The sequence below is a fragment of the Haliotis asinina genome, chromosome 9, assembly GCF_037392515.1.
Source record: "Haliotis asinina isolate JCU_RB_2024 chromosome 9, JCU_Hal_asi_v2, whole genome shotgun sequence".
Lineage (NCBI taxonomy): Eukaryota > Metazoa > Mollusca > Gastropoda > Lepetellida > Haliotidae > Haliotis > Haliotis asinina.
Genome location: NC_090288.1, coordinates 32,910,545 through 33,198,902, shown reverse-complemented (window position 1 = coordinate 33,198,902; position 288,358 = coordinate 32,910,545). Strand labels below are relative to the sequence as shown.

At 39.6% G+C, this 288,358-nt stretch overlaps 16 protein-coding genes and 1 long non-coding RNA gene across 21 annotated transcripts; 13 read left to right on the top strand and 4 right to left on the bottom strand.

Annotated features, from left to right (window-relative positions):
• Positions 1-13,482: 13,482 nt before the first annotated feature.
• On the top strand, positions 13,483-14,863 carry LOC137296937 (uncharacterized). The gene is made up of 3 exons (XR_010957676.1): positions 13,483-13,602; positions 13,909-13,950; positions 14,291-14,863. It is a non-coding gene; the product is annotated as an uncharacterized lncRNA (long non-coding RNA).
• Positions 14,864-18,113: 3,250 nt separating this feature from the next.
• LOC137297215 (uncharacterized) lies at positions 18,114-18,905 on the bottom strand. Its single transcript, XM_067829227.1, has one exon. It carries the CDS (start codon positions 18,903-18,905, stop codon positions 18,114-18,116), a length of 792 nt encoding a protein of 263 aa, XP_067685328.1.
• A 4,467-nt stretch (positions 18,906-23,372) lies between these two features.
• Positions 23,373-25,993, top strand: LOC137297214 (complement component C1q receptor-like). Its single transcript, XM_067829226.1, has 4 exons — positions 23,373-23,468; positions 24,325-24,453; positions 24,810-24,944; positions 25,893-25,993. The coding sequence occupies exons 1-4, from the start codon at positions 23,408-23,410 to the stop codon at positions 25,991-25,993; spliced, it is 426 nt and encodes a 141-aa protein (XP_067685327.1). The 5' UTR covers positions 23,373-23,407.
• Positions 25,994-38,009: 12,016 nt separating this feature from the next.
• Positions 38,010-42,951, top strand: LOC137297102 (uncharacterized). The gene is made up of 3 exons (XM_067829085.1): positions 38,010-38,120; positions 39,873-41,033; positions 41,792-42,951. The coding sequence occupies exons 1-3, from the start codon at positions 38,114-38,116 to the stop codon at positions 42,862-42,864; spliced, it is 2,241 nt and encodes a 746-aa protein (XP_067685186.1). The 5' UTR covers positions 38,010-38,113; the 3' UTR covers positions 42,865-42,951.
• Positions 42,952-45,605: 2,654 nt separating this feature from the next.
• Positions 45,606-49,481, bottom strand: LOC137297106 (GTPase IMAP family member 9-like). Its single transcript, XM_067829090.1, has 2 exons — positions 49,194-49,481; positions 45,606-47,422 (listed from the first exon to the last, which is right to left on the bottom strand). Exon 2 carries the CDS (start codon positions 47,343-47,345, stop codon positions 46,113-46,115), a length of 1,233 nt encoding a protein of 410 aa, XP_067685191.1. The 5' UTR covers positions 47,346-47,422; positions 49,194-49,481; the 3' UTR covers positions 45,606-46,112.
• LOC137297103 (uncharacterized) lies at positions 49,277-60,894 on the top strand. Of its 3 annotated transcripts, none has more exons than XM_067829087.1 (6): positions 49,277-49,375; positions 50,141-50,238; positions 50,598-50,807; positions 56,990-57,064; positions 57,622-57,813; positions 58,549-60,894. In XM_067829087.1, exons 2-6 carry the CDS (start codon positions 50,172-50,174, stop codon positions 59,631-59,633), a joined length of 1,629 nt encoding a protein of 542 aa, XP_067685188.1. In that variant the 5' UTR covers positions 49,277-49,375; positions 50,141-50,171; the 3' UTR covers positions 59,634-60,894. The 3 variants fall into 3 exon arrangements, with proteins under 3 accessions (XP_067685188.1, XP_067685189.1, XP_067685187.1); XM_067829088.1 differs by lacking the exon at positions 49,277-49,375 and adding an exon at positions 49,465-49,533 and having other exon boundaries at positions 58,549-60,141; XM_067829086.1 differs by lacking the exon at positions 49,277-49,375 and having other exon boundaries at positions 50,037-50,238; positions 58,549-60,141.
• A 7,728-nt stretch (positions 60,895-68,622) lies between these two features.
• LOC137297212 (GTPase IMAP family member 8-like) lies at positions 68,623-93,882 on the top strand. The gene is made up of 9 exons (XM_067829225.1): positions 68,623-68,698; positions 70,140-70,177; positions 70,571-70,675; positions 70,960-72,085; positions 78,801-78,944; positions 79,218-79,319; positions 90,475-90,518; positions 91,134-91,286; positions 92,726-93,882. The coding sequence occupies exons 2-9, from the start codon at positions 70,174-70,176 to the stop codon at positions 93,880-93,882; spliced, it is 2,835 nt and encodes a 944-aa protein (XP_067685326.1). The 5' UTR covers positions 68,623-68,698; positions 70,140-70,173.
• On the top strand, positions 75,589-85,112 carry LOC137297105 (GTPase IMAP family member 7-like). The gene is made up of 4 exons (XM_067829089.1): positions 75,589-75,612; positions 81,249-81,284; positions 83,192-83,347; positions 83,656-85,112. Exons 2-4 carry the CDS (start codon positions 81,281-81,283, stop codon positions 84,804-84,806), a joined length of 1,311 nt encoding a protein of 436 aa, XP_067685190.1. The 5' UTR covers positions 75,589-75,612; positions 81,249-81,280; the 3' UTR covers positions 84,807-85,112.
• A 21,559-nt stretch (positions 93,883-115,441) lies between the features above and the next one.
• LOC137297107 (uncharacterized) lies at positions 115,442-123,035 on the top strand. The gene is made up of 4 exons (XM_067829091.1): positions 115,442-115,500; positions 118,624-118,898; positions 122,311-122,502; positions 122,809-123,035. Exons 1-4 carry the CDS (start codon positions 115,442-115,444, stop codon positions 123,033-123,035), a joined length of 753 nt encoding a protein of 250 aa, XP_067685192.1.
• Positions 123,036-137,926: 14,891 nt separating this feature from the next.
• Positions 137,927-153,613, top strand: LOC137297211 (pulmonary surfactant-associated protein A-like). The gene is made up of 4 exons (XM_067829224.1): positions 137,927-138,110; positions 144,939-145,121; positions 152,186-152,357; positions 153,604-153,613. The coding sequence occupies exons 1-4, from the start codon at positions 137,927-137,929 to the stop codon at positions 153,611-153,613; spliced, it is 549 nt and encodes a 182-aa protein (XP_067685325.1).
• An 818-nt stretch (positions 153,614-154,431) lies between these two features.
• LOC137297210 (uncharacterized) lies at positions 154,432-160,709 on the top strand. Its single transcript, XM_067829223.1, has 5 exons — positions 154,432-154,463; positions 157,872-157,946; positions 158,822-159,090; positions 159,390-159,563; positions 160,489-160,709. The coding sequence occupies exons 1-5, from the start codon at positions 154,432-154,434 to the stop codon at positions 160,707-160,709; spliced, it is 771 nt and encodes a 256-aa protein (XP_067685324.1).
• Positions 160,710-166,188: 5,479 nt separating this feature from the next.
• LOC137296136 (uncharacterized) lies at positions 166,189-177,559 on the top strand. Of its 2 annotated transcripts, XR_010957624.1 has the most exons (6): positions 166,189-166,419; positions 168,950-169,052; positions 169,660-169,796; positions 171,774-171,932; positions 173,686-176,590; positions 176,705-177,559. XR_010957624.1 is itself a non-coding variant. In XM_067827837.1 (5 exons), the coding sequence occupies exons 1-5, from the start codon at positions 166,350-166,352 to the stop codon at positions 174,075-174,077; spliced, it is 861 nt and encodes a 286-aa protein (XP_067683938.1). In that variant the 5' UTR covers positions 166,212-166,349; the 3' UTR covers positions 174,078-177,559. The 2 variants fall into 2 exon arrangements, 1 of the variants encoding a protein (XP_067683938.1); XM_067827837.1 differs by having other exon boundaries at positions 166,212-166,419; positions 173,686-177,559.
• Positions 177,560-183,775: 6,216 nt separating this feature from the next.
• On the bottom strand, positions 183,776-202,765 carry LOC137296926 (cubilin-like). The gene is made up of 14 exons (XM_067828827.1): positions 202,482-202,765; positions 199,776-199,857; positions 198,600-198,730; positions 197,424-197,579; positions 196,060-196,144; positions 195,199-195,317; positions 192,672-192,818; positions 191,333-191,414; positions 190,222-190,334; positions 189,471-189,632; positions 187,678-187,777; positions 187,098-187,219; positions 186,167-186,325; positions 183,776-185,515 (listed from the first exon to the last, which is right to left on the bottom strand). Exons 1-14 carry the CDS (start codon positions 202,594-202,596, stop codon positions 185,127-185,129), a joined length of 1,962 nt encoding a protein of 653 aa, XP_067684928.1. The 5' UTR covers positions 202,597-202,765; the 3' UTR covers positions 183,776-185,126.
• Positions 202,766-208,901: 6,136 nt separating this feature from the next.
• Positions 208,902-229,285, top strand: LOC137295987 (deleted in malignant brain tumors 1 protein-like). Its single transcript, XM_067827604.1, has 14 exons — positions 208,902-209,105; positions 212,220-212,304; positions 213,202-213,332; positions 214,920-215,078; positions 217,485-217,569; positions 218,618-218,736; positions 219,109-219,255; positions 219,997-220,072; positions 221,571-221,683; positions 223,213-223,380; positions 224,674-224,773; positions 225,820-225,941; positions 227,119-227,277; positions 227,593-229,285. Exons 1-14 carry the CDS (start codon positions 209,003-209,005, stop codon positions 227,970-227,972), a joined length of 1,947 nt encoding a protein of 648 aa, XP_067683705.1. The 5' UTR covers positions 208,902-209,002; the 3' UTR covers positions 227,973-229,285.
• Positions 229,286-234,495: 5,210 nt separating this feature from the next.
• On the top strand, positions 234,496-262,226 carry LOC137296837 (deleted in malignant brain tumors 1 protein-like). The gene is made up of 17 exons (XM_067828704.1): positions 234,496-234,710; positions 236,363-236,447; positions 238,918-239,048; positions 240,742-240,912; positions 241,310-241,391; positions 244,206-244,324; positions 244,766-244,912; positions 246,063-246,141; positions 246,636-246,745; positions 248,191-248,355; positions 250,306-250,384; positions 252,436-252,545; positions 253,476-253,646; positions 255,274-255,382; positions 257,157-257,278; positions 257,744-257,902; positions 258,918-262,226. Exons 1-17 carry the CDS (start codon positions 234,614-234,616, stop codon positions 259,325-259,327), a joined length of 2,346 nt encoding a protein of 781 aa, XP_067684805.1. The 5' UTR covers positions 234,496-234,613; the 3' UTR covers positions 259,328-262,226.
• A 3,822-nt stretch (positions 262,227-266,048) lies between these two features.
• LOC137296135 (cylicin-2-like) lies at positions 266,049-271,782 on the bottom strand. The gene is made up of 6 exons (XM_067827836.1): positions 271,545-271,782; positions 270,801-270,934; positions 270,395-270,611; positions 267,927-268,383; positions 266,951-267,055; positions 266,049-266,267 (listed from the first exon to the last, which is right to left on the bottom strand). Exons 1-6 carry the CDS (start codon positions 271,676-271,678, stop codon positions 266,187-266,189), a joined length of 1,128 nt encoding a protein of 375 aa, XP_067683937.1. The 5' UTR covers positions 271,679-271,782; the 3' UTR covers positions 266,049-266,186.
• On the top strand, positions 271,783-283,815 carry LOC137296137 (mitochondrial S-adenosylmethionine carrier protein-like). 2 transcript variants are annotated; one of them, XM_067827838.1, is made up of 10 exons: positions 271,783-271,844; positions 272,400-272,479; positions 273,139-273,295; positions 274,223-274,332; positions 275,704-275,808; positions 277,160-277,252; positions 278,561-278,630; positions 279,876-279,940; positions 280,292-280,365; positions 281,258-283,815. In XM_067827838.1, exons 2-10 carry the CDS (start codon positions 272,444-272,446, stop codon positions 281,370-281,372), a joined length of 825 nt encoding a protein of 274 aa, XP_067683939.1. In that variant the 5' UTR covers positions 271,783-271,844; positions 272,400-272,443; the 3' UTR covers positions 281,373-283,815. The 2 variants fall into 2 exon arrangements, with proteins under 2 accessions (XP_067683939.1, XP_067683940.1); XM_067827839.1 differs by having other exon boundaries at positions 271,787-271,844; positions 273,188-273,295; positions 281,258-283,307.
• The last annotated feature ends 4,543 nt before the right edge of the window (positions 283,816-288,358 follow it).

The following is a 288,358-nucleotide window of genomic DNA, read 5'->3' as shown; positions in this document are numbered from 1 at the left end:
ATGCTGATCAAAATGATCATTCAACATTCAAGACGTTGCATTCACCTTGGAAGTATAAATGACCAAATCACGTTTAAGTGTGTATATGACTTTGAAACTTTAGGGAGTTCTCATACTCTTTGTTTGTAGTATATATAATATATGAACAATACTAATTATTGTTACATGATTGCCATGTTCTTAAACTGAATTAGCATGTTAGATGATACTTTGTACATACTTTAATGACTAAGAAGGACAGTGGTCATGAAATTTGTACATGTTTAAGTGAAACGTAGTAGAAATGATACGATGAATGTACACGTTTAAACATATGTTAATATAAACATATGTATGACTAAGATTAACATGAACGTTTTGTGGTTGTCACCTTCCTCTGGAATTAGGGATTTTGTATAAACACCCAAGCCCATTGTTGCATATGTCCACCCTTGTCGCACGAAGTCGAAAACGAAAAACGGCCCATGTTTGTACACGCCTTCCTGCGAGTGAAGTGTTGTTAATGTCACTGTCGTACTTGATGACGGTGTTGTAAGTAACACCAAAACTGCAGATAATAGTGATGTAACTATCACTGATATAGATGTTGAAGATGTAATAATGTGATACTACCGTCACTGACAGAAATGTAAATGGTGTTGTAAGTGTTGTAATCAACACTACCACGGTTGATAACATTGATGTCATTGATGTAAATGTCGATGGTGTCGCTAACAGTGTTGCAGGAAATGAAAATGATGTTGATAATGTTAAAGACAATTATGATGACGAAGATGTTGTGAATGATGCTGTTGGTACAACTATTCTAAATTGTCTCTCTGTAAATGTATATGGTCTTAGAACATGATCAGAATATAACGAGTTCGTATCTCTGATTTCAGAAAATGACTATGTAGGCTTTCAGGACACTAGATTTCCTGGATGAGATTGACATTGAAACCTTCACATTTCACCTCAAGCATCGACAAAACGCATTGAGAAGATCTTGATGGATTAGAGATTTCAATCAGAAACAATCTTAATGATTATACATCTGTTGTAGAAGATGACAATAAGTATGTGCTATGGATCAGAGCATGCAAGTGACTTGTAAATACTGATCAAGACCTGTACCTTGGTTGTGTTCATATAACCCTAGAGGGTTCAAGATATGTGCATCCCTTCTTGATCTCGCCTCAATAAGTGATTATATTACTGTGTTTGGAGATTTTAACGCAAGAAATTTGAGTGATTTTTGTGCAGCTGATGAACACATTATAGATGAATGTGGACTAGACTTAAACCACAATTAGTTCTAGACGAACTAGATCTACCTAATGAGAGATCAACAAAGGATAAAGATCTGACAAATAATTTCGGAGTTAAACTTATTGACATGTGTAAACATCTTAATTTATTAATATAATGGTCGTTTAGGAAAAGATCATATGTCTATCACGTTTTACAGATTTTGATATTTCCTGACGTCCATTGCCCGGTACGGTTCTCTCTCAAGGCCATAATCCTCAGACAGATAGCCAAACAAATACAAAAGGTAATCCAGACAGAATTCCATTTGAAAGTAGAAAACCGAAAAAGGTTGACACCGATTTATCCTCCACATTCAATAACAATATCAATCGCGGCAAGATGTGTGACCTGATTGAGCGCGCACGTGCAGCACGTGAACTACAGGTAAATAAACAGGCGATTAACAGCATGACTCGTGATATCGAGAATATGCTTATTGACGCCCCCTGTGCAACATTAGGAGATAAGAAATTATATATAAACTGAAATACCACTCATTCAGGAAATACAGATAGGCCTGGTTTGACCAGGAATGCCGGAACAATAGAAACTTATTCCATTGACAGAGCACATTTTCGACAAAATGTCCAAGAACTATAAAAATGTCACATGGGATCGATCAAACGCAGTAATAAAACAATGATAACAGGGAAAGACAGGAACTAGTAAGAGTGCTACTGGAAGCATCATCTGATGTGTTTCAGCCTGACATCTGTTCCAAATCTGCCAACAAACCGGCAAACGTGGAACAAGTGGGAGGTTTGGACGCCGTCTACAGGTTGTAGACACACCTAAGGTGTATGATACAGGGATGTCTCAAGAAGATATCATGATGGAGCTAGCCATATGTGTTACAGTCTAGTTACAGTGTTACAGTGTGTGCTCTAGGTCCTCGGGCATTTCGAACCTGTGATATCTCTTGGACGGTTTACACAGGAGGAACATAACTCTGTTCAGCGCTACAGGGATATATTTGGTTCTGCTGTATCGGATTACCTGATCATTTTGTTTACGAAAAGGAATTACCAGAAGAAAAAGATAACATTTGCTTCCTGCTTGATTTACATCATCCCTTCAGCTGTTAGCAATTTAGACAAATCTAGCCACACAGTAAAAGAACACTTGTTCCACGATTTTAAACCTGGAAAACTTAAATTTTCTTCAAATGTTTTGGGACTTACGTACCTTCTCAGGAGGACAATTATTTTACAGTACTTCAACCCCCTTTGAGAGGGTACAGCCACTGACGATTTGAGTTACTAATCTAATCTTCCAATTTTAAATTATTCATCCATTTACAATTCAATTAAACGACGACTATTATTGCTAAAACGATCCTTCATATTTCGTGAATTAAAATACTGATCCCTTGTGATGGAATACGCAACACAGTCAAGCCTCATTATTAAGCAAATATTTATGTGTATATCTTGTGTGGCCAGCACGACATCGTGGTAAAATAACCTCTTCAAATCTGGACTGACACCCCGAGTAGGTGTAACCAATATACGGTTTTATTGCATGTAATTCATTTATACCTACCTGGGTGTCCCATCAGATCAGGGATGTAAGTTCTAATGCTAGCTTTATAATCAGAGTATGGAATAAGAAGTGGTGTCACAGATTTGTTGAGTGCTGCCTTGACAGCAAGATCGGCCACTGTGTTACCAGAAATGCCCACGTGGCTGGGTAACCAACAAAAGACGATGTCGTACTGGCCAGTAGCAAGAATATTATACAGTTCAATAATTTCTATTAAAAGTGGATGTTTACATGATAAATTTTTAATCGCCTGAAGACAAGAAAGAGAATCTGAATAGATTATGTATTGTTTATGTTTCGGGTATCCTTGAATATATTTAAGAGCCGTTAATATGTCGTTAGCTTCCGCTGTGAAAATAGAGCTGCTATCCGGTAGTCTAGATGATATTGTTCTGGATCCAATGATCGTGGCACAAGCTACTGCGCCACCGTCCTTGGACCCGTCTGTGTTTAAGGATTTGTAATTTGATATTTGATTTTTAATTGACGATATTCTTGTCTATATTGTAAGTCATTTGTTTCTGATTTTTTAAATGATGTTAATGTTAGGTCAACTTGTGGCCTACCCAACTGCCAAGGAGGAGAGGAAAGAAGACGGAAAGGCGATATAATTTCCAGCTCAATGCCGGCCGAAGAAATAAATGGTTTAATTCTGTGCCCTAGAGGCGGAACAAGAGAAGGCTTTTTTGTTATACAAATCCTTATAAAGCGGATTGAACATACAGTTTTATGCAGGGTTAGATTCATTAGAATATAATTTAGTAATGTATTGTAAAGAAAATTTACAACGTTGTGTTAGAGATGGTTCATAGGCCTCAACGTACAGACTGTCAACAGATGAAGTTCTAAAAGACCCAAGACAAAATCTTAAGCCTTGATGGTGGACAGAATCAAGTAGTTTAAGGTTGCTTTTGCAGGCTCCACCATATACGATGGAGCCATAGAGTTTTGAACAAACCACTGATCGATAAAGGTGTAAGAGTGTAGTTTGATCCCCTCCCCACTTCGAGTTGGAAACAACTTTCAACAAATCTAGTGCCTTCAGGCATTTAGCTTTACGAGATTTAATGTGCGGTAAAAAGGTTAAATGGGAATCGAAAATTAAACCCCCAAACTTGGCCTCCTTTACAACTTTGATGGGAGTGCCGTTTAAAGATAGTTCAGGGTCCCTATGCGGCTTATACTTTCTACAAAAGTGTAATACAATTAGTTTTAGTTTAAAATCCTGGATAAACTGTTGATCTTAATACAAAATAAAGTGACAGACAAACTACTGCCTTGTGGAACACCCTGATCCTGATTAATGGTCAGACAGGGTTAAACCCACTCGGACTTGAAACTGTTTGTCTTTTAAAAACTGTGATGTAAAATGAGGTAAAAAACCTCTCAAACCAAAATCATGTAAATCCTTTAAAATGCCATGCTTCCAGGTGATATCGTTCTCAAGATCAAAGAAGATCGATACTGCATGTTGCCCATTTACTGTAGCATTTTTAACAAAGGATTCTAAACTTTCCAAATGATCAATGGTACTTCTATTCTTCCGAAAACCACATTGAATATTTGTAATGAGGTTATTGGTTTCCAGATACCAAATTAATCTGATATTTACCATTCGCTGCATGGTTTAACAGACACAGCTGGTTAAAGATATCGGTCTGTAATTTTAAGGATCAGTATGATCCTTACCAGGTTTGGGTATAGGGATTACAATGGCATTACGCCAAAAAAGAGGAAAGTTTCCTGATGTCCACATTTTGTCTATTATATCTGAAAGTGTGATCGGACATGGTTCAGCCAAGTGTTTCAGCAGCTGATAATGAATATTGTCATCACCCGCTGCTGTGTCATGAGCCTGCTCAAGAGCAGTATATAGGTGATGTAATGAAAACACTTCATTATAGCCTTCACCGTTATCTGATACAAATTTAAAGGTCACACGCAACCAAAAACTCAAACATAAATAGAACACATTTATCACTGATTCATGACATATAATATACATTGCTGCTTTAAAAAAAACAAATAAACAAACTTATAAGCGTACAATCGCGATTCAAAAGTGCAATATTTTGTACCTGGGCCCGGGAGACCGAACCCAGTCATAGCCTGTATATATGCACTCAAGTGTAACGGCGGCTTCCGATTGGCTGTTTCATTTGCTGATATGTTTAGGGTTCATTGTGTGTACAGAAAGATGATCTGTTTGACGGGCATTCTAGAAGTATAGCCAGTCACAAGAAAGTAAGATTCTTTATGGATAATAACTTCTTTTTGTGTGCTTGATGCGTCGTTTCAGTATGGATTCATATACTGTTATCAAACAAAATCATATACACTAAAAGAAGTCGTTATCCATGAAGAATGTATATAGAGATGTTGGGTTTGGAAAATACATGTTCTCTGAATTTGCGCTCGATCCAATCAAAAATCATGTCAGCAGAGATGGTAAACTACTGCGTGGCTGGAATTTGTCATTCGTGCAAGTACAAAGCAGGACTTGAAACTGACAAGAGTTTGCACCAGTTTCCGTCAGATCCAGTCATCCGAAAAAAATGAATGTAGTTTGTTTGCAACCCACGGACATAAAAACATGTCATGTGTATCACACGTGCCTAATTACATAATAATTGATTAGAATGCCAGCCAAAGTTTGCAGTGTCAGTAGGTTAGAGGTCTGCTGTTTTCGATTGCATTTAATTAGTAGAGAGCCTGAACGCAAGCGTTTGATGTCCTTAACGTCTCCTGCAATGTCATATATCCCTTTAGAAATAATAAAAGGATTCAACTTGAGAGGAGTCTTGTCAACAGTGTCAAGAACAAGGAAACGTGGCCAATTTTCTGTTACAGTGGATTCATTCTCTTCATTGGCATTGTCAAGTTGTCGTTTGGTCTTTTTCGAGGGAGTTTGGTAAGCCATAGTGAGCTTATAATTGTCTCATCATCAGAGCTCCCCGGAGACCCACCACGGAGTATCACAAGGACAATGCTAAAAACAAACGGTTCTCCAGCATGCAGAACTAAGAATACCCGGATGATATACTCCAGCAGAAAAATTAAAAGTGTAATCATTCCACCAGATTGGCCAATGAGCCACCGCCTTCTGGGCATACAATTCTAGGCAAAAACATGAAAGTGTGTAGTTGAATTGAAGAAGGTCCAAAATTCGCCAAGACTTAAAAAGATACAATTTGCAAATTGTTAACATTACATAATGTAATGCTCAGGGCTTGGCGTGACCAGCCGATTGGTTGAACCGGGTCCATTCAACCATCCGTCTAGGTGAAGTCAGGGCCGAAGTGGTGTATTAGGCAACAGGAGCACGGTTGCAGGCCCCTATTGCCCTCAACCACCAGGATCCCCTCCTCCACCGACACAGGGCCGCAACCCACGGCAAACGGGTTGGTGGACCAAATATGCCCCCCCCCCCCCCCCCCCCCCCGGGTTCACTACGGGGGTGAACGGCTCTTGGCGTTACCCAGCACCCACCACGAGGAGGTGGCCGTTCACGGGTGCCACTAAAGTAGATGAGATGATAGACAGAAAAGAATTACAGAAAACATGTCACCTGTTTGAATCAGCTTCTGTACAGAATTCGCATCTATCTCTGAAATAAAGGTGGATGGAAAGGTTCTTCATTAACTGCGAGACTCTCAAGTCAGTTTCGGGGAAGCAGCTCGCAAAGAAGCTGAGAATAGGGGTAGTTTCATTCAAGTCTGAATGAAGATTGTGCCTTTCCTCCTTAATGATGTTTGTGAGTTGTCGAAAAACGTAGATGTGACAATCATGGTATGGTCATAGGTTGTGAAATACAATGTATATTGATAGGTCTACAAAATGGTGTACTGCTCGTGTGCTTCCATAGTGAATATGACCTAGTGGTATCGTGTTCTCAGGATAGTTTCTAAACACATATAGGATTACATTATGTCATAGATAAGTATGTACTATGAACATGAAACCCCCGCCATTCACACAATTTGCTTGTGAGTGAGTGTGTTAGTGACTGCAAACAGGCTTGCAGTTAAAGATTGTAGCTATATGGTCTACCAGGAATTGCATTTTACAGTAACTGACCAACTTTTAACATAAATGTTCTACATTGTTTCTAGCGCCTCAACCTTAAGCGACGTATCAGATCAAGCTGGGCGATTTTGTTGATTCCATTTCATTGTAATGTCGTGGAGATCGCTAACTAGCCACTCGCTGTATTGTTTGATTACGTTTTTCACGAGCCGTGGTCGGTGAGATCCCATGAAGTAGAATTGTGAAAACATAGGAGTGAGCTTGGTTGAATATCTTCAACACCTTGTAATCTAGAACAAAGGCTATTCTGTATTTTAATGTATTTTTCTGTAGTTTGAGAAGAAAAGCTGAGGTGGTAAAGAAATGAAATAAGTCTAACATGATATTTGACGTTTCATGATATAATTTATTCGGTTTTATCACAATTACAAGATAAAACATATCATATGAAATATGAACGTTTGAAATATTGCACACACATTACAGATATATATATATTCTACAATATGTACAATTCAATTTCAGCATCGTTAATTAATTACCTTATCAATATAGTCACAATTCAAATTACACATAGTTTACTTCTAGCTAGTTTCAAGTAGTGGACTCTGATATGGTCTTGATATTTCTTTTACTTTTGAGTCTCTGGCTGGCACTGCATTGTAGAATTTTCAAGTCATTTTTCTTTTGTTATTTATACAGATCAAGATTGAAATAAAAAAAGGGACAAGATCAGGTTTGTTGGCTGTGATTTGCCCCAGGCTGTATACTGGCTTATTCCAGAGAAGTTTAAAACTTTCATTTCCCAGAACGACAATATGGTAATGAAAGCAGCGAGCCATGCCATCATGTCTTTTAAGATATGCTGTTTGTGCCAAGGAAGGGCACCCACTGACAAGGTGTTGGACAGTCTCTGTGAATTCATTGCACACTCGACATTTCATGTTCATATTTTGGTTAAGAATCACATTCTGGCAATGGCGAGTGGGAAGTGACTGGTCCTGAGCAGCAAAAAGGTCCTGTTTCACATTTGAGACCAGCTGACTTCATCCAGGCGAAGGAATCGGTTGGATTGCTGTTGTGTTCCACACACTGTATGTGCACACATAGTATTGGTGGCTTTGACCTTGTTTCGAGCATTTAGCTCTGAGCTCCAGATTTTGTTTAAAAGGAGATTTTACTAGGCCCGACGTTTATCTTGAATCTGGGCATTCTGGAGCTTGTCTGGAACTTGCATTCCATGATAGATGTAGGTATAATCTTCCAAAAGATGTTCAATAGCTCTTTCCCCTTGCAACTTGACCGATCCATCAGTAGGTACCTTGCCACATTTCAAATGAAGAGTATTGCATTTGTCGAGTCCAAATGTCGTGCCAATATCTTAAGAAAAGGATTCGACAAGCTGTTCTTTCAAATTGGTATCTCCTTTGGCAAGGAGCTCGATGTCATACGTGTAGAGATGAGTAAGAGGTGTTGGAGATCTGTGCTGAGGAGGTCCGGGGTGGTAGCCCTCCTCCCTATGGAGCAGAAAACTCAAAGGATTTAAAAACAGACAAAAAAGCAAAGGACTGAAGGAGTCCCCCTGAAATATTCCCCTTCTGACTGGAAAAGATGTTCAATAGCTCTTTCCCCTTGCAACTTGACCGATCCATCAGTAGGTACCTTGCCACGTTTCAAATGAAGAGTATTGCATTTGTCGAGTCCAAATGTCATGCCAATATCTTAAGAAAAGGATTCGACAAGCTGTTCTTTCAAATTGGTATCTCCTTTGGCAAGGAGCTCGATGTCATACGTGTAGAAATGAGTAAGAGGTGTTGGAGATCTGTGCTGAGGAGGTCCGGGCTGGTAGCCCTCCTCCCTATGGAGCAGAAAACTCAAAGGATTTAAAAACAGACAAAAAAGCAAAGGACTGAAGGAGTCCCCCTGAAATATTCCCCTTCTGACTGGAATAGATTCCAAAGTCACTCAGGGAGGTGAATACACCGAAGAGACCTTAGAATCCATTCGTGAGGGACAGTCATGTGCTTTTCTTTTGTCGTCAATCCAGCACATGGTGAGGTTGCGGTGGTATGTTTTAGCCTTTTCCAAAATCATGTTCTGTACAAGACGTTGACCCCCAACACCCCTTTCTCGCTCCCTTCTGCTCTCAGTAAATTATGTCATTGGAAGAGCTGCAAGATGACACGAGGCTTGTCTAACACACTGTGAATAATTTATATTGTGTATTCAAATATGTGATAGGGATCACATATTTTTGGGATCAGTGAAGTCTCCTTTCTTTGGGAGAAGTATTGTGCGACCTTTGCAGAACCATGGAGGAACATCATCTGTGTCCACAAGAGAACTGATACAGTGAAGTAACGGTGTTTGGACATAGGGGAACAGTTTGCAATACCGGTTTCGAATGCCATCAGGCCCTAGAGCTGTATTAGATTTGGACTTATAACAACACTTTTCAGGCAATCTGGTGAGATGTAATAGACAAACGACCCTGTTACTTTTTCATGCATTGAATAGACATAATCACTGACCCATGGTGCCTCTAGGTTTCAGTCGCCGGGTACAGACCACAAATGTTTCAAGAAACTTTCATTGACATCCATGGGAGGCCGTTTATCATGCTCGCCATCACCACCTGTTTTAACTTGCCTGTAGAAGTTCTTTTCATTATTTCTAAAAATTTATTTTGTTTGATGAATTTGTTTTTCTTTTCACAATTATTCTTTCTTTCTGTCCAAACCTTCACTTTTGTCTTAAGGGAATCAACAATTTGGAGAAGTTGTTGTCTTGTATTGTAGCTTACATTTCTTCTTGTTTCAGTAAGCTTTACAAGGAACCGGCTTTTCTTAGGTCTTTTATTCTCATTATTAATGGTTGTCTTTAGAAACTGTTTCTCCAAATTTCGAGCATAGACACAACAATTTACCTCATGTAATGAACGGTCCGCAGAAACTTTTAGAGATATAGTAAATCAAGTTCATTTCTGAGAAAAGACACATTTATTTGTTCAATTGGCCTCAGTTTCTCTAAAGGCAAATCACAAATTTCCTAATAAATAGAGCTAAACATATTGTAAAAAGAACTTTCGGAAAGGTCTGCGACTGAAGAAGAGGAAGAGTGAGGGTTCAAACTTTTGGGGCCACTTGGCTCTCTGTCGGAAGAGTTTCCATCAGGAAGAGGAAAGAGGTTGCCGCGGACGTCCATAAGAAGTTTGGGGTCAGCTGCCACTTCAGCATTCTGCTCTGGCAAAGGTTCTTGACGGACACCAGTTGTGGGTTGAACTATGAGATTTTTAAGACGCCAGAGTTGGTCTCGGAGAGTTTGCTACGTCAGGTTAGCATACATGAGCATAGCATTGTCCCAATGCAGCTTTAGCGACTTGTCGTTAATTCGTGGATTTTCAGGCCGTCCTGTCGCACTCAAGTAGTGTGGATTTGAGATGTTTTGACCAAGATATTCTTGGCTGAGTTCCGTGCATTCCCCAGGGGAAGTCCCATCTCGAGTATGGTTTGTGCCACTACCGGAGGAGGCCTGACTGGGCTGCGGAAGTGGAAGATAGAATTCTTCTTTGCTGTCTGTAACCCACTGAGAAAACCAGCTTCGGGGACCCATCTCTAACTGGATGATGTACGTTTGGTTTAGGGAATAAAATTCCCCATATCTAGGCCCTCAACGAAGAGGCGTACATCATCAGGCCCTTTGTTTTATTATTATTTATTTATTTATTTATTTATTTATTTAAGGATCTCGTAAATATTACAGCTCATTAAGGCGCCAAGAATCACATGACTTGCTGTAGGGGGGTGAGGGGTGGTTTATTCAGAAGTTACATACCTGTAAGCGTAGGCCCTGGAATGACATAACATTCTTATTAAAATTTGTACAATATATAATGTTTGGCATAGGCAGCACAAGCAGTTTGTCTCAATAAATTCTGTAATTAAACAATCACACATTGTGAGTTCTACACGATTATAACTGAGCAAGGGAAATAATCACATGACACATTGGTCGTACTATCAGGGGAAATAATACATTGTCCAGTAACACAGTTTGCCCTCCAAAAAACTGTTAAACTTAGCAATATGCAATATGTACACATACACTGACAGGCAATAAAGTTGACAATTATAAAGACATACAACCAGATAAATAGTTGGTAACCCTCCATGGATACAAGAAAGGTGCACATACAAATAGACATATATGGACAAATGAGAATACATCTCACCCCTTTGTGGAACAGAGCCTAATATTTGATCCTGATGGGCTGTATCATGTGTTCACATGTGACCTGCCAAGTGCAAACATCATTTACCATTTTGAGAACACATTCACCATCACTGACGATCTCCATTCACACAATGCAAAGAAAACCATTGCACGCATAAACACAGGGAAAGCACAATGGTTGCAGATACCAATCGTTCAGCAACATGAAAATGCTTTCATCAATGTCTCTGCTCTCCACTCACAAAACAATAAACCCATTGCACATATGTACATCTAGACAACTGGGAACCATGGTTGTGAAACAATGGAACGGTACTTATAATACTATTTGATTTTACACACGATCTATAATACAACACGACATAAACTTTGGACTTTAACATAAGGTATCAACTTTGTCTAGTTTACAACATTACCATATGTAACAAATTACCAAATGACATTTATAATGCAATAACTTAATGAAGTTATAAAAACATACAATGCAATTGAACTTAACATCGTGTTAAAGTATGTAACTGGCCATATTTGATGTAAATTGCAGCTGTATGCCTGGGGACCTTGTTCCTTCTTGCTATATTGTGCTATACTAAAGTATTGTTATATGAGTACCCAGACTGGTGCATAGGAGTTATGGGAAATTTTTAAATTAGCTATTTGGGAGCTATGAATTAGGGTCAAGTGATACGCAATATTTCAAAGTGAGACAATACTCTTGATCCAGCAGTTTTCTGAACCACATATGCAATAAAAACGTTTCAGATTAATGAAATGCATCTGAAATACTTGCCATACCTTACTAAATGTCAATATAATTAACATATGCATAAAACTACGAACTTTAGAACACAACCTTCAATATTTTTAGTGATCTTTTTATGACTTGGCCTTTATATAAGATAGTTATAAAATAGTTCAGAACAAACAAACCAAACTGATTTATGAAAAACATGAAAATGTCACTGCTACATAAACGTTGGGCTTTTCCAACGATCTTTTTTTAACCTTCCTTGGTAACCCAACAAGCTGTTGTTTGTTCTGGACCCTTTAGTATCATGATGGTTCCATGGTTCCATTTTTAGTTATTGGATATGTAGTCTGCGACCTGCAGCCATCAGTTGTCTTTGGGCATGTCTGCTAGGATTTCGAGTGAGACATCTTCCAGATTTGTACCATCACCATATATAACTTCGCCAGCTCAGTGATGCTTCAGAGAGTTCTGGTGGTGAAACCCAGCATCATTTAAGTCACTGACACCATCATCGATCACCAGGAACTGTTCTCCTTAGGGTGACCTCTAATAAACATCTGGGATGGTGATATGCTACCTGCATCTAGGGATAGCGGGAAAGATGGATTGTCTGGCCTTGCATAAGAGTTCGTCACCATGTGGACAGTAGACATTGCATTGACCAGACATCTGTTGTCGTTTGTCATGCTCCATTTCTCAAGGTCGTCACTTCTTCATTGAAGAGAGACACTGGCGACCTTGAATAGTATAACTACACATTACTATATTACAATATTGTATTCATATTACACAATTCCACATTTATATACTATAAAGAGCATTAAATGTTTAACTGTTTTTATTCATACCTTTCTATCATTCTGAACTCTGATTCTGTGTGTGCTGTTGGGTAATTTGATACAACACCAGGAACTTGTAATCGAACTCTCTTAACTGTGCATGAGCCATAGTGAAAACTGGCTGTTGTATCTTGACGGTATTTATAACATGTAAGCGTACTGCATGGCACTGAATACACATTAATCAGTGTCATTATAATCTCACTGAGCTAAACTCTGTAAATTCAAATCATATTCCACAACACTGCTCAGAATTTCACAGCACCCAATGACTTAATCACTTATAAGAACACCGACACGACATCAAGAAGACTCACTGGAACACCTATTTCCCAAAATGGTGCTTCCCTAGGTACTTGGGCACAATTTCATTGTAACCCGACAATGCGTGTTGTTTGTCTTTGTTTCTGCTACTGGGTTTCCTGTTTGACTTTAATTGCTTTACGCCGTAATACATTTTAACAGCTCTGGGCAAAACATCCATTCATTGTAAAAAACATTTTGCTAAGAGAACATTATAATACGCTGAAATACCATTTTATTTGATGAGGCCCTTGTGAAACCTTGCCTTAACAGTCAAAAAGAGATCTAATATTCAAACAAGTGTATGATCAGAACTATACCGCTGCAAAATTTACACAAATAACATGCCTTGGTTGCCAAACACCGGTTACGCCCACTTTTGTGGCCTTGAACTTTGTGCGATATTCACTTTCTCGAGGAATTGAGTGTTTTGGATTTTGACTGTCATAATGCTCTCTTTGTGATCAATAGGCTGTTGCCGCTTATTCAGATTTCTTTGTTGCGATAAACCCTCTGCTTGAGCAGTGTTCCAGTTTTCTCTGCAGTGCAGTTAAACAACCTGATTCGTTTCCAGGTGTATACAAAGTGGGATAAGTAGGAGGGAGAATTAACTAACAGGTTTGTAATTAATCAAGCCTTCTTTTGAGAAAGGTCACACATACTGAATAATCTTGTGTCTAATGCTACAAAGGGATCATACTACAATTAAGTGTTGTAATTTCAAGACCAGGATCCTCCATATATGGAAACCTTGAGTTTGTTATTTACTCCCAAAAGGAAATTGTTTCGAAAAGATAATGGACAGTTTATTCTCATTTATCTTACAGTTACGAAACATCAAACGAGTCACGAAACATCAGTTATAAACAGATATTTGTAGTAATCAAAACGTAAAATGTTCTGAACGAATGTGTCATTTTGTAGGACTGGCTCAAACAAAGCACACGGAAAATAACAGGGAAATGGGTGAGTAGAGGACTATGGTCTGAATGTTAAATTATCCACAGGTCAAGGTAGAAACTGTTCCACTGTTCATTTAATTCAACATAAATTCTCACTTAAATTGTGAGATTACAAGCATATTGTTTCATGCTTTTATGCGTACTCGTGCTATTTGTTTATGTTTCACTGTCACTGATAAACCTATTAATATGTATGAAGAAACTTGTAAATGTGAAGAACTTGTAAAATCAATACATTAAGGAGTCATGTAACAATTACATGTGAATCTGACTTCCCTAACTGAAAATGGAACGTCAAAAGGCACTTTGATCACAAAACGTTTACGCATACAATTACCACCCAGATGCGCCTGTCGGATGGTCAAAGGACGTTTGTCCAGAGAGAAGAATTGTGGTCTTGGGACGGACAGGGTCTGGCAAGAGTGCTACTCTTCATTACAGAGAATCGGCTAGAAAGGAAGTCAGCAGTGAAGGAGAGATGTTGAAAAACCTCATCATTGGTGCTGTGAAGTTGGCCGGGCCCGAATTACTTGCAATTGCTTTGGGTAAGGTGGGCGAATAATTTAAGCAGCCAACTGTCCGAGCGACAAATAAATCTGATGAAGCTGAATCACCTGCTGACAAGCAACAGGCTACAGATAAAAGTACCAGGAAGGAGGACGACAAATAGTTGAGCAAGTGTTATTAGTTATGAATAGCATCCACTACCGCGTATTTCTTCAATCGCCCACCGATTACAAACCATTGATCGCTTGTTCACATTTTCAAATATGCGCTTATTATTGATTGTAATAATCAAGGTAGATTGTAAGGCATCTTTCGGTTGTATATTTGTCCGTTTTGTCTGTTCATAGCTCAGATGTTTTGGGTTTTTTCTGTGAAATCACACTTCTTTAATAAAACGGTTTTTTTATCCAGAAGTCTTCAGATTTGATGTTATAAAAAAAGTTGATATTCGGAAAACAATTTTCGCCTCAGTTGATTCGACCCGGGAAAGCATTCCACTTATCACATACATGTAAGTAATTAATTCCAATAGTAACACAGAGGCCCAAGACAAGGAGGAATCAGTCAATGTTAACGTTATGTAACCTGTGCATGGATCACGGACACATGCGTCATGCTGTAGTACTCTGCTTACCTTGTTACAAGTATTATAGTGAAGCGACGGTAGGATAAATATTGCAGTGTGGGTGACGAGACGAGAACAAATTGAACGTTCATAAACAATATGTCTATATACAACCTGTCGTTAAAGAACAGTAAAACAACGGTAAACATAAAACTGGTATTTGAAGTTAACACTGATATCATTGTTTGTAAAATGCATAACGTAAAAACAGGCTACTAATCGCCATCAACTAAGAGGTAGCTCACCATACTATGGACCATTGGGACATTGGATGGTACCTGCATGTACCCTAGATGGACTTACACCTTCCCTACAGCCACTGGTGATTGTAGACAATATTAGCCATTGATTGAAATACCACACATTCTACGATTAAAACACATCGTAGGAAAAAGGCAACAACAATGAATGAAATAGGACTTGCATACCTTTTCAGAGGGTATTGTATTCAGAGAGAGATAGTGAGTGAGTGAGGATTTACAGTTCTGATTTACTGAAAAGGACAAATAAAAACGACAATAAATATCCAGATTTTGACAGATGCAGAAGCAAAACTAGCATGGAACTTTAAAACCAAACCATAATTGCTTCCATATACATTACACTAACTGGCTGGACATAGCCAACACTCTGTGGTAAGTTACAATGCCGGCGAGATCTATGAGGACTGTCAATGCTTTAGCTGACTACATGGGTCCGAGCTGGATCTGCATCATTCCTTCAGGTGTCTGTTATGAAAACATCAATTATTGATTAAAATCACGGTGCATTATGGCGTCCGTCACAGCAATGACACAAACAGATAGACAAATAGGTTGTTATTGTGTATACATTAAAATATCATTAAAATATCATCTGTAAAGGACACATACATAATAAAAATACCATTAGAAATATACACAAACCACTCCTTTAGGTCTTATGATTCGACACATGCAGTCTGAGTTATTTTCATTGGCGTCATCTGTTTCATTTGGACACCTCTTCTATTTATTTCGAGATTTATTTCGAATATAATGAAATGGAAATGATTCAGCAGCCTTGTTCCCCACACACCAAGCGTTCAGCAGTATTCCATCTATATGACAGCGGTCAGTAAATAACCTGGACATGACAATCCAGTGATCAACATCATGAACATCGATGACCGATGACATTAGTCAACTAAATCAGCTAGCCTGACCACCCGATCCCGTGAGTCGCCTCTTACGACAAACAGGGATTGCTGAAGATTAATACTAAACCGAATCCTCACGGCTCTTCACGGAGATTCAGTCAAATATCACCTCATCATCTAATGCAAGGACAGTTTCCCTATGTAAAACAACATATAATACAGAAAGAATACCTGGAAAAGAAGCATTGAAGATTTGCATCTGTTTGAGATATAAGCTGTCAAAAAATATTTATTGCGTATTCAAGGACAGGGTGTATTTGCATAAGAAGACAAAGTGCCATGAAACATACGTAGAAAATTATGGGAGTAATTTATTGGTTGTGTTTACTGTGTGAAGAGTTAACCTGCATGCATTTAACATATTTCGTGAAGCAGCTTACACCATTTCTTTACAGAAAACATTGACTGTTTAAACTGTTTAAACATTTCAAAGCAGTTATAAAAGAAGAGATAATTTCAGAAAGCAAAAGCCATCAGATTTCATTATCTTACTACACCCTACAGGAAAGATTCAACATCTTTGTTTGGCGAAATGTCTTTGGTTGGCGAAACCCACAGTAAAGTCAACTTGCACTGTGAAACAGTGAAATGAAACATATTCAGATACGGACTATAGATACAATATAAGTCCCCCTTTAACAAGTCCTTCTGGGACGACCAAAATATAAACTCCCCCTTTAACAAGTCCTTCTGGGTCGACCAAAATATAAACAACAGCTCTCTTTCTGTCCCCGTGTACGCCCCATCTTTATGTTTTTGTTTTTAGATGTATCATAAATGTACGCTATATATATATATATATGTATGTATATATGCATACATATATGTATATATGCATACATATATGTATATATTACATTGCAGTCAGTTAACAGGCAGTGTTGTGTAAACCCTGGTATATTTGTGTATTCGTGTGGTTTTATGTGACAGATGACGTGTCGTACATGCTTACAAAAACTCTATGATGGTTTATGATCGTGTCTCTACCAAACCTGTCTACATTTTCACCGGTTTAAGGTTTGAGATTTAACATTTCACCATTTAAATACTGACACGGTTTGCAAGCCTACAATTATGGACTGACACAGTTGGATTGAACATGCTCCGCAGGCCCTGATTTATGCAGAACACATTGTCCCGACAATACACACAGCTTGTTCCCGATTCTGCTTCCCATGAGATATTAAATCATACATATGTACTCCACGACCCGTCACTCTACATGGTATTTTGATGGGTGATTTCCTTGTTTGGGCCTAATATGGCCATCTTGCAAAGCGAGTGAATGAGTTTAGTTTTACGCCGCACTCAGCAATATTCCAGCTATATGGTGCTGTCTGTAAATAATCGAGTCTGGACCAGACAATCCAGTGATCAACAACATGAGCATCGATCTGCGCAAATAGGTACCAATGACATGTGTCAACCACGTCAGCGAGCATGACCACTCGATCCCGTTAGTCGCCTCTTACGACAAGCTGAGTCGCCTTTTATGGCAGGCATGGGTTGCTGAAGGCCTAACAAATATCACGTCAGGGCTGTCCACAGCAACAGAAACTAGTTGGGTTAAAAAGCACAATACACGAAGCTGGGTGAATTATGTCAATGCACTACAGTATCTGTATCTGTGTATCAGGGTTTCCTTTTACAAAGCTAATCACTAAGGGGATCATAAGTCACGACGGTAACTTTAGTGCAATGTTAAAAAATGTGAGGTTACGTTAGTAAAGGTTGCTCCGTGAAAGGGGCCATAGGTGACGTTGTTTAATCTGACGGCCGAGATGATCCCAAGGATGCTCTATAGGCGATACGTCGGAGGATCTTGCTGGTCAAGGCAAAACGTTTACGTTGTTGGTGTTCAAGAAGTTCCGGGTAACAACAGCAGCATGGGGAGTGGCGTTGTCTTAATGAAACAACGTGTTTCAGGATTCTGTTGGAGGAAGGGTAGCACAACGGGTCGTAAAACATCATCTGTCAGGTTCCCCTCTATAACCACCAACTCAGTCTTTCTGTCACCACAAATTCCACCCCACATCATCACACTGTCTCCACCAAACGGCTCGACTTTCTGGACGCAACAACGTGCTGTACGTTCGTTCTGACGTCTGTATACACGAACACGACCATCAACTTGGTTCATCTGGAAACGGCTCTTGTCACTAAACAGGACTCTGTGCCAGTTCCGCTGCTGCCACTGCCAAACTGCCCTTGCCCAAGCCAGTCGACGACGTCGATGTTGCAGCGTTAACGTCATGCCCCGGAATGGTCTGTAGGTCCTGATATCGTATCGGCGGAAACGTCTGGATACAATCCTTCTACTGATTGCATGGCCAAGGCTGGCTGCTGCTGATGACTTCACGGTCGGGAATCTGTTGCTCATGTGAAGCACCCGTAAATGGCGGTCTTCCCGAGGGGTGGTGACGGGCGTTCTTGCTGTCCTCGGCCTGTCTGCAATCCGACCGGTTGTTCGGAAACGTGTCATCAGTCTAGTGGTCGTTTTCTGCAGCAACCTATGACTCTGGCTACATGACTGTGCGATGCACCTAGCTGCAGCATCCCAATAGCTCGTTCTCTCTGTTCTGCTGTAAGTCGAGGCATGTTCTTCGTGTCCAACGTAGGGAAGAGATGTATTCGAACAGTCGAGCATCATTTTTACACTGTAATTTCATACGGGGATTTTACCGCAGAAGCATTTAAAAAACATGAATAAAAGCGATTTTCACGCTTACAACATAGTCCAAGTGAGTTTCCTTTCGGCGTGACGTGGGCATGCGTTCGGGAGATGTGTTCCTATTGATTTTCCGTTATAACGGCAAAATATGCAAAAATATGTCAATTTTTACTTCGGGGACGTTTCTATGGCCGTCAGTTTAGCAATAGCGTTAACGTTATCCTACGCAGTATTACTTCTACAGTTCTGCTGGGTATGCAGCGATGTGATTTCTCTATTAGAGTATAGACATCGCTTTCAGCACAGATTGGCCATGCCTTAACTGATTGCAAACGACGCCCAAACGATCTGTTTTGCGTTGTTACAGCTGAACTGTCTAAGTCGATGGTTCTCTGCATCATATGATGAACTGGGATGTACTAAATGTTCATAAAAGGTAAAAACATTGCATGCTAAACCACCAGTAGATTTATGTTTACAATTTACACTCAATGCAGGTCTAACAGATTTAGCTGTTTTATTGGAAGTGCATTATCGTCATCATAAGATATGTACAAAGCGCCATATCCACGCACTAATTCATGCTTAAGACGCTGGTATTTTTTTCCCTCGATCACTGAATGTCAATCTCAACGGTACATCGTATTATCAATCTCAACTCCGTTGGGAGTATACAACTCTTACAGTCACTAGCTGCACGGAGTTATCGTGGCTTTCCCATCCTAACGCGGTACCCATTCACAGCTGGGTGGACTGGGACACATAGTCACAGTACATTGTCCAAGTTCACTGCGTATTCGTGGATTCTTTTAAGTGTACAGGGTTGCGTACTCTACTGAACACTTTGTTGTGACAACCACTGAAAGAGTCTGCACACAAAGTTGACTTCAAAGTTTTCACACCTGGACACAAATGGGCTCGATCCCGACAGCTCAGCCTCGCTGGATCACTAGCCCGGTGCCTTAACCAGTTCGCCCACCAAACCAAATATAGGTTAAGGATTACCACAGTACTCAAACAATGCAACAGCGGCTTGTAAACAAATCAGAGAGTCTAGTGATAGATATACAAAAAACACACACATCATTTTAAATTACGATAGCTGTGTAGGTATTCTTCTGCTGACATCTAAAGACAGGCGTTTTCTAAGTAGAATTTCTTTTGTTACAACGCCCAACACGTTTTCACAGAAAGACACACAACTCTCTGTGTAACGCTGTCTGTTATGTGATCTTGTGTCGAGCTGTCACCATAGAGAATATTCTCACGACCCGATGTAAGTCCGTAGACCGGCGTTATATACTCTTAGAAAAAAGTAGGGGATTCATTCTTTATTTACGATTAAAAATATCTAGAAGATTTATCGGAGTCAATCAATGTTGATAAGATAATTTTTGAGAGTGTACATCCATTTGCACTTCCTTACAACGATAGCTATTTGGAATTTAGTCGCTTTTGAAAGATGATTGGTGTATGGCATGTACTTTGCATGTGTACGATTTTCATTTTAAAACAAACGACTAGAAACAAACACTAACAAATATGTGGTGAAAGATGAGTGTCAAAATTAATATTCTAAATGATTTCTCGACATTCTTGAAAACCGTCAAATGAAGAATGTGACCACATGCACGTGTATGGTTCTACTGTGTTGTGCACGTGCATATCATGCATTGTGTTTAGGGGTGGTAATAGAGGGAAATGGTGGTGCGTTCATAAGATGTCTGTCCTTGAAAGGTTTGTCAACGCTTACACTTCCTATCAAAACTGAAAGTTCAGGTTCGCTTACTTTTTTGAAGAGTAGATATCAAGGAAAGACTCAATTGTTCCGTCGAGCATTACGCGATAGCAAGGTATAACATTCTCAGTGGAATGTCACAGCACTTAAGAAACTCTTAGTTACGAAAAGCACACATATTCGTCGATATGCGAAAAAGGACTAAAGATAACAATGCCATTTATGAGTAAATAATATATTTAATATTGCACACGATTAAAACTAGTAATTATGCATTAATGTAGCAACATGAAGACAGAAACGGATTCTGATGTAGCCTGTTTACCATGTATATGGCATCCAAAACGCCTCAACAATAAATTGTGAATTTTGTGGTGTAATCAGTCATATACATACCGTCTTAATACACTCTTACACAATCTCTTTCTTTCAGTTAAATATAGACATTGGTTCATACGTACTATTAAAATAGCTTAGCCAGAGCATATTGTAAAACAGTCAAAAACAATTGTTTGAATTCCTGGACGTATATTCAATAGATCAACATCCAGATTGAGAATGATGGACATGTCAAGGTCAGTGCCCGTTCATTTGAGGACCTAGGCTTTAGTCAGACCACGCTAACCTGACCGTGACATGGCCGTGACCTGGTGGCTTGACATAGCGTGACATACGTGACAAGTTATTTTGACATTCACAAGAAGAATATGTTGTTTATATGGCACTACGTTTCGCCAAAGATATTGAGAATTCTTTTTAAGTTTGTTCTTTTAATAACACAGAGAAAGTTTAATAATGAATTTTTAAACGATGCATTTTTCGTGGAAGATATATTTAAACGTTGTAAACGGCGTGAGTAAAGATAAACTGTGTAGGAAATATTACGTAGTACAGTTACATAGTGTATAGATAGTTAGCAAGTAAATATAGGTAACCAACAATTAAACAGTTGAACATACTGCTTCGATTGTTTGAATTGCTAGACGTATATCTTCAATGAATCAACATCCAAATGCAGGCTGATAGGGATCTCAAGGTCAGTGTCCGTTCATTTGAGGACACAGGCTTTAGTCTGTTTTACTAATCTCTATAATACTGATTATCATGATAATAATGATAACATGACAATGATAATGATACCAATGATATCTTTTTTTAAAAAAAAATAAATTCAGCAAATACCATGGAATGACCACTTTTCACCTTTTGAGATATTGGGTTTTTAATTCAAGTTTTTAATTTCCCCATTTTAATGTATAACATGGAGTATGGAATATGCTGAGTGAGGTTTCAAATGATGTGCACATACGACGCCATGCGTGATAATACGTTTCAGATGACACATAAAAGTGTTATACAAAACGATAAAACGTTATAATTATTCTTTTGACTTGCATTGGTGTACAGTAAATGGGACTGAGTTTAGTTTAATGCCGTACTCAGCAATGTTCCAGCTACATAGCGGCGGACTGTCTATTATCGAGTTTGGAACAGACAATCCAGTGATACACAGCATGAGCATCGATTTGCGGAACTGGGAACTGATGACATCTGGCGGCCACCCGACCTCGTTTGTCGCCTCTTACGACGAACATGGGTTACTAAAGGCCAGTGTTCTAACCTGGACCTTCACGGGTGATGTACAGAGAATAACACTAGTTGTGTAGAGTATTTGCCAGTGGAGAGTAAATAGATTTGAGTGACAGATAACACTAGATACATGCACCTTACAAGGTAATGTAAGCAGATGGCACATAAAACGTAATTACGATAGCTGTGTAGCCATATCATAGTACGTTATGATTATCCGTTTGACTTGCAATGATGTACAGAAAAAGCTGATAGTTGTGTAGAGTATTTACCAGTTCAACGACTGTAGAAACTGTTGATTACCGCTGATGGCAATGTGAAGATGTAACTAAAGGAAAGTATGGAGTGAAGTATCAAAATGGCATCATATTTTCCAAGTAGCAGCAAACATTTCGCTTGAAAAGGTTCTGTTAGGAATTGAAGGTGAAATAATTATTCAATAGATGGAATCCTCTTTATGTTTAAACACATTGTATTCAAGTATGCTATTGAAAAACATGTGCCTCACATAAAATTTCTTTACAAAATAATTTATGACACACTACGATGTTAGCAAATGTAAAATTCTACCGAACAAATATTGTTTTCTGAACTTCTGGTCAACGTTACATTTGTTGTTAGGTTAGATTTATATTTAACTATAGTAATGTTTACATGTTTAGGTAATGTATACCTGCACTGAAGCATTGAGTACTGTTTGCTGTCTGCTTGTATGTTTTGATAATGTATGTCTGTAAATGAAAATATTAAAAATGTTTTAAAGCTATCACATTAAACCTCATATAATGCAGATAGCACATGTACATATACGCAAAACGGATGGAGTGACATTCTCTTGGTGATACCTCCGGTCAGCTCGGGTCACCACGGTGCCGGATCTGACCCGTAGAACAGTGACCAAGCTACTCCCATTACCTTGCCTGAACTCACTTTTAATGTCCAATGTGACATTCAAAGTCTGTTTTATTTGATGTTTTATAAAAATGGTGATTTATCACATCCTGCTGCAGAGCCACTTTGGAATGTATCTGTGTTTTGGCGTCAAAGTGTTTTGTATAAAAGGATGGCAGTATCTAATGCCATCAGTATCGCTCTAAAGTCCTCTGCTGTTCAGATCATCTCATCCACTGCTCAGATCATCTAACCGAACAGAATGGTTGCTTTTGTGGCTGCTTGTCTTATCTTCGCCTTCACTGGAACTGCCTACGCTGCAAGTAAGTCCATATAACTCTAACTGTACAATAATGATGTTGTGATGAATCTGCGCTGCGCGTTATTGTTTGAAAACATCATTCAGTTTGAAACTCCACATGGCCAAATGAGTTAATAAATAAACGAATTCACGTTTACATCTATATAGGTAATATTGAAGCTTGAAATATACGTTTTGGGGTGCCCGATGGTAGCATTTGCTCGTCATTCTGAAGGCTAGGGTGCGACGGGTCTTCAATACGCATTGCGCAGAGCATCTGCAGCATCGGAATTATATCAAGCAATGTAAAGTTTCTTATCAGTATGATGCATCTGTAATACTAATCAGTAAATATAATCGGCGGACAATGTACAACTTCAGAAATGCTCATTATACACACAACTTCCGATTGTAAAGAATCTATGTAACAGCGTCGTCGGTGTAACAAAGATCTTCATACACGCTTCCACAGTATCAGGAATGACCAGTGAATACGTGTGCACAATGAGAAAGATATCTCCATGAACATGTTTTCAACATTAGAAAGGCCAGAATGCTCACTTATTTGAGAGCCATTAAGAAGTTGGAGAACTAAAGATGGATACGATATATGAACGAACAACTTCTTTTACAATTGAAGCGACATTTGGGCGTAGGTTCTCACTTCGTCCTCGCGGGCTAGTGGTGTGAAACCATTGTACGAAAGTGTTCATTCGTTATAACATATAAGAACACACACACATCTCTAGCTTCGGAATATGCCAGAACAAATGTCTTTAAAACTAGGACAAGTATGACACACTAATAATGGTGCCTTAGGGAAGGCCTATACAGTATTCTATTTGACACTGTCCCACTTCATCGTGTTATACCTCCAGCCCCCACCAACTGCACTCTCACTGGATGTGGTTTCGGAGGCAAGTGCATCAACAATGCCGCTGGTACCGCCTCGACATGCGTCTGCTATGAAGGATTTGAAATCAGTTTACAGACTTTTGAATGCATAGGTGAGTAAAGTGAAGAGTTACTTTGTAAATATTGTTTCTTTACTGAAAATATCAGCCCTTTCAAATTTCACCTCTTTCGGTATGTGATCAGATGGATTTGTCTCTAGATAACTATAGATCAATACCTATTACCCTTATGGAAATTATTTTGTGATGAAACAGGAAAATGAAATTAATTACCTCGAAATAATGAGAATAATGAACAAATTCAAATTAGTAAATAGTGTAATGTACATATACAATGCCCCATCTGTGTTGTTTTGTTCTAGATATTTGATAAGCTACTGTCCATATATTAATTTAAACCCAGGCCTGCACACAAAACAAATACTCACATTGTGTGTTTCCTCTTACAGATATCGACGAATGTAACCAAACCAGTGCTGCTTTGTGCCGCAACGGCTACTGCCACAACATGTACGGCGACTACAAATGTAACTGTTTCCCAGGATATCTCCCTCACTTCCCTGACGGAAAAACATGTGTCTTAAGTAAGTTTATATATTTTTAAGTAAGATATGTAAATCTCAATGAGAATTCTATACTGTCGGTTTGAGTCCATGATACTGCGGCTGGTTAGAAACATTGCCGTAAGTACTGGTCTTCAGAAACCCATGTTTGTCGTAAGAGGCAACTAACGGGTGGTCAGGCTTACTAACGCAGTTGACACATGTCATGTGTAGATCGATGTTCATGCTGTTGATCACAGGATTGTCTGGTCAAGACTCTATTATCAACTACCACCGTATTACTGGAAAATTTGCTGAGTGCGAAACAAGTATGACTTGTCCACAGGATGGTACGCAGGCTTGAGCCGACCGTGCTTGTTGCAAAAGGCCTATAAAACCAGGTTGATGATCATCAGTGTCCCAGTTGAGACGATTATTTACAGATCATAGTCATACAACTTGAATATTGCTGAGTAAGGTGTTAACAACGAACAAACACGTGTGTTGTGGGTAGTTCCATCAAGGAACATGAATATGTGACACGTTTTATGGATATCACTATGCTTTTCACCGATGAATGAGAAATGATCAGTTTTGAAAGATCGTATAAGAATAAAAGGAACGCGTTATCTGTGAAAAAAATCATGCATTTAATGTGCATCTGTCTCCAAACTGAAACGTGTCTATACAGTTAAGGATATTTGTGTCGGGTGAGTGAGTAAGTGAGTTTTTAGCTGCTTTTAGCAACCTCACGGCGGGGGACTTCATGAACAGGCTTTCTACACTGTGGGAACGCGAAACCAGTGCCTAGATTTTCGAAGCTCTCTTAAGTTAATGTTAATGTATGGCACTTACGACTATCTTAGCACTAAGTGAGCTTCGAAAATCTTGACGTTTAGCGTGCCGAGAGAAGGGTTTTGTTACTAGACTGACTCGCCCCCAGTTGCCTCGCCATTCACATATTCAGTATAAAACCCATTTATGTTTCAGGTCAGTCCAACACTAACACCACCACCAGCAACAATTTCATCATCGACTTTCTCAACAGCATCCCTACCTTCCTGTGGCCGTATATCTTGGGGGAACTGTAAGAGGATGTCCCCAACACTCTCAAAATTATGAACGCTGTGTACTGGTCCCGCTGACGTCTAACAATCATAACAAATGTAACCACTTTGAATAAAGATTTATAGTCATCACATGTCACACTGTCTTGATATCAGGCTATCATTTGTCACAATCTATGTGAGTGAGCACTAGTGAGTGAGCACTACGTCACTCTTGGCCATATCGTGAAGGTCATATCGTGAAGGCATTAACCAACAGGTTTCCCCAGCACCACAACCAACTGCAGAAGACCATATGCTACGTGTTATCAGCACGGAAGCTATGTTGAGGCACCGTGTATTCATTTAGCCTTAACCAAGACAATTAATTAGATCCGTATGCCAATAGGAGATGGTGGTATATAAGCGTCATAATACAGTTGGGTTCCTTCCAGAAATGAATTTGTTATTTACCGGTGTCCTCAGTGATTGGAAAGTAAGAATCTCCTCCCTCTGTCTCCATTCATCCCTGTCCATATTCTTTCGCCATGTTTTCTCCGTTTATTTCAACTTCTTTTATGAGGACAATTAGTGGGAACTCAGATTATCACTGAGGGAAGATCTGATCAGAAATAGGTAAATTCATGCAAAACGACAGTTACACATACTATAGTAGAAATTCGTGGAATTTATTTGACCTAACCTACTAGTAGTCTTAGATATTTCATCCACTACCACCTTAATATAGCTCCCTGACCAAACACGACGGGATTGTTTCCAATGTGGCCGATATGTAGTATTACATACACAAAGAACTCGGTTAAGCACCCCCTTGCATACGTCACGATTGAATGAACCCCGATCTTAACCCTTTGGTGCATATCTGAGACAAGACTGGTCGTCGCGTGAAATAAAGGAATTTTGCTGTACAAATCTATCCCAGTTAGAAACTGCTTTACACGAGAAATGGTAAATCGTGTAAGACACACAAAATGACATTTTTAATTCATCAACAAAATCAACATTAAACATTTCATGCATCGCCGTGCTTTGGTATGAAAATCAGTGTTCTCGTTCAAACCGAAAGAAAAAAGGGCCTGGATTCCAGTCATTTTGTCATTTTTCCAAGAATCATACGGATCAGAAAAAACTCCATCTCAGTCACCACGAAAAGCTTTGTATACATATTGAAAACCTATCATTGCAAAAATATAGAGGGTGTTCTTTGTGTATGTACATTAACGAAAGGTGTCTCCCTCTCATTCATAGACTGGATGTTGAAAGCTACGCTCAAACTGAACTTTTGAATGAAATTTATATTCTTGCACAATTTGGGAGGTTAACTTTAACACTTTCTGAAATTGTAAGCCAGGACTGTTTAGACTGTTTATGACCACTTGACTTAGCGCATTTGAAAGAAATCGAACTGTATGAAAAATGTAGAATCTTAAAATCGAAGATCGTTTTATTTTACTTTGAGTGTGGTATAGAACTGCTATCATATTGATTTTCAACATCAGTTTTATTTTGTCAGCTTATTGTGTAAAATATAAGACATTTTCACGCCGCAGATATGCCGGGTTGTGAAATTGCCGATGCGGTGTTACGAAAGCCTTACTCACTCTTGGTAACTTCAACGACATTGTCAGTCGTGTTTCCTTTCAGTTTATCGGGGAAATGACTGAATAGTAAAACATTCAAGGACACTTTCAAAAGCAGTAGTAAACTGCCATCTACGCGTTGATAAACTGGGACAACGGGAATCAAGTCGACAGTTCTACAGTGCAGCAGGAGTGCCACTCCTTGACGGATTAATAAAACCGAGACTCTCGAATCAGTTTGCCTTCACAACAGTGTCCGCCGCGGCCGAGAGAAGAGCTTATAGAGGCGTCCACTTTGTAACAGCTATTTGTGCAGAGGGGCGTTACTCTAATCAGACTGTACCTTAGCTGGGCATGTTTCCCAGTTTCATTAATTCGAATAATTAATTAAGTGTATTTCAATGTAGTGACATGTGGGCATCTACTGAATTTATGTGAATAAATACAATTCATATTTCTATCAATCATGGAATCAAATAGGAATTTTACACCATATCTTACGTATATAATTATATGCAGTTCCCTAGCATACCTGTTGTATCTGTTACCTCTTGGCGTCACAGATCCGTTTATTTTTCTTTAACAAAATGTCAGTACATTTAGTTTACAATACTTTACTTAATTTGCATGAGAGGAGAGGTTTCCGATTTGGATTCCTTTGGGAATGGCATCTGAGGCAAGGCACTGGAACCGTCCAATCTGAGATACATACATGAGGAGGACTTCTTGGAGTTATTTTACTCTACAAATTAGTTTGGTGGGGTTTTTTTATGTCGCCACTCTCAGCAGATCCGAGTTAGAAATGGTCTTTACCAACCAATACCTGTCGTAAGAGGCGACTAACGAGAATGGGTGGTCAGACTCGTTGGATTGGTTGACACATGTCATGGTATTCCAATTGAGGAGATTAATGTAAATGCTGTTCATCACTGGATTATCTGGTCGACATTGTGTTATGTACAGATCGCTGCCATAAACATGTTACAGAGAAACAACAAATGTGTTTTTCATGTCTAGTTTCCCTGTGAAGATCTGGGTAATAAACTGACTTTACCAACTCATGGATGTCATCAAAGAACAGACACTCTGACATGTCATATCAACCCGGTGCTCATGATGTCACCCACCGGGTTATCTGTACTGGACTAGGTTATTGTCGGAAAGTTGTTGATGTAACAGACAAACAGTGTACCTACAGCAATCAACAACCCTTGTCACCTAACATCTGTCACCGTGCAGTGTGGACAGTGGAATGTGTTTGAACATTGTCTGTTATTACCCATTTCCTATGATACCAACATGATCAACTGACAGGCATTGCCTCTGTGACCTGTTATCAATCACAACATGATGTCAGCCCATCAATAAATGATTGCTGATACGATACAAAGGTATAATTTCAGGTATTATTCAACACTGAGTGTTCATTTTAATGACACATGAGATGCAAAGCTGCCTTGTCCAGTTCGTGACCCAAATCTGTTAAAATAACCGAATGAAAAATTAAACTTATAAAACATCTCTAAATTATCAACCGTTTCGAAAACTGCAGATATTTGAAGGTCACGAAGAATTCACTTCTTGCTGATATGAACGTTACATTATGTATAGTACTATAGCATGAGGAAGCAAATTTGACAAAGAACTTGAATTCGAGATAAAATCTATTGTGTGTGGGTGTCACAATCCTGATATGTGTTACAGATCCATATTCCTGGAAAGCTACCTATCAACTACTCACTATCTTAATTTCGTAGGAATTCTTTCATAACAGGGCATGTGGGCTCCCGTTCACAAAGTTATCATAGCCTTACGACTGTCATACCTCCTATAGTGTAACATAGACTAAGGACAGGCGTAGCGCTTCGATAGCTTTGTGAAGCTGGGCCCACGCGTTTTGACAGTCTTAAAAACTGTTACAAAATGTGTATGGAGGTAGAGGCACAGTTAAACAAATTTCCAAAGGGCGGTATGAATATGTATTGATTAAAATGTTTCCATTTAATTTGTCCAAAGGGTATCTTTGCTAATACAGGGAGTTACATAAAAGAATCATTAATATTATATTATATTAATATTTTACGGTTCAGGGTTGCTTATATAAACAGAAAAATTAGGTTTGCATCAATATATCCAGTGAACTGAAAGACAGTTCTCATCAGAATCGTGTGCAATGCATGAAACACATCTTCAAGTGCCCTACAACAAATCGGCATGTTAACCTTGAATGTCAAAGAGTAATTAATATTTTTGGTTGTCTGTTTTTAATATCACGCATTAAATCAGAATAAAATCATTCTTCTATATATATACCATTAAAATGTGAATTTGGTGAATCAACTCGAACACCACAGGTACCACCAATGTAACTTACATTGTGATCTCTCCAATGGAGTGTGGAGGTTTCAATACTGATTTCATTTTTCTTTTTGTTTTGACAGGGGAGAATACCAACTCATACCTTTTCGATCCTTTTGGGGTTTTACTGCAATATAAGGCAAATGTTTTCAAACAGGTATTAAAAACATGCATGATCATCCATCGACAAATTTAAATTTACATACAATTACACCCAATGCAGGACTAACAGACTGAGCTACTTCATAAGCAATAAAATACAGGTTAATGTTTACAGCCCGGCGTCACACAGCAGAACTCAAGTCATGCACTGAGGTGATATCTCCGGTCAGCGACGGTCATCACAGGGTCGGAACTGACCTTTAGTACAGTGACCAAGGTACTCCCTTGGCCTGAACTTACCTGCATATTTATCAAAAAGACCTAGAAACTATTTATAACCTTTTGTGAAATTGTGACAATGTACAACATATGGCATGAAGTAACAAAATAACCTCATGCTGCTCAAATAAGCTGTTTGTTCTAAAAGATTGTTTGGATTTTTAACGGTGAAGATAATGATTCAATATACACAATAGTCCTTCGTTCACTCGATATACAATCAGGTGTGCTATTGTAAACTATGTGTCTCGTATCAATTTTGCCTATTACAGGGGCGGTGGTGTAGTCTAGTGGTTAAAGCGTTCGGTCGTCACATCGAAGATCCGGGTTCGATTCCCCGCATGGAAACAATGTGTGAAGCCCATTTCTGGTGTCCCTCGCCGTGTTATTGCTCTAATATTGCTAAAAGCGCCGTAAAAGTAAACTTACTGACTTCTACGTAGTACGATTTTACCAAATATCTCCAACTGATAGAAATGTTTGTAACAAGATGTGTTGTAAATAGACAAATGACATGTTATAAATGGTAGTACAAAAATCGTTATTGGCTTTATCCTCGAGGGGATTAAATATTATGGTGACAAATATACCAGAATTTTAAACGTGGTATTTTTGCCATTTCAACTGTCGACTTAATTTTCCTACAGTCGCCAGCGGTTGAAAGCGTGGGGTAAATCCAACTAGGCTCCATGTAGGTAGCAAAAGCGCTGTAGGTCTCCATGGTCCCTAGTATAGTGATCTATCCTCAGTTGATGGTGACCTGTAGCTTGTTTTTAATTTGCATTTGTCTTCGTAAATAAAGTAGTTATACATTTACGTGCTTGTTTTAGTCTCCATGGTCCCTAGTATAGTGATCTATCCTCAGTTGATGGTGACCTATAGCTTGTTTTTAATTTGCATTTGTCTTCGTAAATAAAGTAGTTATACATTTACATGTTTGTTTTAGTCTCCATGGTCCCTAGTATAGTGATCTATCCTCAGTTGATGGTGACCTGTAGCTTGTTTTTAATTTGCATTTGTCTTCGTAAATAAAGTAGTTATACATTTACATGTTTGTTTTAGTCTCCATGTTTGATACTCTAGTTATCTTACAATCCTTCGATGACTGACTAACAATTACTATTTTGTGTATGTGAAACTTCTATCGTCTCTGTTTGGTTGAAATGTTAAAGGGGCCATGTTAAATATCCACTTACCGAATACCTTCATTTATCAAATGGTACTGAATAAACGTTCTGGTGTTATTTTAAACAAAAACAACAAATATTCTGGTCAACGTTACATATATTGTTAAGCTAGATCTATATTAACCTAAAAGCTGTTTAGATGTGTACATAATGTGTTCCTCAAATGAATCATGATGTACTGTTTTTTGTTTGCTGGTATGATTTTACAATGCATTCCTGTAAATGAAAATAGTGAAAAAAACATCCAAAATGTTTTAAAGCAGTTTCATCATAATTCACGTATTGCATATAACCTGTGCGCAAATTTTGCTTTGGGAAAATATACTGAGGTGATACCTCGGTCAACTTGGGTCACCGAGGAGTCGGAACTGACCTCTAGTACAGTGACCACGCTATTGCCATCACCTGGCCTGAACTCAATTTTAGTGTCCATTGTGACATTCAAAGTCTAATTCATCTGAGTATTAACAAAAAAGTGATTTATCACATTATGCCGGGGAGCCATTGTGTATGGGTGTTTTGCGTCAAAGGTTCCTGTATAAAAGGATGGCAGTGTCTGGTGAAAATCAGTATCTCTCTGAGTCCTCTCCTGTTCAGATCATCTCAACTGCTCAGGTCTCCTCACCAAACAGAATGGTTGTTTTTGTGGCTGCTTGTTTTATCTTCGTCTTCGCTGGAAGTGCCTACGCTGCAAGTAAGTCCTTGTACCTGTAACTATATTATGTATTACTGAATAAACGTGGCACATTTTTTTCTAAAAGATCCTTCAGTTTGAAAATATATAATAATACTTGGCCAAATGAGTTAACAAATACATGGATCCACGCTTAGATCTATACAGGTAATATTTTAGCTTGGGGTACTGATGATCACGCCAATGCACGATGACACGGGATCGATTCCCCTCAGTGTGAGGTCATGTTATACTTCCAGCCCCCACCAACTGCACTCTCACTGGATGTGGTTTCGGAGGCAAGTGCATCAACAATGCCGCTGGTACCGCCTCCACCTGCGTCTGCTATGAAGGATTTGAAATCAGTTTACAGACTTTTGAATGTATAGGTCAGTAACCTGAAGAGTTAATTCGTAAATATTGCTCCTTCACTGAACAAACACCAGTCCTTTCAAATTTCACCTATTTCTTCATGTGATAGGTCCCTAGTATGGTGATCTGCCTTTAGTTGTTGGCGACCCATAGCTTAAATTTTATGTTATTTCGCCATGTATGGTTACAGTATTTTAGATACACTTTCTATGTTTATATTAATATCTGTGATTATCTAGTTAGTTTAATGTCCTTCGTTGACAGATATTTCTATTTTACTTTTCACTTTTGTCCATCTATAATTTGGTTTTGATTTAGTCACGATATGGTTGAAATATTGCCGATGTGACTATAAATGTTAACCCACTCACTAACTCTGTGTGTGATGAGACAGATTTGTCTCTAGATAGCAACAGTAACACGGAAATTACTATAATGGAAATTATTGCATTATATGATAGAGGAAATTGAAATTTATTACCAAGAAATAATGAGAATCATGAAAAAATTCCAAATGGTAAATAGTTTTATTTCAGATGCAATGCCCTCTTTGTGCTGTTATGTTCCTAAAAATTTGATAAGTTATTGTTTCGTATATCAGTTTATAAAGCCTTACTCGAAACAAAACACTCACATGGAGTGTCTCCTTTTACAGATATCGACGAATGTAACCAAACCAACGCTGCCCTGTGCCCCAACGGCTACTGCCACAACATGTACGGCGATTACAAATGTAACTGTTTCCCAGGATATGTCCCTTACTATCCTGACGGAAAGACATGTGTCTTAAGTAAGTTTATACGAATATATATGTAAATCTCAATGAAAATTCTAGACTGTTGGTACTCGTGAACCCATGCTTGCCATAAGAGGCGACTGACGGGATCGGGTGGTCAGGCTCGCTGACTTGGTTGACACATGTCATCGATTCCCAATTGCGCAGATCGATGCTCATGTTGTTGGTCACTAGATTGTCTGGTCTAGACTCGATTATTCACAGACCGCCGCCATATAGCTGGAATATTGCTGAGTGCGGCGTAAAACTAAACTCACTCACTCACTCTAGACTGTTGGTGTGAGTTTTGAGTCGGATTAGAACTGATCCTAAATGACCGTACTCTCGACTAACGTGATCGAGACATCAGGCTCGTCTGTTTGCTTGATCACGAAGTAAGTCTATACGAGTGAGTGAGTGAGTTAATATGTAACGTCACATCGGCAGTATCTCAGCCATATCGTGACGAGATGGTCTATACGAATGTATACGTAAATCTCAATGAGAATTCTAGACTGTCTCTATGATTCCTGAATATAGTGACATGGGAAGATCCGGGTTGGAACTGGTCATAAATAAGCTATCCTAGTCGTAAGAGGCGACTAATCGATTATTTACAGACGCCGCCATACAGCCGGAATGAGTGCGAAACAAAACAAACATGGCTTGACAACAGCGTATAATGATTGGTTCCCGCGAAGGCAGGATTTGAGTCGACCTTTCTTGTCTTAAACTCGAGCTTTCGGCGTGAAGACCCTTAAACCACAAGGGTACCCCTCTCTGCCCTCGACGATAAACATTAGAGATGATAAACATTAGTTATGACAAAAAAGGTCCGTCTTGACATATTAATTGCCTCTCCATTCACCTAATGACTCTAAAATCCATTTTATATTTCAGATCCATTCAACACCAACACTACTACCGGCAACAATTTCATCCTTGACTTGTTCAACAGCATCCCGACTTTCCTGTGGCCGTATATCTTGGGAGAGCTATAAGAAGAAGCTCGCAACACTGTCAACACAGTGAATGCGGTGAACCGGTCACGCTGATGACTGAAGCAGGTCTAACACTCATAAGAAATGTAGCCCAACTTGAATAAAGATTTATAATCATCACTTGTTGCACAGTCCTAGTATGTGGCCATCAGTTGCCACAATCTGATGAGTGAGTACTGGGTCACACTTGACCACATCGTGAAGGCTTTGACCAGCAGACTCCCCTACCACCAGAACTAACTGCTGAAGACCATGTGCGGTCGGTTATCAGCACGGAAACTACTTTTGGGCATCGTGTATTCATTTAGCCTTAACCATGAAGCAATCAAAGTTTCAGAGACTCTCGGGGAAACTAGAAATACGGTATTGTGTGTGTGTGTGTGTGTGTGAAGGGGGGGGGCATGGTGGACGAGCTGGCTAAGGCGCCAGGCTAGTGATCAAGCGAGGTTGAGGTTTCGGGATCGAGCCCACCTATGACTGAGTGTAAAAACCTTGGAACCCACGAATCCGGTGGTATATGACCAGATGGTGGCCACATGAACAGGTGCACCTAGTTGCGGGTAAAGCAACGTGCAGTAAACTTGGACAAAGTGCTGTGACTATGTGTCCCAGTCCACCCAGCTGTCAATTATGTACCTCGTTAGGATGAGACAGCCACAATAAACTCGGTGCGCCTAGTGGCAGCAAGAGTTGTTTACTCCCCAGGGTAAATCACCACGCATCACGCAGCAGTAAAACGAGAGTTCTACAAACCAGCAAGAGTGACGTTTCTTGATGGATCCATAAACCCTAGTCTCTCGAATCAGTCAACCTCACCTGCGCCAGCGGCTCATATGGGGGTCAGCTTGTAATAGTACACGTGTACAAAAGGATGGTACTCTAATCGGACTGTATTAGCTGCGTATGTGTCCCACTATAATTTAATGCTTAAAAAAGTGAATTCCTGTGTGGCGACATGTGTGTATTCATTGAATTTATGCGAATCAATACAATTCATATTTCCATTAATTTGTGAGTTGATTCCGACGTGACATTCTAGAATACAGAATGTTGCCATGGTTATTGATGCTTAAGGAAATGGGAAGTGGGTTAGCAAAGTGGTTATGGCTTTCGCCCGTCACGCCGAAAACCCGGATTTCATTCCGCACTTTTGTACAAAATGAGGTCCATTTCTGGTTCCCCATTTTTATATTGCTGAATCCAAACTGCTTAAAATCATGCTCGCTCGCTGACGTTAGTGTTACAGCTACAAATAGAATAAATGATAGGAGAACATCTCTGAAATCTGTACAAAGGGGTCAGTGAGTACCTAATGCCCATCTTCCAGACATTCACCTACAAACATAGATTACACAACAGACTCATTCCCTGGTGACTGGGGTCCGTCCTATTGTTCAACATAGTGCAATAACCAGTCCAGACCTTTCAGACTAATTCATTTAACTGGATACATAAGTATTAATCAGTATGATCTGGTACATACGAGCTTCCTCTTATCCTTGCAAACACGTCGTACAGTGTGTTCTGTCGCACAGCGAGCTCTGAAAATGGAAATCTAGTCTAGAAATTGTGGAAATCTCATAACGAGGCGCAGCCGCCGGAAACGTTTGGGGGTCTGGTACCGAATTAATATCCTATCAATCTCACTGTGCATCACAGAACCACACTGAAAAAGCGCAAAAAAAACATATAACCGGTTTGAGCCAGATGCATCGCCAATCATTTTACGACTCAGCAAACAAGGACAGTTTGTGACGCCTTAGTTAAGGTCGTGCCGCATACACCTCGACATAAAATAAAGAAATACGGTATTATTAATATTTACAATTACAATTCATTTTAAATACCATTTTCCTATGTAACAGGGAATTGATATTGAGTGTAACCAGATTTGTTTGTGATGTTTGTTTCCCCTTTCACACGAAAAAAAATTGGATCAGCGGAAAAGTCATTACTTCTTTGCTAGGCATTCTAGAAGTTGAGTTGATGAAGAATGAGGACTATGATTTATGGATTATTCTTCAGCTGTTGGTAGGTGCTGGTGTCAATCAGGATGTTGTTAGTGAGGGTCAGGAAGTCTGAAGTGTCACGTATGACAGTGGCATCAACAGAGATGAGGGCTACTAAATTCCACTAACGTATCATCACTTGTTAAAATAATTCTGTACTTCAACCCACTTTGTTATAACAACACCCTCCTATACCATACTCCTTATTAACTTCTGGCTTCCCATCAGTTTGTGTACTCCAACCCCATTATTTGTATAAACAACACATCTTCTTCTCATTCATTGTAACAACAATTCATGTATATATTCACTCCACAGAATTATTACCCTGTACCATTTGCTTTTCAACGACATTAGTATCTATGTCGAAACGTCGCACACGCTGAATAAAAGAAGTTGCATATCATAGTCCTCATTCCATTTCAATGCAAAGTCATTGCTTGTATAGGTCAATGAGACTCATGTTTCCGTATGTAAACAGAACCATTATATGTACGTACTGATCTGATGCGATGAATTCACAGGTGCACCGCTGAGAGGAATCGGAATTTTCAGTTATATCCAGTGACAGTGTATCACTGCAAAATGATACCAAATTTAGCAATTTCTTGACATTTGGATATTTGATATGCAACCTCCTTAAGGCCATATGTAATCATAATTAAGGAGTTGTATATGACCAACTCGCACATATACTCAACCCCTTAAGTAACTAGGCGGTAAGTGTTATGTGATATTTTGTGGCAATATTTCAGCTATATCGCAGCGGGAAACACCAGATATTGACTTCACACATTGTACTCATGTGGGCAATCAAACCCGAACGAACGTTTAAACCACTACGCCACCCCACCGCCCCAACTCTCGAGGGGGTATGTATGGCAATAACGTTTTTGGAGTTCCCTATGAATTAGACTAGGGCGCGGACGGGTAACCCGGATACGCGGGACGGGTGGGCATTGAGTTGGATCCGGGTACCCATCTCAATACCCTGACCCGTTATGATCATGTGACTAATTGATTAAACAATGTAATATGTTATTCTTTCATGATTAAAAGTTGTATTGTCTTTGAAGATTTAGACATAATTCACAGTAACCGAGTTTGAATGTAAAACATGCATAAGATATTGAAAAGCTCCGAAGTTTAGCATCCGAACTGCAAAATATAATGCCATTTCGTATGGATTTGATGTCAAGAATTACCATAACGGGTATCCGGGTAGGGTAGAGTAATATGAGTGAGGTACCCAGGTAGAAAATTTGGACCCGTCACATCCCTATATTAGACATGATGTGTATACGTGCTACATGTGATTTGATAAGAAAGGTTGATAATAATATGCATAAATGCAAGTACTTGTATTGCTCCTTGGCTATGTTAGTTTCATTCTTTCCGAATAAGAGACATAAGGCCCATGTTTTTCCAGTGTTCAGCGAGACCCTTGAAAGATTTATGATAGTGGAAGATGGGAGGTTAATTCATAATATTCACAGTAACCTATTTTCCAAAAACTTTTAACTCGATACAATATTAATATTCGTCCGTTTTTAACTGTTGGTAGTGCTTTGGAGTTTTGTTTTACGAAACAGTTACGAGTATCCCACGGTATGCCATAGACACAGCTGTGGAAAAGTTACTCATTGTACCCGTTTAGTCATGTGTGGCAGGTTTATATTTAAACTAGCTCCCTTGTGTATACCAACACACACGCTGTGGTGCACGCCCGTCACAGCATCACCTGTGTGCAACCCTCCCACTGATGTCGTCGTAGGTGTACTTGCGATGTGCTTGTCTTCCGACAAAGCATGGACAGTAAGTATAAATAATTCTTAAAGAAGTACTGAAATGAATATAATAATACTTCCCACCAAAAGTTTAGACTCACTGGTGTAAATATAGCCACTTACCTTAGTCAACTATTCTCAGCTAAATTTTGCAAAAATATTCCATACTTTTAAAGGTACTGTTTACACATGAAATGATGTGTTATATTTCCATTAGTGGCTGAAATCAGTGAAACTTGGCGAATTCTTAACAAAATTGTACACCAAAACACAACTGTTCCCATGCATGATATTTACACATGCTTTTCAGTAATTTTATACATGATCCTCCACAGTTAATCTGCATACGGTTTGCAGTTGGTTCCCCCAAGTTACCGGAGAAATCAGTCTTCGATGTCATCATATGTGCATTGCATACAGTAAATGTTCTAAGTAAGGCTGAACCTTGGGTGGGAAGTATATGCTCAGGGTGAGTAAAAAATACCCCGGATGAAGTTACTGTGAATATTATGAATTATATTTCTTACATAGTTTTTTATGTGTCTTCGTATCTCACCTGAAATTCAGCCACTTTTAATTAGTTTTATCGATTATACGTGGTGATGTATTTCTATAGTTTTCAGCTGTGTATTTTTCTAACTGTAATATAATGCTATTTCTGCGGTGACGCAGGGCTTATCAACGTTGTCAGCGTACAGGTTAAACAAAAATGAAAGAGCGATGTGAAAACACCATCATTGAGCAACACTCATTTTGTGCATTTACATATATCTTATTACAAACGAAGAATCTACGCAGTTACAAGTTATTGTGACGTGGACGTATTACGATACAATCCGGAAAACCGTCTCCTGCTATTTATAGATGAGGAATGCCCAGACTATATTTAGTACACACGTAACTGTTGTATCACCGCCTGTCAGTGTCACAATTGGGATCGCTGGCTACTATGCCTTTGTGTGAGACAAATCGTTTGCAGTGTTTATGGCGCTAGAGCAGGGTTGTAAACAGCGAGTGCATCAGCTGGGTTATATGACGCTTTTAGCAATACTCTAGCAATATCTAGTATGGCGCCGACTGGCTACTAATACAGACAACCCGTGAAGGTCCCGGGGTAGAATAGGCCTTCAGCAACCCATGCTTGCCATAAAAGGTGACTATGCTTGTCGTAAGAGGCGACTAACGGGATCGGGTGGTCAGACTAGCTGACTTGGTTGACACATGTCATCGGTTCCCAATTGCGCAGATCGATGTTCATGTTGCTGATCACTGGATTGTCTGGTCCAGACTCGGTTATTTACAGACCGTCGCCATATAGCTGGAATATTGCTAAGTGCGACGTAAAACTAAACTCACTCACTCACTCTCCAAGACAGACCACAGACATCGATTAGCCATAATTAAGTTCGATAGATTATCGATACGATAAGTTGAAATGAAAGTGGTACATTTCACGCCACTGGTGAATGGTGACATGTTTATTCAAGGTGTATCAAGGCGAGAGACAACGGGCTTCACATGCTGTACGCATGTGGGAATCAACCCTTGGTCTTTAGCGTGGCGTTAACAACTAAACTACGCTACCGCCACATTCGGCATGTTGAGCACGTTTCATCAAATTCAAATGGAAGTTTATTTCATAAACTGGAATAAAAGCTAGTGCTCTGTATATTTTGCCGAGTTATGATATTTGATAGTGATCCATTAACACATGCTCATGGACGATTTTACCTGGCAAGCGCTTTTCAAACTCGTCACACTTTGAATGTCTTTTTTCCAGAATGTAAATCCTGCCAACAAACAGAAGAAGAGTACAAACAGAAAAATCTTAATGAAAGCGTCCTGTTAGAACATGTGAGCAGGGCAACTGTAACGAGCAAGAAAACGCCACAGAAGGAGAGGACGTTACGTCAGCTGGCGAAGGCCGCAAACGCCTTGCTGAATTCAGACGGAGGGGTTCTGCTGATACACGTTTGTGGGCAACAGCAATGGGACAGGGACCTGGAATTACTTGATGAAGCTATCGGAAAACGGTTTTCTACTATGCTTCCGAGTGGTTGTCAATACAGTGACTATTTTTCCCGAAAATGGTTATCGAATGTCTCGTGTTTTGAACGTTTTCAGGACTTTCTGTTATTCAGAATTACCAAAATTCATGGTGTATCGACTTTAGACACCAAAACAAAAATGCGAAATGACTTTGAAAATGTAAATGCTCCCTGTTCTGTCATCGCTACGATATTGAGGCGTGGTGGAGATAATGAAGATCAAGTGGCTGCAAACATGGTCCGACACACCAGTCTTGTCGATATACCACTACATGAAGACAGAGAGTCAGAGTTGAAATCGCTTCCACAACAGGCACATGGTGAAAAAGCAGTTGAAGATGTAACTGACTGGATTTGGCATGATCTGAAACTGAAAGATAACATCACTTCAATGTCAAAGCTTCAGAAAGGTGGACGATTCTACATAGGCATCTCCGAGGAACCATTTAATAAACGTGATTACAAAACAAAGACGCGTTATATGAATGCATTTAATTTCTGCGTGGACATAAATGAACTGATACAAAGGCTATACAACAAACTGAAAACAGACATGATCGTTTTAACTGGGAAAGGGTCATTTCAGGAAGCACCTTCTGATTTGATAGATGTTTATGCTATTCTAGAACACTGTACAGACAAATATGTACTGTGTGTTAACATAAACCATTTCAATGGTATTGTGTTCCATGATAAGGACGGACCAGAAGTTTACACATTCCAGAATGGGACGGCGTGTTGCATGTCAAAAGAGGAATGGTTACACAGACTGCTGTCGTTTTGTCATCAACCAATGTGGCCGTACAGACCCCAAGCTGTTGACGCGTTTCGCAATATGGATTCGTACAGACCTTCAAGTTCAAAACTTATATGTGATCGCCCAACTTTCACCGGTACTGCAATCTTAACATCGTGTATCTTATTCCTGAAACTATCACATATATAACGCTTGGGGTCGACTCCTGGGATTTGGTTTTCTTTCTGTAGGTGTTGCCGTCTGAGCTAAAAGTTGTGTCATGTGCGACATACTGCAAGTTATTTCCAGAACACTATACCATTTGTTGTGTTCTGAAAACAAACCCGAAAAAACAGACCCTCCCAGTATTTTCAAAAACACGTCTACATGCAGCCTAAAAATTAAATGCAAACTGCAATGCATCCGACATTCAAGTGTGCATTACCTACTCTCCCTTAAGATCGGTTCATTCTCGCCGAAGTGGTTCATCGCATCCAAACTAGAGCAGATCCATGCTCATGATGTCAATCACTGGATTGTCTGATTCACGCATTCATAGTTACATATCGCCGTCGTACCGTGTTAAATAACAAACACAAAACATGCCCTATGGTAGAGCCTTAAGTTGAATGATATGTATTTCTAATGGCCATCTTGCTGCATTTCACATCTGCTTACACTATACAACAAAGCAAACGTGAAATCATCTCCTGAAATCGCCACAAACAATTGCTAAATTCCAATCATTGATATGATAGACGCAGTACAATTATTAGAAAATGCTGTCTGCATTTCCTAGAACCATTTATAACTCAAACAAAGTCATCTCCCGACTGCCATTAACCTTGTATTTCCAGAAAACAAATTGACACATGTCTCGCTGATCCGTGACTCATTTTGAAGCATATATTTCAGCTGATGGACAGGGAAGTTCCACTGAGGCTATCAAGATGGTGCTTCTAGGATCATCAGGATCTGGTAAAAGTCTCACTGGGAACAACATCCTCAACAGAGAAATTTTCCACACAGGTGTATCAAGTCGATCAAAAACAGGCCAATGCCAAAAGGGTGTAGCCGAAAGATATGGGCGCGAGATTCATATTATTGACACACCTGGAATGTTTGGTACCAGTATGACCACTGAAGAAATTGCCAGAGAAGTGGCCCGCTGTGTTTGGTTGACTGTTCCAGGTATTCATGCTTTTGTCCTGGTCATCAAGATCGACCGCTTTACAGAGGAAGTGCAAACTACGGTGGATCTCCTTTCACAAATATTTGGAGACGTCATGATGAAGTATCTAATAATCTTGTTTACAAGAAAGGATGATTTGATTCGGGACAGTCTCACTGTTGAGGAATTTATTGCAGAATCACCGGGTGAACTGAAAAGGCTTGTCATCGCGTGTCAAAATAGGTTTGTGGTATTTAACAACAGGTCAGAATCAGAACAAGATCGAAATCAAGATGTCCAATCATTACTCAGAGCAGTTGATAACATGATAGTTGACAACAAGGGAAGGTGCTACAACAACTGGATGCATCTTTCCGCTGGGAGGATTATGAAGGAGAGAGAGGAACAGCTGAGACTTCGGCACATGATGGAGGTCCAGGAAAGGAAAGATTCCATGAAGCGAGAGTGGAAGAAGAAGCATGAAAAGACTAAAGCCGAGATGTCTGAAAAACTTGCCCAACTTCAAAATTGGCTACAGGATCTGAAACAGGAACGGTTAAGCGATTCCACGGGGTCCTCTGAAATACATGCACTGCAGCAAGACATTCGGGATTACAAAATGATGATAGAAAGACATCAAATGCAGTACGAGGAGGAAGTCTCGAAACAAGAACGAGAGATAGAAGCTGCTATGAATCTCCATTTCAGAGTAGAAATCCAAAAGGAAGTGGAAATGTGTGCAAACGGTAATGTAAGCGTTCTGGAGGCTGGACTGAAAACATTTGTAACGATAGCGTTATCTTCCATGCAAGGGTAAACCTCCTTTCAGTCAGATTTCACATGGATAGTAATACGTTAACAACCACTGCCAATGACACACTTGTGTATTGATGATGTATCCGGAGACAGGGACCGAGTGTTTAGCATTCATGGCACTGGGAGTTTAGGTTATGGCGTTATATGTTTAATATCAACGAATACAACTTTAACAGTAGTCATGAACAACCACAAGCATGGTTAACGATAATGGTTAACGATAATGGTTAACGATAATGGCCATCAACTGTCGCAGCAATAGTAATAACGACCATTGTAATCAGCAAGAAGGTGAGGTGAAATGCGGTTTAACGGTCAACCTATTTCGCTCATATGACGACGTGTATGTATGGTTGCTTGTACCAGTTCAAGTTTATCTGTTTTAAGTCTCAAATGGTGAATAAGTGTATCAGTTCACTCCGCAAGTATGTTTTACAAAATGTTGTTAGTCGGTGTTCAGATGTGGAATTGACCGTCTGGTGTAAATATATGGTTACTTAATTATTGTACTAAACATATTTCATTGCTAACATTTTCAGCAAGGTTGCCTCAGCATGTTATCAGAATCTGTTAACTGTAAAAGTAACCGTACATATTGCACATACCACATGTCAGTGCTTGAATCTATCGTGTCACAGTTTTCTTCCACTGCTGTACGCTAATTTGTTTGTGAACTCTACTGAGCATCTAAAGAAACACAACTGTGTTTTATCAACTTTCTAAACAGAACACATAAACATGAACGCTTACTTTTATGAGATTTCATTTTTCCAGGCTGGCGTTTCGTTTACTGTTCAGTATATGTGTAAAATCATTCTATAGTTTTAGTACTCACTTTCCTTTTCTTGAAACGAACAGTTGCTGAGGTAACAGAATGCATAGTTATTGTAATAAATCTCTTACAGTTTCATATCCTTGACTCTTTGGGTATCGTCTTCAGCCATGTGCGCCATTCATTGTGATAGGAGTATAGGGTATGTGTATATAATGCACATACCGCAGGGTAATGTGAGAATAAATCATCATATCACATTGTTCGTCAACTGATGAACGGAACTTTCGTTAATATGTCTTTAATTATTTGTGACGTCATTCAGCACTTGTTTTAGCACATCGTTGTTTGTAAGGAATGGACAGTTACTAAGTAACGGAGTACTTTCAGTGTACATGTTACATGCTGTGTAAACGTCAAGCGAGTACAGATAACAGAATAAGGCTAGTTGTTGTGAACCGCTTGAAGTGGCACCTAGTGATTAAACCGTTCGCGCGTCACGCCGAAGGTCTGGGTTCCATTTCCGACATGGATACAATGTGTGAATCCCATTTGTGGTGCCCGCCGTCATGATATTGCTGTAATATTGCTAAAAGTCTCTTGTTATGTCTCTTTAAATTTAAATAAATTTTCACACTCATGATGCATTGGGATATTAGAAATGTATCAAGGAAAAGTTTGATAAGAGGACAGAATAATCTATTATTTATGTTCCACATACGTAACGTAGACCTTATCAATACAATATATGAAATATGCATATATAATGCACAATGACAAAAATATATGAGTTCAAATGTCCGAATAACTCTCTCCATTCATTAAATGTGTCTCCTCGGCTTCTACCTGGTCTCGCCCCTATGATTTTCCCTTCGTGTTTGTTTCTTTGTTGCTATCGAATATTCCAGCTTTATAACGCCGGTCTGTAAATTTTCCGATCTGGACCAGACGCTCCTGTGATTTACAGCGTGAGCATCAGTCTACTAATACTTTAGTTCAACCTATATTGACCTATGGCGCTGCCATATGGGGCACAAAACAGTTTAGTTGCAAAACAGTTCAAAACCATGCCTGTAGATTTTTCTTGTCAGAGGAGAGGTGGGGTGGAACAGTCCCTCCTGTAAGCATAAAATGGAAATACTATGGTTTGGGCATAAACTGAATTGTCAAGTGTCATTATGGAATGGTCTCGACAGTGTAACGGATCTTGGGTTAATTCTGTCTCTAGCTTACTTTCTACATTACAGCTTCCAGTTCATGACATTTACAACATGACAAGGTCATAATTATCCTGTGAGTGGACTCTGATGAACAAGGATGGTATAGAGAATTATGGCATGATGGTGGAAAGTAGAATGGAAATAACATGTATAGAGTTTTAAAAGATTCTTGGGTAGCTGAACTGTGTCTCATAGGCCAAATGGCCTCATGCCATGTAAACGTTTTAATTGTGTCATTATGTACAGCTTATTAGCATGTGACACAATAATAAAATATTTTCCCTCTGCTCCTCTTCCTGCATGAGTGTATGCTATGAGGATGTCATTGATCTCCAGAGGCGTGGCGAGTGCGCTACCCGTATGAATGAAACGGCACAAAGACGATGCTCATCAAAACCGCCTGCATGCAGGTATGTAGGTATGAAAGTGTGTTTGTTTGTATGCTTGCGTATGAATTTATGTGTGTCTGTCCGAGTGTCTGTCAGTATGTATGACTGTAAATCAACGTGCGTATGTCTGGACGTGTACTATATGTAGATATGCATGTGTGTGTGTATACACACACACACACACACACACACACACACACACACACACATTTACATACATACATACATGGGAGTTTATGTGGCCTTGATGTATGCATGTATGTATGTATGTATGTGTGAGTGCGTGCGTACGTATGTGCGTGTGTGAATAAAGTGTCCGATACATTGGTTGTGAACAATGGGAAAACAAAAAAACAGTGAGTGAATAAAGAAAACAGGTGTTTATTCACAACCAGTGATTTCCTACATGACGGGACACGATACGGATCAGTACGTCATCGACTTCAAAGATCATCACTCCAAGCTTTACAAACTTCACACAGTGTTAAAACTAGACCTGTTCTAGCACTGTCAGCTGTTCTCAGAGCTTCACACTCACCCATCCATTGTTCCAAATCAGTACTCCACAACCTTCATAAAACCTATGGATTCACAAAGTTCACGCACAAAGAAAACCATCTTCAAACATGTCCAAAACAAAGAGTTTGCATAATGACAAGGATATACACCCTAGATACTGTGACATGACAATAATCTAGAACACATCCCATCTTCCATACTGGGTCAGTAAATATTGAGTTGATGGAATAGTTTGCACTTATTAGTAAAGATTTAAATGTCCTTACTGGACACGAGATACGTTTAGTTCGTTCAGTGTTGTAAAACAGAGCGTCTTCTTTCAAATCACTTGGCGTGTATTCCATAACATCTATTTCTTTTTCTCCATACTACTCGACTTCTTTTCCGTTTTGGAATTTGCCTTTCCACCTGTTTTAACACCAGTTGTGTCGGGTTTTTTCTGGTTGCCTTCTTTTCCTTGGTTGATTTTGTCAGTTGCCTTTTGAAATTTAGCCCCTATTACATCTCCCAAACCCTTAGCGAGAGCATCGCCTACTGCTATGCAAACTGTTTGGAGTACAGTGTCTCCTAAGAACTTCAAAACAGCCATGGCCCTCTCTTGGTTACTGTTCACTTCCTGCTTTGCCTGTTCTCTGAAATCTGGCGTCACAGACTGGCATTCGAGCTTTCTGTCAGCAGCGTCTTTCTCTGCTTTAGCTTTCTGGTCCTCAGCATCTCGCTTCACATCAGCCAGTAATTGTCTCATCTCCTTTAATTCATCTTGCAGTTCCTTTACAGCACGCTGTGATTCGCTTTCCTTCTGCTTTTCCAGCTGGGCGATTTTTCCTTGTAGGGATTGTACCACTTCGTCTGCGTTCTTGTTCGTTTCTCGCATCTTCTCCCGACATTCATCTTCTATCTGTCTTCTTTCCCTGTCCACACGCTCCTGATGCTCCTTCCTAAGCTGCTCCTCTCTCCTCTTCATAGCCCTTTCAGCTTCCTCGTACATTTCATTGGTGTAGTATGTGTTTCCATTTTCTCTAACAGTCCTCTCCACCAGACTCAGGAAGTTCTGGACCTCCAGGTCTTTTTCCACCTCCGAAGCCCTGTTGTTGAAGGCAATATAACGATTATTGCAAGAACTTAGAAGTTGTCTCAGCGGTCCTGGTGATGAATGAATGAAATCTTCGATCGACTTACGATCAGCAATGAGGTCATCCTTTCTAGTGAAAAGGACCACGAGGTGTTTCAGCATTTCATCACCAAAGACGTTCTTAAAATGTTCCACAGTTTTTTGTTCTTCATCGGTGAAACGATCGATTCGCAGAACCATCACAAAAGCATGAGGTCCAGGAGCTGTCATGGCAATGCATTTGACGATTTCTGTAGTGACAAGTTCATTACTCATTCCTGTATCAAATAACCCGGGACTGTCAATTAACTCGATATTTACCCCATTTCTTGTGGCAGTTCCTCTTTGACATTGCCTTGTCACGGATGTCCCACAAGCGCTTGAAATAAATTCTTGTTTCTGCAAGATGTTATTTCCCGTTGTGCTCTTACCAGAACCAGTTCTACCGAGAAGTACTATTCGTCTGTCCATACTGTCAGGATCGGTGATGTCGTGGTAATTCAAAGGACGGAACTGCAAACCTGTCGGTAACCTAGGTTTGGTTAACCCTGAAAATAAAGAACAACATTTTTGTTTTTAAGAAAATATCAACACCAAGTCCATCTATCGATGTCTGTAAGCTGTAGTGTAGAAAGCTTTAAGCCAAAGGTTTGATTGGGTTAATATGATAAATGTTCTTTAATGTGACAGTAAGTCATAATTTGAATAACATTGCTATGGTGAGCCTTTTTATCATCATTCTAACCGCGTTTTGCCCTTTCACGTATTTGTCGTTGGATAATCGAGAAATGGTAACTTCCAGCGACAACAGCTTATACACACTGTAAAATATATACCGTCAGTGCAAACGAACACTCAGTTTTGACTACCCTAAGATAGTTCAGTTTGTGCAAACAGCAAAATAGCAAGGAATGTAAAAAGAATGCTGTGCGAAAGCCCAGTAATAACACCAGGCAATGCCCTGCCCTACCGATAGAATCCGCCAGTCATGCAGCGGCCGTGAAACGTGTTACTATCGTGTTTCTTCTGGTAAACGTCCAGGCTATTTTGCTCTTACTGGGTATAATTACCGTAATTGTTAGTGAGCTGCTTTATCACCGTCACGTATTGGAAAGAATACGGTATTTACTGAACACAAACGTAAATCAAGCGAGACAGCTAGGTAACGGAATTGATCGTGTGGAATGGCGGTCTATCTTCTTAGTGCTGATCGCCTGTCCCCACAGTACAGTCTACCGAACCAAAACCGTATATACGAGGGGATATCAAAATGTATTGTGCCTCACCCGGACATTGATAATGTTTCTACATAAATATCTGTCAACCTCAACCAAATTGGTTTGCTATGTTTCATCCTCACAATCCCCATTTTGTCTGACATTTTATCTTGGTAACCCCCAAGAACGCAAAATCTGCAGTAAATGCATCACAAACTTCAGTAAACAAAATATGCAAGAAACATTTTCTGTGTTTGAGATAGGTAGAAGTCCGCTAGAATCAAACTTAGAAACTTAAGTGCATAAAAAAGCAATTTGAAATTACAGTCGCTTGTCAAAGTGACCTCCTTTTCATATTTACTGAAAGAGCTTGTTTAGGACACACCACACACACCCTTCTAGATGACGTAATCCTAAGGACGTAACTGACTCTAATATTTTCACTATTCAAACATGATGCCAAGGGTTCAAACTAAATAATGAACCTTCAGACAATTGTCAGCCCCCAATACATTGTTCAAAGTGCCAGCTTGAATATCTGGACACAATGATTTTGAAAGATCAAAATGTGGATGTCCTTGAAAAACAGCCCCTGTCTAAATCTAAATCAAACAATCCAAATCATTGGCTGTTGATTATGACGGGAATGCATCCAATATCATTCTGAACATATTTTATATGGTATTATTTGAGGACATACCATTATGCAAGACATATCAAATGACACATCAGTTTCATTTCCTGCAATTATTTTACAAATATTACACACCAATGTGTTGTGATGACTCATATCTCGTGAACCACCTTACCCACATATGTGAAACTTTGGAAATGGCTTTTCTAATCATCCCTTCAAAATAAGATGGAAACCTTACAAACATTGGAGATCGAGAATTTAGACAGGCTCACTACTTTTTGCTATCCCTTCGCATCAATGCAAACTTATGCAACAACACATAACCGTCGTCCCAGGCTCACCCAGCCATACGCAAGTGATTTAATCCCTATTACCGTACTTTATCATTTAGAATTAAAATCGAATTGTAAAATATTACACCAACCCTGTACTATGATTAATAACGAACGACAGGTAGGAACTTACCTTCGATGAAGCAGCACCGCCCTTTGTGGAATGATATGAGAACGATGTTTCAACATACTATGACAACACACTATTTTTAGACTGGGAATACCCAGCACAGCTGTTGTGGGAGAGTGGTTATGAAAACCACCGTGGCGATGCAGGCAGAAACGACAAAGAGTGTGTTCGTCCCCAAGTTTCAGGTAATGGGCGCTTTTCTTTTCGTAGTCAGTGTTTCGTGTCGTTAGATAGAGAGTATTGAGTCATCGCAATACACCCTATTGTCACTGATTGCTTCTCTGAACGTATGTATTCCTGGGGAGAGATATGCATTCCTGGGAAATCGTTTTAGCGTGTATAGGTAGGTACTCAAGGTGATCTTGACACTGAGAGCACATTTTCGTGGCGTGCATTTCAATCATTAATATGTAATTGAAACATAATATATTGTACAGTTTAACTTCAGCATTTCTCATTATCACAGAAGTTTATCACCCGATTTACGCATGTTTTATCAGTTAACTCTTAACTTTTCCTTTCACTATCATGATAAATATATGCGTGTATAGTGTCTAGTGTGTGTGTGTGTGTACTTGATGTGTTTGTGTGAGAGAGTGTATGTATGTATGAGAGAGTAGGTGTGCTCAGTGTGTTTGTGTGCTCGAGTGTACGTGAGAGAGAGACTCTGTGTGTGTGTTTAACAGTTGAACACAATGTACAAATCGTTAATATAGACTGACAAAGCAACGAGTGCAGATCCCTGTGCCGTTGTTGAACTAAACGTATCACTCAGTTCTACTTGTATTTACTTCTTTGCTTATTTATACAAATCAAAAGCTTGATACTACATGAACGCAGAAGAAATATTTCACAGTATACATTAATTCATACTGCCGATCCTGTCGCGAACTAACTTCACCTGCTTGAATGTCCCCACCACGAAGCTCACAGGTATACTGTTTGTTCAGAGTGGACTTGTCAAAGTCATTGATATGCACCATGGACTCGAGACAGTTACGACAAGATACAGCAATGTCAGGAACATGTCTGGAAGACACTCAAACAGGTATTTTATCTTATCTTGTTGTTGTTGATTTTGAAGGTGTCGATTTTATACTTTCGTATGTTAAACGACGTGGTATTATCAATTTAGTGACGTATGTTTACCCTGTGGAGCGGCGTAAACAAACCCATGTGTACCGTATGCGTTTGTTAAGGAAAGCACACATTGACCTGCTTCAAATAACTTATTAATGAACATTCAGGCCGCGTCTCCTTTGATTAAATGGAACATATCTCATACCAAAGTTAATTCAGTGTAGTTATAAGTACCTTGATTAACGCTGCTGTGCGTGTTTGGTAGGTGCCGAGGAGTAAATGCCTCATATGTATGAATATATTGGCATATGATAAATGTATTTCCAGGATGGTCGTGTTGGATATGCACCTTTATAAACCCCGAGTCAGTCGAAGTCTGCCAGATGTGTGAATACGAGGGAATACTCAACGATTCGGTTCAAGCTGGTCAAAATGACAACACTCAACAAGAGTGTGACAGAACACAGTGTAAGATGCGAGATCGGCTGGCTGATGCAAATACGCATATCCCCTCAAAAAGGCACGTAGAAAATGGCGGTAAGTATATTTATTCACGTTCATTATGCTATGTGGTATGAATCGATGTGGTTACCACTTTGGTGAGTAAGTAACGTTAGTGTGGTGTAGAGAAAGCACGAGAGTAATCAGGACAATTCAGAGAGTCGAACTCATCATCAAAGGATTATGGTAAGCTGACACTTGCTCACAAGCTGGCTTACGGTCGTATTACTGGCATAGTGTTAAAAGTAGAGCTACCCCAAATACACTCGTTCACTCAGCGTTAGCGGTTGTGTGGGGCAAGACAGTAACACAGGAACACTGAACCCATAGGATAACACTGCACTGCATTACGTGTAGCTTTTGTTGTTGGTGGTGGTGGTGGTGGTGTTATCTTAATTAGGCAAATGTGACTTGTACAACAGTACACGAAGATATATACAGAAACTTATCCAGAATTAAATCAGTTTACGACGTTTATGACGACCATGTACATTTTTCTCTGTGTACGTGTTAGTACCAAGAGCAGCAGCAGGTCTGTGCAGCGGAACCAGAACAATTTCAAGACATTTTGACATGTCATAGCTGAAAATAAATATTTTCCTCAGGAACTAAGAACATTCTCGAAAAATGAAACGTTTGTGTATGACGGATTATAGACCTTATAATTACTATTAGATAGCTTGATGTCACAGGGGTGAGCAAACTGGGCGAAATACAATGGTCATACGTAACGCACGTCAGGTGTTTACGATATAAACACACTCGTCCGTCCGATAGACACACAAGCACGCACGCACGCACACTCATACATACATCCATACCCACATACATGCATGCATGCGCGCACGCATACATACATATATATAGATAAGTACACACGTAGAGACATACACACACGGCTTCACAGTCTGACACTGACACACATAAAATCGTACGCACGCCTACATACATACACACACACACACACACACACACATACATACATACATACATACATACATACATACATACATACATACATGTCCCGCTACTACAACAAAAACATACTACACGGCATTAGTTAATCATTAGAGGAAGTTAGAAGAAATTTGGTCTAATGTCGGTCTCAAGGCTGCTACACTTCAGCGACTGTAGTCGTGTGTGCCTGCGTATGTGTGTGGGTATGCGTGAGTGTGTGTGCACGTGATAGTACTTATCCCCACTAATGCCGGTTCTATCGCCCTAGCTCAGTATGATAGTGAGTGAGATTAGTTTTACGCCGCACTCAGCAATATTCCAGCTATATGGCGGCCATCATAGGATAACATGTCCCAGTTGTGACATGACTTTACTTGTAAGCGTAAGATTTACCTCCCTTTTATAGTGTTTGTGCTCATTTTCATGGGACGCTCTTACAGAACAGAGGTTTTACCACATGTGTGGCTGCACTTTCCACATCGCACTGACACCGTGTCTGTGTGTACGACGCCGTGCTTACTGCGAACACCTGGTGTTACTCATGTAACTATTCTGAATACTACTGCTATTCGGATAAACTATTATCAATAGTGCTCGGTGTACATTGGATGTGACAATTATAATTACTGATATGAGTAAATCTTTCGACACCCAGCAAAGCTTCGATGTAGAAGTTGCTCAACAGGGAGTTCAACACAACGAACTTATCAGATAACTGGATGACGCTCTATGTATGAAGATATCCTTAAGTAGCACCTGTGTAAAGAAAATTGTAAAAAGTTAATGAGAGGGAAAGTGTTCACGAATATATTAAATGATTTCTCATACTGTCACAATATGAACATTCTAAAGTTACTTTGCATATATATCACTTTCGTCCGTTGTTCAAAGCGATCGTTACTCTATGACAGCTAAAGTCTACTTTAAAGTATGAGGGCCCAAGGCCCGTATTTACGAAACCCTCTTAACGCTAAGATAGTCATAGGTTAATGTTAAGGTTTGACACTTGCGACTATCTTAGCGTTAAGAAGGCTTTGGAAATTTTGGCCCATTTCGCGTATCATCAGTGTTAGATCTGGAGGTTAGTCAGATTAGGTCCTAAATATTACGAGAAATCTGATAATTCGAAATTTCATATTTCCTGCATTCTCCAACAAAAAAAATACAAGGTATCTGACTACTGTTATCCACATGACAGATCTCCTCCACGTCGCCACAAATATGATTTCCTTCTCATATATGTTCTGTAGGTGTGTTGTCATGCCAAGTGGTGTTTATTATTTGGTCACAAGTGTTTTAAACCATGGTACATTTATGACCTTATGTCCACTGAAATGTTTCATGCCATGTTGTTTTGAGAATGCTGTGATATGAACGTGAAAAGATACGCTGACAAAATGCAAGCATGAGAAGGGTATTAATTAGTAGATATTTACATTAAAAGACAACACGATTTAAGGTTTTATACCGCTTGTAGCAATATTCCAGCAACATCACGGCGGGTGACATCAGAAATGGGTCTTTCACACTCGGTCCATTGTTGATAGGATAATTTGGTTATAATTAATTGAACACGACTCACAGGTCATTTAGACTCGGGTTATGTTAAAACAGTACAATGAATTGGTTGATGATTGGCCTATGGTCGAAACCCCAGTGACACCAGGTCACCGGAGATACACTTCAGGGCTGTATCGAGCACAGCCTGACCGCGAGGCTATATTACTGTCCCTGCCTGGGCCGTCCCAACTTGGTAAACTTTGATCACGGCAATCAAAAACACATCCACAATTATTTTCGCTTAACGCCTTTGCAGTTTCGTTACAAGTCTACTGTGATAGTGTGCGGATGTAACTACTTGTGCTGAGATCCACACCACTTGTGCAGTGAGTGTTACTAGTGGTTCTGTAACAGTATTAATGACTCAGTAGTGAGTGTTACTAGAGGTTCAGTGAAAATGTTACTTATGGTTTAGTGAGTGTTACTAGAGGTTCTGTAAGAGTATTACTGTCTAGTGAGTGTTACTACAGTTGCGGAAAAAGTGTTAAACTTTATACTTATGGTACATTGGCATCGATCTGCGCAATTGGGAACCGATGACATGTGTCCACCAAGTCAGCGAGGCTGACCACCCGATCCCGTTTGTCGCCTCTTACGACAAGCATAGTCGCCTTTTGTGGCAAGCATGGGCTGCTGAAGGCCTATTCTATCCCAGACCTTCACGGGTCATAAAACGGAAGAGAAACCATTACCATCATTAGGTGCTTATATGGATAATACGAGGAGACAGCAGAAAACACGCCACCGATCCCATATGGTCCATAGAAACATATAACACAGACCTCGTTGACATCAAAGACGGCGAACCAAACTTGTACCACTTGAAAGACGGACCACCGAGAGCATTCTTCAGAGAGGAGTTGATGATCGTATTTCACGACACGGTCCCTTGCGCATCACCCACCGTGTGTCGATCATTCTCTTAACCGTTCAGGCACTTGACACTGTCTCATGTGCGGCTAGCCCTGACACTGATTGTTTCTTTTTTTTCCAGCCGAAAAGTTTTACTTCAATTCTAACAACCTAAAAAAGTCTTCTCCCAGACCGACCCCATTCTTGCTTCGAAGTCCATGTCTGGAAAACTGTTTCTCCAATTTTTCTCAACTTTTGCACGCACCTCAGTAAATAGTGTACACAATGGGGTCACGGGACAGGTTGGATCCCATCCGGGATTCGAACCCGCACCCGCAGATTCAGGCACCGTATCGCCAACACACAAAGTCTGCTGCCTAACTTGCTCAGCAACCAGCTGACTTTGTGTGCTGGCGAGTAGGTGCCTGACTCTGAGGGCGAGGGGTCGAATTCCAGATGGGATTCAACTCAAAAAGTGTTGAATTTGTACTTTACTAAGGGAGTGTAATCCCAAATATAACATATGTTACATTTGTTCACTTTCTTAATGGCGTTGTAAAATCACAATATTCCAGTTATATGGCCGTGATCGGTAAATAATCGAGTCTGGACCAGACAATCCAGTGACTGAATTATAAGCAAGGATCTACGCAACTGTGATACGCTGACATGTGCGAGCGAGCCTGACCATCCGATCCCGTTAGTCGTGAAGCGTGGGTTGCTGAAGACCAGTTCAAACCCGCATCTTTACGCGTCCGCTTATGAGAGACATGTATTCACATGACAGTGAGGGACTTAATGCGAGCCAGGGATATGCAAACATGTATTGATGATTACTACACGGAAAACTGTTTGCCACTTTTAGACAGGCATGACACTATGTTGCCTATCTGTACATGCCCATACTGATATGGACAATATCACATTTGCCTGATATGGTCACAAATCAAATCTTCAGCACAACCTTTCCTCGTGGCGCTCCACCTTCGTTTGCCAGGTTTTGACCAGGCCTTGGTCAGAATAGTGTTTCATTCATTTTCAGTTCAAGGAAATCAATTCATAATCAATTATTTGGGGGCTCTTTATCAAGGCATGAACAATTACAGTTCTCATCAACATGTATCGAAAAGTAAAAACAATTGTCAAAAATGCTAAAAGACATGCTTGAAGTTAGAAAATGATTTTGCTTCGATGAAGTAAAAACATATTTCGATTTTAATATTGTGTACTGTTGTATTACTTCGGCTTATCCATTGCACATTCTGTTCATGCATGCACACACAAAGGGCAGGATATTTATATATATACAGCGCACAATACCATACAACTAGTGCATGCTCAATGGTACAGGTATATTTTCTGTTTACAATTATAACTGTTATTTTCTCGTCAGAGCAGAAAAAAATATTTCTTTTGATTTTGACAACGTCTATGTCTTATTCTAAATGCAATATTTACAAGCAGTTTTGTCTGAACAAACACTGAAAATGTGATATATTCATTTCAAGGAACATGTATAAAAAGTGTCGTGATTTTCAGGGATTTTGTTAAATTCCTAGAAATTCGAGGGATTTGGGGAAACCACCGAGTGTGTTTGAAATTTTATGAAATCCCTGAAGTTTACAATGATTTTACAATATCCCTGATTTCACATATTCACTGTAACATCTACACAGCAACAAACGCACATGCACACACCACACACGTATATTCAGGTATGTCGACCTATCACACAGAAACATTAGCAAAAATACACACTACATATATATACACACGGCACACACGGCACACACTGCTTTCACACATACATACAAAGACACAACACAGGCATAAACTGTGTACACACTCATACACAAATGCACACCACTTTCACTCTCTCACACACACATCCATATCACTCATGCACGCACACTCACATCACACACATGTTCACACATACATGCCAGAAACACTACATTTACTCACACACTGCATATACACACATGCATACCACACACACCACATATACACACATGTATACCACACACGTCACATATACACACATGTATACCAAACACACCATATATACATACATGTGTACCACACGCATCACATATACACACATGTATACCGCACATACACTCACACATATCACACTCACACACATCTCTCTCTCAACACCACATATACAGACGTGCACCACACACATCACATTCACATTCACTCACACATATAACACACACACCTCTCTCTCACACACCATATATACACATACGTATACAACGCACACCACATATACACACATATGCATCACACCACACATGCACACATATCCACCACACACACCACATTCACTCACACTCTCACATCTCACCCTCAAACACCTCTCTCTCACACATCCATATCCACCACACACACAACATTCACTCACACTCACACATATCACCCTCAAACACCTCTCTTACACACATCCATATCCACCACACACACAACATTCACTCACACTCGCACATATCACCCTCAAACACCTCTCTTACACACGTCCATATGTAATCTACATTCACTCACTCACACTCTTGACACATAATCACACACGCACCCTCTCACACACATAAATCATTCAATGTTTGATCTGCTGAAGAATAGAATTGTTTCAACCACAGTTATGATGTACTTGTACTTGCACTCTGTATTTCAATATATTCAATAATAATACATAATGCCATGTTTGTTACAAAACGAGTCGTTATTAAAACCAAAGCGGTAAAACAAAACAGAGAAAACAATCTCACAATTTCTGGCTGTGTTTTCAGAATTTAGCAATTTTGTTTCCGTTTTTGTATCAGTAAATCTCTTTTTTCCGTTTTCAGAGTGGCAGTGCACGAGTTGTACCTTTATCAACGTTCACAGTGTTGTGTGCGATGCATGCGGTCAAAACATGAACGGTAATGTCTCGTTTGGCGAAATTCGCTACATTCTGATGTCATGAGAAGATAATGAACAAGAAGTTTCCGCTCACAAGCTTCTCCACACTACTTTCAATACCCTGAAAGATGTAGCTGAGCGATTTTGGAGGAAAGTTCGTGGTGTGTCATTATTGACAGAGTGTGTGTGCGAAGAGAGAGACTGAGAGAGAAAGACGGGCGAGTTTTCTGATTTGTTTTTAAGAGCGAGAGGGAGAGACAGAGAGATAGACTAAACTTTTACTACGTCCGTTGGTACAAAGAGTATCTTTGTTGGTATATAATTCAGCAATTTAACCGTAGACAATGCCTGGTTTCCTTTAAATACAATTCCACGGTGAGGGTTATGGTAAATGTAATACCATAATATGAGGTAGTTTTCTCATTTTACATTTTCAAGATAGCTGGAAATTAATAGTGCAAAATATACAATCTTATAATCTCAATTAAGTACATATTTAAGTTCGGGCATTCTTGAATGGTCACAGTCAAAGTCCGTATTTTTTCCTTAATTATACATTTTCCTGTTTTCTCTGCAGATTGGACATGTTCCCAATGCACATACAAAAACAGGGAGGGATCTCTAAACTGTGGGATGTGTGATTTGACAAAGGAAGTGAACAGTCTGGTTGTATCAAGAGGCAACAGCTCCTTAGAAATTCGTGCTCAAAGGCCATTTTCCGATATGTACAACAAACGTGATATGTCCTTGAACATGGCAAATGACAAAGGTGAGTACGGCATTCGTATGTATCGGAAGAAGTCGGAATACCCTGAGAACAATGGCTTGCAATGTAGACCTTGACAACAGACAAAGGAATTGCCACTACGCAGAATTATTGCTATACACAATTTTTACAAGCGACAATGTTTCAATTTTGTCTGTCTCGAAACTGTGGCCGGCTTTTTCTAATTTAATTCTGGCGATGTCAAACAAATATCTGTACAGTAGTAACCATGTATTTAAATCTGTCTTAAGTAACTATTGTTTTAAACAGATTTACTGTTATGTCCAAAAGACAAAGGGGTGAGGCACAAGCGCTCAATTTATGCTTATGCAGTTAAAACATAACATTACATAGGAACTATGGCTGCAGTTAACTTTATATCAATAAATCTCTTAGCCAAATAAGTTTTAAGTTAACCGTATGATAATATATAACACTCAACAAAACTTATAAGACCTTTTTATACCAAGATGATGTACCTAGAAATTAATGAGAATTAGTTCTTTATATGTCAGTGCTAAGATTCATGAATATTGTTTAATGTCGCTTTGGTGTTCTGCATCGAATATATATACGGACCCTCATCCCTTGGTATAATATGAAATATAACTATTGTCATTCAGTATAGACACATTTCAGATCACGACTATATATCAGGGACGGATCTGTGATATCTGATAGTACTTACCATTACTGTGTATACGTGGCATTATCTATGTGCAGTTTTATATGTTATAGGCAACAGATGTACAGACGATCTCAGAATCGTTTTTCTGGGAAGGACAGGATCTGGTAAAAGTGCCACAGGCAACAACATCCTCAACGGCAATTTCTTCCACTCAACTGCTGGCGGTGAGTCGGTAACTCGTCGGTGCCAGAGAGGTCAGGCCTGCAGATTTGGACGTAAGCTTACAATAATAGACACACCCGGTTTGTTTGACACTGAAATGACCAATGAAAACATCACTAGAGAGGTTGTCAGGTGTGTAGGAATGACTGCTCCAGGTCCACATGCATTCGTTCTTGTCGTTCGGATTGACAGATTCACAGAGGAAGAGCAACAAACTGTTCGTCATTTTCTGGAAATATTTGGGGACAATATGATTCACTACCTGGTGGTCGTATTTACAAGGAAAGATGACTTGATTCATGACAAAATCACAATTGAGATGTTCCTACAAGGTGTACCTGACAACCTGAAGACCCTTATCGCAAATTGTGGAAACAGATACGTGGCTTTCAACAACAGACCATCTTCTGATGCTGAGCGGGAAGAAGATGTGATCACATTCCTTCGCACAGTCGACACAATGCTGTCTGCTAACGGAGGAAGGTGTTACACCAACGAGATGTACCAAGAGGCTGAGAAGATATTGAAGACACGAGAGGAACAGTTGAAACTGCAGCATGCAAAGGAAATGCAGTTACAGAAGGATGCGGTCAGAGAGGAGTGTGAGAGGAGGTACCAACAAGCTGAAGCAAAGACAAACAAGACCACCAACGAACTTCAGCAGAAGCTACAGGTTCTAGAACAGGGTACAAATACTGACAATGTAGATGCATCGGCGATTGCATTGCTGAAACAGGAGATTGAACATCTCAAGCAAACGAGAGACGCGAATAAACGAGAGATTGACCAAGAAATATTGGAGCGCGAACGAGCTTTTGATGAAGAAATGGATATGATTGACTTTAGGGACAGGGCTGTCGATGAGGTAGACAAGGAAGACTCTTTCACATATACTCTGCTGAAAAACGGTTTGAAGATAGTTGGAAAGGTTGTTTTAACTGTTGTTATTCGTCGCTTTTTGCCATTCTTGTGAGACGTTAACGTTTTTCTATATTTATACACTATTCTACCCACACTGAATGTAAGACTTGTAGGATCTACACATCAAAAGTATACCATTTGTCATATCCTGAATAACTTGATGGAATTTGTACTGTGACATATAGCGATTAATCATATTCAGAGACGGGCAACGTCTAGAGGTTTGCTCGCCACACTGAAAGGTTAAGTTCGACTGACTACTGTGTGTGGAACGCATTTCTGGTCCACTCTAGTACTTTTTGAATGTGGCTAAAACGGCACAAAACCCAACTCACCCAATGAAGCACTTGTGGGAATGTTTTAGAGTAGCTGTAGATGACATCATATGCCGCCCTACCAACTCACTACAGATTGTTTGGTAGTTAAAGTAAATGCTTGTGTATAATCATCATCCATGTACCAAAATATCTGCACTAAATTTGGATAATTGATCATTTTGCTTCCCTAGAATTTTAACTGATGTCTTGTAAATTTTGTTAATATACTTCTCTTGAACTGTTTCTTTCTTCATCCTTTATTGTTACACATTGAATCTGTACTTGTATTTAACATGACGTCTGGGTTCAATGCGTCTCAGCTTATTGTAAAGGTTTACCACTTTTAACGATGCCTGGTTAAAACTACACACGGGTATGGCCCTTGCAAACATTGAATCAAAGCCACGGTGTACAGGGATTCGAGCCGCAACATATACAATTCGTCCTCTTTGGTGATCCTATATAGTGGCATACTTGTACAGTGAAAGCCGTCTAAACTGGCATCTGCCTATTCCGGCAACTTGTTAACATCGGCATATTATCTCGACCCCGTCCGTGGCTTGTACAGTTATGACCAGCTCTACAATCCCACACATTGTCTACACTGGATTGTTTCTTCAGTCCCGATACGTGCCGGTTTACACAGCTTCCAGTGTACTTCATTATGACTTAAAATACACAAAATGAAACAACTTTAAACAAGAATTTGAGGATGCGTATACATTAATTTCCAGTTTAAGTTTCGTAACCTTTTGCATCAATCATTACCATAGGCTAAGAACCTTCCCACAATTTATCATAAGAGTAATTTATCTTGTCACGATAGATCCACTAACTGGTATTAAGATTGTTTGTATACCCTGTGCAGGCAACGCTATCGTGTTTCCTGTCGTTTTCAATGGGGAAGTTTATTGTCTATAAACAGACCCGTCATAAAACATGAGACAGTAGATGAGGTTTGTCCTAAACGGCTGCTGAATCCGTTTGAAGCGTGAGGTAAGAGCGTTGATACCAGTAATACACTGTAGTCTCATATTATCTGTTATGTTGTTTCATGTAAATGAGGAAACCCTATTTTTCAGTTTGAAAAACAAGTTTCTAGGAATGTTGTGTTTGTGTGTTTATTGTCTAACGCCATGCGTAGCAACATTCCAGCTACACAGTAGCGGTATGTACATAATCGAGTCTTGACCATGCATTCTAGTGATTAACATCATGAACATCGATATACGTAATTAGGATACGATGTCATGTGTCAAGCAAGTCAACGAGGGTAAACCAGATCCCGTTAGTCGCCCTTTACGACAAGTCATGGGTTGCGGTAGATCAATTCTAACCCTGATATTCAACGGGTTTAAAGGTTTGTTGCCACTTGTTAGATGTTACTTTTCTCATGATAAAACTAATATCATGTATTCATATTCACTACAATTTGATAGGTGACCATTTTGCCAAATTTACCGCTCATCTACTCACAGCGATTAAGTACCTCATCGTGGAATAATATTTAGACGAAACCAGGTATTGTGCATCGTTAAATTGTTGAATTAAATACCAACAAAGAAACGAATTGTATCAACGGGCGTAGTCTTAGTCTGGAGTCTACTGTGGCAATGACAATGACAATGACAATGGCAATTTATTTCAGTATGAAGGCCACATGGCCTAAAGTACATTAAATATTCAAAAGAAACAGTGCACATCGGTGTACAAAGAGTGGGGGCTTGTGTACTGCCAAAATACTCAAATTGGTAAGTTTCGTTCCAAATAGATACTTAAAGCTGGTATGTGTTCATAGTGAGTTGATGTCAGTAACTCATAATATATGCTGCAATTGGCACTTAGTGCATAATAACATTCTTTTCTCAACAGTTTTATCAAACCTGTACTGTTGAATATTGAACTTATGTGAAAGACAACGAAACTTACATAGGATTCTTCTCAAATCATGTCTGTCAGCAAGTGTGGATATGTATTTCTCAGGAGTTAATACTGATTTCAGTTCAGAATATGCCACCAAAAAGTGAGAATTACTAATCTTAGAATGGCAATCTTGAAACTGGATATCTTCACAGCGTTGTTTGAAACTGCTTAATAATATGTCAGCGTGACCACAATCCTGGCGACCCATACATATGAGAAACCAGTGTACCAAAGTGATAATCTGACACCTCATTTATTTTCCCAGTTTTGTCGTATGTCTTGAGCATCTCATAACAGGCTTTTGGATATCTTGTTTGTTCCATGTATAATAGTCAACATCAGTACTTGATACAGCCGGTATAATATTTAACACAAAGCGGGTGTCTGCCTGTCTCACCAAGAATGGCATCTGTGGAAACAGTTTTACTGATACCTATAAATCTCTTAAAGAAATTTCCTAGTCTCTCTCTCTCTCTCTCTCTCTCTCTCTCTCTCTCTCTCTCTCTCTCTCTCTCTCTCTCTCTCTCTCTCTCTCTCTCATCTCTCTCTCTCTCTCTCTCTCTCTCTCTCTCTCTCTCTCTCTCTCTCTCTCTCTCTCTCTTGGACGTAATGATTACAGTTTTATTCCATTTGGATAAATTTGTTTGATTCTCCCGAATCCTTTCATACTTCCGATTAAACAAACATATATCTTTGAACAATGAGCACAATGCAGACCAGAAGTCATGTCCGTGAAGCTTCCTTTCCTGACATCTGAGTAGGAACCAACAGACGCTAAACTTCCTCACTAGAGGAGGAAATATGCATATACGCTGCTTGTCGCGTTTCGACATTGGGGTTCTCATTACAGATTCATCGGGATCTTGTTTCTCTGACATCACAGTGCATACTTTCCTCATGCAATGTATTGATTTAGGTTATCTCGTGAAGGTTTAAAAGTTTATCTGTGGATTTATGGTCAGTTTTGCCGTCTTAGGAATTGTACATATGGATCTCGGACCTTTGGATAGCTTCACACATTGTACCCATGTGGGACAGAACCCGGGTCCTCGGCTTGACGAGCGACCATATTAACTACTAGACTACCCCCACCGCGCTGGTCTGCTGAAAGAATAATTGGGACTCAACAGTGTGTATGCTGGAAGATATGATAAGAGTGAAGAGTGTACACAGAGTAAATTAATTAGGTTCACATAATTTCCTTTTCTTTACTTCCAATACTTAGTTTTCGTTTTGTTTTTTGTTTGTTTGTTTTTGTTTTGTTTTGTTTTGTTTTTGTTTTGTTTTTTTTTTGGGGGGGGGGGGGGGGGTGTATTTAGGGTTTTTTGTTTTTGGACAGGGTTGTTGGTAGTGTTGGCGGGAAGGCATTCGTCAGAAATTTAACTTCAAATGTCCCCCACTTTACTTGAAAATATTTAAGGAAGGAAAATGAAAATATTCAATTCAGGCTGGGAATCGTCATGGTTGATTAACTGACATTGCCAGTGGCGTAGGTCGATGCTCACGGTGTCAGTCACTGTATTGTAAGGATCCAGATTCGACTTTTCACCGACTGCCATAAATCCAAAAACTGTTAACGAATTCTTTTATTGCTGTAGTCCATTACTCATACGTCCATTTCTCATACGGTCACTAGTCATACGGAACGGACCGTCCTAATTGAAATAAGAAAGGTCATGCTCCCTTATTACATAAACGTGAAACATAAAGTCATGCCCCACATTCTATAATTTACAAATTGTACCGCATTTTTATACAATGATTTGCTGTATTTTACATAAATTTATGTGTTTGCCTTCACTGTTATCTGACCGTGACTACAAAATGATTCTGGAACCAAACGTGCAGCAAAATATTAAAAATGCAAACATTTCCAAAGTCAATGGTAGAAAGTGGTATCCAAAAGGTAAATATATTGAAAAATTAGCACACGAACCTTCTCCAAATATAAATCCGTTTTTATTAGTAAGTGGGACACCGCTGGGGAGATGACATTACTTATCCTTGCTATTACATCGACAAGAGAGGCAGTGGGATCGCCCAGTGGTTAAAGCGTTCGCTTGTAATACGTTCGATTCTTCACATGGGTAAAATGTGTGAAACCCTTTGTGGTGTTCCCCACTGTGACATTTAAAGCGGCATAAAGCCCAATTCACTATAACGGCTCCCCTGTCTAATCAACATATTCAGACAAAGGGATAATCATACACTCTTCAAAAAAAGAAACGCAAAATGAAATTAGAAAATGATGCTTACACTTTTTTACACATTGTCAAAATTCAAACAGTTTTTAGGGTTTCACATTGTTTCTGGAATGTTTTAGAAGATCATGCTTGACCAAACGCAACCAAAAATGATTTTGAATGGTATTACCAATCAGGCTTGTCATGATGTGCGTGGATGTCATGCAGCGAGAACATCAGGCGCAATGATTGTTTCTCATGTGCAACGCCTGAGTACAACATGTGAATTATAAAAGACCCAAATGAATCTCACAATTGTATCCACTATCTTTGCAAGTACTTACACGAAAATGGGACGTCTCACTCAATCAGTGGCAACTGGACGATTTCAAGCTGGCGAATCAAAGAGTGAGGTGGCAAGGATCTTCAACGTTCATCCCAGCACAATAACTCGATTGCGGGATCGATTTCGTAAAACGAATTCGACAATTGACCGTCCAAGATCAGGAAGACCTAAAATCACCACTCCTGTCCAAGATCGGTACATTCAGGTAACCCACCTTGTGATCGCCATCGTACCGCAGCACAAGAACAGTTTGGAACCCGAAGAGTGTCCGATCAGACAATCAGGAACCGTCACCGAGAAGCAGAAATACGTGCCAAACGTCCAAAACTTGGCCATTCCTTGACACGACTACGTCGACGTCGACGAGTGAGATGGTTTAACACGGTGCTGCCATGAAACCTGGCAAACTGGAGGCGCATATGGTGGACAGGTGGACAGCTTCGATGCAGGGAGAGTTATGGTGTAGGGCGTGATCTCATACACTTGCAGATCGGAACATGCTGTCCAAGGCAATCTGACGGCCAATCGATAGGTCGACCAGATTCTCCGTCCGCATGTCCTTCACCTTGTTGACCGTTAACGGCAGCTCTTCCAACAGGACAACGCCAGGCCCCATACGGTTCCACCGTGGACTACCTGGCCAATAACATCAACACCCTCCACTGGCCCTCCAGATCCCCGGATCTAAGCTCAATCGAACACCTTTGGGATCAGATCGATAGACGGGTATGTCGACGTCTTAATCCACCACAGAATCTTCAACACTTGTTCCACATGCTGCAGGAGGAATGGAGAAGGATTCCCCAACCAAATACCCAACGACTGATTCAGTCTGTACCCAGGAGGTGTCGGGCAGTGGTAGCAGCTGGAGGTGGTCATACGAGGTACAGTCTTCAACACCACTTGGTGGACGGCAGTAATGACTGTGATGATTATTCTCATGAAATATGGACAAGATAGCAATGCATTGCTCCACAAAATTTCAGTCATGTATCTTTTTTCATGCTGATCTACACGTCCTTGAATAAAACCAAATTTTCTTTGATTTTCACTTTGTTTTTGGTTTTTTTTGGTTTTTTTGTTTGTTTGTTTTTTTTTGGGGGGGGGTTGTAATTGTTTTTTTGTTTTTGTTGGGGTTTTTTAGTTGTTGTTGGGGTTTTTTGTTTGTTTTGGGGGATTTTTTAAGAGCGTATGTTGTTCAGCGTATGAATGTATGGATGACGCACGTTTCTAAAGCTTTTTCAAATACCACGTCAATGTTTGAGGCAAAAACTTTGTTCGTAAAAGGCAATATGGCGAAATTCAGTGATAAGTCCAGTATTCTCGAAACGTTCAATGTGGCCACTGGAGATCCGGGTTAGAATTGAATTTCAGTAACCCAAGCTTGTATAAGGGGCGACTAACGGGATCTCACGTGTCCCCATTTGCTTACTGGATTGTCTGTTCTAGACTCGACTACTTACAGACCGCCGCCACATAGCTGGAATGTTGCTGGGTGCGGCGTAAGACTAAACTCACTCACTCACTCACTCACTCACTCACTCACTCACTCACTCACTCACTCACTCACTCACTCACTCACTCACTCACTCACTCACTCACTCACTCAATCACTCACTCAATCACTCACTCAATCACTCACTCAATCACTCACTCACATTCAAATGTAAACATAAAACAATCCCACTACTTTCACAGATATATATTTATGGCAGACGGTTTTGCAAAGATGCCATTAGTCATATTTCCACTAGGGAAATACATATCCTCCCTCAAAATGTACAAATCTACTGTCTACCACGTGGCGTCCCATTGTTCAGGGCATTTTACTTCCTGTTCAAATGATCCTGATCTTGTCACAGACCATGCACCGGAACAAGTGTTGTCTTCCTGTACACATAAGACAAGACAAAAGTGACTGACGCCGGTTTTGGCAAAGTTCCTGCCATACAATGGGGGTGGGTCGGCACACCAGAAATGGGCTTCACAAAATGTAGTCATGAGGGGAAGCGTGAGTAGAAAACACTTTAGCCCTTAGGCTCTCAAGTCGCTCAGTTATTTCGCCTTTCAGGGGCGTCACGTCAGTTCGTCACGGGGGCCGTGGGGTAGCTTAGTGGTTAGAGCGTTTGCTCGTCACGCCGAAGACCCGGGTTCGATTCCCCACATGGGTACAATGTGTGAAGAACATTTTCTGGTGTCCCCGGCCGTGATATTGCTGGAATATTGCTAAAAGTAAATATTGTAAAACTAAACTAAACCCACTCACTTACTCAGTTCGTCACGCCGAAGATCCGAGTTCCATTCCCCTAATGGGTACTATGTTTGGATATCGTCAAAAGGGTATAATATTTCTTCACCAAACGTGACACTTGGGAAGTGCTAGTGATGAACTTTGATGAACTTTGCCTTGTTGATTTTTTTAATAAAAGCAAAAAGATCGAACTTCTAATGGCTTCGGCTTGTGTACTTCAAAACGGCGATAGTGTTCGTTATTAATAAAACTGATGTGTCTACGGATGTTTAATGAGTGACTGACTCATCTCTCTATTCTCGGCGATAGTAGTGCATTCATTTTCTTGAGTGAGTGAGTTATGGTTTACACCGGACAATGCGATATACCAGCCATATAAAAGCGGTCTCTAAATTATTCAGTCTGGACCAGACAATCCAGTGATCAACAGCTTGAGCATCTATCTACACAGCTGGGATACGATGACATGTCTGACGACCTGATTCCGTCAGTCGCCATGTACGATAAAGAAGCACGTTGGTTACTGAATATCATTTCTAACCAGGATATCCAAGGGTTGATTCATTTTCGACTCACTTTGAAAAAGCTGACATTTGCTGCTTGTAGTAAAGCTAGGAACACTCTCATAATGCGTATAATTATCTTACCTCACACATAAATGCCGTTTTCTGATTGACTGAGCGCTCTTCTGTGATTTTCAACGTACACGCGAGTAACATTTCAATGTAATCTGATGGGAATGACGAACTCATTTTGTACTGTGTGGTAGTAATTCTTTATCGTGAATAACACCGAATCACGTATAATGTGAGGGAATTATTATTTTTCGAATGCAGATCGATGGGAGGGAGATAATCTCAATCTTTTCTTCTTGCCGTCTACAAAATCTAGCGGTGGCTCCCAAACATTTTGTGCCTGTGCTTCAAACAATCCAAAATTACCATTGAGGTGTTCGATAAGATAAAGACGCTGTTCACTGGTCCCCCGGGGGCCCATTGTTGATGTATCCTTGCTGTTTGTTTATGTTCCCTGAGCCCGAAAGGCGCGGAAAAACATAAACATAGAGGTACATCAAGCCATGTTAACCTCGTGACCAGTGAACAACTTATAATGTACCAAAACATATTCGTCCGACTGCGGTTAAAGTGTTCCCTCGGCACATCGAAGCCCCGGGTCTATTTCCTGACATGGGCACATTGTGTGAATCCATTTCAGATATCTACTCGTGAAGGTCCCGGGGTAGAGTAGGCCTTTAGCAACCCATTCTTGCCATAAAAGGCGACTATGCTTGTCGAAAGAGGCGAATAACTGGATCGGGTGGTCAGGCTCGCTGACTCAATCCCAACTGCGCAGATCGATGCTCATGTTGTTGGTCACTGGATTGTCTGGTCCAGGCTCGATTATTTACAGCCCGCCGCCATATGGCAGGAATATTGCCGAGTGCGGCGTAAAACTAAACTCTCCCTCACCTATTTCAGGTATCCCCAGTCGTGATGTTGCTGGAATATTGCTAAAAGATTCGTAAAACCATACTCACACACCATCTTGGTAGAGCATATAGAAATAGATTAAAAGATAATTTCAAGCCATTGGAGAGCAGTTTCACGCAAATTACACTATTTGTTGCAGTCTATTGTCTATTTCAGTCGGCTCACGTTTAAACAGGTTCAATGTGCTTGAGTAAAGACGTTGGTACTATTGTAAGAGTGAGTGAGGGAGTTTATTTTTACGCTGCACTCAACAATATTCTAGCTCTATGGCTGCGGTCTGTAAATAATAGAGTCTGGACCAGACAATGCAGTGATCAACAGCATCAGCATCGATCTGCGTAATTGGGAACCGATGACATTTGTCAACCAAGTCAGCGAGTCTGACCACCCGATCCCATTAGCCACCTCTTACGACAAGCATAGTCGCCTCGCTATTGTAAGATCCACGTAGTTTCCAGATGACCGTCATAGGCAAATATAGCACAGATAACATGTTTTGAAATCCCAGCCCCAAATCAATGCCTTCATTTCACTTTTGACTTCGCTTTTGTCTTCGCTTAAAGTCCAGCACAGGCACTGGTTCTTCACAACAACTGAATCTGATGAGGTAGCTATGATATTCATAACTGGTTAATCTTAAATCTGCGTGATCCGTGTAACAATACTAACTTTTCCTATAATACGTATTAGCTGCAACTATGTACATTTGGCCTTCATGAACCTTACTTTCCGAGTGAGTTACTCATGCCCCTGTCTGGTTTGAGTCAAAATGCGAGAGATGTGGTTCGAGTTCCTGGTTATCATGCTTGATTTGTTGTGCCTATATCCTTCTTTATTTAAAGTAAACACTTGTGTCACTTGAGTTTCATGTGTTGGTGACACCACTTTAAGTAACATTTTGTGAATTTAAATGTAACAGTCAAATGCACCGCTTTGTAAATATTCGAGTCTAGACCACATAAACATGTGACTTAATGGCACTATGTCCAATCGGTCAATATTTAACTAATTAGTGTATATGTTAAGTTCTATGTGTCATATACATGAATTTTATGAAATGAACTGTATGTACATGAGTGAGCCTGTACTTGGGTCAGTGAGTGCCTGCATCTGTAAATACGTGAGTAAGTCAGTACGTGGGTCAGTGAGAGTTTGCATCTGGAAATACGTGGGTACGTCAATACGTCGGTCAGCGTGTATTTGTATTTGTAAATAAGTGAGTACGTCAGTACAGGGGTCAGTGAGTATATATATATCTGTAAATACGTGAGTACGTCAGTACGTGGGTCAGTGTGTATTTGTATTTATAAATAAGTGAGTACATCCGTACATGAGTCAGTGAGTACCTGCACCTGTAAATACATGAGTACGTCAGTACGTGGGTTAGTGTGTATTTGTATTTGTAAATAAGTGAGTACGTCAGTACATGGGTCAGTGGGTATATGTATCCGTAAATACATGAGTACGTCAGTACGTGGGTCAGTGAGTGCATGCATCTGTAAATACGTGAGTACGTCAGTGCGTGGGTCAGTGAGTATTCGCATCTGTAAATACGTGAGTACGTCAGTACATGGGTCAGTGTGTATTTGTATTTGCAAATAACTGAGTACGTCAGCACATGGATCAGTGAGTGTTTGTATTTGTAAATACGTGAGTACGTCAGTATGTGGGTCAGTGAGTGCATGCATCTGTAAATACTAGTACATGAGTACACCAGTACGTGGGTCAGTAAGTATTTGTATCTGCAAATACATGAGTACGTCAGTACTCTGGTCAGTGAGTACTTGTATGTGTAAGTTCATGAGTACGCCAGTACGTGGGTCTGTGAGAACTTGCATCTGTAAATACGTGAGTACGCCAATACGTGGGTCAGTATTTGAAGGCCCATTCTAGTGTCCCTTGTCGTGATTTTGCTGGAATATTGGTTATAGCTAAACTTACTCCCGTAAACCGTCCCCTCAGTAATAGCAGAATGCAAGTCAGTGAGCTCCCGAATACACTGTAATATTTGTCTTTTGTATTCACTCAATTCACAGTTTCTGTTTCAGGTGAATAATCTGCTGAAAAGTATTAACAGTCAACATGGGTAGGTGTTTTTCCCTGACTTAAACTTTCCCTTTCAAACTGTTTTTGAAAATGCGTGAGTGAGTGAGTGAGTGAGTGGAGACCGTTCAGGCGCAGGGGCACACAGTACGCACCCGTCATTCTTTATCTTTTACTGTGTGCATTTACGACAGATTCGCTTGTCGGAAATCAAACAAGGGAATTTGGTCTAGAAGTTCTATAATCAAATATAAATATTATCATTCAAGGTCAAGCAGAAAAAAACACGTCACATTCTGCTGAGGAGCTGTCGTAACAGATGATTGCCAAACTTGTTGAGCATGTATTCAAAACATTCTATGAATAAGTAGTCTTAGGTTACGATTGTGGAGTTTCTAAAAGTCCCAATATATCATGGTGCTCTCTGTGATTTCAGGTGACGAATGGATATGCGACAAATGTACTCTTGAAAACGATGGCAGCTCGGAAAAATGCCAAGCCTGTTCTGCGCCGATGCCAGGACCCAATGGGTGCATGACAGGTAACAAACTTTATCTTGTTCGTTAAAAAATGTACCTAATGCACACTAAAACATGGCTTTTTTACATCAACTGTGTGCTAGATATTCAAGAATAATATGCTTGAATTTAACGCGAACTAAGTCTAATGTAATATAAGGGAAAACAATTGAATGTGTCGTGGGTTACTGTACAGGGAAACCCATGAGATAACAAAGGTAAATATTGTTGATACTTCACTAGAGAAAAGGATTAAACGAATATCACAGCATTTTGTGTCTGTAATCATACATCATTTGTGTTACAGATCCTGGGTTGTTAACCGACCTCGGTCCAAGCGAAAGAAGACTAGTCTTCCTTGGTAGAACAGGGTCAGGGAAGAGTGCTACTGGTAACAACATTCTTGGCAAAGAAGTGTTTGAATCAAGCGCATGTGGATCATCTATTACCAAAAGGTGCCAGAGAGGGACCAGCAATCGATTTGGACGGAATATCCAAATAATCGATAGTCCTGGATTGTTCGACACTGGTATGAAGAATGCTGAAATCACAAAAGAGTTGGTGAAATGTATCGGCATGACAGCTCCAGGCCCTCACGCCTTTGTCTTCGTTGTCAGGATTGACCGGTTTACTAAGGAAGAACAGGACACGCTGAACCATTTTAGGCAGGTGTTTGGAGAGGATATGCTGGACTATATCATCATTCTGTTCACTAGAAAGGATGACCTTTTGCATGAAAAGAAAAGCATCAAGGAGTATTTGAAGAAAGTCCCCCTGCCACTACTAGACTTTGTGAAGTCATGCCACGACAGATGTGTTGCCTTCAACAACAGAGGGAGTGATGAGGAGAAAGAACAAGATGTCCAGACCTTCCTCACACTGGTAGACGAGGTGGTTGATGACAACGGAGGGATGACGTATACGAGTGCAATGTACGAGGAGGCTGAGAGCAACATGATGATGAGGGAGGAGCAACTCAGACGGGAACATGAACGGAAGGTCCAGGAAGAGAGAAACGCAGTCTGGAGAGAATTTGAGTTGAAACTTCAGATGAAGCATGATGAAACATCGGAGGTACGAAACCAGCTGGAGGACAGAATACGACAACTTGAAGTTGAAAAGGAAAATCACGCTGAAACCGAAAAAGACATGGCTGCTCTCCAAAAAGAGGTTAGGGATCTGAAGATGACCTTGAGAGACATTAAGAAACAGAAGGAAGAATCAGAGAAACTGCTGGACATGGAACGAAAGACGAAAGACAAGGAGATCAGGAAAAGACTGGGAATAGGAAAACCAAACTTCAGAGAAACCGCTAGAAAGGAAGTCAATGACGAGAGACCGCGTATAATGGGCATACTTGGAAATTTACTGCCAAACCTCGTCGGAAATGTCCTGCCCAAAATTGGAAATTTTTTCAGAGGGTTGTTCTCTAAGTAAATGTCTAGTCAATCTGGCGTTCCCGCCCACACTCTTCTGCAAGAAGACATTGCTCTGGTCATAAGTCAATTTTCCTTTCCGCATTAAACAGACGCTACATTTTCATCTAGCTTTGGAACTGTAAATGGCTTTGAATCTGTAAATGGACTGTGCATCAATCCTAAACTGAACAATACTATGAAGATAGAACAGAATAATTTGTTATGAAGAATAATTCTCGCACTCACGGTGTTTAATATCGAGGTTTTATTATCAACCCAGTAACTGATTTAGTGTATTACTCACCCTCCTTTGCTTAGTCCCGCATGAGCAAAATATACTGAAAGACTCCAAACGCTTCGGAAACATGTAGAATTGTGTCATGAACAAAACCTTAGTCTTGTCTAGCCTCAAAGGATTATTGACGACTCATCACAAATACCACAACATGCCATCAAATTCTGCCACAAAACCACAGTTCTGCATTCAAGAATTCCAAGGATAGGAGCGAATAAGTAAGTTGATTTAGACCATGTTTAGCAATATCGCACGAATATCTCGGTGGAGGATACCAGAAGTGGCTTTCACACATTGAACGTATGTGGGGAATCGAACCCCGGGTGTTCATCGGGACGAGTTAACGCCTTGACCACTACGTTAACACACCGCCCCTCTTCACACATAACTAAACATGAGTTTGACATTTTATTTATGACATTGCCTATGTAAATAATATTACACACACACACACACACACACACACACACACACACACACACACACACACACACACACACACACACACACGAGGACGTATTTCCTCTAAAATGATGTTTCCATCAGCCGTAAAGCCATTTCACATTAGCTGGATTCTTAGCTGCATTATATTACTGGTTTCTGTTGCAGTCGTTGAATATTTGCTACTCTGACAAAGATGCATGCTACATTTGTACATCGATGGCTTATTCATATACGACTGATTTACATGTATATGTTAATTCAAGCTGCCAACAATTAAATGTCTTCTTTTTGTAACGCTTTGGTGATTCACCCACTACGAGGTTCAGTTACGATATGGCTAATCTTAAAGCGTTTTTAACTGATACATTGGAGATTTTTATATCGCATTAAAATGATATGTCTAATACTTTGTTTGAGTTCTACATAAACCGATGAACAGCCCATGTAGTTGGTGTGTTTATATAATTAAACTACAGCTAAAGCGTCGCATATTTGTCCAGAAGTAGATTATCAAAGCCTAACCGATAGTTAATTGACTCGTATTTTATTTTAAGCACATGCATGATAAATAATCTGGATACAGATCGCTAAGTCAGGCTATTGGAATAATCAGTTCTGTTCACTTGCAGCACAAATAAGGGTAAGTCTCAAACGAAAAAAGATTTATTCACTGTTGGATATCACAGCACTCAGAATTTTGAAATAACAAAGACTCTTTTTTGGTTTGGAATTTTGGGAAATAAACTGTTGCTGAATCACATGATCTTTTCTGCTAAAAGACATATATACACTTGCACTTTAAAGAAACTTATTCCAGAGGTTATCAATTTCTTAAAAGTATTGAAAGACACATCCAGAAGGAACAATACTTTTTCATAATTCTTCTGACAAATGGTTTCCTTTATCAACAGTTTTCAAGTTCTGATGTAATCTGCAATGTAACTTGAACATATCTATTGTTTGTTTTGATTATAATCGTCTTTTACGCTACCAGTTGATGAACTTTGATCACGAATGTCTACACTTATGACTTTACTCTATATGCTTGTACTCAATCTTTGGAAATATATAAAAAAGAAGCAAAAAATGAAAAAAGGCATTAAGTCTCAGACGAAAACGATAGCATTTATTCACTGATGAATATCGCAGCACTCAGGCGCGTAGCGAGCCACAACAGTACGTCACACATGGTACCACAACAGTACGTCACACATGGATACCGCAACAGTACGTCACACATGGATACCACAACAGTACGTCACACATGGATAACACAACAGTACGTCACACATGGATACCACAATAGTACGTCACACATGGTACCACAACAGTACGTCACACATGGATACCACAACAGTACGTCACACATGGATACCACAACAGTACGCCACACATGGATAACACAACAGTACGTCACACATGATAGCACAACAGTACGTCACACTAGGATAACACAACAGTACGTCACACATGGATACCACAACAGTACGTCACACATGGATACCACAACAGTATGTCATATATGGATACCACAACAGTACGTCACACATGGGTACCACAACAGTACGCCACACATGGATAACACAACAGTACATCACACATGATAACACAACAGTACGTCACACTAGGATAACACAACAGTACGTCACACATGGATACCACAACAGTACGTCACACATGGATACCACAACAGTATGTCATACATGGATACCACAACAGTACGTCACACATGGATACCACAAGAATACGTCACACATGGATACCACAAGAATACGTTACACATGGATACCATAAAAGTACGTCACATTTGGATACCACAACAGTACGTCACACATGGATACCACAACAGTACGTCAAACATGGATGCTACAACAGAATGTCATACATGGATACCACAACAGTACGTCATACATGGATACCACAACAGTACGTCACACATGGATACCACAACAGTACGTCATACATGGATACCACAACAGTACGTCACTTCTTGGGTAACCGTATTTTCTAGTAGCCATGGGCTCCTCCTTCAGAAAAACGCATGTCAACATGAAAAATACAGGTTCCCCGAGTACCTATTACGAGGACTTTGTTGCCCGACGAGCTTTTTATACACCGTTCTTAGTGGGGATGGAAAACAAATGTGGCAATATCTTTTTGCCCCGTAGATCCACCACAACAAACGACCACTCAAAATGTCGGTATTTAAATTTTCGTCCACATGGTTTACAATATATAGAAATCGGGTAGATAAGTAGGTCACCAGATGTCATATGATCATGTGAATTAAGATAAGCTCAGCTTAGGGATTGAGACTTTTGACATATACGTTAATTTCACATGTAGTAGAAGGGAAAACTGGCAATTTGATCACACATAAGCCCTTTTGTTTTGTTACAACAACCAGTTCTTTTCTTGGGGTGTTACCGTGATAAAGTTCCCCATTTAGCACAGAACACTGGCATAAAAGGGCATGATTTGGGGGCATCAGTTAAATTTTGCGACCTTTTGACCTCTTGTGACCTACTTATTTTCCCAAAGAGAATTTAAAGACCAACATTTTGAGTGTTCGTTTGGTGCGGTGGATTTACGGGATTTAATGTTAACATGCATTTTTTCAGGAGGAGGGGGACATGGTAAGTAGAAAATACCCAAGAACTAGACCCTTTGGGCCGCAGGGGAGCCCCCGTCAGCCAATGGACTATGTACTCACGATTTCTCTATACCAAGCACAGTAATGAACACTGCATCATGCTACAGGAAGTTTAGTGAAAACTTCATTTCCTCACACCACAGACCCCGGGTAAGTTGCCGTATATACTATTGCGCGAGGTTTTAAAAGTTGTCATTTCACTTATGTCATTTCTTCCAGTGGCTAATCAGAAACATGCAGGAGCAATTCATTCAAATGAACCTAAATTTTAGTTAGAATATCTTTAAGATGGAGAGATGTATTCTTGAGTTATATTTTAGTTGTGTTGTTTTCAGATTGGTTTTTTATTTTTATTGTTTTTTACATGTTTTGATGCATATTTTTTACGATTATTTTTCTGTGTCAGTTTATGCTGTTAGGGTAACCCAGTATAAACATTTCTTCGGGTTCGATTCCTTATATGTGAACAGTGCTTGAACTATCCCCGCCCTAGTATTGCTGGAACACTAATGACTAAACTGCAGTACACAGTAATATCAATTAGTAGAGACGATGTTCTTTATATCATAGTGTACAGATATTGTACATATCTAATGGAATGGTCTAATGAATATATTCGCCCGAAAGTTAACCAGACAATGTAGAGAAAACGTTATTGCCAGATGCTAATTATTTTAGCATTCCAAATGTATCTACCCAGAACAGTGTGCTTCTAGATTGTGTCCAGGTCCCCAAGAAAATAAACCCAGGCGTTTATCCACATGCATAAAAATTACAAATCTGGGCCTCCTTTCACAAAGAATTAAGGTGATTGTAAGTCATTAAGATACCCCTAGTGCAATATTAAAGAATGGGAGTTAAGGTTAACCTTAGTTAAGGTTGCTTCTAGAAAGGAGCAAGTGCTTAATATCGCAAGAATGTCACGATGACCTGAACACACGTTGTTTCTATTGTCCATCCATACTAAAGGTGGAAAACCAGATTATACAACTTCCGCGAGGGACAGTAATACACAGGGCAGTATTTGTGGCGTGTTTACAATGAGAAGGATATCGGTTAATTAAAAGCATATTAATTTCATTGTCAGTCGAGGAAGAGCACAGGACAAAAAGCCAAAGCGAAAGCGGAAGAATGCAGTAATAACCCTTAAAACAGGAAATGTAAAGTAAAACTTTCTGTTAGCTGAGTCGAAATAGAGACGACTATGCCCTTTTCATATTCATACAAAATCTATGCTAAAAGGAAAGTCGGTTTGTACAAGAGTGAGTGAAAAGGAAAGTCGGTTTGCACAAGTGTGAGTGTATAATGAGTACGAGGGGATATGAAAAAAATAATTATCGCTATGAATTTGTTGACAAATTATGTTGAAAATATTAAGGTAACACCTGTGATGCTTACCTAGATAATGGACCAGAAAACTATTTGCTTCAGTTTATTCAATCTTGTGCTAGCTGATATTAAACATGAGTAACCCCAAGTTTGCAGAAGACTGAGTCATGCAGTGTTATTAAGTTTTTGCACTTGAAGGTTTAAAGTGCCCGACAGAATCAGTAGGAAATGAAATCCGTTTATGGTGAAGATTGCCCGTCTCATGATACTGTTGTGAGATGGGAAAGGAATTCCATATGTCCCCGACAGGTACGCCAAGAAGTGGACTCTGTTTTGACGATACCAATCGGGTCATTAAAGACGTGGAGTGTTGGTGTTCCATAAAATTAGGGGGTCTATTCAAGGTCTGCACAAGGTCAGGAAATGATGGGGAAAATGTGTCGCTCTGGCTGGTGACTATTAGAGAAGTCTTAAAGACAAGAATTCCAAATAAAGTTTCTACGCTGAATGCCTCTTGGTAATAATAAGAACGTTTTGAATTTGTTTCAACAATATGGCAGCTGTACGATATTGTTTTGTAAACAATCTCGTTTGTAACCATTGTAAACATTGTAACCATTGTAACAATGCGATACGATGACAGTGCATGTGTTTATCACCATAAAACAAACAGGTAAGCGTATCCTGCACCCCGCGTCACCCGTCATAAACATAGACAAACTCTAGCGAATTCTTCATCTGAAAGAAATTCGGGAACGTATGATGTGCTTCAAAATCGGGCATCATTTTTTCTCTGATGTATCAAATTTGGATATTCCTCCTCATGAAACGTTTTCATAGTTTGACTGTGACCTTGAATGTTGTAACCTTGATCAAACAAGCTATGGTTAATCTTGTAAAGACAGCATGCTCGATTGCAACTCACAAGTTATGAAATGTAGACACCAACGATTGGAGCCAGTTGAGTACTGCTTGACATGAAAGGCAAGTTGACTATTGTTGAAAGTTAATGAAATATAGTTATATATAGTAGTTGAAATCATCCCTCTTCCCATATACTTGTGTAAAACAGTGGAAAGGATTTGACTGTTTCGTGGTTTTTGAACAATATTAGTTTCGTTGATGTACTGGAAGCATAAATGAAACTTCTAGGCAAAATTATCTTGTTTTGTTTTTGACAACCCGAGCAGAAATTCTCATTCATATGCATAAAGAAACAGATTAGCAAGAAGGGAAGCACAATTGGTGCCCGTTGGGTCTCCAAAATTGCCCATTGAAATGTTTTACCCCCAAACTTCAAAGATGTTATCAATGAGAAAGAGCAACATTTCACATATTGTTTTCTCTGTAAATTCCATTTAAGGTTGAAGCAGATTTTTGCCTCTTTTCTCACAACCACGATATAGATGCATCTGTATTTAGTGACAATTAACAAGCATCCAAGGTCAGAGTATTGCCTAGAGTTTGGAATGAGTGAGTGAGTGAGCTATATTCCAGCTAAATGGCGGCGGTCTGTAAATAATCGAGTCTGGTCCAGACAATCCAGTGATCAACAACATCAGCATCGATCTGCGCAGTTGGGAACCGATGACATGTGTCAGCCAAGTCAGCGAGCCTGACTACCCGATCCCTTTAGTCGCTTCTTACGACAAGCACAGTCGCCTTTTATGGCAAGCATGGGTTGCTGAAGGCCCATTCTACCCCGGGACCTTCACTGGTCGCCTAGCGTTTGGAAGAACTGTGACAACCACAACTCCGTTATATAGAAAGTTGTTCAGGGATCATTCTACAAGCATCGTATGAAATGTTCTCCACCAAGAGTTTACCAAACTAGAGAACATACTGAAACCAAATCCTATCTCTACATGTGGGACAAACAAAGACTTGACTAACGCAAATAATCAGATATGTTTTTGATCAGAAAAAATAGCAACATTTACACTGAACCCTTGTTTGATGTGAGATTCAGAACTTGTGTGAAATCGCTTTGGCTTTACTTGGTGTTTCAGCATTACATCAAGGGCCTGGTGGAAAAATAATAATGTGATTCGGGGTCTGCGAGACAGCCTTGGTGATGTTCGGTACCTTCCCCTCCAGTGTCCCAGTGACCACAGTGCCTCCATAACCATTGTGCCCCGTAACCACTGTGGCCCGTAACTCTGATCCCTCGTAACCCCTGTGTCCCCGTGACACCAGTGCCCCCGTAACCACAGTGCCCACCTGATCGCTGTGCACCGTAACCCCAGGACCCTCGTAACCACAGCGCCCTGGTAACCTCAGTGCACCGGTAACCCCAGAGCCCCCATGATCCCAGTGGCCCCGTAACAATGTGGTCCCCGTACCCTCAGTGCACGGGTAACCCCAGTGGCCCCGTGACCACCCATCACCTGTGTTCGTGATGATGATGGTTTCATCTGTGTTTTCAGGTCATTGAACCAGGAAAATGATACTGATTACAAACGTAATTTCCTCCTTGAACCATATTTCATTGCCGAGCAGTCTCGTTACAATCAGTTTGGCCCACAAAGGTATGTAAATATTAGACTTCATCCATTATGTTGGTCGGGTTTGTACATTAGCAAAGGGGTAGACATAGCATCTGTCATCGTAGTAGTAGTAGTAGTAGTAGTAGTAGCAGCAGCAGCAGCAGCAGCAGCAGTAGTAGTAGTTTTAATTTTTGTTTCATTTATTCATGAGAATCGACTCACGTCCCTATGGTCTGGTATGTTGTTTAAGGCCGTACTTAGCAATACTCCAGCTATATCTGGGGTACGTCTGGTGGTATTCTTAACCCGGCGGTGCTCATACGATCGATCACTGGGTTATTTGATCCAGATTTAGCATTAAATCTAGTTTTGTTTCTCTTAGATGTACATTTACAAATGTTTCCAACAGCAGTCTTCCGAATTCGTTGTAACGTGATCTTGACTTTGAAACGGGCAGATATGTTGCAGCCACGGGATTTTGCCAGCCTGAGCAGCAATGTTGTTTTCATAGTTCTTATCTGCAGTTCCAATAAATAAACAGAATAAAAAATACATGAAAGGATTTTTCTCACACAGCATGTGGTGGAAATAAATATCGTACATGGGATTGTATTTATTATAGATACAACGAAGCCTCGTTAATCCGGACGGTTGCGTTTCTCAGCAAATTCCTCCGGACTGCGAATCGTCTGTACAACTGAATCAAGACCTAGGTTCAAGCAAGAGTTGCTTCCCTTTACTATTACAGAAACAATACGACTTCGTATAAAAGAAATAAGCATTTACTGTAAAGCTTATGAAACGATGAATAGCACGCACAACAATACATTATAGTAACAAGTCTCATTAGTAGTGAGTGAGTGAATATAGCTTATACGCCACTCCCGGCAGTAATCGGCGATATGGCGCGGTCTGTAAATATTTGAGTCTGGACCAATCCAGTGATCAACAGCATGAACATCGATATACGCGATTGGGAACCGATAGTATTTGTCAACCATGTCAATGAGCCCGACCACCCGATCCTGTTGGTCGTCTCTTACGACAAGCTTAGTCACGCCTTAGTATTGTATATAAAGAATATTAGTTTAGATTTCAGTAAATTTCAGTTTAGATTTATAGCCTTCACACACATAACTGTACTATATATAACTATACTTCATCAACATACGTGCAAACATATCTTCAGTAAGCTGCTGACCAATGATGCTCTGATAACATACGTGCAAACATGTCTTCAATAAGCTGCTGACCAATGATGCTCTGATAGTATAAAACATTGATCTAACGATGGAGTAGTCTATCACCGATTTCCGACATCGTTTGATTGATAACTTTCGGCAAGGCCGGATGTCTGCTTTGACTGACAGTTCACGTTTTGCCCCTATGCCTTTTCAAAGATACCTCAGAACCTGACAAAATCATCCTGTCTTCAAACTGAAAATATTAGAATTACAATTGTTCGGTTTAGACTTGGTCCGACAAATCAAAAGGTCAATGAAGGTAGAAAACATGATTTCGAAAAGTTCTGGACTTGAAGATGAAATCCATTGAAGATGAATTCCATTTATATTTGTGTGCCCAACTTTTAAGTTTCTGCGAATAAAATATCTTGGTGAACATCATTGTCCTAATCATGTCAGTCACACCATTTTCGCTAATCTCTTGACGATATAAAAAATGAAACTCAGAAATTCTGTTGTATGATTATCCTTACTGAATGTTAATATCGATGCTTTGAATTTTTGTGGGAACGATTACATTAGAATTACAATCTTTACATAGTGTATCTGTGATTTGTATATAGGCCAATGGCCCTTCAAGCAATAAACGCTTCTGCGAGCCGAAGACACGGGTTTAATTCCCCATATTGGTATAATTTGTGAAGCCAATTTCTGGTGTCCCCAACGGTGACACTGGTGGAATACTGCTAAAAGCGACTTAAAACTAAAGTCACTCCTCTGTTTTCAGATTGGTGACAGATATCTTGTCATACTTCCATCATGGGTAGGTGACGCTTATTTTGATTATTTGGTAAACATGTCAGATGGCAGGACACAGTCCCGGCATCAAAAGGTCAGGAACGGCATGGTCTGTACGTGACTGAACGATTGCTGCAGAGCCACGTTTGCCTTAAAGATGCATTTGTGGACTATGTGTGTTACATATTTTACCAGTAATGTCCTTTGTTGCGATCTTTAAATTACTGTGACGCATGAGGGGCTGTGGGGTCTGATCGTCACGCTGAATGGATGAATGTTTATGTAGGGTAGATAACGATCTTAACTCTTTTCAAATGGATCAGTTACTTCATAGTTGATTTTTTTTTACAAATTAGGTTATTTAGGTTATATAAGAGTACTTTGTTATCTACACATGGGCATTAATCAAGTACCACCCCCGATTTTATATGACAGTTACAAAAACACCGTATGTAGCATATGGTTTGAAATTTTATGCACAAGGAAAATCGTAACTGTTTCTCTCTTCTCAAACCGAAAACAAATATGAAAATGAAATCTGGTAAATCTACATTCCCGTCAAGCAATCTGAGAGGAAGACACACAAAGGTATCAATCAGGAATACCGGAAACTATTATTACAATGACTACACCACCAATCTCATTGTCAGACTATTCTCAAGAAAAGATAATGTCGTGCTCAAGAAAGGATAATGCCGTGCTCAAGAACTGATAATGCTGCGAGTGTATGAACCACAGCCGCACATGGTGTATCAACCTCTGGCACAGTTCTCTCTACAAGTTATCAAACATTGAATTCTCAGCATCAGAATCCTCTGGCATTCCTCATGGAGTGTCTGTTTCAGGTCAGGAGTGGAAACAGGAGCATCTATAAGGATCGAAAATCTTTGGTACCGTCTTGGACGCCATGTTTGAATTCATCTTCGGCTTCCTAGTTGGTAATGGTAATGGTTCCATGTCGTAATTCTCCAAATGGGCGATGAACCGTGAACTGTGGGGTCTTGTGTTGTATCCACGAATATCGGACGACTGGCAAGAGGATGGTTATCAAAATGTGGCACAACGGTGGGATTATGTACTTCATGTCGATAACGTTGATCGAGGAATGTCCCAGGTACTGTGTTGAGATCCAGCATACAGTCATACGAAATCTAATCCTCCACCATCATTGATCCACCAGCAAAGGGTTCATCAGCATGGATCATCTGCTTCTGATTTGTCTCGTTACGACGTCTCCATATGCAACAGCGGTCGTCGGTATCGTGTGGTCAATAGCGATGTTCATCATACCAATGAACTCTACGCCCGGTCCTCATGCCGCAGTTTCTCGGATTCTGTACGTCCGTATCTGTGTCATATGAGATATTACTAGCAGCCAGCCGCCTCCGTCTGATGATACTGTTGAAAAATAGAGATTCACACTCTCCGTTGATGGCGCAAGGGTCAAGGGATTGCATCTTGCCAGACTAATGAGGACTCATTCGTCACAGTCAGTGATCTACCTCCTTCTTCCAGGTCTTGGTAGATCCTTTACTTCACCAGTGACCATGTGTTTCTTCACATGTCCACTAACTGTCTGGTTGATGGTGGTACCAAGACTTCGAACGGACATATCTGTTTTATACATGCAAACAACTTGTTATCGTCTGTTTTCTGTGCCTTGCCATGCCAAAAAAAAGTTCATTGTTCAGAAATTGTTCAGCACATTTATGACATTTATGACCCATTGTCCTTCGCCAATGCAAATCATGGCCATACCATCGATCGTTTCTGACATATTACGTGAAATAGGTGCATTAAATGTGCATTCCCGTATGAAGGCTATGATACTGGTTCGACAGAAAGGTTGCCTTTGGATTATGGTGGCGTTCAGTTAATGCCCATGTGTATTCACAATTCAATTGTTACTTTGAGAATTGTGTGTTTATACAGATGACGAATGGACGTGCGGAACATGCACAGTCGTCAACAGTGGCGTCCTGGACTACTGCAATGTATGTGACACGTCTAAGCCACGGCAGCAACCTGGACTACCTAATGTGGTCAATTTAGAACCACTAGGTCCTCGCCAAACAGACCAGCAAAAAGGTAACAATCATTTCGGGTCAAGGCTGCAACAAAACGTAATGTTATATATTAAAGCAAGGATCGTAACTGAACTCAGCGAATCAAGCTGTCAAATTCTTCGTGTTGTTGTACCTTGTTATACGGTTAAACACTGCCGGTGCGGACCACAATATACATATTTTTTTAACATTTGACAGTTGTATATAATGGTTTTAAACTGGTTTTACGAGACACATCGCCCCACGTTAACATACAGATTCGTATATAATTATTTTATACTTATTATTATAATAATACGTTATTACATGGCATTATGTTGTAAATTACAGGAGGTGGATGTGATTGGTCAGTTGGCTGTCCCATCATTGAAAGAAGGCTAGTTTTCATTGGAAGAACAGGGTCAGGGAAGAGTACAACCGGAAGCAGTATCTTGGGTAATGCAGTCTTTGAATCAAGTGCTTGTGGATCATCTATTACCAAAAGGTGCCAGAGAGGGAGAGCAAGCAGATTTAATCGGGATATTCAAATAATCGACAGTCCTGGGTTGTTCGACACAGGTATGACAAATGCTGAAATCACCAAGGAGGTGGTGAAATGTGTCGGCATGACAGCTCCTGGTCCTCATGCCTTCGTCCTCGTTGTCAGAATTGACCGTTTTACCCAAGAGGAACAGGCGACGGTTGATCATTTCAGACAGGTTTTCGGAGATGGTATGTTGAACTATCTCATTGTCCTCTTCACCAGGAAAGATGATCTACTACATGACAGAAAATCACTGCATGATTACTTAAAGAAAGTACCCGAGAAACTTCAAGCCCTAATCAAGTCATGTCACAACAGATGCATCGCCTTCAACAACAGAGGCAGTGATGCGGATAAGGAACAGGATGTCAAAGACTTTATCACCTTGGTTGACCAGGTATTCCTAGACAACGGAGGCAAATTTTACACTAGTGAAATGTTTGTTGAGGCAGAGGAGAACATGAAGATAAGAGAGGAACAGTTGCGACGGGAACATGAACAGAAGATCCAAGAAGAGAGAAAAGCAATCAGGCAAGAGTTCGAACTGAAACTTCAGAAGAAACACGATGAAGACAGTGATTTAAGGAAGCAACTGGAGGAGCGAATAAAGACACTGGAGAGAGAGAAAATCGAAGAAGCAGAGAGAAAAGCGGAGAGTGAGATGGCTGCTCTTTCAAAGGAAATGGAAGATCTGAAATTAGCAATAAAAGGAATGAAGATTGAAAAGGAGGCATCAGAGAGACAGATGGAGTTTGAGAGTAAGAAGAGAGAGGGAGAAATAATCCAGAAACTTAAGGCAGAGAGGCCAGATTTTCGAGAGGTGGTGAGAGAGGAAGTCAATGAGGAGAAACCGGGGATAATGGCCGTTCTTGGATCTGCACTGCCAGGATTCATTGGAGATCTTCTTCCAAGAATTATACCAGCTGCTGGGAAGGTTGTCAAGAAATTCTTCAAATGACCGAACAGTTTGGCGGAGTAAATGTGAAGGGGCTGCCCAAACAAGTTATGTCACTGAAACTTTGTGCTTGAAAATATTATTCCAGCATTAATTCAAATGCAGTCATATATGTAACTAGTAATTGCCATGCAATGTCCTATCCCTTTGAAATGTTTTCATATAAAGTCATGATTATATCAACTATTTAACTGCTTTTGTCAAACTGTTTCGCAGACACACCTCTTACTTTAGAAGTTTGTAATCTGAAGTAATCTACGATTTGTGAAAGAAATTTACTGTTAATAAAGTTTCATTCATTTACCGTCACTTATATATTACTCTTTCAAACCTCATTGTCAGTCCATTTTCAAATCTGGGAACGGATAGTAAACGGATCCTGGGGCGATTAAGAAGTGCAATTAAGGATTGAGGAAAGGATGCATTTCTTTCGGCAGTATCACAGCTGCACCGAAACACGCAAACACGAACGAGTAACAATTCGGCCATATCGTATAGTACTTATAAAAATATTTTGCAAAAGTCATGAGATGCCTTCAGTGTCCTTAGTGGATGCCCCTAGTTATCCATAGGGGATGACCGTACTGTGTTTCACGAACTGGGGACATATATAACTATATTTGCAGCTGTATAAACACTGGTATACGTCCCTATTTCGACAAACACAGTACAATTATCCCCGTTCTAATACAACTCGTTTTTTCGTGTAGGAAATTAATTATTTAAAACAGGTCAAAAGTTAACCATATCACTCCCTGAACTTACACTATAACCATAGAAAGTCGTTCCTTTTCCACATGTCCAAAAGTTTAAAATGTGCACACGAAATCGCCCTCAACTTATCAGAAATGAACGGCCAGCTGCAAACGATAAAGGCCTCCAGATTCCCAGCTACGGTCCATTATCAATTCTGTTGTCAAATGACGTTACAGCATGTATGTATGTATGTATGTATGTATGTGTGTATGTGTGTATGTGTGTGTGTGTGTGTGTGTGTGTGTGTGTGTGTATGTATGTATAAATGCAAGTATGCACGCGTGTATGTGTGTATGTGTGTATGTGTGCATGCGTGCATGCATGTATGTATGTATGTATGTATGTATGTATGTATGTATGTATGTATGTATGTATGTATGTATGTATGTATGTATGTATGTATGTGCGGGGAATGGATGGTTGTGTCTATCCTCTCGGACAGTGGGTGTAATTGTCTGCATACTCCTGTTCGCTCTGTCTGACGACTGGCTGGCTGGTGAACACCCCACGCTCATTACCTATAGGTATTATGGCCTACAGTCTGTTTAACTTGATTCAGTCACTTTCTAATCGTACTTGTTTCACGTGACCCGCCTCCAACAAAAGGGTGTATTGGCCGTCAGAATTTGCCGAGAATTGGGACAGTTCCTCAGGAATATGTGTAGTTCTCGTCGTGACAATGTCAAAACGTTACACAAATCAAACCTGGTGTGTCTCCAGGTGTGTTGCGTAACAACTCAGGTCTTCACTTCACAGCCGTCAGGTAACTGGCAGACTCAAAAAGGAACATGTTCGTGTAATATTCTAGTCGTTTTAAGCCAGGAAAGGTAAGTTACGTCAATGCATCATTTTACTTTCGTTTGCTTTCTTTCTAAAGATTATTCAAATTGTTGTGGCAGATTTGTTTACATTGTGTAATATCAACTCTCTAAATCGCCCTAGTGGAACAAGGGAACGGTATACACATATTACATTCTTACGTGCTTGGAGACTGGGAATCACAAAGTTTGATTTGTTTTGTGACGTGTGTCTTGCACAAGTCTACGTGCCTTCATATAGCATTCATCCGTCCATCCGCGACTACACGAGTGGAACCTTTGGCAGTAATGTCCCAGATATAGCTGCTTGTTAAATGTATTGGAATGTGTCGCACTGTGTCGCACTATGGAGATAGTGTCTGTATACCGTGAACCCCATCAAGACGAGGAGATGAACGAAGGTTAGCAGTTCGGGTTATGTACCGAACATACCATTTTGATTCTGATTTTAAGATCAAGTTAAGACCTTGGCTTATTTACATTCATATACGGTAACGATAAGCGGTTCAAATATGTCATAATATCTTATCACAACAACGCCCTTCAAAGCCCACATTTACACATTGACATATATGATAGTGAGTGGTTCATGACGTGGTTACACAATCAGTCTCTGAGTCATGGGGTTTACACGTCTCACGTACCTGACGAAACACAAATGCATAAATTGTCTACTGAGTGACTAAACTCGATTTGTGTGTGGAAAAATAAACATCTGTGCATTTGGACACAACAACAGGCCATTTCTGTCATTTAATCATATGAAAAGTATATAATGTTTGGTAGTATGTTTGAATCGCATGAACAACAACATTCCCGTCAAGCATCGGCGCCAAATGCCAGTAAACAGACAGGGTGGGTTTTTCCGGGCTATAAATAGAACAACGTCACACAGCCACTTTCCTAATGTGAGGCAAGGTCATTTTCGAGAACATAGCCATGATAGTTTCACTTATCCGGAGACTGGAAAACCCATGAATTCAATGCATAATGGTCAAGGCAGTATAAGTCGTACCTCACTCGTGGATATAGGCTCATTTCCGGATCGGCATCCTGTACCGTCCCATGCTGGTAGGTAACCTTTATGTCAGAACCATTATGATACGATTAGATATGATTTGTGATTGGTTGAGATTTTCTTCAGAATTTTGTGATGACCCCGCTTTCAATTTGTTCAGCCTTCGAGTACTTATGTGAAAAAAAATATTACCCTCTCGGAAAGAAAGAATATTCCCTATTTGTTGATACACCTATTCTAATGTGAGTCCTCTCTTAACTCTTGGGATACTTTGATTTGAAGTCAGTAACATTTATCCTCATAAACGTAGTAGTAGATTTTGTGATTGATGGGGAGGCTTGGTGAGGCTCATAGTGATAGCCTTTATGTATCATTGGTTGGTTGGTTTGTTATTTAACGCCGGAAACACGTTCTCCACCCTAAAACAGTACCCACTACCAACCACTAATATCACTTCAGCCACCCCAAGACAGTACCCAGTACCAACTACCAATACCACTTCATCTACCCCAAAGCAATATCGACTATATAGCTACCAATACCACTTCCTCTATCCCAAAACAGCACCCACCATCAACACCACTTCTACCCACTTCTACCAACAAAGCAATATCGACTACCAATATTAATTCTTCTATCCTAAACAGTACCCACTACCAGCTACCAACCAGCTACCAATACAACGTCCTCTACCCCAAAATTGTACCTACTGCCAGTAGCACTTCATCAACCGCAAAACAGTACCCGCTAACAACCACCAATAGCACTCGCTGAACCAAAAACGGTACCCACTACCCACCATCAACACCACTTCCTCTACCCACTTCTACCCCCGAAGCAATATCGACTACCAATATTAATTCTTCTATCCCCAAACAGTAGCCACTAACCACTATCAATACCGCTTCCTCTACCTCAAAACAGTAGCCACTAACCGCTATCAGTACCACTTCCTCTACCTCAAAACAAGACCCATTAACCTCTCTCAATACCACTTGCTCTACCTCAAAGCTGTACCCACTAATTACTATCTGTACCACTTCCTCTAACTCAAAACAAGGCCCACTAACCTCTCTCAAAACCACTTCCTCTACCTCAAAGCTGTACCCACTAATTACTATCTGTACCACTTCCTCTACCTCAAAACAAGACCCATTAACCTCTCTCAATACCACTTGCTCTACCTCAAAGCTGTACCCACTAATTACTATCTGTACCACTTCCTCTAACTCAAAACAAGGCCCACTAACCTCTCTCAAAACCACTTCCTCTACCTCAAAGCTGTACCCACTAATTACTATCAGTACCACTTCCTCTACCTCAAAACAAGACCCATTAACCTCTCTCAATACCACTTGCTCTACCTCAAAGCTGTACCCACTAATTACTATCTGTACCACTTCCTCTAACTCAAAACAAGGCCCACTAACCTCTCTCAAAACCACTTCCTCTACCTCAAAGCTGTACCCACTAATTACTATCAGTACCACTTGCTCTACCTCAAAACAGACCCGTGAAGGTCCCGGGGTAGAATAGGCCTTCAGCAAACCATGCTTGCCATAAAAGGTGACTATGCTTGTCGTAAGAGGCGACTAACGGGATCGGGTGGTCAGACTAGCTGACTTGGTTGACACATGTCATCGGTTCCCAATTGCACAGATCGATGCTCATGTTGTTGATCACTGGATTGTCTGGTCCAGACTCGATTATTTACAGACCGTCGCCATATAGCTGGAATATTGCTAAGTGCGACGTAAAACTAAACTCACTCACTCACTCACCTCAAAACAGTACCCACTAACCACTATCAATACCACATCCTCAACCTCAAAACAACTCCTACTAACTCTTATCAATACCAAATCCTCTACCTCAAAACAGTACCCACTACCACTTACTCCACCCGAAGAAAAACTATACTCACTACCAACTACCAATATCAGTTCTTCCACCCAAAAACCAGTACTCACTATCAGCTACCACAGTAACTTACAAACGTGCAAACAGTGTACATGACACAGAACATATATCACCGTGAACTCACAAGGTCAGTGCAGGTCACGTCAATCACTGTGTAAACACTGCCGTACATCGAGCAAGCTTCATGGCTATGCCGAGCATTGATGTGGATTTATAAATATCAAGTTAATATCGAAAGCAGGCAACTAAAAAACACCATGAGAAATCCCCATGTTGAGGACTGAGTCATAAACAGAAATAACAGATCAAGGTCGCGTGCATAATCCAAACTGCATGCTTTCAAGGGAAATAGAAAATACAAAATACCTGCAGGCGGTTAATGTTGCGTGTACATACAAATATGTATTACATGTTTTGCAGAGACAACAATAGTTAGCTGAAGTTAGGTTTGACGTCGCTGTCCTATTCACGTTTAGGTTGCATTAGTACTGGTTGTGGTCACAGCTGTTATTACGGGGTGCTCGTGATTGGATAATAACAGGGGTAATTTAAGTGAGTTTAGTTTTACGCCACCTTAAGTAAATATTCCTCCTGTATCACAGCGGGGGACACCAGAAATGGGCTTCTCACAATACGCCCATGTGGGTCATATATTGCCCGTACATTGTCATTCAGACTGGTAATTGATCCACGTAAGTGCGAGGTAGCTACATTACAAGCATATATACCTTGCGTGGTTACCTCCCTTGGACTGTCTACAGTCCCTGTAAGTGTGTAAACACAAGTTTGAGGTGGGTGATTAACAAACTTACATCTTATGATTTATCAAGTGTGAGTTAGTGAATGAGTGTAGTTTTACGTGTCTTTTTGCAACACTTTAGCAATATCAAAGCGGCGAAATGGGCTTCACACATTGTTCCCATGTAAAGAATAGAACCCGGTTTTCAGCTGACGAGCGAACGCTTTGACCATTAGGCATAGATCCCATTTATCAGACAACGATATTGTTATAAACTGAACGCATGTGCATCTTGAGGTGCACTTTATAGTCTCTGTATAACGATGATACTGTTTGAAAACACTGTTCAAAGAACAATAAGAAATTGTTCAGAATCATAACGATTTTTACGTATTCATTCTGTTTTACTTGACAGGTTTAAGAACTGGTTCATTTTGCCGTGGTGGAGTTCGTCATGGATATGGGTAAATGATTTTTTATCACGTTTACCTTTAAAAAAATAGAAATAGGTATACCCATTTATTATTTATTATTTTTGTATAAATCATCTGAGCAAATAAGAAGCTCAAAGGATAAATGTAGCTTTGTTATTTAGAGCATTCATTCTAACACAACTCGCCCAAATGTCAGTCTTGTAACAGTATGTTAGTACACGGATTACATATACATGTTTGTGTTTATACTTATATTAGTTTCTTATTACCTTTACTTCCAATAATTAGCAAATAAGTACAGACCTTGATAAGATATTTCTTTTTTATTCCTAAGGTGTTTCCTTTTAACTCCGTGAGAAATATTGATGATCATTATTATTCTGAAAGAGAATTAATCGAACGAATATTATTAACATTGTGTGTCTTTAAATGTACTGTAAGAATAAAACTAGTTTTGTTATTTAGAAAATCCAATTTAAAACAGCCTACTCAAATGTCACTCTTGTGTATGTTAGAATTTGTATTTACGTACACTATTTAAATACTCATAATCATGATTGTCTTTATACGTATATTAGTTTCTTATTGATGTCCATTCCTGTAATCAGCATAATAAAAACAGACCTGGTTTGTTTCACGATACAGATGAATGGACTTGCGGAACGTGCACGCTCATCAACAGGAACGACCGGCACTACTGCGACGCATGTGACTCGCCTAAACCACGACGCGAGCCAGGACTGCCAAGCATGGCCAATCCGGAGCCGATAGGTCCTCCTCACACATACCAACAAAGAGGTAATGACCATTTATCAACTGGTGTTTGCACTACTTTAACTTGCCAGTTGGCCATCAGGGCCTGTGTCGACTACAGAATTTAAAATCAACAGCACTTGAATGAAATCTGCAGGTCCATATTGTTAAGTCAAACCAATAAGGGCAAACTAGACTACACTGTACATAGTTTCACACTGTTTCTACAAAATCAATCAGCGAAGTCTATGGCGCAGAGAGAAGAGTTTATTTGTTGAAAAACTCCTTGTTGGCATTTCCATGCGCAAATCGCTGAAATACCAGGAAGTGAACCTGTATGCTGTCGTAACATGATGGATCGTGGGTTAATCCCGAGGAATTTTTTCAAGGTGAAAAAATTGACAGTTAGTTTAATGAACTGAAGGCCACACGGACCTGCACAATGTCATATTTGGAACAGCCGCTCAGATAAATTAACAACCGGCGCTGGGCCTCGACTATTTCGAACGCTGATTTCAATTACATGTAACGGTGTGATGTAATAGCAGATTGTCCTACCTTTTCAATGTTTTATTACCAACAGGGTCAGTTAATTTACTGAAATGAAGGCCACACGGGCCTTCACATATTCGGAACAGCTGACCCGATAGGATAACAACCGGCAATAGGCCGCCGAAACGCAGATTTGGATTACTTATAACGGTGTGATGTAATAGCAAATTGTCATACCGTATCACTGTTTTATAATCAACAAGTAAGACAAATGCACACGGGATAGCGGTCGCTCTTTAAGGAGAAGGCTGGGGTTGGATTCACCACTTGGTACAATGTGTGAGGTCCATGGTTGGTGTCTCCCACCGATACATTGTTGGAATAATGTTAAAACTTAAATTACTCACTCACTCTAGTGTGGAGATAGACACCAACCAACAGCAAATATATGTCGCTGTTTTAGATCTCCGTTGTCACTGTTCAATCTTGAAACATTGAATTGATTTGGAAACTGAAACATTGAACAGAACGGGTTAAGCTTACTTTTATGTGAACATCTTTCTCCAATTTTTAAAAACAAACTTTAGTTTTTAGTTTCAAATTTCAAACTGACTTTGACAATTTGAAAGAGCTGAATTTTAAACTCATTTTTAAAATGGAAAATCCCAGGCGACTTACATAATCTATTCACCAAATTCAAATTGGTTCAATGTTTGAGTTTCGTATCGATTTCAGTTCATTCTGGGACATGTGACTTCTCAAATTTGAGTGAAAACTCTGAATTAAGTCACAAACTCAGACTTGAGTTTGTTTTCGGAAATTAGGGCCTGGTGTTCTTTCAAATGATTTTCAGCTATTTATCCACCATTCATATCATCAAGCTCAAGGCAGTGTGTACTCTCAATCACACAGACAGAAGGGTTCAATACCGTGAATGCACGTCTGCATAGCTATTCGAACTACATTGATTAGAGGTTTCGTTTGCATTACAGGGGGGTCATTCGGTTGGTCCACCGATCTCTGCCCAGACAAAGAAAGGAGAATAGTGTTTCTTGGAAGAACAGGGTCAGGGAAGAGTGCTACTGGTAATAATATTCTGGGCAAAAGAATATTTGAATCAAGTGCTTGTGGATCATCTGTTACCAAAAAGTGCCAGAGAGGGAGAGCAAGCAGATTTAATCGGGATATTCAAATAATCGACAGTCCTGGGTTGTTCGACACAGGTATGACAAATGCTGAAATCACCAAGGAGGTGGTGAAATGTGTCGGCATGACAGCTCCTGGTCCTCATGCCTTCGTCCTCGTTGTCAGAATTGACCGTTTTACCCAAGAGGAACAGGCGACGGTTGATCATTTCAGACAGGTCTTTGGAGGGGATATGTTGAACTATCTTATTGTTCTCTTTACAAGAAAGGACGATCTTCAAAATGACAACAAAACGCTCCAGGAGTATTTAAGGAGAGTTCCAAATACATTGCAAGATCTACTCGTGTCTTGTAACAACAGATGCATCGCCTTCAACAACAGAGGCAGTGATGCGGAGAAGGAAAAGGATGTAGAGGACTTCATCACCCTGGTTGATCGGGTGTTCCTTGACAACGGAGGCGAATGTTACACAAGTGAAATGTATATTGAGGCAGAGAAGAACATGAAGATGAGAGAGGAACAGTTGAGGCGGGAACATGAACAGAAGATCCAAGAAGAGAGAAATGCAATCAGGCGAGAGTTCGAACTGAAACTTCAGAAGAAACACGATGAAGACAGTGATTTAAGGAAGCAACTGGAGGAGCGAATAAAAACACTAGAAAGAGAGAAAGTCGAAGATGCAAAGAGGAAAACTGAAAATGAGATGAATGCACTTTCAAAGGAAATAGAAGGTCTGCAATTAGCAATAAAAGAGATGAAGAAAGAAAAGGAAGAATCAGATCGACAATTAGAGCTGGAAATAAAGAGAAAGGAGCGAGAAATTGAGAAAAAACGTGAGGCCGAAAAGCCAGACTTTCGGGATGAGGCGCGAAAGGAAGTCAATGAGGAGAAGTCTGGTGTGATGAGCATGCTGGGATCGATGCTGCCTTCGCTCATTGGGAGTGTACTTCCGGCTTTTATACCGGCTGCTGGGAAGTTTATCAAAGGGCTGTTCAAAAAATAATACCTTGTCAGGCAAACGTGTTTGAAAGCAAATGGACTCAACATTTGAAATAAATGGTCGTGTTTATACGACCATCACGCACTGTTTAGTAAATATTGAGGCAGTACTTTCTCAGTGCTGTGCAACTGTCTTTAATACCATACAAATATATCCATGTATGTAATTAAATGGTTCGAGTAGACACTGTAAACGTAGGAAAGATAGCACATGTATGCTTTACAATGGATAACGAATGGAATGTCAATGTAACCCTAAAATATGCTTTGTACATAATAACGTAACCCACGTGTCTTCGTCTGTATGGCTGTTTCATTGGTTTGTATTGCCTTGTCTTACAGACTGAACCACACAAGTGAATATTACCTTCAATATCCCATAGTCTTGTTGTGGGAAGAAATCTGTTTCGGGAAACATCTTCACGATTGTTTACGATGGATCTGGTCCATTTATGCCTTTAGAGTTACCTTGCAAGACACCATTGGTGTATATCCATTTGTCATGGGTATTATCATACAAGTCTATCTGTTCTTACGTTTTAGCAGCTGTTATGTACTAAAATGTGAATATTATTGAAAGCGCAGCAATCTGTTCGACGAGAAACCCACCTGTTTGACTGCTATATATTCATGTACTGTATGTATGCATGCGTATTGTATGCGCACAAACAAGTGTGTATATTTTGTACTCTGGGCCATGAGGCCACTATACGAATATGCTCACTGTTATAGTTATTGTTGTAGGTTGGTCTGCGCAACATATTATGTAAGCAAGCGCTGTGTCAACTCATGCCAAGGTACCTGCCACTGACACAACCGTTTATAATTATCACAATTCACTAAAAAGTATTAAACTGTTGGTTTTCGTAATCTCCACTGGAACGATGACGTGTTGTGGTGATTGTGCGTGCGCTTCCAACAGTTTTAGGAAATGTAATTATAAATACCTACGAGAGTTTCAAAACAATAATAATATTATATCTGTATTACCTTTAATTTGCAAGATTGGGCATATACATGTATGTCTTATCTGTGGGAATATGTTTATCTGACTTTATTCTGGTCAGTCATATATTTGTCAAATTCCATCTGGGACTTGAAAGCAAGAAAAAGTCACTTTTGAGTTTCTGCTTTGGTATTTAATGTTTTTACATATTCTGTAAAACACATTGTGATGATTAGGCCATTTTCAGAAATATAATTAGAAATATAAAGACAACATCTGTTATTAATTACGTCAGAATATGTCTTTAACAAATATGGTTTTGTCCTTTTAGTCGTATTAAGGAAGTATAATTCTTTAAAATAAATAAGCAAAAACAAAAAAAAGACAGCAATACAATCTGTGAGTACTTCGGTGATGTTAAGTACCATTGGAATCAAACAGAAATAGACTTGTCGTTCCTGTCTGAAGTAGTGCTGATGTTTCTGCGTCAATATGAAATCCTTTCATAGTAGCGCGAGTCGCTACTTGGCTTGTCCCGGAATAACACAAGTTCGTCACGAATGACATCGAAAATCAAACACACAGTTCGATTTCAAACAAGTTAACTTTCAGATGTGTATTTAGATTATTTTGTAAAGTCTGAAGGCAATTGCCTAATTGATTGTGAACACAGCTTGAAAGTGTCATACAAGCAACTCTTTACATTTTATCATATGTGTCCGGTACCCCGAAGATATATACAGGGATTTGCTATTCAAAATACCATAACGTGTAGTATAAATTGTATTAATTGCACAATCCCATTACACAAAATGACGAAGGTGTATCTTGTGGCATCGTTCTGAAGCCATTACACGTATTTGGAAGTCGCCCTGATGGAGTTTTAATACAGCTGACTGTGGCATAAAAGACTTATTTATTTATTTATTTATTTATTTATTTATTTATTTAACGCCAATAGCTAGATCACCTGCTCAAAGGCGCTTTGTTTTCCTTCGATCATTAAATGTCAGTCTCAAACGGCACAATTATCAATCTCAACTCCCTGGGGAACATGCAGCTCCTGCAACCACTAGTCCCATCCTTACGGGTGTACATACACAGCTGGGGGACTGTCACTGTCACAGTCTGCTGGGAAAAACAGCCACAGTACTGTGCCCAAGTACACTGCCCGTTCCTGTACCCGCAACTAGGTGTTTGTATGTATTCATGTGTCCACCATCTGGCCATCTACCAACGGATCCGTGGGTTCTTTAAAGTACACAGGGTTGTGTACTGCACACAGGGGTTGTGCCAACAGTGAAAGAGTCTGCACACAAAGTTGACTCCAAGGTTTTTACATCCGGTCACAGGTGGGCTCGATCCCGGCACCTCAAGCCCGCTGGATCACTAGCCTAGGCTCACTCATCTGGATCACTAGCCTAGACTCACTCATCATTAACATAAACATTCAAATCCGATTTATGTTCAGGAATATCTCTGACTTACAAACAGTCATATAAACACGTTATCAAATGGTGAGGTAGGATTTGCAGTGCTACAGTAATTCAAAACCATTAAAAGCCTCTTGACATTATCATTGGTTTCAAACATGACTGCACTATGTGCAGCAGAGGATATACACAACTTGCTATACTGCTGTACTGATATACTGATATAGCAGGATCGGGTGGTCAGGCTGGCTGATTTGGTTGACACATGTCATTGTCTCCCAGCTGCGTAGACTGAAGTTCACGCCGTTAATCACTGGATTGTCTGGTCCTGATTTGATTATTTACAGACCATGGAATGTTCTTAAAAGTGACGTAAACCTCCTTCACTCCTTCACTCACTCACTCATAATGTATACGGTCCTGACTGACAGACAGACAGGCAGACAGGCAATGCTATTTTTGTCTCACTTGTGGAAACAACCAATCGCTCAGAGATTTAAGGGAGACATCGTTGCATAGAAAATACAATATATATCATATAAAACATGTAAATTATGTATATATATACGGGCCATTTTATAAAATACCCCGACGCATATTAAGAATGTTATTGCAGGCCTTGGCACTATTAAAGGTTGCTAAGAAACGGGTTGCTAAGTGAAGCATAAAACTTGGTGTGGAGATATAATTTCAAAACTCTGTTGCTCACTGCAACAGGACAAAAACATCTCAGACCTAACGGCATCGTATAAAGGACAACAAAGTAAAATATAATTTCATGTTCAAAAATGTTGTCACAAATAAAACAATATGTATGGTTAAAATGCAGGATAATATCCTATTTCAAACCTCAGTGGAGTTACGCCACACGTAAACATAGTAAGGGGACGCAAAGACAGGACTCTTATCACGACAGTTTGACACTTCACAATTATCCAGATAATCCGCGTACCGTGAGTAGACAGTAGCAAGGATGAGGCTGGAGAACCACAAACCTGTGACAAGGACGTCTGTGATTACGCAATGCCATTTAAAAATGGTCAGATGCAACATATGTCACATTTGTCATTTCAATTTCATAGTAAAGTACAAATTCTAGTACTTTTGGGAGGTTGTGTCCCATCCGGGATTCGAACCCGCAACCCTCAGAGTCAGGCACCTATTCGCCAGCACACAAAGTCAGCTGCTTTGCCCGCCCAGCCACCGTGGGAAGTTGAAGTGGAAGTCGGGGTGGCTGAGCGGGCTAGGCGGCTGACTTTGTGTGCTGGCGATTAGGTGCCTGACTCTGAGGGTGCTGGTTCGAATCCCAGATGGGTCTCAAATCCCCCAAAAGTACTAGAATTTGCACTTTACTAAGAAAGTGAAATCCCAAATATGACATATGTTGCAAGGACGTCTGTGATTGGGATTCTGAAAACAGTACACCAAGATCAAGTAAACACAATGGAAGTGACACTTGATTTAGCCTAGCAGGCAGTATCGCGGCCCCGCCCCCTAACGAACTACGGTTTTCCTCATTGGCTGAAAAATGGACAAATGAATGGACACCACTTTTGTTGTATAATTGCTCTTATCGATTTTACTAAATTCGTATCTAAAATGCCTGCAGGTTGTGTGTGCCTAATGATTACACAGTCGATATTTCGAGTTTATGGCCACTGATACATTAAAGTCTTAAAAACCGACTTCTTATTTCCAATGCGATTTTGAAAGCATAAACATTCTGAACAATGCCTGCAGGTTGTGTGTGCCTAATGATTACACAGTCGATATTTCGAGTTTATGGCCACTGATACATTAAAGTCTTAAAAACCGACTTCTTATTTCCAATGCGATTTTGAAAGCATAAACATTCTGAACACAGGTTTCTACTTTCAAACTTTAAACGCAAAACGCATTCTAGTCAGTTGTTATATGACGTGAAATCTATATTTAGATTTGCTGTTTCCGCCGACATTTTATTATGTTCAGCCGGAACAGTTTTGGTGGAAATGGAGCATAAAATATGAAGGTGAAGACACGTGGGTGCGTTGAAACAGTCACATGACTGGTTCTTATTGTCTGCGCATGTCCATATTGTAGAGCAGGGACGCTTGAAACAGTGATTCATTTATTTAACGGAGTGCCAGTTTGATATAGGATTAAGAGCGCAAATCGTATTAAAATCCTTATCTTCATAATAGAACTGTGAGCAGGACATGCAGTTATGCGTGGTCAGCAGAGTTTCAGAGCACCACAGTCAGGGCCGACCACTTCCAAATAACCATAAACAAGTAAACCTGGAACAGGAACTGAAATATTATTTAGGATAGGATATGTATATAGAGCACATATGAAGGGAACTAGTCTTTGCTCAAGGCGCTGGCGTTTTTTCACTCGATCATTTGATTTCAGACATAATGTGAGTCTCAGCTCTCCGGGGAGTACAAATCTTTGCTACCACTAGCCGCACAGAGTTTATTGTGGCTTTCTCATCCTAGCGAGGTACCCTTTCATAGCTGGGTGGACTGGGACAAATAGTCACAGTGTTTTGCCCAAGTTCACTGTACGTTGCCGTACCCGCAAATAGCTGTTTGCACGTATTCATGTGGCCACCATCTGGTCATATACCATTGGATTCGTGGGTTCTTTTTAAGTGCACAGGGTTGTGTACTATACACTTAGGCTTGTGACGGAAAGAATCTGCACACAAAGTTAACTGCAGGGTTTTTACACCCGGTCACAAATGGGTTCGATCCCGTCAGCACAAGTTCGCTGGATCACTGGTCTGGCGCCTTAGCCAGCTCATCCACCGCGCGCCACAATGGTACATGTTGAAATATATGGAACTAACACATGGAAATCGAAAATGGAAAAAATTCAGTATTTGTCTGTTAACTTTGAGATGGGATGTGGAGGTAGCAAATTGGTTAGATTAAATCGTTCGCTCATCACACCGAAAACACAAGTTCGATTCCCCGTATGCGTACAAAGTTTGAAGCACATTTCAGGTGTCCCCCGCAGTGATGAATTTGAAGCATTGTCCACTGAGTCGTTGAACCAAACTCCCTCACGCATATAGTTTAAAATAGTTTGCTTTGTTTAACTTAAGCGTTACCTATTAATATATTAGGGAAATCATATTCTTTGGTCCGACGTAAAAACGTTCGCTTACACTTAAATTCAATCGAAAGCAGACGTTTCAACTCGTTAACACCAGATCACAAGTTGCGCGAGTTGTACAGAGCAATATTTATGTGTTCATGGTCTGCAAGATCCCAGTGAACAACTCTGGGATGAAGTGGAGAGACGTTTGCGCCGTCAACCGATTCCTCAACAATGCTGCACAATATGGAATGGTCTTCCACGGGATTTTGATTGACGTTTTTTCAGGGCCAGACGTTGTGGTTCATTTGCGTTGCTCTTATGGCATGTTGATCATTGTCGTATCGTAAGTTTGCAACATTTGTCTTTCGATTCATAATATATTCGGCAGTAACATGTTAAAACGGATTCTGTTTCCTGTTTGCATGGCGCTAAGTAAGTACATTACTAAATATACCTCCAGTCATAGGACACTATCGTACTTTCCGAAACTCCTTCAACTCCATGGGGATCATATAGCCATATTTCCTGTTAGGCGCAATGAACACTCACATGGCCAACAGATCCTCACAGGTACCCATTTTGTAGCTAGGTGAACGGAAACATTATGGATCTAAGTATCTCGTCCAAAGGTACTACGCAGATGTGTCCACCTCGGGACCTTTAACTTGATACCATCACTGAGAATCGAACCTGGGCCTTCAGAGTGAGAGCCAGACTCCTTACCACTTCAATACTGTGTGCCACATTATTTTTTAATCAAACCGAAGCATGAGGCTCATGTTTGCAAGGATTAGAACCAGCATTGTGTTGCAATTTACAAGTGCTTACACGTATCAAATCATACTGATTAATATTTATGTGTCTAGTTAAATGAATTAGTCTTAAACTACTGGACTGGTTATAGGACTAGGTTGTGCAATAGGACGGAAACCAGTAAACAGGAAGCGAGACTGTTCTGTAATCAATGTTTTGACTTCTAGTGAGTGACTTGGAATCAATGGACATTACCATTCCAGGTAACAATCAAACTGACTCCAGTAAATTCAGCTGTTCACAAACACCCACTATCAAGCAACGTAAAGGACAGTTCATCCCACCAGCCTCTGATGCACTTCTCAACATGACACAATCAGCCGTGTAAACGGCTCCTCCTTTCTAACTATCCTATTGATTTGAACGTCTCTGGATTACATCCCTTTCTTCTGTGGTTGGTTCCCATGAACTTATTGCCATGCCTTAAGTCATGTTCCAATATGTTATTACTGTAGTTCCTTTGTTACATACTGTAGATATACATCCTCTCTTCCTTCATTCTTGCTTGATTACCGTACACGAATGTGTATCGAAACATCGCACTTACGAAATAAGAGACATTGTTATTCATAAATCTTGTGATTCCTGTACTTCATAGTACTCAAACGTCGCTAAAAGCAGTGTTAAAAAGCTTTTCGATTTCATAATCAATGATCTTTTATGCTTTGACTTCAGACTAACGTGGGGAAGTGGGCAAGCTGCCTTCATTGCAAACGTTCCGTATTGTGAATCGTTTAGAATGTGTAGTATATTTAGATTTTTATTATGATCGACGAATTTATCGATATGCCAGCGATTATATGGCTGTTTAAGGGCTGGTATTTATTTATATCTTAACGATCAGCATATATTAGCTAAAGAGTCATCCTTCATTAGGTCAATAGGCAAATCGATCCGATCAACGTCACCGCATCTCTTGTCTCTGCTCTCCAGTAAAGTACGAATGTTATACAGTTTGTATGTACTAGAGATAACCACGATGCGGAAAAAAGTCCCTTTGTCTTTAATCTTTACTCCCCCCCCCTCTGCAGCAAGGAGGAGGCGTGAAACAGAAAAAGGGTGAGTGGGTGTGCGTGGTTTTACGTCTCTTCCAAGAATATTCCTACATTTTAACGATGGAACACAATGTACCCAAATTGGGAATCGAATCCGGGTCTTTGGCGTGTTTAGTAAACTTTTAAGCCTCCGCCCGATAAGCGGAAAAAGAGAGGAAAATTCATGCCATTATCTATTGTATGTGTGATCAGTTGCCTATATGCTTGCTTACGAAACATAACGGATAGGTATCAATGTCCTTGGCACCAGTCACGGGTTCTGTTGAAGCACGAGTAAAAACACAGACGGAAAAGAAGTGTGTCATAACCTGACCATAGGTCATAACCATGGGGTAGCCGAGTATGTATAGCGCCATAGATTTCTGAATCCCGTACTGGGATTCGATCGACAGACGACTCATGAAGATCGGGGTAAGAATTGATCTCCAGTAACCAATGCTTGTCGTAAGTGGCGACTGACGGTATTGGTTGGTCAAGTTTGCTGACTAGGTTGACACGTGTCATCGGTTCCGAAACGCGTAGATCGATGCTCAGGCTGTTGATCATTGGATTGTCTGGTCCAGGCTCGATTATTTAAAGACAGCGCCATATCGCAGAATACTGCCGAGTGTGGAGCAAAAGTATACTCATTTATCTCTAAGGATGTCATCTGTGGGATGACTCCATGACTTGCTAGTCCCAAGTCAACCGGGATGTGTATGGATCAACATAAGGCAGGACACAGGCTACGGGTTGTGAGTATTATTCTTTATCAACAGACACTCTGAAACATGTTTAGAGTGCACACAGCAATATTACATCTAAATGGCGGCGGGATGTATATAATCGAGTCTGGCCCACACAATCCAGTAATCAACAGCATGAACACCGACCTACGCAACTGGGAGCCAATAACATGTGTCAACCAAGTCAGCCTGGTTCGTGTCGCCGGCAGAAATCTGTGACGTAGATACCGTAGGACGATTTGACGGTCTTCTGCTCGTGACGTCACACGTGGACGACCCGACCTTGGGTTGTAGACGACCTCGCAAGTCACACACAGTACGACGGCTGCATCCCATTGCTCTTGCGGCTTCAATAACTGATTTTCCCGCTTGCAACATGCCATCAGCACGTCGAAGTTGCACATTTGACAATCGTAACATTTAAAGTACCGTTAGAACTGTGGTTTAAAACTTTTTTTTCAATTCTTGAGGCCAATGCAAACACGTGCACATGAAGGAAACGTCGATGCGAAAATCACGTCATCGACTGCACGTGCAAAACCTGATTTGGCAGTAACGTCATTTGCACTACGAATGGATGGGTTTGAGTGGGTTTTGCTAACGTTTCTCTAGAGTCGAAAGATAGAGATCCCATTTCGGATACATAGATGTATCCTTAGAGAAAAATTATTCATTATTTATAAAAGTTACATTTTGAGAAGTTCATAATTTTTGTACTCATGAAATAATGTTGTTGTTGTTGTTGTTGTTGTTGTAATACTTACATTGGGCACCATTGGTGCGTTGACTGAAACCACCAAGAACGAAATAACTCTTTGGTGCCAGAGGAGCTTTTCAAATACGTCTAGCTAACGCACATACCCTGTGCGTGACACTAGGGTGTATAAGATGCTACGTTTTCTCGGACACTATTTTACTGCTTTATATCTGAGATTTTAGATCTTCTGTGGTCGAGATGAGATGTGATAGTACTGAAGTGCAAAGACTGACGTGCAAGTAGTTTCTAGTGTTTCAAAAGAACCAGTCAAAACAAGGGGCCGAACAGGCCAAAGGGCACAACACACGCGATGACACAATCTTTTGACACCCCTCCAATCCATAACTGACTAGGCAAGGTCTAAACATAACTGTAGACTACCGCTTAAAAATGACACTACTTGAGTTCACATTGTAGAAAATCACAATAAACCAAATCGTAAATGAATTCATACCTGTCACATCTTTAATTCGATCTCACCACACCAACGTCAGAAAGACGTTATCTAAGAAAAAAGGTATATACTACATCAAGGTGTTCAAGAAGTAAGACAACATCAAGACGCCAAGGGACCACTCTCACTTAAACGTCTAATCGTTTTTGTCAGAGGAAAACCATGGCCGTTGCAAGTCATGTCCTTTGCGAGCGTTGAATTGAATATGAACGAGTCCATAGTACTTTCCCTTTTCTCACAATCCCGCTTGGAGTGATTGTTAAATCTATGGAATAAAATTTGAATAAATCTACAACCATATCTAACCATGTTTATCGTTGCAATTTATCATTATATCGAACGGACTTTTACCCCAACATTAAGTCTCAGACCTATGCATCCCAAATTAATCTATAGTAATGTCTGAAGCACTCAGTGGGCGCACAAAAAGCATAGCTGATCACCTTGCACTTGGCCCGAAACAAGATTAAATCGATATACTAGTGGCCTGACACAGAAAATCGTTCAGAATCAAACTTGTTTGCACATTATGGTTCTAAACAATCTCCTCCTTAGCACTCCGTCCGGCTTTGTAATGCATATTCTATAGAAGTTCACACTGGTCCCAGGAAGGTCTCTGCCTATCTCTCTTCATTTCTGGTAAAGACTTTATCCCGTGTGACGGAGATTTAAGGAAGATGTGTAAGTGAAACAGCTATGTCAAATCATTTAATGACTCTTGGGGAGTACCCAGTCAGTCTAAGTCAAATATTCGTTGAGCAAATAACAGATATGTTCGGTTCTCCAAGAGGTTTGATACGATGTCAAACGATTTTGTTACAGCCATGATAACTTTCGTTAACAGACTGTCATTGGTTATTAATGTGTGTAAGCAGAAACTGGAGATTTATGATATCCCGAATACAACCTTACGAGGGTCTGATAAAACCCCGTATTTCCCGAGACACGATGTGATAACGCGTTTATCTAGCTGAATGTTTTTACTAAATCAAGAGAAAACAATACTGACATTAGCTAATCGATTGACCTCAGTGCAGCGCCCGTTACTAAAGGCTTGGCGATGCACTCTTTTCTCACTTCGCGTGGTCCACGAGGCGTGGCGGGATAATACGACTTTTGCACTCCCTGCTCGTGGATCGTGACGGGTGTACATGGTATTTTATCAGACTCACGTGAACCAATCAACATTCGACATTCTTATATGAGGCGGGATAATGTGGCTTATGGAGATCGAAGGAATCTAATAACGAAAATTGCATGCACAACATGAAGCAAAACTTGCCATATTGTACTTACGTGACGGATTAATGATTAATCACACATTCTAACATCTAACATGCTTTGGTGTCAAATGTCAAAAAAAGCCTTAAAATCAAGTTTTCAAACTTGTAAGTTCGGATTTTCTAGACAGGACTCACTCAGAAAATATATAATTTTCACCTCAATCGTTCCTACTACTTAGCATGAGTACGTTCAAGGTTTGCATAGTCTGTGCAATCGTTCATTATTGTACATTTTAGTATTGTTATAGTGGGTTCCAATATTTCTGGAAATTATTGATGTTATACCACAGAGGTTTCATCAAGTTCATAAATCATAAACATGGTGTATTGTTTCATACGTTATGGAAGAAATGAAAAGTAAATGTGAACAAGCTTTTACAGTTTATGTTAACACCGCTTGTATAGGATGAGAGAGCAACAGTAAAGCCACAGTGCGCCTAGTGGCAGCAAGAGTTGTATACTTCCCGGGGAGTTGAGATTGATAATGCGATGTGCCGTTGATGTGTGTATTGTGAAGTGAAGTCTGTTGTGTTTAACATGGATGTAAATCACATCACTCAGAAATAAAGAGTGCAAACCACAGAAAGATGTTACAACACTTGTCTTAAGCCGATTTTAGTGAGGAGAAACAGGTATTGCATTCATAGGAGAATCACCCCACCTTGGTTTTCGAAGTGACGAGCGATCGCTTTGACCAGTAATCGTTCCCAAGTTGAGCTATGCAAGAAACTGGTTTCATCATGAACTTAGTTGAGCTCAAGTTGTGCATCAGGACATCTTTACTGTATGTATCACTTACGTAATGTATAGATATGTTTAATATTAGTATAGGCCTATTCCTTTCTAACAATTGTTTAAGACAGTAGTTGAGAACATTTCAGTTGAAATTTGGGGCAGTACAAACATTATCGATCACATATGAAGGATATACGAAGGTTGATCATTGAAAACTTATGAATATCAGATTGGGAAAAGAGAATATTCTGTGTTGCCGTAAATTGAAACCCAGTTGATGAACCAGTCATGTGTTTTGTTGTCAATAGTTATGTCTGAATGACTGAAACTGCGTGAATGAGTCTCTATTGGCTTCGTGTTGGCCGACTGCCTATCGTACCGTTCAGTCGTTGTTCTTCATAACATGACCGAAATGTGATTCCACCTGGTTGGTTACTATCATTTAAAAAGGTGAACGAAAAATTAATAATTCCAGAAGCTGCATTCATAGATATGGTGTCTAAAGTTCCACTCCATGAATATATATTCTTTATCAATTTTAGTTTTGTTTAGAACCAACCAAACGAAGATATTGTAATTATTTTATTTCGAACAGTTTTAACTAAAGGTGCTCCGAACGTCAAAGAGACACTGTGCCTACTCACTGAAAGTCATTATGTAACTGCAAGCAGTAGAAACCTTACAATGTGGCCATAGTGAGTCACATGACATTCATGGACAAAGTAGGACCATGGTCCCATAGCGTAATGGTGTTGTATTTGCTATAGATGTTGTATTTGTATATTACTGTCTTACTGTACTTTCTACTGTCACCTCAGGCAAAGAACTTAATGGTAGAGAATAAAACACGTTGTCGATAAGCAGTCCTTAGTCATAAAAACGCTGCCTTGTCTTTCTGAGTGAGTGAGTTTACGACGAGCTCAGTAATATTCCAACTATATGGCGGCGATCTGTAAATAATCGAGTCTGGACCAGACAATCCAATGATCAACAGCATGAGCGTCGATCTGGGCAATTGGAAACCGATGTTTCAATCAAGTCAGCGTGCCTGATCACTTGTCCTTCTGAGAGTACTTAGAGGATATATACGCCATCATCTGAATTTTCTTATAAGCCCTCACATTTTTCGCAGTTACAATATTGCAAGTTCAATACAGCGGTTGTTGGTTTATTTAATAACACTGAGACCTGCATGGTCATGAATGATAATGTTAAAACCAATCAGTGGTCCAATTTTAACAATACTTTCTAAAGAGCGTAGCTGTTCATGTCTTTGAATAGTATACAACGGGCATTCAAGGAAATAATGGAAAAAAAACACTCTCACATCCATGGCCACATTAACATGATGCGACATTTACTTATATTTATTCTAAATAGATCACTCTTATGTGTACTATTATCCATACCTTAATCTTGTGTGCAAAACGTTTAACTTCCGTATTCAATATGATTAATATTCTTCTCTCTCGTAGATATACGATTTAAAGGATGTAATAGAACCACAATTTCCAATAGCTAAGGGAATATTATTCCACATTTTAACTGCTGAAGGAATACAACATGATGTAGGATACGTCTGTCTTGTACATGATTGGCTCAAAATATTTAAATTTCTTAACTCGTGGCTTGTCCGGTCGCCTAAGACAGGTGGGAGTGACTAAGGAAGAAAAGTTGGTGTTGTTTTATGGACAGAAGGAAACCCAAAACATTCGCACGAACGCACCACTTGAACACGGTGGCTAGGGATTCGTGAAAAACGTGCAACACGCACAGACGCCTGCATCGGTGTACACGGACACTGAGCAGGGACAGTTTTAGATATGTTTTCGTTGGGGCAGCCACGCTATCGGTGACTGTCTCACAGTCAGTGCCGAATCAGGGCACAATCGTCAAGAAGTCAAATTCGGACTTCAATTTAAACCACATGGTGGTTCAGTGGCCACATGAGGGCCGTTGTCTGTATCGTGTCGTATGTTGTGTCAAATCAGGATATGTTGGGGGATATAGTCACTTTGGACTATTTCGTCGATTCAAAGGTATGCAAGTAAAACTACATGAGCTTTGAAAATTGTTGAGTTATTTTTAAGTCTTCCACTGCTGCTCAACATTTTATTTATCAAGATCTGAAAATTCTGAAATACTCCAGTAATCTTAAACATCTCTTTGACAATGTTTTCAGTTTGATACCGTTAACTCCCAGTGGACGAGAAGGTTAAACCTAGATGTTTATGAAAATAAAGTTTAACTGTTTTTTTTTATTGCAGCAATGAAAATTCAAATTAATGTCTTTTCGGTCATCGTTCAAATTAAATAACACAGCTCGAGTAGTGTTTCCTCCAGACGACAAAAAGGGCAGGGTGAAGTTTCTACAGAAAAGGGTACTTTAGTTTGAAAAGGGCACAAACCACAATAAAAACCACAACAAAATGGTCAGCTTGAGCGTCATGTATTATTAATGTACAGTCTCCTTTGCTTTTTCTCAGGAAGCTTTTCACAACAGCTTCCAAGTCGAAGTCATTGTGGCTGTTAGTGTTTAGGCTGATCATAAGATGCTTGTTACAGTTGCTCTCTTTCAGTCTCTTTCTGTGCTCCGTCACAACTAGCAAGTACCGGGCAGGGCAGTAAAAAGGGGCAGGGCACCAGAAAAAAGGGCAGGGCGCAGCGCCCTTCTAAAACACCCTGGATGAAACACTATCTAGTTTTATCCTTGTGTTTTTATTTGGACTATTCCATTATAATGTGTAGGTAACAGGAAGTAGCTAATCTGTTCATTGAACAGTAAAGGCGTCTACGAAGTGCCTGTCTGCGTAATGGAAAGATACCGATGAGTATGCTTCAAAGGTGCAATTTCATATTATATTAGGAACCACAGTTGGATATCACAACTTGTGTTCTTGTATTTGCGTGTATTTCAATGCTGTTACATTGCTTCTCGTGCATTGCTATTTTATTGCGCGTTGTTATTAAAAGATTGTTTGCGTGTTCGCAATTTTCACTTGTGTTGACGTTTGAAAACAGTTTTCTCTTTACTTCTACATGGTGGGATTTATTCGATTGTGGCACCATTTGCGCTCATGAACCGCTGCAAACGTTTCATCTTGTACATTGTTTCAGCCAATGTTCTGACTGAGTTGCTCAGCGGCTGGACCTTAATCTAAAGGATCATCATATACATCAGTTAAAAACGTTATTCCCTCCATCACTGTATGCAAACAAACCATTAATCAAATCGGTTTCCCGATGTTAGGCATCCGATCGTGTCAGGTATTTGTCCAAGACAATACATGAAACTTGTCGTCTCTCTTCAGTGAAAGGAGCTGTTGAACATTGTGTATGTTCAAAGGGAACCACTCGTATTGTCCCTAGCCTTTACATTCACAATATTATTTACACAAATATCATTGACGTCTCAAGCCATTACGAGTTTATCACCGGAAGAAAGTGAAAACCTATAAAGGGAATTAGAAAAAAAATATTTAAATTAGTATTTATTCTAACTGTTTTATTGCAAATCTAACATTGAATGTAAGAACGAGTAATGTAACACTGACTTTCAATTAGGAAAGCATCACGAACCTTGCAATCGATCTGACATGTTTTGTATAGAAGTTTCCTCACATGGGTTTCTCACAAACAATTGAAATCTCTAGAATCTACCTCCTATTGATTTTACATAAAAATTCGGAGAGAAATATAGTTTGACATTGTATTTCAGCCACACAAGTTTATAATATCTGAATATATACATATGGAAATTAATTAAGCAACACCAAATTCAAAGACCCATAAAAACTTAACAAAGTTTAACGAAGTAATTTTGATGATTGATTATTCAATTTTGATGTATTGACATACAGCATGAGCTTTTCATGGGTTGATATGACGCGCGTGAAGCTTGCACAGCGCACGTGCATTGCTTTAACCTCAACTTTCGAAAAATGCACTTTTTCCCTGGGGTGTTTACAAGCGCAGGTTGTCGATTGCATTCGGTTTTTCATTCATTTCAATGTCATGGCACGTAGGAAATTATCAGAGGCCACTCGTTGGCAAATAATCGGCATGAGGAATGCTGGTATGTCTCTAAGACAAATCGGGACTCAAATCGGACGACATCATTCCATAATTTCAAAACTTTTGAAAAAATACCGGGCCACTAATGAAGTTAAAGACCTGCCTAGACCAGGAAGACCCAGGAAGACCACAGTCCGGGAGGACAGAGCTTTACTGAGACTTGTACGGCGCAGGTCCTTCGACTCGAGCTCTCGGTTGAGACAGGAGTGGCTTCCAGGGAGACCCATCTCGAACAGGACTGTTCGGAATCGTCTGAAAGCTGCAGGATACCGGGCAAGGAGGCCAATCAAGCGACCCAGACTGTCTCCAGCCCATAAGGCAGCCCGACTGGCCTGGTGTAATGACCGTTTGCACTGGAACATTGCCTCTTGGAGGAAGGTCCATTTCTCAGATGAGAGCCGGTTCTTGCTGCACATGGTGGACGGTCGTACTCGGGTCTGGAGGCAGAGGAACACAGCAATGGCTCCACGGAACATCCAGGAGACTGTGGCCTTTGGGGGAGGTTCCGTTATGGTATGGGGGTGCATTTCCATGAACTGCAAGTTGGATATCATTACCATCCGTGGCAACCTTAACGGTGTTCGTTACCAACAGGAGGTTCTTGACAGGGCTGTGGTACCTCATTTTGAGAACCATCCTCTGGCAACGAGACCCATATTTATGGACGACAATGCTAGACCTCACAGGGCGCATGCTGTAAATGATTTTTTGCGGCAAAATGCAATTGACAGAATTCCATGGCCTGCCATGAGCCCTGACCTCAACCCCATTGAACATTTGTGGGACTTTATTGGCCGTCGTGTGAGGCAGAGAGACCCACCAGTCCATAATCTCAACGAATTGACGGCTGCCCTGCATGAGGAGTGGAACAGGATCCCCCAGAATCAGATCCGGAGACTCATCCAAGGAATGAGGAGGCGTCTGGAATCGGTGGTGCGTGCGCAGGGAGGACACACTAGATATTGATGAAAGTCGGTGTGCAGACTCTCAGATGACTGTTCTTTCTTTCCATGTGACATTTGTGTTAATACACCTGACAACAACGTCTGTGGATGAATAGTAAATTGTGTCCATTTTTTCATGAATTTAAGACAGTTTTAAGAATTTGGATTTCGTTGCAATAAAGCAAAGTCTTGATACTTTTTCCCTTTAAGTTGTTTGTCAGAGATCGTCTGTTGAATAAAAAAGTGTCAAACTATATCAACCCGGCATATTTTGATTGTCAGAACACTTCAAAGTTGCTCCAATAGAAAAAAATGGGGTGTTGCTTGATTAATTTCCAGGTGTATATATGTAGGTATTTAAATATGTGTATTTTCTCGTGTATATCTTGTACGGTAATGGCGAACTCAAAGGGAACGCTAATATGTTATACCTGGTGTTTGATTTAACCATAGTGGGTTATACGCATTTCAGCTACAGTTAAATCCGACAGTTGTATGAACGCGTGAACTGTATCAGTCTTCTTTGGTGTATAATTAGGTTTGGGACATGAGTTTACTACATATATCAATCTAAAGCCTCTTGGGGCATTGTCGTCTGCGGTTTACACGAAAAGAAGATCAAAGGCTAATGTCAATACCGTGCAAGTAGCTTTACTGTTATCTCAATATCTCGCCAAGACTGCAGTAACACAAATTCGATTCCCAAGACAAAATATAGAACACTAAATACGAGTCGATACATTCGTTGATGAGAAACCCTAGGCATTGATAATAAATACACAGAGTTAATAAAGTTTAGAAGTAAAAACAGACATGGTAGTCAAAACAGTGACGTTGATAAGGAGAAAAAATGGTTTGTTCAGCAGTGTATACTTCAGCAAAGCAGGCAACGTATGCTCCAGTAATGTATGCTCTAGCAATACATACTCCAGCAATGTATACTCCAGCAAAGTATGTTCCAGCATGTTTTAATAATGTGTGCTCTATCTTTTCATGCTCTAGCAATATATGCTCCAGTAATGTATGGTCTAGCAACGTATTCTCTAGCAGTCTATGCTCCAGCAACATATGCTCTAGCAATGTATGCTCCAGCAATGTATGGTCTAGCAAGTTATGCTCTATCAATCTATACTCCAATAATGCATGATCCAGAAACGCTCTAACAATGTATGCTCAAGCAGCCTGCGCTACAGCAAAGTATGGTTCAGCAATGCTCCAACCATTGTCTCAAGCATTGTATACTCTAGCAATGTATATATGCTCTAGCAATGTATGCTTCAGCAATATATGCTCCAGTAACATATGTTTTTTGCAATTTACACCCCAGCAATCTATGCTTCAGCAATCTATGCTCCAGTAATGTATGCTCCAGTAATGTAGTCTCCAGCAATGTATGCTTCAGCAATCTATGCTTCAGCAATCTATGCTCCAGTAATGTATGCTCCAGTAATCTGTACTCCAGCAATGTATGCTGCAGTAACGTGTCCTACAGCAATGTATGCTCTAAAAATCAATACTCAAGCAAATGTCTTCCCCGGTACTGTTAACTCTAGTAACGTATGCTCCAGCAATGTATGCTCCAGTAATGTAGTCTCCAGCAATGTATGCTCCAGTAATCTGTACTCCAGCAATGTATGCTCCAGTAATCTGTATTCCAGCAATGTATGCTTCAGTAATGTATCCTACAGCAACGCATGCTCTAGAAATCTATACTCAAGCAATGTCTTCCCCGGTACTGTGTGCTCTAGTAATGTATGCTCCAGCAATGTAAGCTTCAGTAATGTAGTCTCCAGCAATGTATGCTCCAGTAATGTATGCTCCAACAATCTATGCTCCAGCAATGTATGCTCCAGTAATGTATGCTCCAGCAATTTGTGCTCCAATAATGCATGCTCCAGTAATGTATGCTCCAGCAATTTGTGCTCCAATAATACATGCTCCAGTAATGTATGCTCCAGTAATGTATGCTCTAGTAATGTATGCAATCTATGCTCCAGGAATGTATGCTCCAGTAATGTATGCTTCAGCAATTTGTGCTACAGTAATTTAGTCTCCAGCAATCTATGTTCTAGCAATGTAATCCACAGTTGGATGTTCTAGTAATGTCTCCTATAGCAACGAATGCTCTAGCAATCTATGCTTCAGCAATGTCTCCCCCGGTAATGTATGTTCCAGCTATGTATTCTCCAGCAATCTGTGATCCAGTAATGTATGCTCCAGCAGTGTATGCTCTAGCAATGTGTGTTCGAGTAATGTATGCTTCAGTAATGTAAGCTCTAGTAATGCATGCTCTATCACTTGTGCATGTTCTACCAAAAACATTGTCGAAATCGGGGTTTTACTGATCACAAGTCACGTTATCTGCTGTCAGTTTGGATTGACTTTGCAGTACCATAATTGTCAGGGACTGCGGATAGGGAGTTTTTGGCATGAAAATGCAGGAATGTCCCTTAGACAAATTGACGGCGCAATCCTTCCTTCATTTCAATCTTCAAAACAAAGTTACCAATGATATTAAAGATCTTCCAAAAGAGATCTTCACACAACAAGAAGAGAGATTAAAGCATTGTTGAGACTTGTTAGGCGCCGTTCATCGGACTCAAGCACGTCGTTAAGGCAGCAGTGGTTGGGAAAGCCATTTTCTGCAAGACAGTCAGGAATCGACTGAAAACTGGACGCTGGACCAGGAGACCCATAAAACGTTTCAACTAAAAATGAGTACGGCTTGTCTGATGCAATCAATGTGTTCGTTGGAATCTTGCATCATGGCGAATGGTTCACATTTCAGATGAGAGTCGTTTCTTACTGTACATGGCTGATGGCTGTGAACGTGTCAAAGGAACACCACAATGGACACAATATGGGAATGAATTGTCTTGACTACAAGATGGACCTAATTACCATCCATAATAACCTTAATGGGTCTTGGCATCAACAGGAGATCCTTGAGAGGGCTGTTGTCCCACACTTTGAAAACCATCCTCTAGCCTCAAGGCCCATCTTTATGGACGCCAATGCCTGGCCTAATAGAACACGTGTAGTCATCCAGTTCTTGCAGCAGAATGCTATTGACCACTCCCGTGGCCAGCCATGAGATCAGATCTCAATCCTACTGAACATCTGCGAGACACATTAGGCCGTCGTGTTCGACAGAGAGACCCACCTGTCCTGATTCTCAAGGAATTAACTGCTTCTTCGCATGGAATGGAATTGGATTTCTCAGAATCAATCCTAAGATTGATCCAAGGAATGTGGAGGCGTCTTGAAGCATCGGTATTTGTGCGAGGTTGTGCAAAATACCGATGGAAAGACGGTATTTTGACTGACAACATTCTTCAGTTCAGCCAACTTCACCCAAACAAGGGGTGATAATGACATCGACAGTTATACCTGTGTAAAAATGAAATTCGTAATGTCTTTGCATGAAATGACGTCATTTTACAATCCAGATTATGTCATGGTAATCTTGGCTATGTTTTTCTCTTTCTCTTCACTACCAAGTTAAAAATGGTATGGAAACCTTTAACACATTTATGCACCAGGTCAATAAGGTTCTTCTATCTGAAACAATTCCCATATGTATTGTTGTAACATGCAAGCTTATAACTGTAACAAATACATATCTGTGACACCAGGTAGATTAAACATGCTGATTTACTAAATCTTCTTTTTTGCAGGACTGAGACCTGGTCCACCACGAACATACGAGTGAAGCAAAGAACACATCCGTTGGGCTTATCCGTATGAACGCAATGATCCCTTTTTCCACAAAAATAAATAACCTGGAAATAATTCAACTTACGTCAGTCAACAGTCTATATCTGAAATATGCATGCATCAATAAACGTTGGCATGTTTTTCGGATATTTGTTAACACGGAGTGGCACTGAAAGGAACTGACAGAGTCCTGGTAACAGTCGATTTAAGACGCAATCTAAACAGCGACGAAAACGAAGATATTGAAATAACTGAAACACAACGTTAAAAGTCGAGCTATACACTGGGGAGTAGGGATACGGCAGTTGGTGGAGCGGGTAAGGGATGTGGGAAGGGTTGAGAAGGGGGAGGGGGAGTGATTTGGTTACGCCCTCCCGTTCTTCTTTCCTTCATCCCGCATGCGTGTTCCAAAGACTAATCAACATTATTTTGATCACGCAGTCAGGAGATAGCACTGATTATCTGACAAGGTCAGACGACCGATATATCAAAGGACATTTATTAAAGTTACCCTTGTGCTTCACAACAATAATATTTTCATTGGATACGATGATTTGACAAACTAAAGCAAACCACACGTCAGAATAATTTGTTCATAAAAACATGATTTGCCTTTGCATTTGTGTTTGCACTAGAACTGCGCCATTACTAACAAACCAATTCGCAACGTATATTACAAAGAGTATTAAATTGGTTTTGATCTTTTACTGGTTTACCTCCATCACTTTGAGCTTTGGGTAAGTTTTCATTTATCATGAATTTATTTTTGGAAATCTTCAGTTTCTCCAGATTTAATTTTCATTTACCGTCTGATAGCGTTAACCGCGCATAAAGCTCAATAGAAAATCAAAATATCGATTACTATTCAGTACCAACATAAGGTATTCCTGTACAACATTATTAGATACCAACGACTATCGATTATGGTGGACCAAATATATTTCTGTTCAGCTAAATAGGTTGGAAACATATTATTGTTTATCATTTTATTGACAATGTGACTCGATAAACCTACATCAACTGGAATCGACAGAACCTAACTTATGTCATATACCTTTAGAGAAAGCTCTGACATGGAACAATTGAAGAATGCCTTTACTTTCTCATGCCAATTCGCATGCTAGCTCGAAGGCAAATATTGACAGTGCGTACATACACCTAACTCGATCTCGTGTTTATCTGATTTTAGGATGCATCGATTAATTGAGTTTTCATGAAGTTCGGATAATGTGCAATCGGAAAAAAAACAAATCATTCACATGGATAGGGCAACTGTCCCTTCTGCAGTAGAACCTTTCCAAACCCGTATTCAATACAGCAGTAGCTTCAATTTGTTCTTCGTAGAGTCTTTCCTTGTATTGATTGTACGCCAATATGGTAATGTTCTGATTTTCACGTGGAACAATGTGGTGTCAATATTTTGCTTGAATTGTGGGGAGTGAACGTGTTGATTTGTCACAAGTCGGCAGGGCGTGCCCGTGAAACACAGCCTAACATAGAGTTACAGTTGTTCTTCAGAGACAGCCAAAACAGAGACACCATGCGTGCCTTGAAGGTCCTTCCAGAGCTACTTCTGCTCCATCTAAATGTCATTCTGAAGTAAGTAACAACGTTTTCAGTTACAACTGTATTTTCCTGCATTTATATTCCGCTAGTATTCTCGCTTAATTTCTATTTACTTCGTTGAGGCTTAAAATCATTTGTGTTGGTTTATTGGTGAAAAGGCATTGTTTTGTTATCTGTTGTATAATGTTTTTCTTAAGATGTTACGCATTGTGAAACAATGTTATTAGATTGAGTTTTTGAACGTAAGCTTCTCAATCATGGAATAACTTTAATACTCAAAGTCAGTATTGAAATTACACGTCCAAAACATAGTATCAAAATTATGATTTACCGGGATGAAAATATTTTTTAAAACATTTTTTCGATCGATGTTCTTAGGTTTCAGCGCGAAACATACATGACCTAATTCCGGGTTTTCCCAACACAATAGGAGTAGCCTAGCGGTTAACGCGTTCGCTCGTCACACAATATGTGAATCCCGGCCACGGTGAAAACTTTGTTAGTGTCACTATCTCCTACGTAGATCTCCTACGTAGGACTTACTATCTCCTACGTAGGAGATACTATATTAATTGACGAAACTCTTGCCAAAAATTCATCATCGGCAAATTATGTCCCTGAGTTTCAGAGATATCAGAAACAACAGGTAAAAACAAAGCATAATTTCGATTCAAATAACGATGAAGATTATAACGAAGTGTGGTATATAGAGCTCTTGAGCAAGTTCATGACAGTGCAGAGGGTGATGACAATATACATTATCAGCTACTGAAACATTTGCCTGAACCATGTCTGATGGAACTTTCAGATATATTTGACCAAATATGAACGTCTGGGGAATTTCCTCCTTCATGGCGTAATGCCATTGTAGTCCCAATACCAGAACGTGGCAGGTATCATACAGATCCGTCGAATTACAGGCCGATACCTCTGACTAACTGTGTCTGTAAAACCATGGAACGTATGGATTAACAGATTAACTTGGTATCTTAAAACCAATAACCTGATCACAAATATCCAATGTGGATTCAGGAAATATAGTAGTACATTTGATCATTTGGTACGTTTAGAATCCTTCGTTAGAAAACAAACAACATGCTGTATCGATTTTCATTGATCTCGAGAAAGCTTATGATACGACCTTGAAGCGTGGCATTTTGAACGATTTACATGACTTTAGGCTGAGAGGCCGTTTGCCTCCTTTTATATCAGATTTTTGAAAAGACAGGCACTTTCAAGTCCGAGTGGGTTCAACCCTGTCTGGTCATTACAATCAGGATCAGGGTGTCCCTCAAGGCAGTATTAAGCTAAATGCCTCAAGGCACTAGATTTGTTAAAGGTTGTTTCCAACTCAAAGTGGGGAGGTGGATCAAACTACCCTCTTACACCTATATCGATCACTGATCCGTTCAAAACTCGATTATGGCTCCATCGTATATGGTGGAGCCTGCAAAGGCAACTTCTTGATTCTGTCCACCACCAAGGTTTCAGACTTTGTACTGGGTCTTTCAGAACTTCACCTATTCACTCTCTGCGTTGAGGCCGATGAAACATCTCTTTCTCATCGTCGTATAAAATTGTCTTTACAATACATTACTAAATTATATTCCAATGAATCTAACTCTGCCTATAACTGTGTGGTCAATCCTCTTTTTGAGGTTTTGTACAGCAAGAAGTCTTCTCTTGTTCTGCCTCTAGGGCACAGAATTAAACCATTTATTTCTTCTGCCGGTGAAAGTATATCGCCTTCCCGTCTTCTTTCTTCTCCTCCTTGGAATCGGTTAGGCCACAAGTTGACCTTACATTAACATCATTTTAAAAAATCAGAAACAAATGACTTACAGTATAAACAAGAATATCATTTATTGAAAAACAAATATAACAATTACTAATCGTTATTTACAGACGAGTCATTGGATCCAGAACAATGTCGTCTAGACTATCGGATAGCAGCTCTATTATCACAGCGGAAGCAAACGCCATATTAGCGGCTCTTAAATATATTCAAAGACATAAACAATACATAATTAATTCAGATTCTCTTGTCTTCAGGCAATTAAACATCTTTCTTGCAAACATCCACTTTTAATAGAAATTATTGAATTGTACAATGATCTTGCTACCGGCCAATACGACATCGTTCTCTGTTGGTTACCCAGCCATGTTGGCATTTCTGGGAATACAGTGGCCGATCTTGCTGCTAAGGCAACACTCAACAAACATCTGTGAGACCACTTCTTATTCCTTCTTCTGACTACAAAGCTAGCATTAGAGCCTACACCCATGATCTGCTGCAAAAGAAGTGGGACACCCAAGAAGGTATAAATAAACTACATGAAATAAAACCCTACATTGGTTATACCTATTTGGGTTGTCAGTCAAGATTTGAAGAGGTCATCATGCGACGATGCCGTATTGGCCACACGAGATATACATGTACACATGTCATACCTGTTTAAAGGTGAAGATCCTCCATTTTGTATCCCTTGTGATGGGAGAGTCACGGTCAAGCATATCCTGCTGGACTGTTTTGAATGCTCTATCACAAGGGATAAATATTCCAATGTTAAAACTGTTAAGGATCTTTTCATCACTGTTAATCCTCATTTAATTATTGCCAATGGTTCTTTTTTAGGAAACTGATTTCCTGATTGAATTTTGATTAATATGTTCTGTACAAAGATGTATTTTAATGATTGGTAGTATAAATCAGCAATTGGTAATGTTTGTGGCTGTATCCTCAAAGGGGATTAAAGTATCGTACAATTATTGTCCTCCTGAGAGTGTAAGTAATCGCCAGCGAAATATTGCCGATGTGACCTTAAATATCAACTCACTCCTAATCAAGATTTGACAACGCATGTGATGCATAAACTGTTATGGAAATCTGCCACATTCACTCAAACCAAGAGTATCGCAAGATCATTTGCTGATCTGGCGAATTGTTTCTATAATGTCATAGAGAAAGATCTTACCGTTGCATCAGATATTCGGAAAGGTCAAAATTTCATCATTTCGTGGCCATATATTACCTATCTGAATTTGGTTATCATGATGTACGGTTTTAAAATGTGTCCCCGACGTGATATGACTGTAATATTGCTAATGCGGCGCAAAACCATACTCACTCAAAATAATCGGGTTTTTTTTTTTCAGACATTCGGAGGCTGTTGAGATGCTGGGATTTTCCCGCCTAGAGAGGTTTGACAATGTTGTCATTCTTCCCAACGTCCCACTTTTGGAGACACCGACGACTAAAAACACTGTATCGGAGTGTGGCGTGGCGTGTGTTTCCAAACCCGGTTGTTCGCTGTTTTCCTACAACATAAACACTTTAGAGTGCAAACTGTTCCCTTTGGCTGTCTATCCTGCCAATACGTTCACGTTAACGGCCACGACGAAAGGGCTACGATATTACGCATATCATAAAGGCAAGTTTGTGATGTATTTACGATCCAGCCCTAATGTTCCCATTGATTCTTCAACCAACAAATGTAAAACCGCTATTTCAGTTAGCAGTTGATCTTTAGATTTTTAACTAGGCATTGATATTACTTGTTGAGACTGGTTTGACAATTAATATCAAGCGCGTTACTTTAGTCTTGTTCTGAAATTCCACGTTATCCAATCTACTTATACATTTATTATTCAGCTAGTCTTGACTGCGGTTCTACAAATAAATGCGTGTGAGATGTGTATGTTTACAATATTTTACTAGTAATTCATGACCATGTGCTTTCGTGGTTCTCGCGCCATTCGGCTTACCTAAATGCGTCATCTCCCTAGGAATTTTATAACTGATGTTACTACTTTCATTCATCCACGTGAGTAATATAAAAGCAGAAACTACGGGCAGTAGTGACATTATGTTCACTGGGACCTCTATAAAACTGTGTGGTGTTTTACTGTGGGAGAATAATGATAACGTTGTTCTCAAGCTAATCAAGCTACCTACATTGTCGCCCTAGATATCATGTTGGTGTGAGTGAGTGAATGGGTGAGTTAATATCTAACGTCACATAGGCAATATTTCAGCCACGTCGTGACGATGTAGGTGTGAGTGAGTGAGTGAATATTTAACGTCACATGGGCAATATTTCAGGCATATCGTGACGATGTAGGTGCAAGCAGTCAAATATACCCGAATGGTCCTGAATGGCAGACAATATCGGAAGGTGAATTCGTACAACAATGTGATACACAGGCTTTTACGGTAAACTCTCTAGAAATGCTCAGCAGAAGTTATGTCTCTCCAAGGTTTTGTCTTTTACTTCCAGCTCTGTGTCATTCTGAATTTCATAGTGCCACCGCGAAGGTCCGGTTTTGAATGGATCTTCAGCAACCCATACTTGTCATAATTCGGTCCTCATGCTCCCGCGACTGTTGATTCATGTCATTGTATCATAAAAACTGCGTAGAGTGTCATCAAAAACGTAATAAATCACATTTAGATATTAAGCTTCAAACAACAACATAGGTCGGCACGGTTAAATTAATTAAATGAGGCAAACCGTTTCCATAATCATGAGAAATCTTTCATTAGATCAAGCAACTTTATTTAGAACAGCAACTTTATTTAGTATCAGAGGCCTATGGCCAAGAGTACCATGCATAACCCCCACTCTTGTGCACAGGAGCTGGTGGGACAAATGTTATCCTGTCTTAATATAATATTTATGAGACATCAAACGGACATCCTTATTTTAAATATATAGAAAAATTTAAAATTAAGTTTTTTTGTCGTCCCTTACAGAACAGGCTAGCTATTCTCGAAACGTTCGCAGCCCTACGAACGTTTTAAGCCCATTATTAAGACATTGGCTACGAACGTTTCGAGAATAAGGGCCCTGACCAACAAAGAGGAAATGCTATTCTTCCTCAGTTGTATTAGGATTAGATTTATTGCGCTTAAGTAAATCTGTATTGATGTTGCCATTGTGAATAATTGTTTATTCTCAGTATGTGGATTCGACGTCGGAAATTACAGGATAACAGGACAAATCCATTATTTGGGCATAGTGACATAATGTACTTCTCCGGCTCGAGTATTGACTTGTGTACAGAGAGTTGCTTTAAAAGTGGTGAGGAAGTCATTATTTCCTTATCTCTATATTTTCACACCTTTTCTTAAAGCACTGAATAAACATCGTCGTATTGTCCCGTGCGATCCACAGATGTACGTCCAGTTGCTAATAGCAGTACGCGAATATCTGCTACCTAGTTGTATCTGCCGTATTCATTCCGGGCTTTCAGCATAGTGTAACATAATATGGAATCTGATATCAATCTATATACAAGGGTCGCGGTGGGTGAGCGGACTAGGTGGCTGGCTTTGTGTGCCGGCGATTTAGTGCCTGACTCAGAGGGTGCGGGTTCGAATCCCGGATGGGACTCAACCAAAAATGTATTTGAATTCGTACTTTACTAAGAAAGCGTTATCCCGTAAATTTTATTGTCACATAAATGTCGTTTAAAGGAAATATTTGTACAATAAATATACTCTCATATTCCCGATCCATACATCATATGGAAACATTTTACTCTCAAATATTGTCAATGCTACTGCATATAGAGAGAAAAAATCATTCAGAAAGGTAAGAGAAGATATTTTGCCCTTTCTGACTTGTAATGCTTGTGTTTCAGACGCTTTTGACACAATTAATTTAGATGTGAAGACAATCCATAAACATGTTTAATGGGACACAACTTGCATCTGTTTACATCAGAAGCCCCATTTTTCGTGTGAATCATATTCAATACAACCATGACAAACCCATTCAAAATACGTTGGCATAAATCTAAGGATTCGTTGATACAGTTTACGTTAATCGCTGTCCTTATAAATGATCTCGCTTTTAGTCCAAATGATGGTCCACTTAAATTGCATCCTTTCGGAATTGCAAAGTGCAGAGAAGGTCCGCCTGGGAACGTGAAAGAAGTGAAAAAGCTACGTTCTAGCTCACTGCTGATTGTGTGCTAAAAGCAAATTCAGTCACAAATCCTACTTCTCAATGAAGTCACTTGTGAATGTTCTTGTGAAGATTTCACCTCACAGGCCATTCAACAGAACTGAAGGCATTGCCCTTGATCGAGGACGTTGCCTTTTAGACATAGCTATAGATGAGGCTGACATTGTTTCAGAAGGGGTCAAAGCTGTTTATCACTTTACTTCCAAACGGGAAAATGAAATTATGTGAACGAACACACACCCAAAATAACAACCGTGACGTTACAGTGGAACGTTAACATCTTGTCCTAACGATGTGGAGAATATGGTCATGGTTCAAAGTCATACCTGAAGCCATCTGCTTTTCATCGCTGTGGTAACAAGTGTTGAGATGCCAAGCGTTGGTGTAAAACATGTGTATTTATGCTCTTTGTGAAAAACGTTCACTACTTTCCTGAGTAACTTCAGTGGTGAACATGGTTTTGAAACTAAAGTTGTGAACTCAAACTCAATGTAGTCAGTAAGTGGTGAGCTAAATTCCCTGAAATGGTTAGACGACCCCATACTGTCAAGACAATGATAACTGGCGTCAGTTACTTCAAATGACACCGGTAAGTCGGCCTGGAGTGGTATGTGACGGCTATAGTGAGTCGACTGACCTTTGATCATAAGCAAATGTTTCTCTGTTGAAATCATTACATTGGGATGATTGCTCAACTCTTTTCACTCTCGCACCCTAATATGTTTTCAGTGTCCCTATTTCGCTGTGACTCTTCTCTTTTCCTCTCGTGAATATTTCTGACGCATGCGTACCTCGTTGTATGGTGCTGATATCTACCATACAGTGATGGTGACTTGAGACAAACTTGGAGTTATAAATACGATTCATTTTTCAGACTGGTGTCCAGTGACGATCGGCTTTATGTTGGACCGGGAGACAGACCTGTGTTTCTACGTTTCGGAGACAAAGAAAGACTGGAGCGATTCTATTGATGCATGCCAAGGTATAGGGATGGGAGCACGACTAATGATTATAAAAGATGTCGACAAACAACGAAAGCTTACAAGCAGCCTTGCTAAGGATACCAGTAAGTTTATGTGGAATAATATACGTTGTTCACTGCTCACTAGGGGAACATGGGTTGATGTATGCACTGAAAATATAAGAACAGCGCTCGGTGAGGTAGCCTAATGGTTAAAGCGTTCACTAGACACGCTGAAGACCCGGGGTTCGATTCTCCGCATGGGTACAATGTTTGAAGCCCATTTCTGGTTTCCCCGTCGTGATATTGTTGGTATATTGCTAAAAGCGGTGTAAAATCATACACACGCACTTACTCATTACACAAAGGTCAACTTGAACTGTTAGAATAAATTCCCTCTGTCTCTTGCAGCTGTGAAAAACGAACATGTATGGATTGGCGGGTCTGACCTGGACAAAACGGACGGTTTGTACGAGTTCCACTGGATAGACGGTACAAAGGTTGTGAATACATTCTGGGGTGGCTCACAACCTAACGGACAACTGTACAATGAGTACTGTCTCGGTATAAACAAAGCCATTCTGTACGACCGTGTTTGTAGCGATCTGTACAGATACTACTGTGATATTCCAAATTAATAATAGGAACATTGTCATTGTAATGAATTTGTCTCGAGAAACCTTTATAGTTAAAAGTAGAATTGAACCAATATGTTTTGTCAAGTTCCACCTGTTGTACAACTGCTGCACCCCTAAAGACCCGTGTTAGAATGGGTTGCTAACACATAGCTACTTGTGACAGCCGCGTAGAAGGGATCGGGTGTTGCTTGCCAGCCATCGTACCCGGAACATTGTTTATTATATCGGACTCTAGTTCCTGTTACCCTAAGGACTGTAACGCTACGACTGCCGTACCTCCTGTACTGAGCCCAGATTTTCGAAGTTCTCTTAGCGCTAGGATGGACGTAGGTGCTATACATTAACACTAACGTGCGACCATCTTAGCGCCAGGAGAGCTACGAAAATCTAGGCCCTGTAACATAGTCTTACGGCAGCTTTGTGAAACGAGGCGCTGGTTTCGGTTGTGAATGTATCGGAAAAGAACATTTGCACTTTCATCGCTAATTACGACTAACACTGCATGTACAGATTTATGCGTGTTGGAACCATCATGATCTGCAGGTAAATGCCTTCATGTGATTTCATTCTTTGCCTGTAATGTTCCTCCAATTCATCCCTTTATAAATAACATCCATCTGATATGTAAATATGCATTTATAATGCTTTTAAATCTATGCATCATAATATTTGTGTATTATGCACTAATTAAAGGCTTTCCGAACAGTATGCACTTCTGTGTTCTTGATTTAGAACAAAATGTCACTTACATACATGTATATTTTACAAGGTGGTGATTGTTAGCGACACGAAAATAACAGTGCTACTGAAGACAAAAACAATACCAAGTTTAAAAATATACCACTACTTGATAAAACAAAGTATCACACGTGCGTGTCACGTGATGCCAAACGTTAGGCCACGATAACTGACCCGTGAAATATATAATTCGTATCCTCATCCATTTCACTTGTGATGGATCCTAAAATGTGAAATGTACAAGAACTCTATTGTCTCTTGTAACAGTCGTTCTTAATGCAAACAGGGAAGACTTTCTACCGTTGGAACCGAACTTGAGTACTGTTTGTCGCTTAACTTCATACTCAGGGCTGCCCCAGCTACATGGAGGCGGTCTGTAAGTCTGGACCGGACAATTCAAAGATCAACATCACAGTATTGCTCTACGGAATTCAAACACGATGCCATGTGACAATCAAGTCAGCGAGCATGCGGCACTAAAGAATTGTCATATGATTGTGGTTTCTTTCTTTGCAGAAAGTATTTGAGTCACAGGGGTTAGTATTATGTGGTGTTTTAAACACTGCATGACAAACTTCAGTTAAACCATAATACTTATGAAGGTTCAGCTGTATACACTACCAACCTACAGAGCAAGCGTAAGGAAAAGGTTCATTCCTTGATGGGGCGTTTGCAAAGTGGTGGTCATGAATATAATATTATGTTATCAAGAAGTCTGGACGCAGGATGACACCACCATCACAGAAGTTTCTATAGCTCCGTCTACCAAATGTCGTCAAAGGAAGTAATGAGAGGCAGTCTTCACTGAGGTATTCGAACACTATCAAACGTGACCATGGAACGTAACTGCCTTGTGCTTGGGTCTCTGAAACATCTGTGCCACTATCCATCCAGCCGGTTTCCACGTCACAACCATCACGAATTAGTTCTATTCACCCGTGGAGAATTTTTAGATGTGTTAACAAGAATAGACTGATAGGTAGGCAGACCATCTGAAGCTGTATTCAAGAAGCTTTAAGCATATAAAGTTGTGGTTCAGACCGTTTGGTTCCGAAAAATTGATTGTAAAGAATAGAGATGTGTATAAAAGAATTGTATAATTGTATCTAAGACTGTAATCAAGATGTGCTTGTCTAGTATCTAGTATAGTTGTAGTAATGAGGTGATGGTAGACGATCGAAAGTTGTATTCAAGAAATCTTAGTGAACTATTTAAAGTTGTGTTGAAGGATTGTTAGATATCTAGGGATGTATTCTAGAAGTCCTTGTTCAGTATCTAAAGCAGTCCTCAGGAAGTGATTGTAAAGCATTAAGAGATGTATCACAGAACTGTTTAATTGATTCTCAATCTGTATAAAAAAAATATGCTCGTTAGTATTGAAACATGTAAATAAAAAATTAGTGTTGGTATTGTCCTAAAGTGTCATTGACTGTTCAGGTTTTTCAGATATTCATGGGTCATATTTCGTTTTAGTGTTCAATTTCCGTTTCTTTTGTCCATTCCGAGTGCTACTTTTGTTTGTTGTGATCCGGCTATTTGCGAACCATGTGCTCTGACCTTCCACGAACCGATCCTTTTTGTGTGTATTGTGCATGTGCGTCAGTTCAGAGAAATAAAGCAGCTGTTTAAACGAATCCCAATCAAATAATGCCTTCTTTTCAAGATATGTATGGTATCCATAGTTACTAAATTTTCTGAAGATTTAGAGTGACAAAACATTCTCCTTCATCAGCAAGACAGATGAATTCAAAATACTGGTTTTCCATGAGTATATCGCAGTAAGTATCGTGTACATATCTGAACCGGTTTTCTTGCGCAGCCCAAGCATCACGTGACAAACATGATATCCGATCCTAATTCCAATCTTGACTTGTATCACATGGTATTTCAGTTAAACAAAAGACATGATTTTGTGACGGGTGTCATCAATGGATATATGAACATCGTTTCCAAAACCTAGTATGTTCACTATTTCATTGTAATTAATAAACAGCTACTTATGATATTATCAGAATAGTACAACTGACTGTGCTTCAGGCAGAGATTATATGGAATATCGAAACGTTTGTTTCTTTGTTCGTCCGTTCGTTCGTCCTTTTTTTAATTTGTTGTTTTTGTTTATGGAGAGGTGGGGGAGCTTTCTTTGAGGGAACTGATGGAATTGTTTCATTATAGTGCAGTATACATGAGAGGTGGGTAGTTTCGAAAAGGAGTATAACCAAATAAGAAGGATTATCATTCTTTGAAATTCTTCAAAGGCATTTAGAAGTTGGTGAGGTAATACAAGACGCTATTATGGATGACAACTTCTTTCAGTCTTTTAACACGACGTTTCAAGGCTAATTCTTGCCGCTTCGTCAGGTGGAAGGGGCAAGAATTAGCCTTGAAACGTCGTGTTAAAAGAATGAAAGAAGTTGTCATCCATAATAGCGTCTTGTATTATCATTCTTTGGTTTTCGATTATCTTCTTGTGTGCGATAATAATATCGGTATGCACACTATGGTACAGGTATTTGTTTACATATTGTGATTATATACTGTCTTTAAACTGAAATGGGGGCATTGTCGTTAAATCGTTTGTCCGTCACTCCGAAGAACCGGGTTCGATTCCCCACCTGGATACCAAGAGTGCAGCCCATTTCTGATGTGTCCCGCTGTGATATTGCTGGAATATTGCTCAACGCGGCGAAAACAGATAGTTTGCAAAGGTTGTGGTTGAAAATGTCTCGTAGACTCTTTCAGATGTTTTGGTTTAATCAGTCCCACATTCGTGTCATTTTACATATGTGTCTTCTCAAAACATATAATTATACATGTGTTTAAACTTTGCTCTTGTTATCTCAAATGGGGGGGGGGGGGTTACGCTACCTTTAGCAATATTCCTGTATTGTCGACAGACATGGGCTTCGTACTTTGTACCGCAATTGGGAATCGAGTCTTCTGTGTGATTAGCGGTCTGTTTCCGAGGAAACAAATTCATGTGGGTGTTTACACGTTAGAGAGCGGTGGCAGGAGTTGTCGAGTGGTCTAAGCTAACAGAGAAGAGTTCGATGTTTGGTGAATGTTGGGGTCGAACTCACGATCACCGGTTGGATATCGAAAACAAGTTAGTACAATGCCAAACTCCTGCCCTGAGTAATACTGAACGAAAAAGCCATAGTTATGGATTTCAACTTCTTTATTGTGAATACTCTCTACCAATCACCTGCAGAGGAAGCAAGCATACACTCCACAACAGTGTTACTCACAACAGAGAAGTCTACATCCATAAATCTTTTTTTCTTACAAGAAACATCTAACTTCTAAAAGACCTTTAACGATGTGGACGAGTAAGATCCAATGTTGGAGAAATGAGGGCACCAATGTGACCATCACACTGTAAGAGGAAAATATATATCTCGGCATCGGATGAGCGAGAGCACTTACCACTGGGCTACACGTTTCCTTATTCCGGCATAGGTTATGTTGACATCATTAAATCATGATAAATACCTTGGTGTAAAACTTTTCTTTACTATGAATTGGACACATTGTGCTGCAGATTTAGCTCTTAGAGCTAAGAGAGCACTGTTATACCTCATGTCCGTTTATAACAAGGTTGGCTTCCTTACCCACAACGTGTTTCAACCTATTCTTTTGTACGGTTCTGAAATATGGGGCTTCCAACCTTTTCAAGCGCTCGAAAAGATACACCTATTGGGTTGCAAGACTTTTTTAGGCGTCACACAATCTACCCCCTAGATTTCCAGTTTTCATTAATGCCCAAATTAGATGCTTAACATACTGGCTAAAGATAGTACAAATGCATGATCACAGTCTCCCGAAAAGTTGCTACAATATGCTTCTATATTTAGATAATAACGACAAAGAAACTTGGGCGTCCCATATAAGGAACCTTCTTTGTTCCAAAGATTTTGGTATTGTCTGGTTAAACCAATCCGTAGGTTTGTCAGTGTTTTCCTGAACCAGTTTAGATATCGCTGTATATGTATTTTTCAACAAGAATGGCACTCGAAGTTGGACGAAAGCTCTCGTTTTGATTGTTACAGACAGTTTAAGTTCCTTTTAGAACCAGAAAGATATTTATCCCTTGTGACTACAAAGAATCTGAGACTACTTGTAAAGTAAACTTGGGGCTATTAGATTTTAAAGTGAATGAAGGAAGAAGACTATTCATTGTAATAATGCAGCGTTTTACAAAGTTGTTTCCTCATGCGATGTCTCCATGTTAAAAAGATTATCACTATATATTCATCATGCTATTGTGTTAAGAAAACAATTGCTATCCTCCTAAATGTAAACTTTCTTTGTAACCGCTGTACATTGTATATGGACCGCTGGCCTCACATACAAATAAACATATTTTGACTTTGACTTTGACAGCTTTCCAAAACTTGCTGCTTAGGAAGTGGCGGGTCAATAGAAGATTTACGTCACTATGGTTTGAATAATGCACGAAGTTCGTCTTTTAAGGTACTGGGTGCTTTCTTTTGTCCCTTTTGGAATCGGAAATACAGTAAAACTGGCAATCAATTGTTGCTCCGAAACTAAAGGATCACAAACAGCCAGTCAGGAAACTCGGGTAATGATTGGATAAGTAGGGCTTGGTACGGCTCTTTAAACATCCATGCAGGAAGGTATGTCAAGATGCATATGGCTGAAACAACAAACAATTCTGCTGAGATCAGAACAAGTGTAATCAAGACGCCGGACACTTGTAATTCATTGGAGTAAGAACTTTTCAAAAGCACGGGTCAAACTGTATGAGGAGACGGGGTTGATGGCTGGTTCCGCGCATGGGTCTAATGTGCCAAGACCATTGCAGGTATTGCCCCCAGGGATATTGCTGGGATATTGCTGAAAGTGGATTAAAAAGGCTGTTAGATGTTTGACCCGTTGCAATTTATATATACATACGGTCGATAGAAATAACAACGCATACTGTGTTCACGGATCAATATAAATAGTTTTGCATTGAAGTGGTTTAATATCACACTTGGGAACACCAGATATTAGCTTCGCACACTGCTTCATTTTCATGACGTTTTTTGTTTGTTTTTGTTTATTTGTTTTTGTTGTTTACATAACGTGTAAGGTTAAAATGTGCCATCGAGAAACACACTGAGTACCCAGTTGTGAATGGAACCAGGGCCTGCAGCTCGCCAAAAAAAGCATGCATTCATGCGTGAAAGTGAATATTGACCGAAAAATGCATCGACGTTATGGAAAACTGTAAATAATAAGCTGGGGTCACGGTCATGATTCCAAACACTATAGATTAGCTGACCACCAACTGATAATACTCACCAGTTTTCTGATTTATCGGAATGCCCCGTCGGATAAATTTCATATGCTGACATTGCGTTTATTGATGAAATACTGCTGGTGGTAGTATGTGAACATTTGATGCACACGACTATACGATCTAATTGCAATTAATGGAAGTTCGATGCTTATATCGCTGCCTCCGAGGAAGATATTTTACATTTTGATTGATAAATACCTTTTGTTAATCAACAAGTGTGATATGTGCAGCATGTTGACATGTGAGACAACAACAAACCTAACAAAACATACAGCTCCACCACGCCCTGACACCATGACCTTATGAGAGAGGGTCTTTCCACACGAAATTCTGAAGGGTGCGTTTATCACTTTCTGCAGCTCCCTTTGTGGGTGTGGTTATTATGCCAGTTTTTACCTGTGGTAGGTGGTTGGAGTGATGGTGCACGTGTTGGTTTGAGTGCGTCGGCTTGCAGTATTCAGTGTTCTGGGGTTTGTTGTAGGAAGGAAGACGGATCACAAGATCGTCAAGGGCAGTGTTGTTGGCTTTGGTTCCACAGTAAATTTGATGCAGTGGCAGTATGTTCACATTCACCAGGAGAGCCAAGAACATCTGATCCACTAATCTTCAAGACGAAATAAACCATCTCAAAGAAGTATTCTCCGGTCTTAATAATTATTATATAATAAGTAATAAACATATAAAATATGAGTAATACTCGACGTACAATTGTAATATATATGCCGTGATGACGTTTATTACTCACCCGTTGAAGAGATCACTGTTTAATAATTTTACAAAGTTCTAACACATTGTGTAATAACATAGTGTGATGCCGTACGTATGACGTCAAACTTATGTCATCACAATACTAATACCTCTGTCACAATAGTATCAGACCATGCTTGACTCGAGGAAAGCAGAGAGTCACCACACTCGTTGACTTCTTAGGAAAGAAGTACTAATTTTCTAGATAGTAATTTGTTAATGTAGGGTGAGTAATAAATAAAATACTAAACTAACACCACATTTATTTACAACTCGTGAATGGTACCGATGTCCTACTCGCTTTTGCGCGTAGATACCTAACCATTCACTCGTTTCATAAATATGGTATTACATGGGACATAGTTTAGTATTCTCTATGAGGTAGCCTAGTGGTTAAAGCGTTCGCTCGTCACGCTGAAGACCCGGGTTCGATTCCCCACATGGGTACAATGTGTGAGGCCCATTTTCTGGTGTCCCCCGCCGTGATATTGCTGGAATATTGCTAAAAGCGGCGTAAACCCAAACTCACTCACTCACTCACTATGCATGACGTTACAGTTAGTGACATATACATATCATGCATATAAAGGGATATCCAAAGCAATTATGGGAAGCAACAATTGCAAGCACTGATGTGGATCGGCAGCTTTATAGTCTGACCAAAGGTCGAACCAACAGTCAGCGTGCAGTCAGCAGTCAGAATTGTGAAGCAATCTACTCCTCTCTGACCGCTCTTCAAACAATGGAGTACCTACCTGTATTGGACTGGAAACAAGCCACTCCCTGCCCCTCCACCCTGGTTTATTGATGACCTCAGCACTGTTGTGAGTATAACGGTTGGACAGAACAAGTCCGTTCACAAAGCAATGTTTAGCTCTAGATATAGATGTATAGATCAGCATTAACAGGAGTGTCATAACCTCTGTATTTCATTCTATTTGGGATTAGGAATGTTATATGTAATATGCTACATTTGTTGCTTGGTATGTAGATTACGTTACGTATTGGTAAAGTATGTTTTAACAATGGAACCTTACACTTCAGGATCATCCATTTGATGACAAAAGTCGAAGACTCACTGCTCGTCACCATCTACACGGACTCTCCAACAACTATGAACCAGCTGAAGGAGTCTCTAGGGTGCGTCAACACCACGAAGTTCTCGAGTCCAGAATAAATCCACTTGGGCAAAGCTAAAGACACTGCTTTTTAAAACTGTTCTTCATGCAGTAAGATTTGAGTGTAATCCTTGATTGAAATTCAGTGCAGTAGTACCCCTGGTTCACTTGTGATATACGATTTAAAGCGGTGTTTAAACCCAACATCACCTCACATACGGGCACATTTGCGAGTAAAGCTAATAACATAAGGTGGCCTGTTGGTCTTGTTTTCAGAATATCAAACACCTAATGTTACTTAACTTGAGAGTTCTTCTAGGTTGAGTTTTGTTGCTTTATTTGTTTCATATCATGTCATGTGGATGGGAAAAAAGTGCTACTCTGAGGATGTAATCTTGAATAAAGTTGTACCAGATTGTTGAATGATCTTTTTCATGTTTTCAATTGAAATACATGTGGAAATAAGTTTTATAAAAATTATTGATAAAGTCAAACTTGGCACTTTGATTAACTACAGTATACATTTATGGCACCAGCTGGTAGTAAACAGAAATTCTGTTCAACAACATATAAATCACAGGTGATCACAAAAATAAAATATAAAACAAGAAATCAGAAAATAACACATATACACATCTCTGTTTGCAATCTCTGGATGACATGTTCTACTATCCTACTTTTTAGCTGCGCTGCAATGGATTAAGAGCACTTGGTCTATTTTAACAATATCAAAATCACCGTCCTCCTTTGGTCCTTGGCAGACTTCTCCATGCCTCCTTCTGGAGGTCTCCCACTTAAAGTCCTTCGCACATGACGAACAAAATTCTATCTTGGTGACGAGAAGATTGAAGTGACAACGATATGGGTCAGTAATTAATATTCGAAATATTTTACATATTTCTACCCTGAAAAAATATAAGTTCGGATTAGATTTTTGTCAAATTACACATTTACATATTACATATATACAGACAGTTATTCATTTTGATCTTGTGAAATAATACTATCATGCTCCACTGAACCGAGAATCAGAATCGGTTGGCCGTATTTGATACGGACTATAGCAGTTCCACATGGAAATCACGAAACGACATATATTCTTCGATGTAAGAAATGATGTAATATTTTACAGTTTAGTTTTAGGAACTTTATCTAACTTTTCTAATTCAGAAAATATCTTTACCAAAGATATATGGAGAATAAAAACCAATTTCACTTACCAACCGCAGGAGTGAAACTTTCATCCGTCATTTTGGAATTGGACAGCGCATGCGCGGTCACATCGTGAAGCACTTCGAGTCTTTCGGAACGCGTACTCTATTCCTTAAATTTGCAGATCGTCGTATTTTTATGCAGTCTCTATGCTTTCAATTCCGCATCGCTGTGTTTGTGTGCACATTCGACTCTTAATGTATACATTTCTATGCTTTTCCTCGCAATTCAGTTTTTTCTTTGGCAGGCCTATAATAGTAGACCTAGTTGAAGATCACATCGGTGTGTTAAACAGCAAACTGACTAACTCCATTCCTAATGACAAAAAGAAGCAGATATGGGACAAAATAACGGCCGAGGTAAATAGCCTAGGGGTACACAACAGAACGTCCAAAGAAATCAAGACAAAATGGGACAATATGTTTCAAAATGCAAAAAAAAAAGAGTTTTCGGATAGATAGTTGATGAGACGTTGTGTTGTCTGCCATGTTGATATGGCTACTTATGAGTTAATGATATCCCCAAACCTTCATCAACTTAATGATGGATTAATGAATGGATTCATTTATTAAGGGTTTCATGCAACTGAAGTTAATCAGTGATTAACTAATCATAGTATAATTAACGATTAAATCTTTATAAAAGTTTGATTCAACCCGGTCCAGGTGTTACGTCAAGGCATTACAATGACACAAAATATGGACTGTGTTGACAATGGTCATGGATTCCATCAGTCTGTCTTTTTCAGGGCCATTTCTTTTATCACTCACTCACTCACTCAAATCCAAAACAAGCCCGCAATCAAAAGAGATCAAGAATGCCTTATCCCATCTACCTACAATGAGCCAATAAAAACAAGAGAGCAGAGCACTCCAGTCATCACCAGCAGCTATGTATATCTTATATTGCCTCCTGAGCAAGTTGTTCTCGTCACGATATGCTGAAATATTGCCGGTGTGACGATAAATTATAACTCATTCACCCATGCGAAAACGTCGAATCACAATATAATACAGAAGCTGCAATTGTTATCCATAAAATATCGTCCGTTCTTATGAAACGACAAATAAGTGTGATCTAATTATGATCTTCTTTCTAAATGTAACTAAATTAGCAATCAATGAAACCAAACACTACAATTCCAGGCCCCCCTACTAAAAAAGTATAATTGAAGGAATTACAGCAAATTTGAAGGAATTGCATCTCAAATGTAAACAAACGCAACCCATTCGCGAAGCAATTGCAGCCATATCGACAATTTGGCGGTAATAACAGAAACACATCGGCCACATCGGAAGCAATGTCGGTAATACTTGAAACACGCTCGGCCATCATCGGAGATTTTTCGGCTCACTTCCGTGATTTGTCGGTTGCGAACAGAAACTCACGCAGCAAAACATGGCGTCGTTGGAAGGAGCACCCGTCTCGGTGAGTTTTGTTTTTAGTTCCTACTATTACATTTTTATACTTATCCAACTTTGACCACCCGTGTTGAATGCGTTTAGGTATGAGGTGTTGTTAGGGCTGTAGCTTGTATTTTAAGGAAAAGACTGTCACTGTAGAAGAGTGTCACAAATCATGCCCCTGGAGGTTGTTTACATCTGAAGCCATGGCATGTGCATGCTGTGGCAAACCCTTACTTTTCGCTGAACGTTCACTGGATGAACAGTTATAGTCTTATTTATTTTGTGAATAGAAAACATTATAAGCATGGAAAACATTTGTATTTCAATTATTTGTTGTCATTTCACTGTGCCGGCTTGATCATAAAACGACCAGAGATGGGCTTCACACATTGTCCCCTTGAGGCGAATCGAACCCGGATTTTCAGCATAAGTCGGCGCTTTAATCGCGAGGCTACCCCACCGCTCCCATTAATAAAGGATCCCACCCAGTAAGGGTACTCTAATGGACAAAAGAAACAGTTCGTTATATCCACGACTTCTTTATATACGTAAGTCAGGTATAAACGTGTTCCTTACACACATAGCCTACAGGGCTATGAAACAAAACGAGAGGGATAATAACTTATATTTGTTCACTGTGTACAACAAAATAATGTGTTCAAATTCAGTCGAACCCCAATGTCTCTAATTCGGTTGAGACGAATTCTCGTTGTGACGAACTCATCTTTCGGTCCCTGTCGATTTCCTTATATTTATCATTACGTCTATTCTGACGAAAGTGTCAAACACTCGGATACGTCGAGCTTTGTTCTGACGAGGTCGATACATTAGGGTTGACAGTAAACATATTTTCGATGTACTTTAATTGATAGGATCATGCTAGGTTTGCATGTGAAATGCCTCATGAATATATTCGGATAGCAGTCTGCGGCCCCGATTTGCTATCACACAATCACATTTAGTCCACGTGGTTCCCTGATGCCCGTAGCCATGTAACAACGTGTGCTCATGTACTGAACTTGGAGTTCAATGACAGGCCTTTATGTTTACCTACTGAGGTATACAGCGCGTAGGACAGATCGATAATGATTTCCTACACTAATCATTGCATGTATCTAGTAGATATGTAGGTTCAAGTCAAAACATTGATTACACACAAGTCTCGTTTCCTGCTGGCTGGGTTCCGTCATGTTGCGCAACTGAGTTCAATAGCCAGTCCAGTTTTTTTTAACTGGATACATAAATATTAATCACTATGATTTGATACATCTTATATTGCAACACTACGCCCATTCTAATCCTTGCAAACACTTCAAACAGCGTGCTCTGTCGCACAGCGAGCTGTGACAAACGGAAACCTGAAAATCGTAGAAACATCAAAACGTGGCTCTGTCACTGGGAAAGTTTGGCGGTCTGGTATGGAAGTGATATATTACTCTCATTTTGCGTTACAGAACTACACTGAATAAGCGAAAACACATAACAGAGTAATCAGTGAGCCAGGTGCATTGTGAATAATTTTACGACCTCGTCAAACAGATACAGTCTGTGACGTCTTAGTTAAGGTCATGCTGTCTACACCTCTCCATAAAATATAGAAATACGGTGTGATTAAAGTTTAAAGTTAAAATCCATTTCTAAATAGCATTTTCTTACCAAACAAGAAATTGTAATTCAGTGTAACCATGGGTTCTTTGTGCTATCGATAGTCACTTTCTCACGAGAAAATTCGGATCGGCGGAAAAATACACGTAGGTCATTGTCTGAATAGGTTAATGAGACTCGTGTTTCGATATGATTTTATGGCGAGCAAAATATAATGAAATCCGGCTTATGGCGTCTTCCTTTAGAGGTTGCTATGGTACATCATGTCCTATTCAGCTTATTCCATGCCAACAGAAAGACCTGTTATGCATAAAACCAAGCCTTGCAATGCATACTTAATTTGCCTTTAAGATAAGATCGAGCACCCGATGTCAACACAATAATTTTCAACTCCATTCGTCGGGGTAATCTTTACTGAGAAATATGATTGTTTGTATTTCAAATTACGTGTAATGATCTGTACATTTAGTTACATGGGTTACACAATACATTGTGTTAGTCACTACAAATAACATATATGGAGAACTGGTAGAACCGATGACTCTTTTCTTTCCTCACATATGGAAACTCCTTCATCAAATACGCACTGGTGCTTAAGTGTAACTGTTTTGTCATCTGAGAGTAATGCCGTGGATACACAGCCATAAAAAATAGTTTTTGATGCCCTGTCGGCCTGAAAATCGACATAATTGAGAGATACCCGACGGACGATCATCCGTGGGCATCGGTTATGTTTTGACATAGGAAAGGACACATGGTTGTGAAATCGAAAGAAAATAACTCAGAGTTATGACCGGTGGTCCACTCTCCCATTGGAACATCTTTCGGCAACCCACTGGTGATCATACATGCACCTGCCAGATCACCAGGTAATCGCGCTGGCGTGGTGTGGTGTGGTCACCGATGGATAACAGAAAAGTTCTTTACCGGGAATCGCCCAATGCTCGGATTGTTCCCGTTCCTAGACAGTAGGATTAAACTACGTAATCAACCTGAGTCTGGGCAAGCATAGAGCAGGCGCCCAACCAGTAATCTTGATGTGCCTGATACGGGTAATACATTAGATATTATTAGATATTAGATAGACACCACAGGAAGCCTAGACGTGTGATGACCCGTCAGTCACAGTTTCCAATTTTTCAGAAATGCTTCAGACACCCTGACAGCCACCTGTCAGTGCTAATGCTTAGTTTTTGTGACTACTGGTCCGATATAGCACAGATGTGGACAACACTCTGTCGCACGATGAAAGATTAGGTATGTGTGATCTTGACATACGTCAGAAGAGATCAATAACAAATGTTTGTGTTGGGCAGCCAGACAGTTGAGTTTTGGAACAGTTTTGTTCCAATTAGTCTTCATCATTTGCATTCTATCAATCGTGCATCGTGAATATTTCACTGCTATCATTGTATCTATGCATTGATCTGAACACTTGATAGTTCAGGATGGAAGGTCTTGTATTAGGCTCATCTATTCATCTGAACTGGGAATCAGATACAGTTTATATGAGGATAGATTCTATGTTCCCATAAATTTAATTAGTATGTTTGAGAAGCATAACCATCAATTACAGTTGATACAACTGCTATTTAAAATGAGAAAACATGCCAGACACAATGCTTTCAAATAAATATAAAGAGTAACAGAATTTGTTCTTCTTGAACGACCATGCATGTCTGAGAACCTTACCGTGCTGCCAGCAGTAGATCTGAGACTGTCCTTGAACACGTGTCTCTTGAAGACAGTATTACATTATGAAAGACACGATGAGATTTAAGATCACCGTGTGTCTCCTGCAACTGCTCTCAGGGATGACGTAAGTGTTTGAATATAGTCCTTTTTTTCAAATATACTGATGGAAGGAAAATGAAGCATTAATTACATGTAATCTTCATTACAAAACCATGCTTACTTGTAACCTTCAACTATCATCACATATACTCGTCACCTATAATCACATGTAGCATGGTTAAATGATGGATAGAGTGAGTGAGTTGGATTTGGACAGCAATAGTATCAGACATCAGAAATGTGGTTCAATCATTGCACCCATGTGGGAATCGAACCCGGGTCTTAGACGTGACGAACAAACACTTTAACCACTTGGCTACCCGCGGCACTCAATGTTTCAGTGGTGAGCACATGTGTTTGAGGTGAGAGTTGGGAAACATCACATTCCGTTATAGAATGAGAAGCAGTGTGCGTTTGCCTCCCTGACCATAAAATATCATGGGGCAGTGGGATAGCCTTGTGGTTAAAGCGTTCGCTCGTTACGCCAACGACCCGGGTTCGATTCGTCACATGGTTACAATGTATGAAGCCCTTTTACTGGTGTCCCCACTCCGATATTTTGGAATATTGCTAAACGCGGCGTAAGTGGAACACCACACTTTCCGCACAGAACAAAATGACTTTTTCAAAATGGTCCTCTTAAGACGTTGCTCTGAAAACATTCTTGTGATGCTTGACCAATTTTCTCATCGCAAGGGATAGAAAAACGAAGGCTCTTCGCCCTTGTATTGTTATGTGTTTAGTCTATTCGAAAAGCACGGTTGAAGGAAGATTCGAATGTTCATGTGCAGGTAGATCAGTTTTATTTTCTGGATACCTAGTGCCAACCTACACGAAGGGAATGCTGAAGAAATAATAACAATAATATTGATGTTTTTTTATTTGTCTAACTGAAGGAATGGAACCAGATCTGCGTTTGAGCGGCTGAGAAAACGTCACACAGGCCACGCTCTCTACGGGTACCAGATGACGACGTCATCAACGACAGGTGTAGACACATGCGCTGATAGCTGTGCACGACACCCACGGTGTTCCATCTTCAAGTTCAACACAATCACGTCCTTGTGCACCATGTTCGTTCCAGACACATTCCTACCAGTCAGCAGCGGAACACTGTTAAGTGGGGAGAGACTTTATGCCATGACAAACGGTACTGTAACGACTACTTACGGCATATCTCATGCTGGAACATCAGAGTGTGTGAGTTAGGTTTTATGCCGCTTTATGCCGCAGTATTCCAGCAATATCACGGCGGGGGACACCAGAAACGGACTCTACACATTGTGCCCATGCGAGGAATCGAACCATGGTGTTCAGTCTGCGAGCGAGCACCCACAAGTCTCGCTATTTGTATGAGAAATGTGAGGGTATTTGTTGCCGCACATGAGGAAGTAAAACACCCTTCCCACGTTTTTTGTTATATTACAGAATTTGTGCTGTTGAAGTAGGATATTAAAGAGTCACGGTGCAACAAAAGGGGAAGCTACCCAACTTTCAAATGCATGATGGCGAGTGTGTGCGCATGCACGAGTGTGTATTTCTCTCTGTGTGTGTGTGTGTGTGTGTGTGTGTGTGTGTGTGTGTGTGTGTGTGTGTGTGTGTGTGTTTGTGTATGAGATGTGTACAAAGAAAACGACTAATATTTACATTAACCGGTTACCAAAAGCTCTTCATATGAAGCATTTTATACATCTGACTATAAGATACGCTGGTTTTCAATAATTGGCAGCTGTATTATCTTATCTCTCACAAAAATGTCGTTCTGTGATTGACTGAAGGCTCTTCTATTATTTTCAGTGTACCCCCTTTACAACCGAGTAACATTTCTAAGAACCCCCTGAGAATGCCAAACTTAGTTAATACCTCGTGGTAGTAAGTCTTTGTTTCGAACGACACTGAATATGATGTACGGAAATTACCGATGGTTTGCGAACGTAAATCGATATAAGGGAGATAACTCTGTTAAATAGATAAATCTGTTTTTTTTCTTGTCAGCGAAAGCTGGTGGTGGTTACACAAATAGTTGTATCTGTGCTGCAAGCAATGAATAATCAACATCAAAGCGTTCGGTAAAATAAATACATTGTTCACTGGTCACTCGGGGCCCATGGTTTGATGTACCCTCGATGTGAGAGAGAGCGATTTATTTGCATATGAGGTCATTCGACTTACAGCACAAAATAGCACACACTATAGTTTCATTACCTGATGTGTATATAGCATGGGTCGAAGAAATACATCCTGGTAGCAGTGTTTCACTGAACATATTTCAAATACATCACAAGGTTGTTAAGTGTGTTACATATCTGAGGATGTACAGAGACTTTGGATGGAGATATAGTGTCCAGCTGTATATAACATGAGCATCTTCTTTGACATCTTTACAGTGCTTACATAAAGGAACATTAACAGACATTTTCATTTTTCTGATCAACTGAATATTGAATATTTTACACCCTGATCTGAGCCTTGTAAACATACATTTATTTGAGATGGTACATAGTACAGTTAAGTTATCAGATGTGTACATAGCATGAATCGATGAGACCATTCTGTTAACAATGTGTCCCTGAATAATCATGTTTCAAATACTTCACAGAGTTCTTCATCATTCATTAAATATCCGACGATGTACGAGGACTTCGAGTAAAGACACATTCCCCACGTGTTGACTTTCGGAAAAGGCAATGGCAAGGACTATCGTACTTTGTATATCACTTGAACTTCATCTTCATCAGTTTACAATGCTCACCTAATACAACATTATCGCTGACCGTATCCAATTTTTTTCAAATTTAACTGAATACCGAGTATTTTACATCCTTATGTAAACATTGTAAACATACGTTTATAGGCACGTATTGAAACGAGCTCATGACGATTGTCACGTAGACGCGTGCAAGTGGTGGAAAATACCTCCAAATTTATTTTATCTAATACTCTTCATATTATTGATGCTGGGTAGAAAGGAAGTTCAGTATTTTAAGGGAATATCGGAATAATGCCTACCAGAAAGAAGGCAGTGAAGGGGACTAAACAGAGATAAGACGGAAAGAAAGCTGAAGGAGAAAAGGAGAAGGATCCACTCCCAACACTCAACCCTCCACACAGATCACAGACGCATCTCAGATGCTCGATCATGAGAAACCTTCCTGAACATCTAGAGTGAACAATGTGGAGACGATGGGAATGAGTTGGAGATTACAAATAAGCAAAATGTAATCGGTATTGTCACGCCATCTCGTCGCATACTACACGCTCGAGTTAAGACGCCCAGGAAGGTCATGGACACTCCCAAGAAGGCCACATGTACTCGCTCGCCATTTGCACCCACTTTCACGTATGGAAAGCGGTGTTGTCTCTCCACAAGGGCCATGAGTACAAGACTAAAAGTTAAATGCATAATTTTGACTCTTTTACATCAGAAAAATATGGGAAATCACGGGTTACCGCCGTTCAAAGAAGAGACTGAAGTATTTGTGAATCTTGACTCTTATTCATACCATTAGGAAGTCCCTTGCGAACTCCTGGATGATGACGTTGCATGTCTCTGGCACTAAGCGGGAAATGGTGTTGTTGGTCACCCTGAACTCGTACTCAAGGGTTGTGCATGAGTTTCCTGTGGCCAGGTAACGAAGAGTGATTGCCAAACGTGAAGCTGGCTCCAGTGGTTTCCACATAAAGGTCGTTTGTCTTTTTATCTTAGGGCCAACACGAACCAGAATTTCTTGGAACAATGCGGATTCCACTCATAAGAAGTTCTGAAAGCCATCATTGTCTTCTTGTGCCAGTTCCTTCTGCAGGGTACTCTAAAAACACTTTCTCCCTTGGATGTCTGTGCCTACGGACAACCAATGTAAGTGACCGCAACTACCCCAACCACAGACCTTCTGTACTCAAAATCATGTTCCAGGACAAGCGCCGTATTGCTATGAGATGTAGTATTAAAAACATGTAAAAAAATTCGTTGTTTCTTGATTTTGATACGGGACAATCGAATTTACATCGAATTTCAGCTCGTAGACATTGTTTTAATGTCGTAGTAAAATCGTAAAGCGCTAGAAGCAGAACTAGCCTTAATCGTGCCACTTCGTATTGAAATCGTATGAGCATTGCCGTAATGTCGTGGAATATCCTTAATAAGCTCGGACATGATCGTACAATATCCTAACGTAGTCGTGCGCAGTTCTGAATGCAGGAAAGTCTACATACTACGATAGTCCGCGATAAACTCGGCGGTCAGATCGTGTAAGTGGGCAGGCAGCGTAACTGTGAGGTCATCGGTTATCCAATCAAATCTTTAGAATGTCAGGTCAATTCGTTAAGTCATAGGTCAACGCAACACGAAACTCGTGTGACATACGATATTAGTATGCAAAAACCTATAGGCTGACCACTTGGGTAATAAATAGAGGAAATTATACCCATGTCATACTATATATTTACAACACAGTGCCTAAATGTTGGGTTTCACGACCGACAGCGTGGGATATACAATATTTAGGAACGGCTGTCGTAAACATAGTATGATATAGGCACACATATGATATCCTATCTATTACTGAAGTCATCAAATTATAGAACGAATAAACTCAATTTTTGGTACTGTTTTTACCACTGCATGTGAAAGACTTCTGGTTAGCCATAAACGGAACAACATTTCTTTTTTAAAAAACAAATGTGGTTAATTAATACCAAGCACTTAAAAGTTGCTAAAAAGCCGTCTGCTTCTCTCTCGCCCGCTAATGAAACCACAGACAGGTTACGTAACACTGTCGCCACAGCCCTGCAGTGACGTGATAGAAGGAATGATTTTCAGATAGTTGTATAGAAAATGTGTAGGAAGTTCGTCATTTTGCTGATTTCTCGACGTCGCCAAAGACGAATTGTTGTGTTGCCGTCAATTGCTCCTTGGGGTCGGGTGATGGTGTCACTATGCACAGATTTCCACCGGACCCCGTAGTTTGTGCTTAAATTGGTTGTTTGTGTGTGCGAAGCGAGCGTTGTGGAAGCCTGTGGTATACACTAAATCGGTTGGTTCGCCCCCTACCACGCTTCCAGGATGGACAATGGAGTTCAAGTTTCATCGAGTTTATAAAATCTAGACTGTTTACTACATATTGCTGACCAAAAGTATTTTGCATGAATATAACGCTTTCTTCCTCGGAAACGAGGTAGTGGTCGAAGTGACAATATTATCGTAAGTAATAATATATTGACCCCTGCCTCGCTTCCAAGAGTGAAATTGTTAATAGCAATGTCATGCAAAACCTATTGTCCATCAATAAAATACACATTTTACTAGTAGTAGAAAGTAATTGTAATTTTGTAAGTCGGTGAAAGCAAACGTAAATAGCATTCATCCTCAGACAGGGCGCCGCCATTTTTGAAAATCGTGAAGTTACGGACTAAAGTCCATTTGGATTAATGAGATTATGGTTTGTTTTCATCAAGTTAGAAAATCAAAACTACTTTTTACTAGTAGTTAATAATGTATTCATGGCATGGATTTTTGCATGACACAACTTGTAACATAACGACTTCTTCCACGGAAGCAAGGTGTGGGTCGAAGTGACATTAATATTGCAAGCAATATTATGTTGAACTCCACCTCGCTTCCAAGATTGGAATTCTTATAAGTAATGTCATATGTACATATTTTACTACCAGTAGAAAGTAATTTTAATTTTGTAAGTCGGTGAAACAAATTTAACTAGCACTCATCCTCAGACAGGTCGCCGCAACTAATTGCATAATGAGCGTCATTATTTTAAAAAAAGTAATTTAGTTAGCCAATAATGAGCTCGAGCAGTCAATCAATGTATTGGCGGTTAATACGTGAAAGAAGGGTGTTGTTTTTACATAGACACAGACACGACAGAGTGTATTCAGTATAGATTAAGAAATGTACATGCATAAACACTACCTTTTGACAAATCCGCATTTAAATCCGCATAAAAGTAATTAATCAATCAGCGTGTTATCGGTTAATCCTTTGATCGACCCAGACACAAGAAATGCCCAATGGGGACCTTTGTCGGGTAATCTAAGTGGCGTTACCACTAATTATACCTGTTATAAATTCATTAACTGCGCATAAAGTGAATGATGACAAATAACGTGTAGGTTTATACCACCTAACACGGATTACAACCTAGCGACACCAAGTGATTTTGACAGAATCGCCTATGAAAACAAGGGTTGTAACTCGGAAATTAGGCAAAGCAGGAGGCAAAACTAAATGATAGTAGATTGTGGGATCATATAGCTTTCATTTTTCACAACAGCTGTCGCGATTTCAGGTTTAAACCTGTAAACGAAATAGTTTACCCCCTGAAATGTAGATGAACTCTGCATAGGCCCTCATATTTATACCTACAATTGCGTCACGGAGACGCGCCGCTCTGATTAATTGAAATTTCGTTAGCGGCTGAGAATTGTGCACTGTTGTCAAAAAGGCCGATGTAAGGTCGAATTAAAGATCGAAATGAGCAGTTTTAATGACAGGGTTTCATTTATAACGATGTCAATGATTGATTTATGCATTTGCACCCCCTAGAGTATATGTGATCTTTACGGAAAGTAAACCCAAATCTTCTTTCAAACATAGGCTGAATACGCGGGTTTAGGACAATTCCCACCCGGACAACTGTCACCCGGACAAATGCCACCCGGACAAATGCCACCTGGGCAATTCCCACCCAAAAATTAAAGTAACATGAAGAACATAGGTCAGTTTCAACATTTATTTATTTTAACATATGTACCATATAACAATATTCCATATCAAACAAACATGAACTATTGCCTTCTTCTTCACATGCTTTAGTATCAACATTTTAAAAGTAAGGAAGCACTATTTTGTGACATACATAAGGTTATTGTAACTTTTAATGATATTATGTTTGCATGATATTGCCATGTTTGCATGTAGCGTGAACTCAAGTTCTCTACTTTCAAATATTCTATAAGATCTGGTCAGGCGCGCGTGTGTTCATGCAGGGCACCAACGCACTGGTCGTCGAGAACCTTGATGGACACACGGCACTGTCCACCGTCTCAGCTCACAGTGGTAGATGACAACTCCATTCTTCAGATCATTGTGTCTGACATACCGATACTCCCTGAAATGAACCTTCTTGACACCTCTCTGCGACATAACATACTGTACTCGGTTATCCATGGTGGAAGTGAGGTGCATGTGGAATACAGACCATTTTAAGCACAACTCTCTAATTGGCTACAAACACTGCTATATTAGTTGCTGAAAAACAAAAGGATAAAACCTGTAGAGTTCTACTGTTTTGTCCTAGCAAAGCATGTATGCTCACCTTTTAAGAACATTCACACTAAGATTCATCTCAAAATATGTATACTTAAAACAGTAGCACCCAAGCTCAAATCAATTGGTTTTAAAAACAACTGATCTGGCAAGCACTTGCTCACAATACACATTTCTCAATGTTATTTTGATAAATAGGTCTTCTTTAGGCACCATCTCAGAATATGTATATTGTAGAACAGTAGCACCCACGCTCAAATAATTGGTTCTATAAACATTTGATCTTAAAATTTCATCAAGTTTATATTTTATCAAAGTGAATATTGCACAAAGTGAAAAGTTCATGTGGTATGGTGGGGATTATAGTGAAAATAACAGGGTGGAAATTGTCCTAGGTGGTAATTGCTGTAGGTGGGAATTGTCCTGTGGCAGCTGTCCGGGTGGGAATTGTTCTGCTCCCATCGACCCTCATAGAAGAAACCTGACGTCAAAGCATTATTCATGGCGTCACGTTACCTTCACAAAGTGATATTTTGCCCAAGCACATAGTCTGAGAAATGTGACCCCCGATATTTTCGCTTTGTAGGTAATACATATATAGTCCGGACTAGTCTTTTTTCTGTCTCGCATCACTTTTTCATTTATGTTTGATATACAGGGAAGTAATCAACAAAATATGTTGCTGTATACTTACAGGATGGTGCCCAGTAGAATACGGATACATCTACCTTAAGAATGTTCACATGTGTATCTGGACGTCGTCCACGTTGGCCACCCATGACTCTGCCGTCAGTCAGTGTGGTCTGCGTGGGGGCAGACTCGTAGTACTTGCAGGCACTCAAAGGTGGGAAGCCATAAAGACATTAACTATCAAACACGGTAAGTAGCAAAGCTTTATTTTATCAGCCAGATACTACTGAACGGCCAGTTTAAGCTCTGTTCAAATCAGATATCGGAGATGAAAATGTCTTTTCACTTGCCTGTACATTCTACGATCATAAATGAAATAAATGTTGGAGATTGTTTTTTTTTAATTTACACTCGAACAGATTTCACTTCCCAGTGAAATGTAAACTTGTTGTCACAGTTAATTAGTGTTTATTTTTTACACAGGGGCTTGTATTGCTGAAAATAATACGTCCTGGGTCCAACAAGACTAAACTGATATCCATACACATATAAGGAAGGAAAAGGGATGTAACGCGCCCACTCTCGATTGTAGGCAAATTCTGGGAGGAAAATTGTGGAACATACAACCGCAATTCTTACTGAAATAAAGCCAGATAAATTCCCTTTCGAATAAATCCAAAATTATCAAAACCGGAGCACTATGTACCGAGTAACTTTGCTTGGAACTCGGGAAAAGACAACTTTTCATTTGTACGCCAAAAACCTGCCTACGAAAATCATCGCCTCTCGGGGAAGAAATACGATGTATTTCACTTTAAAACAACCGATCGGCGAAAACCACAACATTACCGTAATCTCTAGCTATAGATACTCCGCTTTCGTTCTACAACCTCTCAAATGAAATAGGTTATTCTTTTACCTGCAATACTCGACTTTATTGGGAAATTAGCGGTATCGAGTGATCGAGTCCACCATGTTTGTCCTGCACACTCAATAGGGTCGCACCAACGACGAGCAGCTCTCTGATTGGTCAAAAATAAAATACCAGCATTATTTTTATTTAGTGGTGCGATATATGAAAATACAAAGGATTACATAAAACCAAAATTAAGTTTCCACAGATGAAGAGCATGAAAGAGTTTATTCAAAAAAGGCACAAAAGGAACATCAGATTAAACATGTAAATAAACATGCCTTTTCAAATTATTTTCAGACGACTGTCAGATATGTCTTGAAAGTCATTGGACTATCATAATTTAAACAGGACTGGTAATTTAGTAGGTGACCAGTCCACTGGATTGACAAAATCTTAAGTACCCGAAATACTGATAAACTGAAAGTGGACAAATGAGCTGCAATACTTCGTTACTTTCAACTTTCATACAGGATTACACAATAGCACATAAAGAAGAAATGATAGAGAAAATCTAAAATAAATAAGGCATGTGTACGTTTGTCTTTACAGTTTACAATGAGAAACACAAAATCGTGACATTATGGAGTGTCTGACCGCACATAAGAGATATTGATGCAAGATTGATCTTAACAATCCCTGATATAGGTAAATTATGACGTGATGATCAATCACTATTAATAAGTTCATAAATGTTCATTCACACCACACAGTAAGTTAGCTGCATTGTGGACAAAACCATTCCTCAGGAAGTGATTCTACGTCAGATATTTGTAGGCATTCTGCATGAAACCATTTCTCACAGAAGTCACGTGATACACAGTTATCAAAACTTTCAGATCCACATATGCCGCGAGGGAGTTCTGCTTCAATTGTCGTCGTACCACCACTTCCTTTCACCCTTCCCTTTCCTTTACCTTTTACCTTTCCTTTACCTTTTTTGCCTTTGCCTTTACCTGTTGGACCCTTTCCACTTCCTTTAGCTTTTGTGGATGCTGTACTTGTCTCACCAAATTTTTCAGATTTGTCATGTATTGTCTTACTGACCTTGATGCCAGGATTCAAGAATATCCCTTCGGAATGTTGAGACAACACTCTTGACAGTGTTTCCACAAAGTCATTGTATATCGCTTCAATATCGACAACAAAGTTCACCACCGCATCAAGACAGCTGCATATCCCATCACTCTGTGCCGTCTCTGTTGTTCCATAGTGAAATAACCTTGCCTACTGAATGAACAGTTCGCAGTCATCTCCCAATCTACTTGAAGCAAACATATGCATGTACTGTCCATACCTGTTAAGGTTAGCTTCTGACTGCAGTCTCAAACATTTTTGAGTGGCTGTCACTGCAAAATCAAATACTGAGTCATTTACATTAAGGAGGCCTTCTCTGACGTTTTGCTTCCTTCTTATTTCTCTCAAACTTGTAATGTCCCTTGTCTCTTATTGAATCTGCCCTTGACTTCGCAGTATCTGACCAAGGTATTTCTTCTTCCTTGCTTCAGTGTTGACATTTTCTAATGGGTTGGAGCCACCACGGAAGAGATCCTGGGCAATTCTATTGGAGCAAGCGACTTGTAGTTTCCTGACACAATATCCAGAGATGTAGAGCACCTTTGGATGCCTCATTTAGAATATCAGCAAATCTAGTGTTCATATCGTCTTCACCATGTTCACCCTGTTCTACTGCCTCCTCACTTTTTTGTTTCAGATACTGTTCTCTCACATGAGTGAATATCCTGAATGAAAGGTGATTTTCTGTTTCACCCATATTTCCAAATAGATCAATCACTGAAGTCTTGTACTTCGTCGAGTTCATATGTTCATGGTATCTTGTGTAAAAATTGTTGATGTTTTCCTCCTTTGCAGCCACATCAACTCTTTGGGGAAAGTACCTAGCAACTGTACTGGAAGCCTTTCCACAGTCTTTCCAACGCTGTCTGGTTTTGATCTGAGAAACTGTAATTTTGAAATCAAACCTTTCTAGAGATCAGTGACACTATGCTTTGATGTGATTTCATTACATGCCATTGCCGCTGCAATCTCAGAAGGCAAAATCTCTTCCCCTTTACCACTGTCAGTGTCATCCCCGAGTCTCTCTCCCATACATGGCTCATATGCTTGGAGCAAATCCAAATCATCTTCTTGATTAAAGACATCAAGTGGACCATCAGCAATGGGTGATATTCTGTCCTCGCCAACATTGCTGCAATAGAGAAAGAAGCAATAGGGGATCACTCTTTTTGATTCGCACCCACTAGAGTGTATGCAAAGTTCCTAACTATGTAGGTAACTTATATACACTCACACGCACAAGGCTATGTAGCATTACAGACCGTGGGCCAGGATTAATCTACATTCATTTATTATCTCCGTGACAGTAGCATTATGTTTTGTTGTGCTAGTACTGAATTTATACACATGATAAATAAACTCGAAGCGTTTTCACAAGGCACTAAATATCGACTCTGGAAGTGTTGCCGAAACAGTTGGTATACAGTACTAAAATTCATACGCTTCAATTATGAAATTGTCCTTACTTTACATGTTGACAACATTCCATGTTGTCAACTATATGGCATGGAATCCCTGCTGTAGAATTCAAAGTGGATATTGTAACCGATATGTGAATGGCTGTAGTGACGACCAGACACCGATTACGGGTTGTGGGATCCATATCTTTATTGACAGACACCCCTGTGCGTGACACTCGGGTGTAGAAAAGCCACGTCTCCAAGATGAATAGACGGCTGCTTAGATCTGAGATGTTAGTTGTCTGTTGCTCTGAAATGCGGTCGAACTGAAGTGACGTGTAATGGCTGACATGCAAGTAGTATTTTGTGTTTTTAAAAGAACACAAGGGTCAAACAAAAAAATAACCATAGTCTAACACTTAAAAAGGATACTACTTGAGTTAAAACTATGGACAATGACAACTACAAATGAACGAAATCTTACATGACTCCATACCTGCCACAATATCATTTTGTGGAATAACCGATTCAGGTTGGAAGTTGATGCCACGAATTCCCTCCATTCTTCTCACACGTCCTATGGCGACCCAAAGTTGACCAGGGTATAACATTCCCTCGCAATCTAATATGACCCTGTAAAATAGAATGACAATTCTGTAAAAAACAACTATCGGTTAAACATTAATATAAAGATTTGAGATACGACATCACAGATAACTCAAATTTCAGAACATCTCTTAAGGGTCCATAAGCAAATCAGACTGTAAACTGGATTTATCATATCTAATGCTGGTTTTAATTTCTTTCTTCATTAATTCACCATTACTTACTTGTCTAATGTCATCCCTTGGGATTTATGCACGGTTAAAGCATAACAAAGGTTAAGAGGAAACTGTGTTCTTCTTGCGACATCAACCTTGAGATGAGGATCATAAACTGAAAAATAAAGAGGGACATTGAAATTTGAATTATAGCAGTAATTGACCAAGAAGTAATTACGTTTTCTTGCAATGAATATTACAGTACTAAACTTATTAGGATTATTCTCACTATTTTATCATATTTTAATGTCCAGTCATTACCAAAACGTGAACTTGCATGTTTAATACTAGCAACTGAAGTAAACCTTAACAAGTTTGAACATTTTTATTTCAAAATAACCTATAATTACATGTTATTAGAAAGACTTGAAGTAGACAGCAAAGCAAGAGTACGATCCAAGTCAAGTTGAATCTTTGTATCAGCAATACCATTTCATTATAGGTCAGCAATGCAATATTGAAACATCTTAAACTTGTACTCATCAATTCTGTGCTGCAAATATCTTCTCAAGAATTCTTCAAACAGATTTCCCAAGTGTCAAAGTTGTAAAATGCAAACCTAACAAAAATATCTCCCAAAGACGCTACTATAATGGGATCAAACTCAAGGAACATCATGAAATTAACAATCATGCTGTTAAGCTGGATGTCCAAATGGTTGGACACAATATCCCACAAAACTGCAGAGTGGTAACTATTGCACAGGTCAGTGTCAGATTAATACTTGCTACAAAATACAAGGCCAATGGAAATCCTGTTGAAAACATCAATTGAATCTATTAGTATCTGATAAGCAGGTGGAATTGGACACATTTTACATTGACAATACTTTTCATTGCTCTCCAAATTCAGTCAAGATCGCCTGTCAAACAGCAGAAATGATTCCCTTGTCATTTGGAGTACCAGAGAGCAAAATGAAATATACTGTTGACCAGATTGTAATTAACTGGACAAGTGATTTTGATGAAAACTTTTAACTTGAAAAATCTGCAAGCTGATGGGTGTAATAATATTGTGTCAACAATTGGAAGAACAGACTACTGCCGTGCATGCCGTAACATTCCCCCAAATAATAGCTCTGGAAATCTTTGAGGTTGTAATACTAAGAAAGACGAGTAAACTTATTGCCCATTTCCGTGACTGCAGACCAATCACACAAGTTTGCGATGCAAGGTTGATATAAAACCTGGAAGTATTTAGATCGTTCAAACACTGGAGAGATAGTGCCGCCGGCACTCCATCAAAAAAGCAACAGCAACCTCTCTCCTCTCAATGTAGCATAGTTCTTGGACAGTCCCTTATTTCTAAACAGAGTAACTGCCGCAGAAAAAGACAGTATGCTGAAGCCTCCACCATGGGATCAAATAGACCCCCGAGAAATTTCACATTGCCGTAGGGCCGATGTACTAATGATTTGATTACAATTTACATTGACAAATTCTGTTAAGGTCCACAGAAGTATTCAATGTTCACTAGCCCAGAGTATATTTACTAGACTTGAGACTATGGGCTAGTTTTTACACATATATACACATGAATAAAGTTGTACACATAACACATACCTGGATAGTATGCTATAAATAGCATTTGTTCTGAGTGCATTAAGGTCTCTACAGAAACCATGTAATACATGTACTGAAATTTTCATCACGTTTCATTTTAAAATATAAATATACAGTGCATTTATATGAATGTGTTGAAACCAGATTCATCACACAACTAATCTAACTGAAAATGTTAAAAGAAATCATTTTGTCTTCTGCCACAGAAGATAATTTTGGACTTGTTAACATCATTGAGACCCTAGGTAATAGACTGTAGTAATGTAGATTTTGCTCACCTGGTAATGGTGAAATCTTCATCGGATTCCATATATCAACTTGTTGGTTGTTGGAGAATAATAAACTGCTTCCGTTTCATCTAAAATTGGACGATCCAGTCTCTCTAAAAAGTCCGTTGTATCCTGAGACAAAATGCCCCGACTTAGTTCTGTAACTGCTGTAATCAATTCTACTTCATCAAGGATTACATGATGTGGAAAGGCATTTCCAAAGTGGGCCACTCAGGACGTATTATTTTCAGCAATACAAGTCCATGCATTCTCTTCCCACAGAGGTTACTTGTCATATCTTCCTACGAACCTCTGTTCTAATACGGCCATTTTTTTTCGCGGTTCTCATAAAATCCCCCAACAGCAAAAATGGCAGCAGATTTATCTCCCTTTTATGTCCAATCAGAACACGTGTTACATCGACTTAGATTCAACTTGACAAATGAAAGCAGTGTGGAGAAATAAATGTGACATGACTGAGTTCTGTCTAGAAGAAACATTTGAGTATTGCCTTGGGAAGAGGTTCTAGTTTTCACGATGCATCCGGAAATTACCGAGATCTTGCGAACGATCACTTTTGAAACAAGGTCGCTGATTGCACTACTAAATCTGATTGCCTCCAATCACGAGTCCTGAACACTCGCACCATGAAAGGGTCGTATTAGAACAGAGGTTACGTAGGAAGATATGAGAGGTAGCCGCTGTAGGAAGAGAAGTAAGTCCCCGTGGCCTCATGTATATATACCTTCGTAAAAGAACCCTGTGACTTCCTGTACACTTGACTGTAAAATGTCAAACTCATGTTTAGTTATGTGTGAAGAGGGGCGGTGTGTTAACGTAGTGGTCAAGGCGTTAACTCGTCCCGATGAACACCCGGGGTTCGATTCCCCACATACGTTCAATGTGTGAAAGCCACTTCTGGTATCCTCCACCGAGATATTCGTGCGATATTGCTAAACATGGTCTAAATCAACTCACTTATTCGTTATATATCAAATATCAAATGTTTCTTGTTTGTTGTTAGTCACTTGTATTTTCACAACACCACTCCAGTCAATTCACGAAATGAGTAGACCTCTAAATCGGTCATTTCATGAAATGACTGGAAATTTTAGTCATTTTGCGAAATGAGTGATTCCATAATCTGACTATAACATATATATGTGAAGAATGTACCCAGCACGGAAACTATCTTGAAACAGTTGAAACTATACCTACACAGCGACAATCGCAACAATTGCTATAATTAAAGAATAATGTGTGAATTGCAGGTATTCGGATGTACGTTGGTGCGGATGACAAGGCCGTAGATGGGACATTCGTGTGGAACAACGGACACCTGGTGAATGATAGTGAGTGGAATCCATACGAACCAAATGGTCTGTCGGGGGAGAACTGCGTTACTACGAACGGACGTCTGATCGACGTTGCTTGTGGGAATGCGTACAGGTTCATTTGCGAAATCGTTCGCTATAATTAATTAATTTGATATTTCTTGAAATACAAGTGTGTTATACTTCGATACACCCCTGCATGTGTACGTTTTAACAAAGATCCAAATATGAAACCGCTGAGACCTTTTCACTCGTCTCTTGGAAGCCTCATTCTGTAAATATGTGAAAGAGAATTGGCCCTTTGACCATTAAAGAACTAAATCAGATCATCAAAGTAAACGAATACTGTGAAAAAGCAATAGATCCCTGTTTATCATTTAACTTGGAGAGGTAGAATCGGTGGGGTGGGGTGTGTGTTTGAGGGGATGGGGTTAACGAATACGAGAAACTTTGTGCATGATGTCTATTCTTGTTAACGTAGCAACAACGAAAAACAAAACAAAAATGCTAAGCACAATGTAATAAATATGATCAATTATTTGACACATTTTAATAGAAGCTAACCCTATTCAATAATCGCAAACAGAACCTGATTTGGTTTTGTACAAAAAGGATCAATATCAATTGAATGCACATGTACAGAATGTAAAAATCGACCATTTTTGACTGTTTTATGACTGAATGACTGTAATCTTTACCGTTGAATCCTCTGCTTTTGAGACGGGGTGAACTGATTCTTGTGATCACTTTGAGGACCAAAGTGTATTCTTACACCATAAGTCCACTAGGTTGTGTGTCAGACCAGTAGGCTCTGGATCAATTATACTAGCAGACTTCACCAAAGTCCACCAGAAATGTATGGAATTACATACGTTGCCTCAAGGTCAAATTCCGTACTGCACTCTAGATTCCATATTAAACCTCTGTCAGTTCTCCAGAGCTCGGCACATTCCGGGATTTTCCGTTCCCATAAAGTACAAATTGCAAGTTTGTATGTATTTAAACATGCAGGAATTTCACTAGAACGATTTCATGACGTTATGCGGAGGACTGCATGAATTAGGTCAGTTGCGGAAATATCGAGAATAGTATTTGTTTAATAATCTTGTTCGGGATTTGGTTTTTGGGGTTTTTTTGTTTGTTCTTTTTGTTTTTCTTTGTTTTGTTTTGTTTTTGTTTTTTGTTGTTTGGGGGGAGGGAGGGGGGGTTCTTTGGGGGTGGGAAGGGAGTGGGGTTGTTGGGTTTGTTTGTTTGTTTTTGGGTTGTTTTTATTCTTTTGTTTTTTGTTGTTGGTTTGTTTTGTTGTTGGTTTTGTTTTGTCTTTTTCGTTTTTATTTGTTTTTGGTATTTTTCAGGTTGTTCTGAAAGCAATTTCTTAATACCAACTACACTCATAAGCTTTCAAATCTGTATCATCCAAAAGTGCGTTCCGATGAAGATCTTGCTTATGTCAGATCAAACGATATCTCCTAGGGGGGTTGACAATATACAATTATAGACTGGTGAATTCGGTCAATACCTGTTTTTATCTACCCGGAAAAGCAATATTGACCTCGGACTTCGTCCTTGGTCTATAAAAACAGGTATTGACCAAATTCACCAGTCTGTAATTGTTTTATTATGTATTTACAGAAAATGAACTTCTAAAAACCAAAACATAATCATTTAGTCAAGAAAAGTGATTTTATTTCCACTACAAACCATTAACCTTACGTCAACAATACTGTGACAATACAAAGCTCATTTTACTGGTGTTGGTAGAAATTGTAGTTAATAGTAACATTGCAGCCATGCATTACAGGTCCGGGCATTCGGGTCAAGCAGTTATTTACCATACTGCTCTGCATCTGCACTTTAGGCTTAAGTGCAGAGTCAGTAGTTTCATGAACATCAATTGTTTCCAGAAGTCTGTCAAAGTCAACATCATTCAGGAAGTTATTGATATCATCAGCAGGCGGGGCAGCATCACAGGTTTTATCAGCTATGGTTGCTGACATTTTCTTCTTGGCTTTCTCATCGGTGTAGTCAGTGTATGTTTTTAGGCTAGACTCAGACTTATGTCCAGTCATGGTCATAATATGACGGGAAGGGACCTGAGCTGCGTCCAAGACGTGTTCATTTTGATGCTCAGATTTGGCATCATTGAACCGATACGGTTGTGGCCAATGGCAATGGGATAAAACATGTCTCCCTCAGCGTCCGTGGTAACCGCTAGGTCTGTCACCCTCAGTGCTGCCAGGTTCTCCCCCCTCTCCTCCCAAAGTAAAGCATTTTATCCAGGAACACCTGTTCGTCAAATAGTAGATCTAATTAATGGATGTATAGAATCATGAGCAGTAATAAACGGTCAATATTGATAGTCATTAAAATTGTAAATACATTGAAGTGTAGTGCATCAAAAACATTTTTATTACGTAACGATTTTCTATTTGTCTATTCACCTTGTATTGTAGAAATACGGGACTGTCATCACTGCAAACGTAGTCGTACAGTTTAATCAAATCTGCGTCGGCTATGGGGGCATGATGATTTACTTCGCCGAATCCAGTGCGCTTCAATTCTTTTCCCATCGCCTTGAAAGTCTTGCTTGATGTCTTAAAATCTGCGCCTCGTATTATGTCAATGTCAGGTCTTGTTTTTTCGATGTGCCTCTGTATTCCATGTCTGTAGGCCATGAGCGTTGATTTTTTTCTCCTTTTTCGGTCCTTGCTTCGAGATAAAACTCTGATAAAATAGCGTCAAGATCTTCAGGGGTGAAATTTTCAAATTCGATAGTTTTGCCTTTTGGGCTCAGGTATTCCCTTAAAACACGTATCGCCGTTGAAGTCGCCTTCTTTGTGTTTTTGGCATCAACACTTTCCAAAATAATGGGTTTTTTTCAGTATCCGAAAGTCCCGCAAAACGAGTTTGTTTACTTTCTGTCATCTCAGCGTTACGAATGAGCAGTAACGGGAAGTCCGTCAAGCAAAGCTATCTCATTGGTTGAATCATAAGTCCTCATCCGAGTCTCTCAAAATCTATTTTTAATAACTCAAGTCAATATGACTATTGGTCGGACCTGGGTTGGAGTCAATTACTTGATTCTCAATGCCATGACGTCAAAAGCCTCATGACATCACAATGCTATGATATCACTGCTAATGGCAAGTCTACTGGCAGTAGTCATTTTTTTCATGATAAATAGAATCTCACGCTCATGTCTTCTAATATCAAATATACCTCCGATCAAAAGTTTAGTCACTGAAAACGCTCATTATATCTCATGCACATATATATAATTATGGCTAAGATGATTATCTGATTATATCTCAGATTGATTGCCCCTCTAACTTTGGGGAACGAACTGCAAACCTTATGCACATGAACTGCACGAGGATTATAGGTCAAATTGATAAAGATCATGTGCAAATATCATGTGAACTACTGCGTCCTGATGTTTTGTTAAGGAATTCGCCAAGGTTTATCATTTCTTGAATGACAGTGACAATAATCTTTTCAACTGTACGAATTTGTTTTACAATATCTCAGTTCATGTGTACCTTTAAACACTAACGGATATTTTGCGAATTTTATTTAGGAGCAGTTGCCTGAAGTAAATGGCTGTATTTACACTAAACATTTGCTGGGAAGTAGATATCAAAACTCGTTGACAAAAAGCCTCTGATATCTGTAACTTTATCAGCTCGTGTTGTTAAAATTGCTATCAGGAGAAACTTGGGTGAGATTCTCTATGTATTCCCGACTTACATGAAATTCGAAAGTGTTGGTATTATTGCACTAAATCAAAAGCATACATATGCCCGTTTTCTAACGTTGCACGTGTCAATTACTTTCCATGTACTGTTGCCAAATTTGTTCATTTTGAGAAATGCTGGTATTGATTCTGACTTATAGTTGTTATTGCATCAGTAGTTCAATAAACTGATTATTTTCCCCAATAACGGCATTATGTTTGTATTATACATCACACAGATTGCATGGCCCAGTACGTGAACACTGCATGGTGATGGTCAATATGCTCCTGTATACATGTAAACAGACATAAGGTTCACACACCTGGTTTTCAAAGGTTACGCGGCAGCAATGTTGCAATCGATATTCTCACTAAGTACAACATCCTCATAGTAGGGCTGGGACGGGTAATCGGGTACTCCGCGTCCCCTACTTCTTGGAATCGAGTACCCGGAAAGGGAGAGAACTCTGTAATGACAAGGGCAGATAACAGCTTGAAAACATCGTGGGTTTCTGCAAATGATAATGCCATGAAAAACAGTGTTAATCCTATTTTAACTGAAACACATGTTGTCAAACGTTTAAAAGTTGTCAAACTCGCGTTTTCAAAAGTCAAACACATGTTATCAAACTTTTGAGTCATTTGAGCCTCATGTCTTTATCGTTATGGTCTATATCCGCTTATCGGCAAACCAAGAGCTGTGCAGTAAATCTACTTGTTATGAAATTAATATTGCAACAAAGGTAAAAGTCGGAGTATAATAGACGAATGTTGACTCAATCGTACATGGCTAGAAACGCATGTCTTACACCGCTTTTAGCAATATTCAAGCAATATCACGGCGGTGACACCAGAAAATGGGCTTCACACATTGTACCCATGTGGGGAATCGAACCCGGGTCTTCGGCGTGACGAGCGAACGCCTTAACCACTAATCTACCCCACCGCCCCTACAAGAGTTGAGAGCAGAGGACCCAGCAGCCTGTGGATGAAGCTTCTGTTGATGAACTCCTGACATTATTGACCCCATCCAGAAACAGGATGCTTCCAACATGTCGCAACCAACTCCCTGCTGACCCAACACTAAATATTACGTCATAGAACCAGAAATGTGACGTCAATAGTTTGACAGAAGACAATACCGCTGTGACAACCAGATTTTCGAAGCTTTCTTAGTGTTAAGACAGTCGAAAGGCAATTGTACCCTTTTGGTACTGATAATTCTCGTTCCCTCTCATTGCCTGCAACTAGCTATAGAGGACGGTTTCATGATAATTAACGTTGCAACCGGGCGATCGGTTTTAAAAAGTTGCACGCCCGATGGCCTTGGACGACTTTGAGAATAACGACTAAAGCCTTGACTGAAACAGACTTGAAAAATTAAAGCAGTTTCTCTGCTCTTATTTACCTTCTTATTATTTTTCTTAATCCGGAAAATTCTGGTCTGGCAAATATAAAAAATTACCAGACCAGTTGCCTGGGTGAAATTATGGGGAGTTTACAATACTGTGGTAATTCTATCCATTTTAGCTATTAGTTCAGTGCGTTGTATTCTAGACAGAATTGTGATAATTCGTGTATGTATGCCTCGGAGATTGATATTTGGGAGCCGTCGGGAACATAAAACAAAGCAGACACACAAACAGTTCAGAAAGAATATGGTCCACTTAATCTAACCCGGATATCCATCAATCCCACAGTGTAAACAATGATATAGTGAATCTTTTATTGATCCTTAAGCTGAACTAAGTGGGTTTACAACTCTAAAACATATGACGTTGTTTGTTGATCATGTCCTTTTTCTACCTACGTTTTTACATCGACAAAACAAATAGACAACAAGCACCTGCATCAATAAACGAATCTGCATATATATATCACTACACCTAGGATATACAGACTAGGGGTTGTGATGGCGCCGCTGTACCTTTTGTTCTCGGCTTTACTTCATGCTGCAGCCACAGGGTACGTATCGTGATGGTATGAGTGAGTGAGTGAGTGAGTTTAGTTTCGCGCCGCACCCAGCAATTTTCCAGCTATATGGCGGCGGTCTGTAAATAATCGAGTCTGGTCCAGACAATCCACTGACCAACAGCATGGACGTCGATATGCAGAACTGGGGACCGATGACTTGTGTCAAGCCAAGTCAGCGAGCCTGACCACCCGATCTTACGACAACCATACTCGCTTTTTACGGCAAGTAAGGGTTGCCGAAGGTCTATTCTACCCCTGACTTTCACGGGTGCGTGATGTTATGATGCTGTGATATGACGGACTCCATGACAGAGTGGTGTAGTGGTGGTACTGATAACAGAGGGATATACTGGTATGGCTGTAATACTACTGACAACCAACCACCATGACGCGGCCGAAATGCCACAGAGTTGTAGCTGTAATGTTGATGACAACAGGCTAATGATATGTAGCTGTGTTGTTTATGATAAAAAGCAACGGTAGTGCACATATTGTTGAATACAGGATGTAGCTCCGATATTACTGAAGATAGGCCACCGTGTTGTAGCTGTGATATTGCTGACAACAGGGCAAGGTTTTGTGGATATCATGTTGCTGACAACGGGCCCCTTGGACGTGGCACTGGCGATGAAAATCTTGACATCACCGTAAACCAGGGGCTCCTTTCACAAAACGCTGACGTGACAGTACGTCACCAAAGTAACTTTAGTGCGATGTTAAAGCATGGGAGTCAAGGTTAACCTTAGTAAAGGTGCTTCACCAGGTGTAATTGTAATATTGCTGGCCAGGTGGCTGTCGTAATACCCTCTGTGTAGATGTTCTGCCTTCGACTGTCATATCGTCTTCGCTGATATTCTGTGTTCCAGCTGCCGAAATTCAAGTGTCGGGTTTGAGCGACTTTCAGAATACGACGACGTCGACGTGTTAAACATCAATGTATCGTTGAATTTCGTAAACGACGTGGATGACGTCCTCGTATGTGCCGACGCATGCGCATTAAACTCAAGTTGCGTTGTGTTCTACCACAACCCGGCGACATCATCGTGCATTCTCTACCCCAGTGTGATGATCCCCATCCCTGACACAGGACTGTCAACACCAGGATCTAGATACTATGAGAGACGACTACCGCCAGGTTTGTTTGTGTTGAGACTCGATTGTCTACTTTGGGCAGCGCCATTTGGTATGAGGGGATATGAATTGATGGTTTCATAGTGGTCAAACCAAGAAACCCAAGAAGCCATGGTTGAATTTTGTTGCATGATAGTGATCAAATCAAGAAACTCAGGAGGCAGTTGCATTCAAATCCATCCTGAAACTCTGGAGAAGATGTCACACACACACGCGCGCACACACTCCTTTCTAACTTTTCTTAAAAAAAGCTATATCCTCATCTGGCCGTTACGACGTTTCTGCGTTACTGCTGTTCTATAGGCTGGTGTACGGAGAGCGAAGGCTGGGTTCAGGACGGAACTACCTGCTACAGTTTGTCCGAGGGCCAGGCCAGTTGGACGGTGGCAAAACAGGCATGTGAAGACAAGGGTGGCCAACTGATGATGTTCAAAGACCTGGACAAGAAGAATCTAGTGGTGGATATCGCCAATAGACGTAAGTGACTGTCATTCAAATTGAGCGAGTCAGAGCGAGTAAGATTTTAGTTGGCTTTAAGGTAAGCTAAGGTTCAATGGCGTTTGACATCACTTAACATTCAGGATAATTGCGTTGCACGTGCGTGCACGTACGGGCTTGTGATGAATTCGGTTAAACCTACTGACACAGCAGGCCACAGGTTAGCACTTTAACCAAAACAAAGTCTAATGACAAAGCGTTCGTAACCTTACGACTTGTCGTAATTCTATAGTACACCACTGGTTTACGAATGACGTAATGCTACGACCACTCCGTGGATAGGGTCAGTGAACCTTACAAAGCGGATCCAGGCTGGATAGCATGAAATGACATATTTCAAAGTAGTTTGCTATGGCAGTGCGAGGGTTCGAACCACCGACCTGCAACTCTAAACTCAGATGTTCTGTCCACTACATCACTGAGACATCGTTTAAAAATAGTGAGTAAATGAGTGAGTGAGTTTAGTTTTACGCCGCACTCAGCAATATTCCAGCTCTATGGCGGCGGTCTGTAAATAATCGAGTCTGGACCAGACAATCCAGTGACCAACAACATGAGCATCGATCTGCGTAACTGAGAACAGATGACACGTGTCAACCAAGTCAGCAAGCCTGACCACCCGATCCCGTTGGTCGCCTCTTACGACAAGCATAGTCGCCTTTTATGGCAAGCATGGGCTGCTGAAGACCTATTCTACCCCGGGACCTTCACGGGTCTCGTTTAAATATAGTTTAGATGATACAGGCAGTCCTCTTAACTGTGGGTTGAAAGAACAAACTGACTTTGGTCGTTCCCCATCTTAGTGAAACAATCCTTTGTCAAAATCAGTAACAACACATTCGAAGAGTCTTTAGAGGTTGTGCGTGGAAAATCTCTTACTAATATATTCCATCTTACTTTACAGTCGATTTGTACCACACGAATGTGTGGATCGGTATGAGCGATATTGAGACGGAAGGGGTCTTCAAGTGGATCGACGGTACAACGCTGTCTGGGGATTTTTGGACGTCGTATCAACCTAATGGCGGCAACACTGAAAACTGCGCTATGTTGTTACTGGGAGGAATATGTGACAGCGTCTGTGAAAATGAAAACAAATATCTTTGTGAAAAACTGCAATCCTAAAATCATTTGATTTGAGGATCGTTTTGATTATTACACATAACTGACACGCGTGGGTTAATTGGGTGAGAAGGCATCGCACGACACATGGCGGGTATTGTCGGGAGATCACACTCTTCTTCAAGAGTGGCTTCACATCCACAGGCAAACCAGTCTAGTGCCATATCAAGTAAGAAGCCATTTGAATCAGAAAAATACTGCCAGCCAGTCAGCTAGAGAGCACCGCATGGTTTAAAGAATAATCTCCAATGGACCATATTGCTGAGCGCATTTGTGGAAAAGAAACTTGTCAACAAAAATTAGATGATTATTCTTTCATAGTTCGTAGTAAAACAATTATTGACTTAAACTGTTTGAGAGGCATTCTAGAAGTTGCTGAGATAAAGATGACAAGAATTTTTATGGATGATCAACTTCTTTATTCCAGGGTAGCGACGTTTCGGTATAGATTCTTATACCGTTTTCAAGCGTGTACAAAGATGACAAGAATTTTTATGGATGATCAACTTCTTTATTCCAGGGTAGCGACGTTTCGGTATAGATTCTTATACCGTTTTCAAGCGTGTCAGTCACACGCTTGAAAACGGTATAAGAATCTATACCGAAACGTCGCTACCCTGGAATAAAGAAGTTGATCATCCATAAAAATTCTTGTCGTAATTATTGACTTTTCTTGAGGACAATGCCATCCTTCGTAACTCCATGAAACAGATACTGCTCTTGGTGAGGGTCTCTTATCCTTTCTTGGGACCATATAGCACGATACAGTCCTCCTGAGAGGTCACTATTTGATAAATATCGGTAAATGGTTTTATTGCATGTACATACATAACGTATATTCAGTTGAACTGCCTTTACCCACGTTCTTTGACAGGCATCATAACTCTTTTAAAGTTGATCTTTATTTTGCTACCCTTTTCTTTGAATATGTGTTTTGTTATCTGTTAATTTGAACATGACGAATTGTTTGGTTATTTTTGTTTGTTTGGGTTTTTTTAATTTGTGGCTCAGAAATTTTCTGTTTATAAATAATACCGCAACGAATGTTAGCGTGTTGGGGATTTTTATTTATCTTTTTAAAAAAAAGATCATTTGGACTTGGTACTTAAAATGTTAATAATGCAGACTTGATTTCGTTACTTTAAGTCTGGAATATTGCCGATGTGGTGTAAAGGCCAACTTAGATCAACGCGACTAACACTCAATAAATTTGAATTCTAGATCAATAATGTTGGTTGTTTGTTCGTGCTTGCAGGTTTACTGTGCTGCTATTTGCGGTATCAAGCATGTTGCTGATGTTTAGGCTCTCAAGATGTTCATATTCGTATCTCATGCTCATGATGTCAATCATTGGATGTTGTCTGGTATAACTCGATTATTTACAGGCAGCCATGTATCTGCAGTGTTGCTGAGTGCGACATTAAACAACAAATAAACAAGACTGGGTGGGCTCAGAGACAAATCACAGGGGAATACACAGATTATCTTTCCCAAACTGATTATCTCAGTCGACTGTCAATATTCATGGACAGGTTATATTTCAGGAAACAGGAAGGGGGTTAGATTTGCGCCCTTTTACCCAATATCCCAATAATATCACGGCTGGGGACACAAGAAATAGACTTCATACACTGTACCCATGTGGGGAATCAGAACCTGGTTCTTCGGCGTGACAAGCGAACGCATTTACCACAAGGCTATCCAACAGTTTGCCCTTTACGAAATACAGGCATCTTCAGAAACACTGAGTGAGTATGGCTGTACACAGCTTTTAGTAATATTACAACAATGTCACTACGGAGGACACAGAAATGGGTTCCCCATTTGGAGAATCGAACCCGTTTTTTCACGTGGCGAACGAAGGCTTTAACCACTAGGCTACACAGCAGTCCCTTGCTTGTATACCTGAATAAAACTGGACATCGTCTTAGTCGTTATTACAAGCATTGTTTATTAAGGAATATTCGTGGATAAAATGAATTCCAGGACATTTGCAGATCCCTATTCTCTGCAGTTCTTGGCAATCATGCAGGTAAGTATCCCTAACAGGTGATGTGAGCAAAATCAATCCTGCATACTTTAATTATATAATTAGAAGATGAAGGTAATCAATTTTCATTTTTTGAGGTCCTTTGTCGTCGATTTAAGACCGCGAAATGTAATTTATCACCGAACGCGTCTAGACGTTTAATCTATGGGTTAGACGTGACTAACTGGATCACGTGTTCAGGCTACTGACTTGGGTCATGTCAGGGTCAGGTCGATGCTCATGATGTCAGTCACTGGATTGTCTGGAACAGATTCGTTAATGTACTAAACGCCATCATTTAAACAGAATAACGCTGTGTTCAATATAATCGTAAACACAAAGAGGCCACCACGCTCAATACAACTACCTTGGCTCACTATAGTAACGTGTCGTGAAGCTCCATAAGGAAAATTACGGTACTTCCTGATTTTGTAGTTTAAATAATCGCTTTACACATCAGTCAAGGGGAGATAATGACAGCTGGTTTGTGATTTCCTTTGTTTGGGTACTATATTTTCGGAGAAGGGGCATTATTTATTAGAGGGGTATTTTATTAGGGGGGAGGGGGTGTTTTTGGGGTTTGCTGTCTATTGTTTTTTTACTAGAGGGGGTTCATTTTTTATTGACATGTTGTTGATGATGATTTGATTTGCTGGGGTGGGGATGCATGTTTTTCTACCCCACTGACTACCCCTCCCAATTTTCTGTTAAGCTACAGTCTCTAAATAACAAAACATGAAACATGCTAGTAATATACTCGAATGTTTTGCATCCACAATAGTAACACTGTTGAAGTCCTGAAGGGCTTTAATAGTTGGAAGCGAAGTAAGCCTGATCTAATTTGTTATTGCTAAATACCAATGCTGAGTAGTCTCCCTTGAACTTTAAACGCTGTGATCCAATTACTGACATCAACAAGCAAACAATCTAATATCACACGTAGTATCAGTTCATGAGTGACTTTAGGGTTAAAACGCACTCAGCAATATTCCAGCTTTATGGCGGTCCATTCATGTAGCCAAATTGACTGTTTGAAGTCAATGGTCAACAGTTTCACATGTAATGTAAATGATCTTACTGCATGATATTTCTGGAGTAGTTTTAATTGGTCTCTAAACCTAATGATTAATGCTTCAATGAACTGCCTTCCCTTGCTATTAAACATGAAATTGTGAAGAAAGTCGTTAATTTGTTTTATGGAAGTTGATCAGCTTGAAACAAAAAATGTAAGTGAATTGTGTTTCGAATTTTATTTTAAGTATCCGTTTCGGTAGTCAAATTGAAGATTTCAAGTTTTCAAAAGATCCTCCCGAGATTAATAACGGCGATATTATGATGTAGATGTTGCCATCAATTGGGCAATTGTTCGATCCCGTCAGTTTTCATAACTTTACACTTGAGACTACAAGTAACATATTGCTTTAATGGTCAACACTAGTACTATGTTGGTTAATTGAGTGAGTGAGCTTTTCCTCACGCTGACTTTAGCAATATTCCAGCAATATCACGACGGGGGACCCCAGTAATGGACCTCACACGATATCAAACCTGGGTATTCGGTGTTTTAATCTCTTGGTCACCCCACCGCCCCCTACATCGGTTTATTAATCGGCGATCGAAGTTTGACCAGCAAGTCGCGCTTTTTGGGGTGACTGCTTGGTCAGATGGAAATGATCACTGTATATTTCTGGGGTAACCACCACTTATTGACGGGGACTCTTTAGTCGAATGGAGAGAACTCCTACTTGGCAATGAGTCGCTAAACACCACGAAATCTGAATCAACCTCGGGAAAAAGATCACTAATCATAAATGTCTATTTGCGACTGTCAGTGCTCTCAAACACAGGTTCGAATAAACGAATATGTGTGAGGTCATTAAGAGATAATACTGATTTTTGTAATGGTAAGTGTTATATGGCAAGTATAATCATTGGTCAGGGTGCTCGCAAGAACTACTAAGCTGTATGTTGAGTTTCGTCGCGATGGCTGAGTGGGTTAGACTTTGTGTACTTTGAGAGTTCGAATCCTGAATGGGCCTCAACCTAACAAAAGTACTTGACTATGTACTCGACTGATAAAGTGTAATCTAAAAAGTAACGTTGCATTTGATCACTTTCTACATTTGGCATTGTGCATCTATCTTTTATGAATACATGGCGCTTAAGGGATAACAGCTTCTTAACATGCTTTAAAACACGTTTCAGAGAAAATTCTTGTTCATGTATCATGTGTTATCCAATAAAAACGTTTCATGTTCTCATGTGTGTCCAACTTCTAAATGCCTTTCAAAGAACTTTAAAGGTTATATATTTTCACATTTCAATTACAACTGGTCAGCAAGTTCAAAATAGATGTTCCAAAGTTCTAATCAATATCAATATCAATACTATGCAGTTAAGCATACTATAGTAAAGCCCACAGATTTTATAGGAGTTTCGTTACTTATATCAATTACACGATTAAGACTTGCATCAGATGGATAATATTTTAATATCCCAATCATTATCATGTTTCAGATTATCAACATATAGCAAATATATACTTGTACTGATCAAACAGGACATCAAAACTATACTCGTGACAGCTCACGCTGGTAAAAATCATATTTATTACCCGTTGAAGATATCACTGTTTTAAGAATGTGTTATAAAAGTTGTGAGAAGTGGTACGTATGACGTCATAATTGTACGCAGTTATGACGTCACAATTATAGCTTTCGCTATGATAATAAAGCGTTAACTTGTTTAATAAAAGTGATATTACATGGAAGAACGTTTAGCATCCGGTGTTTAGTGAGATTGCATAAACAGATCGATAGTGGCATGTAAACCTGTCTGAAGCTTTCGTTCTCAAAAAGAATATTCCCTCTGCATGTTATGGTGAAGTGTTTTCATAATGATTATATTGTGCATTTTCATGTATTTTGTAAGTCTGATAAGGGGGCCTAATTCATTGAGCCGAGCAGTGTAGTTGTATATATATTTGATAAGAATCGTTTCATCTAAGGTTTGTTAAAATCATATATATATATATATATATGAACTTTTTCAGTTATAAAAGGATTCTGACATCTCACGTGACATAACATGTGAAAATAATATCAGTTTCAAAAACAATTACAAATGATATAAATTTCACATACATGTACTTAAAATTTAAGTTATTGTACTTGAACTTCTCTCAAGCTGTTAAGACGAGTAATCCGTACTGAACTAGGATGCACAGACCGTTTATCTCTGTCTTTTAATGAAATTAAGTTTCAAAGAAGGCAGAAATACATTTTTACCTGTCTTTGTCTTTAAATCACTTAAATTCTTACCGTCTCCTTGAGCCAGCTGCAGTGTCGATTTCGTGGCTTATCTGCGTTCAGCTGTAGCATATTTCACGGGGAACATTTTAACGCGGTACCCTACTCAGCTGCAAACTCAACACAACGACTCACCCCGTTCCTCGCAATGTGGTAGGGGCGCCTGGCACTGACATGGAGCTTGCAAGAACTATTCGCGATGTCAACAAATCACCACATCTGCTTATCGGTCGGTCAAAATAATGTTACTAAAGACTCCTTGCTGAATGTCACCAGTTAATACTGAGTTATGCATGAAGACTTAAAATGCGATCGTTACTATGGGCTATTTTGACCATCACGTTTTATCTTGGGAATTTACTACATACGTCGAAAGGTGAGACAGAAATCATTTGCCTCGTTCAACCCTCGGGTCTCGACAACAGCTGGTGTCCCGATATAGATGCAAAACAATAGATCCTATAACAAAATGATACCACTGTCGATGGATGGTCTTGGAAAACACTGTGACTGATGCAAGTACACATAAATTCCTCTGATCGTATATAGAATGTACCTGCGTGCGTGCTCAGGGGATTGGAATGTGGTTATTCAAATGCCATAATGGTATATGCATGTGTACAATGCCCCTCCCACATTCAGGTTCCAACTAGATGTTGATAGGTTCATTTTCCATTAACATTCTGAAGCTTCATCTAGTTCACATATTATTAATTACATTTGTAATGATCCAGGTTAGAACTGGTCTTCAGCAACTTATGCTTGTTGTTAAAGATACATTAAACAGGGCACATCAAATAGTTTGATATAAAGTACCTTTTGTGAAAACATATTGATCAACAAGAAGATTTACTCAAGTGGAGGTAACAGATGATTTTTACTATTTTAAGACAACGGAGATAAACAATTAAATTTATGTTGCAAATGCAGTGGAACAAGAACATACAAGACCTGGGAAATTTTTCAAGTTTATGTAATTAACTAAACTATGTATACACTAAACTTTATGCATCATTTCTTTAGACCTTCTCATTGGTCAGTGGCCTTGAGGTAGCCCAGTTATAAAAGTGTTTGTTTGTCACACCTAAGGCCAAGTTCAGTTTCCAGTGAGTGCAATATGTGAAATCTGGTTTGTATCCCTCCAACCACATTTCTGCTAGAACATTGATAAATACAGTTTGTCTGTGTGATATAGTGGTATAAAACTCCACCCTGTTTGTGGTTTGTGCCATAATAAAAGAGGTTTATATATGGTGCCTGTCTCTTAGATTGTGGGTTCCAATCCCAGATGGTACTCAACCCACCAAAATACTAGAATGTGTACTTAACTAACAGAGTGTGATCCCAAATACAACATGTTACATTTGACTACTTTCTAAATGACACCGTGTAATCATAGCTTTTGACTGTAGGAACCATGCCAGTTTACATGTATGAGAGGGGTACACAAAGTCTGCAATCTAGACTACCAGTTGTCTGACTTCCATTTTTGTGGAAGTCATGGTGGCTGAACAGGTTAGGCAACTGACTTTGGGTGCAAGCTATTAGGTACCTTACTCTGAGGGTGTAGGTTCAAATCCCAGATGGGACTCAACCTAACAAAAGTACTAGAATCTTAGACAGTATAATAGACAATATAATCCCCAATATAACATGTTACTACAGTGGAAGCTGTCCAAAGTGGCATCTGTCCAGTTTAGCAAGTTGTCAACACTGACGTAAAATCTCTGCCCCATCACTGACTTGAACATTTATCATCTGCTCTACAATCTGGCACATTGTCTCAAACAGATTTTTTCTTCAGTCCTAATGAGTGCCGTTTTAGACAGCTTCCACTGTATAACAGAAACAGTTCGATGATTCTAATCCCCTCAAGATTCAGGTTGTACAATAGCCAAGTGGTTAGAGTGTTGGCTTGTCATACTTACCGGTAAGTTTGGGGTCTGATTTCCCAAATGGGTACAATGAGTGAAGTCCATTTCTGGGCTTGGCTGATTGGATGACTCTGTGTCCATACATTACATAGAGGATATTATAAGACAGCCCATGTCATACTATGCTTATTACACGAGTGCCTAAATGTTGGTATTTCTCAAGGGAGAGTGAGGTATATACCAATATTTAGGCACAACTGTTGTAAACCATATGTTAAGGGCACAAATATATTATTCTGTTAATTACTGTGTTACTGAAGTGGTCACATTGAGGAAAATAAACCCAAATCTACTTTCAAATTATGCTTGTACCGGTCATCGCCATCTGGACAACGCAATGTCATAGAAGGAATGTGACATCATAGCATTGTTCATGACCATGTCACCATGACAAAGTGATGTTTTGCCGTTGGGCATTGTCTGAAAAATAGGAACACCTGTATTTTCACCCTCATAGGTAATAAAATATATTTACTCATGCAGGTAACAGCTGTGTTGCTTGCCACAAACTCCATGTTTTGCAGGCCACTGTGATACAGCTGTAAAGTTTAGTATTTTTCACTTATCTATGCTAATATCTTGCACACTGACTCCATTCATGACTGTCCAGTATGCCCGTCTTTTACTGTATTCGATTTTTCAGACCCGTGAAGGTCCGGGGTAGAATAGGCCTTCAGCAACCCATGCTTGCCACAAAAGGCGACTTGCTTGTCGTTAGAGGCGATGGCCGGGATCAGGTGGTCTAGTGAGTGAGGCTGGCTGACTTGGTTGACACATGTCATCGGTTTCCAGTTGCGCACATCGATGCTCATGCTGTTAATCACTGGATTGTCTGGTCCAGACACAATTATTTACAGACCGCCGCCATATAGCTGGAATATTGCTGAGTGCAGCATAAAACTACACTCACTCACTCACTCACTCACTCACTTTATTGTTGCAAGCATGACCAATATTTTCTTCTGTCTCCAGCATGTTTCACTAATGATGATGGTAGTCTCAGCCCCATCATCCTGATTGCCAACGATGATCCAAGAACCCTGTATTCACCAGGATTCCCTACTTCATACAGACCGTGAGTATTGTGTATTGTCTTGTAGTAATGAAAACAATTCCTAAGTCGCTTGCTCCCCTCTGTATTGTCGGATTTTTCTTCAATAACCTGGATGCTGAGGGTTTTTGTCAGGCACACATTTTGTCTATATTTCTTATGGAGAGCCACACGCACACCTGTTTGGCATCAATTTAACATGGAAGAAAAATGTTCCACAACAACCAAATATTTTTCAAGGATAAGAATTTATCTGTGTTTATAATTATGTAGCTATTTCTCTTCATAAGTATGCAATGAAATATGCAAAAATACAGCTCTTTTGCTTGGGAGCATTAGAATATGTCCAAATTAAGACATGGCATGTCTTATATATTTTAAAACACTTTTTATATATAAATGTTGTTAGAGTTTGATAAATATTGATATCAGTTTGACTTGCATGGACTTTCTTGGATAAACTTCTTTCAGGATCTGTATGGCAGACTAAGTTATTTAGTTCTGCCCTGAGAATCATATGAAACTAAGCATGCTGTTGACGTTTGCAGGCAAGATTACTGAACGATGATGGCCATTTTCTTGTTTCATAGCACCACAGAGTGATTTACTGGTACCACATTTTACATTTCAGTGGAGTACAGTGTATGTGGGAACTTCAGGCCATCAATATCCATGCTAGGGTCAAGGTCACAGTGCTTAGCATGGACCTGCTTACAACAGTACCGACAATGTGTCTGCACAATCTTAGTCTGTACGAGGGAAATCATGGTGAGTAGCTGTGGATGAGTGAGTGAGTGAGTTTAGTTGTACACTCAACAATATTCCATCTATATGGTGGTGGTCTGTAAATAATCAAGTCTGGACCGGACAGTCCAGTGATTGACATCATGAGTATCGATCTATGTAATTGAGATATATAGACATGTGAAGCAAGTCAGCAAGCCTGACCACCCAATCCTGTTAGTCGCTCTTTATGATGAGCATTGAGAGTGAGTGAGTGAGTTTATTTTTACGCTTAAGTCTACTTGTTATGAAATTAATATTGCAAAGGAAGAACAAAGCTAAAAGTCTGAGTATAATAGACGAATGTTGACTCAATCGTACATGGCTTTGAGCCGCTTTGAGCAATATTCCTGCAATATCACGGCAGGGGACACCAGAAAATGGGCTTCATACATTGTACCCATGTGGGGAATCGAACCCGGGTCTTCGGTGTGATGGGCGAATGCTTTAACCACTAGGCTACCCCCATCGCCCCGATGAGCATTGTGGGTTTGTGAAGATCAGTTATGACCCGTATCTCCATGGGTGGTAAGTAGCTGTAGCCTGGGACTTGTCCTCGGTTACATCAGAAGAACGTGGTCATTGTTTTTCCTGGGAATGGGTACAGTCATTAAAGGTAATGACGCAGACAAATAAACAGGGCATTCATGACCAATTCAGGTCTTTATTTGGCTTGTCCTGGAAAAACCCATCTTTCATATTCCCTATGAACATCGGAACCACTTCAGACAAGAATATTAACACTGTTTAAGAACAGTTTGCTTTACCACCATGTAAAGTATAGTAAAGGAGATTTTCACCAGAACTCTTACAGTTAAAGCTTGAGGATGCATTGTGGGAATGCACACATTACTGATTACTGTGTTGCTGTGTATTCCTTGTCAAGAGTGAGTGAGTGAGTGCGTGAGTGAGTTTAGTTTTATGCCACACTCAGCAATATTAAAGCTATATGGCAGCAGTCTGTAAATAATCGAGTCTGGGCCAGACAATCCAGTGATCAACAACATAAATATCGATGTGCACAATTGGGAACCGATGACATGTGTCAACCAAGTCAGCGAGCTTGACCACCCGATCCCGTTAGACACCTCTTACGACAACCATAGTCGCCTTTTATCCGGGACCTTCAGAGGTCCCTTGTCAAGAATTTGGTAGAATGAATGTAAGCTACATTGACTGAGTCTTATGAACAATACCATGCACCCACACAACAAACCAGAAACCAGAAAATAGGCAACAGTTCAAGAATTCATGATGAAATCACAAGAATTTACCCCCATGTTAATGGGGTATATTGTATGTTGTTAACTGGTCATGAGTTACCCATGGGTTGATGTACCCTTAATGATAGATTATGTTCCATGAGCCCGAAGGGCAAGGGGCACAAATACAAACATAGAAGATACATCAGTCCATGAGCCTCAAGGGACCAGTTAGCAAAAGGGTACTTATGTTACAGAACACCTCAATGGTGTAAATATTTTTGTGGCCATTGCTACATTTGACAGACAAGAAAACATGAGTTGATGTACCTTTAATGTTTGTGTATGTTCTCTGAGCCCTAAGGGTGACAGGGACATGTACAGACATACAGTTGTGCACTGGTCGTATTTCCCAGTTCTCACATGAGAGTAGCAATGACTGGAATGTCACTGGATGGAACAACTTTTTTTATTTTTAGGACTTAAATTCTGCAAAAAACCTCACAGAGTTGGTCTGATGTCTTGATTATGATCAGTATTTCATTGAGTATAATATGTTTATAAGTTTTCTAGTGAGACTGCAATTCGTCGGTGTGCTTTTTAATCAAATTGACTGTAACGTCATGTCATGTTTGACTGCACTGACAAATACATGGGAGTTATAATAAGTGACAGAAAGGGTACTCAATGTGACAAAGGTAGGTCATGTTACATTAGGTCTTTGACAATCAAGTACTGACTTCCTCAAATGTAATTGTAGGAGCTGTTTCCCGGATGTCTCCAGATGTTGTCTTGTGCAGCCAGGAGACTACAGTGTTCATCAGCAAGGGACCAGACGTGACAGTTGTCTTCAAAACAAATCAGCTTGGCTCAGGGAAAGGCTTCCATCTAGAATATTGTCAGGATACTACTCCCCAAGGTAAATTAGTTTTTGTTTATACACATTTATACCTTATAATATTCATACAAGAAAAGACTCATGAGGATCAGGGTCACGACTGGTCCCTCACACAGTTAAACCACTAATTTGATGATAAGTCACTACTTTAACCTTAGTGTGCAATGTTAAAGAATCGGAGTTTAGGTTAACCTAAGTTAAGGTTAGTTTGTGAAAGGAACCCCAGGTGGACAGGCTCGTTTACATGGTTACTGTAGGTCATTGTCTATCTCATGTGCTCATGATGTCAATCACTAGAGTGCCCGATCCAGACTGAATTATTTAAAAAACCCTTGCATAAAGCTGGAAAACAGCTAACAATTCCCTAAAGAATTTACCAGGTAGAATAAATCTCTACTTATAATTAAAATGATTGGAAAGCATGTGAGGAAATATTATGGCTTGGATTGCTTCAGACGGCATTTTTCCTTTGCTATTAGAATAGGGCGTTTGAAGTGGCATTTAGCAAGCAGTAGTAGCAGAATCAACAGTTAAGTTAAGCTGACACGAATTTCAAATTGCTCTTGCAGCATTTTGCTTCAAGTACTAAATGATCACTTGGTCAGGGTACAAGCAGGTATACCACAATGTGACATTGAGAAATGCTTGAATCTATGGTGATGTGTGAGTGAGTGTAATTTTACACCACACTCAGCAATATTCCAGTTATATGGCGGCAGTTGTAACTAATTAAGTCTGGACCAGACAATCCAGTGATCAACAGCAGGAGCATCAATCTGCACAGCTGGGAACCAATGACATGTCAAGTCAGTGAGCTTGGCCGTGTGATCCCTGTAGTGGCCTGTTATGACAAGCATAGTTGCCTACGTGGGGATCATCAGTGGTCTATGGTGATAAGGAGTGAGAGTGAGTTGGTTTAAATGCCCCTTTGACCAGTACTTGAGTTGTATCATGGCATGTTATCTTACTTCAGAGGAAATCCTGAAGTGATGCGAGTGTATACACACAGATTATTACACAGACAAGTTTGTCATATGACTTAAACGAAATGAATGTGAAATTTTTTACAGCATTGAGGGGAATATGTAAGTTTGCAAGGGTTTAGTATAAGTCACATCTCACACTTGCCCGAGTGTAATAATGTCTTTATTATCTATTTTAGTCATGTACCTTTGTGCAGTAAGACACTTGTACAGTAAGCACACATGACAGACCACTTCATTTACGTCACTTTCAGTATTGTGATGTCACAAACTGTGAAAAAAGAAACAATGGTTGCTCCGTGAAAGTGTTATGTTGCACATGTGCAAATATAATATGACATAGGACCCCATTTCACAAAACCCTCATAACATCTATTAACTTTTCTCATGGCATTTGTACTTCCTACACTGTAGCATTGACCAGAAGACCTGTGTGAAACCCAGGCTATGTTTTATAATGTGGGTAACATGAAATAAGTATGCATTTTTGTTGAAATATGCAATTACAGACAGAACATATGTCACACTTAGGATTGCACTGTCTCAGTAAAGTACAGATTCTAGTATTTGCCAGCACCCAAATTCAGCCATCGAATCCACACACATCGAATCACCATGCCTTCCACAAAAACAGAAGTTCAACAAGTGACAGTGTAGATATTAATATTACAATACTGCAAAGTACAAACTAGTTATTAGTCTAACTTGCACCAGGTCTTTGAATAATCAAGTCTGGACCAGACAAAAGAGCACATGTTTAGTTTCTTATATGATGCAGTCTTTATTTTCAGAAAAATCAGATCCTGCACCAATTTTTGTGGGAGTGCTGGGATTCTTTGGAGTCATAACATTCTTAGTCGTTTGTTATGTATTGAAGAAGAGACGGGCAAATCAAATGTCCCAACAGGTGCCTCAACATCAATTACCAAGACCACTACCGAGGGACTTGGCACGACCTTTCCTCCCAAACAATAGTGTGACTCACACTGACACTACAACTAGTAATGCCAGGAGTACAAATAACAGCAGGAACAACCTGCCACCAACATACCAGGAAGTGTATACTAGACCTTTGACAGGGACTTTGCAGGAGCCATCACCCCCACCAATGCCATTACCACCAAGTTATGAAGATGCAGTTAGCAAGGGAATGATTCTGGGTAACAGAGAAACACAGATCTGATGTCACTTGTAGACAGATATATAATCCAGGGCACAGATTTCTGAAGCTCTCTTAGTGATAAGATAGTCATAAGATAATGTTAATGTATGGCACTTATGACTATCTTAGCACTAAGAGAACTTTGAAAATTAGGCCCTAGGGCCTAGGTTTTGGAATCTGCCTTTGTGCTAAGATAGGTACTGGCTAGAGACCAGTGATTGTCTTATTGTCATGTACCAGTCATCACAAACACCTAGCTGTAGTGCTTGCACAGACAGCTTGACTTGTACTTCCACAGCATTTCACGCATTGACACATCACATAAGCGAAAGGCTATGAGAATTAAAATCACTGTAAATATTTTGCAATGGAGACGTTACAAATATGAACCCCCCTTGGAAGACTGTACCCAAACACTCTGGGGGGACGTCACATGGCCATTAGTGTGCTTATGTGAAATTTTATTAATGATGAGAATTGAAGGAAAATCATCCTGGCTATGTTGTGACTCTGTGACACAGTTCAGTCCATAAAAAATGCAGATTTTAACTTGTCAAAATATACCCATATAGCAAACACTCAATCACTTAACTCTGAATTGACCTACATTTCCATCTCCATCTTGTGGACCCGACAGACACCATGCAGACAATACTGACAAAATATGACTGTCACCTTTATCTTTCATTTTTCCCCAGAGAAAACAAATATTACCAAATTGCAAACAACTACTCAAAGAGACAAGCAGTCCTCTTTTGGCAGTAACAAAGAATGCCAGTAGCTGTTTGTTTCTTGTGCCTATTTTGCCTACAGTTTTTGTTTTAAAATACCACTGTATCCACTATGAGTTATCTTGACCAGAATTGATACTACAAGTATTCAATCAACGCATTAATCACAACACAAACGAAATGTATTAAAAAAACATCTCATCAAATCAGCTGACCACATCGACACCATCTTCACTGGTTCCCATTCCCTCAGAAACATCTTGGTGCCCGTAACCCAGCCCACCCTCCATCAATTAACACCAACAAGGAGTGATCTAGAAGATAAACTGATTAGGATTATGGTTTTATATATTATATTTTATTTATATCTCCTATGCCATGGATACTCGTACTAAAGAGCACAAAAGCCAAGGCAGACAGCTTCTACGAAGCCAAAAATCCCATCAAGTTTAGTCCTTTTGTCCACTGGTTCATTATTTGTGTTGTTTTTTGTGCGTTTGGGTTTTTTTTGTTCATACTCTTGAATTGACATCATCCAATTTTGTACTTGTTATTCAGATACATGCTGTTGTTAGTGTTAAGCTGCTGCCTGGAACATCACACAGTGTATTTGTACTTTTCATCACTTGAAATGGAGTGACTTTAAGCTTGACAACCTGGTAAGGATCTACCCTGAAATTATGCAAGTTGTTTTCCAGAAAGTTATGTCTTCGTTTTTGACTCCCCAACTTCTGGCGTGTAGATAGAACAACTGACATGTCTTTACCTGACATTGTTCTCGGTCATGAGCCTCCAGTGTTATCTGTGATGTTTTAGACTTGCCTGCGTTCACTTGCCTTTGCTGCCAGTGATGTTTCAGTATCTCCTTACATACTAATCCCCATGTTGCAGTTAAGTTATTTTACTTCTTTCATACCTTATGAAGATGGCTGAGAGAGTTGAATGATATGAGCACGTGAAGAAAACCAGTAATGAGGAAGAATCTGGACTAAATTTAAATCTGCCCACAAATACAATTCTAAAAGGCCATCTGAAGCCAGAATTTTCAGGAGGTCACAGGAAGCCTGACATCTAATCATTTGCAGATATACTGTCTAATTTGGTTTGTACTGTAGTGAACATCACAGGAGCTCAGTTTCAGTATGGATGGTTGTGTTTGACACAGCTGTATTGTTCTTAATGCGGATTATTCTACATGTGCAACTACCTGATACTCCCCAGCTTAGAGCGACGCTTCCCCTGCCCATCAAGTCATTACGGTGTGTCAACATATTATTAATGCATGCATGATGGCTGAGGTTTGATCCTATAAGAACCTTAAATGGCTGTTATATTTATGAATACCATGGATGTCCTGTTCAGGCATCAGATGGTCAAGACTGGCTTACTGAGCTAAGCGAGTTGAAATCTTTGCAGATGGCTTGATGTGTGGTCGTGTTGTTACAAGATATGACGAATATGATGCTTTTGTACAAAAGCAGTGTTAGTGCTAAGGTGACTGTAACTCCCATACCTTGACATAGTCTTAAGGTTGTCTGGGCACTAAGGTGGCTGTAACTCCCATACCTTGACATAGTCTTAAGGTTGTCTTGGCACTGAGGTGACTGTAACTCCCATACCTTGGCATAGTCTTAAGGTTGTCTGGGCACTAAGGTGACTGTAACTCCCATACCTTGACATAGTCTTAAGGTTGTCTTGGCACTGAGGTGACTGTAACTCCCATACCTTGACATAGCCTTAATTAAGGTTGTCTTGGCGCTAAGGTGACTGTAACTCCCATACCTTGACATAGCCTTAATTAAGGTAGTCTTGGCACTAAGGTGACTGTAACTCCCATACCTTGACATAGCCTTAATTAAGGTAGTCTTGGCATTAAGGTGACTGTAACTCCCATACCTTGACATAGCCTTAATTAAGGTAGCTTTAGCGCTAAGATGACTGGAACTCTCAAAGTTTAACATAGCCTTAAGGTAGTCTTGGCACTAAGGTGACTGTAACTCCCATACCTTAACATAACCTTAAGGTAGTCTTGGCACTAAGGTGACTGTAACTCCCATACCTTGACATAGCCTTAATTAAGGTTGTCTTAGTCATCGAAAATAATTGGTTAGCATCATTTCTCATATTATGTTCATTAATGAAAAAAAAAAAGAGTTCTTTCAAGTTTTCCCAAATTGTTTGTGTCAATTATGGGAAAACGTGATCAACCGCTTGGTCATTCATTTAGTCATTGTGATCAGTTTCCGATTTTTTCAATTAATTGGACCACCTCTAGTTGTCACCATTATTGTGTTTAGGTCTGCTAAAGGCCCAAAGTATGAAAAGTTACGTTCATTGAAAATATATTTCCAAAAGGCCTATAAAACTAGCATCTGGGACTTTGAGTAAAAGAATTGTTGCATTTTGTATATTTCAAAACTGTTGCAAAAGGTTAAGTGTCTGGCTTTGTTGACTTTATGAAGCAATACATGTAAACTGATATCTGCAGATTGTTAATAAAACACCTCTGGCACAAACAACGTGTGTGTGTCACATAAAGCACACCATGTATAGCTGTAGAAACCACAGCTGTGCAGGAGAGCTACAGACCCTCAGTATCCTTCATGACCTATGTTATTTATTACTGATGGTGCTACAAAGCATGAATATTTGTTGCTTCCACAGTATTTTATTGGTCTTTTTACCTGACTAATTATTTTCCCCATCGTTTTTATACTCCCTGTACTCCTTCATTCGCTCTGTTACCAGTTTGTAATAAAATGTTAAATGAGTCTTGTTCTGATTTTTGTTTTGTTGTTTCACGGTCTACAGTCCAAAATATATAATGAGATCAAACATGCATTCAGTGATTTAGATTGTGGTTATCAACTGCATACAGTTATGATTAAGATAACTGACCCATTCACTGAGCAGTGCTATTCACCAAAACTACATGGTACCAAACAGCTCTGTTTGAAACGATCCCAGTCATCCCTGAATTATAAGGTTATGACGACATAGCCATTACAGAGTTGACAAACTCTATGGTCTTGGCTTTCACTGCTGTACAAACTTACCAGGCAGCTGAATTTGTGTAATATTCATTTGCTATTCCTCTTGCCAACAGCTATTCCTATTGAGTCAGACTTCCAGAGCGCCCTCAGATGGCACTACAACTGCCCTTCTAGGGTAACTGGAGCATCATTGGGCATGGACAGCACCCACAGTTCATTCTTACACTTCACCATGCATGCAGATGGTTATACGCTCCCCGTTGGTCGGAATAGTCTGACCAGCAAAATACACCTGTATCTGCTGACCACGTTCTTCACAGGTAAGTCCAGCATAGCTAGGCTTTCTCTGGATGTAGTCCATGCGACCACGGACAGTTGTAGTGTGTGACCCATGTGCAGGCTCCACGGTGGTCTAGGAATAATCTATAAGTACAATGACTAAAACATCCATATATAATGTGCTTTCATTCAAGCAAGGACATTTATAAAGACCATACAGCCAAAATATAAACGAAGACAGATTGCAGTGTATTAATTGACGCAACATGTGATTACACAATGCCATTTAGAAAGTGGTCAAATGCAACATATGTCATATTTGGGATTTCCCTTTCTTAGTAAAGTACAAATTCTATCACTTTTTTGGGTTGATTTGAACCCACACCCTCAGAGTCGGGCACCTAATCGCCAGCACACAAAGTCAGCCGCCTAGCCCGATCAGCCACCGCGACTTCCACCGTGATATAGCATGGATTACACAAGATCGGATTAACAAGACTTTGCTGTTCAGTCTAATCCATGGTAGCTAATTACCCTGATATTTAGATGATCATGAGTTCCAAATATCCTCACCTTCGTGCAGCTTAGAGGACAGTGCAACTAAAAAAACTGCTTTCTTAAAACCTTTTGATGCTAAAAAACGGTATATCGACAGGCATGAAGAAATAAACTGTTCGTCTACTTACGTTTGGTAAGGGTAAGGCTTTATCACTACTCTAGTAAATTCTTTGCTGCCACATAACTGGAACATTGCCGAGTGCCGCATTAAAAAGCAAACAAACAAAACACAGCTCACACAGTTGGTTCACGTATGTGTAAAAGGACAAGAATGTGGTGTTTTACGAGTGTATGGTTATTTGCATGGAAAATAAAGTATTAATTTTGTCAGGGATCTAATCTTTATAAGTTCATAGCTAATGGTAATTATAATACTCCTTTTCGAGGACAGTTATGTTTTTAAACTGAAGTAAGTCTTTCATATACTTCAGAGAATGTGTGTTCAATGTCCAGATTTGGCACAGGAGGAGGATGGGGACAGTAAACAGCACACTAATTCCACATCAGGAATTTTTTAACACATAAAATATTTTTGGTTTGCAGCTGAACAAAGGCAAAAGTGTTATTAGGTTTCTGTGTTATAATTAATCATCAGCTAGAAGGCCATTCATTAAAATTCTGAGATTCGCAATTATTTGTACTGCAGAAATCACTCGAATCTGTCAGTTCCTTAGGCAGAATCAATGCAGTTAGGTTATTTCTTATAATCAACATGAAGTCATCAAAAATGATAAGATCAAATAACACAATATTTCATGAGGGTTTAATTGTTTTTGTTGTTGATTAATCAACCCACACTGAACAAAGTACATGTACTCACACCAGGAGAAGTTTCAAGGGTGTCACCTCGTTCTGTCTAGTCCCATTCTGCCTGCATGGAAAAACAACATGATGCGGTCCAATGGTCAGGAAGTAAGGTGTAAATATCTGTGATATTTCTCAAAGGATATTGCTGAGGATTGTTTATTGCACAAGGATAGTGAAGACTGGTTTCACCAACCTTGAAATGATAATGGCCAGTGTAATAAGCTGCGGACAAGCTGCTTGTTTAAACATTCTTTAAAATACTGAATTCTGTTTCTGCCTGTCTTGAGGTTCACCTCAGTACTCTTAGTAAACTACGTTGTGGCACCCTTCACCTGGAAATAGAGCAAGGTGTTTTTTCCCGTCCTAAAGTGCCTCTTGAACAAAGAATTTGTAAACTTTATAAGACTATTTGCAGTGATGACGAGACCCATTTTCTGACTGTCTGTAATTTCTGTTCTGCTTTGATGTATGAATTTTGGAAATATTTTATCATCTGTTGACCCATTCTTTGTGTATATTAAACCGGCTTACCAGGCTGTATTTCTGTTATGTAAGCTGTGTAAATCTCTGGCTGCCCCAGTATACAACATGTATGAACGGAGGTTGCGCCTCACTCAACACAACTCTAGTCGCATCCAGTACAATGCAAGCTGTCTAAACCGGCACTCATTGGGACTGAATAAACACAGTAAAGCTGTAAAGCAAGCTGTCTAAACCAGCACTCATTGGGACTGAATACATACTCCAGTTTAGACAATTTGTCGGATTGTAGAGCTGATGATAAATGTGCAAGTCCCGAATGGGACTGAGATTTTATGCCGGTGTTGACAACTTGCCGAATCGAACAAATGCCGATTTTGACAGCTACCACTGTACTCCAGTTTAGACAATGTGCCGGATTGTAGAGCTGGTGATAAATGTACAAGTCACATATGGGACTGAGATTTTATGCGGGTGTTGACAACTTGTCGGATTGGACAAATGAAGGGTTTGACAGCCACCACTGTATATCATTTTGCCCAGTGATTTATGTAAATATATTTGTTTATTTACATTTTATTTTGAGCCGATGTATCATGGTGTCTCACTGTCCAACAAAGACCGGGTGCTTACTTTTTTACCCCGTAATATTTTATATTTTTTAATGTGTTTTTCATGTCATTTTATGCATGTGGCAACTAAATACAATATCGCTGTTCTTCTTCCTTTACTAAAGTCAACTTGACAAAAAGGTAATTGAATGCAATACTGTACAAATGACAAGAAATAGCACAGTGTTCCAAGACAAAGGTATCTTTATAGTCACTGAAGTCATTCTAATGGGGCAATTCACATCAATTCAATTCACTGTCTTCTGCTTCTCTGAAATATGAAATAGCGCGCATTAAAAACGTGACAGATGTCTGCAGGCTACACCAACCAGGGCTGAGATGTTTAGAAGTCGATTGTCCTCACAGACCATTCGAAATCGGTTGCGGACTGCCATTCTCGACGTCCATATCGGCCAATCAACGTCAGCGTCTGCTGTGGACCCAGCGTCACCTCCGATGGGTCCAGAGAGACTGGAATCGAGTCTTCTTTAGCGATGACTCCAGGGTAAGGCATAGAGTCTGGAGACGACTTCGTGAACTGTATGTCCAGTGTTGTGTACAGGAAGTCGACAGATTCGGGGGCGGAAGTTGCATTGTGTGGGGTGCTTTCTATGGGAACTGTTCCCAACTTCTGGTCATCCGTGGAAACCCCAGAGCTGCTGCTTACCGCGACCAGGTGCTCACCCCTGAACTCGTTCCTTTCATGGCAGCTCATGGCCCAGGTCTACAGTTCCAGCATGATCATGCTCGATCGCATACCGCGATGTCCATCAAAACTCTGGAATCATCGTCACCTACTGGCAATCTGACAGAATTTGCAGGAACAGGCAGTCGATGAGGAGACGGTGTTTGGCACGGGGCGGCCATGCACAACACTGAACTGAGAAATTTTGAATTTTTATTCTTGTGATTTGACATTTTGTATACCCATGTTTTGGAACGGCGGTGTAGCCTAATGGAACTGTTTGTGGCACTGTCAGTGTATCGTGTACATCACACCGATCTCAGCAATGACATAATAACAGTTTAACCATCTTACCATCTCTTGTTCTCTTATGGCCCTGAAGAAAAAATGTGAAGTTTCTTTTTTAACTCAATAATTCTATTTTCTACTGGGACGGAGAGGTAGCCTCGAAAGCGTTCGCTCTTCACGCTGAAGACCCGGGTTCACTATGAGAGAGGTTTCTACTGGCTAGCAAACAGGGCCTAGATTTTCGAAGCTCTCTTAATGATAAGATAGTCGTAAGTTAATGTTAATGTATTTCACTTACGACTATCTTAGCGTTAAGAGAGCTTCGAAAATCTAGGCCAAGTTGTCGCAATATTTTACCGGTATTTACAAAATTACTCCTCCGTTCGTTAAATTAATGACATACAAATAATCATAATATTTTATTATCTACTCACTGCTAGGGTATTGTGAGGGTAATAGGTTGGCTAAATACTTTATATACAGTACAGATGTTGAGAAATACATATAATACTAAACTATGTCCCGTGTAATACCATGTTTATGAAACGGGTCAATGGTGTCGGTATCTAAAGTTAAAGTCTTACAGCTATATGGCGGCGGTCTGTCTTCCAGATACATTAGGCATTTGTGTTTGGGCGTTTGAATCAAACATGGTTCTGATGTGTTTCAGTGCCCGATGTTTCATTTCACTCAAACTGAACGAATATTGAATCAGTTGCTTCACTGAATGAATGTTCCAGTATGTTTCAAGTGCCCATTAAAAGCACACAAGTTCCATTTACCTTAGAGTCTAAATGACCTCACCACGTTAAATTTATGCATAATTTTCAGCCGTTATGGTGTTCCCATACTTTTAGTTTGTACTATACTAGTATATAAGACTTTATGATAAATTGATAACGTATGTCCCAATATAAAACAAACATAAATACCAAAGTGAAGTGAATTGTGAAATGGTCACTCAGAGCCAAAGGTGCCAGTAAGTCCAAACAAAAGATCTGCCCATTTGAGGTCACTTCATTCCTCCAATGTGTCGCATATGAAACCGTTCAAACTACAGGCATTGATATCTTCTACACTTAATCATTGCTGACATGTCTCCCAAATGCCACGGACACCTAAATTAGAGTTTAGTCCCGAACATGATATTGTCTGTCATAAATAGTGGACCATGGACCTGTTGTTGAGGTTTGATCGTATGTCGTGGAAAAAGACGGATTTAGAGCGCTGCACACGTTAGTGAATGTCTAAGAGATCCATCATGATTTCGTTGGTCATGCGAAATGAGGACTCATCATAAGTAGGCTGCACAGGTGAAAGAAAATTCAGTTATCGTGGATTAGGTGAACATTTCGGTCACTTGGTTCATTGAAATGTCATGCTACCACGATACGTTATAACCATTGGTTTGTGTGAAACAGGTTCGATCCTCAAAGCGGCCTTGATATACTATAGCTGGTACACTGTTTGCTTTACAGTTTAGAGACCTTCAATGAAATCTGCAGGTCCATCTTGTTAAGTCAAACCAATAAGAACAAACTAGACCACACTGTACACAGTTTCACACTGTTTCTACAAAATCAATCAGCGAAGCCTATGGCGCAGAGAGAAGTGTTTATTTGTTAAACACACTTCCAAATCGCTGAAATACCAGGGGTGAGTGAGTTTAGTTTTACGCCACACTCAGCAATATTCCAGCCATATGGCGGCAGTCTGTAAATAATCTGTAATAGTCTGGACCAGAAAATCCAGTGACCAACAGCATGAGCATCGATCTGCGCAATTGGGAACCGAGGACGTGTCAACCAAGTCAACGAGGCTGACCCCCCGATCCCGTTAGTCGCCTCTTACGACAAGCATAGTTGCCTGTTATGGCAAGCATGGGTTGCTGAAGGTTTTTCTACTCCGGGACCTTCACGAGTCCTGAAATATCAGAAAGTGAAACCGCAAGTTATCGCATGACGGATCATGAAAGATTTCCTAACGTTAATAAAGAACAATATATGGGAAAGATTCCAACTGAATGAAAAAAATTCAGATAATTTAGCGAAGGCCACAAAGGCCTTTGAATATTTGAAGCTGCCACCTCGATACAATAACAACCGGAGCTGGGTCGCCGGGTCGGCGATTACTTCGATGGCTGCTAGTACACTGATGAATGCGTCCTTTTAAGAACTAACACCCAACACGTTCGTCAGTAAACATGTCTCTGTAAGTGAGTTGATAGATACTGTGTGATGTTTTGTCATAACGTGAACATGGTAAACCAATAACAACAAACACACGGTGGTGTTATGACTCATATATCTGGCAATAACATCTTATAAAATGTTCATAAAAAATAATACATACATAATTAACAAAAATCCACTTACATATATTTAAATAAAATCTAATCCACTTGCTTCAAAATATGTGGTTGCCCCATACGTCTGTTTTGTCAAAATACGATAGTATTAGCAGATATTCGAATAGGGCTGAGAGTTTCACAGCAGAAATCCTGTTGCTCGCTCTCTAAAAACCGTCTACCTGTAACGTGAATAAAACAGGAATGCATATTCTTATAGCAGTTCAAAACAGAAGGCTGAATGGATACATTAAGCTCAGCCTCTATTGCTTCCAAATACAGATGCTGGTGATGATATAAAGCATGCTGGTACATTACAAGTCAATATTTAAGTACCAATAATGGTCCCTTCTATATTTAAGTACCAATAATGGTCCCTTCTATATTTAAGTACCAATAATGGTCCCTTCTATATTTAAGTACCAATAATGAGACCCAAAGGCAGACCGATATGCTTCTCCGACCCATTCCCGATCTTTTTGTCTTTTGGGCAGCGGGCATGGGGTCGGGCATGGGGACCGGTTTACTTGTACCTATAGCCGTTAAAATCACTTGGCCATCTGCTCGTTCCATTCCCCCAGTCAGGGAGAGAGAGAACACACTCCTACAATACATGGGTGCTTGAGTTCAAATACATGACTTGCTTCAGCAGCATCTGAGATAGTCAGGGATGTTAAAAGATTCCTTTTGGGAAATACCACTGAAAGGCGCATCATTACTTCAGGAGTCATCGTAGGCTTCTTCAGACATGTCTTTGCAGAATCATTTTTTGTGGGTGGCCGTCTTTGCTGTTTGTTGTAACGTCGCCGTGCATATTTTCCATCCAGTTCGGTAAGAGTGTCTTGCAATAACTGTGTCAGGGCCAGAAAGTTCAGTGATTGATATTATGAGCGACGTTTACGTGACGCCATCCAAGTTTGACCACCTGAATAATTTAGTCACGTCTTACGATCAACCAAGACTCCTAGTGACTTCACCTAACCTGGAATCGCATCTGATCTCGTTCTGACCAGTACGATGTATGAGTGTCTCTTTCCGAACGATACAATGTTTCAGTTTTTTCTTTGTGACCAGTACCATGTTTGAGTGTCTTCTTTCTGACAATATCATGTGCTAAATGCATGGATTATTTTTCTGACAACGTGCTACAGTAAATATCAGTGAACTACTTTCCGATCGCCTGACGCACACATTATGAAGACATTCTACGATCGAGTTCTGTCCAAAGTGGAGTACTGCCCAAAAACTCACTCATGTTCTGACTGCTGTCAAAAATCCTCGTCAAAACGCCTCAAAATATAGTTTCCGTGTGTATCATTCCCTTCGACACAGCATCTTCATAACTGGGAGGAGGCATTTCGGGTGCTGACGGTTCTGTGACAGGTAGGAAGTTAACATCCTGATATTCAGGGGGTGGTGCACTGGTATTGGTGGTATCGCTGGTGGTGTTGGTGGCATTAGTGGTATTGGGTGGCAGAAATGGGGTTGCCTGGCAACTAGCCTGGGGGTTTGGATCCGGAGATGTCTGGGTAACTAGTGGCTGTCGATTGCGTCTTTTTCTCCAAACGAAACAAGTTATCATAACCACAATGGCGATGATGATGAAGATAACACAACAAACAATCACTATCGTTGACGCACTGGATGACACTAAAGCTGCGGTTCCAGTTTCAGTGCTCTCTGAAATAGCAAATACTTTTTACAATAACTACCGCTTCTTGTAAATAACGGAAAGTAATCTAATACATATTGTCAGCGTATTTCGTATTGGAATCACAGGTACAAAATAGTTTGGGAAGACAAATATGATCCTTTGCAGAGGAGGTGGGTGACGATTTAGGAACTTGATTCTATTAGTACCGGGCGCATGCTGACATATTTTGTTGCACCAAACGAAAAACACGTTGATGAATTTATAAAAAAAACTTATCCCGCAAATGCATGACAAACTGTGCGAGACATGACCAAAATGTCGCCTTGTCGCACTTTGGTTAATTTTGCCACATTTTCCCTCGTTTTTGTTAAGGTAACAATGTAACAAAGCGGCAATGTGGCTTCTGGGTGTCCATACAAAACTGACCACTGATGAATGGTAAATACAGCTTAAAAGTACTCGAAAGTGTACAAGATAATTGTTGGAATATGTAATGGAAAATATTTTTATAATTTATGCACTTACAGATGCATATAAGGATTCATTTTTTTCAATTAAAGGCTACACGGGTGCGTGTTTCGTACTAACACTTTTCCTCCGCGTGTGTTATCTCGAAATTTATTGTTAATTCAGCGCACCATACCTCTAGTCTGGTAGGATGGAATGCAAATACGTACTCTTTGGCACAGACTTATAACTGATCATGAAGCCGTTCCCTATGCCAACGTCATTGGTTGAGAACACAATGGTGGCGTACCGACCAGCGCTGTAGAAAACATTTGTGGTGGTGCCACACAACACCATGGCCGGTGTCTTGCTGATGTCTGACACTGGACCTGAAATGACATCAGTGTAAGGTTTATGTAACAATTAGAAACATAACTTTTCTCTTGTCTACCATTATGTAACAAGCATTTCTCACGAGATGTTTATAAACTTCATATAACAATATGCCCACTTATATAACGCCAAATTCCACACTAGGTATGCACAGTGCTAACAATGAATTGTTCGGAACAGTATTACCCCGAATAACCCTAACTGCCTGTTAGGCGCTGAAAGGTTATAATCACATGAATTATTCCATCGGGTACCCATTTTTGTGCTGGGTGAACAGAGGCAAACATGAACAAACGTACTTGCCTAAGGTGAGACCATATGCATCACCTTATATTAAAACACGTAAAAATATTCTTTAATACTCTTACAAAATTACTTTTTCAGTTGCTTATTTTTTTTTGACATGTCATTGATGGTGATGTGAAACAATGATGGCCGTTGGATTTTTTTCGTAGAAAGCAATTAGTTTTTTTACAAAGGCAGTTAGTTTCCGGTTGCACGTTTCACACAGCGATCGTCTTGATATTGAAGTGAAAAAGTATGGCAACTGTATTATTAAATATGACTTATTATTTTTAACCCCAACACCCTGGTATGTAAATCCATGTGCCACTGTGGAATTGTATTGCTAATAAATGAGCCTAAAATTCAACAAAAAAGTATAGAAGGTACAATCATCTTTGCGCTAAGATCGCAACGTGAAACGGGTCCCGAATCCAGAGGCGCTAACATGGTGTCTGTCATGTGTAGGGTGTGTACAGTGCCTACCATGATACAGGCTCAGATTGTCGTCACATACAGGCTGTGTGTGGAGGTTCATCCGTTCAACACTGATCCTGACGATGTCCACGTAATGGTCAGACTTCACTTGCCACATACAATGTATCCGACTGAAACCGAAAATTGGTAGCAAAATAATTAAAAGACATTTTGCAGGTTTTAAGAAATATTTTCTGCAGCCATCGGTTATAGTCACAGCTACCTAAAAAGCTGTTTTTGATCACCCTGGAGGCAGTCGGATGGTGTATGGGAACAAGGAAAGAAAAAGATCGAAAAGGGTCTGAGTAGACATTGTATATCGTGAAAGTACTGGAAGATGGGTTATTCCAGCACAGTACACATTGAAGGTACTGGAAGATGGGTTATTCCAGCACAGTACACATTGAAGGTACTGGAAGATGGGTTATTCCAGCACAGTACACATTGAAGGTACTGGAAGATGGGTTATTCCAGCACAGTACACATTGAAGGTACTGGAAGATGGGTTATTCCAGCACAATACACATTGGAGATACTGGAAGTGTCATGATATTCCAGATTACCAATGATATCAAGGACAGCTACTTACTCTGGATATAGATCGGGATATCCCGGGGACATGAGCATCTGTTCATAGGAGTAAGCTACAAGGTAAGCCTTATCGCCATCCTTTCCTTTCAGTCTGCAACCTGGGAAGAAGAAAGGAAGGGGTTATCCCAATGTATGGTCGGAGATTGATGTATGTCTCATAGGGGGACACTGTATGTAAGCATCAGCTAATCAGTGCCTTAGCGCGTGCAACATGACGAACATTGAAATATCTAAAGTAGTCCCAGTGTTATAACTACGGCATCAGCAACTACTGATTTAGCAAATTCAGCGAGCGTTGCAGCATCTACAATTACTCCCTTGACTACTGCAACATATATGCAACTTCTGCTGCGGTTACTAAATCTATATGTGTTGCCACTAATGGTGATCCGAGGATTGGTCCAAGCGATAGATCATATTTCCTCATTATCGAACACAAACGACTTTTTAAGTACTGACGAACAAGAATATGTTGGGTACCGACCTGACAATTGACTCCTATAAGCATGTGTGAGTGCCGCCCTCGGCAGCTGTGAGCGAGGGGGTTCCAGGTTGTCCGCGATCAAGTGTGACCACGTGAGAGTATGAGCAAGGCGTGTGCAGCTACGCGCGGAATTAATTTCATCGTTTGTACTGCATGTGCATTAGCCTATATCTGCTGTCCCTTTTCACAAACCAAATGGGTTTACTCATTTCAACAACTCGTGTTCTCTGCACCGGTCCAGCTTATCTTTGTTTGCCAGTACTGTTTTAGTGTTTGGAACACTTGATCGTGTTGGAGTAAGAAGGGGCCAGGGAATGTGTTTAATTTTTAGAAAAGTCACTTCACGTGCTGAAAAGTCATGACTGAATACTTCTTGAGGACTCTGGGAGGTTTGTGTTCAGGATATGTTAGTCATCCTTATGGAGGGGCAAGTTGCATCATTTTACATTGCATGTGGAATTTACACAAGTTTTAAATAAAATAAAGGTAACAAAATAACCTCGCGTCTTTCCCTATATACTTATGTGCATTTACATCCTAAACACGAAAATCTGCAAATTGATGCAAACCCATATTTTTCGATGACTGCTCGCTGTTAATGAACCATTCATCAACTGTGAGAGATCATCCAATGTACAGCAGTAGTTGCCACCAAAACCCACTACAACTGCTCAGCATATGACTCCATGAGCAACTACAACTACATGCCTATGACTTCTACTACTTCTTCTACAATAAACACTGTACATCTACATTCTACATCTATTTCACTGTACATCTACATTCTACATCTATTTCACTGTACATCTACATTCTACATCTATTTCACTGTGCATCTACATTCTACATCTATTTCACTGTACATCTACATTCTACATCTATTTCACTGTACATCTACATTCTACATCTATTTCACTGTACATCTACATTCTACATCTATTTCACTGTACATCTACATTCTACATCTATTTCACTGTACATCTACATTCTACATCTACTTCACTGTACATCTACATTCTACATCTACTTCACTGTACATCTACATTCTACATCTATTTCACTGTACATCTACATTCTACATCTATTTCACTGTACATCTACATTCTACATCTACTTCACTGTACATCTACATTCTACATCTACTTCACTGTACATCTACATTCTACATCTATTTCACTGTACATCTACATTCTACATCTATTTCACTGTACATCTACATTCTACATCTACTTCACTGTACATCTACATTCTACATCTATTTCACTGTACATCTACATTCTGCATCTATTTCGCGTGAAAGTCGTTACCTTTAACGCGGCTCCCCCTGTATTTGATTTTGAAGGAAACGGGCTCTTTTGTGTTGCCTTGGCTACTGAAGTCGACGAAAACGCCCGACCCGGAAATCAAGTACGTGTGATCCATTTTCCCGCATATGCTCCACTTCCTTGTATAGTGTGTAGCACTTGGTCCTACCATGACATCACACAACTCAGTTTGAAACAAATCACTAGTGACAGGACATCATAAATATGGATTTGATGAATACAAACTTCGTTTTATCCATATTTGTATGTCAGTGCGGAAGACATAGGACGTTCGTATGCACGTGTTTCATTTCTACCATTTACAAATTCCACAGGGCATCATTTTGAAAAATTGGACCCAAATACCATTAATGGATAGGGAAGTTACTCCCACAATCTAACATGGATACTTATTTCCGATTTGATAGTGTTTATCGTCATTACGACAAAAAGTCCGTGTAGTATTGATTTTCAGCAACCCATGCCTGTTACCTAGTTAATGGAAATCCATTTCACATAAATCCACGAATACCAAGGTTAGAAATGGTCGTCAGCAAGAGGTCATAAGAGGTGACTAAAGAGATCGGGTGGTCAGATCCGCTGACTAGGTTGACATACACTGATGCTCATGTTGTTGATCACTGGGTTGTGTGGCCCAGGCTCGTTTTTTTTTCAGACCACCTCATATAGCTGAATTTTTACTGAGTGTGGCGTAAAATTAAACTCACTCACTCACTCACTCACTCAGTCTTACCGTCATATACTGAAATCCTACTTCTGTCGCAATCGACTTGAAGATTTCTGAATTCTACCATCAAGCTTGTAAATCCGCTGGAAGGTCTGATGTACCAGTGACATGTAATGTACCTGATCAACACAAACATAAAATTTTAGACACGATAACTCGCTTAGGCATTTGTGTATAGATGTCTAAATTCTGATAATAAATGCGTTAATAACTGAAAACTCATTTGTTCATAAAGCTGCTAGATATTTGTTTTTTTAAAAGATTGGTCAGTATCGGTGGACAGATGCGATTCTCATGAATCTATAAACATGTCAGAAACTTTTTTAGTTTGTTGTTTTAACTCTACAGTACTGAATATTCTTTAAGACAGTACGTCCATCTATGCAACTAGAGCACTATTATATAACTACGTATATCGTAAGTCAGTGTTACAGTATTGGAGGTACGAATGCTACGGGGGTGGGAAGTTACGAGATCTTAGGCTTACGATAGCTTTGCGAAACTAAGGTTAACCTTAACTCCCATTCTTTGACACACCACTAAGGTTACCTTAGTGACTTACGATCACCTCAGTGCGGTCCTGATCAGCAGGCGTGGACACGTCAGCCTATTAGCTGCCCCTTCACGATAATGAATTTCCGAAGACTGATAATGTATCTATGCTGCCTTTAGCAATGTTCCTGCAGTATATCACTTCGGGGACACCAGGCATTGGCTTGTAACCATGTGGGGAATTGAACCCGGTCTTCGTCGTGACAAGCGAACGCTTTAACCACTAGGCTACCCCAACTGCCCCGGTTTTCTTATGACAAATTGTAACCCCGACTAATCGTGAGGTTCACATGTGTACGGGTGAGACCCTTGATGGTCCGGGGTAGAACAGGGTGTCAGCAACCCATGCTTGCCATAAAAGACGACTATGCTTGTCGTAAGATGCGGCTAACGGGTTCGGGTGGTCAGGCTCGCTGAACGGGTTGACACATTTCTTCAATGCCCAATTGCGTAGATGGATGCTCATGTTTTTGAGCACTGGATTGCCTGATTATTTACAGACCGCCGCCATATAGATGGAATAGTGTTGAGTGCGGCTCATTCACTCATTCACTCACTCACTTACCGGTGGAATGCTGTCTCTTGCCCAGGAAATACGATGTCGTTTCCATAGTAATGCCCCGCTGATGCCGCACCTCCGCAGAAAACTGAAAAAATACATGTCACTGGCTGCTGTGTTTATATATAGAAACAAGAATCAGCAGTTCCTTTGAGGGGTAAAGGGTTCTGGACTATCTAATTGTATGAACGGACTGTTGAATCTGATCTTCAAACCGTCAACGCGATTTTTAGCCCCGTGAAATTTACATGGCAGTCAGTTTGACACAATTGGTCAAACGTGACGTAAGTGGAATACGACTCAAACCAGGTGTTAAATCCACTTCGCTAACGCTAACGCGTGTTCTAGCTAAACATCCCTACTCAGCATGTACAGTAATCCTCTTCCTTCACATAAAATGGAAATTGCTTGTGGCTTTGCATGTGTTTGTGACTTATGCGGCTGGTAGAGCAGGATACGCACTCTTAGCTTTTCATGAACACCCAGTATCATAACCATCAGACACTGATTCATAAACATATTAATTATGGAAACGGTTACTTTGTAGCCCATATTGCATTCATTAATGCAGGGAGACTATATAGCGTTGTTGACTGTCCCTGATCATTGGCACTATTTAACACCACTCTTCTCCAAAAATATATACATGATTCATTTCTCTCAATAACACTATCAGCCCTCGCGGGGGCTTCCATATAATTTGTCACACATTCAGATTACAATATCAAATTTAAAAGTTCGAATGAATTATGCAAGGTTGCATGCATTAAATCAACTCTCGCGTACTCCCTTGTCCCTTGGAGCACTCTTTACGAACTCCTTTGAACACAGAACTGAGTAACAGACGCTAATGTTTGGCGCAAAAAAAAGACCCGCAACTTTTGATTGAAACTGGTTCGGCGTACACCGACAACGCCGCGGGCTACAGTTTTCGATGTACGGAGCATTTGTTTACATTCCATATATGGTCAGCGTTCTCAGGTTGAAAGTTGTTCTCGAAGTTTCAGTTATCGGTTCCAGGCAAGTAGCAAGGGCTAATAACTCTTTTTATTGTACAAATAGAAAGGCTAAAGTAAGTGCATATGACCCAATGTGTCTAAAGCATTGCTGATAATGTATGAAACTGTGCCTTTAAACGTTGCACATAGAAGAGACTATGATTTCAAAATGGCGGCTCCTTGTTTTTGCTTTAACCACAGGCAAACTGTAGCGCAAGTGGGGTTGCGCAGCGTAGAGAGTATGACCAGTCTTCATATATGCTAGCTTACGATCATCCTAGCAAAGCTGAACATTTTTACGCATCCCCAACGAGAGCGCAAATCGAAAGCTTCAAATCCATGCTTACGGTCTTTAAAAGCTGCTCGGAACCCCCTCCGTCCACCGATGTTGTCCTGGCTTACAAATACTATATAGAGCTCTTGTCTCAGGCTCCGGTATGTCGGACGGTCTGAACCGCACCATTTTCCAAGTAAGGGCCCTTTTTCTGACTTTCCTAGACAGAATGAAATAGATAATTGATTTTGATATGATGACTGATACTCTTGCTGCCAGAAAAAAAAGAAAAAAAATTTTTAAAAAGGCAAACCAGCAATGATAAATGAAAATGATGTCACAATGAAAGTAAAGGTAGGCGTAGTAGTAGTTGTAGCAGTAGCAGTAGTTGTAGTCGTAATAGTAGGCGTATTTGTAGTCGTAGTCGTAATAGAAGGCGTATTTGTAGTCGTAGTCGTAATAGTGAGGGTAGTAGTCGTAGCAGTAACAGTAGTTGTAGTCGTAATAGTAGGCGTAGTAGTAGTCGTAGTCGTAATAGTGAGCGTAGTAGTTGTAGCAGTAACAGTAGTTGTAGTCGTAATAGTAGGCGTATTAGTAGTCGTAGTCGTAATAGTAGGCGTATTTGTAGTCGTAATAGTGAGCGTAGTAGTCGTAGCAGTAACAGTAGTCGTAGTCGTAATAGTAGGCGTATTAGTAGTCGTAGTCGTAATAGTGAGGGTACTAGTCGTAGCAGTAACAGTAGTCGTAGTCGTAATAGTAGGCGTAGTAGTAGTCGTAGTCGTAATAGTAGGCGTATTAGTAGTCGTAGTCGTAATAGTGAGGGTAGTCGTCGTAGCAGTAACAGTAGTTGTAGTCGTAATAGTAGGCGTATTAGTAGTCGTAGTCGTAATAGTAGGCGTATTTGTAGTCGTAGTCGTAATAGTGAGGGTAGTAGTCGTAGCAGTAACAGTAGTCGTAGTCGTAATAGTAGGCGTAGTAGTAGTCGTAATAGTGAGCGTAGTAGTTGTAGCAGTAACAGTAGTTGTAGTCGTAATAGTAGGCGTATTAGTAGTCGTAGTCGTAATAGTAGGCGTAGTCGTAGTCGTAATAGTGAGGGTAGTAGTCGTAGCAGTAACAGTAGTTGTAGTCGTAATAGTAGGCGTAGTAGTAGTCGTAGTCGTAATAGTAAGCGTAGTAGTTGTAGCAGCAACAGTAGTTGTAGTCGTAATAGTAGGCGTATTAGTAATCGTAGTCGTAATAGTTTGCGTATTTGTAGTCATAGTCGTAATAGTGAGCGTAGTAGTCGTAGCAGTAACAGTAGTCGTAGTCGTAATAGTAGGCGTAGTAGTAGTCGTAGTCGTAATAGTGAGCGTAGTAGTTGTAGCAGTAACAGTAGTTGTAGTCGTAATAGTAGGCGTATTAGTAGTCGTAGTCGTAATAGTAGGCGTATTTGTAGTCGTAATAGTGAGCGTAGTAGTCGTAGCAGTAACAGTAGTCGTAATAGTAGGCGTATTTGTAGTCGTAGTCGTAAAAGTGAGCGCAGTAGTCATAGAAGTAACAGTAGTTGTAGTCGTAGACGTAGTCGCAGCAGTAATAGTATTCGTGGTCGAAGTGGTAATAGACCCGTGAAGGTCCCGGGGTAGAATAGGCCTTCAGCAACCCATGCTTGCCATAATAAGCGACGGTGCTTGTCGTTAGAGGCGACTAACGGGATCGGGTGGTCAGCATCGCTGTCTTGGTTGACACGTTACTGTTTCCCAATTGCGCAGATCGATGCTCATGTTGTTGATCACGGGATAGTCTGGTCCAGACTCGATTATTTGCACACCGCCGCCATATAGCTGGAATATTGCTGAGTGCGGCGTAAAACTAAACTCACTCACTCACGTAGTAGTAATAGTAGCTGTAGTCGAAGACATATAACCAAGAATGTTTCCTGGACAGTTCGGGACAAAATGATACAGATGAATGACAATTTAACTCTAAATCGGCTCATGATCAAACATTCATTAATTTTCTACGTATAATCAGACCAAATCGGGGAAATAATTCATAACGTTTCTCTCCAAAATATACAAATCATCATTTCATTTTTATTTTCCATATGCAAAACTTCACACCTGAAACTTTAAGCACGGAAAGTTAAAAAAAACAAATCATGATGGTTTGTCCAGTAACTTTTGTATTTAGAAGACAAACGCTGACGTTTTGAACCGTATTTCCCAAAGTTGGTCTGATATTTTCATTGTACATTCTGCGCTGAAGTGAATGTTTGATCATGAACCGAACTGGCGTTAGATTATGATTTATCAGTATCTTTTTGACCCAGTCAGGCTTAATGTCCGCATTCAAACTCCTATAACATCCTACCAGGAACCCATCTGTCTAAGAGAGTCGAACTCATACCAGTTATGATACATACAAGTAAAATAGTTACCTTAACACCTATTTGTCGTGTGTATCCACACATCCACACAAACAACCTGTTGATGTTTTATTTCATTTCAGGTAAAAACAATTGAAAGCATTAAATTTTACTGAAATTGCGTTTTCTTTCTGCGTTTTAACGTCATGTAAATGACATTAAGTCCCCACTCCTCCAGTAAAGCAGACTTACGTACCGTCATAAACGAGGACGTATTCCTTTTGACAGTCACTGTTTAACTCGGAAAGGATGACTTTAAGTTCGGCGTTATGGTTGGGAGTCCGACTCTGTATATGGTATGTGCATCTCTGAAAACTACAAGCGTATCATGTGAATACCTCCAAAAACATTCTACCAAATATGTGTATCACACTGCACCAGCGGATATTCTGTATTCCGCTCCCTGTAAACAAAGCCTGATGTATGGCGCAGCATTGTTACCTGAGAGGCCGATGAGGTAGTCCAGTGGATAAAGCGTTCGCTCGTCACAGCGAAGATCCGGGTTCGGTTGCCCACATGGGTATAATTGGATAACGTGTGAAGCCAATTTCTGCTTTACCCTGCCGTAATATTTATGGAATATTGTTAAAAGCGGCGCAAAACTGAACTCACTCACACACTGTTACCGAAGTCACTTGAGATGCTTGAACTGATATCCATATCAATCACAGGATTATCTAACTCAGTCATACACAAACCCCCATCACATAGCAGGGACACTGTTGAGTGCGGCACACCCATATGCACACGCACATAAACCCCTCGGATTTTGACAGTAGATATGACCCGGAAAGATCCGGGTAGCCTAGATCTCCAAACAATGTTTGCAATAAATGGCGACTATGCTTGTCGCAATAGGCGACTAACGGGATCGGGTGGTCAGGCTCGCTGACTTGGTTAATACACGTCATTGGTTCCCAATTGCGATTTTCGATGCTCATGGCGTTGATCACTTGATTATCTGGTCCAGACTCGATTATTTACACACCGCCATCATATCGCTGGAATATTGCTGAGTGTGGCGTAAAACTCACTCACTCACTCAGTTGATACTTACCTGGGATATGGGTTAGGAAAGCTTGGTGAAGTGAGAACACCTGTCCTGCCTTTATCTGAATAGAACCACTCACGGCAGGATTTGTCTGAATCGAAAAAGAATGTCATTCATAGATTTCCATTTTTATCTGGTAGCCTACCTCAAAGACATGTGTATCATCTGTGTGGTGTAGTAGGTGCAGCACTTGTCTTGTGAGTGGAGGTTGGATCAATTGATTGCGCCTTACTAAACTTCTTCTGGGCTGTAGCCTATCCTGGTGCTTGACATCAAGCCGTAGATGCGTCCAGAGTACAGTAGAACGTATACCCTGGAGATACCGAGGATGGACATCAAGGGGCGTGTCTGACTGAGATATCCATGTTAAAGCGCAGTTCTGGTTTAAAGGCACATACACAAGCGCGTGCATCCACGTGAAATGTTTGAAGTCATGTTCTGGTGTATTTAGATTGTTGGAATGTCACATAAATATTAACCGCAAAGTACCAGAATCCGTGCTTTATATACGGAATGTAATCCATTTTTTTCACATTTGACCACTTTCTAAAAGCATTGCTCTGCATTGATTTCAGCCATGGGAGTCGTACCGATATCTACCTGCGAGAAGAGTGCACAAGTCTGAAGGCATCTGATCTCGATGAGCAGCTGTCAAACGTCCGCTTTTGTAGAAACATCAGTGTTGGTTATATGAAACCTGGCTAAGACCCAACCGACAAAGTACAACAATTTGTACCTTAATACGGTTAAATAAAGTTACCCCAGTCATAACATGCTACATTTGACCATTTTCTGAAAGGCATTGCATATTCTTAGACTCACGTGCTTGTAACATGTGGGATATGTAATTAAACCACATGTTTCAGCTCATCTCATGTGAAGTCAAATCTTTACCAGCTATCAAGATATAAACTTGTCTTGTCTTGTATCGCCCGTTAGACTATCTTAAAGTCTTGACTTACCATCAACCATCTGGTGTATCATCACAAGATATAGCCCTGTCTTGTGTCATCCTGTAGACTATCTTAAAGTCTTGACTTACCATCAACCATCTGGTGTATCAGCATACAAGATGTAGCCCCGCCTTGAATCATCCTGTAGACTATTTCAAAGTCTTGACTTATCATCAACCATCTGATGTATCAGCATGCAAGATGTAGCCCTGCCTTGAATCATCCGGAAGACTATTTTAAAGTCTTGACTTATTATCAACCATCTGATGTATCTGCATGCAAGATGTAGCCCTGCCTTGAATCATCCGGAAGACTATTTTAAAGTCTTGACTTATTATCAACCATCTGATGTATCTGCATGCAAGATGTAGCCCTGCCTTGAATCATCCGGAAGACTATTTTAAAGTCTTGACTTACCGTTTATCATCTGGTGTATCATCCGTAAACCACGCCGGCCCTGTGTAGGACTAGATCCAGTCTTGAATACAACCAGGAGGGACTTGATGAAGAACTTATAGTATCTGGAAGTCTTGCCACACAGAACCGCTAGCCGTGTGTTGCTGGACGATGTAACTGGTAAGATAGAAAGAAATATTCACCGAATACAGAAACATTTTATAATACAAAGAAAAACATATTTTAATATAACCAATTAATTAAATGAAAATTCTAATCTATTCTTAAGATCAATGTTGTTTTTGCTGGCAAACTGAAACAAATAATATTTTAGCAGTTAAAGGTATGTCCTATTGTGGACGCTATTAAGTTCAGTTTCGGCCACATCTCTGTACAAGGTATTTGCCCATAGAGCAGGGCTCACAAAATATGTTCACTATTAGTTCGTTTTTACACCCTATAGAATCTGTTTGGATGGATAATCGAGGCTGCGTATTCACTAACATTGACGTTATACATATATACTCTTCGAAAAAAGTAGGGGAACTTCATTTTTAGTTTACGATTGAAACAATTGGGAGATATATCAACATGATAATAATGAATGTTTTGAGAGTGCACCACTACTTCACTTCCTTTTGACCATGGCTATTTGTACAGTCATTTGTCTTGAAAGATGACTGGTATATGACTTGAAATGTGCATGTGTACGATGTTCATTATCAAACGAAAAAAAGCGACTAGAAACAACACTAACAACAATTATGTGATGCAAGATGATTGTCAAAATGAATGGTCTAAAGTGATTTCCCGACCTTCTTGAAAGCATTCAAAATCTCAAATGACACCCCATGCGTTGTGTACATGCATCCCATATGCTTGGTGTTGATGAAGGTAAAAGGTGGTGCGTTTATAACATGTCTGTATTTGAAAAGTTTGTTGGCGCTTATACTTACTATCCAAATTGAGAGTTCAGGTTCCACTACTCTTTTTAAGAATATATAACTAAATGTACCTTGTATTCATTATAAAACGTACTCTGGACTAACTGTAACCGATGTCAATATAGGTTTCAATTCATTGACTTTACATGAACGTGTATCAAACAACCTTGGGCCATAACAGAGAGTGACAAAGTGTCAGATTTACAGTGACAGAATTTCATCCTGTCAATCAAATCGCCGTGTCAATACTTACAAGCATACACGGAAACAGATTCATTCGTACAATCCGTAGAATTTTCAATGTCCACGACAAAACGCACACTAAGTGTTTTGTTCTGGTTAAACCACTTCAATGCATGAAACTCCCATCTGCATTCTTTATTCCTTGACAAAAAAAGAAAAGCATTCATCATTTTCAAAATCTCTATTTGGGAAAACATTTCAAAGACATATGAGACAACCTTTTTATGTCTTCCTGTCTCTAACAAACACATGCCACCCAGAGTTGGTTTGGGTGGGTGTGATTTGTTTGTTGTTTAACACCGCACTCAGCAGTATTCCAGCTATATGACGGTTGGTCTGTAAATAAATGAAGCCTGGACTAAACAATCCAGTGACTGACATCATTAACATCGATCTACGCAACTGAGATAAATGACCTCTAAATCAAGTCAGTGAGTCTGTCCACTCACTCCCGCTAGTCACATCTTACAAGCACTAGTTGCTGACCAGTTCCTACCAGAATCTTCACGGATCCTGCGACAGTGCAAGAGCAAGTCAGGGAAATGTGTATGCATATCAGGGTTTGCGACATACTGCTCAGTTATAAAGGTTGGAGAGTTGAAAACGAAGAAGACAGACTTTATCCTGGGGGCAATATTTTTGCAATTATTCTTCTCCGAGTCCATTTTGTGACTGCAAGTACAACGTACAGGTGCTAAATGAATGCAAATATTCCTGGAATGATTTGCTTGTGGCAAATACGTTGTACCTCTATTCACAAAATGGACTCGGACTGAAAGAATAATTGCAAAAATCAGTTAGTGATTGGTAGGCTAATTTTGGCCGATCAGTTTACAATTTTCCCCTGCTCTAATTATGACTACCTAGGTTTGGTTTGGTTCTTATTATACACTGCACTAATCACTATTCCAGCTATAAAATGACCTTCTGTAAATAACCGGATCTGGACCAGACAATCCAGTGATCAACAGCATGAACATCAATTTACGCTATTGGAATACCATGAAATGTGTCAACCAAGTCGGCGAGTCTGACCTCCTGATTGGTTTGTCGCCTCTTCCTGAAAACCAGTTCTAACCCGGATCTTCACGGGTAAATATCAGTGTGTTTACTGCGGGTGAATTTGCCAAAATGTAATACTACACTTCTGTGTCGTCCGGGAGGCTGTGTTATCAGTTGTACTTACAGTTCATATCCGGACGGGTAGCCTTCTGACCTCACTGATTGTCTCGCTAGATCGGGCTTGATGATGGTGTTGCATTCATTTTCTGCCAAGAACAGAAATACGTGTTACCGTGGTAACGAAGGTTTCCACAGAATACTTTATCACCAGATACCATGACTACCAGACTAACAGTCGTAATAGTTATCGACATCAAGGACGTGATATATTTAAATCACTGCTTCATGCTCTAACAGATGTCTTTCTTAAAGGGAACTCGAATCTGATTATAAATTATCTGAGGGAAGTTGAACTGTACCATAAATTGCAGTTTTGTAAAGAGAATAACGAATTCCTTGCTTTTGTATTTGGTGGTATTTTTCTGTTTGTGAATGGTAGTGTAATGAAAACATGTTTTTAAAACAAAACTCTTTTGGACCATTCTCTCTTAGAATGGTAATAAATGTAAACGTGACCCCGTCACTATATGGCTGGAATAATGTCGATGTGACGTAAAGCCCAGCTCAACTAACAAAAGGGAAGCACAATTGTTGCTCTTTCTTTGCACCTATTCTCAAGATGCCAAGCATCTTCAGCGTACAAGTTTGAGGGTTTTTTAAAATACAATCCTGCTCATTTGTGCTCGCGTGAACAATTTTCCATTGTGATAACTAGGGAATGACGTCAGACTATAATAAGGTATAGTAGTCTTTAAATTAATTCATGCTGAAGTTGTTTATGTGCTGCTTAACACCAGCAATATTTCAGCTACATATCGAGGGTTTGAAAATAAAAGAGTCTGTACCAGACAATCCAGTGATCAAAAGAAACTGAGATACGATGATACGTGTCAACCATATGATAATGAGTGAGTCGGGCCTGGGCGATCCCGTTAGTCAGGCCTGGGCGATCCCGTTAGTCGGGCCTGGGCGATCCCGTTAGTCAGGCCTGGGCGATCCCGTTAGTCAGGCCTGGGCGATCCCGTTAGTCGGGCCTGGGCGGTCCCGTTAGTCAGGCCTGGGCGATCCCATTAGTCGACTCTTTCGACAAGCATGACTTGATGCAAAACAAATTCTAATCTGGATCTTCACGGATTCCTGATGAAGATCAGAAATGGAGATGAAGGAAGATCAAAGTGGCATGTGTATGTTAACAATGCGGGGGTATTATGCAGGAGTGCCAGATAGTGAAATAGGCTACTAAAATTAGAATTAATAGTACCCGGTTTTTCATATCACCATTTTGAACTACTTCCATCTGGAGGCCGCTTTCTCTACTACCTTCACTTGAAACAGAGCTCGTCGGTCCTTCTTCTCGTATTCATGTTACTAATGCAACAAATGTTTTGGAATAATCATCATGCATGCGACAACGACCACTTTAGCCTCTATACCTATGTATTAACTATGATCGGCATTCGTTTTGTACATGTATTTATTGAGTATATATTTTGTGATTTTTGTGTATATTCATTTTGAGGCGGTTTTCATACAAAAAGAATTTCCTCCGGGACAATAAAGTTATGTCTTGCCTCATCTTATCTTATCTTATCTATAAAAGGACAAGTTGCAAGTGATTAAAGGGCATAAAATTATGTTTATACCCCCGACAACTCTTACCTGATTACCTGATAATGAAATGAGCGGGGCACCTCGGGCAAAGTATGAAGTTGCATTAAGTTAATAACGAAATACACACACGAAGCTTCTTTTAACATATCTATCAATACAAGTTGTCTTCTGTGCTTTTAAACGACAAAAATTACCTATGAACATGACTAAAACCAGTTACTCAGATTTACACAGACTGCACATCGGTTTATATTTATTGAATAAATAATCGGCGAGTTGGAGTTGCTTGTCGAACAATACAACACTGCAGGGAGAATACACCCGCGGTTTTGTGCAGTACGTTCTATCAGAAGTGGTGTGTATGTACATAAAGTCAGTCAAATATTTACCGTTACGTAATGGTGTTGACGCCATGCAAGCCGATCTCGACAAGTCCATATTCTGATCAAGGTGGTGAAGTTGGATTTCCTGAGTGTGTCCATAACAATTAAAACAACAGACCACCACCATCTCCATCTTTTCTTCGTTTTTTGATATTTTTCCATATCTGCAATTCTTGATGTGGCCGTTTTGACATGATTGTATTTACTTGCAAGGTGAATCCAAGGTAGACAAACAACTACCGTCTAAAATATAATATCGTCCACTTTGAGTTCGTGTGTTCGAATTTCCTTTAATGGCGTCACGACATAATGATGAAATATAAATGTTTCATCGCGGTTTTGACCATGCAGGTCATAATATTCTGTTGAGAATTGTCGCTAGGCTGCCCCACATACCACCGTAACTGCAAGTAAGTCAACCTTATGATATCTATAAAAAAAATAATCCATCTAAGGAGAAACTTCGTGGTGTTATGCAGTGCAAACTTACGGACGAACCCGCTTTACCTGCGGAGTTTAAATAGAACTCAAACAGAGCATCGCGTCTGGTACAGATACTATTTCATGGGGTGTTGTCAAACACGGACACCGACGCGCTTGACTTCTCGTAATCACTTCATATCGCTTGGAGTGCAGCTGTACTTAAGTAGCATATCAGTACACGCACAAGGAAATAAATACCTGTAAACATTTCCTATATTGGTGGTCCAATTGATGCATGGTATCGTGAAGGAACCATGACGACTGCCTTAACTGTATCAACAAAGAAAGCTTACCTGTCCCAGGTTGACCTAGAATCAGCGGCCACAGCGACAGTACCGTTGTTACCAACACAGCTATCTGTTGCGGTCGACATCTGGACATTTTGAACATGCTTGTAGATACTTCCATACCAAATGTCCAGTAAAGAAGAACAACATGTCCCAGGTAACGGAAGTGTCAAACGCTATCGCATGTTAAGAACCTGTAACACTTATGCTCACTGAAGCGGCGCAGGTGTAGAGGCAGAATGAATGACTCGGTAAATTGAGCCAGTTTCACTTGGCACACTGTGTCAAGCGTTAGTTCACTGGCAACATGCACCTGTATGGTCAGGGTGAGTGCGGTTTTACGCCGCTTTTCGTAATATTCCAGCAATATCACGGCGGAGGACACTGAAATGCGCGTCACACATTGCTCTAATGTGGGGAATAGAACCGGGGTGTTCAGTGTGACGGCACTGTAACCATTGAGCTACCCCTACGTGATATGGTCAGATGGAGGCTCTATAAAATACGTTTGCTTCTAATCTAACCCTAATCCTTTCCCAAAGTCTTAGGGCGCACAGATTACACTGTCTATTATACCTGTTCCGTTATGATCAATAAACGTAGGCTCGCCAATTTCTGAATCAGATCCACACCGTCCATTAATTATATATATGAGCATAAGTCTAACAAACCCTTGCCATACGTATTAACAATTTGGTCAGATGAAAATCTTATCACGCTGAAACAATCTATTTAGAAATCTCACACTGAATGGTCTTGTCCTGTGTGTTTGATGGTATCGTCCTCAATGAAATCGGGCTCTGTACCCGTACTAGCTGTACATCTGACATGTTTGATAAAATGTCTAATAAACTGTTTTTGGAAAAAAATGTATGCCATTTTTGCAATATAGACCTGTGCCCCTATTCTCGAAGCGTTCGTAACCCTAAGGATTCCTAACTTTGGACGTAGCCATGGTGATTAGGAATGGGCTTAAGACGTTCGTAAGGCTACGGACGTTTGGAGAATACGTAGCCTGGTTTGTTGTAGAACGTGGACCCCTCTGGGTGGATATATGCACAGGAATACAGTATATCTAGATTAAGGTTAAACAGTTTTTATCGAAGAGAATAGATTTTGCATTTTCTATTATTTGTTAAGATAAAATGAATTCTTTTAGCTGTTTTCTCACCATGACACATACTCCACCCGAAAGTCTCACACTTGATGATATCTTCTCTGCTTTTATTGCATATATTTCACAGCACGGGAATAAATCTCCTAAGTCAATATCAGAGATCCATCTTTCACATAAACCAATAACATCAAATTTGTTAATGTAACTAACAAAATCATTGTCTCTTAACTTGCTGTGAGTAGCTGCAATGTTCCAAAATGAATAGTCAACAATTTCACTTGTTAAACTCTGGGTGTCTGTTTTAATGTCAGTGTCGCTCTGCTGAGGCGTAAAATCACCGAGACCCTGGCTGGCTACCTATCAGGTCTGTCCCCTGTTCTGGTGGTGAGAGCAAGACCTGAGCACACGTTCTCTACGATCTCTAGACGGTGACTCCTGGTTCTGCCGTCCATGTTCGAATCTTCTTTGGGCTTTTCGAGTATTTTATTACCTTTGTAGTAGATGTTGTGTTCAGCCATTGGCTATGCTAATTTCTTTCTCCTTATTGACTCCCCAGAGCTTGACGGATTGCCACTTGTCCTCCCAGTGGCACATATTCACTTTCAAGGTGATCATGATATAAGCAGAGATATAAGGAATGAGCACAAACAGTTAAATTGGGAAGTTATAAACACTTGTGGTTTAAACAAAATATCTGAATAATAAACTGTCCCAAAGAAACGTGACACCCAAAAAAATAAATCATGGAACAACAGATATACTTTCTCCTATACGCTGGTCGCAAATTAGAGAAAAAAACACGAGGAAAACCACAAAAGAAATGCCAAGGTTATCACAAGAACAGCGAGAGAGGGCCTTAGGGATGTTGCAAGAACTGAACTGCTCCCGTAATACTGCAGGAAACTTTGTCCAGCGATACAGACTGGAGTAACAGGTCGGTCAACGGACAGTCCAAGAATAGGCAGACCAAGGGTGACCACGTCCCTTGAAGATTGCTAGCTACGTACCTTGTACCTGAGGAACGTATTTTTGGTGTCGAGAGGACGCCATGGGTTTAACACTGATGATAACTTGAATGCTATACGCTACTGAGGTTAGATCCTGTCGTGCTTCCATTCCTTCGTCACCAGCTGTTCCAACAATGCCAGGCCTCGTGCTGTTAACGTCGCGCAAAACGTCCTAACGTCATCACCGTTCATGCTATTATCTGACATGACAACAACCCCCCAACACCTCGGATGAAGTCCTTGAAGCACTCCAAGCCCTCCAAGAAGAATTGCGACGCAACCTATGTGACGTCATCAAGTAGTGAATTCAGTGCGTAGAAGAGTGCTTGCTTCATTCCAGCCAGTGGAGGTGATCAATGCTACTGAAAACCAACACAGAAATTAAGGCAATTATATATTGTGGCCAGAAGAAAATTTCTCTAAAATCTGAAAGCGTTTCCACCAGTCAAAGTGCCTAGTTCCACAAAAGTTCTATCGCTAAGAGGCGATGTCACCTATAATAATATGCCATTACTCCTGCGACATCGGAATTGGTATAGTTGAAGACAAACAGCTTTAACCGACCAATGACCTTCTCGTTATTAAACTAAAACTGACCTGAAAATTGGCTTTCTTGAACATCAGAACATACACAAATACAGCAGATTTACACACATTCCTTCTTTAAACCACAAAATCCTGTTATCTTCCACGGCGTTCGGGGTAGACTAGTGGTTGAAGCGGTGTAAACACAGCTTACTCACTCACTCACTCACTGTTATCAACCATTACTGAGTGTATATGGTACGAACTGGCAATTCATCTCTAGGGCATAACATTTCACAAACAACTGTAAGTGAGAAGAATGGTGTCGAGCACGTCATACTGAAAAAAAATGAAAAAGTAATGTCAAGGTTGTCTCCAAAATGATAAAGTTGCATCCAATAAGCGGTTGTGCGATAGTGGCAACGGTCATACTTGCTACGTTGACTTTTTGTGTCAGTAAAACAGATAGAGTGACTTTCAGGTTTACGCCGCACTAAGCAATATTCCAGCCATATGGCGGCGGTCTGTAACTAATCGAGTCTGGACCAAACAATCCAGAGATCAACAACATGAGCATCGTTCAGTGCAATTGGGAACCGATGACACGTGTCAACCATGTCAGCGAGCCTGACCACCCAGTCTCTTTAGTCGCATCTAATTACGACAAGCACAGTCGCCTTTTATGGCAAGCATAGGTTTCTGAAGGCCAGTTCTTCCCGGGGACTTTCACTGGTAGTAAAACAGATACTTCGGCGGAATTATGGTGAAATCACTATAATAAGAGACAACTGCAACATCAAATTTTGAGAACACTCGGAACTCAGACAAAGAAACTGAATCTTATAAGTTTTCTAGATTCATGAATACAATTTCGTGTAATGCTGATTGTTAAAACAGTACGAAATATTGAGCGATGCATGATGCTGGTTTTGAGCCAAGAATGTTCATGTTCAGATGTGGTAGAAAGACAGAAATCACAACTGCCACTCTTCAACAACACAGACATGAGGCACACCTCAGCTCTGACCCCCGAGGTTTCTGCCACCTCGGTTCACCTAGCTGTCGTCTGAGGCTGTGCACCATCCTTGGAATTCGCCTCGTAAATTGAACGCCGTGGCATCTACAAGTGTGATGTCACCAGGCTTTGTTTCAAAGTCTGTGGTCTTAACAACTGTGTATTCAACTTTGCACTAACGATCAGTAAAACGCCATGGAAGCTTTATGGAAGCGTCACGGTTTAGGGAGAAAGTCCTACACGAGTAGATCAGAGTAGATATTTCAGCATATGGCTACATCGATCAAGGCCTGCAATCCCACCGCCCTACTACCCTACCACCGACCAATCTTCTGTTTTCTGGTAAATTATGTTTCCCTCGAAGTATTTGAGAACGGCAACTCTCTGGCTTTCCAACCAGGGTAATTTTGAAGAACGTGTCAAACAGAAGAGGATACAAATTATTCATTGCAGACATACCTAAAGACATGTATTCCATACCCGTACCATTGACACGTGTCACGTAATACCAACCCGGAGCATACACAAGCTAATGAAAAAGCAGAAGACGGCCAATTTCATGTTTTAAGTGAATGAGCTGCATTGTCACTGATGGTCAGTAAGAATAAATTATTGTTCACTTATTACGAACAAACACGCGAATTTATTTATTTATTTATTTATTTGTTTGTTTGTTTGTTTGTTTGTTTGTTTATTTATGTTCATCGTCTCACTCATCTCTTGTGTGTTTATTTCTTGGTGTACTCCGACGCCAGGGCAATCCTCCTCACAGAATTCATTTCCGTCTTGGGTGATAGAAAATAGTAAGTAGGTGAGTGAGTGAACGAGTGAGTGAGTTGCGTTTTACGCCGCATTCAATATTCCTGTCATATGGCGGCGGTCTGTATATAATCGAGTCTGGACCAAACAATCCAGTGACCAACAACATGAGCATCGATCTGTGCAATTGGGAACCGATGACATGTGACAACCAAGTCAGCGAGCCTGACCATCCGATACCGTTGGTCGCCTCTTACGACAAGCATAGTCGCCTTTTATGGCAAGCATAGGTTGTTGAAGGCCTATTCTACCCCGGGACTTTCACGGGTCGATAGAAACTAGTATGGTATTCAATTTATTGATGACTTTAAATTATGCATACCTTATACATATGCATGTTCCATTATCCCCTTTATTCATTATTAGTTATAGCCTGCAGTGAAAACGTACCGATGAATTTCACTTTAAACAAAAAAGTAAATCGAATAAAGTGAATTAAGAATGTGAATCTTCGTCATTTTACATTATCAGTAATTGAACATTTAAGTTTCAAAATATTATTCAACTTAAGATAAAAGTTGTTTAACAAACGATCACAGTTTCAGATCGCTGTTACTGGGCTGTATCACAACGGAGTGTGCGCATTAACTGAAACACCGAGAATAAGCAGGGTTGTTCTATGTTAACGCTCATCATGAACCACACGTGTATATTTGTTTCACTGCTCCAACCACTGCGCTTAAATTATACCCTTGTCATACAAACCAAATTTTGCGATTTGACCGCTGGATTGTAAGGTTTGTGTATCGATTATTTACAGACCACCGCCATATAGCTGGAATATTGCTGTGTGCGGCGTAAAACCAAACTCACTCACTTACATAAAAGGAAAAAATCCCCAGTTTTTAACAAAATTACTGTTTGAAAAAAATCACGAGGCAATAACGTGACAAAATGGTAGTGAGTAAGTTGATGGCAAGATGGCAGATGCATTTAAAGACATAATTAAGTTCCCGATACATTCGTATTTGTGGTAATGGACAGACTGTTAATGTATTGGTTAAAAAATATGTTTTGGAAAGATACATGCTTTGGGGACAACTGGGGCCGCTTAAATTGTTTTAACTGTCAGTGTTCTCATAATCCCTGGTGTACATTACGCAACCCTGTGCACTTTAAACAACCCACGATTCCGTTGGTATATGACCAAATGGTGGCCACATCCATTCGTGCTAACATCTTGTTGCGTGTACAGCAACGTGCAGTGAACCTTGACAAAGTACCTTGACTATGTGTACCTTTCCACCAAGCTGTGAATTGGTACCCGTTTAGGGTGGGGAAAACGACATTGATTTGGTGCGCCTAATAGCTGAAGGAATTATATGATCCCAAGGGAGTTGAGACTGAAAATATGATGTGCCGTTGAGAATGACATCCAATGATCGAGGGAAAAACAATAGCGCCTTTGAGGAACTGAGCTGAATATTGGTACTATGTGCGTGCGTGCGTGTGTCGTGTGTGTGTGTGTGCGTGTGCGTGTGCGTGTGCGTGTGCGTGTGCGTGTGCGTGTGCGTGTGTAATTTGTCTCGGAGCAGTTCGGGTTTAAGTTCTCCTGGGGAAAAGAAAGAAAATTTGAATTATGCAAAAGAAAAATAAATATAAATATAAAGTAAATATATATGTATACTTTCGTCAAGTTTGAAAGTATTTTCGCTGATAAATACGAACACTTAACGAGTATGTGAAAACATGTGTTTTGTGTTTCAAGCTTTCTGAGTGTTCCATTTGTAAATAGCATTGTAATGAAAAAATATGTATCTTAAGAAATCCCTTCTTACTCTGCAATTAAAATTCATTATCTGTGTAAACTTGGTCTCGTCGCTTTAGGACTGAAATAATGTCAACGTGATCTAAAACTTCATCTTAACATCGATAAGCTGACATGATCTGTCGCGCATCAAATCACGCGCACTCTATTTTACGGGGCACTATTTTGCTACCGCACCGGTAGCACTCTCATATTGTTCTCAGGTCATGCTGTCATAGCTAACAGGGATGGTTCATTTTCACGTTACGCAATCCCGTTCATGGGAACTTAAGAGGCATGGCTACGCCAACAACTGAGGTTAAAATGCCGTCTCGCCGACTTCTGGAGGTTGTGATGGCAGCAATATGTCTGTGTGCGCGAATCCTAGGCCAATCCACAGGTACGTGGTACTCCAGCTTGTACAGCAGCACAGCAACTTAAAACTTTATCATCGAACTCTGTTAACTGATAGTGCATAGGTCACAGACATAGGGATTATCGGAGGAAATATGTCGATTTGATGTTGAACAGGAACGCACGAGCATGTTGATGTTTGTGTGATCGCTCACTAAATCATTTGACATGTCGGTGTTAGTACGTTAACAGCCCCTAAAATATGTACACCCATACCGTATTTGGTATCGCGAGAGTTTATGCATTGATAGTTGTAAAGATAACATATATCTTTATGCAGTAGCCAGAAACTTTGGTAAGAGTTCCTTACTGTTCGCCCAACCCAAATAATATTTATTACTTGATTTATGCTAGAATTATGAACAAAACCTAACAACTACCAGAGAACTCACAAAAACAACTAAAAGTCCCAAAAATTAAGTATAATATGTAGGGTTGAACCACTTTGTGTTACATCTGTTAATCTGAGGAAGAAAGAATGTGGGGGAACAGAAGGGAACTTTTTCCGAAAATTTTGTTCTTGATTTCGATCTGATCTGAAGTCAGATGCCTTGTCGACATGACCAAAGAGGTTAACCCTGTCAGCAACCTGACAAGGTAAGGATGTCATCTGTGGTATGACTCCACGCCCTGCTACATACTCCCCCAGTCAACGGAAGGTATACGTCCAGGGCCACATAACTGGGTACTGAGACTTACTTTGCTCAAATTTGATATGAACGTGCTCACCCCCATGTTGGGTGCCAATGTGATAGCCACAAAATTTCTGAGTCCTGCATTTGGAATCGAATGACAGACTTTTTGATCCTAAGTCAGTCGCCTTGTCCACATGACCAAAGAGTTTAATCCCGTCAGCAAGCTGACAAGGTAAGGATGTCATCTGTGGGATGACTCCACCCCCTCCTACATTTTTGTAAATTACTTTCACTGTTCATTCATCAGAGAGCACTTTAGTTTCAGGTCCAGGAACAATTATATATAGATTGCCACCATATAGCTGGAATATTACTTACTGCTGTCACCTGATGGTGAATAACAGATCCTATTAGTCAGACTCGCTGACTTAGTCAAGGCAATTTGTCATCATGTCCGAATTTGTTAGAGCAATAACCAAGATGTTGGTCACTGGATTGTCTGGTCCAGACTCAATTATTATAACTGTTTCATATCTCTGGAATACTACACAGTATGATGTTAAGTGACAAACAAACAATTGAAATAATTAGCCTTCATGATCATTAGCTGATGTCATTTGCCCATAAAGCTAGATTTACACTCATTTGAGAATGCCTGGTTCATGTCCAGAGGAATTCCTATTATATTTGATAGCATTATATGTACCAAAGTCACCAAAGTCTTTATAAGGCTACTATGCTTGCTGTGAAAATCAACTAATGGGATTGGGTGGTCAGGCTCGCTAACTTGGTTGACTCATCTTATTGCACAATTCGATGCTCCTGCTGTTGATCACTGGATTGTTTTGTCCAGACTCAGTTATTTACAGACTGCCGGAATATAACTGGAATATTGCTGAGTGTGGTGTAAAACTAAAACTCACTCACTCACCAAAGCCTCTAACTTTTCAATTTTATGTAGCATTATTGACTTCAGTGATTGCAGCAATTATGAATCATTACGAAACACAGTTCAATTGATCTACTCAAAACAATAATGGTTGTTACATTGTACATATAGTACTGCAATTACTACTCAGTTCTATTGTCATCTATCCATGGTATAATTTCTATATTTAGTCCTTATTCACAGGACGCTTTGTCAATGACTTGTTTCAAGTATTGATTGTTGGTCTCAGTACATGGGTTGCCTACACTATGGATTTCATCACTGCATTGGCGGATGTCCCGGACATGTAGCAATTAGTGCTTCACATTTGGCATTTCTCATGTCCAGTGTAATTATTCATATACAATCAGGCATGAAAAAAAAATCTGATGTGTTGAATGTATTACATGTTATGCAAAAAGACAGGAATGATAAGTTGAGTTGCTAAACATTTCAGTCAAAGGTTAACCGATAGTTTATGGATTTATCACTGTTATCTTACACAGTGGATTTGTCAACACTGTTTCTGTAAGGACGCATGATGTAAAAGCAGACGCGAGTGCACCCATGTAGGCAAAATCAGTAAACTTTATTCAAATGATTTGCTGATAATCTGTTGATTGATGATTTATTATTGTCAAACTAAACTGAGTGTTTTAAACAGTACTACATATCATGAACATAGGTAGCTTGTGCTGTCGCATATGACCAGTCTGCTAAATAGTTTCCAGATTTTGCTAGCCACTCAGGCAAGGTATGCTTGAAAGTAACTAGCCCATAAAATACGTCAGTGGTCGAAAACATGAACATAGACAGAGGTTTCATCATAAACCTGCTTGATTAACACTTTTATCAGGCTGATGACTTAACACGTCAGAGAGCGATACATATTTACAAAATGACCCCATGAAAATTCATTAGCACTCAGGCTAGTGTCTATGGAAATTTACTGGCCTGACTAGACTTTTACCATCAACAGACTGGTGGGCCAGTGATTGTTTCACACACAGCATGTGACCAATGAGACATGACATCTATTAAATACAGATGAAACAGTATGTGTCACTTTGTACAGCACAACAAGAATGATACTAGATACAACTTAAGTCCATTATATGCAAATTCGTATTCTCTGACAAAACAACCAATCCACATTTCGATACTTTCCAAGCTGGCGTGTTGTGTCCTTTGAAGTTCGGGGCAGGATCAGAGCGCCAGAAACTCCCAGGATCATCTTGAAAAATGAAAGGCTGTTAACAGTGTTGATATTTGTTGTGGTTCTGCACATCTTGTTGGCTGTGGTGTCATCTCACAGATGACTCCTTGCCTCATCGTCTAGCTGATAAATGTTAATTAACCTCTTAGGTCAAGTGGACAAGGCATTTTCAGACTTCAGATCAGAATGCCCAAGGATCGAATCCCAGGAAATGACTCAGAACATTTATTTGGTGAAAAGTAACTATACCCAACAAAAGTAGTATGTTCCTGAAAACATATTTCCATTGTCAAATAGTTGTCTTTGTTTTACCCTCCACAGAAAATGGCTGTTATACTAAGATTGCTGTGACAGACTCTGCCAGGCACACAATCACATCGGAGGGGTTCCCTTCAGAGTATCAACAGTAAGACATTTTTATTGTACATCTTTCCTTGTCAGTATGACATTTGGATAGTATTAACTCTAATGAAAACAATGACAGATATTATAGGCTTAATGCTTCTCTCAAGGGTAATACAGTCTGCAGTAGCAGTGTTACCCGAGCCAAGGAGATGCATACAATGTTAAGTGAAAAAATATCATGAAAGTTTGATCACTAAGATCATTGAAACATATTCAAACAAGCTTAAAACTATAATAAAATGTGGTTAGTAATGTTTAAATTGAGTTTACAAATGATTCGATGTGAAAAATTAGTTTTAAAGAGGCAGTTAATGTTCATAGTGAACTCAAAAACAGGTAAACAGCTAATCCAGATGTTCTTTTACTCTGTACACTACATGTATATGTATCATATTATGATGTCACATGATTGTTAGCAATAGAGCTTCTTCGCGAATAGTTTGGTGGTTACCGTGGCAGTGGGTAATATTTTTTTCATTTGTCACTCTCTTGGTGACATGGAAACTTGTATTTTACATGACAGTAAGCTAAGTGGTATTTTGGAAACTTTGTTTTGAGACATCTATACTTTCTGACAAGGTTGATCAAACTTTGATTTGAGGCATCCATATTACCTAACAAAGTTGATCAGTGGGGCGTACCCTTGCAGATGCGTGTGAGAATTCTTCAACACATCATGCATTTCATGTGACCACTTGGTCAAGCTCATTGTCTTGGTTGATGCATATCACAGTTGTGTAGATTGGTGCTCATGATATCAATCACTGAATTGTCTTGTCCAAAGTTGATAAATTACAGACTGGTTTTAAATACCTGGAAGTTGTATAAGGCATTGTTAAAGAGGAAATAAAGAAAAACCTTTGGATGATGGCATGAGAACACTTCTTTTGTGTTTCAGGGATCAAGAATGTCATTGGGAGCTTGTCGCAACAGAAATGTTTAACCAGAACAAAACCATCAAACTTCGATTTAGCATTAACATAGAAGATTCTGCTGACTGTGAACGAGAATCTGTCACAGTCTATGCTTGTAAGTATGGATAACAACATCTGGATTGTTTTCTTTCCTTTCAGGTGAAATATATGTTTCTTTGAAACATCAGTTTGAAATATGACAAGGCATACTTCTTCTAATGAACAGGGATTTACAGGACGCAAATTCCTACATCCAATATACATAAAAATTGACAATGGATGCAACAAAATAGATTGGCACGTCCACAGGGACACAGAAAAAGTCCAAATACACTTTTTTAGAATTTTTATAAAGTAGCAGTAAGCTATCACTGACTCTGCTACTATAGTCTGGCTGAAAATGTTTCAGGACGGTGTTTAGTAACTTTTCTTTAAAACTATAAGTGCTATTTGTTTCCAGTTTGGTATGAGGCTTTATAATTCTTCTACCAATGAGGATTTTAATTGTCATAATTTATCACTCGATAATAAGAAAGTTATCTGTAAGAGCTGTCATTATTTCAAGTCACAACAACACCTCACATGTCAAGGGTGTTGAGCTACTTACCGGAACAGCGACGCGGTCATGCAAATAGGCAGGACACATGTCAAATCCTTACAGTATGCTTGGTAGATCATGTCAAATGACTTAAAGTATTAGCAACTTATGTCGACATTCAGGTGAATTGTTTTATGGACTAGTAACTTTTAGGCATATCTAGACTGACTGGCAAGCAAAATTGGAAAATACTTTGCATACTGATTGCGATGATTTTGTTCGCTCAGCAGTATTACACGTGGTCAAATCTGGACCAGACAATCCAGTGCTTGACCTCACCCTGCTGATGTTCCTTCCAACATGGCATCGCCACAAGACAACCTCTTGATGTAGATTGGTAGTTTAACCCACTTTAATCCAAGGCAACATGAACTGAAGCATCATACTGTACATAAGGAGGAGGTAGAGACCTAGATACCCATGTTTCCTCCATAGGTCGATGCAGTGCCGATAAGTTAAAATAATTATGTGAACAGATTTTGGTTTGATTAGGTTGTTGTCTAACGCCACTCTCAGCAGTATTCCAGCTTTGTGGTGGCGGGCTGTAAAATCAAGTCAGGACCACACAATCCAGTGATCAACAGCCTTAACATCGATTTACTCAGTTGACATATGATGACATGTTTCAACTAAGTCAGCAAGTCTAACAACTGATCTTGTTTGCTGCTTCTTACGACAAGCATGGGTTACTGAAGATCAATTTTAACACAGATCTTCACAGGTTGATGTAAAAAAAAGAGGTTTAACACAAAATATTTAACATTTCCACTGAATATTTCCGATTACACAACTTCTCATTTTCTCCAGTCAAAGATACGAGTTTCAGATGTAAGGTATGCATGTAGCTTTCCATTTTTCTTCATTTAAACAATGACAATTAAGAATTCCATCTTTGTGAACCAACCATAGTTCTTTGATAATTAATTATCTTTCATTGTTTTAAGCATAATATATGCATAATAATTGATCTTTTTCTCATTTAAACAGTTACAATTAAGAGAGCCATCTCAGCTAAGATTTCTGTCCTAATCTGTTATGTATATTGTTTAAAGTAATACACCTCAGCTTATGAGAGTTCTACATGTATGTTTTTCCTTGTCACAGTCACGTCAACCAGAAATACCAAACTAGCCGTGCTGTGTGGCTATGTGAGAAGCAGAAAGTATGAGTTCTTCATCCAGGCCCTTCTGGTTGTGTTCAAGACAGGATCAACTCGTTCGCGTAGCAGCAGAGGCTTTAAGATGGTGTACCAGATGATTGAGGGTATGTCTGTGAGTGATTGACTTCAGAAGGGTTTACTATGAGTCGAACAACATGCCAGTGATATTTGCCAGTCCTCAAGAAGGGGAAACCAGGTGTTCGCTCATTGTACCCATGTGTGGAATCAAACCTAGATATTGAATGTATAGTATCATCTAAACTATTTTCTGTATATACAGAGAGAGCCTCTCACTGCGATTTACGTTTGTAAATAATTTCACTGCTAATTATAAGAAATGTTTAATCTGAAATGTGTGTTTATTTTTTATTTGATGTGTCCTGTGAATTTTCAGTGGGTCATACAGACATCTGAACTAACAGTGAGTGAGTGAGTTTGGTTTTACGCCGCTTTTAGCAATATTCCAGCAATATCACGGCGGGGGACACCAGAAAATGGGCCTCACACATTGTGCCCATGTGGGGAATTGAACCCGGGTCTTCAGCGTGACCAGCGAACGCTTTAACCACTAGACTTCCCCACCGCCCTGAACTAACAGCACCCAGTGTCCTATAACTTTGAAACTCCAATCATGGAGTATCAAATATCTTAGTTAACTGGCTGAAATGGTTCACTCCCATGTCTCACACTGCCTAAACTGCAGATAAAAAGAGCACACTAATTACTTGACCGATTAATAAATGGCCTGGGGCCCCTTTCACAAAGCTCTCGTAAGCCTAACTCGTAACTTTTCTCGTAGCATTCGTACCTCCTATACCATAACATAGGAAGTAGGAATGCTACGAGAAAAGTTACGAGACCATAGGCTTACGAGAGTTTTGTGAAAGGGGCCCCTGGTCCAAACTTTCATAAATATGGAGGACAACAAAGGATTATGTGGACATCCTTGTCTAACACCAGTGGAACAATCAAAATAATGAATACCATTTTCTTTAACCATATCTATTTCCAAAAGTTGAACCTGATTGGTAAGCAACCAGGATGTTTTCGAGTGATATTTTCTACCCTCACTTTATCTCCCTCCCCACTCCTCCCTTTTGTATTCACCAATTACACTTTCCTTCTCGACAGAGGTATTAATAATCTTGTTTATGATAGATATATATAATTTACACAAAGTTTTCAACAATGATACGCCCCTATAATTACCAGGTTCAATATTCCTTCCCTTTTTATGTATAGGTATTAAATCAACAGTAGTCCATGCAGCTTTGTGTAAACAATGAAGCAATGTGGGACACAGTCATATCTCCTTAACTTGCTTTAAGTATTCTGTTGGAATACTGTCATCTCCTGGTTACTTATTCTCTCTGGCATCATCTATTGCAGATATAATTTCTACACCTGTAAAAACATAGGATAATTACCACTCCTGGTCACAATCATCACATGATACAGGATTTAATAAATCTTAACAATATGCATGCCATGTTTCTGGTGTGTAAAAGGTTATTCTTATATTCTTTGAAAGTGTTTGCTTATCAGGCTGAGGAGACAGGTTCAGTTCCCCCCATATGGATACAATGTGTGACGCCCATTTCTGGTATCCCCCACCATGATATCACTGGAATATTGCTAAAAGAGGTGTGTAACTACACTCACTCATTCACTAGACCGTGGCTTCATGTGAGAGACCAAAAATGCTGGTCAGGGATGTTTTTCCTTTTGGTCACGTAATAGTGACAATAAACATTAAAATGTGATTGAAGCAAACCAGGATTCAAACCCATTATCACAGTATCCAGCATTTCCAAGGGACATAACTCTGCACAGAAGCTTCTCTCAAATTAAGAAACTGGGCCAGAAATTCCACATGGACAATGATTATGCAGGGTTTGAAAGATTGTCTCCCAAAGAATACATATACTATCAATCAAAACTTTAGACTCACTAGTGTATGTGTAACCACTTACTTCAGTCAACCGTTCGAAAGTAGATTTTGCAGAATAATCCATATTGTTTAAAGGTACTGTTTACACATGAGCTGATGTTTTGTAAACAAATTCATCATTTTGAAAAAATCATTGTCATGCATTCAATAAATGATTAAAAATTCTTAACAAAATTTAATATGAAAACGCAACTGTTCAAATGCATGTTATTTACTCATGTTTTTCAGCAATTCGATCCATGATCCTTGTGTAATTCAACTGCATAAGGTTTGCAGTTGGTTCCCTCAAGTTGTTGGAGAAATTTATCTTCATTGTAACCATACATGCATGCATGCATGCATCCATCCATCCATCCATCCATCCATCCATACATACATACATACATACATACATACATACATACATACATACATACATACATACATACATACATACATACATACATACATACATACATACATATAAATGTGTGTTAAGTGAGTTAAATTATTTTCCTATTTCTAAAGGATAGCATGTTCAGTGTTTACGCTATGGTGTATATTCTCTTTTGTTATCCAGAAACATCATGCAGCAGGAGTCTGGTTTCTGCTGGCAAAATGAAACGCTCCTTCCATTCTCCTCTACATCCCCAGCCCTACCCAAGGTAAGTGTTCCTCAGCTATAATCAGGATGTTCAAACTCAACTGTTTCTGTGAAAACTATTCTAAAGAATATTAAAGTTTCCCCAACAGGGCAACTCAAGCAAATCCTGTATTCAAGGTAGCGATTCTCAACAATATTCAAAATGCCCAAACTCCACCACGTCCAAGGAAACTATTCGATTGAGTATTAAAATTTCCAAAACTCAACCAAATCCTGTTGTCAAGGTAACCATTCTTGGCAATATTCAAGATGCCCAAACTCAAGTGTTTCCATGGAAACTATTCTCATGAATATTAAAGTTTCCTCAACTTGACGTAATGCTGTATTCAAGGTAAATATTCTTGACAATATCCAAGGTTCCCCAACCTTGAAAACTATTCTATAGCGTATCAGCTGTTTCCGTGGAAACTATTTTCTCAAGAATATCTCAGGCATCAAACTGCCAAACACGGTCACCCATCCAAAGACTCTCCATGACCAACATAGCTTGTGACTTGAGCTCTATACAAACGACCACACACCACCTACCAAAATGACACTAATAGGTGTAGCAGGGAATCTGGGTGACAGTGTTTGAAGAAATTACCTCCTTGTAGGCCAAATGGTTGACTTTAAGCAATTTTAATATTGCTAAGAATATTTACCTTTAATATAGGATTTGGTCAAGTTAAGGAAACTTTAATGTTCTTGAGGAAATAGTTTCCATGGAAACAGTTGAGTTTCTAGAACTTCAGTCTTGTCCCACAACAAAGCACATATGATACATGTGGTCTCACCGTGGGCAAGTGAGTTTGTTCAAAACTGCCTCTGTTCCCCCCAGCAGAAAATGGGTACCTGGTGGGATAAGTCGCATGACTGCTAACATCCTATGCCTCACAGCTTTGTTTATCAGGAGTAATAATGTCCATTATATTGTATGTGCTTAGAGCTTGCCGGCATGGGGAAGAGTACAACGCAGTTAATTGGACATATTTTTATTATCAATATGTCACATCAAAGATTTGCACATTAAAGAAATGGTTCCAGTGGTAAACTTTCAAGTTTTTCAGTTTTCAGCGATGCACATACCGTATAAGGACCATTACACCTCATCACAATATGAGACTGGACGTCCTGAAGTCTGATCTCAGTTTATCCTGTCAGTATGCATATGTTCTTGTTTACGATGGTACGTAAGTCTCGGCATCGCTTGAATGCTACTATGTTAGACTTATCAGCTACCTTTAAGACATTGGTGAAAATTTGAATTGATTATTCACATATCCATTGATAAGTAAAATAAATAATGAATGCTAATTATGAAAGAACTTCAGATATTTTGAATATTCTCGAATTAGGGATAGATTTTAGTGTGAGAAGTAACTGATATAATAATGTGTTTATCTTATGAATACCACTTAAGGAAATTGATTTTAATGTCTGATTTTATTATATTTGTTTATTTCGTTCCGTTTTTAAAATTTAGGGGTGAAGGGGTATCAGTTCAGATATAATCAAGCATTGTCATTATTTGTTGGTTAACATTTTCTTCCATATCTAGGCGACACAGAACAAGGTCCTTTGCTCGGGAAATGGTGCGGTTCTGAACAACCGACGTTCCACAGCCTGTCCCCACGACTCTATGTAGTGTTTGTGAGCCAAGAAAACAACAACGGACTTAAAGGATTTACAGCTAGTTATAAAGATGGTATGTCTCAAATCATGCACGGATGCATGCATGCACATACACACATATGTAAGCACTCACTCACTCACTCCAGGTAGGACAGTTAGAGTCTCTAAGCAACCAACAAGGTGACTGAGCTGATATATCCTGTTATGAGCCTTGAATGACTGGATAATCCCCACGTGGAGGGGCTGCAGGTGACTTGTTATCATTTTAGGTGGCAGTAAGTGTATTATCACATATGTTATCCCACCATGGATTACAAGACTACTTAAAGCATTAATCAGTTTGGCCACCTGACAATTCACCAATTGACATAACATGCAGCCTGTGTGATTTGCATTATAACCAGGGGAAAATGACTTTTTGTTCCAAAAATATTGGCATCTAGCATTATTCCCAGTTTAGTGAGTGAGTGAGTTTAGTTTTACGCCGCACTCAGCAATATTCCAGCCATATGGCGGCGGTCTGTAAATAATGGAGTCTAGACCAGACAATCCAGTGACCAACAGCATGAGCATTGATCTGCACAACTGGGAACCGATGACATGTGTCAACCAGGTCAGTGAGCCCGATCCTGTTAGTGGGGTACATAGAAAATGTTACTCATTTCTAAGCAGGGTACAACATCGAAAAAAAGTGGAAGAGTGCTCAGCCAATCCGAAATTAACATGTATGTATGAGGTAACATAATGAGATAAATATTTTTTCTGTATAGTGTTCAACCACACTCCCATACCCTTTCATTGTTCTCGATTTCAGACAGGTGTGGAAACAGCCTTCACACAGACTATTTCCAAACAGGCGAAATTGTAGTTCGCAAAGGCGAAGGCAACCTGTAAGTTGAGTTTATTGCTTTGTCAAACTTTTTGGTAGTTGACTGAGTGGTCAAACATAAACCTTGGCACCATTAACTTCTGGATTCTGCTGATATTCATGTTATCCAGACATAGATGTGTTTTGGAGGTGCTTATGTCATCTAAAGGTTTGTGCAGTAAGCCAAGACAAGGTTTATTTCTTGTTTCATCAACCTGCCTGTTGTGTATTTTCAAGAATAAAAAAAATATACAGATCAATTTTTCCTGCTCAAAGAATAAGATCTGAATATTTTTATTGGCCAAAAACATAAAGTTACTTGAATGTGTTTTTAGATTGTTTTTTGGACCATTTACACTTCATAAATATACTTTGAGTATTTAGAAGGAATATTGCTTTGAGTGATGATTTTTAAAAACAAAAATTTCCTCCTGCCTTAAGGTCTTCTCAGGACAAAAATCTGTAAAGGCAAGAAATAAAATTGGCCTGACCTAATGTTTTCTCACAAAGAGTGAGATATATACAGGGTTCACACAGGCTTGAAAAAGTCTCATATTTTGACATTTTACAATCAAAAGTCCCTGAATTTGTTTCATCCTTGAAAGTCAAAACTTGTCAAGGTAGGATTTTGCAGGAAACTAGTACATAATAATATTTGCAGTGAGAGTAGCTGTTAATTAATCGCCATCATGAAGCAAAACTTTCCCAGTCCAGCGATGTAGATAACAGATATATCCCTCTGATGGGAGGGCAGGGGGGGGTGGCCTATTGGTTAAAGCATTCACTCGTTATGCTGAAGACACTGGTTCAATACCCAAGAGTACAATGTCTAAAGCCCACTTCTTGGGTCCCCTCCAGTGATAAGAGGGGAAGTCAATAAGTTCATAGAACTCCATATAAAACAAAGCACATTTATTGTGATATTGATTTTATTTTTCAATATAATCTCCCTGGACCTCGATGAATTTGGCCCATTTGTCTTTGAGACTGTCTATTCCCTTGAAATCGAAGTCTTGTGATTGGTCCCTCAGCCACGCCTCAGTTGCTGCCTTGAGTTCATCATCATTGCTAAATCTTGTTCCACGCAAGTGTGACTTCAAATTATGAAACAGATGGTAGTTGCTGGGGGCCAGATCTAGACTGTAGGGGGGATGGTTTAGTTGTTCAAACCCACATTGTTGAAGAGAAGCCTGTACATTCACCCCTTCTCTTGTGAGAAACTTGATGACTGCACAAAACTCAGATTTGGAGCTTTCCATGATTTGAGCAGGGTACCTCTCTTTAATAGGCTCCTGCCCTTCACTGAGAGATGCTGTGTATGAGTGTACAGAGTCACAGATGAATTAACTGAATAATGACACCAATGACAATATCATCAAGGGTATATCGATACTCACTACTATGAACTTGTTGACTTCCCCTCGTATTACCTGAATATTTCTAAAGTGGTGTAAAAGTAAAACTCACTTACTACACATATTGTAGTATCATGGAGTAATTTAGAGTGTTTATTTTTTCAGATCCCCAACATGTCAGTGGTCTTTCACTGCTCCCTCTCATGTGTCCAGTTTCTTGGTGACCTTTACAGATGTTCACATACGCTGCCCATCGAGTAGTATTTCAGTATATGATGGTAAGGATTGGGTACGATTTGTTTACCATATAACCTGAACATTCTTTCTATTCCAATCTAATAATAACTATTAGTCCATGTTTATTTCACTAAATCCATACTAACAGCATGATCATAGCACAGACAAGATAGAATTTATGAATTTATGAACTTAGAATAGGCAAAAAACAGGATTTTGATTAATTCTTCATTGGCCGATGACATGCAGTATGCTGTGAAGAATTTATCAGTCTGAAGATGCTATCAAGGAACTCTTAAAATCTATTTTTCAAGTTGAACATTTAAATTTAGCAATCACTTTTCAAACATTAAACTATCGTGTCTCAACACTCAAACCACTGCATTGCTACCAAAACAGAAACAGCTACTCATTGTAAGTCAGAATTAAGTTATTTTGTTTGGATGGTCTGGTCTTGTTAAGTCCATTTTGGGCCGGTAACATTTTGAAGTTACCAATCCTGATGTCTGGCTGGGTTTTTGGCTTATTACATACACTGGTGTTTGGGAGTGACGTTTTGTCGATCACTTGTGCTTCTTAATAATAATAACAATGATAGTTGTTTTACAGAACACCTATTTCCAAATGATATTGCTCAATGGCGCTATAAAGAGAAAAGATTGGAGGCAAAGTCTATAGAAAAGAGAGTTTGAAACGTTGACATTTTAGAGCAGTTTTGACAGCACCAGCAGATCCTGTTTCTTTTAGGATGAGTGTTAGAATGTTTCTTTGTAAACTATGATGAATCAATCCCCTGTGTCTGGGACATGTTTGTAAACACCAATGTTTTCAACTAGTCTTAATCAGGCATGTGATTGGCTGATATTAAGGGTCAAGGTCATTTCATTTGCTATTTTTGTAAAATCTGTTGTTCTCTGGGCCACAAGGCCTTTAATTCTGAATAAACAATATATACAAGTATGGCAGGTTCTGTGTGTAAGTTTCACTGCACTTTTTATGATTTCCTGAAATGAAGAAAAACAATTTTTTATGGATACACAACTTCTTCAAATCTTTGAATTGCATTTTCTAACAACTTCTTGATTGCAAAGCTGCTAACATCTACACTGAAACATTCAACTTTGCAATAAAGAAAAAAATTGTTTCTCTTCATCATTTCTCCGATGGGCAGTTTAGAAGTTGAGTTGATGAATAATGTTATACAACTTCTCTTATTCTCTGAAGGAGACATTTCGGCATAGATTCTGAGGTCATTATCACTTGCATTAGAATCTATGTGGAAATGTCGCCTTCACAGAAAAAAAGTTGTATCTCCATAAAAATTGTCAACATTCTCCTTCATCATGCTAGCCTCTAAATGCCACTCAAAGATGATTTCCTGAAAAGTCAAGAAATGGAAAGGAGAGGATGTTGATTTTTATGAGTACTAACAAACAAACACATTTATAGTAATTCTTCAGTGATGTATTTTAATAAGCGTTAAGCCTTTCACAGCAGACAGTCACTTCCAAAGTTTAGTTTTCCATGGGTCGGTGACATGATCTTAGAAAATGTATTTCTTATGTTCAAGGGTCAAGTGATACAGACTATAAACAGACATGGGATATCTGTGACAACCACAATCATATGTATTTGATTCCTGGGACGAAGATGTTCATCAGATTTGATAATAGGACCAGACCATTTGGAAATTCCAACAGCTCATTTAAAATTCACTACAGAGGTTACCGAAATACAGGTGAGTGATGACATTGTTAGTCGTGGTGGTGGTAGTCATCGGTCTGGTCATAGTAGTGGTGGGGATAGCAGTTGTGTAGGTGGTTGCAGTCAGGAATTTTTGTCAAGTCCTGTTTTATCGTCCCTGGGACTCATACTCTTAATTTCAGGGGTCCTAGACAATACAATTTGGGGTTCCAGACACTTGATTTTTATTGTTAATACTGTTATTGTATTGTTAATCATGATCATCACATATTTGTTAAAGGCATTTAATTGCAGATGATAACTGAGCTTGATAGATCTGGGGGTGTACTGGTGTTTAGCGTATTAGCGTCCATGGCAGCAAGTTTGACTTTGAAAGAAATTGGTGGTAGTGATATTTTTGGAGCAGAACTCTAAAGCCATTCGCTATTTCTTCACCAAACATGGCATATAGATTGGTCTAGTTGTGTTCTGGTGCCTAATGATAGTTTGGGTGTTATGAATAAAATATTTTTGGCATTTCCTTGGCAACAAATTTGACTTAAACTGAAATTGGTGGTAGTGCTCTTTTCCAGAGCAGAACTCTAAAGCCGTTCATCATTTCTTGACCAAACTTTGCACATAGATTTGTCTGGTGGTGTACTGGTGCCCAGTGGTAGTTTTGGATTTCTGAATAAAATATTTCATCATTAAGCTGCTAGTATGATCAACATTTTTATCAGGCCATAATCTTGCATTATTTAATAGTGTATTATAACTTAGCAAGTCAGAGAGAGTGATATATTTACAAAATGACTCCATGAAAATTCACTTGACTGTCGGGTCAGTGACTGTGAAGGCTCACTGGCCTGACTGGATTTTTACTAGCCACAGACTAGTGGTCCTGTAGTATGTGATGTTACACAGGGTTATGTGAGATTAGCTGTATGAGACTCAACATTCCTCTGCTGGCCGAAGTATGAAACTGTGTGCCAACAAAAGCCATGATGACATACACATTCTGTCCGAAAGTCGACGCTGTTGATGGTTGTAGTTGTAGTTGTTGCTGTACTTGCTGTAGGGTGATTAATTAATCCAAGATTATCACCCTATCAAATAAATGGAGAATTGACATAAGTGATTTGTTAGCAAATACTCCAAAATGTATGGATTTTGGGTATAGGGATGTTATTGAAGAAAATAATTTGTTCTGGAGAAAAAAAAATTGTAAAAAAACATATGTTTTGTTTATGTTTTAGAAAAACGTTATCTTCCAATCACAGGATTGTTTTTGTTACATGTATTCTTGTGTTCAATTAATGACACTAATTCTTTTATTTATTTTGGACAGCTTGCAGCCTGAAAGGAAACAATGTTTTAGTACAGAGTGTTAAAGTGAGTCATGAGACAAATTTACTGACGTCCCCAGGATACCCGGAAATGTACCCAGAGTGAGTACTTTTGTGTCATGTGACTTACTGTTTGACAAGTATTAGATGAGCCATGCCTGACAAAAACTCCAATTTGCATATATGGGAATGCCCTCCGGAACATTCCATTTGAAACAAGATGAGAACAGGTTGTCGTCTAAATATTGAAAAGTTATATTTCCTCATGTGAGTTGTGTTGTGATGGTGTTTTGCTGAACTAAATCGCTCTACGAGACACGTGTTAAACAGTAGCGGTACTGATTTGACACCACGGTCAGCATGTATTGCACGTGCTTAATCGCCAATCTACCTGTAGCAACCAAGTGTATTTGTCCACATTACTTGCCCCACCTGCTTGTCACAAACGCGTCCACTGCCTGGCTCATCTAATACTTGTCAAGCAGTATTGCTGCATGCTGATCATCTGTTAACCCAACATCTTTATATTACGAATGAAAAAGGAAAGAAATGGCAATGTTAACTTAGTTCACCTTGTTATGCAACTTCGTATAAGCCATTGTGGGTCCAGATGATGTGAATGATTATTTACTGATGTTAGTGATGAAATATTCCCATTAGTGAATGATCACTAATAATGTCATTCAGAATATTCGGGGTAGAAAGGTCTTCAGCAATTATTTACAGTGCCACCATACAGCTGGAATATTGCTGAGTGCAGTGTAAAACAAACTCACTCACTCACTCACTCACTCACTCACTCACTCACTCACTCACTCACTCACTCACTCACTCTCTCACTCTCTCACTCACTCACTCACTCACTCACTGTAACATTGGCCCCCACAGAAATACTCGATAACCCATGTAGGTAATATGCTTTTCACTCCTGTGAAAATTAGTTAAAGTATTTGCTTATGATGCTGAAGACCAGGTTCAATTACCCACATGGATGCAACGTGTGAAGCCCATTTCTGGTGTCACCTGCTGTGATACTACTGGAATGTTGATAAAGGCCGTGAAAAAGTACACAGACAGTTTTTTTATAGACAGAACATTATTTTATTAAAGCCACATTCAGAAATGTGTCTTGTCATTTTATGTTACAGACGAATACAGTGCGTGTGGCAACTGCAGGCAGGTTCAGAGGGGGATGTTATAAAGCTGGAAGTTGTCGACCTCAACCTTTATCACAAACCATTATGTTATGACAGTGTAAATTTATACAATGGTAGGTACTTGTGAATGAGCAAGTTAAAGTATGTCTGCCTCAATATATATATCATAGACCAAAGTAATTGTCGAAAAAACGGGACATTGTGTCTTTAAACCATTCGGTTTCTTCCCCTATTGCATGTTACAAGTTGTAATTACAGGTCGCACCATGAGAAGGCACCTTTACCTAACCAACCACACCATGAGATTTTTCGATACATGCTACCGAGTATGTGTCATCGTAGACTTTCAACTCAGATATCTCCTGGGAGGTGTCTGGGGGAATTTATGAAACTTAGTACTTAACATTGTAACCATTGACTTCTCAGAACATTAGATATGTGATCCCTTGATCTTTTATTTGATTTATTAGTTTGTAAAGTATATCACCATAGATAAGCCAAACTCTGAGGACCAAAAAATCAACATGGCACTACCTACTTGTTATGCTAGTCTATTATGCTAGCACTGCCACGCCATTAACGGACGCTTATACCCACTTGTAATTGTTTCACTGAAAGGAAAGCCGGATTGTACTTTTCTGTATGAGCATATTAGGCATTTACCTGCCTGTTATGCCAGCAACGCACACATTTACTCTTGTGTAAATGCTCCTCGGAAATGAATACCTGATTGTGCTTTCTGTATGGATATGAGTATTTGTTATGCTAGTACACTGTGCCAATATTGTTACTCCATTAACGTACATTTATACTTGTTTGTAAATGCTCCACTGAAATGAAAGCTTGATTGTACCAGGTGCTACCTACTTCCTACGTAAAATCTGTTATGCCAGCACTGTCGTGACTTTAGTGTATGCCTATACTCTCTTGTAATTGGTCCACCGAAATGAATAAAAATAATGAAAAAAAAATTCAGCTCAGAGACACCCCACTGAAATAGATTGCAAACATAAGTCTGATATGCAGAGATCATGTTTTATTATGAGGTAAGATTTTAGTTCCATCTAGGGGCAGGATTTACTCACATATTCCAAAAAGGATTTGTTGACACTCTATTTCTGTGACTGACCACAAGAAGATGAACAAAGTTTGTTAGGTCAGCTTATGTATGGAACATATTATTGTGATACAAATTTCAAAGATCAAGTTAGGACCTTGCCTTTTCTATGATACCAGCTTATCTACGGTAATATACAGTACCTAAGTGAGTCATCATGACCTTTATTTCAGGGCATGTGTCTGACTTGATAACAATCCCAGACATGGTTTGGTGTGGCGTTGAAAAGAAAGTGTTCTACAGCGAAGGTGAAAACATGACCATTATGTTTTTGACCGATGAGGATGGAATTGGGACTGGTTTCAAGATAAAATATCAGGCAACCCGTTTACGTATGTATCACTTCAACTTTCATCCATGTTAAAATTACAACATAAGGCAGATATGGATCACATGTTTTAACAGTGTAATATTTCTTTGCTATGTGAAAATAAACATTAACTTTTGTCATTGTTTTGTCATGGAACACTTAAGAGGAGGTAGCATTTAGTCAACATATTGAAACAACAATTTAACACCTATTGTCATTTAGTGGACTTCAGTAAGTGATAAAAATGTAACATAATAAGTTGAATTGTTGGCCAATTAGCAATTTTGTTACAGGTTGCCAAAATAAGCTATAATTGTTGCTTGATACACTGTTTCAGAGAGCACAACAACAGATCCAGTTGAAACCAGTTCCAACTTGAATGTTTCAGTCACAGCAATAGTAGGTTTCATTGCTGGTATCATCATCATCATCATAATCATTGCTGTAGTGATTAAAGTAGTGTCCAGCTGGAGAACCCAGTCAGCAGCTGTCCAGACATCTTCGGGTCCACATCCTCAAACACGAGACCAGGCAGCCCCTTTCCTCCCTGCCAGCTCACCCCATAGAAACACAGATCCTAGTGCTCCACCACCAGCATACCAGGATGTAAACTTCCTGCCTGTCACAGACTCAACAGAACCATCTATGCTACCTCCCAGTTATGAAGATGCTATTTCGAAAGGAATGATAGAAAAAGATTCTGAGACTAGATTTTGAGGCTTTGTGTCTATAGTCGGTATAATTTTAATTTTAAGTGAAGTTACAAGAGTAGGTGATAAGTGACTCATTCAAAAAAGGGGCAGTCCGGCTGCTTTTTTGTGTATTTGTCCAAAGCCACTCTCAGGAACAATCACATAAGTTGCCTCTTCTGACAAACATGGGCTGCTGAAGACTAACTCTAACCCAGATCTTCAGGGGTCAATGACAGCAAGCAAACATTGCAGTCTGGGACAGGCAAAGCCAAGTCAATGCTGCCTATGAGTGATTGAGTTTAGTTTTACATCGCAATCACGCCCTGACAAGTTTTACAGTGCACTGGTCAGAAAGGACTGGTTCGCACCATTGACTTAAAAGAATATACCTGATGTACAGGAAAAAAGTCACAAAAGAATATGACTGATGTGTGGTATATGGTACAGGTAAAGTATATACCTGAAGAGTAGTACAAGTATACTTGTGTGGTAGAAAGTGTGAGTTACGAAGATGTGTACAAGAATGCACTAACCACATGTCTCTATCAAGTGCAATGATCCTGAAAGCAACCTTACAACCTCTTTCATCTCCCCATACATTGACGTTTTTCAGATTTATACATGGGAGTGTTTTTGTGTATGAAGAATGTAGTTTACTTTCCTTAATCAGTCAGACTATTGATCCATGAAAGCAAGAACTATTTTGACCAAGATCTTTCATGGATAAATCTTCTTCTAATTCTTTGACTTACAAGGTTTCAGGGTCATTTCAGACCCCTTCATCAGTTGAACTGACAGTTGATGCTATGACGTGGAACTGTCACTTCACCTGATGCAGGGGTCTGAAATGACCAGAAATGTTGTTTCTCAAAGAAATAGGTGTATCCATTATAACCACTTCTAAAGGCTGCTAAAAGACTTCAAGAACTTATATATATTTGTCAACTTCATTATTTTTGAGGATGTGGTGTTTTGGAGTATATTCTTACACATTCACCTGATGAAGAGGTAAGAATATATTCCATAAGGTCAAGTTCCTAATGTAATACCCAAGTTGACATCATTATAATGTCCAACACCTCGATTTTCGAATCCCTTTTAGAGCAAGAGAGTCGTAAGTTGTTAATCTGTGGCACTTACAACCATCTTAACACTATGAGAGCTTTGTAAATCTGGGTCCATTTGTTTCTATGTATCACTTCAAAGTGTCGTTCAAAGACTTTATTCATCCATGTTGTCATATAATTATGACAAGTGTCAGTTCATATGTCAGATCATAAAATTGTTTTTTGTAAATTTGTTAATTGCATTTTCTAAATAGATCTGTTGTTTTATAAAGGCTTGTGTTGATTTATCATTTGTTTTGTAGGAATAGTGATAGATACAACAGTGTTAGCATGCGACACCCTGGCTTCGTGCATGCCGATTGTCACAGACTTGTACAATTGTATAGCGGTCTGCGAGACATTACATCTGTGCAGGGTTGTCTCCCTTAGCCATTGTCTCAGTATCCTGAACCTGGCTCATCCTTGTATCATCCTTATTTACAATAGCCCATCCTGGGTCTCTGACCGCAGATTTGCATCACTGTGTGTTGTCCGTGACTTTTATTGTTGGCATATTGAAGAAGAGGACAGAAAGTGAGTGAGTTTAGTTTAACATCGCTTTTCACAATATGTCATCAATACCAAGGCGGGTGACACCAGAAAGGGGCTTCACACATTGTACTTAAGAACATGATTGCCCTTGGGATCGTTAATTCATAGTCATCAAAACTTATTCATATTTTGACTGGGGGCGTCTGTCAATGTCCCTACTGTTGTTCATTACACAGCAGCTCAAGACACAAACATAGTTTCTCTTATGTACAGATAGTTGGCATGAACTGAGTGGCTGTAAGGATTGCTTTTGCCTTAGGCCCAGACGATACCTACTTGGGTCCACTATGTGAAGCACATTTCTGGTGTACAGTTGCTGGCATATTCATAAAAGCGGCTTCAAACTCAACTCACTCACTCACTCACTCATTTGTGCGGCTCGGTCATAGGCGAGAACCTGAGGAATTACTGCTGACAACACATTTCTTATTCCTAAAAGCGGCTTGAAACCGAAATCTGTCCTTACATCCGTACATACAAAAATAGATAAAATATAAGTTAGGTTTATCGAGATTTGGGAACAAATGGTAATCACTTGGTGCCAGGTCTGGAGAGTAGGGGGGATGCGGCAAGATTTCGTACCCGCATTCCTGGACAGCAGCGGCTGCAACGCGAGAGGTGTGTACTGGAGCATTGTCTTGATGTAGAAGAATACCACGTCTGATCTTGCCCTGGCGCCTTGATTGACTGTCGCACTTGCCTCAACAAGTTAGCGTAGTATTCCCCATTCATTGTTCTTCCTTTTAGTAAGTAATCTATGTGGATGGCGCCTTTGCTATCCCAGAAGACTGTCGCCATTACTTTCTGCACTGATCTGGAGGCTTTGAACGTTTTGGTCCTGGGAGAAGTGGCATGTTTCCATTCCAAGGATACTTGTTTGCTCTCAGGATCATAGTGGTAGATCCAAGTTTCATCACAGGTTGCTAGCATAAAGTGAAAATCTTGTGGATTCTTGTTGTATCTGGTTAGCATGGAGTTGCTTGTGGTGACCCTTGTGTGCTTCATTTCATCTGTAAGCATTCTTGGCACCCGTCTTGCGCACACCTTAGACATGACGAGATGTTCATGAAGAATTGTCTCGATGGATCCGTGTGAAATGCCTGTGGTCTCCTCTAACTCGTGGAGTGTGATTCCACGATTTTCCAGCACAAGTCTATGCACTCTGTCAATGTTTTCCTGACTAGTGCTTGTTGTTGGGCGACCTGGACGGGGGTCATCTTCAAGACTCTCTCTACCATGCTTAAATTCATTGACCCAACGTTTGATGGTAGCAGATGAAGGGGAAGACTTCCCATAAACTGCTGAAAGCCTTTCTTCAATGTTCTTCGCCGAGTTTCCTTCAAGAACTAAAAACTTAATTACTGCTCTATACTCAATTTTATTCATTTTCACTGCCGTGAGGGGGGTCTCTTTCTGTCAATGTGAGCTGTTCAATAACTTCTGAGAGTAGGATACCAAAACTTATATATCACATCAGCCACACCCCAAGGTTCAATGTCGTACCATATGCTGTGACACCTGGGTATGAGAAATGCTCAAGGCTCAAAACTTATTGACATCCCTTCGTATCTACACTTTGCTGAAACGGTTGAGAAAGATGACATAGGCTGGATAAAAATCCTTCGAAGTAAACGTAATCTTGATAGTCTTTTCCCACTGGCATCGTGTACATCCTAACGTAAAACTGAATTATCTGGAGGAAGCACAGCTGTGTTGTTTGGGTGTGTATTCCGTCCAGAAACTCTGGAATGCCCACGTAAAAGTAACTCAATTCCGGCTCTGAGTTACGGAGAACAAATGACACACTAGTGTCATGTTTCATAGCGCTGAGACAGTCGTAAGTCTAGATCTACCATGTAGTATGTTACAGTATAGAAGGTAGGACAGAAGTACCGCCACGATAGCATTGTGAAACTGGCCCTGATCAGGCCCAAGAGAACAATCTCTTCCGAAGTGTTAATGTTAGGTGTACAGTAACAGTTCCACTCAGCGCAATCTTGGAAATTGGCTCAAGAGTCGAACGAAATGAAGCTATATTTGAAAGAGCGATCTTATTTGAACACCCCAAAACACCATAGTCAGACTTCGTGTTGTTATTCTTCAATGACAGTGGAAGAATATTGAGTGAGTTTAGTTTGACACAGCAATATTCCAGCTGTATATGCCAACGTTCTGTAAATAATGGAGTCTGGTTCAGACAATCCAGTGATTAACAGCACGAGCATCCGTCTACGCAACTGGAATACAAGGACGTGTCGAGTCAGCGAGCCTGACTCCCCAAGCCGGTTAAGTAGACTGCTTATCTGTTGACAAACGTGGGTCGTTGAAGACAAGGCTAGCTATTCTCGAAACGTTCGTAGCCTTACGAAGTTCTTAAGCCCATTCTTAACACATTGGCTACGACCGTTTCGAGAATAAGGGCCCTGGGCCTAGATTTTCTAAGCTCTCTTAGCGCTACGATAGTCGTAAGTGCCATACATTAACATCAACGTACGACTATCTTAGCGCTAAGTGGGCTTCGAAAATCTAGGCCCTGGGTGTCGATCCACAAAGCGTTCGTAACGTTACAATCTGTCGTAACTCTACAGTTTGTCATAGAATTACGAATGTCGTAAAGCTTTGTGGATTGGGGCCCGGTTTGTATTTTTGCATCATACAATAATTTGTCCTAGATTTAAACACATGTCACGATAATCATTGTCGGTAAAGGATCCAGAGGTGGGATTCGGGAAGAGTATATTTTCTCTGTGTGTCACTTGGTCACATTTGATAAAACGATAAAACATGACATCCGGGCATATGGACAGCGAGACACTACATTATTCCTGAAACAGAACAGAGCCGGATACTACATTTTAAGAAAAGGGGGAGCACACTTCATTTTCATCCGTTCTCAGTGGTTATTTAATACACTTTCAGGACGGTGTGTGTGCGTGCGCTTATCCCTGCACCACCATTCCCACAACCCAATTCGCCAATGGTAAATAAAATGTCACAGGCTTTGTAAGCAACAATGAACTGTGGTATATATAATTACATGATTCCAGGGTCCGTTCAAATCTATTCAACATTTTAGTAAACAATGCAGCTAATGGGTTCTATTGATTTAACATTACCTGATGTAAATGCGGCCTGGTCGGTAGGCGTTAATATGGGTTAATATTTAATACATTTTGAAACAAGTCATATCGTAAATCCGAATATAGTGGACAAGTAAGCAAACAGTGAACTGACTCAATGGTATTGCCATCACAGTGTTTACAAATTCTGGCATCAACGGGTGTTTCGCTTGCAAAGTATGCTGCGATGAGATCTCGGTACTATTTCAGTAACAATCTTAAGATCGTATTCACTGTGAAACATTGTAAAATTCCCCTTCAGACATATGCCGATCCACCACTGGGAGATTTAAGTTTGTTAAAGAATATTAACAACAATTCCAAGGTTTTGAAAAGGTATTATACCATGTGCATAAAGTACTCGATATTCTTGGCTGCTCAGTACAGCAGAGCTTATACCAAAACCGTACAATTTCGATTTTTTTGTTTAGAAATGGAGTAGTTCAACAGATCTCTCCCCGGACCTGTAAATTTGGGGACTTACCGAAGACGCCCAAGTCTTCTTTTGTACTGCGTGGAAACAACTGAATTGTTTCGTACACCCATACACCTGACCCGTGGGGTAAGATAGGATGGACAAGATTATTGTATTGAAGACGTCATGAGCCAAACCACCAAAATAATTAAATTTACACATAATAACACAGAGAGCTCGACCTCTAGTAGATTTGGCATTTTCTACAGCTATAAAATTAAAATTAAAATCTGCTGTTAAAATATCAAATTTATCAATTCTACTTCATTCCCGTGAGATATTGTGATTTTCCTAAATTCAGTATGTTGAATGTTTTTTTTACATTAAATTTTGTAAATATGTTTTAGGTGTTGGGTATTACGTCTCAAATGACGCTGCTTTAGGTGAATGTGGTAGACACGGTCTGTTTATTGATTATTATAAACGATAGATTACATTTTGGTTAAACTTGCCAACTGTTAGATTTCCAAAACAATGTTATTTATCATCATGTAAATCATTAGATTAATGTAATCGTATAACTTGGACATCAAAGGTTCAACACTAAGTAGTTTTGGCTATGGTTTAGTGAGCGGTGGGGTAGCCCAATGGTTAAAGCGTTCGCTTGTCACGCCGAAGACCCGGGTTCGATTCCCCACATGGGTATAATTTCTGGTGTCCCCCGCCGTGATATTGCTGGAATAGTGCTAAAAGCGACGCAGAACTAAACTCACTCACTCACTTTGGTTTAATGTGGATCACACTTGGAGTGGATGATTAAAACGCGTTTCTCAATACCTTTGTAAAGAGGTTTAAATACTATAATCGACAAAATGTTTATTCTAAAATTTGTGATTCAAGTGTAACCAATGAATATAAATCTTCATTGTCAAATGAATATTATCTGTGTGCTGTCCCAGAAAGAGAATACGGAAGACTTTTATAATAGGTATCCAGCTGTATGTGAGTTCCCATTAATGGTTAATATTGGTAGATGGTGTGGCAATTTAATCTCCAGGCAGAGTGAATTTGGTTTCGTGCCGCTTTTAGCAATATTCCAGCAATATCACAGAGGAGAATTAACACACCAGGGATGGACTTCACACATTGTGAATCGAATCAAGGTTTTCAGTGTGACGAGCGGACGCTTAACCAGTTGGCTATCCCACCCGCTAGTAAAATGTGATGTAACGTTTTTGAAAGAGCATGTTGACCCCTGGCCGGAAAGATTTTGGCATAAAAATATACGTTTACCATCTTCCGATACGATTTGTGACAGCGAAGAAAACGCCTGATGCTCAAATTCCACGGGGCATTGTTTAGCCCAACACCTGTGTTAGCTTGACAGAGCACGGGACTAAACGTTCACGGATCTCCATGACTGTCTATATTCAGACACTGAAGGCTCAACCTTCTCATTTCGTCTAAGCGAAGAATGATAGCAAGAAGATTGTTCGAAGAGCAACTGCATCTTTGGGCAGTTTTAATCGCTTTCACTTTCGTTTGTTTTCAAGTTGTGGGGCAGTCGAGAGGTAGGCAATGGCACATCGCCATCCAATCACACAAAAGCTGCGCTTCTGAACGTATTTAGATAATTACAACTTGTGGATGTAAATAGTTCAAAACGCACCCTCACGGCTGTGCAGTACAGATGCCAGTACAGTACGGTACAGTACAGTACAGAACAGTACAGTGCATGTGTCCTCAAAACATTCCTCACGGCGGTGTTAGTCTGCATAACATCCCTGTGAAATAGTAAGCCCAGACACGATTTTATTTTACTTACTTGTATCAAAAGAAGTTGAGTACCATATGATCCCTTCACTTTGCTTTGGGTTTTATCTCATTCCAGACTCTCGGTAGCATTTTGAAAAAAACTGACCTATAACATACTTTGAACTGTAAGATATGGAACATCAATGATCAGGCCAAATACTGCCTTACAAAACATCTCTGATAGTTCAGCTGCCTCTGTTTGTGCTGCTGCAGCTACGAATGTTGTTTAGGTAGCACTAGGTAGCACTAAATATGATTCAGTTAATACCAGTGACATTGGGGATTTTCAGTAATGATAGAAAATATTTGAACCATACATGATTATTGTTGATTCTGTTCAATACTTTCACTCAGTAATAAAAACAAAAACAAATGAACTAGATAATAAAACAAGGGGAGAGAATCGAGAAAAAGGCTCTAAATTTTGCTCCAAAACTTATTACTGATCCCTCTTATGTTTTATGTGAATGCTGTGATATTTTACCCACTGGTTGTGAAGAACCAAGGGTTATGAAATGCCTTTTGGACCATTAATGTTAATTTTCTCCCTTCTGCTCTTTTACAGTTGTAGATAATTATGATCATGGGAGTTTATTTTGTTTTTTGTTTTTTTCCTTGTTTTTTTATGTATTTATTTAACATGCACATATTTAAGCTCATTCAGATGTAAGACAAATTCCCTCATTGGCAATACAGAATTATCTATCTTATATTTATTCAATAAACTGATAACTTGTAAGTCTGCAACAAGTCCAGCACTTTTTCTGTGACACTACTTGAAATGTACAGAACTGTGAAGGTCTGGGCTAGAATAGGCCTTCAGTACCCATGCTTGCCACAAGAGGTGACTATGCTTGTCGTAAGAGGCGACTAACAGGATCGGGTGGTCAGGCTCACTGACTTCGTTGACACGTCATCGGTTCCCAATTATGCAGATTGATGCTCATGTTGTTAATCACTGGATTGTTTGGTCCAGACTTGATTATTTACAGACCGCCGCCATATAGCTGGAATATTGCTGAGTGTGGTGTAAAACTAAACTCAATCGCTCATAGGCAGCATTGACTTGGCTTTGCCTATCCCAGACTGCAATGTTTGCTTGCTGTCATTGGCCCGTGAAGACCTGAGTTAGTCTTCAGCAACCCATGCTTGTCGATTGGTCCTGAGAGTGGCATTGGACAAATACACTCACTCACTCACTCACTCACTCACTCACTCACTCACTCACTCACTCACTCACTCACTCACTCACTCACTCACTCACTCACTCACTCACTCACTCACTCACTCACTCACTCACTCACTCACTCACTCACTCACCCACCCACCCACTCACTTGAAATGTACATACATACAGAATGTTTCTTGTCATGATTGTATTACTATTTTTATTTTTTATATTTGACAGATGCTGAGTGTGTGAAACAGTTGCGAGTGTACGACACTTTAAGCTATGCAGTGCGATCAGAATCATATCTCACTGGAAATGAACAGTAAGAGAGTTTTACATGTCATGTTGGTATGGCCCAAAGTATGGTTGGTTAGTCTAAGCTACAAACTATTCTGAAGGCCCAGGTTTTATTTCCTAAATGGAATTTATGTAGTACATGTAGTTACTGTTATGTTCCAGTTCCACATAGGTTTGAATGATGGCAAAGATTTTCATGTATTGTTGTGCTCGCGAACATCTGGTCACGCTTAAGTAAAAGGTAGTCTGTGACACTATCTTTGTACCCTCCACTCAACCCTTACTGTAGTACACACACTCTAAATGAAGCTAGTCTAGATTTCCATCATGTTCTTACTAGGTCTGGGGGCATTTGAGTAGCATAGTGGTGAAAGCTTTTGGTTTTCACAGCGAAGACCCGAGTTTGGCTCCTCAAATGGCTGCAATGTGTGAATCCTATTTCTGGTGTCCCAGCCATGATATCGCTGGAATATTGTTAAAACAGAGTAGAAGTACACTCACTCACTCACTCACTCACTCACTCACTCACTCACTCACTCACTCACTCACTCACTCACTCACTCACTCACTCACTCACTCACTCACTCACTCTGGGTTCAGCTTTAGTGGAGATACTTGTTGCTGTGATTCAAACGAAATGTTTTCTGTGACTAAGGTTTGGTTGAATCATAAGTCTAATGCTGCATGAGTCTAGACAGATGTAGAGTGATATAATGCATCAACATCAGAATATGATATGTATCATGATACAATGGTCACGATATGATACGTATGGCAGTACACATACATCAAATGGAAAAGACACATCTTGTCTATAAATATTTGCCATAAGATACCCATTGAAGTAAGTTTGTCACTAGTATCGTTAGTAGCTGTTCAAACGATTAATACAATTCATTTTGAAATGATGAAATTTTACTGGTGAGTGCCATTAAGGGAGTTGAAATCATTTTAGCAGGCGTATCATGATACAGAAAGAAGTTTATTACTCGCCCGTGGAAGACACTGCAGTGTAATATTTTTATGGCAATATTACACAAGGGCAAAACTGCTCCATGTATGATGTCTTAATGGTTCACAGTTATGACGTCACAGTGTTAATGCTGCAGTGGTACTAGACCTTGCTTGACTCATAGAAATCTGAGATTCATCATGCTATAGGCAGTTTCAGTTTCTATCAATATATTATTACGGTTAAAATGACTGTGACAAAAGGTGTAAGAAATCCCCTCAGAACCAGCAAAATAAATAACAACGAGAAGTTTGAAATTTTCAATAATTTTGTATGAACAGAAAGCAAGATACAGAGATTCACAATTGAGGTTTCATGTACAATACAACTGAATCAATTCTAAAGTAATGGGTCACAAATGTAATGTCAACTTACCAAAGTCTTGATGTGAGAGTAAGAAACAGTTATGCAGAAAGCCATACAGCAAGCGGGCAGGCAGTGGTTCCGAGGGTCAAGGGTTGACGTTGATTGATGATTTTACTTCAGTTAATCTATGTATCCGTGTCTGACAACTCTTTATATATAAGGTCAACATTTCCTGAAAGTTGGAGCACATACGACCATTGCCATCAACGTGGAATCTTGTAGCAGTCTCCTGGAAGTATGCACAAATAATCAAAACATAAACATGAAAGCCTGCTGCCAAAATACTAAAAGTAGTGAACATTTCTGATACGAAATGTGACCCATCACAATCATCACCCAAAACACTAAACGTTGTGACTCAATAATAATTATTACTTAATTAGTAATACAATTTACAAAAAGTACACGCTCGTAACATTATGTTGGAGAGTAATAAACAGAATACTAAACTCACTTCTGTGAAATACCGTTTTTATTAATTGCATGAAAGATTCAGTATCAAATCATTAACTCATTTAATAAAAATAGTATTACACGAACCTTTTTCTAGTATCTTCCGTGTATCGCCTGAAGACTCACTATGCACTGGTGTATCATTTCTAGGGGTGCACAGTATTAGCTGTATACCGATATATTGCAATACACTTTTTAAATGATACATATTGCAATATTTTTTTCTGAGAACCAGTATATTGAGCCAAAAACATATATGAATTTTTTGTGATAATCTTTATGGTTTCAGTTGACATCTACGCATATTTTATTCACAACAGATGTTTTCCTTTGTTATTCAATAACAAAACTGCATACTGTAATACTATAAATTGTATAACAAGGAAAATAGTATCAATTACTCTGCAACCTAAGTTTGAGATTGCTGTTATCAGAACATAACACATATGTTTAGGGACTTATATAGAAAATAGGATCGACATGCACAATTAGTGCCACTCACTGTCAAACTCTATAAGTCCCAATATATCGCAATGCGTATCACAATACGGACACTTATATCGCAATATATTGTAATACAATTTTGTTGCCAATACACAGCCTAATCACTTCCCCTGAGATAGTGAGGTATGTGATGTTTTGTCACATGCTATCCATGTTGCAGGAATGGAGAATGCAGATGGGAGTTGGATGCCAGCACCATGTTCCAGCAAAACAAATCCATCCAACTACAATTTGATGTGGACATCAAAGAGACCAGCAAATGTTATCTGGAATCTGTCACTGTGTATGCATGTGAGTCTTTTGAAGATATGTTCAAAGAAACATACAGTCTGCTGATCTTATAAGGTGTTTATTTATCATTCTGTGATATTTGTTTCATTTGAAGAACTTCAATAATAAGTTTCGTTTGTAGTTACAGTTATTCCACTATTTCATGGGGTACCAAATGTGTTTTATTGGTAGTATATTTAGTATGACAACATTCGATTTGTTTTTAAATTTTGGGGAACCACCCAGAAAGAGGACATTAGGGTTTGAACATTTCTTATGTAAACATTTAGAGAAATTAGAGCACCAAATGCACCGTAGCTATGCCAGAATGTCAAAACATTCACAGGGACATGCAATGCGAAAAAACCTGGCATCGATGTACATATTGTCACTATAGTGCAAAGACCTTGTCAGAGACAAATTGTGCCTCGATGCCAATCTTTCTTTGGCTTTACAACATGGCGGTAATCACAGACAAGCAGGAATTGATAACAGTTACCATGGTAATCAAACATCAAATTTATTGTAACATGAACTCATCAGGTCATTAGCTGAATTCTATTTGTAAAGATTTGGAATTTAGACATGTTTATATTTTATACTCCTATACTCAGTGGTTTCGATCACCTCTGTTCAATATAGAGGGGATGTTTGTCAGTACAGAATAGGTGTTTAGAAACATCGGTCATATCTTTCTCAGTCAAATTCCTTAATGAGAGAATGTGTCAACTAGTTCATTGTGTGAAAAACTCTTGCGACATTCCTGTAATTACTTACTTTCAGCAATGCTTGTGTCTACTAAAACATGTCTGAAAGCTATAAATAGAATGATAAACAATACTTATGGTAAATTATGTACTTAATGTGTTAATGTGCTCTATTACGCATAGCGACATGTGCTATTTAGTCTGCCCACCTGACAAATACAACAGAGTGCTGCTGTCTCACTTCGCTTGTTGATTCATAGCTTAGACTAAATTTAACATGATAGAGATACTCGTGCCATCTGCCAGATGTGAGGGATGGGTTACCAATCCTTGGGTGCCTATGTCCATCAGAACAATGCAGTATTACAGCAGATTACTATCGTTGAAGGAGTGTAGTTCCTCAGCTGCAAGTTTCAGGCAAAAGATATTGTTGCCTAGGCATCTACTCTGTTGCCTCTGCCTCTGCCTGGTTCTATTAGCCTACATATTTATGAGCAAGCTATTGCTGCATGGAAACTACCAGACTGTCAAATTCAATTAGCAACAAACACACGTTTCTGACCTGCAGCAGATATCCTGATAGCATATGGCCAAAGTGGCAACTGTCACTGCCTGGTTCCGATAAGTAGCACCATTGTGGCAAGTACTTGTACCACTTTTTGTACCAATATTTGTGGCAACTGATTCAACTTAAGCTATTGTATTATAGTACTGGAAAGTTAAGGAAATGCAGGGTTCCCACTGAGAAGTAGGTAGCCCTTGAATTGTACCATTGCAGTGCAGGTAGCTCTGCGGGCAAGAAGTCATTTGGATGTAAGTAATTTGGTACTGGCATAGGCAGCAACATATCTGCTTTCCCATCAACCAGAGTTACAGCAAATCTACTTACTCTGGGCCTGCAGAAATGGGACTTGTGAACCCTTCAAAAACAATGTTTCTGTCTAGGCAGCATTCACATCATTATTTCCCTTATATCTTGCTCTAATAAGGAATGAATTGTCCTACAGCTCCCCCTTCAAAAAAGACTTTAAAGAAGACAACGCTAGCAGTTTTGTGTGGCAGGATTCAGAACAGAACATATGAGTTCTTCATCCCAAACATCGTGGTTGTGTACAGGTCCAGTCCTAGTTCAATACAGGAAAGAAAAGGCTTCAAGATGGTCTTCCAGATGGTTGAGAGTAAGTCAAGTCTTTAAAATATGTTCTTCCAGGTGACTTGAGAGTATGTCAAGTCTTTAAGATGGTCTTCCAGGTGACTAGAGAGTATGTCAAGTCTTTATAATGGTCTTCCAGTTGACTTGAGAGTATGTCAAGTCTTCAAGATGGTCTTCCAGATGATAGAGAGTAAGTCAAGACATTCAGATGGTGTTCCAGATGATTGAGAGTTAGATCAGCTGGTGATGTACCAGATGATTAATTGACTTATCTTACTTATCTTACTGATTTTTGTGCAACTGCCTGATATTAAGGACACTAACAAATATGTCAGTTATGTTTACATTTTTGACATAATGATTAATGTTTATTAATTGTTGTATTAACATATTCACTCTAACATATGTGTCTCTTCTGCCAGGTAATTGCCATAAGGAACTGGATTCAAATGACGAGAAATTTCAAATCTTGAAATCAAACTTGTACCCTCGACCATATCCCAGGTAACTATTATCAAACATATACCAGGTTGTTGTCATCACATATTCCCCACGTAGTTATCATCAAATATACACCAGACAGTTACTGTCAAGTTTATCTCATGTAGTTATCATCAAGTACATCCCAAATAGTTATCATCAAGTATATGCCAGGTAGTTATCATCAAGTACATCCCAGATAGTTATCATCAAGTACATCCCAGATATTTATCATCAAGTATATGCCAGGTAGTTATTTTCCAGTACATCCCAGATAGTTATCATCAAGTATATCCCAGGTAGTTATCGTCATCCCAGATAGTTATCTTCAAGTTTATCCCGTTTAGTTAACATCAAGTATATCCCAAATGGTTGTCATCACATATATTCCATGTAGTTATCATCAAGTATATCCCAGGTAGTTATCACCAAGTACATTGCAAATGATTGTCATCGCGTATATCAGAGATAGTTATCATCAAGCTTATCCTGATAGTTTTCATTAAGCATATCCCAGTTAGTTATCATCAAGTATATCCCACGTAATTATCATCAAGCATATCATATCCCAGGTAGTTTCTATTGGTTTGTATTACAAGGGGTTAATCACAGTAGTTGGAACAATGAAAACAAATGCATCTGCGGTACATGATGAGAGTTCAGTTAGACCAACTCCACTTGTTCTTGGTGTTTCATTTAATGTGCACACCCCCTTGTAACACAAACAAATAAAGTGATTTGAAACTATGATTGTTTATTATACAACTTTTGTCTTAAGTTAAATACAATTCTGAGATTTAAATGTTCAATTTGCAATGTAAAATTACAAAGATTCGCAGTCATATTTTTGTGTGTGTGTGTGTGTGTTTAAAGTAAAATTCATCAGTACTATCATTTACATCAAGTTTATCCCAGATAGTTATCATCAAGTATATACCAGGTAGTTATCGTCAAGTACATCCCTGATGGTAGTTATCATCAAGTACATCCCAGGTAGTTATCGTCAAGTACATCCCTGATGGTAGTTATCATCAAGTACATCCCAGGTAGTTATCGTCAAGTACATCCCTGATGGTAGTTATCATCAAGTACATCCCAGGTAGTTATCGTCAAGTACATCCCTGATGGTAGTTATCATCAAGTACATCCCAGGTAGTTATCGTCAAGTACATCCCTGATGGTAGTTATCATCAAGTACATCCCAGGTAGTTATCGTCAAGTACATCCCTGATGGTAGTTATCATCAAGTACATCCCAGGTAGTTATCGTCAAGTACATCCCTGATGGTAGTTATCATCAAGTACATCCCAGGTAGTTATCGTCAAGTACATCCCTGATGGTAGTTATCATCAAGTACATCCCAGGTAGTTATCGTCAAGTACATCCCTGATGGTAGTTATCATCAAGTACATCCCAGGTAGTTATCGTCAAGTACATCCCTGATGGTAGTTATCATCAAGTACATCCCAGGTAGTTATCGTCAAGTACATCCCTGATGGTAGTTATCATCAAGTACATCCCAGGTAGTTATCGTCAAGTACATCCCTGATGGTAGTTATCATCAAGTACATCCCAGGTAGTTATCGTCAAGTACATCCCTGATGGTAGTTATCATCAAGTACATCCCAGGTAGTTATCGTCAAGTACATCCCTGATGGTAGTTATCATCAAGTACATCCCAGGTAGTTATCGTCAAGTACATCCCTGATGGTAGTTATCATCAAGTACATCCCAGGTAGTTATCGTCAAGTACATCCCTGATGGTAGTTATCATCAAGTACATCCCAGGTAGTTATCGTCAAGTACATCCCTGATGGTAGTTATCATCAAGTACATCCCAGGTAGTTATCGTCAAGTACATCCCTGATGGTAGTTATCATCAAGTACATCCCAGGTAGTTATCGTCAAGTACATCCCTGATGGTAGTTATCATCAAGTACATCCCAGGTAGTTATCGTCAAGTACATCCCTGATGGTAGTTATCATCAAGTACATCCCAGGTAGTTATCGTCAAGTACATCCCTGATGGTAGTTATCATCAAGTACATCCCAGGTAGTTATCGTCAAGTACATCCCTGATGGTAGTTATCATCAAGTACATCCCAGGTAGTTATCGTCAAGTACATCCCTGATGGTAGTTATCATCAAGTACATCCCAGGTAGTTATTGTCAAGTTTATTCCATGCAGGTATCATCAGGTAGTTTGACTGCATAAAAAATTCAAATGATTCTCAGACACTTATTTTTTTAAACTGAGGGCGGTAGGACCTCTTTTTTTAATTTTTTATAGAAAAAAGATGCCAGTGGAACACAGTTTTATTTTCTCTCTTAGAAATACAGCTTGGGAAAGTTTAGCATGTGTTAATGAGTTATAGATTCAGTCACACTCATTCTTATAGACAATCACTCTTATAGTAGACAAATTGATGATCATGACAAGTCAAGTCAAAGTCAAGTCAAACCTATTTCTTTTAAATGGTATTAAAAATTGTTATGTGCACAAATATAACTGATGCGCCTATGCCCGGGAAACATTTCACTGTTTTTATTTAGTCTTATCTTCAAGCATATCCCAGTTAGTTATTGTCAAGTTTATCCTAGGCGGTTATCATCAAGTGTACTTCTTGATTATTTCACTTCAATTACTCATTTTAGCTTTGCTTTTGTGTTTCTATTACATTTTCTGATGATGTTTAAATTTCCAATTAACTTTTTGATTTTTGACTTTATGATTCCTAAATACATTCTGAAAATGCTTACCTTTGGTTCCACATTTTGATTACATTTGACCATTTCCATGGTGATACTTTCTGATAATGGTTTACTTTTCTGTATTAGTTTTCAGAGGTGCTCATATCTTATAAGGACTGGGACGCCAAACAAACATCCTGTCTTGAACTTCACACATACTGATATTAGCTATAACTGCACTGAAGAATATATCCTAGTTTATGATGGTACGTAGCCTGGTTTCCTCAATCAGTCTGCAGGAGCTATTCAGACTATTGTTTATTTGTTGTTTAACACTGCACTCAGCAATATTCCAGCTATGTGACAGCAAGGAAATCTGTAATTAAACTGTAAATAATCCAGTGACCAGACAATCCAGTGATCAACAGTATGATCATTGATCTATGCAATTGGGATACAGTGACATGTGTCAACCAAGTCTGCAAGCCACCCGATGATGTTAGTCCTTTTATATCACCAGCATGGTTTGGCTGAAGACCGGTTCTAACCAAGATTTTTATTTGTATAGCAGATTTGTACAGACCCTGAATCTGTGGTAACCTAGCTTTGCCACATATTCTAGACTTGCATGGGCTGTATGAAGTATATTTGTTGTTGGATATGTATGGATGACTACAAATCCTGTTTCCTCTTTCTTCTATCTGTAGGAGATTCAGAACATAGTCCGTTCTTAGGAAAAGTGTGCCATTTTGACAAGCCAACATTCCGCAGCCTGATGGAAAGCCTGTATATAGTGTTTGTCAGCAATGACAACTCGATAGTCCATTTTGGATTCAAAGCACAATACAAAGACGGTAATACTTACCTTAATTATTACTATTTGTAACTGGAGCCAAGAATGTATGTCATCATTGTGCCTTCATTGATGTAATTGAAATATAGGTGAGTGAATGAGTGTGTGAATTTAGTTTATGCTGCACATGTCAACATTCCAGTTATATGGCTGTCTGTGAATAATTGAGTCTAGACCAGACAATCCAGTGATCAACATCATGAACACAGTTGTGATATGATGAAATGTGTCAACCAAGTCAGTGGGTCTGACCGCCTGATCCCGCGAGTCATTACTTATGGCACACATGGGTTACTTAGGATCAATACTAAACCAGGTTGGTTTGAAATGTAGGTTATCTATGGTGCCTGCTCAGGACAAAAAAATATGTTTCCATGATATATTCCTGTTCGTCCAGCAGTTCATGGGTACCTGGTAGGATGAGATACAGCTGGTTTATATACTCCTCAGGGACTTAGAATATAATGTTCATAGACAATAATGGGACAATGATACTGCTGCAATATATACATTTACAAACGCATCATAAACAGATTAATTATATTTTCACCACAATCCAGACTTTCATAACTGAAAATATGTTGAGCCCACAAACATGCATAGCTGCCTTTCCATACTTATCTAAAGAAACAACAGTAGGATAAACTCTTCATGGTTGTTTCTTTGTTGTTTGTTGTTTAACACGACATAAGTTTGTTCTGATTGCACATCCATGCGTGCAACTCAAAGAAGTTAGGCTAAACAAAAAAGGTGAAATGCTTCTTAGGCATCGTTGCGTTGCTTTTTTTTGTGCATGTAAAAAACTTTTATTGCCATTTAAAAAATATAATTTTGACTTGGCCGCATCCTGATCATCCGTTTGTCCACTGTGAGAATGAGTGTCTTTAAGAACGAGTGTGACTGAATCTACAACTCATTAACACGAACTAAACTTCCCAAGCCGTATTTCTGAGAGAAAAATAAGAAAAGTGTGTTCCTGCCTCGTCACTTTTTTTTGTATCCCAAAAATTAAAGTCCTACCATCCTCGTGACTTTTGAAAAAAATGTGCCCGAGAAACATTTAATGTTTTTTATGCAGCCTTATTCATTGTGAAAGTCTTCATTCTGTGAAAGAGTGACCTCTTGTGTGACCATCAGTTGGTTTCTTCCAGCTATGTGTGGTGAGGACCTTACAGCAGGAACTGATGAAGAAGGGACGTTCCACTTTGGAAAATCTTACCCAATCAATCAGTATGTATAAACCATATCACTTGTCGTGTCAATGACCTGGGTAAAACAAATTCCCATCAGGGTAATAAAGTATCATTCTTATTACTATATTGTAAATTTTAGAATATATAGTTTTTTCTAAATATTTTTTCGATAAATCGTTATCCAATCCATTTTCAACCAGTGATTTTATTTTTCATGTTGCTTCTTACTGCATGTATGAAAAGTGCTATTTCTCCAGCTGCTTAGTGGTGAGGTGGTAGCCTAGTGGTTAAAGCATTCGCTTGTCATTTGCTAGACCTGGGTTCTATACTCCATATAGGTGCAATGTGTGAAGCCCATTTCAGGTGACTCCAGCCATGATGTTGCTGGAATATTGCTAAAAGTGATGTAAAACTAAATTCACTGAGTCCAGCTCCTTTGCACCAGATTCCCATGTTTTATGCTACACGTTTTACATCGGTAAATTTCAGTGCAGACAACTGAAACCAGTGTTTCTTATTGAATTTCAACAGTCAGATTACATGCGTGTGGCACATCACGGCCAAGGGAGACTATAAAGTGCAGGTGTCCATTACAAGACTTGTGGTTGACTGCGATAGAAGTTTGGTTACAGTGTACGATGGTGAGCAGTCTTACGTCCATTATGAGATAAATTAGAGAAGAATACTGCTGAAAACAAAATTTTTAAAGGGTACAGGCATGTAAATGTCATCTTCTGTGATAAAAATTGCACGTAAAGTTTATAAATCTCAATAGAAAAACAGACAACATACTCATATTTCCGCCTATAACAGAAACACATGACAGTTAATGAGCAGATTGGGTGACATGATGTAGCCTAACGTCATACTGATATGACGCCTGTTGCTGATATCTTCCTCTTTGATTTTATCTCACAACTTATCAGTATCCATGGATTATGAAGCAATCAAAGATGCTTGGAGTGTCATTTCTGAAGTGGATGTTATACTGTATCAATACATCTTGTATGGCAAACTTCCAGTGAAGATGAAGGAGAATCAAGCAAAACAGAGACACCACTTGTTATCAAAATATTTTTTAAAATATAGGCCATATAATTTATCTTGAATACTATTTGTCTGCAAAATGTGATCCAGTGCAACCAGCACACCCACCCCTATGGGTAATTGACCAGTCCCTAAGAAGATAAGTTTTTGAAATGCAGTTCCTTTTGTGTCAAATGGGTGACTGCAGGGTGTATGGAATTTTAAAGAAATATTAGGATGAAGCTGTAGTGTTGTTGATCAGGGATGGTAGGGTAAAACTGTTGTGTTGTTGCTGAGGGACTGTAGGATAAAGCTGTTCTGTTGTTGATAAGGGATTGTAGGGCAAAGCTTTTGTGATGTTGATCAGGGATTGTAGGGTGAAGCTGTTGTGTTGTTGAGCAGAGGTTGTATGATAAAGCTGCCTGTGTTGTTGATCAAGGATTGTAGGGTAAAGCTGTTGTGTTGTTGATCAAGGACTGTATGGTAAAGCTGTTGTGTTGCAGACATTTATTGATGTACAAGCCCGGAGAGCAGCTGGTTGTGGATTCAATCCCTAGCTGTGTCATACCAAAAGGCGTTTAAATATGGTACTTGTTGGTCCCTGCCTCGTACTCAGCATTAATGGGTACAACAAGGACTTGTTGGCTCGGAGTCAGAATAATGTGTAGGGTATTCATGGTTAACTGTCGTGTGGTATCTCAGTGAGCTAGCACTACAGCAACCACATACACCTGCAAGTACATTGTCATATTAGTGACATTAAAACCCATTTCACCTCACCTCACCTCACCTCACCTCACCTCACCTCACCTCACCTCACCTCACCTCAACTCAACTCAACTCAACTCAACTCAACTCAACTCAACTCAACTCAACTCAACTCAACTCACCTATTAATGTACATAATATATAGTTCAAACCATGTATTCAACTGTACATATTGTACAGAAACATTTTTGCATGTTCTTTCCTGAGTAAAGGACATGTATGATGTTGATGGCATACTATTCACAGAGGTCCAAAGGCTGCAAATTCATGCTACTTTTTTTATATGTTGTAGGAGAAAGTTTGTCCAATGATGAAGTCTCGTGGGACGTTTGTGGCAAGGGGAACAATTACACTTATGTGAGCACTGGCAGACATATGTCCATCAAGCTGAATAGCCAGGGTCAGCCAGCACAACCAGTGTCATTTTTAATCAAGTACAAAGGGGTTGATGACAAAGGTACAGTTCTATCTTCCTTCTAATCATTCTAGGTGACCCTCACTTCAGTGACAGGGAATCTGTAGGATTTTTCGTACAGTTTACCAGAACTAAACACACAGCAAGATGTCTCCTCAATATCACTTATTTTGAAACAGATCCTGTCTAATGGTATGCACTTCCTCTTTTTCTTTCGACAGTAGCGTAGAACCAATCTGAAACAAAGTTTTTAGTCTCTTTGAACACATTGCCAGAACACAGCTGCTGACGTAAGGCGTGACTGGAAGTTCACTGAGAGCAAATGATCTGACCAGGGTTATCACGTGGTCAGCTGTGATAGCAGAAATAGCAGAAGATAGCTATAAATTTTGATAAATGCATCCCTTCAGGATTATACAGTGCTTCTTCATGATGAACTAGTGGCAGGGCTGAGGTAATTCACTGATCAGTCACTTATCATCGATGTCTTGGTTCAACAATCCTATGTTTGATCATTATTTTTTATCACTGGATATTTATATAGCACACATATTCAGATAGCTAGTGCTTGCTCAAGGTGCTGACATACATTTCCCTCGATCATTGGATGTCAATATCAACAGCCCATCATATTATCAGTCTCTACTCCCTGGGGAGTATACAACGCTTACTGCGTCTAGGTGCACCAAGTTATTTGTAGTGGTCTCAACCTATCGAGGTACCATTTCACAGCTGGGTGGAATGAGACACATAGTTACAGTACTTTGTCCAAGTTTACTGCCCGTTGCTGTACCTGCAATGATCTCGATCTTGGCTCGATCTCAACACCTAACTCTCACTGGATCACTTGTCTGGCGCTTTTGCCAGCTCGCCCTCCACGTCACCTCTTTCAGACAACTCAGCCAAGGTGATGCACCTTACCTCAGTTGACTAATCTGATGAGGACACAGACTTTGAGTGCATCACTTTCAAGTAGCTCTTGCTACTGCGGCTTATTTCAGAACTGAGAACATGTTCAAAGGAAGAAATGAGGCAGGGGTGTGTTTGGGCAAGCTCTCCAGAGAGGCTGAAAACTTTGTTGTAGGTCATTTTCATTGGAATGAGTGAGTGAGTGAGAAGAGTGAGTGAGTTTAGTTTTAGTTTTTAGTTTACTCAGCAATATTCCATCTATGTGTCTGTAAATAATCCAGTGATCCGTCAACCAAGTCAGCGAGCTTGACCACCCGATCCCGTTAGTCGCTTCTTACGACAAGCACAGTCACCTTTTATGGCAAACATGGGTTGCTGAAGGCCTATTCTTCCCAAGGACCTTCTCGTGTCTGGAGTCGGAAGAACAAGAAACAGTGCTTTTTATTTTCAATAGTTTAACAATACAGTATGTCATTAAAACTTTCAGTGTTGACTAACAAATGATTCTGTCAGTTCACACATCACACCAAAATCCTCTAGGTTCAATTTTCTTCATCGACATAATATTTGAAGAAAATATCTTGTGTCCCCATTCTCAAGCCGTGAAGATCTGGGTAAGAATTGGTCTTCAACAACCCATGTTTGTCGTTTGTCGTAAGAGGCAACCTATGGGGTCAGGTGGTCCTGCTCACTGACTTTATTAAATATGTATAGAACACTGGATCGTCTGGTCCAGACTCAGTTTTTGACAGACCAGTGGAATATTGCTGAGTGTGACGTTTAACAACCAACGCAAAACTTGAGCTAAATACTCAGTAGCCATAAATTTGAAGTAAATACAGGCCGCTGAAAAATGCTGACAAACTAAAAATCATGTAGCAATATGTGAAACTGTTTTCCACCCAAGTCATCACCCATCCCAGGAAGAGCTAACTGTCCATGGTCAGATTAACCTATTGATATTTTTGGAATTTGTCACTGTCAAGATGTGGGTACATGCTGAAGTATGAAACCTTCAATATGAAACTCTCCATTCTGTGAAAACATGAAATGCCTGGATAACTCTCAGTTTCTCTCTTCCAGCCATATGTGGAGCAGGCCTCATAGCAGAATCTGGTCTTGAAAGGACTGTCCAATTTAGAAAATCGCACCCAATCAATCAGTATGTATGAACTACTACATCAGTTATATACTAAATGACAAAGAAAACGTCACTCCCGTTTTGAAATTGGTAATCAGTTTAATTTAAAGACATGCATATAGCATAATAATTGTCAGAAAGATTTCAAAATTGACATGTTTGATCATCAATGTTTAAGACAAATTTCAGACAATTAGAAGTCAAAATGACAACAGGTGGCGTGACAGTGCAGTTTGAAAGTCAATAACGCGTATGGCCTCCTTGAGCGTTGACATCATCTGTATATGGAGTGGATGCGATGGATGATGAAGACCAAAGGAACTTGCGCCCAAAGAGAGTTCAGCTGCAGTTGTCAGCCATGGTCACACATCATGGAACCTCCTCTGAATCTCATCCCACAAATGTTCTGTCAGGTTTAAGTCTGGACTGAGGGCAGGCTATTGATGAGTTTGTATGCTGTGTTGATGGAGAAAGTCTCTAGTTGCTCTGGCGATATGGGCACATGTTGTCCTACTGGAAGACATGACTTTCATGATGTCCACAATGTGGCATGACAAAGGGTCTTAGCACTTGATCAATGTAGCAGGCAGATTTTACACCATTTCCTCTACCAGGACCAGTATTCTGGAATATAATCTGCAAAATGCTTCCTGTGTCGTTGCCATACTCTCACTCTGCCATCAGTAGTCAAGGCGCAATACCTGCTTTTGTCAGAGAGGACTACAGTTGGACATCCCCTTTGACGCCAATTCCGAAGATGTGTGGCCCACTGGAGATGAGCACAATGATGTTGATCAGTTAGGATTGGACTCTGGTAAGGCCTGCAGCATCTGACATTTCTGTGCCTCAAATCGCCAAGTGTCATCGCTGATTGGTCTCTGGTGATTGCCAATGGTTGTCCATGCAGTTTCCGTAGCCCAGGCGAAACTATTTTGCAGGTTATGACGGACCAACTGCTGATTTTGCCTCAACATTGTCAGAGGTGTTTTTCAGGTGCGAGCACATTTTGCTGTGCTTCCAGTGGCTTGGAATCGTTGCTGCAGGTGGTATATTGTTACTTGATGACAAGTTCCCACCCTTCCAATCACCTGATGTCATGTTCGCACCTTCCCAATCTCCTGATGTGGAGTTCCCATTTTTCCAATTCCGTGATGTGTTCCCATCCTTCCAATCACCTGATGTCATGTTCACACCTTCCCAATCTCCTGATGTGGAGTTCCCATTTTTCCAATTCCGTGATGACGAGTTCCCACCCTTCCAATCACCTGATGTCATGTTCGCACCTTCCCAATCTCCTGATGTGGAGTTCCCATTTTTCCAATTCCGTGATGTGTTCCCATCCTTCCAATCACATGATGTCATGTTCGCACCTTCCCAATCTCCTGATGTGGAGTTCCCATTTTTCCAATTCCGTGATGTGTTCCCATCCTTCCAATCACCTGATGTCATGTTCACACCTTCCCAATCTCCTGATGTGGAGTTCCCATTTTTCCAATTCCGTGATGACGAGTTCCCACCCTTCCAATCACCTGATGTCATGTTCACACCTTCCCAATCTCCTGATGTGGAGTTCCCATTTTTCCAATTCCGTGATGTGTTCCCATCCTTCCAATCACCTGATGTCATGTTCACACCTTCCCAATCTCCTGATGTGGAGTTCCCATTTTTCCAATTCCGTGATGTGTTCCCATCCTTCCAATCACCTGATGTCATGTTCACACCTTCCCAATCTCCTGATGTGGAGTTCCCATTTTTCCAATTCCGTGATGACGAGTTCCCACCCTTCCAATCACCTGATGTCATGTTCGTACCTTCCCAATCCCCTGATGTGGAGTTCCCACCTTCCCAATCCCCTGATGTGGAGTTCACACCTTCCCAATCCCCTCATGTGGAGTTCACACCTTCCCAATCCCCTGACATTGAGTTCCCAGCTTTCCAATTCCCTCTTGTCTAATTCCCAGCTTCCGTATACCCTGCTGCCTAATTCCCAGAATCCCAATTCACTGTCACTTATGTCTGAAGATACACAATTCAGAGAACTAAAACCAATGTTTCTTTTTGAATTTCATCAGTGCAATTACATGTGTGTGGCACGTCACAGCCAGGGGAAACCATAAAGTGCTGTTATTCATCACAAGACTTGCAGTTGACTGTGATAGAAGTGTGATAACAGTGTACGATGGTGAGCAATCTTACATTCAGTATCAGATAAAACAACACGTGTGTTAGAAGGGTGTAGGAGAAAATCTATTGTGTTTTCAGCATGGCGTATAGGATAAAGTTCTCATGTTCTTGAGCAGGATTTGCTGGATAAATCTGTTGTTTGCTTCAGTGTGGTTAAGTAAGATGAAAATGTACTGTTTCATAGTTTGCCATTTGTCAGTTTAGGACCACAAGGCTAAACCTCTGAAAGAGGGATTGCAAGAGATATTTTTGTCACTGTTTTCCTTTGCTTTTGACATTAGTGTCATTTCTGTTGGCCATATTGAAGGTTTATATTTGACATAATGCAGACATTTATTAGTGTACAGGATGTATAGTTCAAAGAATATACATTTGGGGCTGCCCATATTGCACAGGCAGATATTTGCATGCTCTTGGTAATATAAGGTTAACACTGTTTTTCAGGGCATTAGCATTACAGAAGTCTGGGGTCTTTCATTAACCATAGGACTCGTTACCTATACTAAAGATATGCTGGACAAAAGTAATTAGGGATATATGTAATTACATTATGAATAATGATATGTTTATTCATTGACACACTGATGAAATATCAATCATAAAAATACCAATATCCCTATCTTATTTTGTCCAGTTTATAATTACAACAAATAGTTTGGCTTTATATATCACTGGAATTTAGTGTCTTGTATTGCTTTTGTAAATGTGATCCCCATGCAGAGATGATGTCTCTCCAAAAAGGATTTCTTATGTTAGCTTTTTTTGTATTTTTTTCATATATTCAGGATCAGCTAACCAAAGTTTTCTATTCTTATGTATACAATTTTCAACTAGTGCTTTCCATTTGCAGCTACAGGAATATAATCTCTTTATCTATGACTAAAAAGTAATAATGTCAAATTCTTGTTGCTTTACTTATGCTTTACAGATGAAAATACAGATCTGTCCAGTGATGATGCTTCATGGAACATATGTGGCAAAGGGAAAAATTACACGTACATGAGCACTGGCAGATATATGGCCATCAAGCTGAATAGCCAGGGTCAGCCAGCAGAGCCAGTGGCCTTCACCATTAAGTACAAAGGAGTTGCTAACAGAGGTAGAGTTCTGTTGTTCATGTTATCAGGGATCAGTCGGGACCAGACAGTCCTGTGATCAACAGGAGGAGCATCGATCTGCGCAAATGGGAATCAATGACACGTGTCAATCAAGTCAGCGAGCCTGACCACCCGATCTTGAGTCTTCAGTGGCCCAAGCTTGTCGTATAAAGTGAATAACATGATCAGTTGGTCAGTCTCATGATGCATGTTGTTGTATCCCAATTGCGGAGGTCGATGCTTATAATGTTGATCACTGGATTGTCTGGTCCAGACTCCAGAACTATCTGGAATATTGCTGAGTGCACTATTAGGCAATAAACTAAGAAAGCAGTTACCTAGAACCGAATGTATCTGTTGACATAAAGTGGCTACATGTTTTTGGTTATTTACAAAGTGTAAATTACTTCAAGCTGTTCATAGGTCTAAAGGGGACCATGGGCTGATGTACTCTTGATGTTTGTTTATGTTACCTAAGCCTGAAAGTAAATCAACCCAAGGTCGCAAGGGACCAGTGAACACTGTATCTATCTCACTGAACACATCAATGTTAATTTTGAATTGTTTGAAGCACTGGTGCAAATCTTTTTGTAACCATCACTAGATTTTGCTGACAAGAAAAACAGATTTAGAGTTATCGCCCTTCCTTTGATTTGCATTTCCAAAATATCAATAATTTCTATACATCATGTGTGATTCAATGTTATTTGAGATAAAGATTTTCTACCATGAAGTACTGAATGAGTTTGGCATTCCCAGCAGGGTATATAGAAAATGTCACTCGCTTGTAAGCTGGATACATTGAAAATTATAGAAGAGTGTTGAGCCAATTGGAAGATGACATTTATGTGTGAGGCAAGATAGAATATTTTCTACACCCTGGAGTTTGTCAGAATCATTAAGTGTACCTAAAGCCTAAAGTAGATATAACCACAACACAATCATAGTTATGTTGACTTACATATATTTCAGGGTCGATGGTGTAGCCTAGAAGTAAAAGTTTACATAGGCCAAAGGTTCGATTCCCAACATGGGTACAATGTGTAAAGCACATTTCCAGTATTCATGCCAAGATATTGCTGTAATATCACTAAAAGCGGCTTAAAACAATACTCTCACACTACATTATAAGTTATCACAACGTGTTGAGGGAAATACAGGGTTTTATCAGTCCAAGTAAGGCTCGGGGAATACAACCTTACGAGGGACATAAAACCCCGTATTTCCTGAGACATGATGTGATAATGCATTTATCTAGCTGAATGTTTTCACTAAATCAAAACAAAACAACACGCATCGAATCAACTTGCTGTTATGTTGACACCAGCTGATCGTTTGACCTCAATGCACCGCACATTACTAAAGGCTTGTCGATGCACGATTTTCTCACTGCGCGTCGTCACCGAGGCATAGCGGGGTGATATGACTTTTGAAGCGGGAGTGTACGACTTTTATACTCCCACTGGCTGATCGTGATGGATGTACATGGTATTTTGTCAGAGTCACATGGACCAATCAGAACTCGACATTCTTACATGAGGCTAGATAAATATTCTTGTCTGTTGTCATTTAGAAAATCTAGCAGTGATTTGGCAAATGAGTGATATGTTTTTCCTTTGGGGGTAACAGCTTGTGTCAGAAATCGGTTCGACAACGGAGGCTCTGCTAAAGCATATCTGACAGCTACATCCAATGAGAAAACACTGACATCTCCTGGCTACCCAGAATTCTACCCAGAGTGAGTGCCATATGTTCCTGAGTAACAGTACTTAAGAAAAATGAAAATCTGGATTAAAATTAGTCTTCAACAACCCATGCTTGTCATGAAAGGCGACAAACAGGATCACGTGGTCAGGCTTGCTGACTTGGTTGACACATGTCGTGATGTCCCAATTGTGAAGATTGATGCTCATGATTTTGGTCACTGGATTTTTTTTTTGTTCTGGATTTGATTATTTACAGACTGCTGCTTGATGTGTGTAGTGTTTAGCAACAACAACCAACCAACAAGAATACAAGAGAATTTCAATTATTTTCTCTGTGAAAGATAAAGTCGTCAGAAACATATACCCAAATTTTCAGTTCAGAAATGTGTATGTTTATGTTTTATTCGCAAAAACAGTTTCTGTTATCTGAGTTTCGACCATTATACATATTCCTGTGGAAATCACATGACCTTTCCACTGGTGACATCAAATGTGCCTACAGTAGGACAAGTAGGTATTGTGAATGCAAAGAAAAGGTATGACCTAGATTGCTTCAAATTATTTCTAAATGTTGTCAAGTATGTATCAATGATTCAAATAAGGCAATATTGAATCAACTGTTTTTCAGATGTTTAGATAGCACAAAATGCACAAAATACAAATGTTTGTCAGTACTTTAACACAGAGTCCCATGAGATGTAGTATATTCCCAGGTCTGGCATGACTCACTTTGTACATCCACATTTTTAAGAATTAATCGATTATTAAACCATTATTACATCCTGAACTATACCTTACAGCACTGAGTGATAAGACCTTGATTCGTGAATTCTATAAATTACGTAGTGCATTGCATATGATTAAAGTTAATCTATTTAAACCAAAAATGTGTTCTAATGCAAATATTCCTATCTGCACAAATTGTAATCTAGGAGTTCTTACAGAATGCACCGATCTCCGAACAAAATATTTACATCGTAACCATTACAAAAGTCTATCTGTTCTCAGTACAAAAAATATCCAATCCATAACTTCTGTTGAAATTTCCTGAAGTGTGTGTTTTCCTTTTCATGAAGATGTACATGTGTTCATTCTGTCACATTTCACAGCTATGTTGTAATGATCACTTTCAGCCACTTGGCCAAAATACCAAATAAATGAATTAAATAAAATGGTTTCACTGATTCAAGGGATTCTTCTTTTTCATCTTCAGTGGAAGTCTCTTTCGCATGATGTAAAATGAGCTCATATTGGCAGGGGTTAAAAAATCCCATCGCCGGACGCCCAGGACAAGTCAGTTTTCATTTTGGGCAATCAAATAATGGTATCTTACTTGTCCGTAGAGTACTAGTTATTTTCCAATTGTGGTTTTAAACTGCAAATAAAATTGGACTTCATTTCATATCTGCTCATAATGAAGCTATAACATTCCCCTGTGGCAAGTCACTTTTAAAAAAAAAATGGAACCCCTGATTGGTACAGGTGAAAAATGACAACAGAAACATTTGTTATTGCTACAGAATGCATTGTCGTAGCAAGTTGTCAAGTATAACCAAAGATACCCACCTCTGCTCATCAGGTGTTGAGTGTGTCCATAATAGGAGGAAATTCAAGGGTATTTTACACATTTTTATTGTGATTTTACAAACTTTTTGTGATTTTTTTAATAATGGAAGGTCTTTTTTTAGGATGTTTTTTCCCTAAATCAAAAATTAAATAATGTTAATATTCTTCTTTGATTAACCAGGAGGTTTTGGAGTAAAATATCTGACTTTAATACAATTTTAATGTCACTTTATGTTGCAGTCGAATAAAATGTGTGTGGATAATACAGAGTGACCATTATGTCAACAAAATGAACATCAGAATGGTGGAAATGGATCTTCACTCAACGCCAGATTGTTACGACAGTGTCAGTATATATGATGGTGAGCAGCCTCATAGGTTTCAAATATATAACAATGACCTCAAAATTATGCACACAGTCAAATAGGTTTCAGATGTTTTACAATGACCTCAAAATTATGCACACAGTCCCATAGGTTTCAGATGTTTTACAATGACCTCAAAATTATGCACACAGTCCCATAGGTTTCAGATGTTTTACAATAACCTCAGAATTATGCACACAGTCTGGTGGGTTTCAAATATATAACAATAACCTCAAATTGCTCAAGTATTGGTTCTCAACACATTAATTTGTTTTATTACAGGAGAATTGAAAAGTTTTACGCACCAACTCAATTTTGAAAAGCATGCCCAGAACACATGAAATATTTTTATGCCACTAAATATGTGTTAAAGTTTTATACATACCTAATCTCTCACAAAGAACCTTTCCTTGTCTTTTCAACAGTGGGACAAAGTTTTCAGCCTTTCCAATGTCATTTCAGGTAGAGTGTGGGACTTTACCAAAAAACCAGACATGATTTTGTGCAACAGTATGACGTCATCATTCATCAGTTCTGGTGAATATGCAACAGTTCTGTTCTCCAGCAATGAGGAGGGAATAGGAAGGGGATTCAAGATAGCCTATGTGATCACTGAAGCCTGTAAGTACATATTCATTAACAGATTCATCGATGAAAGTTTTGTTTGTGAAAGTCTGCCCACTGTTTATGTTTTAATGGGAGGCAGATGTTCTTTTTCATAAAAATGGTTGAGAGATCTGTTTACTTGTGCAGATGGAAAGTGGACAAAATCTAATCTAAGAATCACTGTTTTTTCATGACATGACAAAAGCTATCAGTGAGAGGGTTTGCGACAAGAAACATCTCTTTGACCCTGTCAAATACTGAACTGCAGGAATTTGGAAGTGAATGTGCCTTTAGAGATGAAGAAGGGATTTCCTAAGAAACATGATGGACTTCATAATATTCTCACATCAGACCAATTCTGTGAGGTGTTTGCAGAATTTTTGTTAAAGAAGTGAAAAAGTTAACCACAATTAAAATATTGACACAGTTGAGGAGTGCAGAGAGAGGGACAGCCAGGTATTCGAGAAGCATGCACACAAGTGCCATCAAACTTTTTGATTCATTAATCTGTACTGTGCCATCTCCACCTTTCCTCTCACACCTGACCATCCCTTTCAGCTGTTCAGAATTTTTTTCATAAGTTTTTCCTGATTGTGAACATGCTTTTTTGGAGATCCCATTACACATCATGCTGAATGCCCAGTTAAGCCGATGTGGGATATTTCGGCATTTGCTATTTGTATTTTTTAAGAACAGATAGTAATAGTGAAAAAACAGGGATTTTTTTCCTATTTCCTAAAGTATTTTGTGTTGAGTTTGGCACTATTTGAATTGACACATGGTATTACTGATTGGGAGAAAAGTTTATTCTCATAAGTATCATTTAATAAGTGTTATGTAACAATATACTTGCAAAATAAATTTCATATTTCATGAGAATGACCCACAGTGTATGAATGTTACACCAACATTGGCCTTGGAAACCAACTTTGATGTGATGTACCAAACCTTTGTGACAGTCAGCTCCTTCCAGTTTCAGCTGATAATGTTACAGAATTTATCATCAATTAATAGATGATATTGTAATCAGTTTCAGGTGGCAATTATGAAGAGACAGTTACTAGTACTTCATCAAATACACCAATAGTTGCCATAGTGTGTGCAGTCACTGGCCTGGTGCTTGTACTCATTGTCATAGTCTACTGCTCAAAAGGACACTTTAATCGTACGTCACAACCACCGACTATGCAAGCATCTCAACTTCCAGACTCCCAAGGGAGGGACGCTTATGCGCCGTTTCTCCAAACCAACTCTCCCACAAATCCCATGCTTCCAAGTGCACCACCACCACCACCATCACCACCGCCACCACCATCACCACCGCCACCACCGGAGTCCACAAATCTCAACTCACCATCTGTCCCTGACGTTCCTCAAACACTGCCAGAGGCTCCACCTCCAAGTTATGAAGATGCCCTTAGAATGATTGAGAAGGCATAAGAAACAAGAATTTGAGGATAGTTTCTTATAACAATTATGCACTTTGATTACCGTATGAGCCTTGGCTTGTTAGGAACAAGCAAATATTTCTCAAGGTTCGCTAATTGCATGTGTATTTCTTTCACACTAACTTGAAATGTTGCTTACACATCCTTGACCCAGAGTGAGTGGATGGGTGAGAGTGTGTGGGTGGGTGAACAAGTGAGTGAGTGGGTGTATAGGTGTTTGAGTGAGTGAGTGAGTGAACAAGCATAATGCATCCTTGACCCAGAATGAGTAAGTGTGTGGGTAGGTGTGAGGGAGAGCGGGCAAGCAGGTGGGCGGTTGAACAAGGAAGTGAGTGAGTGAGTGAGTGGGTGGGTGGGTGTTTGAGTGAGTGAACAAGCATAATGCATCCTTGAACCAAGGTTGAGTGAGGGACTGGTTTTCAGAGCTTTTCGGACTATTCCAGCAATATTATGGCAGGATACACCAGAAATGGTCTTCAGGCATTGTACCCATGTGGGGAATCAAACCTGGGTTTTCAGCATGTGCCTTAGCCATTAGGCCACCCCAATGACCGAGATATATTCAGGTAACACTATAGAAACTGTTGTGAAACAAGATCTGCAAATTTATTTTATTTACTTTACCATGTTCTCTGGCTAACATTGGAGATGAAACGTACCTCAAGTGAACTGATACCATTGATTACATTTTATGTGTTCGAGCTTGTCATTGTCTTCAAGTGTTTTACCAGAACATTAATAAACCAGCATACAATTTCAGTAAAAGAAGCGGCAAGAGCCTTCCATAGTCTTGAGAAGTCATTGTCGACAACAGAATCTTCTGCACAAGTGTCATCTCAGGTTGTACAAAAGAGCAGGCTGAAAATCTCAAGCATAATAAAATTGTTGTCAGATGACAGATCTAATTATAAACTTTGGTTTCTGGAGTACTTGACAAGCTGTATTGTGTATAAACAGTTGTTATACCTGCACTCTGAGTAAGGTGGTTGTGGGTACCGCCCTATGTTAATATGAGTACAATGCAATTAACCTTGAATCTCTATACAAATGCATTTATTTTACATTTGCCATCGACATATTTATCTCTACAAAACTTTTGTACACCCTTTTGAAGATACATTATTACTTAGCTTTTTAGGTAAATACATTTCTGAACAGAAAATATATATTTTGGGGGTAAAGGAGACAGGGATAACAAAGGTAAATTACTGTAGCCTGATCAGGAGGTTACTCATTCATCAACACCATTATCTGAATGTAGTGTGACGCACATGAACCTTCTTGTTCAGGATGACTTCTATTATATCAACACTGTTTGTATGGGGGTGCTAAAGTGCTGGACACAATATACTTCACGGTTAAAGTAAACTCAGGATTTTAAGTTAAGTGTTTATACTCATTTTATACGTAATATAAATTTCTTATACTCAGGTAGCATGTCTTCTTTCTATGGTGTTTTTTACTGTCTTAAACTTACTCTTTTATTTATAACAGTCTCTGACCATGACAGTACGGGCTAGAATTGGTTGTCAGCAACTAACGTGATGTAAGAAGTGACTAGCAGAATTGGGTGGTCACACTGCCATGACCGACATGTGTCATTGTGTCCTAATTGTGTAGATTGATGCTCATGTAGTCAATCACTGAATTATCTAGTCCAGATTCATTTACATACAGACTGTTGTCATGTAGCTGGAATATTGCAGAGAGCAAACAAACTGTATTGCAGCTTTAATGGATGTAGCATAATTTCTGTGTGAAACAAGTGAATGACTGCATGTGTTCTGTACAGCAAATAATATGTGACAAAGTGTGACATAGTGCAATACAGATATATTTCATCAACTGAAGAACTTTTTATTCATAACCTGTATTTATTATTTCAAAGGCGCTTGCCATGAACTATATTCTGCATTTTGAAAAAGGTTTGTGTGTTATGGAACCCTTGGAGATCTGGGGTAGAATTAGTCTTCTGTAACCCAAGTTTGTCGTAAGAGGCGACTAACGGGATCAGCTGGTCTTTCATTAAACAACAAACAAAGCCAAACTGAAAAACCCTGTGTGTCATGGATGTTCTACCATAGATTTGAAGTAAGTGTTCTGCATGCTGGGAACATCCTGTTACTCATTGTGCTCGAGCTAACATTTAATCTCTGAAATGAACATATTTTACAGAAGGAAAAAAAGGATAAAAATGAAAAGAAGCCCAGAGATTTCCTTCATTTTCAGACTTATTGTCAACTTGCACTGACTTTCTTGGATATATTTGTGTCAGAGTCTGTATGACAGACTATCATTGTGCCTATGTATAGATTCAACAGATTTCAGACATGAGACCTGTGAAGACCCGGGTTACAACTGATCATCAGTAACCCATACTTGTCATAACAGGCAACTAACGGGAGCAGGTGATCAGGCTCACTGACTTGTCATCGCATCCCAATTGCTCATGCTGTTTATCACTCAATTATGTGGTCCAAACTTGTTTATTTACATACCATATAGCTGGAATATTTCTGAGTGGGGTGTCACACAACAAAACCACCAGGATGATGAATGGTTCTACACTTGGCAGCCCGTTCTCTGTCCAACATTGGAACTGAAACGTACCTCAAGTGAACTGATACCATTGATTTCATGTTATGTGTTCGAGCTTGTCATTGTCTTCAAGTGTTTTACCAGAACATAAATAAACCAGCGTACAATTTCAGTAAAAGAAGCAGCAAAAGCCTTCCATAGTCTTGAGAAGTCATTGTCAAAGCAAAATCTGTAGTGCAAGTGTAACTTAATGTATATTACCTCAGCAAATGTATGTGAAATGTTGACATTTATCAATCCATAATCTGTACACTTCATAAAACCCTTTTGTAAATATATTCAGTTTGTGTTGATTTATTATTGTTTTATGTGAATACATGTAGTTAGTGAAGAAAATAAGCCAAAAGCCCAGCGAGACATCAAGGTTGGTCACTTCTAAAAGTTACCAACACCCAAAGGATTTAACCAGACAAGACATGGTGAATTTCCAGATGAATGGAACATCTAAAAAAAAAATTCATTGGGCTGGCCAGCTGTAAATTTAGACTGTCAGAATCTAGCCCATCTCGGGTGGTCAGACTTTGTGTTTCCTTTAAAAATTAAGCTGACCCATAATACATAAGTATTGTTTAAAAGAACTATAGAAAGATTTGGATTAAAGAACAGTCACCAATACGTTATACCGATCACCAGCAAGCGACAAGATTCACTGATCATATGAAATACGAGGGGTGATTGATGAATTTTTTAGCCTACCACTGAAGGAGTGGGGTACAGATGAAATCATTTGGTGTGCTGATAGAGCAATCAAGTAGAGCCACAAACACAAAAGGTGGAAGTATTTCACGCATTATTTAAGAGAGAGCAAGGCATATACTGCAGAGGGGGTCACCTGGTGACTACAAATGGAAAAACAAGAGAAACGAGCTGTGATCAATTACCTTTGGAAGAAAGGCTTGACACCAGCTGAGATTTGTGAGGATATATCATCTACACTTGGGGACGATACCCCATCATATGCAACAGTAAAAAGGCGGGTGGCAGAATTCAAACGTGGGCGAACGAGCATTGAAGATGAACCCCATCCTGGCCCAAGTGCTGTGTCTTCAACGCCAGAAATGGTCCAGCGAATCCTGGATATAGTTACGGATGACCGAAGAATGACACAGCGACAGATAGCCAACTTAGTGGACATCTCTCAGGAGTGACTGCATTTCATTCTGACTGATATTTTAGGAATGCACAAGGTTTCTGCTCGATGGGTCCCCAAACTTTTGTCAGCGGATCAGAAGCACCAAAGACAGCAGCTCTCCAGGGAGAATCTCAAGCTTTTTGAAGGTGATCCAGAGACTTTTCTCAAACGATTTGTTACCATGGATGAAACATGGGTCCATCACTTTGAGCCTGCTTCAAAACAACAGTGGAAACAATGGAAACATGTCACATCTCCTACTCCAAAGAAGGCAAAGTTCGTTCCTTCAGCTGGGGAAAATCATGGCTTCTGTTTTGGGAGATTCTGAAGGCGTAATCATGGTAGACTGGCTTCCTAAAGGTCATCACTGGGGCTTACTATGTAGAACTCTTGAAACAGTTGAGAGAAAAAAATCAAAGCTACACGACATGGAAAGTTGACAAAACGAGTCCTTTATCACCATGACAATGCTCCAGCTCACACATCAATGACTGCAATGTCAAAAATTAATGAAATGGGCTTTGAACTACTTCCACATCCGCCCTATTCACCTGATTTGGCCCCGTCGAACTATCATCTGTTCCCTCAGCTGAAAAGACATTTACAAAAACTCATTTCCAGTCCGATGATGATGTCATTGCAGCCATAACCATCTTTTTCACTAGCAAAGTAGTTGACTTCTATGAAAGTGGCATAATGGCACTTCAGCATCGCTGGCAAAAGTGTGTAGACCTGAAAGGTGATTATGTTGAGAAATAAACAGGTTTCATATAAAATGGATCATGGTTTCCTTGTTAGACTCAGAACTCATCAATCACCCCTCGTATATTATAAAACCGGAGTCAACTGTTCCGCTTCCAACTGGCACAGTAAGTGCAGACTTGAACTAACATTTGATTGGTTGATGATGGTTATTCATTGCTGTCAAGATCTTTGTAGACGGATATTTTTGGAGAAATGCTCTGAAATGCTGCAAATGTCAGCTGATGTGGATGGTGCTTAGTTCTGCCATCTGTACGATGAGGTACAGCTCAGGTGGATAAATACATGTAGATGCTCTTTCTTGTGCACTATCACCATTTCAAACTTTTATGTCTGGCCCATATTGGCTTGGCAGAGTTCGGCTTTTGACAACAAACAAGATAAAAACTTGGAAGAAAACCATGCTGGATTAATCAAGTTACGAGTGTGAAAACAGTCACAATACAACTACATCCATGTACATGTACTTTGAAAGGCACTGTGAAGAAAGCACAGTCATCAAAGGAGCTCGGACACAAGACATGGGCTTCACACATTGTACCCATGTGGGGAATCAAACCCGGGTTTTCAGCACAGTGAGCAAATGTTTTAACGATTAAGCTACCCCATCGCCATACACTCCCAATGTGTGAGTGATTAGATTTTCTGCCAAGAACAAGATGATGAAAATGGAAAAAACTTTTCCCCAGTCCTAACACAGTATCTTATCATGAGCCCTGTTGCAAAAATCCAGGATGATTTCACTACTGATAAGTCATCATCTTGCCACAGACTTTAAAGATCAGACACTCATGAATATTTCATTCTCTCCATTTCAAACAGTTTCTACAATCACCACATTAGGATGAATGACCATTAGAGCTATTTCATGGCAAACACAAACGGTCCAGTATCTCCACCTACAGTCAGACGGGAAAGTGTCCCCATGAGTTGTTAACTATATCAGTTTAGAAAGGCAGTTAATAAATATTATGAGGCAAGATGTTTATGAATAACCTATACCCAAACACCTTTTCATCTATTAGAAATTGGGAACTGTCCAAGTACTTGTCCCGGGACACTTTCTTGTCAAACAGACTGTAGTCACCACTAATAACATCACATATGGGCCCTCGTCACATAAGTTTCCATCAACAAATTCATCTTTTACAGTGGTTTTGTTGCACTTTTGCTATTGACAGTTCCACACTTTCCAATCACCCAAATGTGAAGTGAGTTCAGTTTTATGCTACTTTTAGCAATATTCCAGAAACATCAGACTGGGGATGGGGGAATCAAACCCAGGTCTTCAGAAAGACAAGACCCGTGAAGGTCCCGGGTAGAATAAGCCTTCAGCAACCCACGCTTGCCATGAAAGGCGACCAACAGGATCGGGTGGTCAGGCACGCTGACATGGTTGACACGTCATCAGTTCCCCATTGTGCAGATCGATGCTCATGCTATTGAACACTGGATTGTCTGGTCCAGACACGATTATTTACAGACCGCCGCCATATAGATGGAATGTTGCTGAGTGTGGCGTAAAACTAAACTCACTCACTCAGCATGACGAGCAAAGACTTTCACCACAAGGCTTCCTCTGAAAAATACCAGTATTGTCTTGTAAGCATATGAAAACGTCAATGTCCATATTGTGAAGGTCACCAGTCTAAGTAAGCCTATATAGTCTCAGTATTATTCAGTACAAGTATTTTAATGAATGATACTGAGAGTAAGGTTTACCTCAGTCTGTTTGCAGTGAAAACATACCAATGAATTTCACTTTAAACAAAAAAGTAATTCAAATAAAGTGAAATTAAGATTGTGAATCCTCATAATTCTACCTTGCTAATTGAACATTTAAATTGCAGAATGTTATTAGGATAAAAGTTGTCTATTAAACGATCATAATTTCAAATTGTATTATTTGCTGTGTTACAAAGGGGTTGTGAGGTTTGTCTAAGTTAACGCTCATCACGTACTGCATGTACATTTGTTTGACTGTTCCAACTACTGTGCTTACCCCCTTGTAATACAAACCGACAAAAATGATTTGAATCTAGGATCATTTGCTAAACAACTTTTATCCTGAGATGAATAAAAAAATGGCAAGGTAAAATTATGAAGATTTGCAATCTTAATTTCACTTTATTTGGTTTACCGTTTTTTCAAAAATGAAATTCATCGGTAGGTTTTCACTGCAATCAGACTATAAACTGTTAAAGTCACAAGATAAAAAATCTTTCATTTTATTACTGGTTTATCTGCCAAAGTTTACTGATAGTGATACATTTTACATGTATGACTGGACACCAGATTTTGTTGACAATGGTCACGTCAAGTCTTTTGATGTTTTCCCCTGTTTCTCACAATAACTAACTCATTCTGAGTTGGTCTTTTGTGGAGATGACAATTTTTGGCTGACTCTGTTTTTCCCTGCACCCTGAAGATGAGCCGGCTTCTGCAAATATATAGAGACCAACAGTGGCATTCAGTAATATCATTCCTCTGCCGAACAATAGATACAGTGGAACCATGTTTATCCAGACAACATGCTTGTAAACTTCCCTAATCTAGACAATGTGTTTGTGAACCTCCCTAATCCAGACCATGCATTTGTGAACCTTGCTTATCCAGGCAATGTGTTAGTGAACCTTGCCTATCCAGACAATGTGTTTGTGAACCTTGCATAACCAGACAAATTCTTTGTGAGCCACGCTTATCCAGCCAATGTATTTGTGAACCTTGCTAATCCTGACAGGGTTTTTGAACCTCTCTTATCCAGACAATTTGTTTTTGAGAAGCATCTCCAAATGCACAATATTTATAAATTGAAATAAATGGTACAAATAAAAGCTTAACTGATACATAAATCTGAATCTAAACTATGGGTTTTAATAACAAACAGTTCAAAAAAAGATGTTACTGTTTCCAATTTTGTGGACAGTGACCATGCTTGACAAAGTTTTTGTTCAGCAATTCATCACCCAGGACCTGACATCAAAGGAGAACCATGAGATTGCAGTACTGAGATAACCCTAATACTACACATACTGGTAACCACACCTTATTGTCCCCTCAGTTTTGTAACTGTAAATGTTGAAACGTATATATTTTTCCAAAAGCTGCAGTATATTTTCTCACCTTTTCATCTGGCCTGTGATCTTTTTTAATGTTTTTCTGTTTGCTCCGTTTCTTGTGTCTCTTACGTTTCCTCCCTGTAGTTTTACTATTGCTGTCCCCATCAATCTACAACATGGTTGACCGGGAGTGAGTATATTTCATATCATCGTGAATGTTTTTCAAATTAGGATAAAAATTGTCTATTAAACGATCATAATTTCTAACTGCATTATTTGCTGTGTTACAAAGGAATTACAGGGGCTTGCTAGCATTTCAACTTGCAGTTCCTAACCCACTGATACATAAATCACTCATCCCCGCTGCAATATTCCAGCTATATGGCGGCTGTCTGTAAATAACTGAGTCTGGACCAAACAATCCTGTGATCAACAGTATGACCGATGACGTGTCATCCCAAAGATACCCCACATATCACATGGGCTCCATTCCACAGACAGTATACATGTCAGTTTGGTGAGATGAAATGGGGTTTAACATATTTACGAATATTTCGCTCATATGATGATGTGCATGCGTATGAGTGGCTGCTTGTACTAGCCCAGCTGGGTTATAGTGCTAGCTCACTTCTCAGTTAAGCATGAATACCCAACTCAGGTACATACCGACTCCAAGCCGACCAGTCCTTGTACTCACAATGCTAAGAGTCAGACTGGGACTGACAAATCCCCATCTTTGACTGGGGATTGAATCAATGATCTTCCACTCCAAACCATTACACCACGGAGGCGGTCCATATCAGTTCATAATAAACCTTTTAATACCTTGCAAGAGAGTGTAACCACAAATTCTTTTTCATGACCTTTACCCAAAGCATTTTTTGAGGCATTTTGAAGTGAAGACAAATGAAACCTAAAATCAATAATAATGACAATCCTTGAGAAGTAGACATTCATATAATCACCTGTGGACCGGAATGGTTGTATGTTCGAAAAAAATTAAGCATGTTAGAGTTTCAAGAGTTACATTCAACATATACCTTGCTGCTACCTCCAACTTTTGATGTTTTATGTTTCGTCGTGTCAGCCTCGTCTTTGGTAACACCACCAAGTAAGGACTTGGTTTTCTTCTTCGTTTTCTTCTTTGAGGGTTGAACATTGTCTCTTTTTACAGGACTTCTATCCACAAAAAACATGTCAGCTTTCCTGACTTTTTCTGTCTCTTCAGAACCACTGTCAGAATCATCTTGATCTGCTGTAGGCTCACTGGTGTTACTGTTACTCTTGTTGTGTTTAGTATTTTTCAATGTATTTATCTTATCAGAAAAACTGTTTTTCCTCTTTTTCTTTTTATTAATAAAATCCTTCATATGATCAGAAAAACTTTTAGAAAATTCATCAATTTCCTTTCTCTGTAACTTTGCTTGTAACTTCTCCGCATTAGGACCTTTAAAGCCATGCTTGTTTTGATCAGGATGTGTTGGCACAGCTCCATCTCTGAAATTTGACAACATAATTCATTCTTTGTTTAATGGAATTCCCATCTCAGTTTCATCATATATATATGTTCATTACCATGTTTTTCTGTAAGGCAAAGGGTACGGTACAATGCCACTAGACTTACCAGTCTGTCATATCAGATTACCTCTCTTGTACAAGAAGTGAGCGTAGCTACAGTCTGCTTGACTCAAAAGTGGACTGATTAACTGCAATCGACTTCGAAAATTAACTAACATAAAATTCTCAATGAAACGCTGATCATAATCAAAACATCAGACCAACTCTGAGGTTTTTGAAGAATATAAGCCCTAAAACTAAAAAAGTTGTTTAACATACCAGCATTAAAATATTGACACAGTTCTCCATTTGTTACAAGGAGGAGGGTTGAGAAAAGGACTGCCAGATGTCTGAGAAGCATGTGCACAAGTGCTGACAAGTTATTGATTCATTAACCTGTACTAAGCCATCTCCATCTGTCTCCGTCCTTTGTCAAGTTAGACAGCAATTCATCAGTCCACTATTGAGTCAAATGGACTGAAATAATGTTTGGAATATAACTGGCTGCCTTGTTTGTTGGATGAGTAGAGGTTAATGCTTCAGTCAAAATGATGCAGGTCTCAACACCTTTACCAATTTGGTGAAATCAACAACCTAGAAATGGTGTTGACTAACTTACAAACAAAATGGAGGCAAACTGACAACAAGCCAATACTTGGTCCAAGGGACATAAAAGTGTGTAGCGGCCACATAATTCTGCATCCAGTGCTGGGATTCAAACCATGGACCTTCTGATCTGAGGTCTTGCCAACATAACCACAGAGCTTTCTGACAATCATTAGCAATCTGACAAGGTAAGGACCCTGCTACATACTCCCTGTCAGCAGGAGGCCCGTTCCATGTACTGAGACTTATTTTGCTCAAATTTGATATGAACAGGCTCAGCCCCACATTGGGTGCCAATGTAGTGGTTACAGAATTTCTGAGTCCCATGCTGGGATTTGAACCACAAACCGTCTGATCCAGAGTCGGTTGCCTTGTCCACATGACCAAAGAGGTTAACCCTATCAGTAATCTGGTGGCGTGGTGGGCGAGCTGGCTAAGCTGCCAGGCTAGTCATCCAGCGAGGTTGAGGTGTCGGGATCGAGCCCACCTGTGTCCGAGTGTAAAAACCCTGGAGTCAACATTGTGTGCAGACTTTTTCAGTGTTGTCACAACCCCTAGTGCACAGTACACAACCCTGTTCACTTAAAAGAACCCACAAATCCGTTGGTAGATGACCAGATGGTGGCCACATGAATACGTGCAAACACCTAGTTGCAGGTACAGCAACGTGCAGTAAACTTGGACAAAGTACTGTGACTATATGTTCCAGTCCACCCAGCTGTGAATGGGTACCTCGTTAGGATGAGAGAGCCTCAATAAACTCGGTCCGCCAAGTGGCAGCAAGAGTTGTATCCTCCCCAGGGAGTTGAGATTGAAATATGACGTGCTGTTGAGATTGACATCCTGTGATAGAGAGAAAAATACAAGTGCCTTGAGCATGCACTAGTGCATGGATATGTGCGATATATAAAGATCCTATATCATATCATAATCTGACAGGGTAAGGATGTCATAAGTGTCTTTACTCCTAGCCCTGTTACATCTGCATAGCATATTGAGGCATACTGAGGATCACTCATGCTCCTGATACAGTGAGTGTGGTGAGTATGGAATATTCCACCAGTATCACAGCTAGTGACACCAGGAATGAGCTTCAAGCATTTTACCCATGTGAAGAATTGAACCAGATCTTTAGTGTGATGAACGAATGCTTCAACCACTAAACTACCCCACCGACCTTCTCCTAATACAACTATGGTGATGTGATAAAATCTTATACAACTGATGCCAAAAGCCACACTGCGGGCCATTTGTAAGTGCACGGACTGGCCAGAGACTACTGCAAGATTTCCACTATTTTAGAGAATGAAATTGTGACCCTCAAAATTTGTTTTAAGAGACTTACTTTTCTTCTAAAACCCTTAATCTTTTCCGCAGTTTTTTCCTTGCTGGTTTGGACAGGGTTGGATCTTTCAGTCTTGTTTTCAGGTCGGCAATTGTGAGTGGTTTAAGTCTGTTTCCATCCTTCCCTTCCTCAAGCCTTGGCTTCTTCTTCACACTCTCCGACCTACTCTCTTCCTCCTCTCCACTGACAGACTTGTCACCAACCCTTCCAGTCTCATCTGGTAATACAAGTGAGTGACAGAGTTACGAGACACGTAGAGCGATTACAAAGTGTTCACTTGTATTGTTTGTTTTGCTTTTTCACATCGCTCTAAGCATTATTCCAGCGAGCTTAAAGAAAGTCAATGTGAAGAAGGACAAGTCTGAACTGACTATTATCTCATCTGTATCAATGCAGTCTAGTTTACCTTTTTCTCGGTCATATGCCCTTCTCTTAGCCTTAAATAACTTCCTTTGCAGTTTTTCCCCTATTTCAGAAGACTGTTCCGCCTTTTTCAACTGTTCTGTTTTCTTTTTCTTAACCGCTTTGCCAGGGACTGGTCTGAAAAATACAACTACCATTAAGAATTATGATTACATTAACCATGTGAGTATAGTTGTTATACTAATCACATAACGAACATTATGCTCAGTTGTCCATGGTCCTACGATTGGTTAACCTATTATGAAAAGGGGGAAATGTACACCAGAGATGGTTGACCAAGTTCATACTATCATGTATGATGGCAGTCTAATCACTTCAGGTATGAGTTATATCAGGTAAGATGTTATTAATATTACACTACACAGTATCAGGCACCCAAAGCACCTTTAGAATACTGCACCACAACTTCTTGTTAGGTTAACCTAACCTAACCTAACCTAACCCCAGTCTGACCCTTAACCCTAATCATCTACAGTTATGTAAAAGAGTAATAAGATGTGTTTCCAAGGTTCTGTATTCTAAAGGTAGGACAAGGTACACTCCACTAGGACACTCAAGTCATGATTATCCCAGATATAGCCATGAAATCCGCCATGAACCAGTGTTTATTGTTCCTTTTCCAGGAAATGTCTGACACGCCTGACAGTAACTGCGGATCAATACATGATTCCACAAGTACGATTTCGCAGCTAGTTATTTAATAGTGTAGAAACGTTAGTCTACTAACACGTGTTCTTGTTTTGATTCTTTAGTATGGACATCCGGTTCATCTTTTTTCGATAGATGGTCGGGTGACAGTCCCAGCCATTCTGCTGCAAGGCTTTTGTACTGGGAATTGAACATCAATGTCCCTCCTGCCATCGTGAAACCTGCAATCAGAACGATAGCATCTGCATTCGGTGATCGCACTACGATTCCTACAGCGGAAGTTGACTACTCGCTACTTACGCTACTCGAACGGAAGTAGTGTAAGCAGAAGTTTCTGTTTCGCCGACTCAAGGGACATGTGTGCAGAGCAGCTGGCAAGGTTGTTTCGATGATGATTTATATCGGATAGTATTCAGTAGATGTCACGACTACCTCACGATCTCAGTAGACAGCACAGGCGCTTGACTCTGATATATATTTGGAAGTATGACCTAAATATATATGATTTAGGTCATACTTCCAAATTGTACCAGTGTCGAGCGCCTGTGGTAGACAGCTAGAATCTATACACAGGTATATTTTACACAGCTGACTTACTCATTTAAAGACTTTATAGTCTAGCATGTAACTAGACGACTTCGCACTATACCACGGTGTGCTCGACGTAGGCCTTGGCTGGAATACGAGTTTATTCATATGAACTAAAGACTTTAGAGGGTAAAGTGTGCCTTACTAAAGCGCAGTGTTCCCACAGTGCATGATGTCTTGATCGCAGGACCCCATTCCTGCTCTCAGCTGCGAGCTCAGTAAAACTGTCTTGATGAAATTCTAATCCTACATTGAAATATGTGAAAAACAGTGCTGAGATCATATGTTACTCCAGAATATATACATTTATATGTGATTATTTTAGAATTTTCAAAATGTCTTGCAGAATTGACACTTGTACAAGCTGTCTCTGATGGAGAGAACATAAAAATGAAAAGCTACACTGATTTTAGGATAGCACTAGTTGTGAGTATATGTTTGTCTTGTTACCTTTTCTGTATCTTGTACACCCTTGCTTAGTTACTGCCCTTTAAGATTTGCTCTTCAGCAACCCATGGTTGTCATAATTACGAGACAGCTTACAGGATCGGGTGCACTGTGTTGGTTGACACATCCCAATTGTTTGTCGCTAGATAGTCTAGTCCAGACTTGATTAAAAGACTGGCAACATGCAGCTGGATGCATACTGTTGAGTCGACCATTAAACAACAGACACACTATATAACAACGTTTTACATTTGTTGTACAAGCATTATGTCACATACATGCAACAGGAAAATGGCTGTCAGCATAAAATGATAGGCACACACTTGCCATGTGTCAAAGGCATTACAATTTCCTATACAGGGTTGTGTTCCTTTAGTATGCCAGGAAGCGGTGATTATGCATTTTCTCAGGTTCAGTTCCCCGACAGGGATACAATGTGTGAAACCCATTTCTTGTGTTCCCCTTTGTGATATTGCAGGAGTAAACAACATTCACTCTCTCAGTGGATTGACATTGACTCACAAATTAGTCCAGAACAGACTATGAAGAGACACACACACACAACTTTATGATAGTCTTGGACCATGGCACTTTTTAAACCCCGTTCCACCTCAGCTCATGCCAGTTGTGTGTTCCAGGCAGGTGCTTGTGCAGGAACATCAGTTGATGTGATCCTCTTCCCTCTAGATACCATCAAGACCCGTCTCCAGAGTCAGCATGGCTTCAGGAAGGCAGGTGGCTTCAGGGGAATATATTCCGGTCTCATGTCCGCTGCACTGGGCTCGGCACCAACAGGTTTGAAATCCTCACATATCAAGAATATTGATATTAAATATGATATTATTAAATGGGTGTTCTTTTTGATTTGCTGTAGATATGAATCAGATCTCTCAAAGAAATATGGCTCAGTGGTTAAAGCATTCACTTGTCACACTAAAGCCCTCGGTTCCATTCCCCTCATGGGTACAATGTGTGAAGTACATTTGTGGTGTCACCTGCTGTTATATTGCTGGAATTTTACTAAAAGTAGCATAAAACTAAACTCACTGAAAGATTTTTGGGCTGATTGAAAAGATATATTGCTTCATTGGTCCGGCTCATCAGAATGCAATGAGTTATGTATATAGAAATATTCCTAAAAATAATCATGATCCATAATCACCCTGGTTCAGAGTATACATAACCCCTGAAGGTCCATGGGTGGAATGGGCCTTCAGCAACCCATGCTTGCCATGTTTGTGAAGATAAAAAATGAAAATATTATCACCTCTCAAAGTAATTTTCCTTCTAGTGTATTTTACTTCTTGGCAATTTATGAAGTGTGTGTGAGGCAAAATACAATCTAAAAACCTTTTCCTTGTACATTTCCATTTTTGGACAACAAAAAGATTAGGATTATATTTTTTGAGTGAGGAAAATTAATGTTTTTTTCTTACTCTTGAAGAAATACAACCAGCAGGTCTGTAAACATATAAAATTGGTCTGACCTTATCATGCATATTAAACACAATGGTTAATATTCGTCTTCATTATTAAAATGCTTTTTATTTAGTTAGTTGATTGGATTATCAACAGATGTGCATTTTGAATTCTATTGATATACATTTGAATGTCTCTTTTGTTGCGCTGTTTCTTTGTGTGTGGAAGCTTCATTCTACAGTGCCATCTGTTGGATCCTTCTATGATGATAATTCAGTATGTGATCAATTATATTGGTTTCAGCGGCTCTTTTCTTCTGTACATATGAGGCAACAAAGCATGCCTTCAGCCAGGTGCTGCCTGGTTCAATGGCGCCTGTTGGACACATGGCAGCTGCATCTCTTGGAGAAGTGGTATGTTCAGTAGGGCCGTATCATAACCCTACAATGTATTATTTATCCCAGTTCCAGGCCAGCTTAGCCATCAGAAAAGAGCAACTCCAGAGGGCTTGGTGTTTTCTCTAAAAACATGGATACATAACATAAATTTCTACTCCCCAAAGATGCAATGGAGTCTACATCTCATATTATCTTCCCTCACTCATGAATGTCGCTTTCCGACTGGCTAAGGGCTATTTTACTATTTTCAATGTACCCCTCTTACAGGCGATGTATTATTTTCAATGTACACTGCTGGGAATTCCGAACTCTTCTGCTGCTTCATGGTTAGTACCTCTTTGCCTCGAATGACACTGAATCACGCATCAAGCACGGAAATTACCGATGTTTTGCGATTGAAAATTGATGGAAGGGAGAAAACTCTAAATCTGTTTACATTGTGTCGTCTGCAAAATGGCAATTTACCTCACATTCAACAGAAGTGCTTGAAGCATTTCAAAATTAAATTCAGGTGTTCAGTAAGATAAATATGTTGTTCACTGGTCGATCGGGTTCCATGGGCTCATGTACCCTCAAGGTTTGTTTATGTTCCCCTAGTCCTGCGGGAATTACCTGCTGGTTCGGGGAACATAAACACACCTCGAGGGTCCATGAGACCATGGACCCCGAGGGACCTGTGAACAACTTATAATGTTCCTACTCATGTTTGGTTTGAGTTGTAAACAGTGTGAAACAGTTTCCATATTTCACTAGCCAATAAGGCTAGCTATGCCTGAAAGTTACTAGCCGAAAAAAGTACATCACTGACCCAAAATTTAAGTGTTGACATGGGTTTTGATCATTAAGCTGCTAATGTAATGAACGTTTTTATTTGGCCATTATCTTGCATGATTTAAAAGTATATTATAACTTTAAAATTTACCAGCCAGTCATGCCAGTCACTTCACATTTACTAGCCACACTGGATTTTTTACTAGCCAGGGGCTAGTAGGCCAGTTGCTGTTTTGCACACTGGTCGTAAATCTGTATGTTATTGCATATCTCTTCCAAATGTGAGTATGGTAAAGCTGATTGCACTGAATATTAGAACTGTTACATTCACTAGTGTATTCATTGAACTGAATCATTTCTGTGCTTGAATTCATTAATAACAGTGTTTTTATTTGAATTTGGGTGTTATTTCTCAAAGTGATCTGAATTACTGACTTAAAATTAACATGATGACCATAACATTTGAAAATATAAAGATATTGGATTCATTACATTTTGATGTATTTCTGTATGTGAAGGTCAAAATCAGTCAGTATGGTATCAGATGAAGAATATCCAAATTAATACTTTTGTGAGACATGCCTCTACATTATAATGGATGAACTTGTTTTTCAGGCTGCCTGTTTGATTAGAGTCCCAGTGGAGGTGGTGAAGCAGAGAACACAGGCCAACCACACCCACTCATCCCTCCACACACTGAGAGTCACACTGGCCTCCGAGGTAACCATGACAACCACACCCACTCATCCCTCCACTCTCTCAGGGGCACGCTGGCCTCAGAGGTAACCATGACAACCACATCCACTCCTTCCCACATTTGTGGTCACTCTTACTTCAGAGGTAGCCATGACAACCACATCAAATTCATCCCTCCACACACTTGGTGTCACACCTGGCCACAGTTGTCACAAGAGCTTCAGTGGTAATCAGGACAGCCACATTCATTACTCTGTACATGCTTTCAGTGTCAGTTTGGTGTCAAAAGTAACCATGACAACCACACTACCCTTCACACTCTACTATTTTCTTCAACTGGATCAAAGACACCCTGGATCCAGAAATCTGAAACCATGACATGTGCTGAACATGCTGAACATCAGCATTTGTTCATATTTATACCTTTCGTCTCAACCACTCTCAGTGTCATTCTCAACCTTATAGAATCACCCAGAATCCAACACCCAAACATCTCTTATTCCCCAAGTTCAGGGCAATGAGGTCAAGTTGTGTAAGATGTGGATCTCCCAAATCTTCTAGAAACTATTATAGTATGACCAGAAATTATTGAGAATTTTAGGAATATGTTTAATTGAATTTCTAGTATAAACAACCTTGACCAACTCTGTTAATCCTTTGTCATTAGTTTGTGAAGAGTTATCCCTCAATGGCTATGGCATTGAGCACCAGGGAGGCCCAGAAAATTGGCAGTCGGTGACACGAGGTGGCTTGGAAGTCTTGTTTCTGGAAACAAACGAAGGCATTTAGAAAAGTTAAGGCTGGATATGACTGATAGAGGAACTGTGTCTGTGTGGAAGGAGACAATTAGAACTGAGCTGCATGCAATGGGTTGGCAGAAAAGTCTGAGCTGAGGAATTCCATCACTGAACATGAAACCTGAACAAAACAAATGAAAGAAGATGTGGTCTGATATTGGGAGCAAGGATGCCCCGCTTCATTGGAGCCTGCATATATATATTGCTGCCCATGGTGACTTGACAAAATACTAACTCTTGGCCTGTCTTTGAATCTTGTCATAAAAAGCGACTAATGGGATCAGGTGGTCAGGCTCGCTGACTCGGGTGACACATGTCATCATATCCCAGTTGTGTGGATTGTCTGCTTCATACATCATTAATACAGACATCCTCCATGGAATATTGCTGAGTGTGGCGTAAAACTAAACTCACGCTCACTGACATGGTGAAACCACGGTTGGGTGGATCATCATTTCAAGGACTGGTTCACCTGATTCAGACACTGTATTGGACAAGCTGCAACTATCAGGCACAAATGTACAATGAAATATTACAACATTCAAGGGTTTAATGCATGGATTTTGTTATATTTACAGGGTTTTCAAGGACTTTACCGAGGCTATTTCAGCACAGTAGCAAGAGAAGTGCCTTTCTCTTTCCTGCAGTTTCCATTGTGGGAATATTTCAAGGTAAATGATACAACATATGCATGCATTACAGAGATCAGCAGTAAAGGTTGGACATATTCACTGTATGCACCTTGGACTGCAACACCTGACTGGGCAACCAAGCATTGATACAACTTTTGTGCAATGTTTTTTTGTGAATTAGTCATTAAATTCAGGAATAATGTAATTTAATTGGTAGTACATGTATATCACCAAATAATTTGCCCATAGTGTTGTTGCCTCTTTATTTCAAATCACCTACACAGCACATTACTGTGCTAAATAAGGCTTCTATGAGTGAGTGAGTTAAAATTTATAGTCACTTTGGCAATATTTCAGCCATATCATGACCAAATCCAGTTATAGGTTAATATAAACTGAAGGTGAAGGATAAAACTCCTGTCAGTGAAGGACAGGGGAACAACTAGATTATCACAGACAGAAATATAAAACTTTTTAATTAATCTAAATATGAGAAAATGTATTCCCTAACATAACATACGTGACATTTGATGCCTTTCTGAATGGTATTGTGTACTAGGTAGATTAGCTCCTGTAGTTTTTCCCAGAAGTGGATGTTTTTATCCAACAATTGGTAATTTACCCAGCAGTTGATGTTTTCACTCAACAGTTGATGTTTTTATCCAACAGCTGATGTTTTTACTCAATAGTGGATGTTTTTACCCAACAGTGATGTTTTTACCCAACAGTGATGGTTTTACCCAACAGTGATGTTTTCACTCAACAGTTGATGTTTTTATCCAACAGTTGATGTTTTTACTCAATGGTGGATGTTTTTACCCAACGGTTGATGTTTTTACTCAACAGTGGATGTTTTTACTCAACAGTTGATGTTTTTACTCAATAGTGGATGTTTTTACCCAACAGTTGATGTTTTTACTCAACAGTTGATGTTTTTACTCAATAGTGGATGTTTTTACTCAATAGTGGATGTTTTTACTCAACAGTGGATGTTTTTACTCAATAGTGGATGTTTTTACCCAACAGTTGATGTTTTTACTCAATAGTGGATGTTTTTACTCAATAGTGGATGTTTTTACCCAACAGTTGATGTTTTTACTCAACAGTTGATGTTTTCACTCAACAGTTGATGTTTTTACTCAATAGTGGATGTTTTTACCCAACAGTTGACATTTTTACTCAATAGTGGATGTTTTTACTCAACAGTTGATGTTTTACTCAACAGTGGATGTTTTTACCCAACAATTTATGCTTCACACAGATGCATCATGTCTAAAACTCAAGCTGTTGTAATATAGCTCAATCCTAATAAAATAGATCCATATACATAAGATGTACACATTTCAGACCAAGTGGTCCTCCTACACTGACCGACCAATAGAGGCATGGCAGTCAGCGGTCTGTGGGGCTGCTGCAGGTAGGACTCACTCACTGACTCATGGTTCAGATAAAGATCATTTGTGTAAAGGACTACCCAACCTGCAATGTCTACACAAAAACAATCCATTTGGTGTAAACAGAAAAATAGCTGTGAAAATAATATAATTGCTCACTGAAAACCACAATGACTCCTGGTGTTCGCAAAATTGTACCCATTCCCTCCCCTGTTGGTGGCGCCAGACAATCACAAGATTTGTCTAAAAATGACACTATATTTTGCCATCACACAACAGTACGCCTACCAGGTGGCTTGTAAGCATACCAGACAATCAAGTGATCGGTTGACCAGAAAATCCAGTCAGATAATTTTTGGTTGTGAGGACCGTGTTTAAGTACAGAGTTTCCAGTGCATGTAAATAAAGAGCTTTGGGGGAAATTGAATTGTTTTACAACACAGTTCAGGTTATTCTCACTCTCAAATTGTTTTCATTGATATTTCCCACCTTATATATCATAGCCACGGTGTCTAGAAGAACTGTGAAAATATCATTGGCATATGACCTTTTACTCAGATGAAATGTCACTTTGTGTTATTATCTCAAAGGTCACGTCATGTATATGGTTTATTAGGCAGTCTGCATCAATGAGCTATGGTCTTATTCACTGTAATAAGCCCAAAACACAGCCAGACATCAGGGCTGATAACTTAAGAATGTTACCAGCCCCAAATGGATTTAACCAGACCAGACATCCAAAGAAAATAACTCAATTTTTAGGTAGTCAGTACTTTGAGCTTGCACTACAATAGTTCAATGTTCAAACAGTAATTGTCAAGTCTAAACGTAATGCCCAATTTAAAAATAAGAAATCTTTTTTTAAGATATGTTGAATTTACTCAGAGGTATGGAACATGTTTTCTAAAATTTATACCAGACCGTCTGGCTGGCTATTTGTAAATTTAGACCATCCATCAGAAATCAAGCCTGTCTTCGCTGGTTGGCCGGGCCTTATTTCATGCACTGTCTTGCTGGATTAAGACTAGCTTTCAGACATACGTGATCGAAATTTTCAGTTTTCAATGCACTAGTCACTCACACCGAGAATGAGTTCCATTGTCATGAAACTCTATGTAGGGGTGTGTCAGATCTTCATACAATATTTCAGGCAATCCTAGCTGCACTTTCCTGTCTGTTATGATGGATTCTTATCAGCTTTTCATGATTCTACCAGTGATATTTAATCCTCACAATGTCGAGGTTTCACAACTAAATTCTTATTGCAGGTGGTTTATCTGCCGGAGTGACGACACCACTAGACGTGGCGAAAACACGTATAATGCTTGCCAAGGTTTGCCTCTCACTCACAATGATGTAAACTTACCATATACCATGTATACTTTGGGGACATAGAGGTTTATCTTTCGATAAATCAAGCTTCGGTATTATATATTAAGATTTTGTTTTTTGAGCAGAGAAAAAAATTCTTATTCCTTATTCTTGAAAAAAATACAAACAGCAGATCTGTAAAACAAGAAGCCCATATCGATATTGCTGAAATATTGCGTAAAACTAGACTGAATCACTCAATCAGATCACCACCTTCTGCAAGTGCACAAAGTTACCCATCCCAGCCCCTTTCTTCCTGTCATCAGCTAGACTCTCCTAAAGTCTTTGCTTTATTCTGATCTGCTTGTTACAGGCTAACACTGATGTCGCCAAAGGTGGTATTGGCCATGCCCTTAAAGTCATACATGCAGAGCGAGGAGTTAACGGGTGACTACATTTCTGTATTATTTCCTCAAGGGCTTCAAAGGAGGAGTTTATTCTGTCTGTTGTCCATTAACCTAGGAGCAGACATTGTACCAGTCAAACGAGACATTGATGTTCTTTAGTTATAGGAATCATTAGCTCTCAGGACCTAGGTCTGTACTCAATGTAAAATGAGTGGACGCAGACAAATGGTCATGTTACGAACTGATTGGCTAATCCTTAATTGTTTGGACAGCCAAATAACAAACAAAAATATCTCTGCCTACAGTCTGTTTGATTTCATTTGAGACGATGAACTGCGCAGTTAATTTCATCTTGTGTTGCAACTATTAGATTTTGTGTTTGTTATCAATTCATCAGTCTCAGATGTAGTGTTCCAGTATTGCGGACATCAGATTGGCAAACAATCAGCAGTACAGACCCACCAGTCCTTCGTTAAATTTTCAAAGCCCAGTCAGGGGTTCAAAAATCCCATTGCCCAACAAGTCAGTTTTCATTTTGGGCTATCAAATAATGATATCTTACTTGTCCAAGGGCTACAAGACAATTTCAAACTGCGATTACACTTGGATTTCATTTCATATCTACTCAAGATGTAGCTATTAAATTTCACAATGATAATAAAGTAGAGGTATCTTTCTTTGCTGTTTATCACTTCTCAATAAATAGTCCACCAAACATTAACATCAAGTACCAGTTTGATTTATTCTTTCATAATGACAGATATTATGATTATGTCATAATATTCAGAGCAAGTGGAAAATTAGTCCGGACAAGTCACTCTCTTATAGTTCGTGGCAAGTGGCTTTTTAGGAAAAATTAACCCCTGCCAGTAAACCCTGCCCTCTGCTCTAGTTTATTCATTTTATTTTGAAACACATTCTGTCTGTTTCAGGTTGTTTGCAGGAATCACTCCCCGCGTTGCCTGGATTTCCATAGGAGGGGCGGTATTCCTGGGGGTTTATGAAAAAGTTCAAATTGTAATGAAACGCTACCTGAAAGAAAGTTAGTCATATATATTTTTATGTTTCAGTAAAGCTGAAATGTTTTAAGTGGAGCTTCAATCAACAGAATATGCTTTGTACCCCAAGACAAACATGCGATTCACCTGCCTTTCATTAGAGTGCATGGTTAATTTAAGAGATGATGATTGTTGTTAACAGTGTGCAGTCACTGGCCTGCTAACCTGTGCCTAGTAAAAATCCAGTCAGGCTAGTAAATTTTCATGGGTCGTTTTCTATAGTCACCCTGTCCAACTTTTAAAGTGCAAACACAATTTAGAACAAGGAAGATTAAGGCCTGATAAAAAAGTTCATCATGTTAGCAGCTGATGAAACCGATATCTACATTCAAATTTCGGTCCAGTGGTCTAGTAAATTTCTGATATAGCTAGCCTGACTGCCAAGTAACATACTGAAACTATTTCATACACTGGTTGTTGATGTTCATCTTGTGATTGTGTGTTGCTCATGCTTTTGACCTCCAGGGTACCTGATGACATTTTATTTAGTTACAGGTTGATGTGATGTCATAACAAGCTTTTATTCTCTATCATCAAGTACAGAGAGGTGATTTGTACAGAAGGTGAAGGAATGTTATTTATAAAGTAAGGTATTCATTTTCTTCCGATACAGTCTAACTGTATTGACCAAAAGCTGAGATCTTTTTATATTGATTTCACATTATCATCATGCTGAGCATGTTGAATATCTGCTGCATTACAGAATTTGTTGTGAAGAGAGACTTTTATTCTTTCAGTGCAGTGTTTTATGACTTTCAACTGAAACATTGCCGTGCACAAATAATCAGGTTGTCTTTGGTAGCTGTATTTTGGCATATATTGAGAATCTCACCCAGGTGTCTGCTGATATCAATTATGTCAACACGAGTTGATAAAGTTACAGATATCTGAAACTTGCTGAGGATATTTTAACCTTTATCAACGAGTGTTTATATAACCGATAGCAGACGCGAGGGTGAGATTCTGTTTATCATAAAAAATCATTCATCAATAGTTTTCAATGATGAAAGTGTACATCTCTTAATACTGTACTACCATAGGACCTGCAGTGCAGCAGTGTTGTGACATCATCAAGTTCATGACATTACAGCATTCTCAGGGCACTGTACAAAATCTCACCCAAATGATGTCTCTTGTGGAAAACATACACATGTGGACAACCAGTTGTTATTTGCAATGTTTGATGATACATTCTGACTTCAGTGTAAGATGGAACAGCTACGGCCAAATCATGAAAGGCTTATACACATGAATTGTTGGAACCGGACTAACTTAACAAACAGGTACATTATACCAAATACAGATGATTTTAGAACAAGATGGAGAGTAAGAATATCAAACAACGCACAGGTGATTAAGTCAGGTTGAAATGATAGAAGGTTGAGCAAGCTGTGGTACCTGCTGATGGATTATTTGATTAGAATTACCTGGGCTGGCTGGATCCATCTCTCTTCATGTATGGTTCATCTTTGCTAATCTCTGTTGATCTACCCAGGAACATTGTTAAATGTTACAAACATGGGGTTATTATTCTCAAAGTTGTATAGTTCATCATCTGTCTTCAATGACAGCAAGAGAAAGTGCCTTCACAAATATAACCTGTCAGAAGTGTGATTCATGGTTTGGTTTTAGAAAATATTACAAGGCTTGTTATATAATTGTATGTTATATTTGGTTTTAAACATTCTCAGTTTAATAGACATTCTTGCACTTTTGTTTGAGTCCAATCCAGGATTTGTACCCAGACTTTCAGAGTCAGACACCTAACTGTCAGCACACATTAACAGTCTCAGAGATTGAAATACACAATGTAATCAATTGTTAACTTATATGGTTCAGGGAGCTGTACCTGTACATGGAATGTGAACAAATAATGGCATGTAAGTTGCAATCATGTAACCAGAATAAACAAGTATTGCTTTATGCATCAAGTGCAATATATTACAGCTATCTCCCAGATATATACCCAGAAGTACTAATTGTACCAATATATACAAGAATTGTAAGTGTAGCTTTCAATGTGAAGATGGTGTTTGTATTCAGGTATTATGGACTTTTTGTGTCTTGTAAGTCATCAGTTTGCAAACTATCTGCCGTTTGAAAATACATACTGAGGGAGAAAATATGGTATCACATGAAAGGACAAGTGTTCTTGTATTTTTTTCCAAGGTTTTTCAGAAGCTTTGTATCGCATAGCTTGTGAAGGAACCTGGAAATATATAAGGGAACACTTGTGCATTCATGTGATCCGTTATTTGTTTTCCTCAGTATATTTGGTAAAAATGCAGTGGCATCATGATGGCAGTTTCACAGTTGGTTGGAAAAGTATACATGACATACTCAGAAGCCTGAACAATGACTTCTGATCAGAAACACTTCAACTGTATGTAGTCTGTGCAGATATGGAGAAAAATCTTGAAATTAGTACTGAACTCCTTGTCCTGCCTTTTCATTTCATTTCATTTGTTTAAAGTGTAAATCAATATTTTGGGTGAAAGATGCACATTAGGTTCAGGACAGAATATTTTGTGAACCGACCAATAACTATGAAATGTTGATCATGTTCTGTATCTCCTGGTAACACAACTCACTCACTCAGAAAGACAAGGCAGCGTTTTTGTGACTAAGGACTGCTTATGGACAACTTGTTTTATTCTCTACCATCAAGTTCTTTGCCTGAGGTGACAGCAGAAAGTATAGTAAGACAGTAATATACAAATACAACATCTATAGCAAATACAACACCATTACGCTATGGGACCATGGTCCTACTTTGTCCATGAATGTCATGTGACTTACTATGGCGACATTGTAAGGTTTCTACTGCTTGCAGATACATAATGACTTTCAGTGAGTAGGCACAGTGTCTCATTGACGTTCGGAGCACCTTTACCTAAAACTGTTCGAAACAAAATAATTACAGTATCTTCGTTTGGTTGGTTCTAAACAAAACTAAAATTGATAAAGAATATATATTCATGGAGTGGAACTTTAGACACCATATCTATGAATGCAGCTTCTGGAATTATTAATTTTTCGTTCACCTTTTTAAATGATAGTAACCAACCAGGTGGAATCACATTTCGGTCATGTTATGAAGAACAACGACTGAACGGTACGATTGGCAGTCGGCCAACACGAAGCCAATAGAGACCCATTCACGCAGTTTCAGTCATTCAGACATAACTATTGACAACAAAACACATGACTGGTTCATCAACTGGGTTTCAATTTACGGCAACACAGAATATTCTCCTTTCCCAATCTGATATTCATAAGTTTTCAATGATCAACCTTCGTATATCCTTCATATGTGATCGATAATGTTTGTAATGCCCCAAATTTCAGCTGAAATGTTCTCAACTACTGTCTTAAACAATTATTAGATAGGAATAGGCCTATACTAATATTAGACATATCTATACATTACTTAAGTGATATATACAGTAAAGATGTCCTGATGCACAACTTGAGCTCAACTAAGTTCATGATGAAACCAGTTTCTTGCATAGCTCAACCTGGGAGCGATTACTGGTCAAAGCGATCGCTCGTCACTTCGAAAACCAAGGTGGGGTGATTCTCCTATGTATGCAAGACCTGTTTCTCCCCACTAAAATCGGCTTAAGACAAGTGTTGTAACATCTTTCTGTGATTTGCACGCTTTATTTCTGAGTGATGTGATTTACCTCCATGTTAAACATAACAGACTTCACTTCACAATACAACGGCACATCGCATTATCAATCTCAACTCCCCGGGAAGTATACATCTCTTGCTGCCACTAGGCGCACTGTGGCTTTACTGTTGCTCTCTCATCCTATACAAGCGGTGTTAACATAAACTGTAAAAGCTTGTTCACATTTACTTTTCATTTCTTCCATAACGTATGAAACAATACACCATGTTTATGATTTAGATGACAACTTGATGAAACCTCTGTGCTACAACATCAGTAATTTGCAGAAATATTGGAACCCATTGTAACAATACTAAAATGTACAATATTGAACGATTCCACAGACTATGCAAAACTTGAACGTACTCTACTCATGCTAAGTAGTAGGAATGATTGAGGTGAAAATTATATATTTTCTGAGTGAGTCCTGTCTAGAAAATCCGAACTTACAAGTTTGAAAACTTGATTTTAAGGCTTTTTTTGACATTTGATACCAAAGCATGTTAGATGTTAGAATGTGTGATTTATCATTAATCCGTCACGTAAGTACAATATGGCAAGTTTTGCTTCATGTTGTGCATGCAATTTTCGTTATTAGATTCCTTCGATCTCCATAAGCCACATTATCCATCCTCATATAAGAATGTCGAATTTTGATTGGTTCACGTGAGTCTGATAAAATACCATGTACACCCGTCACGATCCATGAGCAGGGAGTGCAAAAGTCGTATTATCCCGCCACGCCTCGTGGACCACGCGAAGTGAGAAAAGAGTGCATCGCCAAGCCTTTAGTAACGGGCGCTGCATTGAGGTCAATCGATTAGCTAATGTCAGTATTGTTTTCTCTTGATTTAGTAAAAACATTCGGCTAGATAAACGCGCTATCACATCGTGTCTCGGGAAATATGGGGTTTTATCAGACCCTCGTAAGGTTGTATTCGGGATATCATAAATATCCAGTTTCTGCCAATGACAGTCTGTTAACGAAAGTTATCATGGCTGTTTGACATCGTATCAAACCTCTTGGAGAACCGAACATATCTGTTATTTGCTCAACGAATATTTGACTTAGACTGACCGGGTACTTCCCAACACTCATTAAATGATTTGATATAGCTGTTTCACTTACACATCTTCCTTAAACCTTCGTCACACAGGTTAAAGTCTTTACCAGAAATGAAGAGAGATAGGCAAAGAGACCTTCCTGGGACCAGTGTGAACTTCTATAGAATATGCATTACAAAGCCGGACGGAGTGCTAAGGAGGAGATTGTTTAGAACCATAATGTGCAAACAAGTTTGATTCTGAACGATTTTCTGCGTCAGGCCACTAGTATATTGATTTAATCTTGTTTCGGGCCAAGTGCAAGGTGATCAGCTATGCTTCAGACATTACCATAAATTAATTTGGGATGCATAGGTCTGAGACTTAATGCTGGGGTAAAAGTCCGTTCGATATAATGATAAATTGCAATGATAAACATGGTTAGATATGGTTGTAGATTTATTCAGATTTTATTCCATAAATTTAACAATCACTCCAAGCGGGATTGTGAGAAAAGGGTAAGTACTATGGACTCGTTCATATTCAATTCAACGCTCGCAAAGGACATGACTTGCAACGGCCATGGTTTTCCTCTGACAAAAACGATTAGACGTTTAAGTGAGAGTGGTCCCTTGGCGTCTTGATGTTGTCTTACTTCTTGAACACCTTGATGTAGTACATACATTTTTTCTTAGATAAAGTCTTTCTGACGTAGGTGTGGTGAGATCGAATTAAAGATGTGACAGGTATGAATTCATTTACGATTTGGTTTATTGTGATTTTCTACAATGTGAACTCAAGTAGTGTAATTTTTAAGCGGTAGTCTACAGTTATTTTTAGACCTTGCCTAGTCAGTTATGGATTGGAGGGGTGTCAAAAGATTGTGTCATCGCTTGTGTTGTGCCCTTTGGCCTGTTCGGTCCCCTTGTGTTGACTGGTTCTGTTGAAACACTAGAAACTACTTGCACGTCAGTCTTTGCACTTCAGTACTATCACATCTCATCTCGACCACAGAAGATCTAAAATCTCAGATCTAAAGCAGTAAAATAGTGTCCGAGAAAACATAGCATCCTATACACCCTAGTGTCACGCACAGGGTATGTGCGTTAGCAAGACATATTTGAAAAGCTCCTCTGGCACCAAAGAGTTATTTCGTTCTTGGTGGTTTCAGTCAACGCACCAATGGTGCCCAATGTAAGTATTACAACAACAACAACAACAACAACAACAACATTATTTCATGAGTGAAGAATTATGAACTTCTTAAAATGTAACTTTCATAAATAATAAATACTTTTTCTCTAAGGATACATCTATGTATCCGAAATGGGATCTCTATCTTTCGACTCTAGAGAAACGTTAGCAAAACCCACTCAAACCCATCCATTCGTAGTGCAAATGACGTTACTGCCAAATCATGTTTTGCACGTGCAGTCGATGACGTGATCTTCGCATCGACGTTTCCTTCATGTGCACATGTTTGCACTGGCCTCAAGAATTGAAAAAAAAGCTTTAAACCACAGTTCTAACGGTACTTTAAATGTTACGATTGTCAAATGTGCAACTTCGACGTGCCGTTGGCAAGGTCGTCTACAACAAACTGGCATCACTTTGATGACCCAAAGTCGGGTCGTCCACGTGTGACGTCACGAGCAGAAGACCGTGAAATCGTCCTACGTCATCTACGTGACAGATTTCTGCCGGCGCCACGAACCAGGGCTGAGATGTTTACAGGTCGACTGTCATCACAGACCTTTCGAAATCAGTTGCGGGCTACCAGTCTCCATTCTCGACGTCCATATCGTTGGCCAATATTGACGCCGTTTCATCAACGTCAACGTCTGTTGTAGGCCCAACGTCACCTCCGATGGACCCAGACAGACTGGAATCGAGTCGTCTTTAGCGATGAATCCAGGTATACCCTCAGATTCGCGGACGGCAGGCATAGAATCTGGAGACGACGTCTTGAATGGTATGTCCAATGCTGTGTAAAAGAAGTCGACAGATTCGGGGGCGGAAGTTACATGGTGTGGGGTGGGGTTTTTTTTTGTGGGAACAACCGTTCCCGACTTCTGGTCATCCGTGGAAACAGCTGCTGCTTATCGCAACCAGGTGCTCACCCCTGAACTCGTTCCTTTCGTGGGGGTTCATGGCCCAGGTGTACAGTTGCAGCATTATAATGCTCGGCCGCATACCGAGATCTTGACACGAAATTTCCTTCAAAACGCTGAAATCATCGTCATGGACTGGCCATC

Coding starts and splice junctions, on each gene's coding strand:
- LOC137297210 (XM_067829223.1), top strand. CDS start 154,432: ATGTCTCCCTCAGCGTCCGTGGTAACCGCTAG. Junction 157,947..158,821: donor CTTCATGCTGCAGCCACAGG/GTACGTATCGTG, acceptor TCTGTGTTCCAG/CTGCCGAAATTCAAGTGTCG. Junction 159,091..159,389: donor TGAGAGACGACTACCGCCAG/GTTTGTTTGTGT, acceptor GCTGTTCTATAG/GCTGGTGTACGGAGAGCGAA.
- LOC137297106 (XM_067829090.1), bottom strand. CDS start 47,345: ATGGACAGACGAATAGTACTTCTCGGTAGAACTGGTTCTGGTAAGAGC.
- LOC137296135 (XM_067827836.1), bottom strand. CDS start 271,678: ATGGCAGGAGGGACATTGATGTTCAATTCCCAGTACAAAAGCCTTGCA. Junction 270,935..271,544: donor GAATCAAAACAAGAACACGT/GTTAGTAGACTA, acceptor TGTATTTTTCAG/ACCAGTCCCTGGCAAAGCGG. Junction 267,056..267,926: donor AAGTTGGAGGTAGCAGCAAG/GTATATGTTGAA, acceptor ACCATGTTGTAG/ATTGATGGGGACAGCAATAG.
- LOC137295987 (XM_067827604.1), top strand. CDS start 209,003: ATGGCTACGCCAACAACTGAGGTTAAAATGCCGTCTCGCCGACTTCTG. Junction 213,333..214,919: donor ATCTGTCACAGTCTATGCTT/GTAAGTATGGAT, acceptor TCCTTGTCACAG/TCACGTCAACCAGAAATACC. Junction 221,684..223,212: donor TAGTATTTCAGTATATGATG/GTAAGGATTGGG, acceptor CTTATGTTCAAG/GGTCAAGTGATACAGACTAT.
- LOC137297103 (XM_067829086.1), top strand. CDS start 50,100: ATGTCCCCACCACGAAGCTCACAGGTATACTGTTTGTTCAGAGTGGAC. Junction 50,239..50,597: donor TCTGGAAGACACTCAAACAG/GTATTTTATCTT, acceptor ATGTATTTCCAG/GATGGTCGTGTTGGATATGC. Junction 50,808..56,989: donor AAGGCACGTAGAAAATGGCG/GTAAGTATATTT, acceptor TTCCGTTTTCAG/AGTGGCAGTGCACGAGTTGT.
- LOC137297107 (XM_067829091.1), top strand. CDS start 115,442: ATGCGTGCCTTGAAGGTCCTTCCAGAGCTACTTCTGCTCCATCTAAAT. Junction 118,899..122,310: donor ATATTACGCATATCATAAAG/GCAAGTTTGTGA, acceptor TTCATTTTTCAG/ACTGGTGTCCAGTGACGATC. Junction 122,503..122,808: donor CAGCCTTGCTAAGGATACCA/GTAAGTTTATGT, acceptor TGTCTCTTGCAG/CTGTGAAAAACGAACATGTA.
- LOC137296136 (XM_067827837.1), top strand. CDS start 166,350: ATGCGATCGTTACTATGGGCTATTTTGACCATCACGTTTTATCTTGGG. Junction 169,797..171,773: donor TCTGTACGAGGGAAATCATG/GTGAGTAGCTGT, acceptor ATGTAATTGTAG/GAGCTGTTTCCCGGATGTCT. Junction 171,933..173,685: donor TCAGGATACTACTCCCCAAG/GTAAATTAGTTT, acceptor CTTTATTTTCAG/AAAAATCAGATCCTGCACCA.
- LOC137297105 (XM_067829089.1), top strand. Junction 83,348..83,655: donor CCAAACAGACCAGCAAAAAG/GTAACAATCATT, acceptor TGTAAATTACAG/GAGGTGGATGTGATTGGTCA.
- LOC137297211 (XM_067829224.1), top strand. CDS start 137,927: ATGACGACGTCATCAACGACAGGTGTAGACACATGCGCTGATAGCTGT. Junction 138,111..144,938: donor ACTTTATGCCATGACAAACG/GTACTGTAACGA, acceptor GTATACTTACAG/GATGGTGCCCAGTAGAATAC. Junction 145,122..152,185: donor GACATTAACTATCAAACACG/GTAAGTAGCAAA, acceptor TGTGAATTGCAG/GTATTCGGATGTACGTTGGT.
- LOC137297212 (XM_067829225.1), top strand. Junction 78,945..79,217: donor CCCCGTAACCACTGTGGCCC/GTAACTCTGATC, acceptor CTGTGTTTTCAG/GTCATTGAACCAGGAAAATG. Junction 79,320..90,474: donor AATCAGTTTGGCCCACAAAG/GTATGTAAATAT, acceptor TTGACAGGTTTA/AGAACTGGTTCATTTTGCCG.
- LOC137296837 (XM_067828704.1), top strand. CDS start 234,614: ATGATAGCAAGAAGATTGTTCGAAGAGCAACTGCATCTTTGGGCAGTT. Junction 246,142..246,635: donor AAATCTTACCCAATCAATCA/GTATGTATAAAC, acceptor GAATTTCAACAG/TCAGATTACATGCGTGTGGC. Junction 248,356..250,305: donor CAAAGGGGTTGATGACAAAG/GTACAGTTCTAT, acceptor TCTCTCTTCCAG/CCATATGTGGAGCAGGCCTC.
- LOC137296137 (XM_067827838.1), top strand. CDS start 272,444: ATGAAAAGCTACACTGATTTTAGGATAGCACTAGTT. Junction 277,253..278,560: donor CATTGTGGGAATATTTCAAG/GTAAATGATACA, acceptor TACACATTTCAG/ACCAAGTGGTCCTCCTACAC. Junction 280,366..281,257: donor GCAGAGCGAGGAGTTAACGG/GTGACTACATTT, acceptor TGTCTGTTTCAG/GTTGTTTGCAGGAATCACTC.
- LOC137296926 (XM_067828827.1), bottom strand. CDS start 202,596: ATGGAAGTATCTACAAGCATGTTCAAAATGTCCAGATGTCGACCGCAA. Junction 198,731..199,775: donor TACCCGTCCGGATATGAACT/GTAAGTACAACT, acceptor TTTTTTGTCAAG/GAATAAAGAATGCAGATGGG. Junction 192,819..195,198: donor ATACGTCCTCGTTTATGACG/GTACGTAAGTCT, acceptor CATTCTGTCTAG/GAAAGTCAGAAAAAGGGCCC.
- LOC137297215 (XM_067829227.1), bottom strand. CDS start 18,905: ATGATGCTCGACTGTTCGAATACATCTCTTCCCTACGTTGGACACGAA.
- LOC137297214 (XM_067829226.1), top strand. CDS start 23,408: ATGGTTGCTTTTGTGGCTGCTTGTCTTATCTTCGCCTTCACTGGAACT. Junction 24,454..24,809: donor ACAGACTTTTGAATGCATAG/GTGAGTAAAGTG, acceptor TTCCTCTTACAG/ATATCGACGAATGTAACCAA. Junction 24,945..25,892: donor CGGAAAAACATGTGTCTTAA/GTAAGTTTATAT, acceptor TTTATGTTTCAG/GTCAGTCCAACACTAACACC.
- LOC137297102 (XM_067829085.1), top strand. Junction 41,034..41,791: donor TGATCGCCCAACTTTCACCG/GTACTGCAATCT, acceptor CATATATTTCAG/CTGATGGACAGGGAAGTTCC.